A 272,791-nucleotide genomic window follows, 5' to 3' on the forward strand; every position below is an offset into this window, starting at 1 on the left:
TTTGAATGAGTTCCCTAACAGTAGGCTTATACCTTTCTTATAACTGATTGATTGATTGACTGATTGAAACAAGGTCTCATTAGATAGTTCAGCTGTCCTGGAAATCACTGTATAGCCTGGGCTGGCTGACACTAGTGGTGATCCTCCTGTCTCAGCCTCCCGAGGGCTGGGATCACAGGTGTGTACCATCACACTCAGCTACATTTTATTTTATTTTATTTTATTTTATTTATTTATTTATTTTGGTTTTTTTTTTTTTGTTTTTATCGGTACCAGGGATCAAACTCATGACCACCTGCTTGCAAGGCAGGCGCTTATGCCGCTGAGCTAAATCCCCAGCCCCTACATTTTATTTTTTTAATGGTAGCAAAGTTTTATTAAAGGTTGTAGAAGAAACAAGTTCTGCAGGGTGAGTTTGGGCCACTAAAAGTGGAAAAACAGTTTCATTCTACAGGGTGAAGTAGACCATAGTAACAAATAGTGCCCCAGTGTATGTATGATCTTGTGGAACAGCGATTTTTCATGCTTCCCGAATGTGCCTGACCTTGCCCATCCACCAGTGTGTTTTTGTTTTGCTTGCTTGTTAACTAGCGCTAGGAGTTAAATGCAGGGCCTCGCACTTGCACTAAGCATGCTTTCTGCCGTTCATCTACCTTCCAGCCCTCGCTTGCCAGTTTTGACTGTGTCCTCCTGCTCTGAATTCTGCCTGCTGGGTTTGCAGCACGCAGTCTGATCTTCAGCCCGTATCTCCTCTGTGAACCTGCGGTCAGAACATGGATTCTCCAGGATTAGAATTTCAGCCTTCCCAGGGGTCTGACCTCCTGACCTTGTCTGCTTTGTGCTCTTATCCTTTGTATTTTTTTTTTAAAGAGGATAAAACAGAATAAGACCAATTAAAACAAACTAGTGTTAAGAGATACAGGACTTCAGAACATTATGAAATCAACAAGAGTTACAATAATGCCTTTTGATGTCTTCAAAATAGCTGCAGATAACTTCGGACATAGTAAAAATCAAACAGACCAGGATAGAATAGAAACAATATGTGCTCACTTTAGTAGAACATATACTAAAATTGGAACGATACAGAGATGATTAGCGTAGCCCCTGTGCAAGGATGCCATGCAAATTCGTGAAGCATTCCATATTTTAAAGAATAAAATAATATTTAAAAAGTAAAATTTTTTTAAAAACAAAAAATAGAAACAATAAAAGTAAAACAATGAATGCACTAAAGGATTGCAAACAAGCCAATGGTAAATCCAAAATTGCGACATAATATATCTTGCCATCTTTGAAATAGCTGCTCCTGCCATCGGATTTAACATAAAACAAGAGAATAAAATCCAACCCAACAAAACAGTGGAAATGATACAGGACCTCAAAACAAGACCATAGGGAACCAACGATGACTACAACCCTCAGAAGGAGATCCCCCTAGATGCCACACTGCGTACTGCTGTCCTCTGAACCTATGATCAGACCAGTGGCCCTAGACTTGCACTGTCAGTGAAACAGCAAAGCACCAGAGCCATCCAATTGCATTTCACCGCCATGGCTATCATCACAGCCTGCGTTTCTCCAGATAAACCGGTCGCTTACAGGGGGTGGGGGGGTGGGGTGGGGGTTGGTGCTTCTTGCTTGCCAGCCTGCACAGGAAGGGGCTGGGGTCTGGCCATTCCCAGTCCAGCAGCGGCCCGTGCACAGTGCTGGTTCCCAGGCTGGGCTTGATTGCTGGTGGGGCCATTGTTCTCTCTCATCCTTTGTATTTCATTCCCCATCTTCTTTTTTGGTTTTAAATTTTCTTCGCCCAATATGTTCTCTGTCAGTTTATATTGGTGTCTGTCCCCCGAGTAGATGCTTCTTGTTTCTTACCTGGAGGGTGCACGCCTGGAGGGCAGAGGGGAAGGAGTGTATGGATGATAGCATTCACCACCTGAGCATCTGCTGGCCTTGAGGGCAGAGGCCACTCTTCTTGCCAGGCAATAAACATCTAGCGTTCCATAGGGGTAGAGGAGAGGTTGTCACCCAGGAGAGGAGGGCAGAGGTCAAGCAGCTCCTGAAGCAGCCTTTCCACTGGCCCTCTGCTGTGCCTCTGCCAATACCTGCTCCTTGGGGGTGCTCTGTGGAAGGCAGGGAGGGCTGCTGATTTTCCCCACCTGCTGGCTTTACATTTGGCTTCCTTGGAGTTGCCTAAATCACTTGTCACCGCTCAATCTGTTTTCCAGTTTCCAGAGACTTCGCTGGCTTATGTTCATCACCTGTCTCTCCACTGGTTCTGCAGAGGCAAATGGGAAAGGAGCAGGACCAATTCTCCTATTTGCTTAATGCACCAGTTTGAGCTGGTCTTATATTTAGAACAGTGCTTTGATAGGACTGAGTTCTTTTTGGGTCGAGGAAGATTCTCTCCAGCTGCAGCAGGGCCCTGGGCATCTGGTCAGAGCAGGGCAGTGCCCAGGGCTGAGTTGCTCCTCAGGTGCTGGGTGGATCCTGAGCTCCTAGGGAGGAGTGTTGTGTCTGAGAGTGAGGAAGAGGGGAAGATGGGAGAAAACAGGTGAGACAGAGCCTAGATCAGAGCCAAATGCTGCAGGCCAGTTAGGGGCATGAGGAGAGAAAGGGAGCAGATGGAAAGTTCCCTGCGGGAGGGGTTGTGAGGAGCTGGGTGTCCATCCATCCATCCATCCATCCATCCATCCATCCATCCGTTCATATGAGGGATCAAACCCATGGGTGCTCTTACATTTGATACAGGTTCTCAGGTTGTCTAGGTGAAACCCGAACTTGCAATCCTCCTGCCCCGGCCTTCCAAAGTGTTGAGATCACAGGTGCACACCACCGTGACTTGCTTCTTTTCTTGTGTAGTAGTTTTTGGCTGAGCACATTATTACTTGGAATAGTCAGCACGTTTCCCAGTTAACCTTGTAGCAAATCATGGTCATGTCAGCCATTTTTGGTCAATGAGATACTATATAACCAGAAGTGTATCCAAATTCTGACTGATAAATACAAGCAGGATTATTATATCAGAATTCCAGGAAGGCCAGACAAAGGGCGTTTACTCAGTTAGGGAGTAGCTCTGGGGGAGGCTGAGGCAGGAGAATTACAAGCTCATGTCTTGCCTCAGCAACACAGAGACCCTATTTAAAAAAAAAAAAAAAAGGCCTGGCCAGGGAGGAAAAACCTCCTAGTGGGGGCCACTGGGTTTAATTACCGGTACCCATGGGAGTGTGGGAGACAGCTACGCAGCAGAAATAACTTCTCTTTTGCCTGGTTTTCCTTCTTCTTCCAGACTGAGATGGGGTGCAGTGATTGGTGCCCCAGCATTATTGTGTTATAAGGTATCCTCAAAGAAGTAATAGGAACCTGAGTTTAATAATCTTGTGAATAGGAAGCTGGGTTTAATGATATTATGATGGTACCATTTTCAGGTCCAGACTGCTTATTGCTAGACCTTTTTTTTTTTTTTTTTTATGTAAGAAATAAATGAAATTCTTCCTGGTCTTTTTTTTTTTTTTTTGGCTGTAATGATCATTTGTCCCATGCCAAGTACTATTTTAAATGTTTTCCTTGAGTATCAAGTCATTTAATTCTTGCACCTTACCCCTGTTTACTGACAAGGAATGAGGCACAAGGAGGTGACCTGGCTGGCCTTGAGTTGCCCAGGTTACTGACAACACTGGGCTTGTCAGTGTGACTCGGGCTGCACAGACAGAGCTGGACTCAGTTTTCACGGAGATGGTTGTGCAGTGTCCTCCTCTGTCCCAGCCCATCTGCTCTCAAGCATGGTCCCCTCCCCTGATGCCCAGCATGTGATGGAAGGAGGCGCCAGAGTTTTAGGTTATGAGGAGAAGCAGACTAGAGGCAGGAACTGCAGGCTAAGAGCACAGGAGAGAAGCTCCCTCCCCCCAAGTCTGCTAGGGGAAAGTGGCAGAGGTAGCCTCTGAGTTCCCTGCTGTGAAGCATTTCCAGCATTTAGCACCATTTGCTTAGGCATGGGCTTGACTTGACTTCATCTGAATTGAACCCATGAATGGTTCTTTAGCCAATTTCAGATGCTATTTTTGTTATCAATGAAGAGATCCCCCTAGATTATTCTGTATCTACATTAGAGGAAATTAGAGGCCAAATTTTAATAATAAGAGCCTTTGGCACTAAAAACCCATCCTCGTTGATTAAATTAATCAAAAGTAAGAGATACGAAGTGTTGGGGAAAAGAAACATGCATGTGCTAGATAGATATCCAGTCTCTTGATTTATGTGGAGACTGGGGAGGAGGCTCTCTCAGGGGCTGCAGGGAGACACTTGGCCTGTCTCTATTGTCACCTTCTCTCATAAGTTTCAATCTTTGGTTCCCACGCTGATTGTAAATAAGGCAATTTTAAGGTTATTGTTGCAAGCCGGGAGGTGCTGGAAGCAGAGTCTGAGGTCCTGCTAATTAGCTTTGAGTTATGAGTACCATCCAGGTGATTCAGTTTGCCCTGCATCCTCAGGCAGCTCTTAGAGACTTGTCTCCTGGTCACAGCAGAGATGGAAGTGTGTGGGGGTTCCAGAGGAGGGCACAGCTCGCCTGCGGGAAGCCGTCATCTCAGAGATGCTCTTCTGCTCCTGTTTCCCCCTCATTCTTAATAAAGACCCAGTGCATAATGAGGCAAATGGGCCCAGTATTTGGAATGCAAATCTGGCCTGCAGAACTACAACCTGGCAGAGCTACCTGGGAGGAAATCCGTCCTAGCAACCAGAACAGTCTTTCCCAAAGATTCCCTGGAGAATTTGTGAGCTTGGCCCCTAGCACGTCCCCCACATTCAGGGGAAAATGTGAGGCCCAAGCTGGACCACTCGAAAGGACCAATAGATGTCCCCCAAAGAACCTTGGTGAACAGTCCAAATTGACTCCTAGGGAAAATGAAAATTTAGGTGAATCAGTCATAGCTTGAGACAGATTTGGAGTTTGCAAGCTAACTCAGCTTCCCCAAGTATTTGCTAAGTTTCAATCACCTAAGAGAAATAAAATAGGCCTTGCTAAGGAAAGAACAAAGACTTCCAATCTGACAGTTCTGAGGAAGGCGAGGAGCCGCTCTGCTGGATCAAAACGGCCTTATTCAGAGGAGGTTTATAAACAACCCAGCAAGTCTTTCTTCCTGGCTTTTATTTTATTTTTTTCCTTTAGATCATGCATGTGTTTCATGATTTCTCCTCCCTTCATTCAGTCCGCCCCCGAGGATAGGGTCATGCATGGAGCAATCAGGGATGCATCCCGGAACAGAGTATTAAAGGCACCCTCCAGGTTCCACCGGACGGAGAAAACATCGTAGAGCCAGGGGAAATGAAGCAAATCATTCACCTAGGACGGCTCAGAATAGATCATTCTGTAGCTCCGCATCCACCATTCATAAGGGAATCCAGAGCTTTTCTAAAAGAGCTTAAGAGATTTTATTCCTAATCCATTTTTCCTCTACAGCTTTGGAAATATGACTCTAATTTAATGATTACAGGAGATGAGCAAAAGAAGGAACTGAACAAGATAACATCAGCTTGCTTTGTAATGAAAGACCAAATTTTCCAAATATAGACCAAAATCCAATTGTCCTGCTGTTGTTTATAAATGTTCCCTGTGTGACATTTGCATGACAGATCCAATTGGAATACACATGTATCCTTTCACATTTAAAGAGCTTTCTGCTTGACACTTTACAAAGTTTGGAGAGGCAAACCACAAGTCAATTTCTCTAAATCACCTTCCTGTCTCCTAGGACAGTAAACTTTGCTGATGGAACAAATACAGGCTGCAATAAGTCAAACCCCCAAACAATGGTTAGCATTGCAGACAGCAAGCATTCAAAACACCAGGGACTTCCCAATGGTTGATAACAAATAAGATTTTAAAAGTGGTGCCACACAAAATACTGTGTGGTGTCCTAGATTAGATTCTGAATCAGTAAAAAGACCTTCATGAAAAAAAAACTAGTGAAATGCCAACAAGTCTGGGGGTTAGTTAATAGTGATATGCCAATGTTAATTTCCCATTTTGACAAATGCATGGTGGTTGGGTTATATCAACATAGGAATGAACTGGGTGATGAATGTACTCAAATTCTCTGTTCAGTCGTTGCAACTTTTCTGTAGATACAAATTTATTTATTTGTTTGTTTTAAAGTGAGGTCACCTTTGCATTTGTTGCTAGTGGTCATGTAAATGGATGTAAGTATTCTGACAGTACTCATCAGAAGTTTTAGTCGGGGGCTGGGGATTTAGCTCAGCGGCATAAGCGCCTGCCGTGCAAGCAGGCAGTCGTGAATTCAATCCCTGGTACTGATAAAAAAAAAAAAGAAGAAGTTTTAGACGTATATGTGTACTTTGATACGTAATATTTCATTTCCAGGAATTTGTGTTCAGGAAATAGGAATGTTCATCTCAGCATTCCCAGGAATGAGAAAAACTGACAGCAAACTATGAAGTTAATGCTAGGTTCTATAAGGAAGAGTGGTATTGTCCTGTCCTGCCGAAGAACTTCCAAAGTTATGAAATGTTGGAAAAGTCAATGTGATAGGGCTCAGCCGCATAAGTGCCTGCCTTGCAAGCGTGCAGTCATGAGTTTGATCCCTGGTACAAAAAAAAAAAAGTCAATGTGATGATGTGGAAAGACGCCAAGTATATATTGTCAAGTGAATAAAAGCAGGTTACAAAGTAATTGGTGTGGTATGAACTCATGTTTCAAAAAATCTATGTGCTCCTGAGAATGAAAGAAGATATACCAGTGTATAAGGAGTGGCTTTCTCTGTGTTCGGGTTTTGTGGGCTGAACTGCATCCCCCTAAGTTTATGTTGAATGTGAGTATATTTGCAGACAGGGTTCTTCAGAGGCAGTTAAGTGAGGTCATAAGGATCCTAGTCCAATAGGACTGCAGCCTTATAAGAAAAGGAAGGGAGTGGCACCTGTCTTTCGTGTCATGAACTGAGAGAAGCCACATGAAGACACAGCGAGGGGCGGCTCTCTGGAAGCCAGTAGGAGGCCCCGCCAGGCCCTACCAGGCTGGCCCCTTGCTCATGGACTTCACCACCATCGGAATTGGGAGAACCAAAGTGCTGGTGTGTAAGCCACCATATCTGTCTGTGGTGGTTTGCTGTGGCAGCTCAAGCTGACGGTGAGTATTTTAAGTATTTTTGGTTGTACTGTCTTGTCTTTCTGCAGTGAATATAAACCACCTTGGTATTTCCCTTAAATTTTAGTTTTTACTAGTACATGTTCATAGTATATGCTTACAATTACCTTGGCAGTTGGTACATGAACATAATACATATTAATTCTGTTTTCATCCCCTTCCCATACCTGGCCCCCCTCCATCTTTGGTTCCCTTCCTGTTTGCAAAATACCTATCCCCTGTTTCCTATTATTTATATATTTTTCCTCTTAATTATTTATGCTTTGGGTTCTCATATAAGGGAAACTATGCAATATAAGCTTCAGTTTCTGGGTTTTTTCACTTAACATAATGGTCTCATGATGCATCTTTTTTTCTACAGATGACTGAAATTTATCCTTATTTATCTGTTCATCTGTTGATAGATATATAGGCTACTGCCAAGATTTAGCTATTATGAGTTGTTCTACTGTAAACATGGGTATGCATGCATTACTATAATATGACGTCTTTAACTCTTTTGGGAAGAGCTGGATCAAATAGAATTTTTAGTTTTAGCATTTTTAGGAACCTCCACACTGATTTCCCTAGTGATTGTACTAGTTTATGTTCCCACCAGTAATGCAGCCTCACCGACCTTTGTTATTATTGGTGATTTATTATTTAAAGAAAAATAATTTTAAACATGTTATCTTTAGGACCTCATCATATTGATAGGACAAAAAACCGCTTTCTAGCTCTCCTGTGGGAGTAATAGTCTTTGAGCAGGAGGGGTAAACTCACCCCCAGGTCTTCTCCTTGCAGGTCACCCTGCTGCCCAGCTCCTAATTGCCTGACGCTCAGGGAGGGCACACAGCCCTCCATCCCTGGCATCACCACAGTTTGAGGGTCTGTTTGCTCAAGCAGTTGATAGTTTAAGCCATGCATCTCTGTCCTTTAATGAAGCTAACTGCCACACAGTTAGCCAGGCAGGCGGTATTGCTCCTTAGGGCAGGTAAAGGGGCATCACACGCTGGCATGGCAGAGCCAGGACCAGGAGCCAGGGCTCGCCTCCAAGGCCAGTGTTGCCTTTGCTATCTTTGCTGCCTGTCCGGCCCTTTCTCCGCAGTCGTCCTGGGCCATCTTGTGAGGAGGATTTAGAGATCTGACTCAGTCCTCCAGGAGTCCCACCGCAGGCAAATTCTGGTCCTCATAAATTTCATATTGGAAATAGAAATATGTTACATTCTCCCACGTCCATGCCAACCGTGAGCTATTCCTGGGCCATGTGTTTTCTGGAGCCCCAAAGACTGTGTAGGCTTTGACTGAGCCTTGAGCAGCCAGTCTTGATTTATTTCTGTGCATCCACCTGGCTGCAAGGCAAAGCTTGGACCCCGGGCCAGAAAGAAGGTGGTGGTTTTGAAAATGGTTCTGCCAGAGCTGCAGATGCCAAGATCTGTCAGTGTTGGGATCCAGCTTCCGACTCATCTATTTATGTATTTGTTCGGCATTGGCAAGTCTGAGCTTGGATAAACATCTTTAAATCCTCTTTGGGAGTCTGCCGGTTTTGCATTAGTGAATGAGAGCAGTTGCAGAGTTGAGCGCTGTTTGCTAGATTTTGTAATGCTCAAGGATTAAGTAAAAATGAACGTGACTAAATGGAAGAACCAGGAAGAGGCTGCATTGGCATTGGAATTGCTACTGTCCTCTTTAGCTATGGACTTAGAAAATAACCAGCTCACTTATAAAGTAGGGAAATAAAAAGAGTATTGTTTTCTGTGTGCACTCAACAGATGTGTACTTGTGCTGGAAAGGTGCGAGGCATCCTGCCAGACTTGAGGAGAAGGCGTGCTGGACACGAGAATAATATCTGCTGTCAAGGTGAGGACAGTCCCCAGGAGAGACAGACATGTGCGCTCGTTATCTCATTATCCAAGGCACTGGGTGGGTGGAGATGTGAGGGGGCATTTTAATTATCATAATTGCTGGAGGCCATCTGCACTTGAGCAGAGGAGGATGCCTGGTGTCTCAGTGGCCAGCACACTGGTCACAGTCAGGACTGACTCAGACCTGTCAACTCTCAGCCCTGCTTCCCCTGAGTGCTCCCTCAGGAGGGCTGAGCCAGGCCTCCCCTTCCTGTAGCTTCTTGCAAGACAGAAGGCCTCAGGAAGGCAGGAGCAGGGAGGGCTTTAACAACAGGAGGCAAGGATGATCAGTGATGGCCTCCCCACCCCCAAACTCCCAGTCACTCACTGCTTGCTAGGGTACAGTCAGGAACAGAATTTTTAGGGTGGCTTCCTCTGGGGGCCCAACATGGAGACACACCCATTTCTCCATGCTTTTCTCCACCTTCCCTGTCGGCTTTCCTCTGTGGGAGACCAGATTATGCCTCCCCCCACATTCAAGGAAAGATCTTTGAGCTGAAGACAGTTAAAGACAGTGGATGCAGGAGAGCTCTCTGCCCTCCCTCTATTTGCCTAAAAACAGAACATGGATTTGCAGAGATGAAAGCATCCTGCCCACTTCTTTGCCAGAGAGAACAAAGTCCAGCTACGGAAGATGCTTTTGACTGTCATTTTCCTAGAGATGGTATCTGAGGGATCCACATGAACAAGTCTTACCAACTCACCTTTATCCGTCATTTATTACCTTTCCCAAATTGCTGCTGCCTGTAGAGACTTATTGTCCCTTTCCTTTGTTTTGTGGATTCTCTAAAAATTAACTGATCTCTATTGAAGATGCTGCATACACTGGCATTCGAAGGCACCTCTTTGGGAACAGCTTATTCCCCCAGTGTCTTCTGTGTATGTGAAATATACCTGTTCATAAGCTTCTGTTTGTTTTTCTCTTGTTAATCTGTCTTTTGTTACAGGAGTTCCATCCAACTAGGAAGCATGGAAGTGACTCTTCCTTATCACCCTGAAGCTGTCCTGTGCTTGGCTGGTGCTGTGACTTCTGCAGCATCTTGCCACACCACCATCTTTCCCTGTGTGTCTTTCTCAGGCCAGCGCAGATGCTGCAGGCTCCGTCCTTCTGGGGGTCCCTGCCTTTGGAAGGGCTCCCTCTTGTGGAGGCCCACCTGGACGACTGTCCTTGAAAGTAGAACAATTATCTCCATTTTGGCTAAACCTGGCCCTATTTCCATGTATCGATATGCACAGAGCTGGCTGGGACTTTTTCTTATCCCTTCAGTTGGCTTTAAGCAATGCAACTTGGTCTAGCCAGGTGCGGATGTGCAGTCTTTGAAGCAAGGTGACAGGTCAGTGTTACCGCAGCCCCATGGCTCCCCAAAAGCATGTGTGAGCCAGGCGGGAGGAAAAGTCACGCTCCATGCTGTTCAAGACAAGAGGCTGTGACTTCCCAGGGCACTAAGGATTACACATCGGAGGGGAAGCACTGACCCCAAAACACTGGACAGTCCTCAGACCGTGTCATGCAGATTGCTCCTCTGCACATCCTTCTCTCTGTGCACTGCAGAGGGGATTTCAGGCCGACTGCCCAGCCCGGCTCGGCTCGCAGGACTCATGCACTTCCCGCCTCTCTCACGTCACTCATCCTGGAGCCACTCCCCTCGCTGAGAATTAATAAACCTGAGTTCCGCCCTGGTTGAGGTCTTTGTTCCGGTTAACCACAGCTACAGATATCCTTAGTGTCTTTATTCTCACCATGGGTTGCACTGGAAATGGTAGACTGGAATTAGCTCACTAGAAAAGCTTCCTTTTGGTGTTACAAATATGAACTTCCTGGAGTGCACCAAGATCCGGGAGGGCTCTCTGAACCCTCTGTTGTCTCTATTGCTTGGCTGGGCCTCCGTCAGACTCTGCAGCTATACATTCCCCAAGAGGAAGGCCTGTGTCTCCCATCAGGATCTCAGAGGCAGCATTTGGGTCATTGATTCTGGCACGCTCAGGGCCACCTTGAGCCTTGCACATCCTGGGTGATGATAAATATTCTTCACTGGGATTAAATTTTCTCCCTCCCACTGTCTGATGCTTAGTAAGTGGCCAACAAATCTTTGTTGAATTGATGAGAGGAAGGGGATGAGGTGAGATCAGCACTGGGGAGGCGTTTGTTCCCCAATTATTTACAAAAAATAGTGGAGGCCTGAAGTTACAGATGACAGCTGGCAGCCCAGCTGACGGCCCATGTGTTCCAGTTTCCTGGGAGTGATAGCATCAGTTTCTAACCACCGCAGTCTATGAACTGGCCTGGCTGGCACCGTGTGGGGCTGGGAAGAGGCAGGTAGGGAAGAGAGGCAGGCTCCGGCTGGTCTTTCTGGGAGGGAAGCAAGCACATCAGCTCGACTCTTACAACACAATCCCCGCTGTTCCAGCGTTTCCTCTCATCAGGTCAGTAATAGAATCTTTAATGGTATTTTATAATTTAGACAGCACCATTCACCTGAGCAATTGTGAGGTTTAATGACCAGTAAGCTGATGGCTTGGGAGGTTGCTCTAATAACTTTGTTTCTGCAAATGAAAGAAAATGGCCCTAAAGAATAAGGTGGTTTTTCAACAGCTGTACAGCAGGTTCATAATCAGCCAGGACCAGAGCTCCAACCTTGACATCCATTTAGAGTCAACCCACACACTCCTCCAGTCTGGAGGGCTAAAGGCTGCTGTCCAGGAGCTCAGAAACTTAAGGGCTGCTGTGGTAGACACACAGACCATTTCCAGAGAGGCCCAGAGAAGTGAGGGGCTGGGAGGACAGGACTGACCACTCTCTGTGTGGGCTCTTCACCCAGCTGCCAGGTCTAAAAAAACACAGCCCTTCACTCTGTAGTGTGTGACAGCGATCAGAGCCTTCCAGGCAGGAGCGCAGGGTCTAAGAACACTTTGGGTGGTCTCTGTTCACATGGGAGCATCAGTCCACTCCTGGCCTTTTATTGATTTCCGCCTTATATCTTCAACACCGGCCAGCCAGGATTCTACATCTGCAAAACCAAGGAAAGTTAAACAGGTCTTCCTGGTGCCAGGCTGTATTCGTCTGGCCCACTGGCTGGTGGTAGAGAAAACTTACATCACTAAGACGGCGCACGGTGCTGCATGCCTGCAATCCTAGGTTCCTAGAGACTACCACAGGAGGAATGCGAGTTCCAGGCTGACCTGGGCAATCAGAAAGACCCTGTCTCAAAATTTAAAAATGAGCCTGGGATGCAGCACAGTAGTATTACTCTGAGTATGATTGAAAAAGAAAGAGGAGAGAGACCCAGAGAGAGGAAGAGGGAGAGAGAGAGTGAGAGATCAGGGGGAGGAGAAAGAAGAGAGGTGAGAGAGATGGGTGACTGGAGACCAGGGAAGGGCTTGAGGCTTGGGAGCAGCTCTGGAAATGACTTCCAGCCTTCCTTTGCTAAGGACACAGTGGTAGTGACAGGCCCATTGATTGACTTTTTTTTTTTTTTGTCTTTTTCGTTTTTATCGGTACCAGGGATCAAATTCACGACTACCTGCTTGTAAAGCAGGTGGTTATGCCACTGAACTAAATCCCCAGCCCCAGCATTGACTGACTTTTTAACTGATCTTCAGCCTAAACCAGCCTCTTCTCTAGCAAACCACGTCATGGACTGGTTGCACATCACAAGGCTGTTGAGAAAGTAATTGTTTTTAAATGATCATATTTTTTGAAGACTACAGTGTATCCCACTTCCTAGGGTGTATGTACATCATGAAACAAACAGAAGCCTGACATCCTTTGGGTTCTGTTTCAAATCATTAACTTAACAGTTCTGGTTGTGGGATGCTCTGATGAGAACAAGCCTTGCCCTGTTATGTAAAAATATTCATCTGCCTGAAGAAAACATGAGCTGTCATTCCCGGGTAATGGTCACTTAGATAATACGTGTTTGTTTTCCCTTCTGACTATTGTGAGTATTATTCAGGCCTTTTGGAAAAATGGTAACAGCTCTAAGGAGCTCCAAGAACTGCGGGGTTTGCTTTCCTCCCAATCAGAGTGGATTTTATGATCATTTTGCACAAGTTGAAGACTGGTACTGGGCCATGACTGCTGAGAAGATAATTAGGAGATAATGTCAGTGGCAGAGAAAGTTGTCAGAGCTGAGTGGTCTCCTGCTGGCCTCGGAGGATTCGGAGTGCAGATGAAGTGGGAAGGATCCTTAGTGGAGAAAAATTGTTCAGAAAGAGCCGGCGCGTCCTCTGCCGCTCAGTGGGTGAGCACCTCAGGGCAGTCTTCTGCCAACGTGTAGGTACCAAACACCGGGCTCGCTCTCCCTGCGATTCCTTTATCTGGAGACCGGGCCAAGGGTGCTGCCAGTGATTACCAGTTACCAGAGATAAGAGATCATCTAACTGAATTCAACTCCCTGAGGTGGCAACCGATTTTGTGTCAAGGCTGGTAAATATTTTGCAGTTGGTGCTTATCCTCTAAGAATAGAAGGTCAGTTAGTTCTGTGACAGACTGTGCATCTGGAGGACAGCATGGTGGCAAGTCAGGGAACAGCCACCAGACACTCCACGCCGACCTCTGACCCACTTTTATGTTTGCCCTGTTCCCGGCTTTTGCAGGGCCGGCTGTCTGCAAGCCCGACCTGCGGTGACGGTTTAGATGTGAATTTAGCTTTGCCAAAGTAAACAAAAATGCAGCCTTTCATTCCGTGGCGTGTGACAGGCTACCAGAGCCTTCTGGGCCGGAGCGCATGCAGTGCTTATATATGGAAATACCGTGTCGCTCAAGGTTTTATATAGAATTCGATAGCATGTATTTCTGAACTGTCAGTCACTGCGGGTCTGCCAGGCGGCAGTGGCTGTGGCCCATGCTTCCCTTGGGAAGGGACCATTCCCAGCCTCTTCCTTTTCCATCTGCTTCCTTCCCACCACTTGTTTGGTTTCAGAGCTGACCAGACAAAATCTCCAGCATTATGCCTTTTATTTCTCCCAGGAAAAATAATTCACATTTAATTTGTCACTGAGCACTTAGCACCGTGCAGGCCATAACAGACACTAACTAGAAGGTATGGGATGAGCAGGGGCTGGGTGTTGTTTCCTGTAATTTCAGCTGTTGGGAGGCTGAGGCGCCAGGATTGAAAATTCCAGGTCAGGCTGGAGAATTTAATGAGACCCTGGCTCAAAATTTAGAAAGGGGAACAGGGGTTGGGGAAGTAGCTCAGCACTCCCTAGGTTTAATCCCCAGTAGCAGAAAATAAACAAAATCATGCAAAATTTATGGAAATGAATGAGTGAAAAAAAATTCTGTCTTCCTTTGCTTTCTCTTCAAGAAGCTAGATGGAAGGTGACTTCAACACCTTTGATCTGCGGTCTTTCTGGCTTGAACCATGAGTCCTTATTCATCAAAACTGGGTGAGAGCAAGCAAGATTGTGGTAGGGACTGGACCCCAAAGGTGGCGTTCTGATGCACTGGAGCCTGGCAAGTCACTTGATTTCTTCAAGCACGGAGGAGTCTTGTCACATGTGATAACTGGTTTGATGGCCTTTGTCTTCAGCCCCAAATCAAGAACAAAGGCCAGGCGTAGTGACACACCTATATCCCAGCACTTGGCAGGCTGGAGGCAGGAGGATCAGTGCAAATTTGAGGCCAGCCTGAGGTCTCTAGTGAGCCCAAGGACTAGGGGTGTAGTTCAGTGACGTGGCACCTGCCTGGCAAGCATGAAGTCTTGAGTTCAATTCTCAGTACCAAAAAACACTCTAAAGTGAGTTCAAGGCCCACCTGAACTGCACAGCAAGATCCTGTCTTAATGAAATAAAATTAAATTAAAGGAAGGAAAGAACAGAGATCCCCACATAGGCACATACTGGCACAAGCATGCATTATTTTCAGTCAGATAAAACAAAATTTATCATAACAAGGAACTAAGGCAAAAAAAAAAAAAAAGCATTCTAACAGAAGCACTCAATGAATTTCTTTTTTTGGTCTTTTTTCCTTTTTATCGGTACCAGGGATCAAACTCACGACTGCCTGCTTGCAAGGCAGGCGCTTATGCCGTTGAGCTAAACCCCCAGCCCCTACTCAATGAATTTCTAATAACCAACATTTATTTTCTTTTGGGAGATGCCATAATTATCAGAGATGGACTTTGATGAGCTGGGATGGAGAACAGTGACAGGTGAGGTGGTGAGGGAAAGAGGAGGAGACCTAGCTAAACCCAGTCAGAAGTGCCAGTGGGGTGTTCCCTGTCGTGGCCAAGTGACCTCTCAGTAGCACTGGGCTTGGAGTGGGGGATGTTTCCCACACTGTAGTTTTTACGCTTCTTTTTTGGCAACCTTTTAAAATATTGCAAACATAAATGGAGTTGAAGGTGTACACCCCTCCTGCTAACCATGTGGAGCAGGTAATGTCGGTGTCTTGCCATGTTCCCTGGGTGCCCCTCAGGTGGCTGTAGCAGGTGTCATGCTGGGAACAGTGAATGACCCTGTAGGCACTGGCAGACGATTTTGGCAGCGCACCCGGGGAAGCTAATGTGGCAGATTAATAAGAACCTGGTGGCTACATTTACTAGGTAAAATAAAGGGTACCCAGTTAAATGCGAACTGCAGATAACAAAGAATTTTTAAATCACTGTTTAAGTATATCCCACATATTATTTGGGACATATTTGTGCTGAAAAGTTATTTGCTACTTATATTCAAACTTCAAACTTATTTTGTTTTGTTGTTTGTCTTTTTGAGACAGGGTCTTTGTTATGCAGTTCAGTTTGGCCTTGAGCTCATTTTGTAGCCCAGGCTGGTCTGTGCAACAATCCTCTAGCCTCAGCCACCATGCCCAGCTACTGAGCTTCAAATTTAACAGAGGCCTGAATTGTTGTTGTTTGGTGACCCTCCCAGTGGCTGAGTCAGGCAGTGGCCCCTGAGCACTGGAAAGCAGTCATTCCCAAAGAACCCAGCCACAGCGCAGGGCGAACCTGAGTGCCAGATCCCCCAAGAGCCTCCTTCAGGGCCCCAGTCCTGGGAAAACAGCCTCCCTGAGTGTCGCCATCCTGAGCAGAGCCACAGGGCAGCTGCTGGGTAAAGTAGGGAGGTTTGTACAGGGAGCAAGGCCTTGGAGGCACAGCTGGGGCAAGTTCAGGTCCTATATGGGTCAGGCTACACCCGATGCTCAGGCCTGCACTAGGAGGCTCTGTAGAGAATGCAAATATCCTTGGGAAGCCAGCCACACTCTTGGGATGTTTCCATAATCATTTAGTGATTCAAGAATTGCAAATTAAAACAATAATAAAATATAATTTTTGCCTATCAGTAGCAGATATTTGAATGCTAGTCATGATAACTGATTTTGTGGAGCGAGGAGTGCATCTCAGGCACACAGCAAGTTCTTTGAGGTGGGATCTCCTTTGTGCCATGCGCAGCAACCTTTGGTCAGACTGGAAAGGAGGCCAGGCAGGTGGACCGGCCACAGCAGCACTAGGACACACACCGCACTTCCCGTGCAGTTAGCGGCCTTCCCAGAGGTGGGTTTGGGAGCATCTCCCTATAACTAAACACACACCTTTAGGTAACCCAGCAGTCTCCCTTCCAGGATGACTATGCAAAGGCGTATGTGCAAAGATATTTATAACAGTACTGTTTGTGATGATGAAAATGAGGAGCCATTATTGATACATAAAGACCTGTGAAAATAAATTCTGTAACATACAAAGACGTTATATTGACATGGGTAAGTGTGCACGCAGGCAAGTGTGTGTGTAAGGAAGTGGTGCCTTGGTGACATACAGATATCACCAAGATGGCAGAAAGTGGCAGAACATGTCACATCATTTTATTTTGGTGAGAGTATAGTATCTCTATCCATATCAATATGGATATGTACTGTGGCGATGCCATATATAGATGCCAGATAGAGATGTGAACATGGAGAGATATTACATTTAGTGTAAATATAGAAACAGGAGTGCCGCTATACTTATGCCAAATGGTTAACTCACAGTTTAGATCTGGGATAGTGGGAGAATTTCTATTCTATTTTACTTTATTTCATGAAATGAGAGGATAAGGGGGAGGAATTATAGGTGTTTTGCTTTTATTTTTGTGTTTTCCTGAAATTTTGACTATTTGTGTAATAATGTTGCTTTTGTAAAAAGAAAAAGGTATTTTTTAAAAAATCAGTCTGGGCAACATTCGCTATTATGTTTTACTGTATAACAGGTTCAAAGGGCCGCTGCAGGAGAACCACAAATTCAAGCCCAGCTTGGGCAGTTTAGTGCCTTAAGGAGAGCCTGTCTCACAATTTAAAAAAGCCCAGGATGTAGGGAAGTCCTGGTTTGATCCCCAGTACCTGCCCCCTGCAAAAGGGACGAGAACACAGACCAAGAGATGTGACCTACAGGTATTTGAACTAAAGCCCTCTAGCTCTAGCTGAGTGCACTGGGGAAGTAGTCCCAGCTACTGGGGAAACTGAGGCAGGAAGATCATTTGAATCCAGGATTTTGAGACCAACATAGTGAGACCTCATCCTAAAAAACAAATGGGGCTGGGGATATAGCTCAGCAGCATAAGCACCTGCCTAGCAAGCATGAGGTCGTGAGTTTGATCCCCGGTACCGAAAACAACAAACATAAAGTCCTCTGTTGCTCAATAGTACCTTCTTTGACAAAGATGTAACAGAAGTGACTTGACTATAGTTCTGTCCTCCTGTGCAGAAAGAGCGATCGCCTGCCCAGGTTAGGCCAGGGAGGTCAAAGGAAGACCCCAGAAGTATGAGCTTCCCACCTCCTCCTGGATGCTTCCAATCTTGTTAAGGCTTACGTGAGACAGGGTAGGGGTACTGTAGAGGCTTCATAAAAACGTGACAGAATGCCAGGCACAGTGACACACGTCTGTAATCTCAGCTACTCAGGAGGCTGAGGCAGGAGGACTGCAAATTTAAGGGCAGCCTAGTCAACTTGGCGAGATGCTGTGTTGATATTTTGAAAGGGGTGGACGTGCCGCTCAGTGGTAGAGCACCCGTGTTCAGTCCCAGTACCTTGTGTCTGTGGGCAGCAAGCATCTGAGATAGGCCCTGCATGGGTTGATGGAGAGGTTCAGAGACGGGATTGCCCAGCACCCAGGCCAATTCAGAACCTCTCCTAGGGAAACAGGATGGATTGGGAACTGACATTGATGGAGCAGGAGAAGTGGGTGGAGATGCCAGGGGAGGGTCAGGCAGTGCTCCAGCCCCGAGGACAGCAGGATTAACTCTGGGGTGAAGTGAGTTAGGGCTGGGGTGGCTCCTCAAGGACCCTGGCTGGCAGGAAAGGCGGCAGGAGTTCAGAGACTCAAATCATTATCAGACAGGAAAAACTGTAACATTCGTGTCTTAACTTCAAAAGTAATATATGTTGGTTAAAGAATGTGTACAGAGAAGCACAAACAAAATATTACAAAAATAACCATCTAGAGATCTTCTCTGCTACCCTTTTTGGTATGCACCATTCTGGACATGTTATTTTGCCATCTGCTGTGGGAGAGACTGCTCAGTGTCGCTCGTATCCATTTTTCCCAAGCATTTAGTTTTAAAACTATGATTTCGCTGGGCAGAGTATCCATTTTCTAGTCTACCTTACAGTGAGGCATGGCTGTGTGATTAATATTTGGTTAATGTCAGAAGAAGGGATGTGGGTAAATTCTGGTTCAGGTTCCTTAAGAATGTATGTCCTCCATGTCTTCTTCCTTCCCCCTACAGCTGTGATGGCAGGAGCTGGAGCAGCCATTCTAGACCATGAAGTAGATGAGGATCACAAAAGAAAGAAGAAACCTGGGTACCGACCTTATAAACCCCTCATCAGCCCTGGACTCCATGAGCTTCAATTTTGTTTAAACCACTATTATTTTGACCTTTGTTTTAATATCTGAAAATTTATCGTCACAAACACTACTGCTTTTTAAAAAGTTGAGCACTATTGCATGACTCTAATGGATTCCAAGTAATTTATTTTGCATGTGTCATAAATTATTCATGAAGCTGCTTATTTTTGAGCAACTAGTTTATTTCCATTGTTCTGCCATAATGCATATTCTTGAAGATATAATTTTGTATATATTTGGGATGATTTCTTAGTACAAACTTAGAAATAGAATTTCTGGGTCAAAGACTTTATGCATTGTTAGAGTTTTAACCTCCCGAGGGGCCAAAGCACCAGAAATTACCGAATTAGTGTGCTGTTAAAATTGACATAAACATGAGGGCTGGGAGGTATAGCTCAGCGGCATAAGTGCCTGCCTTGCAAGCAGGCAGTTGTGAGTTCGATCCCCGGTACCAATAAAAAGGAAAAAGACAAAACAAACAAACCAAAAAAAAATTGACATAAACAGGGGTCCAGGAGCCACAGGTTTTTGAAAACTTAGGAAATTAGGCAGAAAATTTAGACTTACTAGGCTTTGGGAGAAAAGTCTTGATCAGGAGAAAAGACCGAAGAAAAAGTTTTGGGGTAAATTGGAGACAAAGAGAAAAAACTTGGTCTGCACACCTGGTGGAGTAGCCCAAGGCGGGGAGACACCAGCGAGGGGAGAGATGGAAAATTGAGTGGGATGCGAGCAGGGACAGAGCTGCAGCGGAGAGGAGGTGGGGCCTGCCCTGTGTCTAAGGAGATGTGTGGAGGGGAACTGGGACCTCCAGCTGGAAACACACTGAAGCCGGGCTGTCTATTTGTTCAACAAATATTTACTGAGCTCCTGCCAGGGGCCACGAAAGACAGACAAAGTCTCCCCTTTCCTGAGCTAACAGTTCAGAGAGGAGATGGTCAACTCACAGGTAAGCGGATCAACAAACAGGTTAGTTTCAGATAGAGCAAGGAGGGTGTACGTGTGTGTGGGGGAGGGCTGGAGCTGCTGGAGGAGGAGGAGCCGGGACTGGGGCCTTTCCAGGTCCTCATCTGATGCTTAGAGAAGCCTGGGACCTGGTCTGGAGCCTCTGGTTGGGAGCACATGGTGGTGGTAGGGGGGGGACTCTGGCCTGCTTCATGGCCTTTAGCACTGTCCATAGTTAACAGCGTACCAAGACCAGCTGCATTTCCTACCTAGCTTCCTCTTTCTTGGGCCCTCCCTGGTTCTGGGCTCTCCCACTCACCTGTAGCAGTTCTCCAGATGGACAAGCAGGGACTGAATGGGGAGCTTGCGTCCCTACTGTCCTTAGGTCTCATGCCCAGATCCAAGGAGCCTCTCCACATGCTCTCCTTCAGGTCTGCCATTAACAAGCTTTAGGGAACATCACCACTGTAAGGGAGATGCAAGTCCAAGCCCCAGTGAGATAGCCCTTCACACACCTCAGGGGGGCGGTTGTAAACCACACTGAAGGTGGCACATGTTGCTGAGCACATTTGCACACTGCTTGTGGGAATATAAATGGTACAGAGCCGTGGAAAATGATATGGCCTCTCTCAAAAAATTGAACAGAATTAACTGTGCTCTTGCCAGCCCACTCCTGGGTAAATTTTAAAAAAGTGAAGGGTCTCAAAGAGATGTTTGTGCATCTGTGTGCATAGTAGCATTATTCACAGTAGCTAAAAGGTGGAGCCATGCCAAGCATCCATGGATAGATAAGTGGAAAACAGAATGTGGCGTGCACACACAGTGGAATATCAACCAGCCTTTAAAAGGAAGGACATTTTGACACATAGTGCAGCGTGGCTGACACTTGAAGATGTAATGGGAGATGAAATAAGTCAGTCACAAAGGACAAATAATGTAATTCCTCTTCTGTGAAATCCAAGGGTAGACAAATCTGTACAGACAGAAAGAAGAGCTGTGGTTGCCAGAGGCTAATACGAAGAGAAAATGGGGAGCTAGTGTTTAACAGGCACAGAGTTTCCTATTCTGTAAGTGAATTGTGATGCTTGAACAGCAGTGCAGATCTACTTAATTTTACTGATCTCTACACTTAAAAGTGGTTAAATGGTAAGTGCATGTGTTTTTTACTACACATGCGTGGCTCTGTTTTTTGTCCATAGTTGGCCAGCTCCAAGGCAGGAAGGCATGGTAAAAGTCATGGGCAGAAGAAAGCGTCTCATGTTATGGCAGCCAGGGAGCAGAGAGGAGACAGGAAGGGAGATTTCACCTCCCACGTCACATCCCCAATGACCTGCCTCCCGAGAGCGGGCTAGCTATAATGCCCAATAATCTCATCACAGTCCAAACACAAGAGGTTTTGGATGCCATTTTACATATAAACCAGAACATTTTGCCCCTAGTCTCCCAAGACACGTGTAAATCTCTTTGTTTAAAATATATTTGGCATTGTATTATCTCACTAGTGTGAGAAGCTGACAGATAGTTAAGATAGTTATACTGCTGATTTCTCTGAGCTCACTGAAGAGAAAAGTCTGTGCTAGTATTGTTCAGATGATTAAATGCAGATGTCTAATACTCTGAGTAACTGATTTGAAGATAACAATACACAATGTATATACCATTGTTACCCTGTAATTATTGTCTTTTGAAATTTTGTTTTTTAGGGGCTGGGGATTTAGCTCAGCGGCATAAGCACCTGCCTTGCAAGCGGGCAGTCGTGAGTTCGATCCCTGGTACAGATAAAAACGAAAAAGACAAAAAAAAATTTTTTTTGGTTTTTTTTTCTCTTTAAAATTAAAGAAAAAGAATTTTTAAAAAACAGGTTTGGTTCATCTGTAACAGTTGCCAAAGTCTTAACAGTTCCAGCAGTGCTAAAAAGTTCATGTCCAAAGTCTTTGAGACTCAAGGCAAACTCTTAGTTATGTGCTTCTGTAAAATCAAAATGAAAATTAAACACTGCTGACATACGTGGCACAGGATAAACGTCTCTATTCCAAAATGGAGGAATGTGAGAATAGAAATCAGTGGGACCAGCCAGGCAAACATTAAATCCTATAATTCTGTGACCAGCATCCAGGGCAAGTTGTGGTCAAAGATGTGCATTAGGACTTGTGTGGCTCTACTCTTACGGCATTGCTGGTCACTATAGTCTTTATAGCTTTTTCTTGGGCTAGCTTTGCTCACTCCCTTTGACTTTTCTCAGGCATTCCATGTCCTTGGCTTCTCCAATTTTCTGAGGTCTCCACAGCACTTTTGACTTCACTTTCAGAGTTTCATGCACTGCCTGACTTCCTGGGCCTTCCTATGAAATCTAGGTGGCAGCCTTCCTGACCCCACAACTCTTGCATTCTGTATTCCTGGAAAACCAAGCACCAAGTGGATGCCAAGGTTTGCTGCCAGCTTGAGTGGTAGCCAGACCCTCACTGAAATGCAGGCAGCTCATGAAGTTAGTTGCCCGCCTTGCCTCATGATTGCACCATAATGTATTATTCTGCTGTAGCCCTCTGAGTGCCTGAATGGTTGAGCACTGTGAATTGAACCCTAGGTAGCAAATTCCATATGTGGCCCTTCTCCAGAACAGTACCTTAGGGTTCTCAGTTCAAAATGAAAGCTTTAAAGCCTTGCAGCCTTAAGCCTTCAAGGGTCTTTTGTTGATGTCTGACATGCCCTCAAGCTATTTTCTATTGTCCTGCTCTAGAGTACTTGCCTTCTTTTTAATAATTTTTTTTGTCTTTTTCATTTTTATTGGTACCAGGGATCGACTGTCTGCTTTGCAAGGCAGGTGCTTTATGCCGCTGAGCTAAATCCCCAGCCCCACTTGCCTTCTTTTTAATACTCTTTTTTTTTAGCAACCAAGCTTTCCTTTGCTACAATTTACAGGCTCGCTCTTTCTTTCTTTCTTACTTACTTTCTCTTTCTTTCTTTCTTTCTTTCTTTCTTTCTTTCCTTCCTTCCTTCCTTCCTTCCTTCCTTCCTTCGTTTTCTGAGATAGGGTCTTGCTCCATAATTCAGGCTGGCCTTAAACTCACTATGTAGCCCAGGATGGCCTCAAACCCATGGCAATCTTTTTTGCCTCAGCCTCCTGAGTCCTGGGATAACAGGCCTGTGCCTACACCCAGCTACAGGCTCCAACTTCGCTGGAGCTTCCTTTCTGATGAAGGTCAAAAAACTTTAAATAACATGGCTGTGCTATTTGCTCTTGATTCTCAATGTAAAGTTAGTTAAAAGCCACCAATAGTATCCATGCCACAGCCCGAGTGCTGGGCTGCCTTGAAATTTTCTCTTCTAAATTACTCTGCTTCTTTTAAGCATAGGCTCCCTCAAAGTCTCAAGACATGAGTAAAATGTAGAAAAATTATTTGCCAGAACATAACATACATGGTTTTGGGTCTGACAGCCAGTAGAGTCCTTGTTCTCAACTCAAACCTTCTGAGCCTGGACTTTACTATCTGCTGTTTTATCAACATTTTGGTGTTTTGAGCTCCAACCTGAATTTCCCATCAAGGTTGGCTCAGAGCATTCTCAGGCTTCTCTAGCAAGAATCTTCAAGTCTTTCCAAATGCCTCCTGCAAACCAGTGCCAAAGGCTTCTGAACCACACGGTCAGGAAGCATTATAGCAGGCAGAGAGCAAAGGGAGGAATCAGGGAGTAACCTTCCTTTCCCAACCAGTTCCCATCTCCTAATAACAAGTCATGTATAATGCCCATAATCCAATCACCTTCCAAATACATGAGGCTTTGGGGATCATTTTAGATGCAGACCAACACTCATTTGTGAGCACCTTGAAGTGAGTTGCCTGCTGTGCCACATGCTCACACCATAATGTATTACTCGGCTATAGGCCCAGATCCGAGTGACCATGTACTGGAACTCTGGAACCATGAGCCAAAATATATCTTTCTTCCTTTTAAGTGGATTATCTCAAACATCTGTCATGGAGACAGAAACTACCCACAGGGGTTAAATTCAGGTTTTGAAACACCTGAGCACCCAGAGTCTGCTATTCTTAGGACCTCAGTAAGCCCACACATTTTGCCAGTTCTGGGTTCCGATTTCTTTGCAGGACTACGGGAAGGCCTGATAGCAATTCCTGACGCTTTCCACAGCACACTGTAGCACACTGCATTTCTTCTTTTGCAGCCCTCTCTGCTTTCTTAGAACCTATTGCCTTTTTGACATGAAAAATGTTCTATAGTGAGTCTACTGGTTAATTAATTAAAATGGAAAAAAACCCTGATTTTTCAAATCTGAAATGATTAATTACACAAGCATTAATGCCTCTGCACATTCCACATGGCACGTCTTCAATTTAAACTTTTCCAGCACATTATTTTCTGCTGAGGTGTGTGTTTTCTGCCCTTACGAGGCTGATTTCTCATACACCTCAGTCCATTTCACAGCAAATGGCCCCAAATGGTATTTATCCTGCTCACTTGGATCCTGTATCACTTAAACAGACCTGGATAAGCACCTTGCCCAGCTTGCATACCTATCCGGTGTGTGGCCTCAGACTCTTTGGGCTGCCCAGGTACCCTGTCTTTTCTCTACTCTTTAGGGGCTGCTGCTACAGGGTGGGGCCTGGGCACTTTTCACCAAACCATAGTAAAGATCTCACATTGGAGCGACGTGTATAGAGCCCGCACTTTATGGATTTTTAAAGGCTTGTTGTTTGGCTCAGGCATGTGGCTGTCAGCTGTGGGCTTACTGCATTTTTCAGTTTTTTGTTTCTAGCCTTAAGGACCTCAGCCCCATTTGCTCCTCCACTTTCCAGAGCTCTGCCTGTGCTCTGCAGAAAGCCTCTCTGTTCCCCTCACCCACGCCCCTCAGCTTGACCTTTGTCCATGCAAGGGCTAACTCCAGGGCTTTGGAGCCTGCTGGGTTGGGAAGCGGGGGTTTAGCCCTCAGTAGGCTGCAGGAGGAGCCTGGGTCCTTTCCCTGGCGCCCACTGTGGGCAGCAGCCACTTTGTCCTCATGAGGTTGCCTGGACTCATGGGTGGTACTCAGAGCTACTGATGTGAGCTGGTGGCCAAGTGACCTAAATTCCTCTGAGGAAAAAGTGTCCATTGCACAAAAAAAGAAGGTTGAAATACAGTGAGCTGCTGAGTGGAACTGTTGTCCAAAGCAGGGTGGGAATATCTGACCTGTCACAAGCATAGAGGAATGTGTTTATGCTTCCAGCTGTAAAAGTCATCACACAATCCCAGAAGCTATGGCAGTGAAGATCTACCCAGCTAGAGGATGGAGATATTAATGGGCACATGCTGTGAATGACACTTCCATTTTCCCGAAACACAAAATGATATTTTTCTCACTGAAATTGTGAAAGAGAGACACTATTATGGTTCAACATTTAGACAGGAATTAAAGCACTTTTCAGTACAAATTGAAATTATTTTTTTATGCCTGTAACCTGAATTGATTAGCAAATGAGTTAGATTTCCCTGTTTCAGGACTTGGACAAAAGGAAGGTTGCTCTTAGGAGAAAGGCTTGATTTTTCCCTTCTTGCTTAATCCCTTACACTTTGTGTCCCTTGCCCTAGCCACTAGCAGTATATAGTCATCTAAATTAAAATGAAATAATAGTAAACATTAAGCTCTTCAGTTGCATAGCAGAAGTGCTCAGAAGCCACATGTACCACGGTATTTGCTAGCACAAACCTAGACCGTTACCATCGTCACAGAACATCCTATTGGACCTTTATCAATGTTACCTTCTTCATCATCATTGCCTGTGCATTTGGGGGTCATATTTATGCGCAGTGTTTCTGTATCCTCTAAGGAATTTAACAGATCCCATCTCAAATTCTCTAGCTATCTGCCTAACACACAAGTATTTGTTTTCATATGACCCTTGCAAGCAATTGAAAGTTCTCCATGATTTCCTAAATCAGAAGTCTGCAAGCCCGGGAGAGGGCACACGGGTCCAGCAGCAGCAGAAGAGCACCTGGGCCTTCCTTTGCCAACTTCCTCCTTGGTCCAGGGCCTCTGCTGCCATCGCCTGTGTCCTATCCACCCCACACCCTCTCAGCCTGATGCCACTCTTTTCCCTGGGGACCGGCTCCATATCATCGGCAGTATGGTGTCAAAATGACTAAAGCCTGGCCTGCGCAGCCTGCAGAGGCCTCTTCCCATGCTGGCGTAATCTCGAAACTGTCTCTGTGCCCACGGGCTGCGCAGCCCTCCTGTGTCTGTCAACTCAGGTTACATGTGGCTTCATCGAGGGAATTTAATGGAAAAAAGATTCTTCTGCTACAGTATTTGCAGTCAATATAAAAATAGCTTTTGTCTTTTTTGCTTTTTTTTTTTTTTTTTTAATGCTGAAGCACCAAAACCCTCACCAAGAGTGTTGTTCTTACATCATTTAACTTAGAATCCTACCAAGATGTTCCCCCTGACGTTAGCAGGATAAATGGCACTTTTACAACCTACTGGAAATTAACTGCTAGTTGACTGACAGCGTTACTGCTCTCTGGGAAGAGGGTGGTCATGGCTTTCATTTCTCTAATTGGATCATCAACTCCTGGAGTGCAGGTGTCTGGGGACAGATAGCTCGGGGCAGTCCTAGATCCTGAAGGATGTAGGCTTGGGGCCAGGCTTACATTACTCAAGTGAAGACTTTGTGCTGGACCTTGCTTGTTGGCTGGACAGCTTTCATTTGAAAAGGCACAGCGTTTCTTGTGGAAGCTAGCAGGCTGTCCTGGGGAGGCCCTGGCACACAAGGGGCCTCTCAGGTCTCCTCTCCTCCAGTCTTGCCGCTGAGAATCCCTGCTGTCCATGTGTTTGGAGCTGGGAGATCTGCAGCTCCTTCCTGTGTGAACGCAGCCTCATTAGCCTACTGAGGAGCTGTAAAGCTGTCCTCCATGGTTTCAGACAATGCTTTGCAATTACAGCAGGCAGTGGAGAAATGATCATGGAACCAAGTTATTAGATCTGTTCTATGGAATATTTTTAATAATACGAAACCCATTTTCCAGAGAGAAAACATAACGCACTCTCTCCCTCTTTTAAAACATCTTACGCCATTCTCTTGCTGTGCCTCTGGCTGCAAGCTGCAAGCCAAAAACGGGGAACATTGCAGGGAGAAGCCACAGAGAACAAGGCTGGGGTATGCCAGGCAAGACAATGCAAGAGGCCAAAAACAGCCGAAAAAAGGACCAAGTGAGATGCAAGGCAAGTACACACAGTGAGCACCACACAAAATCCCTTCTGGGCCAGAGGAGGGAGCGGCCGAACAGGCCTGGGAGCCTGGAGACTAACTGGAGTCGTTTTTGCCATGATCTTGCCGCTATGGGTTGGTGTCTGCTATGTGCCAAGGCTGGAGTGTATTAGAGAGGAGAACTGATAGGATTTGGCAAAACCTTACTCCATCCTGTCTGCCTGTCACTGCTACTGTTAGCAGCAGCAGCTGGGACAGTTCAGTGAGTACTTACTGTGCCTTAGGCACACACCTGAATATGGGCAATATTCCCATTTTATAGATAAAGCAACTAAGGTTCAGTGAAGAGTCTTGTGGCAGGAACAGGAAACACTGATTGATTGCTGCTGATGTTTAGCCTCACAAGAACTTCCAATTCACTGGGCTAACCAGGTCTTCATCGCATGATGGTGGAAAAAGATAGGTGATTTCTGACCCAGCAGCAGTTGTTGTTAGGAGCTTTCTAAACACTACGCTATGTTCCAATTCAATTGTTATCTGGATTATTCATATTACTAAATCACGTATTTTGACTAAATAAATGGGATGGGTGCAGAAAGGCACTTAACCTATTGTTTAAATTTGTGATTTAAGATTTTCGTGATGCTCAATGCTTCTTTTTTGTGGGCGTGGGAGAGCTGAGGAGAGGAAGGAAGGAGGGTGTTAACAGGCAAACACAGAGAGGATTCTTCGTAAAAAAAAGAAAACACGTCTAGAAGTGATTGCTCCATAAACAAAACATGAGTGCACACAGCAATTTCATGTTCTTGTTCCACCCACTCGGTTGTTCTTAATGATTCAAGAACAGAACTGCCTGGGCAGATTTACAGGCTCCTTGTTCCTGACATCTGTACGAAACAAGCCTGTGTGTTCATGGAGCATTTCCTTCTGCACGGGGAAGGGAGCACAAACACCTTGGGTTCATTTTTACCTTAACCAGGATTTAAGTTTTTTAAAAAGGTGGTTATTCCCCAATATATATCTCATGGCTGTTAGGATATAAGAGCAGTGCCGGGCAGGAGGGGACAGACAGGGTGTCCTAGAAGTCTGAGGGTTGGATGAGATGAGGTCCCACAATCCAACACCAATACTCATGTCTTCCTCCAGCTCTTTTCGTTATTAGAAAGTCAAGCTTGTCTCGGGTACAAGGGTGCACATCGAGCATTCCAGTCACTCTGGAGGCTGAGGCAGTAGAATTGTGAGTTCAAAAGCAGTGTGGGTGATTTAGTAGAGCCCTGTCTCAAAGTGTAGGAAGGACTGAGGGTGTGGCCTGGTGGCAGAGCACTTGCCTAGCCTGTGTGAGGCTCTGGGTTCAATCCCCACTGCTGCAAAACCAAAGCAAAACCCCAAATTTAGCATATGTCTTTGGAATTAAGCTCTAGCTATTGCTCTTCAGAGTACCCACAGATGACACTGCCCAGCACAGCCACATTGGGAGCAGGGTTGGCCTGGGGCTCTGGGGTCAGAGTGCTTTTCCTGCCTTGGACTGTCCATGTTTCCCGGATGTAGCTTTGGGAATGTCAAACTTCTGCCAGTCTTCTTTCTTTCAAGGAGACTTGTCTTCCACCAGACACCATGGAGGTTTATAACTCCTTCTTTGCTTGTTTGCCATTGCTTTGTTTCCTGGACTGTAGGTCTATTTACTTTTCAGGTTGCTGACCCAGACCCAAGCAACCCGCAGTCCCCAGCCCTCCTCCCTTACGCCAGCCATTTTGGAATCACCCAACAGGCTGCTGGGAGCTTTCCTACTTGATGGCATGATCCTGGCTTTAGAACTTGCCCTTCACCTCTGAGACTCAGAACAAGTCCAAGGTAGGCCTGTAGGAAGGGCCCGTAGGAAGAGCTGGGACTCAGACTAGCCGGACAGGTACAGTACAGGTACCCACTGCACTCCCACATGGTGACCTTTAAGGCCATGCCTTTGGGCTTCTACATAGCAGAAAATGAAAGCATTGCCTCATCTTTGCCATTTAAGAATCTGAAGAGGAAGGTGAGGCAAGTGAAATTATGGATTTGGGATATAAAAATTGATCTAACTGTAACTTTTTTTTTTAATCAGTATCAGGGATTGAACTCACAACCATGTGCTTGCAAGGCAGGCGCTTATGCCACTGAGCTAAATCCCCAGCCCCAAGAAGTGATCTAATTGTAACTTTAATGCCAGTGCTGAAAGCGTGGCTCTTATTTTAGTGGGATAACCAACTCTTTTGGCCTTAACGTTTAATCACAGATTTGTCAGTTCATGTTGGGATCCACCTGGCAGCTCTGGTCTGGTTGTCTCATGGCCTAAACAAACATTCACTATTTTGGGGAAAAGACAAAGAAAGAGGGAAGAGCAGAAGGAGTTGAAGAAACGGAGATTTTAGGTTTCAATTTTTATTATAAGCAACCAACTTTGCATAAACACAAGCTCCAACAGGCTGGAAATCTGAATGCTAAATTAATTTTTGAAAAAATTATTTTTTAGCTTCTATCAGTGATTATAGTTTTATTAATATTATTTTTCAATTAATATTAGTTATTAATAGTTAATATTAGTTAATAAAAATAATAGTTAATATTAGTTAATAAAAATAATATTATTATTTTTATTTTTTAGAAGTGGGAATTGAACTCACAACCTCATGCTTGCCAGGCAGGCGCTTATGCTGCTGAGCTAAATCCCTGGCCCAGTTTTATTATTTTTACACAAAATTATTTCTTATATGCTTTCCCACATGTTTGGATATTTTCTTTATGACAGGGTCTTACTATGCAGTTCAGGCTAGCCTTGAACTCACAATGATTCTACTGCTTCGGCCTCCTGAGTGCTGGGATTACGGACCTGCGTTACCATGTCCGGATTCCCTATGCTTTTCTAATTTAATCCTTGCAGTCATCCTGTTAAACTGAAATTTTCATTCTGTGGTTGAGAGAGAAAATAAGGAACTCTCTGGCCTGATGTCATAATCTAGTAGATCTGGAATGCACTGGATTCTCACCTTCAGTGATAAGAGAGCAGTCCATGTTTTCATATTGGATAGATCCAGATTTTTCTAAAGAGAAAAATGTCTACTACCTCAAAATTATATAATCCACCAACATCCATCTTTCTGAGACCAAGATGTATTTTTAGTGGTGCTGGGATGGAACCCGGGCCTTCACATTAAGCTACATCCCTAGCCCCATTTAATTTTTTTTCTTTATTTATAGACAGAGTCTCACTAAATCACTAAGTTATCCAGGCTGGGCTCAAAATTCCAATCAATGCCCATGCCTCAGCCTCCTCAACTTCTGGGAGTAAAAGCATATACCACTGCATCTGGCAGAAACATGTTAAAAATTCTAAATTTTAGCCAGATGTGAAGGAAGGCTGAGGCAGAAGGATTTAACAAGTCACGTTTGCTCACTGTAAAATATTTTAAAACACTGCAGACATACGTGATACAAAGGGAGACTTTCCTGGGATTTACAGCAACTCATCCCTGACATGAGGGAAGGACCCAGCCTTCCTTTCATCCTGTGCACAGAACAACATGCTATGTTCTGTATTTTCTCCTTTTTTTTTTGTTAGCTGATGTTAATGTAAAGTAGCAGTAGCCTGAATCTTGTTCTGGATCTTGACTTTTTTCTATGCATAATTAAGTGTATTTAAGATGATTTAAAATAAATTATGAGTCATACCTCTGCCTTTCTCTACCAGTGAAATGAAATGTGATGTGTCAAAATTGAGTTAAATCCATAATCTCTTGGATGTGCTTTTGACTTGCACATAATGAAAAGCAGCCAGGCAGGAGTGAGGCGCCTTCACACGCTGTATTGACATTCAACAACGAGAAGGTCAGAGCAGGGAGCTGATGTCAATATGTTCATCCCGAACTGCAATAAAGCTGTCCCAGCAACTGCAGTCCCAGCTGCCATCTCCCCTCCTTTGGGTGAAAATGTGCCGTTCAGACCCTCTCGTCTTTTGCTATGACAATACTCTGTTTTAATGAGGTTTTCATTGTTTTTCAGTATCAATATAATCCTGGATTTCAGGTTTCAAAGGCAAAATTTCCATGACACATGGGGCTTCCTTTGACAAGCAGATGACAGCTGAGATTTCTGCCCTATGAAAATTACTGACTAATTGCATAGCGGGTTGTCATCATTCCAAGTGTCACGAAGGGAATTTAGTTCTCCAGTTTGCTTTCCAGTGTTTTATGGGAGATACTTTTCTTAGGGGTATAGCTAGGAGATTTAAAGGTTGGAAAAATGTATTCCTCTACCTCCTTTTTGTGCGGGAGAGAGTAGGCGTGAGCCGCAAATGAACAGGCAGCCTGTCACTGTGACAGTGTGTTGGGTAGATCCCATTTTTTCCACCTTAGCATTGGCAAAAGCCAAACGCACATATGTCCTTCCCCAGGTTAAGAATGTTCCTCAGTTTGCAGGTTGGGCAGCAAAGAAAGGAGAGTAAAGAGAAGCAGAGCTACTTGAGAGGCCTCTTTCCTGGAGCTGTCTTCTTCACGGCAAACACCTCTGAAACAAGAGCTTCTCACTATATGCCCGCGCCAGATAAGTGACCCTAAAGCCAGGTGACAGATGGGGTCTCCTGAAGACAGGGAGAGGTGGAGAGAGTCAGAAAGAGGGCCCACAGTCAGCTCAACACCTACAGGCCCTGTATGTTTTAGCTCTGCCAGATCCAATTTTTTAAAAGTCAATTCTGGGAGAATTAGAGAATTTAAAAAAATTAAGAATTATTTCAATGGCAGTTCCTATATATATTCAGTATAACCCGATTTAAATTTTCTCTTGGCTTCCCACCCCTTCATTCCCCACGCGCTTTCACAGAGCAGCCTGCCACAGGCCATTTGTGCTCGGGCCTCTCTTGCACAGGGCATGCTGCCCCCCGGGCCTCCGTCCTGGTGGGCATCTGCACTGGCTGCATGCACTCAGTCATGGGCAAGCCTTTCCGAACCCTGGCGGTGGTCACTTCCCCTCAGAACGGGATCTGGGGAACAACCTGAAGGGACCACAATAAAGCAGAGAAAGCATGTCTCTGCAGTTGGGTGGGATGTGCAAAGAGGGATGGGAATAGGGTGCCTCGGTGCTGTCAGTGTGCTGCATTTTATTTGGGAAACGAGACAAAATCTTCCCATGATCAGCCACTCCATGTGACATCCCAACCCACACTCTGCTACTGACATTTTATCTCCCACTGAACAGGCCGGCTGTTGTAACATTCTCAGGATTCTTAATTTATGTCTTGCAGGATCTAAAATCAGATGGCAGGGACTTCAAGAAAACAACCAGTGTTGACAGACACCTTTATACTTCAAGAAGCTGCTACACCTTAGTGCTACTAAAAGTTGGGGAACATTTTCTCTTTCATGTTCCAAAATATGTGCACAAGACAGTGGCATGGAGATAAGAAGCTGATTTAAGTCATTTAATTTCCCTTTTCATTAAACTCACAAGACTTTCCCTTCCAATCCGTGTTTGCTAGCAAGCTTATTTCTTTTTCTTACATGGGGGACTGCAGTATTTAATTAATTTAGAGTAGTGAAGAAAAATTCATGGTAACCAGTTTCATTTTCCAGCACTGGAAATTGAACCCAGAGCCTTATGCATGCAAGGTGTTATGGGTTGAGAACTGGTGGTCAACTTAACGCCAGCTGGATTACATCAGCATGCATTGAGCAAAGATGTTCCACCTGAGGAAAGTTGCCAGGATAAATAGGTGGAGAAGAAGGGCGGTGTGGAGGGGTGAGGCGTTAAGGAAGCATTGTGGGTTCTCCTACGAGTTGCTGTTTGAGCCGTTGGTTCTCCTGGAGAAGCTTTTGTCTTCACATTGAGCATTACTTCCTGGCTCTGGAGGGGAAGACATGTGCTGCCTGGTCTCCAGGATGAACTCGTCACGCTGCTTCCTGGCACGTACCCGACTGTGCTTGTCGTTGGAGGAGCTCGGGGCCTCTGTGTCGCTGAGGACAGCTGTGGTACCTTTCAGGATAGCCCTGGTCTTTGTTGCATGACTTCTCGGCTCCAGCGTAGAACCCTCATCCCACCAGCACAGCTCCTTCACCCTGCTGGCATAGACTTTCTGGCTTCTACCGCTGACCCTTGGGTTTTCCCGGCACGAATCCGTAAAAGAGACTGGTGTGAGTCCTTCTTGAGGACTCTGGACCTCCAGTTGGACTCATGGGAGGCATTGTCCTGAGCTCTGGGTTTTTATTTGGACTCATGTGGGACATTGCTGTGGAATTTAGGCTCTTGACTAAATAATCTATGTCTTTGGTGTTGCGGATAGATTTCCTGCATTTTCCTGTGTTAACTTCTAGTGACCATTATAAAAATATTATAAACTCCATGTCCTAATCCTAGTTGTTCTCTGTACAACCCCTGACTACAACACAAGGCAAACACTTTACAATGAGCAACAGCTATGGTTTCTTTTTCTTTTTTGAGACAAAGCTTGCTATAAATCCAGACTGGCTTCAAACTTGTGGCAATCCTCCTGCCTCAGCTTTGAGCATTGGACTTAGGGTCATGGGCCACCATACCTGGGTTCATCTACAGCCCTTTTAATTTTTTTGCTTTTAGGCAGGATCTCATTAAGTTGCCCAGGTTGACCTCAAATTTGTGATTTTCCTGCCTCAGTCTATTGAGTAACTGGGATCACAGGCATGTTTCACTATGTCTGACTTTAAGATTCTTATATATAGCCAAAAACTATGGAAAAGTCAAAAGATGAAAGATAAGATCAAAAGTTTAGTGCAATTTTTACAATTTTTTGACTTGTTTATTTTTAAAATGCTAGCGAGGGGAGACATGATGAAATTATAATTTTTACAAAAGGGGCAGTGGAGGTTCGGAAAATGTAAATGTACTCAAATCACTCAGCTGTGGCAAAATTGGAACTCAAACCCAAATCACTTGGTGGGGGTAGTACTGGAGATTGGACTCAGAGTTTTTGCATGAAGCTACATGCCTAGCCATTTTTATTTAATTAATGAATTTATTTCTGGTACCAGGGACTGAACTCATGACCTCCTACTTGCCAGGCAGGCACTTACGCCACTGAGCTAAATCTCCAGCCCTTCTTTTTATTCTTTTGCAGAAGTTTATTTGAAAAAGTAAAAGAGTGAGTGAGAAACTGGCATTGCAGAGTGAGCTTGGGCCAAATAAAAGAAGAAAAAGCAAAATAAAAGTACACTCTAGAGTGAGTCGGGTGCGCTATTGTGAGGAAACCCACAATAGCCTTATTTTTTATTTTGAGGTAGGGCTTGCTGAAGCGTTAAATTGTTTAGGCTGCAGTAGAAATTACAGTCTTCTTGTCTCAGCCTCCTAGAGTGCTGGGATTATAGGCCCTAACTATCATGCCCAGGTACATACACAGGTATAGCACAGCTTTGTTTTGTTTTTGTCTTTGTTTTTTTGAGACAGGATTTCCCTATGTAGTTCAGGCTAGCCTTGAGCTCACTTTGTAGCCCAGGTTAGCCTCAAACTCACAATGATCCTCCTGCCTCAGGCTCCTGAGAGCTGGGATTACAGGCATGTATCCCACACCTGGCTTATAGCACAGTTTTGTAAAAGCAGCAAATTTGAATTTGCTCAGCTCTGAATCTGTGGAAAACTTTGCTCTCCAGCATATTCAGGTAATGAATATTTGGGGGTTTGGGCTTTTAGAGGTGCCAAAGTGAGGATGCTTGGTTCTGGGGTCTTAACCTTGATTCTTCTCTTAAAATGGATTTGTACCTGTTTAGCTATTATGCAGTGCTTAGGAATTCAACTGCTGACCAGGACAAGTTGCTTCATTTCTCTGGGCATCACTTCTACTGTAAAATGGAGACATGATAACAGCATTTACTGTTGTGAAGATTAAATAACCACGGAAAATTCTCTATCAAGGTTAGTATCATCTCTGTTTGCTACATGCTTTCCTAAGTGCTGTATAATGCAACTCTAATGTGCTTGTGTAAACCTCTGGATGGATGATACAGCTAAGAAAAGCCCTGCTCCATCCCTGAAGAGCAGAAACTGGTTTATCCCTTTAATACAGTGCTTTGCAAACAGTGGAAGCTTAACAGCATCTCCTGCTTGAACGAAATAATATCAGAACTGAAAGCAAAGTGCCACATCTTTCAGGCCTAAGGACCAAACTTCACAAGTCACTCCCATTCATTTATCTCAAAAAGCAGAGGCCAGGAAAAGGATTTGTGAACAATCCCCGCAAAACTCAGGTAAAAATAAAAACCAGTTCTGAGAAACTACGAATTTTACCTGCTGGTGCCTGAAGTAAGGTTTTATGCGCACGTCCTCTGCACAAAGCTCAGTAAGCTGTTCATGTGTTATTGGGTAGAAACCCTGAACAGCCCCTCGGTAGGTGCTGCTCTCACTACCAGATTGCCAGGCAAAGCCTGGCCGACGGGTCCATATGGGCAGACTGAGTGGGGGGCCTCACGAGGTGACAGATCCAGGCAAAAAAAGTAAAACTAGGAGAAACCCAAAGACCAGGTAGTGGAGCCGCAGCACTAGCCGCCCCGCCCCGGCCCAGCCTTGATTTAGTCTCCGCCCAGTCCCCGCCCCTCAGACCCCGCCCAGAGGCCGTCCACCTGACCAAGCGGTGCCGCTGCCGCCAGACTCTGTTGGTGGGGCGCTTGCGCATTTCTGAAGGCGTCTTGGCACTGCCCGAACCTAACTAGGGGAGGAGAGGGAATCTCGTATTTTCTACAAATCCAAATTTCGCAGTTATACGTCCTATCCTAGAGCCAATTTTACCTTTAGTGTTCGTGACAACATGAATTCTCATTCCTTAATGAAGCCTAAAGAGGGGAGGAATGTTTTGAATTAGGCGCTCTTTGGGCAGCCAGTATTCTGGTGCGGGGTCCTTGCGCTCTGCCTTGGGACAGCAAAAGGGGGTGTTGGGTCCTTTTCTAGGTCGGTCGCGCAGGCAGCGGTTGTGGGCAGCTGAATCCAGGAGCTATGTATTACAAGTTTAATGGCTTTACTCAGAAGTTGACTGGAGCATGTGCTTCGGAGGCTTATTACCCGCAGGTACAGAGCGCGCGGCACCGGCTTGTACAGGACGAATGGCCCAAGCGTCCGCGACAGGCTGTCTCAGCTTCAGAGGCCAGAGGGGTGTCTTCCCTTGCGTCGGTTCGGTTCGCACGCACCTCCTGGTACCTTTTCACACTGGCCTGCAGTGCTCCTCTAGCTCTCTTTTTGTGTAGCTGTGTCCTAGCCGAGGTTGGCCTGGCACAGAAGTTGGGTGTGTCGCTGTGTAAGGGTCAAGGTGACCCCGGGACTTTTCCTTAAGACGGATGACTCGTGGTGTTGGTTGGGCCCAAAATACGACCCACCTGAGTTTGAGATGCGGCGCTTTCCTTGTTTTAAAAGTCTGACTTGGCCTTCATGACGTGCCAGTATTACCCCATCCACAACCCCAAAGTCAGCCTCACCTGGTTACGAGACCGGAGAGAGTGGTTGCTCCTGGAGAAGTCGTAGGGCAGGAAGGGCCATGTGGTCTGATCTGGATTTGGTAGAGAATTGCTGGATTAGAATAGGAAGTTACATGCATCAGGGTTATACTTTCTCAGCTATAACGTAGTTAACAATACTTGTTATCTGGGTAACCTGAAAAGTACTCTGCTATCACTCAGATCTGCTAGTTGGCATTTCAATCTCCATCTTTAGTGAGTAGTGTAAAAATGAGATCTGTTTTAGAGTCTCATTTATGGGCTCAGATACTGATTTTTGTTGTTTTAATTATGTGACCTTGACCGAGTTACTTTTCTGTGTGTGTTAGTGTGAGCACAGTTTCAAACGGGGGCTTTGAACTAAAAATTGGTGTATTGAAATAAAACTTGCACTCAGAGCAGGATTACCTTAATATGCATTTGGTTATAAATAGGACTTTCAGATTTCTAGCACCCCTTAAAATGTGTTTCACTTGAGAGTTTGAACTTGTAAACAGATTTCTTAGCCTGGCATAGTAGAACAAGCCTGTAATCCCAGAATCCTGGAAGGAAGATCCAGAGTTCAAGTCCACCATGGGCAATTTAGCTGTGTCTCAAAGTAAAATTATTTAAAAAAGAGGGGCTGGGATTGAGTTTAATTCAAAGACCCTGGGTACTGGGGAAAAAATTAAACTATTTTAAAAGAAACCATTTGTGTAGGTGTTATATGAATTGTGATTTCAAGATGATTGTTACGTCGCTCCAGCTAGGTGCTCTGATTTTGGTAATTAGGAGTAAATTTTTTGTTTTTTGGAAATATTAGCACAATATAGAATGAAGATGTTTGTAACTTTTAGTATTATGCAAAGCAAATAACGCAATCAGTAACCTAGTAGAGAGAAGCTAGCCTTATAACAACAGTACACAGCTGTAAGTTACCCTTCTATGTCATGTGCCAGAAATAAATTGAGGCCAGTAAATACATAAGATGCTTCACATCATTAATCGTTTGGGAACCACATATCAAGACCGGGATGAGATACCACTCCCCATCTGACAAAATGCCTTTAATCAGTGTAATACAACAGCAAGTAGGATTGTTGGAGCTGAAGAAAAATTGGAATCCTTTTACATTGCTGGTGAGAATGTAAAATGACACAGCCACTCTGGAACAGTTTGGCAGTTTTCTTAAAATAGGAAATAATTTTCTTGTCCTAATTAAGATGGCTGGATGAGATTCTGGGTGCAGGAGACTGAGAGTGAGGAGAAAGCGGGCTGGAAGAGAATCACTGAGGTGACGATCTCATCTGTGGATGGTGCAGGTGGACCTTGAAGGAACTGTGATAATAGGACTTAATTTTGTGAGAAATGAATAGGGACTTAGTAACTTGGTGCAGATATTTGTGGTAGACTTTGTACTGTTACTGAGCAGATTGGGAATGAAGAAGAGACTGCAGAATGACAGGAGAATGGAAGTGTGGTGCCTTCCATAGGGACTGAGCTATTGGGGGTGCTTGTGCATGGTTTGGATATGCTGAGTGCAAGGGACTTAGAGACGAGTTGCATCTTGTAGTTGGAGATGAATTGATCTTTGTGGATTGACACTAGTTTCCAGTCCTAAACCAGAGTGAAATGGTTCATAGGTTTCTGAAAGTAAAAAGTTTTGCTGGGCATGGAGGTGCATGCCTATAATTTTAGCAGGGACCAGTTAGGAAAAGTGGGAGAAATCCAGGACGTTGGACTAGAGTGTAGATGGAAGAGAAGCAGTTAGATTCTGAGCATATTTTGAAAGTAGAAGCCAAAGGATTTGTACTATGAGAGTGACAGGTGTCAATAATTGCAGGATTTTCAGCCTGAGTGTCTGGAAGGATGGTATTGCTGCTGATTGAAATGAGGAGAGATATTTAAGGTTCACAGTTCTAGATGGAGCAGCTGCAGCCCTGGAATTTGGCACAGGAGTTTACCTGGGGTCCCTTCTGAATATATAACCTTCCTGTCAAGTGTACTTTTGAGAAGCCTAGTGCTAGTAATCTGGTTACCCTGAAATCCTGGGAATGCTGACTGCTTTGAAGTTGCTGGGGTGGTTTATAATGGTTTATGAGGTGCCACCTACCATACTCATTAATTTTATCTGTGGGACCAACACAGCTGAATTGATAGTGTGGGTAATACAAACATATGAACCCTATCTTCCTAGGAAATCTTTGAGCTATATTTTAATCATCTCTAACATGGGCTGATACTGAAGGGGTAAAATTAAAATTTTAAGTAAAGGTCTGCCAAGAATGCCCTCTGGAACCAGGCATACATCTCAGGACAAATCTGGTAACAAAACACTTCTTCCTTTATGTAAACCCCCTCTATGCTGCCTTGGTGTAATTGATATAAATATACATTATACAAATATAAATATTATACAGACATAAATTTGTATAATTTAAAATGTAACAAGAGGCCATCGTGGTGGCTCACGCCTGTAATCCCAGCACTCAGGAGGGTGAATTAGGAGGATCTGTGTGAGTTCAAGACCAGCCTGGGCTACAAAGTGAGCTGAAGGCCAGGCTGCACTGCACATAGAGACCTTGTCTCAAAAAAAGAAAAAAAAAAAGAGAGAGAGAAAAAAAAAAGTAACAAGACATTTCTTCCTTTGCATTACCCAGGCTCTGTATAACTGATAGCCTTATGATTTAACTTGAAACGTTTAAACTTCAGCAACCCAACCCTCTAGTCATATATGCCACATCTGTTTTAGCTATCTCCCCGCTTACTTTTCCTTGAAAAGTCCTGAAGCCCATTGGGGCAGGGCTCTGGCTCTTTGGGAGAGATCTTGGTTGTCTGAAGCCAGCATGTGTACCTCCTCTGTGCCGTTTCTTCCCGAATTTGTTTTGTTTTCTGTAACAATATTACAGGGCCATTATGAAAGGTAAATTTAGTGTCACTTATGAACATTAGGTATGGAAATGAAAAAAAATTAAATGAAAAGGTAGAATATAGAATTTTACATGATTATCAAGTTATTAAAATAAGCAAATGGAAAAGGATGGAAATTTATAATTCAGAATAATTAATGGGATAAGATCATATGTAACTTAAAAGTTCTATATTGTGAGCTTTTATAATGTTGTAAGTGGATCCAGGAAATTATTTAAAACTGTCACGATGGTTGATATTCCTGTTTTCAATGATACTGTTCAAAAACCGCTGGTTTTTGTTTTTTTGTTTTTTTTGTTTTTCTTTCTTGGTACTGGGGATCAAACTCAAGACCTCCTGGTTGCCAGGCAGGCACTTAGGCTGCTGAGCTAAATCCCTGGCACCTGCTGTAGTTTTGAGTCACTGGGTAGGTGAACAAAGTTAGATATAATACTGCCTTCTAAAAATACTCTCACATGAGTCTGTCAAAACATGAATTTACTGTCAAACCATTTTTGGAGATGCTTAATAAAAAGGGTTTTAAAATTTTTACATTTGAGGGAAATGATCATTAGGAGCCAGTGCCATGGGCTTCCAGAGTGATCCGGAGGAGGATCTAACACTGCTGCTCAAGTAGAGATCCTCCTTAGCCTTGTTATCTCAGGAGCTGGGCCTCTTATCTCCGATTCCTTTTCAGTCTTTTTAGTGCATTATATTTTAAATGCAGGCCAACTTTCTATTTAAGTGGACTGTTGCTTTTAAACAGTGGTTGATGGTACCGTAAAGTGTAAACAGTGGAGTATTTTGGAGTATCTAGCCAGGGTTCTGGAATTTAGGGAAGCTTGAACCTAAAAACTTGCCTTTGTCTTTTTGTTGTGTGATTTTAGGCACGTTGCGTTCCCTGATCCGGTTTTTTCCTGCTGTGTAAAGTGGGAAGAATAAATTCTCCCTAGGGTTGCTGGCAGGATCAAGTTCAGTGAAGCTCATGAAGTGTTTAGCCTGATGCTAGGAACTTAACAAGAACCAGACAGATAGGAGCTGCTCTTCTTCTGAAACATTGTTATTCACGATGTTAACAGAGGTGGTGGCTGTCTTTTCCATTGCGTGTTTCTAGTACAGAGTAGGTGATGAGTAAAGTATGGGTCTATGAATCATAAAAATCAGGCTGTTCCCACTGAGACTGTTGTAAAAAAGTACAAGCTAACTTTATTTCAGTACCACTTTTTGTTTTGTTGATTGTAATGCTTACCTGGTGGGAGTAACGTAGATTTTTTTTTTTTTTAATACAGGGTTTTACTGTGTGGTGTAGGTTGGTCTTGAACTTGCTTTGTAACTTGGATTGGCCTCAAACTTATGGTGATCCTCCTGCCTAGGCTTCAGCTGGAATTATAAGCATGTGCCACCATGCCCAACTGAAATTTTTTTTGGGGGGGGATCAAACTCAGGACCTCATGCTTGCCAGGCAGGCTCTGTGCCATTGAGCTATATCCCTGGCTACTATTTATGTATTTAATATCTGATCTTTGGATAGCTCTTGCCAGCTGTAGGTAAATTTAGGTTTCTTTGAGAAATAAGAACCACAGTGTTGATAACTATATTGTTTTGGGCAAGCCATTTCCTTTTTTTATCTGTAAAATGAAGAGGCTGAGTTTGATCTCTACTTTCCAACTTTTGAATTTTACTTTTCTTGGTGAGAATGTAATACAGAAGGGTAAATTAACAGTTTGTATCATCTAACTCCTTATTTTAATTGGCAAGTGGGTTGGGAGAACCATCTATATATCTGTCACCATAGATTTACTCCTTCAAATAAAAATCCAGAATTCCCTATAGATTCTTTAAAAGAAAACGTACTGAGAAAAACCTGTGTGCCATACAGTTGACCCATTAGAAGTACGAGGCAAACTCTCAGAAAGAAGCCTCTGCTTTTTAGCTGCTACCCTTTTCTCCCACCCCTATCCCAAACAGCCATTCATCTGTGGTCTCTTGTGTCTGGCGCTCTCTGTTCTGGGTTTTCTAGTAAGGGAATGATACAAATTTTTTTTTATATTTTGGTTTTTAATCCTGAAATACAAGATTTTTTTTCCCATTAGATTGAAATAGTTTTTGTCTTTATTATTTTTCTTGTTGCCAAGACAAAAATATCTAACACTCAAAGTTAAAGAAGGAAAAGTTTCTTTTAGCTCACAGTTTGTAGAGGTTTTAGTCAGCTGGCTCCAAGGCACGGTGGCGTAATAGAGAGGCATCACAGAGCAGGCAGAAGCAGCAGTAGACAAGCAGTGAAAACAGCAGAGTGCCGAAGCTCATTTTCTGTCCCTTACATTCCTTCTAGGCTACCCACCCTTAAGGTGAGTACCACCTCCAGAGTGGGGCACCCTTAATACCAGCATGCATCAATCTCAGCATCACACACCCACGATCCAGCCACCTCTGAGAAGCCCCCTCCTGTGACCACCTGAGGCTTTGGGGGGACATCCTAACACAGCCATAGCAGTTCTTTACTGTGCCTATGGAAGTTTCTGCAGACTGCTCTGGGGTGAGATATTCCATGTTAGTACATTGCTCAGAGAAGAAAGGGACACCCAGGTGCCTTATGAAATCTGAAAGTTCATACAGATTATAAATGTTTTTAGGGTTTTGAAAAGAAAAGGTGGGCACAGCAGGTATTTCTGGGAGCTCAGATTGGGTCTTTGTTGTCTCTGCCATCTTGCTGGTAGAGAGTTGAGGACAAGTTTGCCGTGGGAAAGCAGATCGGGCTGTTCTATCAGAAGTCTGAGTACCAATTAAAGGCTTATAATGCAGGATTGAAGAGACCCCTTTCACCCCTTGAGTGTGGTTGAAAGGCTGCCTTCACTATTCTAGGCAGCCGCTCTTTGAAAGGTTTGTTAGATGCCCATGCTTTCAACTCGCTGCTTTCCTTTCTTCCCCTACAGGGATTAAAGCCTGTGGTTTCCACAGAAGCACCGCCTATCATATTTGCCACACCTACTAAAATGACCTCCAGTTACCCTAAGTATGATTACGCTGGAAAGAACAAAGTTCCAGAGCTGCAGAAGTTTTTCCAGGTAAGGGACCACTTGGGAACAGAGGAGTCTGTGAAATAAATAGACTTTAAAAATTCCTCCGGGAACCAAGTCTTACTCTAGTTCATTACCCAACCTTTCTCTTTAGATAGAATTTTCAGCCAGTTATGGTGGTGCATATCTGTGATAGCGCTCTGGAGGCTGAGGCAGGGGAGCGAGTTGAAAACCAGCCTAAACTATACAAAGCAAGATGATGGCTCAGATCCAAAAACAAAAACAAAAACCCTCTCTTTTTTTGTCTTTTTGAGCAAGGTTTTACTATGCATTTCAGGCTGGCCTTGAACTCACTCTGTAACACAGGCTGCCATTGCCCTTGCAGCAGTTCTCCTGCCTCAGCTTCTTGAGTACTGGGATTACGGGCGTGCTGCCCCCATGCTTGGCTAGAACCTTTTTAGTTTTGATTTGAGTCCTAAATTAAGATTATATTGGTAGATACAGTAACAAGGAAGGGTGGTTAGTGTCCTCCTTGCAGTGAAGGGTTTGTAGGTTTTCAGTGTCTGTACAGTGTAGTTCTTGACCATCCATTGCATGGAGAAAGCATTGATGGGTAAGGTGGCACTTGGTATCATGCAGTACACATTTGTGACACATAGAGTGACTTTTGGCAATGGTTGTCTTTTAGTTGTTTTTTGTTTGCTTGCTACTAAAATTCATAGAGTTGTTGATGGAAGTAGAGGAGGCTCTCTAGGGTTTGCTCATCAACTGAGAGAAGCCAGAGTTGATATCTCAAATGTTACTAAGGTTAATCTACATAGGATCATTGAGAACTTGGTGACCTAAGTCTTAGGTATCATGGGAGTGGCAGAGCTGTGACTACTGAAAAATGTATCAAACTTGTCCTTTGGAGATAGTGTGCTTTTATTTTCATCAGCTCATTCCCTTTATTGATAAGATTTAAGAGGACATTTGGAGTGTTGAGATACAGTGAGAGGAGAGGGATTTGGAGACTACAAAAATCATGACTTACATTATGGAATCTGATTATTAAGTGGGGTTTACCTTACAGGTTTTTAAATTTTATGCTGGGAATTGAACTCAGGACTTTGTATTTACCAGGCCAGTGCCACGTCACTGAGCTGTAAGCCCAGCCTGGGGTTTACCTTTAATGGAAAGAAGACCATTGAATACAAAATGTACTTGAACCTAATTGACCTGACGTAGTGTTTGTTCTCACATGGTCAGAAGCCGAATGACATTTACAACTATCTGGGGAACTTTTCTTGTGCCTGCACATTGTTTTTTAGCTGCTGATTGCCTTGCTTTTAAAAAAGTTCCCCTATGCTTCTTTCCTGGTTGAGCAATATGTAATAAATACTTTAGAAATAATCTGTGGCTTGCTGTTGCTCCAGACTTACTTTGGACAGTGATTTGGACTTAACATACAAATTTTAGCTACATTAAAAAAAAAAAAAATACACCACTAAGCCAGCTGTGGTGGCTCATGCCTGTAATCCCAGCACTCGGGAGGCCGAGGTAGGAGGATTGGTGCAAGCTCGAGACCAGCCTGGGTTACATAGTGAGCCAAGGCCAGCCTGAACTACATAGTGAGACCCTGCCTCAAAAAGACAAAAAACAAAACAAAACAAAACATCAATCACCAATGCTTCAGTCAGTGTTCTCATGGACTAGGGCATTTTGCACTGCCTGTGTTTATGGCTTAGTCTCTCAAACAGAAGTTGCTTCTTTGTTACCTTAAAATGGGAAAGCCTGTCTTCTCATTGTGCCTGTTGCTCCCCGCTTTGCAGAAGCCCGACGGCGTGCCGGTGCACCTCAAGCGGGGCCTGCCGGACCAGATGCTCTACCGGACCACCATGGCGCTCACACTGGGCGGGACCCTCTACTGCCTCATCGCGCTCTACAAGGCCGCGCAGCCCAGGAACAAATGAGGCAGGCAGCACAGGACCCGGTGGCTTTTGGGCACAAACCTTTGAGTTTTTAATTTTTCATTTATCTTCTTCACTTGGATGGTCTACTTAACATTTTTGCAAAAAAGATGAAGACGGAATTTTGGTTTATGAAATACATAGGGCCTGTCGGATGTCAGAGCCGTTTGAAAATTAAAATCATTGTTGAAGGAAGTGCGGCTGTGCTCTGTGTTCAGGCTCCTGATTTCCCTGAGGCTCTGGATGAGAGCTGCGCACTGGCTTCTTAAAGGCCATCTGCGCTGAGGGCCTCAGGGGCCAGGGTTGGTTTTTAAGCATGGCCCGTGAGGCCTTTCTGGAGCTGGATGTGACTGAAGACAGAAGCCAAACAGGGCCAGGCATGAGAAATGAGTAGGCAGTCACCGCGGGGACTTTTCCACCCATCAGTGAAATGTGAATGGAAGTCACTTGCAGCCTGTCTGTGTTCTTTGGGCAGTTTGTTTCAAAGGGCTGTGTGCCTCATCCAGGTGTTCAGTGAACTTTTAGGTGTAATGGTCCTGTGTGTATTCCACTGTGGGAACAGAGAACACTTATTTATGTTGTACTTTAGACTGGTGTCTTGTGTTCTCTTTTATATTTTAAAAATGTTGTGGCTTTAAATCATGATTTATTTTGACTGGAATAAATACATGAATGAACATTTCAGATTTGGAGTTCTTTAAATTCAATGACCTTTAAGACTAATTGCAGAACACCAGAGGTATCTTAAACCCGAGTCTGATTTCTTGCTTTTTTTTTAAAATTTCCCTCTGCAGCCCCACCCTCACCTCCAGTGCTGGGCAGCCACTCATCAGCTTTCCTGGAGGTTTCATGCCTATATCACACAGGACGTGATCTGGGACTGTTCTGCCTCCCTTTATGTAATACGTTAAGGTTTGTCTGTGTTGTGGCATTGTATTGTCACTTCCTCCCTTTTTATGGCTGATTGGTACTTGTGACTCTGTCCCGCATTTCAGTGAGTTGCTCACCTGTTGATGGGCAGTTAATGGGGTGGTTGGCACTTTTGGACTGTGGGGAATAATGGTGCATTGAACAATGGTCAGCAAGTTTGTAGTTACTGGTTTTAGTGTCTTTGAGTGTTACCTAGGAGCGGAACTGCTAAGTTATGTGGTAACTCTTAACTCTTTGAAGAATCGCCAGACTGTTTCCGCCTTAGCTGTAATTTCAGATTCCTCCCAGTGCTTATATTTGGGTTTTGCTTTGCATTCAGGACCCAGGCAAAGATTAATACACTACTTTTAATTTCCGTGTCTCTTTAGTTTCCTTTTATACAGAACAGTCTTTGTATGTTTCTTGACACTGACCTGTTAGAGTCCAGCTGGGCCTGGTGACACATGAGTGTAATCCCAGCATTCTGGGAGGCTGAAGTGAGAGAATTGACATCTCAAGCCTGGCTTGAGCAAGTTAATGTTTTAGTGGGAACCTGCCTTAAAAAAAAAGAAGAAAAAAAGAAAGGAAAAAGAGGGCTGGGACTATAGCTCAGTGTGAAGGTGCAAAGGCCCTGTTCAGTCCCCAGTACTATTAAACATTTTTATCAGGAATTCTTCATAGATGGTGTGGTGTTCTTTTGTCATGCAGCACTTGATGGTCTTGTAGGTTTTCCTTTTCTTGGTGATTTGAAACTAGATAACATAGTAAGTTGTTACCACCACATTTCTCCCAAGTAAGGATATCCTTTCCCTTTTGCAGTAACTAGTCTGGGTTGATCCTCCTGGCTATCTGCTTGAATCTGTTTTATAGATTCCATTTTTGTGCTGGGCATTCATGGCTTCCATCATTTTAAGCTCCTCTATATTTTTTATTGCTATCTGCCCTGGAGTTCCTAAGTGTTATGGATTTAACTGATGGATAACTGAACACCAGCTGAATTAAATGAGCATGGTGCTGAGTGTAGATGTTCCACTTGAGGAAAGTTGCCAGCATAAATAGAGATGTGGAGAAGATGAGCGAGGTGTTGTGGGTTTCTCTGTGTTGCTATTTGAGTCGTTGGTTCTCCTGGAGGAGCTCATCATCTTCCCCAGTGTGAGTTTGACCATTGTCATCAGAGGAGCTCAGGGCCTTGTTGTGAGAGTGGCTGTGGTTCACTTTGAGGGAGCACTGGTCCTTACATCAAGCATGACTTCCTGGCTCCAGCGAGGAGGATGTGTGTTGTTCAGTCTCCAGTAGATACTTGGCATGCTGGCTTTCTGGCATGTACTAGACTGTTATTGTTGGAGGAGTTTGGGACCTCTGTGTCACTGAGGATGGCTGTGGTGCTTTTCAGGGCAGCCCTGGTTCTTACTTTGAGCATGACTTTTCGGCTCCCGTGTAAACCTTCAACCTACCAGCGCAGCTCCTTCACCCTGCTGGCATAGACTTTGTAGCTTCCACCACTGACCTTTGCGCCTTCCCAGGCCGGATCCATAAAACAGACTGGCGTGAGTGCTTCTTGTGGGCTCTAGACCTCCAGTTGGACTCGTGGGAGGCATTGTCATGGGCTCTAGGTTTTCATCTGGACTCATGCAGGACATTGCTGTGGCATCCAGGCCCTTGCCTGAATATTCTGAGTGTTTAGTGTTGTGGACAGATTTCTTGCACTTTCTGTGTTTAACTCTGGGTGCCCTTCATAAAATAGTATTATAAAGTCTGTGTCCTGATTCTAACGGTTCTCTTTATAACCTCTAACTGCAACACTAAACATGGTTTTTGTTGTGGGCACCATCTCTGTAGTTATCAGAGAAATGACTTATGATTTGATTTTTTTTTCTAGAGCCTCATTTCATTTTCTTCATTACCACTTCAGAGAGGCCAGGTGTGTGGCTTTCATGTTGTCCCTCATTGCCCCCTGGTTTGGCTTTGGTGAACTGGATGTCTGGGGTTGTGTCTTAAGTCTCTTCTCATTTTCTTTCCTTTTTTTTTAAGTTTAATTCCTGGGTCGATGCTTGTGTAAATTGCCTGTGATGAGTTGCTGTATTGCTAGTATTTAGGACCTTTAGGAAATGAGTACTTCTCCGAGGTGTCTTCCAAGTATAGCTGGTTTTTGGGTTTTGAATCTGTTGCAAGATCCTACCTCTTTAGTTTGTTCGGGATGAGAAATTGCCTGCCTACTTGGCCCAGCCCCTGGTTCTTTTGCCCTGGCCCACAGAATTTTTTATGACCCTTAGGCTGTCTCAGTCTTGGAGTACCAGGAAGAACAGCTGATTCATAAGAAAAATTATGTCACTTTAGCTAAAGTGGTACCATTGACAACAAGAACAGCATCTAGAAAATGAGAAGCTGAGGTAACCATTGATTTGCCACCTTTAACCATATGAACTAGATTTATGGTTATATAACAGTCTAAAAGAAACCAGAAAATTATATGCAGTAAATAAATCCTTAATATGTAAGTTGTACTCTCAGAGGTTAAAAAGGGTTAGAGATAAAACAGAGGAGTAGAAGAGAAAGAGATTAGAAGCAAGACTGGAGGACAAAGGGGATCATGCAAACTTTGGGAAATGTACAGAAGGCAGGAGGGAAAGAGAAGGAAGAAATAAGAGGAAGAACAGAACAGAAACACGAAGCTGGAAACCACATTCATACTCAGAAAATCAAACAATGAAGGAGAACGACAACAACAGAAAAACCAAAATGAGAGAGAGGAAAAAGCAGAAAATTTGGAAAACAAGTCCACTTCCAGGATTTTCTCTGCTGTCACTGGTAAGCACTGTGTGGAGACAGAGTGCAGGTTTGTTGTGCTTCATCCCAGCAAGCCAGGCGTACTTTATGGCAGGGTGGGGGATAATCTCAGCGAGCCTGTACCTTACGTCCCCTGAAGCTCAGGCTGGTTTCTGGCTTTGAGGCTGGAACCAGATCCAATGGGCTAAATTAGGCTACGACAGTCAGCACACCCTTCTGTGGGCTTGGGAGCCACTGGATGAACCCAGCACTTGTTCTGAGTTCTGAGCTCAGTTGACCCCTCCTTTAGATGGCTCCCAGCCACTCTCTCCCCCAAGAGGACTGAGCCCTCAGCACTCACCCCCAGCCAGTGCAATCCTTCACATCCATTGTTCCCTTCCTCTGCTGCATGTCTCCATGCAGGCCCCTGGGGTCACCAGCCTCAACCATTTCTCTCACCCCGTCCCGACATGATGCAGGCTCTGCAGGCTCCCTCCTTCTCCTCTTCCTCCTCCTTCTCCTCCTCCTCCTCCTCCTCCTCCTTCTCCTCCTCTTCCTCCTCCTCCACTAATGTTTTTCTCTTTACTGGCCCCATGGCCTTCAATTCTTCCTTCAGATCCTTCGTGGGTTCAGGATACCCCCCTCCCTCCCTGTTTTCCTCGACTTACTAGACTCCAGTGTCTGGCTGGGACTCTCGAGAGGCTCTTTCTCTGCTGCTTACTGCTCCTCTGTCTTCATCACTCTGGTCTGTGGGTTGATGTTTTAAGACTTGATGTATCACCATGGCCCGAAGTGCAGATCCTGCCAATGTCCTTTATCTTTAGCAGTTTTACACCCAGTGCTAGTGTCCATCGGTGGTACCTTTTTTAAAATTTTGGTTTTTTTTTTTTTTTTGAGTTAGGATTCTGCTATGTAGTCCAGGCTGGTCCTGAACTCACTGTGTTGCCTAGGCTGATCTTGAACTCTCAGCGATCCTCCTGCTTCAGCCTCCCAAATGCTAGGGTTATAGGTGTGGGGACCATACCCAGCTTTATTAGTGATTCTTGACTAATTTCTTTTTGTTGATTTGTGTGTGTGTGTGCGCGCGCGTGTGTGTGTGTGAGTGAACATGAGCATCCCTTTTAAAACTACTGTAATTTCTTCAGTACCCAACAGCCCTCCCTGTCGTTACCTCCCTGGTCAGTGGCTGCCCTGCCTTGGCTGTTGCATTCTCTGGCCACGCCCTTACCAGTCTGTGAGCATTTTCTTACTTTCTGACATAGGCATTATCTATTGTATTTTCACCTAAATGGTACTGTATCTTCCAAGTATGACTTGTGTCTTAGAGATTGTTCTCCCTGTCTTCTTTCTTTCTTTCTTTCTTTTGTATTGGGGATCAAACTCACAACCTCACACTTGCCAGGCAGGCACTAAATCCCTGGCCCTTATACTTCATTTTTCTGCAATGTATTCCACTTGATGAATGCTTCATCATTTTATTTAACTCCTATGTATTTACTTATTTTTGGTTTTTTGATACAGGGTCTTGCAGTGTAGTTCAGATGGGCCTTGAACTTCCAGTAACTTGTCTGCCTCTGCCTCCCGAGTGCTGGGGTTATAGGAGTGCATCACCTCGCCCACCTAAAGTACTTGTTAAATGTGTGATCTTCTTTACATGTCATCTTACATTTGCATCTGTGTATAGGAGAAGTTCTACACGTGAGACTACAGAAAGGGAACATGTAGTTCCAGGTTTGATGGCCGGGCCTCCTGGGAGGCAGTGCTGCCAGCTGCAGGCTTGGGCGGCCTGTTCTTTTTCACGGCTGCCAACAGAGTGCATTATCAATCCCTGTGATCCTTGCCAATCCAATAAGCAATACAGTTTCAGTTTAAATTACTTCTGTGCTTTAATTAGTGAATATCTTTTTAAAATGTATTTTTTTGTGTTTGGAGGTAGTTTTGTTTCGTTTTTTGTGCACGATCGTGTACTTCGCCCGCTTATTTCCCCATGCTGTAGAGGTCCGTGGTCTGCTGGGCTGACTGCTGTCTGATTAGGCCTCTGCTGATCGCCAGTCTCAAAACCTCCTTCAGATCAGCCGAGCCAGACAGGGTTTTCAGGGAAGCCAGCGAGCTTTGCAAGGCCACCGTCAGGCCCCGGTGCTTGTCCTTTCTGCCCCTGTCCAGTTTGTGTGTGGGTTTCTTCTCTGTCTTTGCAGACTGGCTCTCTTGGTTCTCATTGCACCTTGGAGGATGTGTTTGTCACCAGCTCTGAGTGACAGGTGGGGGTGTGGCCCTGGAGCACTTGGCTCAGTGTCCTCCACGGGGCAGATACAGTGTGGCTGACAGCTGAGTCGGGTGCTTTCTTCTGAGCGCCTTCCTGTCGACCTGGGTGAGGGTGGCCGTGTACTCCACACCTGCCCCAGAGGTGGGCTCCTGGTGCTGCCTGATGAGGTGGGGCTTGAGGGAGGGCTGTGCGCCTGACCTCCCTGGGTCACCTGGTCACAGTTCTCATCTTTGCAGCAGTGCTCTGTTCGCAAACCTTGGGCTCTGCAGACTCCATGCGGCCCCCAGTCCAGAGTAGTTTCAAGGCAGCTGACTTTTAAGTCCTCAATTTCTGTCATACACCTGCCCTGTCGCTTTTTTTTTCTTTGTAGTTCAAGCTGGCCTCAAACTCACTGTATCCAAGGCTGGCCTCACTCTTCAAAAGTCCTGCCTCAGCCTCCCCAGTGCTGGGATTGCAGGCGTGTGTCGCCGTGCCTGGCTGCTGCTTTAAGTCAGGCTGCTTGAGAGCCAGGTTTGAGGTCCACATAAGGAGGGTGGGCCCCTGGGCGGCTCTACCCCAGCCCTGTTGCGAGGCCTCAGAGTGTAGCCATCGTCTCGGCGCTGTGGGGAGAAGTCTGACGTGCTAGAAACACTGGAAAGGTTTGTGAACAGGGAGATATCACTTTGATAGGTCAGACATTTTCTGAGTTTTTCTTTAATCTTTTAAAAAAATGTGAATTGAATGGGAATTGAACCAAGGGCCTTCCTACTGAGCTGCATCTCCACACTTACTTTGAGACAATGTCTTACTAATTCACTAAATTGCCCAGACTAAATTTAAACTTGTAATCTTTCTATCTCAGCCTCTCAGCCTGTACTAGCATGCATGGCTGAGTCTTTGCTTTTAACAAACTTGGAAGAAGAACCAATGAGTTGTTAATTATTGAAAAATATTCTTACCAGTAGCTTACTACGTAAGTGTTTGTTATAACTCAGGAGTTCAAATAATTCAATTATATTGTTTTTTTTTTTTTTTTTTCCTGGTACTGGGGATCGAACTCACAACCGCCTGCTTGCAAGGCAGGTGCTTATGCCGCTGAGCTAAATCCCCAGCCCCCAATTCAATTATATTGTTATAAAATCCTGTTCCCTTTTACTTATGAGGACCAGTTTCTCATTGCTTGTGTCTGTAAAAATAAAAAGTAGATGTAGAATTGGCACTGATTCTGTCTTAAAAGTAAGCAAGACATGCCTGTGGAAACCTGAATCAACCCCTCCTGTAATGGGAATGCATTTCTGATGCGTATTTCCTCATCTTTAATAATGATCAGCAGTTAATGGTTGTTTTGATCAAGTGTGTATTCATGGTGATTATACAATCCAGAATAAAAGTACATTCAGCCTCTATAGTTTATAGTCAATGAAATTGAATTAAATTTGAATTGTACAACGTTACAGAGAATTAGGTATGATCAGTGAGTTTCAGGCCTAAAACATTAGGGTACAGTGGAGGGGGATTGTAGACGTGAGAAGGAAGAGCTTTAAGAAGAGAGATTGAGGGCCTGGGGATTTAGCTCAGCGGCATAAGTGCCTGCCTTGCAAGCAGGCAGTGGTGAGTTCGATCCCTGGTACCGATAAAAACGAAAAAGACAAAAAAAAAAAAAAAAAAAGAGATTGAGTGTCCTCTCGGGTGCATATGCCATTTAACCCTGGGTTAACGTGACCGCGTGTCTGGAGGGGAGCTTCCTGGTAAATGAGGCCACAGGGAGGAACTCCAGAAGAGGAGGAGGAGAGATGTGAGGAGGACACTGCGGCCCATTGTTCCTTGGCCTTCTGGTCATCTGTATTCTCCCTTAGAAGGACCTGGCAGATGTGGCACCTGACATTGAACGTCCTGGCCTTCAGGACTGTGAGCTGAGTGAGGCTTTATTCTTCCATTTATTTTTATGTGTGGAGCCCAGGCCCTTGCACACACTGGGCAAGTGCTGTACCACTTGGCCACTACGGCCCTACAGCCTTTCTAGAAATGATCGAGGCCTTGGTGATCAGAGCTCGCAGCAGTGATGGGCAAAGACAGCACTGCGTTTGGGTAAGTGAAAGTGGGTGTCCAGCAGCATTGTAAATACAAATGCATTTAAAAGTGATTTAATAGTTTAGCCAGTATTTACAGTACAACAAATTATACTTCTAGCAACAATTTAGGCTGACAAAACTTTTTGATGTTAAGCTCAAATAAGCAAAGGGGTACACAAAAGATGTTAGAGTACCCAAGAGCCATTGAGAATGGCTCCTTTGCAGTTCTCTAAGAAGCATGCACCTCCCCTGCCTGGGTTTCCCCGCCAGCCTAGCGACCTGCAGGAGGCACGGCTTTTGCTCCTTCCTGCTCCTCCGAGAGTCTGTGCGAAGCTCGGAGGTGTGGTGAGCAGAAGGGCTTCTCTGGTGTCCCGGTTTGTGTGCATCCGGGTCCACCCCGCTTAGCTTTGAAGACAGGTGGGGTGCTGTGGCCATAAATGGATGCTGAGGTTTGTAACCCCAGAATCATCCTTCTGATGTGTTTTCGGATCACAAACTTTCCAAACCTCTTACATTATAGCCCATTGAGCTTCGGTAGCTAGAGGTGACACTTTTTGGCAATAAAAGTTGTTTACTACAATTTGTAGTAGCTAAATATTAGAAACAATCCAAATGTCCATCAACTGAAGAATGGATAAAAAAGATGTTATTTTTGTATAATGGATTACTACTCGGCCATAAAGAAGGATAAAGGTTTTTGTAGGTAAATGGATGCAACTAGAGACCATACTCATAAGTGAAATAAATCAGACTGATATGTGTAAATATATTATCTCCCTAGTGTCAGAAGCTAAAAGAAATATATATAAAAGATAGTTAAGATAGTTGAGCTAGCCAGGGATTTAGCTCAGTGGCATACTCGCCTGCCTGACAAGCATGAGGTCTTGAGTTTGATCCTTGGCACCAAAAAAAAAAAAAAGTTATGGTGCTAATTTCTTTAGTTCATTGAAAAGAAAGGCTTGTGCTAATATTGTTTGGATAATTAAATGCCGATAACGTGTTCTTAATAACTAAAGATAACAATATTCAATATATTAACCATTAGGGGCTGGGGATTTAGCTCAGCAGTATAAGCGCATGCCTTGTAAGCAGGCAGTCGTGAGTTCGATCCCCGGTACGGATAAAAAGGAAAAAGACAAAAAAAAAAAAAAAAAAAAAAAAAACATTGTTACCCTCTAATTATCTTGTTTGGAAATTGTATTTTTTTTTTCTCTTAAAAAAAGAATTTTTTTCTCTTTAAAAAAAGAATTTTCTCTTTAAAAAAAGAATTGATGAAGAGCCTGGTCCCTGTGGGCACTACACTTTTTGACAGGGTGACTGCACAGCCTTGGGCTGTTGGCCACGTGGTCAGTTGTCACAGGCTCCTGTGGGAGGGCAGGCTGAGCAGGGTGGAATCTCTAAAACATAAATCCCATTGACCTCTCCTCAGGTTTCCTGGCCATCATCCGTGGTTCCCTGGGCCTCAGAAAGGCGCTGGATGGCCTTGCCTTTGGGCAAGCCTGAGATTATATTGAAGGCAGCTTCCTAGCCACGTGGTGACGCCCGCCTATAATCCCAGCCCTTGGGAGATTGAGGAGGAAGATCACTGTGGGTCCAAGGCCAGCCTGAATCCCCGCACCCCAAGCTGCTTTCCTGTGCTTTTAGGGTCCTTTACAGCGCTGGTACGGCACATGGCTGAGACCGCCCCGTTTCTGGGGAGCATGCAGTCACACTCACCTGTTCTCAGGGTTCGATGGTGACCCCTGCGTTGGAGACTTGCGAGCAGGCTGCCAGTGGTGGAAGGAAGCCTCCCTGGGGCTTTGGTGTGAGAGCGCCCTCGTGAGTTAGAGGGAGAGCAGATAGGTCATTTGCAGTCTCCTCTGAAGTCAGCCGCTGGCACCCAGAGTGCTGCCTTTGGGGCTCCACTGGGCCTGCAGTGTGGTGCTGCCTCGGCCCTGCGGGGATGGGCTGTGCAGCCCAGGGCCACCTGCCCGGCTCTGGGGTCTGTGGGTGGCGTTTCCCTCCCAGGCAGCCACACGGCCTGGGTGAAGTACCATACTGCAGGGGACAGCTCCTCTTCATGTTCCCACGCAGCCTGCCTGGGACATCGTGCCTTCGCTCCCTGACTTTGTCCCTGGTCACATGGCTCCAAGGCCAGGCACAGGTCCCTCACACACGTCCTAGCCAGATTAGAATTTTTGCTGACTCCGAACACTACACTCCGACAGGACCCGCTGAAGCTGCCGGGCTGTAAGGTGCTGGTCCTGCCTCCCGGCCACAGGGAAGAAATGGAGGCTCAGTGTGGCGGGACCTTGGTATGGTACAAGGTGAAACGCCCTATTAGGGGCTTGGGGTTTCCAAGGCAGAGAAGGGGAGACAGGCTACGCAGGCCAGTACCCAGAGCGTGTGTAATACCTACTGGGAGATGAGCAGAAATCGGGGTGCTCCCGGGGCCCCTTGCCAGGCCGGGCTGCTTTGCACATTTCAGCTCTCCTAAGGGGAGCGGGCAGGAGGGCGGAGGGGCAGCCCTGCTGGTCCCTGGCCTGCTTCAGGCTCCCGGCTGCCGCGTCAGTCACAGAGTGGAGCCCTGAGCAGGAAGGAGGCCACTCGCCTCGGGAAGGCCCCGGCACAGGTTAGGGGTGCCTCACCCCTCAGGAACGATGTTCCAAAATCCTTTAATCCCTAGCAGGCCCCGAGCCTGTGCCCCCAGCCTGCCTGCCACAGTGTGGGCCGCCGAACCTCCATATTGTGTGGCAGATTATTTTGGAAATTGAGTTACAACTGAATGATGAGTTGATTTCGACTTTCAAAGTTCACTGATGTTTAATTAGAATCATCTTGAGACTAAATCTGCTCCCAGAAATTATTCTGACCGAATAATTAAAGACCGAATAAAGGTTAGATTTGTGTCTGGGCTAAGTGTGTGTTGCATTCAACATCTCCAAAACATGAATTCCATTAACCTTTTGTGAACCTGCATTAAGTTGCTTCCGGTTAGTTGTCATTCTAATTAAAGTAGAATCACAGCAAGGAGCTGTTGTTTATACTTGGCTGTCCGCTGTTCTGCAGAACAATGTCCTGTGTCCTCCTGAAGCCACTGCTTGGCACATTGGTTTTCTGACTTGTCTGCCCTGCTTCGTGGGGACCTGGTCATGGACCACTGAGAGAGCCAGCTGGCGGAGTGGGCACGGTGCAGGAGGCTGCTCGAGGTGCCCCAGATGGAGATAAGGAAAGCCTGGGCGCCCCGGAGGCGGCTGTGGGTGCTGAGGTGAGCAGGGCTGGATTCTGAGGAGCCCTGTGAGGGTGGGAGGGGAGTGTGACTCCTGCTCGGCTGTGGGTGCAGATCTGGGTCCTCATCCGGCCCGTCTACACGCAGTCCCCGTGTCCAGGGGCCACATCAGGAGGGGCAGGAGAGGGACTGTATGAGCACCATGTCCCTGCTGTAGGACTTCCGGTTCCTGGTTACCGAGTACAGTTTTTCCATTTCTTTTCCTGATCTATTATGAATTACCTATTATGTGATGAGTCACAGTCAAGAGAGAGTCTCTAGGATTCCACAAGGTGGGATTTCGGGCTCCAGAACCCAGAGGCCGGAGGTGAGGACTCTTTCTTTGGTTTGTAGGTCTGGGAAAGCGCAGAGTCACTGACCTGACTGTAGTTACTTGTGTGTCTTGAGAATGTGTTGTGGGGACATCTGCTGGTTTTTTGCTGCCCTGGCCTTAAAGGAGCTTCAGAATCAGGGAAGTTGGGTACAGAAACAGGTGGCCTGACTGTACTTGTCTCCGCCAGTGCTCTCAGGGGACCGGGCTACTTCTCAGCTGTGTTTTGCAGCTCGTACCTGTACTGATTCCTCGGCTCCCTGTGCTCTCTGGCTCCCACACATTTTCTGCGCTCCCTTCTGCAGGCACCGGGTGCTGTGTGCCCTTTCCAGCAGGGCATTTCCATGGGCAGAGCTGTGTTTACCCGAGGATATGCACCCTCCCTCGTCAGCGGGGGCTTCATCTGATCATCACCCTCAGCAGCTTTTGTGTGTAAACTTTTCCTGCAGTCTCTGTGCATGGAGAAAGTTGACTCCCTGGCCTGCAGGGCTCATGGGGTGGTGAGCACAACTGGGGTGCACCAGAGCTGCCCAGAGGTGGGGCTGCACTGGGTAGGTGAGGGGAAGGTGGCAGGGCAGTTCCCTAGGGGCACATGGCCCCACTCGGTGGGCCAGCCCATCAGCCTGCGGGAAGAGCACACTCCCAAGTGGGCCAGCCTCTTGGGTCGGGAGGGGAGAAGACAGGCAGGCTCGGCCTGAGAAGGGGTCCAGGAGGGAGGCTCAGGCCCGCTCCTGAACAGCTTCCCAGGGACCTCGCCAGAGAGAGCTGGCGGCCTGGTTTGGTGGGCAGCAAGTTCATGTGCCAAGGGCAGCCCTGCTCCCGGGCACTCTCGGGTTCCCTGCAGCCACAGTGTGGTGAGGAGGACAGATGGCGCAGGAAGAGACCCCAGGCAGCGAGTGGGTGAGAGCTGGAGTGGGATGAGGGCCTGGGTGCCACGGTGGTGAGCACAGGAAAGGGGGCGGTGCCCAGGGATGCAGCCGAGGCTGGGTGGACAGGGGCCGACACCTGGCCGTGTGTGGAGTGTTCCGGTGAGCTCGGCCTGACCGCTGGGGAGTGGGGTCCCAAGGTGGGGTGAGCTGGCCGGAAACCATGCACTGAGTCCTCTCGGCTGCAGTGTGGCGCTCAGGCCCAGCGTGACTGGGTGTGGGCTCCATGTTCAGGGCCAGGCATCTCCGTGTGGAGTGGGGAGGCAAGCTCAGGGCAGGGGTAAGAAGAGCCTGTGATGGCTCATGGGACTGTGAGAGTAGCAGGCCCAAAAGAGAGTGGACTGATTCTGCTCTCATGATGCTGAAGGTCACCTGTGGGAAGGGAGGTGAGAGTGGGGGTCACCATAAGGCAGGAAGGACAGAAGGACGGGTAGAGGGCGTCTTGGGCGTGCTGGGAACACAGCTTGTCCTCTCCGGGGCCTTCCATGGATGTATACCCCAAAGGTTGAAAAATGCACTACGGCCGGGGAGCCTGCTTCCAAGTTGTTACACCTTAGAAACAGGGAAGTGGGGGACCAGGAGCCTAGAGGCGGTGGGGCCGGGGCGGGTGGAGGTTCAGAGGGGCCGAGGGCCAGTGTGGCTCACAGGTCCAGGCAGCTGTGTGCGTGGACGGCACCCTTCACCCAGGAGGCCACCCTGACAGTCTCTCCCGCATGCTCGCCACCAGCTGTGTCCCTTGCGTGGATGAGTGGTAGCACAGTACAGCCCCTGGAGCCCAGTGAGGACGTGGGGGCACGGAGATGCCAAGGTCCTCAGGGCTGGCACCAGGACCAGCCTCCTGGGGCTTCTAGCACTGCCGGTGGCCACATCTGTGACTTCCTGAATGTCTTCCCAGACAAATCCCGGTGTTTAAATTTAGTAATGTTTAATAAAAAATGTAATTAGCTACTATGACTTAATTAAAAGAAACCTTGCCTTCTATTTTAATGTGAGAGCTCCCCATAGAAACCACTTCAGCTTCGGTGGCCTTGAATGGCAGCTTTATTAATGGAGCCACTGCAGACTTTGCTTGCAATCTGCCTCGTTGCTCACGCCTTCCAGCGCAGACACTGGGGCCCGGCATGTGACCTAGAGAGGACAGCGTCCCTGCTCTGCATGCGGGGACAGCTATTCTTGTTCTCTTGTGCTCCCTGAAGACGGGGCTTCAGGACTGGGTGCCCCTCGTGAGCGTCTCCTCTTTGGGTTGATGCTGTGGGTAGGTGAAGCCTTCCGCTCTCCTCTCAGTTTGGGACTAGGGAGGTGGTGCCTTGGGGTGTCCAAGAGGACCCCGCCTTGGCTCCACCCACTGGGGGACACGTTTTCAATACCATGTTAATTAAGGCTGTTCACTGGGACCTTTCTTGCAGCCAGAAGTCATGTGTCACTTAACGTTGAGGACACGTCCTGAGGGATGTGTCATCAGGTAGCTACATCCTCCTCACAGCACGGTTGGTGTGGGACCTCAGACTCAGCAAGGCTGTAGTAGGTCTTTGCTGTCTGATTCCTCGGTGTCCCCTAGAGCAGGGCTGCCTGTGAGGGCAGATGGGGCCTTCGAGGGCTCGGGATAAATTCATCTTCTAAATGGAAGAGTCAGCGCCTGGCAAACACTGTTGCTGGTGATTCTGGTGATGAGAGAGATAATCAGGGGCCGCCAATGGTCAGCCCAGGAGAATGGACGCTACAGAGAGTCAGGGCTGTTGCTTTCCGGGTTGGCGATGGGCTGCCACGCCGCTGCTGCCTTGCAAGGCTGTGCCAGAGTGACAGTCTTGCTTTTTCCTCCATCTGAGCCCGAGTAAGAGAAGGTGTCTAAGCACCCGAAGGATGGCAGGCTGGGTGGCCTGGGCAGAGGTTTCCAAAAAGGAGGGCGAACGTCCCAGCACAGACCAGCTAGAAGCAAACGGTAGGCGAGGAGGTGCAGGATGGCCCGCCTCAGCAGGTAGTGGGGAAAACGCCCAGAGGAGTGGCAGTGCTGTTGCTGTGAGTGGGTGACATCCCTGATCTGAATATCTGAAATCAGAAAACTTCTGGAGTGACCAGGTGATGGCACAGTGGGGAATTCTGTACCACCCAGGTCAGACCACTGAGAGTAATGTGCACGACACCTTCAGGTGTGTGTAAGGCACAGGGAACCTGTGATGTTCTGTTCCAGCTCTGGGCCCACCCCCAAGGTACCTTGGTATGTTCCAAAATCTAAAAAATACCTGAAATTTGAAAAACTGGTTCTGAGGATTTTGGATAAGGGATGCTCAGTCTGTACCGACCACCAGATAAATTGGGAGTGTGTTCAGGTTGTCGCCTGTCCTTCTCCCAGGTGCTAGGCGCTCAGCCCTCATCCTGCTGTCCCTCCCTTTCCGGGAGTTCCCTCATGCCTGGTCTGAGCGCCTCTTCAGACACCCAGACAGCAGGTGAGGCTAGAAGAGCGGCAGAGGCCACCCTGATGCCCGGGTGCTTTTGACCTGAGTGGTTCCAAGGCACAAGGTCAGAATTGGCGTAAAAAGGCTTCGCTGTACCAAGGCCCTCTTCTCCATGTTCCCTTCAAAAACACAGAGAGCAGCAGCATTACTATTTTTACATTTTAAAATAACGATAGACTCATAGGAAGCTTTTACAATTAAAGAGTCCTACAAATTCTTCCCTTGCTGTTGTAGCCAGCAGTCATGTGTCACCACAATGGTGACAATCTTACAGTATACTGACATTAGCACAATATACTTTGAATCAAGACTGGAAATCCGACCCAGTTTTCACCAGTTCTGCATGCATTCATCTGCACGGGTGCACTTCTGTGACATTTAAATCTGTGCTTGTGCTCAGAAGGCAGACTGTCCAGTCCCCTGAGGACTGCCCTTCCTTCGCTGCCTTTCTCCTTTCCTTTCCTGTCCCCTGGAGACTGCTAAGCTGTTCTCTCTCTGCACTTTAGTCATTTCAAAAATGGCATACAAGTGGAAATTTACAATTTGAGGGTTTTTTCACTATGCATAATGCCCTTGAAAGTTATCCAAGTTTGGAGGTGGCAACAGTATGTTCCTTATTGCTAAGCAGTATTCCACTGGGTGGAAAAAATAATACGTACAGTGTATAAATTGTGGAACTTTTTTTGTGCTCTTGGGGGTTGAACTTAGGGGCCTCAATTTGAGATAAACTCTCACTACATTGCTGATTTGCCCAGCTGGATCCTTCTGCCCAAATTGCTGGGATTTCAGGCATGCACAATGTCCAGCTATTTATATATATTGCACCAGGGATCGAACTCATGACCTTGCATTTGCCAGGCAGGTGCTTATGCTGCTGAACTAAATCCCCAGCCCTTCATTATTAATATTTTTGTTTTGTTTTTGGAGATACAGTCTCACTCTGTAGTTCAGTCTGGCCTTGAACTCGCATTAATTCTGCCTCAGCCTCTCAAGTTCTGGGATTACAGCCATGCAACCAGCTATTATTCTTTAAATACTAAAAATGAAACTTTGAGTCTGAGACAGAAGGCAAGTTTGAGCCCAGGCTGGGTCATTTAGTGCTCAGTGGTAGAGTACTTGCCTAGCAAAACTGAGACCGAGTTCAATCCAAAATACTGCAGAGCTGGTGGTGGTGGTGGTGGTGGGACTTAATGATACATCAGTTTTAGAATTTAACAACAGGTTTCAACAGATGTCCAATCCAAGATTCTTCAGTAGGAATAATTTACTCTCCACATTTCAAATTGTATGATACAGCATCTGAATTTGCCAGTTCTCAAATATACAAGCCTTTTTAAGATTTTATGCCCCATGAGGTTGGGGGCTGCATCTTGTTTCTGCAAACTCCTGTTGAGCCTCACAGAGTCCCTTGCTGGGGCAGGTTGGTTTTTATGGTGCATGCAGGGCTCGCCCATGAGCTGCAGTGAGGGTCTTCCTGGGTCCTCGGTCCCAGGGATTTCCCAGAAGGCAAACTGGCTTGTACACTGCAGGTGGTGGCAGGCAGCACAAGCCATTTCTCATGCAGAGAAACTGAGGCTGACAGAAGAGAAGCTGTTTTGTTTTGAGTATCCAACTCGGTTGACTGAAACCGGGCTATACTGTTGACCAGAGGAGAGCATGCCAGCTTCATTGGGGAGCACATCACCACAACCCGGTGCGGCTTACACTGGCATCACTGCGGATGTGCTGTAGGATCAATCTTTGCAGAGGGTCGCTCCATCCAGACTCCAGTCATCTCCCCCAGGCTGTGCCCTGGCTCTGTGGCTGTTTGGTCAAGAATTAAATGGGATGACCAGCTCTGAGGACTCTGATTGCAAAGTTGTTTCTGCTCCCCAAGGTCATTTCTGACGGCGTCCACTCTGTTTTTTGTGCCTTTAGTGTCATCTTATCAAAGTACATATTGTCAGGAGTCGAAATTGGCTCCTGAACAGATTTTGCTTAATCCCACTGAGTAATTCAGTCATCAGCACCAGCAGTCACCCAGATTCATCTCGGTTGGAGGATGACTCCCGGGGAAAGCCTCTTTTTAGGACTGCATGACTACATTGCTGAAAGGGAGAGAAAAGCTGGGAGCCTGTGGCGGTGCAGGGGCTGGTGTGACCCCAGGCAGGTCATGGGAAGTGTAGGTGGGGGAATGAGTACCAAGCGTGAGGAGTACTTGGTTTATGGTGGAGGAGGTGCTGTGCCGGAGTGAAACGGAAACCATCCAAAGTCTGCAAAAATGAGAGTGCAGCGTCTCTACCCAGGATAGGTTTAAACTGAACAGCTGGGACTAGACACCTGCACTGGCCCGTGGTCAAAGGCGGCAGCAAGAGCAGGCGGCTGCTGGCAGCAGGTGCCATGTAGTGCTGAGCCTGGCGGTAGCTCTGCTCCCCACCCTGGCTGTGGAGACAGCAGGGCAGGCTCTGTCCTTTACTTAGGCTCTGTCTTTAAGTTTGTGACACTGTCGGTCCTTTGCAAAGCCTGATCACCCTCATTATGCTAGTCTTCAAGCATTTCTTTTTTTTTTTTTTTTTGTCTTTTTCCTTTTTATCGGTACCAGGGATTGAACTCACGACTGCTTGCTTGCAAGGCAGGCACTTATGCCGCTGAGCTAAATCCCCAGCCCTTCTTCAAGCATTTCTGAGAAATTTGATTCATTTCATGGTTTCTTAAAGAATCACCATTATATTCCAGCGCATCATTGTACTTAGGCTTGTTACCTCTTTGCCATCTATACAATGGCAGAGGTAGAGCTGAGGATCCTCGCAAGGCCCGCCTGAACGCTTAAACAGGACACTGCTGGCTGTTACTGCTGAGTGGCATCGAGCTGCGTGGCTGTGAGGTACTAACCACCAAGTACCTACACCGAGCCCACTCTTCATGCTTACATCCTTTGAGACACAGATGTGGAGCCGTTTTTCGGCCACATTTCTGGATTGGTAAAATTCTTATGGACCTCACCCTTGAGGGGACAGTGGGCACAGAAATGAGACATATGGGCATTTGAGGAGACAGTGAAGCCCGTCTGTCCATTTGGGATAATCTACTCTTCTTGCTGTTCCCTTGGCTGGGAAGTTTGTTCTCCGTGTTGCAGCTCTTAAGGCCACTGGGACCTATTACTGAGGCTCGATCAGAAATCAAGTTTCCCTTTGTAAAGTGTCCTTGAACACAAGCTGACTCCCACGCCCTGAGCCGAGAGCTGCTCCTTCACAAAGGGCTGCTTCTATTTATTTTTTGGTCTTTTTGAGTTGGTTTCACGACTCAGTTCAGCCTGGTCTTGAACTCACTTTACGGCCTCGCCTGGCCTCAAACTTGAAGCAATTCTCCTGCCTCAGCCTCCGTAGTGCTGGGATTACAGGTGTGTGCCACACCTAGCTTGCTTCTATTTTTAATTTTGTAAAAACCACTGGCACTTTCCCACCCCTGAAGACACCAGGTCTGGACACTGGGAAAAGGAGCACTGGCTTTACAAATTCCTCGATAAGGCCTGACTTAGGTTGATCTGGTTTTTTTCATTTTCTTAAATTTCTGTTCATTTCTACTTTCTTTCTTAACAGTCTCATTGAGCTGTCCACATTGGCGCATGCTCCTGCTTCAGCCTCATGAGTAGCCGGGATTACAGGTGTCCACCATGCCTGGCTGCTGCTTCTTCCTTCCTACGCTTATGCGACAGGGTCTTGCTGTGTTGTCTTGGCTGGCCTCAAACTCTCAGTGACCTTCCTGCCTCAGCCTATTATGTCTTCACTTTTTTTTTTTGTCTTTTTCCTTTTGATCGGTACCAGGGATCGAACTCACGACTGCCTGCTTGCAAGGCAGGCGCTTATGCCGCTGAGCTAAATCTCCAGCCCCAGCCTATTATGTCTTAAGATTACAGGTGTGTGCCACCAGGCCCAGGTGCTTCATTTTTGGTGTCTGTCTTAGGCTAGTGGAAGTGGGGCAAGCTTTGAAGTTATGACGTGCAAGCCTCAGGTGGCTGTTAAGCAGGTAAATGCATGAGCTGGTCACTTGGTCCCCACCTCCAACTTGCTTAGCCACAGGGCGGCCCTGCTCCAGCACTTACTGGCCTCACTGTGGGCGACTTGGCCTTGCCTAGGGAACTCCCTGCAGCGGCAGCTGTCGGGAGCCGCATCCTGCTAAGTCAGCTCTTCTCCTTGCTCCTAAACCATGTTCTCATCCTTGTTCCACTTCACTTCCAGCTTTTAAACCAAGAACCTAGGCCTTCCAGAACTATCAACGGAATGCTCTGATGTGTTCACGCTCGTCATCTGTCCCCCAGATGTATTCATTTCCTGGATTTATTAAGGAAAAAAAAAAACCCCAAAACAAACATTGTTCAGTCAGTGGCTTTGTTCTGAGCCTATCAGTCATTCTGTCTCTCAATCAGTAAAAAAGGACTTCCAACCCCAGGAGACCTCGCCTGGGAGAGTCTGTATGAATGGTGGGAGCATCATTGAAGCGGAGTGATGCAATCAGTCTGATAACCGGAAAACTGGAAAATGTCTGGATACTCTCAACATATTAACTCGTAGAAAACCAGCAGCAGCTGTTGTATGGTGATTGTATGGAGAGTCTGTGAACCGAGCACAGAGAACAAGGCCAGAATGGGAGACCCTGGCCTCCGGAGTTCAGGTGCTTCAGAGGCCGGCCAGCGTGGGGAGGTGGTGGTCAGGCAGGTAACCAGCATCACCAGGATTACTCAGTGTTAAACACGAAAGTGCAGATGTGAAATAAACTAAGTGATTCCTCTACTGAATGGGAGCATAGGAAGTAATTCCTCTAATGTTACGAGATGGAGTTTGTTACTACCAGAATGATCGTATCCACAGCAGCGCTCAACTGATGTGTTTTCTCTTAAACTGCTGTGTCTTCTGCTAAGTGGATGGTTAGGGAAATCAGCAGTATAAATTAAGAGTTAAGACATTTAAAGAGACAAAATATTTTGATTATTTTATTTAATCTTCAAAATTTTCTGCCATGACACAGGAATGCATGATAGAAATGGCTCAACATCTTCACATGAAACACTTGGATTCATTTTCATTCACAAGTTTTCCTAAAAACATCTATAATTTCATAATCCCACCCACTTCCAACCATTATCACAGATTTAACTGACCATTAAACAGTAGTTGCCAGCATTAGACAGCTGGAACGCTTTCTGCGTATTAGTAGTGTCTTTGGAAACTACCACCCAAGAGTATCACGATGATAAATCTCATGTACATGGCAACCCCAAAGGTGACTGATGTCCTCCAACTCCCTGCTTATCCAGGAGAGCTGCATCTTCCAGGTACTTAAAAGAACACACCTTCTGCTCCTAGACTTGCTTGCTCATGTAGTATCTGGCTTGCAGGGAGCAGCACATGCTGACCCAATGGTTCAGCACCGCCGCTAACAGGTGGCTGTGTGCGCCTGATCCTCACTGGTGCTCTCTGCTAACTATGTACAGGACAGACTGGGAAAAGTCAGGATGCTTGGAACCTATCTTCTTTTGAAGAGAACTACATTGAGGTTTTTTAAAAAAAGTTGTAAACAAAAGGAAAGAGATATACACAGACACATACCTATACACATAGCTGGATACTGAGTGTCTCTGATGTGGCACATGTCTTCTTATCTAGAGATGCACACAAACACAGAGGGTCTCCACTTGCCCCTTCACACACACTGTCACCCTTCCATACGATGTGTGACTATAAACGTTGCAAGTGTTCTTGGGAGCTTACTGGAGTTTCCATATACCAAATGATGATGAAATACCTGATACGCATTACTCCTGAGAAGATACTAGAAGGGAATGACAGTTCTGACGCACTTTGGAATGGCACAATCACGTAAACTCTTGCATACTTAAGACTTCTGAACTTACCCAAAGTTTCTAAACATGATCAAACTAAAAAAAAAAAAAAAATGTATCAAAACACTGCAGCAAGTTAAAAAGTAAAAAAAAAAATTGTACTCAAAGTATAAACAAATATATAGGAAATACATATTTGTCAGTACTTAAAGTAGGAAATAATATGTAAGAAAAACAGTTGTTTGACGGAACTTAAAAAAAAAAATTCCAATGCAGAAAAATACATGCATTGCCCCAGTAAGAGACAGCCATATTAAATTTGCAAGGCGTCTAACAACTTCATCAGAAAAAAATACAAATAGTAAATCTGTGAAGTATGCAGTTTATAAAAAAATTACTGTGACTATTATTCACACTTCTGTTAAAAAGGATTTGCAATTTGCTGAATCTTATCCCTCAATACAATTAATCTAAGAAAATTACAATTAAACAAATGGATTTCAAGCACCAATTCAATCACTTAAACATACTGTGTTTATATTTCTCCTGTTGAGGGAACAAATAATGAAGGCGGCTAAGTAGAATCTGGTAATTAGCTAGGTAATTATTACAGCTTAGATTTAAAGGCATGTGGTTTTTTTTCTTCCATTCACTCGAATGCCAAACATTAGAAAATGTTTAAGCAGTAAAAGGCTCCTCGGAGGAATCCCACATTTCTGAGTATCAATGGTTTAATATACATTAAAAGCTCTTCAACAAACCAATGCTTAGTTCTAAGATAAAATAGATTTGCACACCAGAAATTAAGAACTGTTCCTTGTTTTAACTTAGAAAAGGCAGCACCTATATAGTAGACTAACAAGCACATCTGGACATCTACCGGTAGTGTAAAAAGTCATTATTATTTAAGAAGGCAACACCATTGCACTGGGCAATACTGAAGTTTTTCTTAATTAAGAAATTTCCATTAACTTTGGTGGGAAGACATTGCATAAGAGTGCTCCGCTGCTCCAGGCACCTGCCTGCATCAGGGGAGTGGCGTCTAGGCCAGCAGATGAGTAACAGTGTGTGCGATGCCTCTGGCTGTTCCTGAAGAAAATGCATTCAGGTAACAAGGAGTTTATTTCAACCAATATAACTGCTGCTTCTGTTTCCAGTATTTACATCATTCCACTTACATGCACAGTGACTTCCGAGACAGAATTAATGTTTCAGTCTTCTACTGCTAAGTTTGGTTAATTTTCAACATATACCAAGCCAAGCTTGGCTGTATCTGAAAGACTGAAGGATACTGAAGCAGGGACCACGTGGGAAACACCACCTCCACCCACAGCGATGCTCCATCGCGGCTGACCCCTCATCTGAACCTCACCGTGGAACCCGCTGCTGAAGGAGAAGAGCGGCGCTCCAGCCAGGGCCTCAGGGCAGCGGGGCGGCTTGCTGCGGGTCCTCCCGCCGCTGCGGCTCCGGCTGCGGCTCCGGCTCCTGCTCCTCGGGGGCCGGCCCCTCATCGGCAGGCTCCCCGAGCTCTTCGCTTCCACCCTCACTCTGCTCCTCTCCGTGCTCTTCATGGGCTGCCGCCGTCTGCTCCAGGCTGTTCTCCAGGAGCGTGGGAGGACTGCTGCTTCTACTGTGGTCTTCAGCGGTCTCATTTAAGGACTGGGAAGGGGCTGGCGCGTGAGTGTCAGGCTGGACGATGCCTTCGGTGGAAGAGGTGAGGGCTTTGGCTGAAGTAGTATCTGCCGAGATCTCATTCTGAGGCAAGGACAACTTCTCCACAAGCTTCCACTGAATGATGCTCATGTCTTTTCCACCAGTTGAAATCAGGTGACTGTCATTATGAGTAAAGCTGACATTGGTGACGTGGCTGCTGTGGGCACTGTACTTGTGACTGGGAGCCTGCATGAAACGAATGAGGCAGACAAGAGCATTAAACCCGTCCTTCCACACCTGCCTCCAGCAATGGAGATGCACAGGAAAGGCAGGTAACTCAGCTTGTAAAACCCTTAACTCAAAGCTCCAAATTGCCAAGTCTAAGGAATAAAGCTAGTAGCAATTTCCTTTTAGTCCCTCTTTATTGTATAAAAGGACACAACAGCTAGGTGTGGTAACCTATGCCTGTAATCTCAGCACTTTTTGAGAGGCAGAGGCAGGAGGACCACAAGTTTGAGCTCAGTCTGGGCAACTCAGTGAGACCGTCTGAAAGAACTGGGGATGTAGCTCAGTGCAAAGGCCCTAAGATCAATCCCAGGCAGGCAGGTGGTGGCAGTGGCTGACGATAACTGGATGGACATCTGTGCTTTCATATCATATGTTTTTAAAACAATTTTATTTATTTATTTAAAAGAAACCACCACATATGAAGTCTGCCTCTCTTGGATGTTGGTAATACACTTGCCAGGGACTAAGCTTCTCTTAAGATGACCAGAGGAGCATTTACTAGGGTGGCAGGATTATAAGACGACTTAGGAAACAGGATTAAGGAAAACAACATCAGTTGCCAACTCTCCAGCTGTTCTCTCTTTTGCCTTCACGAGGAAGGATAAGACAAACAGTGTCTGCAGGGTACAAGCAGATGACCCTACTGTTCCCCTGGGCAGCATGGTGTCACGGGGAGGGTTACTAATTCCAGGTATTTTCTTGGCAGTGACACAAAATTATCTCCCCAAAAAAGGCCCCACCACACTGCTTTCAACACTGCTTTCTATTCAGTGTGCTTACCTTTGCTTTGGAGCAGGGGTACTGAAACAGATGGACTTTACAAAAGTCATCAGCAACAGCGATCACCTTTCTGTTGTGGGATCGCACCAGTGCGTTGATGTCTGTCCCATCGGACCCTTCTGGCCAGACACCTTTGATATGGAAATGTAGGGAGTTAAAACGTTAGCCAAAAACATACACTTGTGACACTATGTATATTAAACCCAAAGAGTCTCAGGATGGAAAACTTAGACTCAACACTACTCAGTACTAGCCAGTAGGTGGTGCTAAGTAATTAACTGCAGCTTGCCTCATCTCAACAATAAATGCTTCAAAGTTTTTTCTCATTAGAGGAAAGGTTTTAGTTACTTGTACAGCCAGGTGCCAAGTCAGAGCCACAGCACTAAGTATTCCAGGTTCCTTCCAAGCAGGTCCCTCTAAGAAGACCCCAGGAGCTTTCTTATGGCAATGAATAGCCCGCCCCCCCCCCCCCCACTGGCTAGTACACAGGCCAAAAGAACTTTCCTGGCAACATTATTCATTTCCAAGACATACCGAATGTAGTAACGCTGAGTCCCTATGAGGCAGGCATTGGTGACCAAGTCAACATAATTAGCATAAACTTGTATTTGGCTAAATTAAAACTATGGAACATTTAAGGGTTGAGATACTTGGTTTCCTGTGGCTGAACCATACTCTAAGAGAACAAATCTGTTTTTGGAAATTTGTTAAAAATAAGTCAAAATACTTTTAAAATTGGTAATTCTAACAAGCAAAAACAAATGAACAAAAAACAAAAACCCTGCCTCTTTAAAATCACCAGGGAAGTTACCACTTGAGTCTCACTCAGAATAATGAAAATTATTTACAGACAAGTCAGGATTTTCAATTTCTTCCTAACCTATTTTCCATCCTGACAGCACCTGTTTTAGGTAAATAATGTATACTGGGCCATTTTTGTAACACATTGCATGAAAACATGTTTGGATCTATGATCAGAGGGTTGAGACATATTCTTTTTTTTTTTTTTTTTTGCGACATATTCTTAAAGTGAAAGACAATATTTTTGTTACTTGCTCTGGGTGCCACATCCATATCTAGAGTATTTTAACTACTAAGTCTGACATCGGTTTTAATTCTTTACAAAAGGGTTTGCTATTTTAACATTTTCATTTATCTTCAGAGCCTTTCAGGAAGATATTTAAAGCTGCAGAAAGGCTTAGAAAAAACTGCATAGAGGACAGATTTCTAGAGTATCCAAAATATCAGATTAGGAATAATCTTCAAATTTTATCTTTAAATACTGTCTACTAAATGGGCTGGGGATATAGCTCAATGGCACAAATGCCCACATGGCAAATGTGAGGTTGTGAGTTTGATCCTTGGTACCAAAAAGTCTACTAAAAAGTCTTTGTAGACTGATAAATAGCATTGGGATGCAACATTCACATGTGAGCGGAGTAATGCAGTAATCCAGGGACAGGAGAATTGGACCCCGCATACACCACTGCTAGAAATGTAAATGGTGCAGCCACTATGGAAAACTTTGCCGGTTCCTCAACAGGCAAAACTTGTTTACTGTTTGACCCAGCAATTTTGCGCCTCATGGTATACTCAAGAGAAATGAAAACATGAACAGAAAACCTCACACGTAATTGTTCACAGCAGCGTTTTTATATAATAGCTGAAAAGTAGAAACAGCCTAAGGGAGTAGCCAAAAAATGAATGAATAACAAAACCCAGTATGTATCCAGACAAAGTGTTCTGTGAGTCACAGATGAAGTACTGGGGGGTTTTGTGCTCACTGAAACTGTCATGGTAAATGCAGGAAGACAGTCTCAATGGATCGCATATTGGATGCTTTCATGCAGAGCAATTATCAGAATAGGGAAGTCAACAGGAAAGAGTTTCTGTGGCTGGGGAGAAAGGAGATGATAAACATGTATCTTGCAGGTACAGGATTTCATTTCAGTGTGATGAAGATATTCTAAAATTAGACCACAAAGATAATTTCACACATTTAAATATAAAAACACCACCGAGTTGTACAATAAAGGTGAGGTGTACTGTATGTCAATGAGATTTCAATAAAGCTGCTATGTTTTTAAAAGTGGCTTTACCCATTTAAAAACATCAATTTTCACTTGCAGGAAAAAAGTAGGGACATTAGTTGCACTACTATATAAATTCAACTGTCTTTCATACTTACTGGGTACCTGTCACACTGGGTTCTGCAGGGAACCAACCCCATATTGGTTCAATCTTAGTCTAGTTCGATCTTAGTCTTAGTTCAATCTAATTTTTCTGAATCTGACATAATAGGGATAACATTAAATATTTTTCATTTATAGATTTAAGCAAGTAAATATATGACATATGAAAACCTAACAGTGTCTTTTTATCATGTATCATGTTCTTACCAAAGACTTGAAAGCCTAGCACGCAGGTATATGTTGTCCAATCAATGTCCTTACAATCCGATCGATTTCTGATTAGTTTGCAGCCGTTTTCAATGTCCCCTTTAAATTTAGAAACAGGAAGTATAATTATGCACTGTGCACAAATGTATTTTAAAGTCCATCTTGATTCAAACTTGCTATGTTTATTTGTATTTACAAGCCATACATTGAAAAGTATTAAAAAATATTTAAAAAGGAAAATAAAATGTTTATCAACAGGTTTTCTAGAACTATAAATTGTTTCCCATGGAAACTTTTCTCTAAAAAGAATAATTGCCTACCCATGTTTTCGCTGTGCTTCCACGAAGCTGTTAAATGAAAAACCACTCCGAGCAGCATCCATCTCACCGAGTAACTTATTACTACACGTACCTTCATTTCCACCCCATTAAGTAAATTCGTTACTTTCTTGGAAAAGTGAACCGCATCTGAGATTCTCATTACTCTGCTCAGAGTAACATATGCTTTAAAGTCAGCATTGACTCTCTGCATAATTGAAATTCCACAAAACCTGGTCTAAATTAGCGCTACCAGCAGACACATCCTAGCACATCTAATCATTCATACTTACAGTACAGTATCTCATAGTCTCCCGAATTAGACATTATATGCTTGTTGTCTGGGGACCAGTCAAGGTGTGTGATGTAGCTGGAATGTCCCTATAGAAAAACAGATCAACTATTAGAAAGCTTTTAGAGTTTTGAATGAGAACTAGTTTAACAGCCAATATTGCTTTCTAGTCCCCACTCCTGAAGTCAGGATTTCCATAGTACAAAGCGGGCTCTGCTCATGAACAAGGTCCGTAATAGCCCTCGGTGCTGCCTCACTGTCTTATTGGAAGCCAAAGATGCCGGATGTGGAGATGCTAGAGGTACGGTCAAAGCTGGGGCTGGACTGGAATTCAGGGAATTGCACCACAATGAGAATGTGAAGCACCCAGAACCTAGGAGAATCTTCCTGGTCTCTCTACCTAAATACCAGAAACCAGTGCTTGCTGCCTCTGCTAGAGACAGTCTCTCAGCTTCTGTCTTAGAGGGCAGCGCAACAGATACCAGATCTGTCACTGGTGTCTCTGTTACACTGCATGCTGAGAATGAAGTACGCACAGTTCTCGTGGGCTGCATGCTGGGTGTGACACCCACATGTAGTCAGAATGGGGGACTCCTAAAAACTCTTTCTCCAAAGAATCTTCCATGAGGAAAAGTTACCCAACTCTAGACTCCTTTCTTCTGATCCAATACTGGTCTCTGATTCCTCAAAACTTTCCTTAAACAGGAAAATTCATCTTTAGCTGCTTAGGTTTTACCACCACTGTTTGTACTAAAAAAACCTACTCAATGCTGAATTTTGCTGGCTTTCATATAAGCATCTGATAGTTTCCAATAAACTGTATCAGATAAATTACCCAGATTTTATGATTTTTCAAAGATAACGACTCAAATTCACCGATTTCCTACAGTCTAGTTTTGTACTCCAGCATCTTTAAGTCTAATGATATAGTCCAAGGTCTTTCTGGACCCATAATCTCCGTGACAGTGGTAAACACATGTCCCCATGTTTAAGTGAATTTAAATTATGTGAACTTGAGAACTGTGGAGTTTTAGAAAAATCATTAGATTAGGTCATATAACAGAAAAGATGTTGAGAATCACTTGCTAGGCACACAAAGGCCATATCAATGTCAGGTAAAATCAGTTTTTAAAGTATCAGAAGAAGGAGGTTCACTCAATGTTTTGAACAGCATATACAAGTCTGAGGCTGGCTTGCATGTCTGAGGAAGCCATGTTTTGAAATAAGCTTGCTACATGAATGGAGGAATTAACTGGACAGATGACGGCAATGTACAGTCCTTCCAGATGCGGTCATCCTGATGCAGAAGTACTTAAAAGTATTACCTTCACCTCTGTGAAATTCCTTAAGTAACATCACTTAGAAGGGCATAAAAGCACTGCCTGAAAACATAAATTTCTTGTGGCTCACATCAATGTGGGCATAGAATGTTCTCAAAAGGTAAATCATTGTCAAGTATCTCTCAAAAAAAAAAAAAAAAAAAAAAAAAAAAAAAAGTCCTGAGTAGGAAAATCACCCAAATTTAGGAAAGACCTATCTTAGGAAAGTTGTACATTCATAATGGAAAACAGGGATTAATTTTTCACTGATATTGATCCCCAAGCTTTAAAAAGTTTTTAATTTCTTGTTTCTTTAGACAAGACTTTGATATGTAGTTTATGCTGGCCTTGAACTTGAGGTAATACTCCTGCCTCAGTTTCCTAAGTGCTGGGATTTGATAGGCATGCAGTACCATGTCTGGCTTCCTTTTAAAATTTAAGATAGGGTCTTACTAAATTGCCCAGGCTGAACTCGAAATCATAATCCTCCTGCCACAGCCTCCTAGAGTAAGCACATTTAATCTTATAAACAGAAAGTTGTGGTTAATAATATTAAGTAATGAAGGTAGAGAAGAGTGCTTTCTTTCTCTAATTTGAAATAACCCTTTTATTACTTGGTAAACTTCCAAAAAAGAGAGGTCTGTTTGTGACTTTTTTTTTCTGGTATATTAGTCAATGTGCCTTACCCCAATCACCTGCGAGAGCTCTGCAACATGTGGAAAATTTCAGATGAACTTTAGATCTATTTTTATCAAGTCCATAAATATCATGTTGGGCATTTAAGTAAGACTGCATCAAATTTAGAGAACAGTTTGCAGAGAACAGATCTTTATCAAACATTTTCACCTGGAAATATTTATCTTTTCAATTTACAAGTTTGACTTAGCAATTCACGTAGCTTTTGCTGCTACTCACGTAGCTTTTGCTGCTACTCACAAAGCATCTGCACCCACTGTTCGTATCTGAATTAGCTCAATCTATCTACCCACCTAGCTACCTACCTATTAATACACATTATCTTTCTTTTGTTGGATGTACAGCTCGAATGGCTATTTTCCAGCCTTCTCTGCAGCTATGAATGATACTGTCATTGAGTGGAGCTTCCAGAAAAACTTCAAGGAGTACCTTTTTATTTCTGCTTTTTCTACTTGGAACTCTGACGTGATGGGCAAAGTTCTGGAAGCATTCAATCCTAAGGGTGACAACATTCTAGGGAGATGATGCAGACGGACAGAGGATCTTGAGTTCCTGTGTTTTTCTTCTCTCAATGCAGTACTGGCGGTCAAACCTAGGTCCTCATGTAAGCTAGTATAGCACTCTACCACTGAGCCAAATCCCCAGCATGAGGATCTATTTTATTTTATTTTATTTTATTTTATTTTATTTTATTTTATTTTATTTTATTTTATTTTTTTGTCTTTTTCGTTTTTATCGGTACCAGGGATCGAACTCACCACTGCCTGCTTGCAAGGCAGGCGCTTATGCCGCTGAGCTAAATCCCCAGCCCCAATGACGATCTGTTTTAAATGAGACCATATCCCTAGCATGTCACTAGGTACTGCACATAATACCTTCTATAATAATATTCTATTCTACTACCTTATTAAAATTCTGGATTAGTTTTATTGTTTATTTTCTTGGAAATTTCAAAGTAGACAGTTATAAAATCTCTACAACAAAACAAAATACAACCTGTCAATGCATTTCTTGCCTACTTTATAGTTCTTAGTGTATCACTGCATTTTCATACAGGTAATCTCGGGCTAGATCTTTGAGTAGAGTATTAAAAGGTATACAGCAATGACTCAAACAGAAAACCATTTTATAGGACTAAGATCACACTGCAATACAATAAAAACTCTAGGTCAATCACAACACAAACACTTTGAGGAAAATATCCAGTTGCCCACAATTATAAATTATAAAATTATTTCTGAAAGTTAACTGATTAATGTTAAACTGAAAAACTCCCCTACAACTCAGGATCATCTAGTTACTGACAGTAACACTGAAAAATTCAGTGTGGGTTCTGTTGCACTAACACCTAGTTTTACCAAGCACGTACACCATCACATCGCAGTCTCACAGCAACCTTAGTGAGACGAGGAAACACAGAGGGCACACGGAGGTTATGTAACTTTCCTGGAGTCATGTGACAAAGAAATGATAGTCAGGGTTCAAACCCAGGTCAGGAGATTCTAGGGGCAAAATCAACACAGCATTTAAGCTTATTTATATTCATCTGTAACAATAACCAATGGAAAGTAATACGCAAGTTTCATTTAAAGGTATTTGTAAGTAAGCTAGGATCTTTTCACACATTTTTCAAAATAAATATACGAAAAGCTAAGCTAAAGAAATTTTGTGCAAAAATGAAAGCAAAAAAAATCTGTAAAACTACCTAAGTTGGTACCAGAAGAGATCTCTGGGTAACTTACCAATAATTTCCAATTCTTTTTAGTCATAAAACCCTCTGTCATATTAAATCTTACCTAAGAAATCCAGTATACAAATAAAACCAGACCCATACTACCTCAGCCCAGCTCTCCAATTCTGAGGCTTTGTAGGAAAAAAACCTTTTCAGACCCAAACTGCCTTGTAAGCTTTCTAACTGGGTGTGGGGGTTCACATCTGTCACCTCAGGATTCAGGAGGCCAAGGCATGATACTGCTGTGAGTTTGAGACTAACCTGGGCACCTTGCCTCAAACTTAACAAACAACCTCCTCCTGAACAAAAGCCCCAAAACATTTTTTTAGCAGCAATTACGAAATCATACCACTTCCCCAGTGAAGTCTTGATGCAGACAAGAACCTATCAGTCCTATAGTTTATGAAATCACATTTTCTACTATTTTCAAAAAACTAAAAAGATGAGAATTCTCACGGGAAGCAAGAGAAAAGAAAAAAGGCTGAAGTTCCCATCAGGTGACACAGAGGCCAGGTTAGCAGGCCCAGAAAGGGAAGAGAAAGGCAGGCCCAGGTCAGCAGGGCACAGGAGTGACTGCCGGCCTCTTCCTCTCCCTCTCCCTGCTGTCCTGAGCGGCCAGGCTCAGAAGTCGTTTCCTTCAGAGATGGGCCAGAGCCAGTGATGTGCAGGAAATCGAGTAAGTCTGTGAGACGTCTTTCAGCACCTAAGCAAGTGCTACGGCAGCTTCAGCTGAAAATGTGTGATGACTGAGGCTGGCACTCGTGTCAGCACTACGCCACAAGACGCGAATGCTCTGCAGTGCTGTGCACCCCTCACTGCTCTCACAGGTAACGGGATCCCTGCCTTTCAGAGGGATCTGTAATTGTCATGCTGCTGTTTTACAAGCAGTGCCTTAAGGCTATATCCCAGTGACACAGGCGTGGAGAAGAAAGTCTTGTTGGTAGACTGGTCTTTTGCAGAAATAAAAGACAAATGAAAATCTTATGCTCTTTCTGTGTAACTTCACAGAGAATAAACTCCTTTAAGAGAATGCTCTCACTTTGTACTGTACCTATTTGTGCTCTCTGAAATGACAAAGATCATGCAACATTAAAACTAAATGGGAAGGATAAATAGGGAAAGTGACAAACATAAAAAAAGATGAAGGCCAAACTACTCTGGGCCAGGACCTAACCAAAGGTTTCTAACACATGCTCTAGGTTTGATTAAGAACACATCCGAGTTCTAACCCAGTTCTTACCACCTCTGGAGACTAACTCATTAATTTATTTCTATAGTGAGGCAAGTACCTGGGTTGAGACTCACTTGATCACTCATTACAAAACAAAGAATTGTGAAAGTGAACTTTGGTATGGTTGTTTTCATTTTTCTTACTCATCAAATGAGGAAGTTAACCAGATAATCATCTCACTTTATATGCTAAAGATTTTGATTCTAGGGCTGGGGATTTAGCTCAGCGGCATAAGCTCCTGCCTTGCAAGCGCGCAGTCGTGAGTTTGATCCCTGGTACAGATTTAAAAAAAAAAAAAAAAGAAAAGACAATTTTGATTCTAAGTTATAACTATTATAGTCCTTTTGAGAGCAAACATTACATGTTATAAGAACACCTGGAAGAAATAATAAATGATCAATTTTCAAATACATGATTTATGTAGGTTTTTTCCTGCTTTTAATGCTCAAAATCAAACTCAGGGCCATATGAATGCTGGTCTACCTCCAGCCCATACCAAGGTTTTTGAAATACTCAAGTTTTAAGCAGATACACTGCTTAGGAAAGATATCTAGGATAAGGAAAAAGTGAAAGTCAGTCTTGTTGAATAAAAGGCAAACTTTTTTTGTTTTGGAAACTACCGTGTAGTGGCTCCCAATGTCTCTGGCACAAGAGATCAGTTTTATGGACAGTCAGAGGGGTGGCCTAGGGAGGGGATGGTTTCTGATGAACCCTCGCAGGTTTAGTTCGCAGTAGGGACAGTTCTCCTCTGACAGCAGACTGAGCTTGGTTGGTAACGTGAGCCATGGGGAGACACCGTGGGCAGCGGCTGGAAATACCACAGAGGAAGGTTGCTGGACAGCCTGCTGTGCACTTCCTGCTGCGGGGCCCAGCTCCTAACAGGCCACGGAGGGGTACTGGCCTGTGTGGCTAAGGGTTGGGGACCCCTGCAAGCAAGTACCAGCCAAGAACCTTTCTCTGAGTTATTAAACTTCAGAATTAGCAAAGACTAAAGCATAAAGAGGCAAAGAAGCAAGGGCCATAATGGCTTCACAGTTGGTAAGCCCATGTAAGACGCTGTGATGACTGCACACGTGAATCTGTCCAAAGAAAAGGTTACTCAGATGATGCTGTCAGAAGGACAGTGTAAGTCAGAGACAAAGGTGCACAGCGCTTGTGTCCAGGACAGAAAGACCTAACCAAGGCGAGCTCCAGTGACAGCTGAGGCTCTACGGAGGGTGTAAGTACTGCTGCCGTGTGATGACTGCACGCTGCTGTCCCGGGTGCCTCCCTCTAGACGGAAACAGCGCACTGACTGGAGCGTGTTCATGCTGTCCTGTTGGCTTTTATGTATCTTAGTCTAAATGAATAAATTACGATTCTGACTTCAAGTGGCTTTACTAGTATTGACTTGCTTATAAAAAGAGAACATGGCTGACCAGAGAAGACTGGAATTTAGTGCCCTTCCAGCCAGATTCATTATAAACTGCTGTTTTTATAAACTAGCTGTGGAGAATGTGGCTGATGTAAGTTCACCTCTCTAAAATGGATCTTGTCTTGTCTCTTAGCTTACAAGGCCGAGAGCAAGGATCTGGCGTATGGGAACATCATCACCTGTCAGGGAATCGTGCATCAGCTAGTTGTCCTCTACCAAACAGCACAGTTCTCCATTCACTGGTACCAGCCATCTTCTCAATGGACATCTGACATAAAGTGATATTATGCAGAGGATCAGATGCCCAAAGATTGTAACTGGCTATGCTTTATTACAGGGACTTTTCTAAAGCTCGAAGGCCAGGATGCTTTTTCAGCTACAGTGATCACTTAAATGTTGACTATTGGAAATAAAATAGAAAATGCACTTTTTTTCTCTTTTTTTAAAGACAGGGCCTCTCTATGTCAGGCTGGCCTTGAACTTGCAGTGACTCTCCTGCCACAGCCTCTTTCCTGCCTCAGGTTCCTGAGTGTTCAGGTTACAGGTGTGTAACACCATGCCCAACTGGTATTTGAAATTGTAAGAGAAGTTCTAACTGTCACACTTTAAGACCACAACCATATAAAATAGGAAGTATTAAAATTCTAATTTTAAAATGAATTAAGACTCAAAGAAGTTATAACTTGCCCAAAGTTGCAAAGTTCAGTGGCACGAACCCATTTTTTTAAAAAAAATGAACCCAGTTTTGTCTGTTGACTATAACAGCAGACAAAAGATAAAGGCAGTTAACAGGAGACTGTCAGATCAGTTTGGTGGGTTAGTGACAGCTGGAAGCAAAGCACAGACAGAAGGTAAACTGGCAAAGCAGAGCGGCTGACCCTTTCATTACAGCTGCAAACAGCACTCAAGAGCGAGCGCATCTCAACGTTGTAATTTTAAACACTCATTACAGATAAAACCTGCTAGCTGGCGCAGGACAGGCCTCATGAAATTGATCGACTGCTATTCCTCACCATTTCCAAGGTTGTTCAGATTATCTAAAGACACACTCTCGTGTTTCTTTTCTAGATCACTGTACTATACTGGCAGTGTAATAATATACATACTGAAAAATCTGAGGATTATCATATTCTGCAGAGTTTGCTCCACAAGGAGTCAGGACAACTGTGTCCCAGTCCTGGGTCACGCTGTGACCACTGACAAATCATTATCTTCTCTGAAACTCAGTTTCTTCATTTGTACAATGAGAGTTGGGCTATACCTACTATATTATGTCATATTTTGCATGTTCTGTTTATGAAGACGGAACTTTTTTAAAATGCCGAAATTGAAAATGATTAAAAATCTAAGGCATTGGAAACTTTTAGTCTGAAAACTCCTTACAGTGAATCATTTCATTTGATGCTGTACATATTTCATAACACAAACATGAAGTTGATAAACTGATAGGCTGGTCATGGTGTTGCACAACCCTAGCATGCTGAAAAGCTGAGGCAGCAGGATCACAAATATGTACATCTGCCTGGGCAACTCTGTGAGACCCTGTCCCAAAAAATAAAAACTAAAGAGCTGGGCTGGAGTTCAGCACAAAGGTCCAAGGTTCAATGTCCACTACTGGCAAAAATAGCAAAAAAAAATTTGAATATATTAATGGAAAAAAAAGAGGACAGTTTATATTGTTCTCATGTCAAAAATATTTTGGGTAAGTTTTACAACTGAGTTTGGATGCAGGCTACTTTAAAAATGGTCTGGTTTTGGCTTATGTTACAAATATACAGTATATACAAAAACAGGCAAGTCTCTTTCTCAAACAGTAAATGGCCTGCTTTACTTATATTATCTTCAGTATACACATACAAGTTGTACATGCAACAAATAAATGTCCAGATTTGAGTCCCATCTCAGTATCATACCAAGATATCTTATGCACACCAATATATACATGCATACTCTGAAATCCAAAAATCCAAAATTTCAAAATTTTTGTTCCCAAACTTCCTTTATTCTTTCTTTGCTTTTCTTTTTCCCTCCTTCTCTGTCCTTCTCTGCTAGGGATCAAAACCTGGGCTTTGGGCATGCTAGGCAAGAATTCTGTGAATGAACTGATACAATCTTTTTGGAACCAGGGCTCGAACTCAGCACCTTGAGCTTGCCAGGCAGGCGCATTGCTGCTGAGCTATACCCCTGGCCCTCAGCAAGAATTCTGGATAAGAGACACTAAATCTGTACACTGTAAAAATAAATTTCACATTCATACTGAAGTTTATTTGGTTACTGTAACATGTATGTTTCTGAGAATTATTTTACTGATTCTCTCAAAATGAAATGCTATGGTAAGGACTGTTAAAAGATCTGTGTGCCATTAGCTCAACATGTGACTTCTAATCCTAAACTCATTTCCTAACATACATTCCAAGCCACCTTATTTTCTCTAGTTAACATCTACTGAGTACTTATATGCGAAACACTAGCCTAAGTATTTCACATGCATTAAATTATTTTAATTCTGTGAATTCAGAACCGCTATTATTTTTGCTTTATAAGTGAGAAAACTGAACTAGGTTCTTCAGGTGATTTGCTCAACATAGCTCAGGTTTAAGTGATGAAGAATTCAAATCAGGGGTTGGGCGTTTAGCTCAGCGGCACAAGCGCCTGCCTGGCAAGCACCAGGTCATGAGTTCCATGTCTAATACCAAAAAACAAAAAAACAAAACAAATCAAATCGAAGTAGTCTGATATAGTCTGCACTGAAACACCCTGTGTGGGGATGGAACTCAGGCCTCAAATATGAGCTATACCTTCCCTCTCAGTTGTGCCCTGAAGACAAACGGCTACTCCTTGCACATAATCCTGGTGTCTAGACAATTTTTCTAGGTAGTAGATTCCTGCCATACAGAAAGTACTCAGTTGTGTACAGAGTTCATCTAATTTGCAGCTTGTAAAAACAATGTAATCAACTTCTGGGAAGACGGTGGGGTAGCAAGCAGCAGAGCAAACAGCCTCTCTGAAATACCAGCCAGATGTGGGAATATACCATCATGAGGAAGACCAGAAGGAAGAAAGTGGGTCCCCTGCATCCAGAAAGCGTCTGAAGTGTGAACTGAATCCCACAGAGAGAGTAACAAGAAAAATTTCAAGGAAGAAGGCAGTAGCTGGCGGTGCCCTGGCTTGGAGCCGGACTCACCGCTTGCGGGGAGCTGCAGGAACCTGGGGACGTGTGCTCATGTGACGGTGGCGGGTGGCTACCCCGGAGGCCTCTGGGGAAACTCAGTAGTGGAGGGGAGTGGTGGACGTGGAGGACCGTGCTGGCTGGTGGTGGTGAGTGCAGAGGCCGCGGTCCTCTGGCAGGAGGGAGCGCCTGGCTGGGAGCCGGATAAGCCCGGAACCAGAACCACCGCGCTTCCTGGGCAGCTCCCAGCAGGGTGCAGAGCCATGGAAATGCTCTGGACTGCAGTGAGCCCACAGTGAATCTGGTCTGGGGCGGGCCTGCTAAGGCTGGCTGCTACTCTGTCATAAAGCACCTCCTGGCTTGCGGGGACACAGTAGCATGATTCAGGACGCTGTTTCCAGAGCTGTCAGCTAGTGAATTCAGAGATAATCCTACAAGTGGACTGTTTGTTTTCTTCTTTCCTTGTTTTTTTTCTTTCCTCTTACTGTTTTTTTTTGAGTGTGAAGGTGGGTGTGGTTTGTTCTTTTCTTCCTTTACCTCTTCTCACTCTCTTGTCCTTCAGTCTTCTGTATCAGTTTCCCCAAGCTGGCGGGACCTATCTTTGTCCTTCAACCTACTTGTAATCTCTTTTCCCCCTTTTCTGTTTTCTCTTTAATCCATTTTGAATCTTAACCCTTGAGGCCACAGTTGATATATTATGGTCTTATATATTGTGTATAACTGTTTTACATTCCGTTGAAAAAATATGAGAAGACATTTAAACAAGACACAACCTCAGACAAGCAGTTCACCAAAGGCAAACCCAGCGGGCACTGAGCCTGAAAAATCCCAAAGCCCCACCAGGTCTCTCTGAAATGGTAACAAAGCAACTGAATGAGGCTCTGGAAAAAATGAAATCAGAAATAATCTCTCAAATAACTATAGAGATTATCAAACACACACCGTGTTTAGTCATGTTAGAGCAGACACAGACAAAAACATAGATATCTGAGCTTAAGCAAATTATGGAAGCTCAGCATAGCAAAGAAATGGAATCCATAAAGCAGAGAGATTCAAGCAGATATGCAGGAGAATAAAAACTCCACTGAAAGTATTTGAAGCAGATTAAGCCAATGGGAGGACAGGATCTCAGATATTAAAGACAGGACTACAGTTAGCAACCAGGAAAAGAAAAATTTCTCAAAACTATCAAGGGAACATGAGGAATCAATCTAGTAGCTGCTAGATGAGAAGAAGAATGATAATTTAAGATTAATTGGAGTTATTGAACAAGCAGGTGATATCACAAATGACATTAAAAATATCTTCACAGACATTGTGATGGTAGAGGAAAAGAAGCTGACATACAAATAAGGGAGGCATACAGAACTCCACATAGCAATGATCAAAAATAAAAATCTACACCCAGGCACATCAGTCAAGATTCTGGAAATTCAACAGTAGAACAGAATCTTTAAAGCTGTTACAGAAAAGAAACAAATCACCCGGGGCTGGGGATTTAGCTCAGTGGCATAAGCACCTGTCTTGCAAGCAGGCAGTCGTGAGTTCAATCCCCGGTACTGATAAAAAAGAAAAGAAAAGAAAAGAAAAGAAAAGAAAAGAAAAGAAAAGAAACAAATCACCTATAAAGGACAGCCCATCAGTATTGCAGATGACTTCTCAACACAAACTTTCAAGTCAAGGAGAGCTTGGAGTGAAGTACTTCAAGTTCTAAAGGAAAACAACTTTCAACTCAGACTGACGTACCCTGCAAAACTGTCTTTCAAAACTGATGGAGAAATAAGATTCTTCCACGACAAAGAACATGTGAGGAAATTTATGACCACTAAGCCAGCACTCCAAAATGTTCTGCAGGACATTCTGGAAAGAGATAATAAGGACTACAACTCCATGAACCCCAACAGAAGGAATCCAGCAGGAAAGCAAACAATTACAAGGGAAGGGAAAAAGGAGGAGGAAGAGCAGGAGGAGAAGATGAAGACGATGAAGAAGAAGAAGAAGATGCGTGGGGGCAGGGAGGGGAAAGAAAGCCAATAATAGGAAAGTAACACGACAAGGATAAATCAATACAGATCAGTTTTAACCATCAATGTTAACGGTATCAATTCACCAGTCAAAAGACAGACTGGCAGAATGGATCAAGAAGCAAGATCCAACAATATGCTTTATACAAGAAACACATTTAATTCAAAAGGAAATTCATAGACTGAAAGTTAGAGGATGGAAAACAATACTGTATGGGACAGGAGCCCAGAAAAAAGCAGAGGTTGCTATTCTATTTGCAGATAAAGTGAATTTCAAGCCAAGACTGATTAAGAGAGATAAAGAATGTTACTACATCCTGGTAAAGGGAACAATCCAAGAGGAAGACATAACCAGCATAAAAAGGTATGAAAGAAATATTAGCGAACCCAGTTACATAAAACAATTATTAATGGACATGAAAAATCAAATAAGCCTTAATACAAATGTATTGGGAGATCTCAATAATACCCTGCTCTGTGACAAAAAGACAGATCAACTAAAAATAATGTAAGCAAATTAGAAATGGGCAGCAAATCACAGGAAACATGTTTCTACTAACTCTTAAATGCAGACATCTCCATATAAATTACTTCATTTCTAGAGGCAGAGAAGAGATACAGGATAGAGAGACAGGTGGGCAGGACGTGAACATTGAAAGTCAGAGGCCTTTTATTGCTCTCTTCCTCCACTTTGAGGAAGGGTTACTCATACTTTTGCTCATAGAAAAGGCTTTAAGAAAACTACCTGAAGCCTAGTGAGAGACACAGATATTAAACTCCGATCAAAAGGAAGTGTCATTCTAGAGTGAATAGGGAGCCACAATGTTCTCTTAGGTTATTTCTCAGTGTTCTTTTTTTTTTCGTACCAGGGATCGAACTCACAACCTTGCACTTGCCAGGCAGGCGCTTATGCCACTGAGCTAAATCCCCAGCCTGGTAATCTCAGTTTTAAAAAAGAGATTAAAGTTTAAAGTAGCTAACAATAGAAAACAAGATAGATCAATGTAAACATTTAATTTTTCTAAGAAGTCAATTTTCCCAGCAGTTTCATAACTTACTGTATTTTACATCAATACTTACAGTGCACTTTCCATATCTGCTATATTTTCTTCCATTTTCTGAGACTACATAGAGGTAAATAAAGTTGTCATGAGATCCTACAGCCAGGAAAGTACCATCTAGAATGACACAGGAAACAGTGTTCATCAGAGAAATACGCTGGTAGACTTATTGCGAGTTTACTGGATCTACAATAACTGGTATTTTGCAAATGTTAAATCTCATCACTGTAAGTGTTATTTGACATTTGATGAACAAATCTCATCACTAAGCACATCTGAAAAATAAATAAGGAGCCAACATAGCAGCCCTTCTTGTAGATGCTCACAGGCCTTGGTGGTGGTGGTGGGGTCCATCTATGCTTGCCTCCTTCCAGTTAGCTAATAACTGGCAAAAGCGGGGTTACTATGCCTTGATGGGTGGAGGGACAGTGTTTGTATGGCAAGCGAGGTATACAGCTGCTTAATTCAGCCAGTGCACAAGATCCGTCCAATTATGGGCCAGGTTATCTTGGAAGGGGCAGTTCTCCTTTTATGGTTTCCTCCATTGTATCTACCACAGCACTAAGCACAGAGCAGATCACAATGAAGTTTGCTGATCTTTTGATTTTAACAGCTACATCTGTAGTGGTTACTTGTTACTACAGCATTAGAAACAAATTAACAAGAACAAAACAGAACAGCCTTGCTGCTTCAACATGACTTTTTAGGTTTATAGCACAAAGCACATACTTTTCAATCTTTAATTCTGAGAACAGCATTTTTTACTTCCTTTAAAACAAGTAAGAAGCAATGAAAATTCTTTGGATATTGATCCAACAATGATTAGGATATACTGTCAAACACAAGAAAGTATCTAAGTCTAGGTAAGATAACCTATATCAAAACCACAATAATACTGGGAAAAGGCAACTAATATTATTATGGAAATGTAATTAACATTTTGAATAAAGTTTGAATAAATACAACAAGAATTACTGAGAGCTGGAGTTATAATAAATTGTTAAGTCTTTTATCTAATTAAGAGTCAATCATTACTATGTAATCAGTAATAATGTATCTGAGTTCTAAAGGACTTGAATATTTGTGGTCAATATCTGTATATTTTGATTACTGTATTTTATACTGTAATGTATAAAGAAAAAGTTGCAAACCAGATGTAATAAAACAGCTTAATACCTATTCAAAATTCTAAGTATGCATAGATATTAAAAAAAGGGATCTAATTGTTTTTTATTCTATTTTCAGTTACAAATACAACTGTGACAATTCATTTGTTTGCTTGATGACTTCAGATTTTTTTGTAGTTCCAGTAGTGGAATGTAATGTGATGTATGGAAACCAATCTGATACTTAACTTTAGAGAACAGAGAAAAAAGGACTCCGCTTTATCTGAAGTAAAAATACACAAATGCAGCCAAGGGATGAGATCTTTGCCTACCCACTGAGTAGCGCATCACAGAGAGCTGTTCATTCCCGTCAGTGTGGATAGAAACTAGATCTCTCGTTTCTGCATCCAGAACAAACCACCTGTTAAGTAAAAAACAAAATTTCTTCATATATTAGCATTTACAGAAAAAATATTTCCTTTTTGTCCATTTTTTATAAATTTATTTCTTTGGTACTGGGGATCAAACTGATGATCTCTCGCTTGCCAGGCAGGTGCTTATGCTGCTGAGCTAATCCCCCAGCCTTGTCCAGCCCATTTTTAGTGTGTGTGTGTGTGTGTGTGTGTGTGTGAGTGAGAGAGAGAGAGAGAGAGAGAGAGAGAGTGAGAGAGAGAGAGAGTGAGAGAGAGAGAGAGGCTCTTGCCATGTGGTTCAGGCTGGCCTTTGGCTCATTTTGCAGCCCAGGCTGGTCTTGAATTTGCAATGATCCTCCTGCCTCAGCCTCATGAGCTCTGGGATTACAGAAGTGTGCCACCACACCCAGCCCACTTTTAATTTTAAAAGTGCCAGCAGCAACAATCTTTAAGTTTTAGACATGATTTCTTTTTCCTTTTTTTTGGTACTGGAAATTGAACTCATGACCTTGTGTTTGCCAGGCAGGTGCTGTGCTGCTCAAGCTAGATCCCTGGCCTGAGAAATTAATCTTTTGAATGCTGCCACAAATACTATAAACTTATATGATCCTGCTGCCATGCTGCATGCAGCAATCCCAGCTATGCACGAAGACGAGGTATGACAATCTTGAGTTTGAGGCCAGTCTGAGCAACTTGTCCTGTCTCAAAATACAGTAAGCAGGGGTTAGGGTGTGGGGGGCACTAAGTGAATGTAGCCATATTCTCATTTCTACTTAGGTATTCACTGTGTCTCTTTGCTAGTCAAAGTTAAAGCAGAAAACAAGATGCCAGGTGAACCTTTCAGAGCTTTCAATGATACAAACAGCCCACTGTAGCACTCTTGCCATTAAGCTCATCACCACTATACTATATACATTAGACACAAGTTTCACATTTATGACAATATGCAATTACTATGGGTCTCTATTTGGACTAAAAAAGGACTTATTAGACTTTTCTAAATGTAAATGTTCTTTGACCACATGTTTATAGTAATCGGACATGTGGGCCAAGTATCACAGCAGTACCACGGGACTGAATCCAAGGCCCCATACATGCCAGGTGAGCACTCTACCACTGAGCTACAACCCCAGACTTTTTGTATTTTGAGACAGGGTCTAGCTATTGCCAGGCTGATAGTGAACTTGCAATCTTTCTGCCTCAAGCTTCCTGAGTAGCTGAGATTGCTGCTTTGTGCCATCCTGCTAGCTTATCTTGATGACTGTAACACTTTTGCAATGTTTCTCTCTGCTGCTGGGAGGCTTAAACAATCAGTGGTATATGTATGTGACTGTCACATTGAGAAGCTTTTTATTAATTTTATTAGTGAAAAGACCGATAAAGACCGTGATTAGATCCATTTGTACCATCAGTAGTACAAGCTGCCAAAGGGACAGTCATGCATGTACCACACTGGTAGGTTTGAGCCAGTGGGAGCATGCACAAGATAGTTAGTGGCCAAGAAGATTTTAGAGCTGGAAAGTACCCTGAAGTCCTTAAATGGATGGATCTCAGGTTTATGATATTAAATTACAAAAATATAAACCAATTACAATATAATGAAGTATCTGCTAGGAGGTAGGTTTGTAAACACCTCTTGCTTCTTTACAATTTTCTACTTAGGAATGTGGTTTTTATAATTAGACAACATAAAGTAAAAAATGGAGAAAAGCCAAACTCAAGCTTCCTACTTTTTTTTATAAGAATAGTGAAATACCGTGATCATAAAAACACCTGATTAGTCATCTGCCAGCTCGTTGGTAGCAGAAGCAAGGCAGAGCTTCTGATCTACGTGCTTTTTAGTATGTCACACAGAGGGTTTTGATCCCACAGGAACAATTCTCTGTCTCTGAGATACATTTAGAAGCAAGGAGACCAGAAAAGGAATCTCAGGTTTTTGTGCACAGAGAGACACAGAGTGAATCAAGTGCTAAGTAACAGGGTAACAAGGACAATGAGGTTACATGGCAGGCAGTCACCACAGAGGATTTATCATGTCAAATGTGGCAGGGTGGGCAGAATGAATATGTATGAAGGGAAACTTAACCATTCTAGCTGGGGTGGTGAGGCAAGGATTCAGGGAGCTTTTAGAGGTCAGCTTAACAAGTTTGCATATTACTGTTTAGGCATCAATAAGCCTTTGGGAATGGGTCTAGCCCCGTTGGTATGATTTGCTGTTTCCTGAGTTTTCTCAATCAGATTCTTCTACTTGATACGAGCTCTTCTCTTTCCTTGCCTCTGTAGTGTCTAAGCTTTCCTTCAAGGCAGCCCAGTCCTCCCCCTTCTGCGAAGCTTTCTCTGAGCACTCACAGGTTCACAATCACTTCTGCTGATCTCTAAGAATTAGTGCCCTTCTATTTAAGTAATACTAAACTATTCAGACGTTCTTTGTCTTTTTAGGTAGTACTTAGATTATGATCTACTTGAAGTAGGGACCATGTCTCTCTTTCTTGCTCTCTTTTTGTGACAGGGTCTCACTATGTATTTCAGGCTGGCCTTGAACTTGAACCTGGGGAGATTTACACTGATGGAGTTTGAAGTCACTGTGAACCCAAGGAAATTAACTCAGGAGTAGCTGTGAGCTATGTTAATTAACACCTAAATACACAGGGAAAAATCTGTTTTCTTTTAATTAGTTTGCTCCTTCGCTATTGTTAATGCATCTTTGACACCTTATTTTTGAACAGAAGAGACTTTTCTCAAGTTCAGAAGCCTCACAGTCAATGTATCTGGGCTGGAATCTGTTAATGGTATTTTAGCTCCATCCCTGGCTTGCTCAAGGCTGTGGTCACTACCAAAACCAGTGAGTTGAGCTCAATCACCGAGTCTCTTCAGTCTAGGATTCTGTGAGTCCAAGTAAACAACACAGTTAAAATTTCTACCTGCCCACTCACCAGGCTCACTTCCTGCCCTGCCTCGTCTCACAGCTGTCACTGTCACTATTGCTTTTGCTACTCCTGGTTGCTTCTAGGTCAGGGCCAACACTGTATGTTCTATATTACGGCTGAGTGTGTTATATGCATGTATGAACCTGCCAAGATGAAACCTAATCTCTACGGCCAATATACCCTAAAGGGAAATAAAAAGAATTTTAGCACAAAGTCTGTCATTGGTACTCAGTAATTGGTATTTCTTAATGTTTATCTCAATGACAACCTTTCTGCTACCTGTTTCGATGATAAAATTACAGAACTGAAGACCAGACCAGCGCTACAGTTTAGGTGGTTTCCTATGTAATTAATGTGATTCCTATGTGATTTTCTGGTTAAAGAAAACAATTTCTTTTGAATAAAGTTCTACAAAAGACCTATCATATGCTTCCATTTGGTCCAAATCTGAACGTTTTTAAACTCTATAACAATACGAAAACCTGAGATAGTGAAACTTTATGCTTTATTGCACTGTATTTTGAAAAGGAATTTAAAGGTTTTCAGTTTTTAAAGGTATTAATTTATATACAAAAACTAAAGGGGAAAATGTGCCATAATAAACTTTAAGTGACTAAATTTAGAATTAAATGAACTAGAAAATGGTATTTATATGAATGTGTTCACAACAGTTTCATGCCTACTAGAAATCAACATTTCAGATTTTTTTAAATGAGCTTTTTTGTGTAAATTGACTTCATATTTTTTTCTTTGCCCCCTTAAAAAGGAAATTAAGGTCCTTGCTATGGTAGCACATAAACTAAAATGATAATTAAGTTTTCATGGCAGTGACCAGATACCAGCAAAATCATTAAGCAGGTGTTCATTAAAAACACACAGATAGGGGCTGGGGATTTAGCTCAGCGGCATAAGCGCCTGCCTTGAAGGCAGGCAGTCGTGAGTTCGATCCCCGGTACCGATAAAAAGGAAAAAGACAAAAAAAAAAAAAAAAAAAAAAACAAAACACCACACAGATAAGCCTTGCATGGTGGCATATATTTATAATTTCAGCTGAGGCAGAAGGATCACCAGGAAGTCAGAGGCCAGCCTGAACTACATATTGAGTCTCTGTCTCAAAAAAAACTGCAACAACAAATTAAAAAATACAGATAATAAATGTTACTCAAGTTATATAAGCTTCAAACTTTCCCGATATAAAGGACAATAAAAAATTGCTATTTCTAATTTCACAGAGAGTCGTCTTTTATTACCTCTTCAATGAAGCTGATTCTGACCATCCTGTTTCCCCATTTTTGTAACTATACCCCCACACAATCCCCATTTCTTTTTTTTTTTTTGTCTTTTTCCTTTTTATCGGTACCAGGGATCGAACTCAGGACTGCCTGCTTGCAAGGCAGGCGCTTATGCCGCTGAGCTAAATCCCCAGCCCCCCAACAATCCCCATTTCTAATCGCCATTTTCCCTCCCTTCCTATGTCGGTAACATAATTAGTTACCATCATAGGAAGTTTTTACTTTGTTTCCACTCCTCACATACATTAAAATGTGGGCTCCAGAAAGGAAGATTTTTGACACTCCCTGATATATCCCCAAAGCCCACACTAGGATGCAGTAAATGAAAGGCAGGTGCTTAATAAATAACAATACATGAGAAGACGTAGCACAGCAGAGTGGCAAGCATATGAGCGCGCTCCTTAAAGCCCATCCTCCAGGTGAGACTGAGAACATGCACGAGGCACAATGTAAACACCTGCCAGTTACTCAGCTCCATAAAGACCTCACCTGCCTGAGTGCGTTCCGATGGCCACCACTGTGCCACTTGGATGGAAACCTGCACAGTGTCCGGGTTCCTAGAAGACAGACGAGACAGCTGTTGGAGAGTACATGAGAAAGGCTCCCTACACCAACGGGGACAATGGGAAAAACACTTCTCAAGATAACTTGTTTCATACAGACATGGAAAGCCGCTCAACTTTACTACAGCCAACACTGGACATGAGAGGAAAAAGACTTCAGAGCGTGAAGGCTCTGTGCTAGTGAAATGGAGGGGGAAGAGGACAACTTGCTGTGGCTGGGCCGTGGGCCAATAATAGGAACAGTAGTAACGAACAGTTCTTTGGAGTTGCAAGAACTTATGTAAGTATCTTGTATACCTTTTGGGCTACAACAGGTAGTTCTCTAGGTGTCGCAGGGAGAAAACACAGTAACAGGCCACTCAGAAAAGGACAGAACAGAGTCTGTCAGTGAGCAGCGGTAACTGAGGTCCAAATATTTATGAAAATCTTTATGAAATCTCTCCAATAATTATGAAACTGAGAAAAACTGAGCTTGTAGTAACTCTGCTTCTTTAAAGCAGGGTCACGTCATACCTTGAGAGTTCCCTCTAACTCCTGCCTTAAACCAATACTTTGTTTCATCTGCTGCTTCTGCCAGTGTGCACAGTGTGCATGTGCAAAGATTAACCACGTCTACTTCACTCACGTCCAGGAGTCTGGTCCACTCCAGCCTGTGCTCCACCGAGTGCCACATGCACACCTGCCTGTCCTGAGCACATGTCAAGAGTAAGTCTTTGAAAGGATGTGTGGCAAGACCCCAGAGTTCATCTGTGTGCCCCTGGAAAATGGAAGACACCCATTATTATAATAACCAAAGGGTATCATCAAAATAATTAGTTAATCACTGACATAATACGGTTTACCTGTACTTCTATTTGGAAGCCTTCGTTAAATGTTCCTCGTAAAATAAAGTTTCGTGATGTGCCTACTAAAAATTGATCTGCTTTTCCTTCAGCTACAGCTCTGATTGTGCCATACTGATCAGGAACCTAGAAAAAATAAATACATATATACATACTAACAAGCATTAATTACTACGATTAATGGCTACATTTACAGTGGTGGGCAATTATGAGGTAATGAATGACAAATTTCTAAATCTGAAGACAATATAGAATCTCATACTGTTATTCAGATAATCAAATTTTATTCAGAGAAGTTATCATGCAATATTATCAACATTCTTTGCTTCCGGTTTTATTTTTTTTTAAAGTGCGAAGACTCTAGCCCAGAGCCTCACACATGGTCCTGCCACCCAACTATATCCCCAGCTAGTTTCTGTTAATTTTAAGTTTGTGGTTTATGTGATTTCAAAAGCTAAGGGTTAGAAACAGAGAAAGAAAAACAGAGTAAGTTTACTAGAGAACATGAAGAATGGTCTGTATTTGTTACTTATTACTTACATTACTTTAGGTAAGTCAATTAGCCTAAGAAAAATTACTTTACTTGAAATATAACGTATACAATAATACATGTCTTACCTACTCTCCATTGTTTTAAGGGTCAAAATAAAAAATAACACAAAAATTCTTTGTAAACTGAAATACAAACAGGCAGCTGGCCCTCTGTGTCTGGGGGTTCTGCATCTAAGGACTTGATCAACTGTCATCTGTACTGTACTGTGCAGTCCTTGTCTCTTGTCACTGCCCTCTAGCAATACAGTGGTAACGATTTACACAGCATTTACACTGCAGTAGGCACTGTAATGTATAAATGCCTTAAAGTAGCCAGTAAGACATCAGGAGGTATACACAGCTACGCCACCACTTTACATAGGGCACTTGAACATCCACGGATTTTAGTATCCGTGGGTCTGCAGGACTGCAGTGGGTCCTGGACTTAGTCTTCCTCTGTAGATATGGAGGATAACTGCATTATAAAGAATTACAGCTGCAATTATGAGGACTATGATCCCAAAGAATGAAATAATTCAGTTCTTTATGCAGTGGGATCTAAAATCACTGAGAGCTGCGACTATAGCTCAATCATGGATGGAGCACTTTCTTAACATGTGAAAAGCCCTGGGTTCAAAGCCTGGCACCATAAAATAATAAAACAAACATTAAAAAACTGTATGATTCCTAAAAACATGAATGACATGTGCTAGAAATGGTTATGGAAGGTGTGAACTAAGTCTGCAGTTTTTGATTACACAGGATATGAGTTTTCTGTGAAGGAAAGAAATAGTAAAAGTGACATTTCCAATATGAACTTAAGGTTGTAACAAAGTAAGTCTTCTTGGAAATAAACCCAAGAACAATACTATAAAAATCCTCTTCATCACAGAAGACTTTGGAAAGCAGGTTATGTTTAGAAAAAACATTAAGCATAAATTCAAAATTTAAGTGAACAAAAAATAGGAGTAACATTAAACTGAGATTTGTTCTTGGTTTAAGTATCACTAATCTAAAACATTATATTTTACTTCCCGAGATCTCAATGTAACTAGCAAACCTTCATTTGAGCACATAATACTTACTATGTCTCCTGGTTATGCCTCTTCCAGGCTGTGGTGCAGACACATCCACATACAATTAGCAGCTCTAGTAAGCTCGAAGTTTAAAAATTATTTTCAAGTTTAAAACTAAACTGGTCATTTTGTTTATCCTGGACTTGAGTAGTGTTCAATGGCTTATCTGCTGAATTAAAGTTTGGATAGTTGTATTTTGGGATCACAATGTAAGGTCTCAGTAATCATTTCACTGTTTTTTTTTTAAAAATTCTTTTACATTATTTTAATATTATTTTTTTTAGTAACAAACTCTTTCCTATGTGGGAAGAGTGAAATAATAAAAACATACGATTTCCCTGAAAAGTTAAATTACCATACTGTGGGACAAAATGACCAGATAATCTTGAATATTTTTTAATGTTCCATTTTCACCCTTACCTCTATTTCTCTTTCAGGATTCAGATCATGATCCCACAGAATTATTTTTCGGTCTTTTCCTCCTCCAGTTAATAAGAGTCCATTTCTCAGCTGACAAAGTGTGAATACACTGCCATCATGGGCTTTAATTTGTTTGCTGATTTGATATATACCTAGTATATTGAGCAAAAAAATAAAAACACCAATGATCACACTTTTCATCAAACTCTAGTGTTTTAAAAAAGAAATCTTTAACAGAATTACATAGTGAATACTAAGAAAGTTCATGGATTCAGTAACTTTCAGCAAGTCTTCTGCAAAGCACGTAGTAAAGCTTAAGACTTACTACAGTCCCTTTGCATATGTATTAGTATTTATTCACTCTGAAAATACTTTCTTAAAGAATTAAGCTAAAGCAATAATAACAATTCCACAGGTAACAGCATATAATACATATTTACTGTCATCTCCTGTAAGAGTTTATACAGTACTTAGGGTGGCATTACTCTTCTAATTAAGAACTTGAGGATACAACACTCACAGGAGTGGCTCAGCCAATACGACGGTTAGCTAATAATAAAGGTGTGACTAAGACTCTGGTCTCCTACCTCACTTAATATGCCTGTCACTTTACAAAACAGCGATCATTTCCTGTGGAGGTAACAGTGATATTGAACAGTTAAATCACTGTGGACCTGGAGTGCTTGTGGATAACCTACTGAGATATGGGGAAGACACAGAGCAAAAGTGGACCACCGATGCCCCCAAGAGTGACTGCTGACCTACTAGAAAAGAATTTCATTATTTTAAAAACTGGTCAGGCTGTAGCAATGTGATACCCTGGCTTTCTTGAATGCTTTCCACAGCATTTTACTAAGTATCTAAGGAAGGCTAAGGTGGGTAATTAAAAATACTTTAATTAAAATTCATGTGTAATAATTGATTCATTCTAATTCTCATTCTCTTTTAACTCAGATCTCATTTCTTATGGATCATGATTAATAAGATTACATATTTACGATGCTTGCTCAGAGAAGTCCTTTAGCTAGTGACTGAGACTAATTACTACAAGAGGAAAGCTTTTGGAAGACAACACTTAGTAGAATAGTGAGTAGGTTCAAAACAGGAAGTAGAACCTTACTTAAATATGGCCAAAGTAAGTCAATAGCCCTTAGGTCCCCTGGAAAAATAAAAATTTACAAGTTTAAAAATTATTCTTTTTAAAAAATTGCTGATCAGTTGATGAATGGGTAAAAAAATGAGATATTAATAAAATAGAATATGCCATTAAAAAGGAATGAGGTGAACATATTCTACAACATGAATGAACCTTGAAAATAAACTAAGTAAAAGGCAGTTCCAAAAACGTCACATACTGTATGACTATTTATATGAAATGTCTAGAACACGCAAATCTAGAGAGCACTGATAGCGAATCTTTCTACCAAACTGCAACCCAAAACTCACTTACCTATCACAAAGTGCCAAGACTGCAATTCAACCTGAATAATGAGGTTTTAGTTTAGGAAAAAAATCTCATACAATAACATCTTTTGTCTTAAAAGAAAAACACAGTAAGATCTTTTGATGGTATGAACACCTTTTGATTGAAAGGTAGAAAGTTTGCTTTTGATATGCTTTTGCATAATCAATGGGGTCCTTACTGTTGTACGCATGCTGATTAATTTGTCAAACCTCTGCTGGGGTTACTTGGCTTGTTCAAGTTGTGTGTCTGCTGTGGCACACATGCTATAGGTTTGGTACCATTGCTATTGCGACTGGAATTAGATTAGTAGCTGCTAAGAGGATGAGAGGACAGAGGAGAATAGGAACTGATTACTAATGGTACAGTTTCTTTTAAGGTGTGAAAATGTTCTAAACTTATAGACACTGGTGATGGTTGTACAACTCTGAATGTACTAAAAATTACTGAACTACATACGTCAAATGGGTGAATTTTACAGTATGTGAATTATATCAAAAAAGCTGCTACTGAGATTTTTTAAACTTGTCTATCTGAGCTGTCATTATATTAAAAAAATTATCTGTTGGCACACATCTGTAATCCCAGCACTCAGGAGGCAGAGGCAGGAGGATCACCGTGAGTTTGAGGCTGGCATGGGTTACATTAAGTTCACAGCCAGTGTGAATTATAAAGCAATAACCTATGTCAAAAACAAAGTGAAGCAAAACAAAATAAATCTGAAAGTTACAATACTTGGTATCCTAAAAATAAATCAACTATAGTTAACTGTAAAAATTACTCTATCTCAGCGTGAAAATGCTAGTGATACAAATACTTACTAGATGGGTATACTTGGCAGAAGAAAAGGGCTTAACTGATTCAGAGGAGAACTTGCCTGATTCAGCAGAGCTGGCAACAGAACTCCTACAAACCTGCTACTCAGGTCAACTGCCTTCACTCATATCACCAATCGTCACTTAAAAACACTTAACCTTTGAACAGTATGATATGTTCACCGGGATTGGCACACAACCATCACTGCTCTGCGGTGCCCAGGGGAGACAGCATATCTGAGAAAAGCGCATTTTCTGAGAGGACGGGTGGTGGTGGTGATTATAGGGGTTACGGGCCTATAGCTCTGACATTTCAGTTTAGTCCAAATAATGTCTGAAATACCCACCAAGAAGAATTATCTTTGAATTTAGAAAGCTACTCTGCCAGGGCTGGGGGTTTACCTCAGTAGCATAAGCACCTGCCTTACAAGCGCGCGGTTGTGAGTTCGATCCCCAGTACTGATTAAAAAAAAAAAAAAAAGTAACCTACTCTGCCTCCAGGCTTAATCGCACAGACAACTCTAGGCAAGCCTAAATGCAGATCTTTCCTTCCTTCTCATCTCCAACAGAAACAAAGCTTCCATGAAAACAAGTTTGCTTCACCTGACTAATGAAGACGTTTGCAGGCCCCTCTGTGGCTGTCCAACTAGAGGCAAGCAGCAGGGAAAAGCTGACATTCAGGTCATATTCTTAGCAATGGAGCAAACAGATCCATCCCTGATAATTATCTGGTGAGAAGGCAAAACAGTAGTGTTTTCTCAACTTTTTAGGAACCTGACAAAGATTTAAGAAGGGTGACCATTTTAACCCTTCCGTGCTTGTGTTCCATCTTTGGAACACCTGTAACAATGGAACATAATAAAATTTTTTCTCTTTAAATTCTCATTGCTTGAATTTTTCTAGGAATGTATAAATTTCATGCAGAAAGTAAAAAACAAAAACTGTTATCTTCGGCAAAACTGGGATAATGGAACTACAGATAATCTCAATTTCTGCTCCCCCCCCTTACTTTGAAGATTCATATTAATTTACAAAAATGTCACATTTGAGAATATGCAAAATTGATCAATCCACTGAAATTTTGGGGGCAAGAAATTAAAAATGGACACTGGGTATCTATTCTGATCTAGATTTTTTTTGTTTGTTTTGTTTTGTTGGTCTTTTTGAGACAGGGTCTCTTTTATACAGTTCAGCCTGGCCTTGAGCTCGTCTTGTAGCCCAGGCTGGTCTTGAACTTGCAATGATCCTCCTGTCTCAGCCTCCTAAGTGCTGGGATTACAGGCCTGAGCAACCACACCTAGCTGGAACTAGGTCATTTTGCTGGAAATCAGGGTGTAGCATGGAGGGACTCTAGAGACAAAGAGCTGCCTTGAATGTGTTTAGGGGGAGGTGGATAAACAAGAAAAACCAGGACACACTGCTCTGCCAATTCTCCCTGGCTCCCCACCATCTCCCTCTCCCTTGTTGCTAGGTATGGGAAGGAGACTGAACTACACATTTATTCAAATATTTTTTTCTTTCTTTTCCCATCTTATCACATGGCTATGCCTTCTTCTATAGATATCACAGCTCCAGCTCTTTTGCAAAAGGGATGGGGACCAGAAAATGGAGAGTGGAGGGAGAGGGAGAAGAGAAGGGGATAAAAAAAGAATTAGGATGTCGTACATACAACTTTCCATGAGGATGGTAATCATTATGGGCTGCAAAGATGTACGAATAAAAACTGAAAAATAATTAACATGTACATACCCATTATGGCTTATATCTAGATGTTCCCCCAAACTTCATGCGGCTGGATAAGGGCATGACTATGGATTAATGGTGAGATACTAGGATTAAAGGTGTGGATACTGGAAGCCCCATCCAACAGCTGGCTAAGCTGGATGGAATATGAAGGGACAGAAGCAGCAGGCTTGCCGCAGCTGCGGCTTGCTGCCTTCTTCTGGCCATGCTGCCCTGCTGGGAGCCAGCTGACTATGAACTGAAACATCTACAAACTGAGCTGAAATAAACCTTTCTTCCTTTAACTTGTGGTGTCAGGTATTTTGTCTCAGTGGTGAGAAAAGTAACTAAGAATATATCCCTAGTTATTTGTATTGGCAACGAAGAGGGAAGTTTAAGTATAGTTACATGTAGGTTATACATGCTTACTAAGTAACCGGATAAATTCGTTTAAAAAAGATTATGAAGAACCGTAAAAACAAGACAGATGCTGGTGATGCTCCTGTAGCTCTTTTCCCAGTATAAGAAAGAGCTGGAACTGCAAAAGCACCATGCCCGGAGTCTGCAATGAGTTAAGTAAGAGAATACTGTACCTTTGGGTCCCTTCCCAGGTGTGGGCTCTACAGTAGTTTTGCTCCATATAAGGATGCCTCCACCTGAGTCTCCAGTAAGGACATCTCCATTCCCCAAGAATGCTAAACACTGCACAAATTTTGGTTTTTCATACTTCTATAATGAAACAGTGAGAATTTTCAGTATTCCTTTGGCATGATGATTGTATACTTACTCAACAATTAAAAATTTTACAGTATTCGGATCCTTACCCCAAAAATTCCCTGTTTTCTTGTTAGAGAATTGCCACTCCAAGTCCAGAAAAAAACATGAGATTTACCGCATGTTATTATGGTATTGGCATCTGTTGGGTGGAACTCCACAGCCAAAACAACCTCATTGGTTGTCTGTGAAAAGAGAACAGGTGAACGCATATTCTTATTGCTATCAAGTACCAACTATAGCTACTGACAAAGACAGGCAAGCACTTTGATAATAGACTTCTGGATTAAAGGTTTAAATTTGATGTCCATATGCTATTTTCATGTTATATACAAAACTTTTGCACTTAGAAAACATTTATATGAATCACAGCTTTATGCTACATGTGGTAAAGCATGCCTATAATCTCAGCACTCTGGAAGCTGGAACAGGAACATTATTGCAAGTTTGAGGCCCTGCCCCCCTAAAAGTTTTAGATTATTTTAATTTCTTACATATTTAGGAAAAGCATATTAAAGTAACAAAATGCCAGAACAATATACACTTTCTTAAAGCCAGAAACAAAACTAATAACATTACTAACATTCCAGAAACAATACAGGTCTCCTTCCCAGTTACTATTCTTCCCTCCATTCAAATGTTTATTATTGTGACTTCTGCTAACACAGAGCCCTGTCAGTTTATTTAATGGAGTCATAAACAAAGTTCTCCTTCATGACTTGTTTGTTTTTTCAACATTACATTTGTGAGATGTGGGTACACACTGTTATAATGTGTTCATTCTAATTGCTGTACAGAAATTCCTTTGTATAACGAAGGTCATATTATTGTTTTATCCACTCTTCTGCTGATTGACATTAGGTAGTCTCCCCCCTCTCTAGATTGAATGCAGTCTAGACAAGTGCACTACCTACATAGCCAGCCCTTAAAAAAAATTTTTTTTTTTGAGATAGGGTTTTGCTAAATTGCCCAGGTTGGTCTTGAATTTGCAATCTTTCTGCCTCCAATTCCTCAGAGGCTGGTATTACAGGCATGTTATCACTGAACCTGTTCTGTCCCTTTTTTTGGGGGGGGGTAATCATAAATAGTATTGCTGTTTGTTTTTTTCTAAACACATGTATACATTTCTGCTGGATTTATACCCAGTAGAGGAATGAGGTGGGTCAGCAGATACACACACATTCAACTTAAACAGATAATGCCAGAGGGTTTCCCCAAATGTCTGTATCAATGTATATGCCCAGCAGCAGTGCACAGCAGCTCCAGTTACTCTAGAGCCTCACCAATTTAGGTATTTTTATCTTCCTCATATAAAATATAGCACTAGCTTACTGTGGATTTAATTTCAATGTTCTTGATACTCTTGCATAAGGCCGAGATTCTTTCATATGCTTATTAATCACCTGGATTTCCTAGTTGGTGAAGTATTTTGTCAGTTTAAAAAGTATACTTTTTCAGGCTCACTCCCTGTGCGGCAGCGCAGCAGCTGATCTCAGAGTCTTGCTCCGGCAGCAGCCAGTGGAGCCCAGGGCTGGGGCAGGAGCCGCAATGTCTCCGGCTGTGCAGACAAATGGAACTCAACCACTAAGCAAAACATGGGAACTGAGCTTATACGAATTACAACATACACCTCAGGAGGCAGTAACAGATGGCCTGGAAACTGGTTTCACCTAGAAGTCTACACAGTGAATCAATGTGCCCAATTTGTTTGGATATGCTGAAGGACACAATGACTACACAAAGGGGTGTTTGCGCCGTTTTCATGCAGACTGTTGATTGCAGCCTTAGGAAGTGGCGATAATGTCCTATTCATTGGAAAAATCAGTTTCCAAAAGATCACTAAGGCCAGACCCAAACTTTGATGCATTCATCAGCAAAATTTATCCAAGTTGTGATGAGTAAGAAGCTCATCGAGAGAGTAATTAGCCAGGATCAACAAGCACAATAATCAGCAGGCACTCAGTCATAGCACTGAAAAATCCAGGCCATGAACATGGTACAGTGGGGCAAGATTGAAAACAGATTGAGAATGGTAGTGGAGCAGAAGACAATGTTGCCAGTTCACACTGTAGTAATGCATCCACACACAGCAGTCAGGAAGCAGGCCCTAGTAACAAATGGATCAAAACATGTGACGACTCTGGGCTTGAACTTGATAATAACAACGCAGCAGTACCAACTGATCCAGTCATGGATGCTGCTAGCGAAGCTGAGTACTCAGGTCTCATCCCACGCTTACGGGAAAAGATGACAGTGTCTAGATAAGACACATAAAGACTTCAGGTAATGCCATTGTTGATCACCTATCAAAGTATCTGGCTGTGAGGTTAGCTTTAGAAGAACTGTGAAGCAAAGGAGAATCAAACCAGATGAACCTCGATACAGCCAGTGAGAAGCAGTACACCACTGATACAGCAACAGCCAGGGGCCAGTTCACTGTACTAAATGGCTCTTTTTCATTGGAACTCGTCAGTGAGAAACACCGGAAAGTGAACAAGCCCCTGGAACTTCATTATGCCCCACCAAGGAGCACAACTGAGATCTTAAAAACCAATTCTGGACTGAACTTTTTAATATTAAAGATGTACCGTGTTTATTTTCATGGACAGATTTTGAATATGATGTCCAGTTTCCTTTCAGAGCCAGACTCGTTTACACTATTAGAATTACTTTCCCTTAATTTAACATGTACTTTTTGGAAGTGACTGCAGTTATTCAATACTTTTTCTTTTCTTTAAAGAAAATATATCTAAGTCCTATGCTTTCACAACACCTAGTTCCATTTGGAGTCCTCTTTGACCCAGGAATTCTACATTCTTAAGTAAAGATTCAGCTGGCTATCACCTCCCCTCTCTCTTCACAAGTTTTGTAGACCTATGGAATGTTACATACAGTAATACAGTAATGTATCCCTTCTCTCCAAAATAAGTAAAAAATATTTTCTTAATAAAGTATACAAGTTCTTTATATATTCTGAACAGTAGTTTCATTGGAAACACACTGTAACGTAAATCATTTTGCATTTATGTTAGTATTTTATGTCATGTTTAAGATATCTTTGTCTAAAAGTTTTACAATTTTATATTTCTATCTCAGATCCATAATCCAACTAACCCTGATTTCTATAAATACCGTGAGGTTCAAGATAACTTTCTTTCTATGGATACCTAATTAATCCAGCACTATTAACTGAAAACACTGGTCTTTGTCTACTGCAATATCACTTTTGTCATAAACCAAGAGATTAATTTGGGTTCTCTATTTCTAGCTTCTCTATTTTCTTCCACTGATCTGTTCACCTGTCCTGTACCAGTGCCTCCTGGTTAGTCATGCTAATTAATGTTGGGATTAATTTTCTTCTAGATTTCTAAATCTTTATTGAAGATTGAATGAAATTAAAATTTATTAAAGAAACAGTGGCCAAGTTTAGCCTTAATTTTGAAAGTTCCACTCTGATACTTCAGTAGCATAATATTGTCTGAAACTAAATCAGTGAATCTGACAAATTCAGTCACTGAGTTTAACTCTTGTATCTTAAGGATTTTCATCTAATATAGCTCTAGATACTCAAGAAGTACAAAAAGTGCTATAAAACATAAGTATTAAAAATGGTTTTGATTTACCTTTATTTCTGCTGCTTTTGATTTTTTCTGCCAGTCCCACACAGTAAGCATATGCTCATTGGAATCATCAATAACACATAAATGAACACCTGAGTCCTAAAGAAAAGGGAATTAAAGGCATTTAAAAATGTTGGCTATGTAATGCTGGCTTTTCATTCATTCACGCATTCATTTTTACGGCTGGCTTTTAAAGAAAGAAATACTATATTATTAAAAGTGGTGATAAGGTAACCCAAACTCTTGCAAATTCTATGTTCTTCGAAACATAAGGAATATATTGGTTACTAAAATTACACTTTCTTCAAAAATACACACAAATTCTTTAAAACTTTTTTCTCCCTATTTTTAATTTATTCCCCTTCTGGGTTGATTTCCCCTTGCCATATAGTCACTTGTATTAGTATAGCAATGAAGTATTTTTGAAGGTATCCGAGTATCTCAGCATCTTTTGATTCCATCTTGCTATTAGGAAACACTGCAGATGTTTTCTACCATCTAAGTTGGAAGAACTATGCATCACTTTTCTCTCTTTTTTTTTCGTGAAACAGAGACAAGGTTTCACTACGGAGTTCAGGTTGGACTGGAACTCACTATGTAGCCTAGTCCACAAACTTGCAACATTCTGCCTGTCTCAGTTTCTCAAGCGTGGGGATTAGAGGCATGTACCCCCACACGTGGCTCAAAATATGCATAAATTTACAAAGTTTCTAGTGGTAATTTGATGGGATAAGGTAAAATTAATGGGTATTTTAAAATCTGCTGATTTCAATTTTTGTGATATATCTGACATACAACAACATGAAGATAAAAATAGAACTGAACCTTTTCCTATCTTTCTGAACTATTCTCATTCACATAATTCAAGCCTCTCAGTTTAACAGATCTACTGATGATACTAAACATGTTTTCCTAGTACCGTCTGTGGTGAGAAAGGTACTGAGGAAATCAGAGCTTAGTCTTTCTCTTGGCTGGTACGGAACGATTTCCTGTATCAGGAAAAGTGAAAGTATGTGCAACCCGTGAGAGCCGCAGCATTGTAACAATGGTACTAACGACACTTCTACTCACAGTGGCATTAGGGGGAAAGTGGTAAAAGCAGTTTTTATCGTTTTCTTTTGTAAAGTTTTTCTTTTCCTAATTCTTTGTTGGACCCTTATATTCCAGTGTTTTCAAGGTGGAAAAATTTCTATATTCACTCAAATTTATTTGTCCTTTCTTCTATTTCATATAAAAACTCCCATAATTCAGAGTATAGCTGCCGACAGCTAAGAACTAAAGATGCAATATAAATACACAAATATATTCTGAAGCATAAATGAGGCCCTATAAAGTCCAGAAGGATTTAGTTTGAAATTTAAAAACATGAACCCTAAAATGTCTCTCAAATACTTTCTAATAATATATACCATTAAAAAATAAAATATTTAAAATGAACAACATCAGACTTATACTTACGGTATTTTTCCCTTAGAATAAAGCTTCAAGCTCTAGATGAGATTGCTAGACAAAATTTTAACCATATTGACTTCAGTTCAGACCAAGAAAATTCATGATTTTAGGGATACAAAGTTTTGTTCCCTTTGTTTCGATATGATACCAAGAAAGGTCAATTTTTTTAATGTCCGAATTTCAATAAAACACATTTATAATTTGAACTGAAGTTAAACTATGTTATACTGGTTATTTCAATATGTACTATGATTTGTACATAATCCTCCAACCATTTCCTTCTATTACACTAGAATCCTGTCTTAGGACAGAACAAAATGAGGTCTAAGTTTAGTATCTTGATACCATCTAAGTCAAATGTAACACTCAGGGTACAAGGCTAGTCCTTTGGTGACAGCTAATGTTAACAACTCACACTCACTTTCAATGGACACACCCAGAAAACTGAGATTAACTCCTTTTCTGCATCTTTGTTTAGCTGGTTTACTTCTTTAAAAAAATAGTACTTACTGCTTTTGAGAAATCCAGGCACCCTACTCCGCGCTCAAAAGTTCCAAGTCCAATAATTTGCTGTGTGGAAAGACTAACAGAATCCCACACTCTGACATGGGGCTGCAGAGGCTGCAAAAACACAAGGCAGCAGGCATCACTGGGATCCAGACGGATGCAAATACGTCACACACTACCACACGGAGCTATCTGCCACCCTTAAGGGTACCAGGGATGGATAAACATTTAGTAAGAAAGTAACTACCAGCTTTAGATATGCTCCCACACATCTTTTTTCTCATACCATGAATATAAGGAAATACCAAGAATGATAACAAATTATCTGAGTATTTGCTGTTTCACATATTCTTTTATGTATGTCATACACATATCAACTCATTTAATCCTCATACTTTTATGAACCACAGGTATTACAATAACTAATAAATGAGGAAACAGATTTAAATAACTTGATTTAAATATAGCTATTAAAGGGGACAGGGGGTAGGGATATAGCTCAGGGGCACAGTGCCTCCTGGCAAGCATGAGGTCATGAGCTGGGCTCCTGATAAAAATGAATAACTAAATGAATGAATGGAAGGGTCACAATTCTAATCCAAGCAAATGTGCTCTGAATATTTTGTCTCTTTTTTTTTTTTTTTTCTGGTTTTGTTTTGTTTTGAGATGGTATATGTTGCTATATTGCCTAGGCTGGTCTCAAATTTGTGAGTTCAGGGGCTGGGAATTTAGCTCAGCAGCATAAGCGCCTGCCTTGCAAGCAGGCACTCATGAGTTCGATCCCTGGTACCGATAAAAAGGAAAAAGACAAAAAAAAAACTGTGAGTTCAAGTGGGTTGATTTTATTGTTAACATTATCTTCAGTCCTGAGACTAACTTTAAAAAAAAAAATCAGTGTGCAATAAGTTGCTAAGTAAAGAGTTCTTGAATATATGGAACTAGAAAATTTTTCAAAGCTATCCAACATAAACTTTTCCCAGCTTTAAAGCTGAACTCAGCAAATATCATGAATATAGTCACATATGTGCTATTCAAACATCAGTATTCACTGCTGACCTCAGAACTAAGAGATCTGCTGTATAAACCAATTTAATAAACATTTTCCGTGATATCTCTTCTCCTTATATATAAAATCAAGGGACCCTATCAACTAAGGTTAACTGCAGTACCTCTAACAACCAGAAGTAAGATTCTGCATCAAGAAAAAGCTAACAAACACATTATCAATCCTCTTGTTTTTTAAAGTAGTTTATAATAGGGAGAACATCTATTACTTTAGAAGAGTAGTAACATCATTTTCTTTTGAAACATTTCCCCTGCTTATACTGGAAACCGTTCAGTAGTCATATTGTAAAACAAGTTTTTGCTAAAATATTACAATTCTAGTCTAACAGTGGTATCACTAGGTAGAGAATGCATAAAACTGTGCTGCTCACCCTTCCATCTTTATCCACTCCAGCTATCTGTCCAGTTGCGATCCTAATTTTGTCAGGATGTATAGCAAGGCTAAAAAGCAGTATTAACAATAATTTTAAAAATACAGGAAATGAGAAATAGCAGAAACGTACCCCTGTATCAACATTTTTTCCAAACAATTTTTAGTCATAATAAAACTCACTCTGACCTATTTTATTTTCTTTAGAAAAATACATGTCAATTATCCAAAGATTTCGAAGTTTTCAGCTATACACTTTTGCTAAGTTGCACATTTTTCACAGCTTGGCATGATAACAAATGAAACTGTTTTCATTTGTTCACCTTCCTGTCCAGTCCATGTGCACAGGCACACCTATTCATACAGATGTATAAAACATGCAGTACTGCAAGGTATAATTTTAACCTGCCAAAATATAAGCACTTTTAGATTTTGGTACATAATCTTTATATGTATTACTGACTCCACAGTTCTCTCACCTTTTAGGCCATTTCTACTTCTCTACAAAAATAAAAAGCAGTAAACATCTTCAAACATAACAGCATCAACCTTTGAATTAATTCTTTAAAGTTACATTGGGGCAAAGAATTTTTAAATAAAAATGGAAGACAGTGTAACAAAGATGCTCAAACTGACTCTGGTAGAACATATGATTAGCAAAATATTTTACAAAAAATGTTCTTGTATTCATATCTAGAATCTTTTTAAATTTTCACGATAAAAAATGTTCCCAAAGTTCCCATAGCTTCCCTATATTAAGTTGTTTCAATAAAATGTCTTAGTAGTTTGATCTGTGTAAATAGTATCTTGTTTCCATTTCTTTGATCACTAAGGACACTACAACTTATGAATTTAATTCTTTCTTATATTCTGTATTGAGACCAAGTATATTAATGGTAACTAAAAACCAAACACATTAAAATCTTAACATTTAATCAGATGTTTCAAATTTTCAAATAAAATTTTTGGATTAGATAATACATTTGCATGGTTTAAATATCAAACACTGCAAAAAATACACTGAAAAAAGTTCCCTTTTCACAGCCCTAAATGCTAAGACTGAATCTGGCTTGTTCCTGTCCCTCCCTATTCTGAGGCTGCCCAGGTAACCACTTTAAGTAGTTTCTTTTCTTTTGTGGGGGGAGGAGAAGGGGTCTTTTTGAGACTGAGTTTCACTACATATTTCAGGATAGCCTTCAATATACTTTGTAGTCCAGGCTGGCCTCTAACTTGCATGGATTTTCCTGCCTCAGGCTCCTGAGTGCTGGGATTACAGGCATGTGCCACCGCCCCAGCTGCTTCTTCCTAATAATTCTAGAAAACTTTCACATTTGTGAAAATCAAGAAAAATGTTTATTTTCTTTTTTTTTTGAGACATTATCTCGCTGGGTTGCTCTGAGTAGGCACAAACTCTTGATCTGAGTAGCTAGGATTACAGGTATGGGCCACCAAACTTGGCTTCTACTTCTTTTTCACACAAGTGGAGGAACATATGCATGTTCTCCTGCTCTTTAATGTATGTACTTGGAGGTATATTTTAGGGGCCTTTCCTTATTTATACAGTATTTCCTCATTCTTTTTTACAGCTGCATGGTAATCTATAACACAACCTCACTAATCCTCAATTGAAAGGTTGGTTCCAACCTTTACTATCTCAATAGTGCAATAATTTTCTAATTATTGTTAAAATATTTTCATTATCCTTAAGGTTCAAAAATATTTATATAATATCCTATTCATTACATGTTTTTGTGTGGATATAGTTGTCATAAAGAAGCAAAGCTCCTAAAATGTTGGAAAACAGTAATTTGGATAATAAAAGACTGAATTTATAAGCAGCAAAATTTATAGTTAAAAAAACCTACACATTTAAGTTATTCTCATATTTTTATAGTTTGAAACCTTATAGTTACAATCCTATTTATTCATTTATACTACTTTCCATAAACGAGAAAAGCCAGAGATTATAATTTATCTACAGAGGATTAACTAACTTCTCAATAAATATTAACCAATAATCACTCTCAGAAACCTGTGAAAGTCCAATCTGTCCTACCTACATTTCATACTACAGACCTGAAGAAAAGGGTTAAAGGAACCTGAGAAAGCAGAAATTTCAACTGAGTTATGGAGTATATTTTATTGCTGCTGATACATAGATCATTTTTAAGGAGTTTAAACTTTTCTTTTCAAAATATATTTAAGTAATAACCGTAATATGTTCCATTCTGAGCTTTCCATAAGAAATTTTTAATACAATCCAAATTCAACAAACACCAAATGGTACAAAGAACAAAACTGACACCAACCATTTCACACAGTCTGTATGACCCAAGTAGTGTCGCTGCGTTCTCTCCTCGTAATTAAATAGTACTACTACTGATGCAATGAAATAGACGATCTCCCCCGTAGGAAGAAGGTAAACATTAGCTCGGCAGTCCTTTCCTCGATAACCGTATCTTAAAAAAGGTGAGAGTCAAGGTTCTTAACATACAGTATTTAGGGTACTGAACTAACAGTTTTTCAAGGGAGTTTAGGTAATCAAGAAGGTATACCTTCTGGACTGACTGGACTGGACTAGAAAAGTCACATTCTGCATTACACAACTCTGTGTCATTTGCTATGCTGAAGTCATAAGTTTCCTCATTTGCTAGACAAATAGGTACTGAGTTCCTAGATGTATCAGGCACAACGCTGAACACACAGTTCTGCTTTAAAAAATAAAAATAAAAAAATGGACATGTCTTGCTATGTCATCCAGCACGGCCTAGAACTTATCTCTCTGCCTCGGCCTCCCGAGTGCTGGGTTGATGGGTATGTGTGTTACTATGCTCTGCTCTGCTAAACAGTTTTGAGCAAAGCAAACATGCAGCCTGTGGCTTTGGAACTTGTACTCTGGAAGACAGAAATAATCAACAAATATGAAACTATAAACACGGAAAGAAAAAGTCTGAGATGTCAGGAGAAAGTACAAATGGAAGACCTGTTATAGGCAGAGACAGGAGGAACAAAAGAAGGACTACGTGACAAAGTGACATTCATGCAGAACCCGACATGATGAATAAGGGTAGTCGGGCAAGGGGCAGACGGAGAGTTCATTAAAAAGTAGTTGTAACTAAGGAATCTGAGGGCCTGGAGATGTAGGAGAACGGAAGCACAAAGCAGAATTCATACTGTTAGCTCTTTTCTACTTTACTGAGTTTCTTAGAGGTTCTAAGAAATGTGAGACTTTCTAGGTAAAATGAGGCAAGTTCTGTTTCAAACTGTCATTTTAAGGGCCAGGCAGGGATTTAGCTCAGTGGCACAGTGCCTGCTTGGCAAGCATGAGGTTGTGAGTTCAATCCCCAGTATCAAAAATAAACAAATTAATTAATTAAATTGTCATTTTAAAGAAACAACTGGTAGAGAAATATTTTGGAATTAAAATCAACCTTGTTAATTTAATGTTAATAAAATGGTTTGTATTATATATAGTTCCACAGGGTGCAAAATGTTTAACCAATGTTTTCTTATTGAATTCTTGTGAGGCAAGGATTATTAACTTCATTAAGGAAGAAAAAAATCAAGGTTCACAGAGAGGTAAAAGGCAGAGCCAAAAATCAAACACAGGGGCTGGGGATTAACTCAGCGGCATAAGCGCCTGCCTTGCAAGCAGGCAGTCGTGAGTTTGATCCCTGGTACCGGTAAAAATGAAAAAGACAAAAAAAAAAAAAAAAAAAAAAAAAAAAAATCAAACATCAACTAGGCATGGTGGTGTACTTCTATATTTTCAGTGCTTAGGAGGCAGAGACAGGAGGACTGCTGTAAGTTCAAGGTCAGCCTGGGCTGCATAATGAGCTTGAGGCCAAGCTGAACTAACTACAGTGAGATCCTGTCTCAAAAAAACCAAACCTAACCAAATGAAACCAAATCACCTCAAATACAGTGTTCCAATTCTAGTTCAGTGCCTTTAACACGACAGCAATATCTGCTGTAAGCTGCTGGAATACTGCTTTTCTTTTCTGAATTAATTTGATGGCTTTAAATTGCTGATAGCAAAATATATACAGTATGTGGAAGATCAGAGAGGATGTTTCCTTTTTAATTTTTCAAATGGTTGTTGTGTTCATTATATTTATTTTTGGGTAACAGAACAACTTTAGAAATTTAGGCAAGCTAATTTTTCTTAAACTAGAGATAAAGTCAATACATTTGGTATCACAGCAGCAAAGGATACACCCACTCCAGTTTGAGCTTCTCGGGTGGCAGTTCTGTTCTGATGTCATCATAGTTGTCAACATCAGAAGGAATGAACATTGTAATTGGCCGACCTCTCATAAACATTTTAATATAATCTCCTTCTGTTGAAACACAAGACAGAAATTAGGTCACATACATTTCCTATTTGGTAGAAAAGTCAGTCATTAATGTGATAAAATAAAAACAAGACAAAATAGCTACTTCAAAGTTGTATTCTCTTTATGCAGAGTTGTTTTGTTATATATTTTACAGCACATAGCAAACAAAGTGGTACTGTAGAGATCTAGTCCAAAACTGGGAAAATCACTGGCCATTTCCTTAATTGAAAATAATAATTTTTGTAATTAAAATATAATTTTAACATATTTTTCTCAAGGCCAAAAAAGTGGAAGTAGAAAAATTCAAAGTAATTTGGTGATGGAAGTCTCTGTAACTGTTAAGAGTAAAATGACTTTCATAGACAACAACCATGCTTACACCACGTTACTTGTTCAACCTATAGATGCTTATGCACTTTTATGATCAGCACATAAAAAAATATGACCTTACAAACTAAAAAGCTTCCACACAGCAAAAGGAACAATCAATAGAATAAATCAGGTAACCGAGAGAATAGAAAATATTTCCAAATTATGTCTCTAATAAGGAGATAATCTTCAATATATAAGGAGTGCCTACAACTCAAAAGTTAAACTGATAACTGACTTTGAAATGGGCTAAGTACTTGGAATATGTATTTTTCCAAACTGCATAAAAATGGCCAAAAGGGCACTTCTGGGAAAACAGAGTGGTGAGTAGCAGAGAAAAAAACCTCTCCAAGTTTTGGGGTCCAGACCTGGAATGCAGCAGCATGAGGAAGAGAAGGAAGAGAGAGGAGGGCACCATGGACACAGGAAGGATCTGAACTCAGGCTTGGAGCCCATGGAGAGAGAATTCAGAATTCAAAGGAAAAAAAAAAAAAAATCCCCGAAGGACAAATAGGGAGGGACGGATGGCAGGGAGGCAGTGTGGCCCCCACTCGTGTGCTGCAGGGCACCTGCCTGCCTCCCACCCCCATGGGACACACGGCAAGGAAGCAAGGCAGTCACCACCCACTGTGCACCTGAAGCCCCACTGTGCACCTGAAGCCCCACTGTGCACCTGAAGCCCCACTGTGCACCGGGAGCCGCACAGGCCCGCCTGACTCCCCCGGCCCCAGGAGCAACAGGACACCACAGAGGCTGACACGTGAGAACTGAAGTAGGAAAGCAGCCTGACGTGTACGTTATTTGATTGACTTTTCAGGCCTGTGGCCAGTAATCTGGGCAATTATTTAGAGAATAATATGTAACAGAATAACAATTGTGGATTTCCTACTGTCCTATTACTGTTTTGCTTTGTATCATTTTACATTTGGTTTTATTCGCTTTAAAATTAGACAAACAAAAAAACAAAACCAAAACGGCCAAAAGGTATTGGTAAAAGTGTTCAACATTAGTTCAACACCAGGGAAATGTAAATCAAAACCACACTGAGACATCACTTTACACCTGTCAGAAAAATGATTATTTTTCTGTGATTATCAGAAAAACAAAAAACAAGTGTTGCTCAGGGTGGAGAAATTTCAACTCTTGCACATTGCTGGCAGGAATGCAAAATGGTGTACTACCGAAAACAGGATGGAGGCTCTTCAAAAACATAAAAATAGAACTACCGCATCATCTAGTGATCCCACCACTGGGTATTTTCCAAAAAGAATTAAAGCCAGAATGTGTAATAGTAATACAGAAGATTCATTCTAGTAGACGGTATATCTGCATGACATACTTTGATTATTTTCCTCTCATCCTGTCATCCCCTTCCCAACCTCTAAAAGTTTACTTCCTAGCTTTTCTGTCAGCTCTCCTACATTACTTCTAAAATCAGAAACTTTGAGATATTAACACTTTCATGTTTATAGCAGCACTGTAGCCAGGGTGAGGAAACAACCAATTGCTAATAGATAAATAAAGAAAATGCAGTACATAAATATAATGGTACAGAATTTGGCATTGATTTATTTATTTTTGGTACTGGGGATTGAACTCATGACCTTGAACCTGCCAAACAGTGCTTGTGCCACCGAGCCAAATCCCCAGGCCATAATTAGGCTTTTAAAAAGCAGCAAATTTCATAATATAATACTGATGAATGCTCAAGACATTCTGTTAACTGAAATAAGCCAGTCACAGAACGATACTGCAGGATTTTACTTATATGAGGTATTTAAACAGTCATATTCACAGAATTAAAGTTAAATGCTGGTTACCAGGAATTAAGGGAAGAGAGAAATGAAGAATTCCTAGCCACCAGGTATAAAGTCTCACTCAAGCAAAATTATAACATTATACCTACGTTAACAATAATGTATCATAAACGTAAATTTTTTTTTGTCTTTTTTGAGATGGGGTCTCGCTATGCAGTTCAGGCTGGCCTTGAGCTCACTTTGTAGCCAAGGCTGGTCTTGAACTCGCAACAATCCTCCTGGCTCAGCCTCCCGAGTGCTGGGATTACAGGCGTGAGCCACCACACCCGGCTCACTTAAAATGTTTGTTAAAAGATACATCTCAGGTTTAAATGTTCTTACCATATTAAAATCCAAAAACTTGATCTCAGAATATAGCACCAGGAAAGGACTCAAAACACTTTCAAAAGTTAGAATAAGAAAGGGACTAAGAGGATACACGCCAAGAGGCAAAGAAGACTGACTTTCTCACTTCACATTTGTGTGTATAATCAATCTTGTGTCTACTCTACACAAATTCAATTTAATACACTGAGTTTTCCGAGGTCATGCTAGGGAAAAAAAAAAAAAAAAACCAGGAAAAGATAGTGCTAGTATTTTTTTTCTCTTGCAGCCCTGGGAATAGAACCAGGGCCTCACACATGGCAGACAAGCATTCTGCCGCTGAGCCACACACTCAGTCCTAAAGAGGCTGTCTTACTATTTATATAAACCTATGATCATTAAATAAAATCTTCAATAGTCTAAAACTATTTTTAAAGCTCTAGACTCAACCAGTATTATACATTGCTTACAAAAGAAGACAGTTCTCAAACAAATGGGTTTCTTATTCTTTTAAAAGTTATAAGAAACACAAACCCATTCCTTCCTGCTGCTAGCATTCCAATGACAAGATACATATAGATTGTCAATGCTGATGGTTACAAAAGGACTTAAGAGAAAAAGGGCCTGAGTCTAGAAGCACAGGAAATGTCTGGTACCTGTCGGCTTGTCTGACATGAAAGCAAGTGTGAAACAGACTGAAAATCAGAGAACATACTCCGAAAATTTTTAACAATCACCTGAGCTAAGGACAACATCGCATAATCCAGTAATTCACAATTTAGTAATTTATGTAAAGCAAACCAAGAAAGAAAAGATAAACTACTTGCTGAATTTATAAGTACTTCTTAAACAGACGAAAAAGTTGTGCTTGTTACGGGTGAGAAGTTCAAGTTATTTTTGTTATTACCGTGGGCTCCGCCTCAGGGTTTGATCTAAGAACAGGCTAAGACCTCCCACACTGTGGTCTGAACATCACATGACGAACATCTTTATTATCTCTGAATCTAAGAGTGGGCTCTGCTTCCTGATGATTTTTAGCATAGCTGGCCTTTGATGGTAACTAAATGATTACCAGCTGTATTTCCCTTCTGCAATGGTACTTATTTGTATCTTGTCTTTTTCTGCAAGTTTACTCTCCTATGGGTGCTGATTTGTTATATAATTTCTTCTCCAGTTGTTTTTAACATTGTAACTTTTTGAAGAAGCTTCTTTCAAATTTCTTCCAGTTCCCTGTGACTAGAGGTGCGCGCTGAGGGTAGAAGGAAGGGCATGCTTCATACCTCCCGTCAGGAAAGGAGCAACTGCTCAATCCCATAAGGGTCGTAGGTCCCGTTTATAGACGCCCTCCCCTCCCTCTTCCTCTGCCACGGGGACTGAACCTAGGGTTGGCTATATCCTAGGCAAGTGCTTTACCATTCAGCTGCAGTCAGCCCTTTATTTCATTTTTTATTTTGCGACAGGATTTTGCTAAGTTGCCCAGGCCGGCCTCAAACTCAAGATGCTCTTGTCTCATCTGAGTAGCTGGAATTATAGGCACGTGCCATCATGTCTAGTTCTCATTTCTCAAGAAAAACCGAAGATCTCACAATTGTAAAATATTTACTCCTCTGACAAAAAAGGGAAAATTATGAAAAGATATCTTTTCGGCCTGCATACTGCAACTTCCCTTATAGAAGACCGTCTTTATCTTGGGCATCAGGTAAAATACCAGTCATTGTCTTTCTCATTACAAATTATTTCTTGAGAACTGAGGTTCTATAATGCCTTATGGCCAAAGAACTTGGAGTCAGTATGTTTGTATTACCACAAAACTGCTTTCTAACTGTGCAAACTGAACTATACCAGGAAAGTCAAAGGAAAAGGATTATGAGATAAGTCTAGGTAAACTTTGAAATTAGTAACATTATAATACAAAGTTTTGTGGCCCAGAAAAAGAATGAATAAATCATTTAACTATCTACCTCATGGTAGTAATCAGCAAAGGGCTATCGTATTGAATAAAAGCTGCCGCTTAAGTATCTTCATCTTTTCTCTTTCTTGACATGTTAAGAATTCCTAAGATTGGGAGGAACAGGGGAGAACACAGACCCTGGTTCAAATCTCAGTTTTAGGAGTTAGTAGAGTTTATGTTCAAAATAGGTATCCTGCATTCAATCTGATTACTGATAAAGTAGTTCATAAGTATAAAAAATCTGTAGGATAGTGATGATTTTAAAAGCTATTAGTTCATTTTTCTAGACAAATGTAATGATGAAAATGAAAGAAAACAAAGCACTCACCTAGTCCAACCTCTTCAGAAAAGCTGAAGTCAAGGTAGGAAAGGTAAATAAATTTTTACTTTGGGCTCAAAAATTTTCTTCATTATTTAGAATTTTGTAAACATTTCACTATAAAACTGTCTTATAGATCTGCACTGCCCCAAATCACAGCTGCTAGTGACTGAAAACCAGCAATGTGGTGGTTGAACTGAGATTTGATGGGAGTGTAGAATGCAAGCCTGATTTTGAAGATTTCACACAAAGAGGGAGCAAAAACATCTCTTCAATAATTCTTTACACTAATTACACATCAAAATGTTAACAGTTTGGCTACCAAATTTATCACACTCAATTTTCATTTTGTTCTTTTACTTTTTTAAATTTTGACTACTAGAAAATTTAAATGACGTATCTGTTACATGTTGTCACTCCACTGGACAGATCTGTTTAAACAGTCATGAAATCCTGAGGCCAGTTTAGAGAATGCCCAGTGATTGACAAAGCAGTTTACTTATAACCAAAATAGTGTACTGGCATGAGTTCTGGATGCCAGGAGCTAGAAAACAGGGCATACCACAGAAGAAAAAGGTTTCTCATCTATTATCACAGCAAAGAGTGAATGTTGAGCAGACATCCTACGTTTCATTTTCCTTTCTGCATCCTTTTTAGCTACACCTGCTAAAAACTTCTTTTAGTCTCAGCAGGTTTTGCACTTCTAACGTAGTATCTAATTTAGTATCATTACCCACAGTGCTCCAAACTGCAAAACCATCATCATACTCCTTAATCAAAACTCCCATCCTTTTAGAAATGTTATCGCAAGTGTTCTGAGCAAAGCAGTACTGTTTAGATAATTCATGCTCACACATAAATAACTATTTTTATATTTAAAATAGGCTTATCGAAGTATTAATCTTTCATAGATTATAACAAACTGAAAAGAAAAACTCAGGCAGAACGCTGAAGGAACATGGCATTGGGAATATTCTTCCACCACCAGTTCCTCTAGTGTTTTTTTTTCACAACCTGTTTTATTTCTGGACTTCAAAATTTAAGAAAAAAAGTCAAAGCCTTTCAAAGACAACAGCAGAACTTTAAGGATTTGGACTATATTTGTAATTATTTGTGTAATGGGTACTATTACCTCTAGAAAGCCTTTGGAAATTCGAGAATGCTTACAACTTATCTTTCTCACAAAAGCACTTATTTTTATTTGTATTTTATACACTTTAGAATTAAGGTGTCTTCCTCAAATTGGAATTTTAGCTTTACATTTAACTAAACTGTAGCAGAGTATGATGCTAACAAATCCTTGCAAACAGAAATGTGCAAAATGAAAATGAAAGAATCTTTACTTAGTTTGAGCCTTTCCTCTGATACCATCAGTTCTACTCCAAAACTGTAAGAGTTTGAAAGATCATCAAGATGTTAAAAATACTAGCTCTGATTTTATAGCAGAAAATGACAAAAAGACCATTTCTTTTTTTTCTTTTTGAGATCCTGAAGTCACTATATAACCTATGCTGGCCTCAAAGTTGGAGCAATCCTCCTGCCTCAGCCTCCCAAATGCTGGGATTAGAGGCATGTGCCATCATGCCCAGCTAAAACCATTACTTAAAAGGTTTTCTTACAAACAAAAGTTTACAAGTCCCCATTCATGAGCCATTTATTTTTTAGTAGAAATTCAAAGTTTTAAAAGTTCAGTGAAAAACTGTAATATTAATATATTAAGATGTTTGAACAGCATATGATTTATATTATCATAAAGTCTAAACTTCATCTCTGTTCAAGTGTCTAAATATAAAAGTGTAATATTCAGGCCCTAGGATAATGAAGAGAGAGCCTGGTGTGGTGGTACACACCTGTAATCCCATCACTCAGGAGGCTGAAGCAGGAGGATTATCACAAATTGGACACCAGCCTGGGCTACAAAGTGTGCTCAACTGCATAGTGAGACCCTGTCTCAAAAAGGAAGGGTGGAGGGAGGCAGAGAGAGAGAGAGAGAGAGAGAGAGAGAGAGAGAGAGAGAGAGAGAGAGAAAGAGAAAATGAGAATTTACAAGAATGTAATCTAACCCTCTTACTGCAGATTAAAAAAAATCCTCCTTATAGTGTTTGCCAAACATTATGTAGTTAGTTTTACCAGCAAGAACAAAACCCAGGTTTGAAAAATCTGACCCAGTATTAAAATTCTACTTTAATTTTCTTCATCCTATAGGTAGTTTTACTGGCTGATAAACTTTCTGAATTCTTAATTACATGGTAGCACAATGAAGACATACAAGGTATGTATTTAACTCCTTATGAGCTTACTCTGGAAATATGAGCCAGTCTTAAGCGCCTGCCTTGAAAGCAGGCAGTCATGAGTTTGATCCCTGGTACAGATAAAAACTCTTACACTAATAAATCAACTCAGGAATAAGCAAATGTTTTTTGACTTTAACTTTCCTTTAATTTTTTTCTTCTTAGGTTTATAGTTGGATCTTCATTAAAATTACTTGAGTAATTCACTCAAGTAAAATTACAGGAGCATTTTAGATTATTTTTCTGCCTGAAAAAGGCCTTTCTTTGGGAAAAGATAGGAAAGTAACCTAACTCAAAAATATCAGACACATAAAATTTCTAAGACTTAGATATACTGCTACAAAATATTTTTTCTGTAAGCAAAATTGTATTTTTATAACTTTCTTACATTATCTCATATTTATACCCCCTAGAAAAAGTACTTTAAGCAGTGAACAAATCAAAAGACTTTTGATTTTTATCTGAGTATGCCAAGCTGGATTTAATTTTTAAATACATTCAACAAAAGAAACTTCAGATATCAAGACATTATCTCCCATCTCTGCTTTTTCAATTAAGTATGATAGTCAGGAGGCCCTAGATGAAGAATAAAAATACTTGTATATGAAATTCTGATTAAACAGAATCAATAAGAGATTTCTAAGTCAAATACAAGCAAAATGTGAAAATGTGATAAATTTTGGTGGTCAGGACAACAGTGTAAGGACATCACTTTATTTGTATATATTCTTACAAGGAGAAAGATATTTCACAATTTTAAAAAAGTTAAAAAAAAATAACCGAATGTTTGAAACAGCTCCTTTAAGAACCAACTGTGAATACAGTTCAAAGATGTAGTAGATGATGCCTCTTCCCAGCAATCCTGGTACAGGTCACTGATCAGTCTACCTCTTTCCTACTAAAGCTAATCACAAGTTTTACAAATCTTCTCAAAATGTTCTTGAAAAACAGTTAACAATTTACAGAATTAGCAGTACAACATGGAGTCTAAATGCCACCCACCTGTATAAGACAGATTTATAACTAAGATAGTATCTCAGTTAACTGACACACTTGAAGAACACAAAATTTGCTAATTACTTTTTCTAGTTTAGCACTAAAATAATCATGCCTATTGTGTAAAATACAGGTGAAAGGGCTTTACCCACAATATAACAAATATGCATTAGAGTTCTGTCTCTCTTACTAAAAGTCATATTCTCCACGTTCAGAGGAGGCAGTTGGGGCATTTTTTTTCCTCTTAGCTAAGATATGGAAAGAGGGTGTCAGAAAGCTTTTAAATTAGCAATAAAAATACCTAATGAGTTTTCTTTTTTGCAGTAATACAGGTCTCCTTTTTTTGATTTCCTTTTAATAAAGTTCAGATGTAGTCTATAAAAATGACCCAGAGGAGCTGGGGATTTAGCTCAGCGGCATAAGCGCCTGCCTTGAAAGCAGGCAGTCGTGAGTTCGATCCCTGGTACCGATAAAAACGAAAAAGACCAAAAAAAAAAAAAGACCCAGTACCTAAACATTACAACAAAGTATGTATACCTTTTGAAAACAGGGTACTTCTTTACCTGTCCTTACTGCTTATCCATGTAGACTTAGAATCTATCTTCTTAATTCTGGAACTGCAAAGTTTCAGATTCCACCTCAGTAACAAGGCAAGATTATCTGTAGTTTAATGTGATATTTTGATTTGTTCCAAACTGCACACCCTTCTCAGTAAGTGAAACATAACACAGGATCAGTAGAATACTACTATCATACATCCTTACAGGTAAATTTTAGCTATTCTTCCTGATACAATGCTTAACTTACACAGGTTTTATGGCCAAACACACCTGTAGCAAAGAAATCAGAAAGTATCAAAAAAACCTGAATTTGAGTTCTTTAGAAGGTAGTTTAAAAAGCAAGTTAGTGAAGTTACTAAAAAGGCTTTAGCAACATCTAAGCCTAAGCATATGTGAGAACACTGAGGTTCAAAGTCTCACAGGAAACGCACTACGGGATGAACAAAGCTTCTCTCTCTCCCGCCTCCGCCCCGCCCTCCCCTCCCCTCCCACACTTTCCTTTAACACACGGAATTTTGAGCTTCTCCAATCTGTATTCATAACATCAGTCTGATTCTTCAATCTTCTGTAACACAGGTCATTTTGCCCCAGTATTTACGTTTTTGCTCTTTTCACCCCTCTCCTTCTTTCTTTCTTTTTGTAAGTGAGGAGTCCAATAAAGCCTACATTGCTTGGAATAAATGTGTTTTGCAAGTGTAATAGCTAACATACAAAATTGATTGAATGCTATGATCAGTGACCTACTTACTATTCCTTAATACAGGAAAAAAAAAAAAAAAAAAAGAAACCCATCAAAAATTTCTGCTTCAGGGTTTATGATTGAGGCTGCCACATACCTCACTGACCTGCTGCAGAGATCGTATCAGAAATGCTTTCCCTAACTCTTCTCTATAAAATGGCAATTCTCTAGCCTCCTTATTCTTTCCCCATAAGTATCAGCTACTGACTATTTTGTTATGTGCTTCACTTACGTTCTGTTTCAATTACGTACAATATATGCTCTACATGGTTCGGACACTGTAACAGCTGTAACCCTGGCTGCTGAAGACAGGGCCTGACAAAATAAGCATTCAATAATGTTTGTGATAATCCCAGCACTCAGGAGACTGAGGCAGGAGGACTGCTGCAAGTTTGAGGTCAGCCTGCTCTACAGTGAGTTCAAAGTCAGTCTGAACTGTACGGTGAAGAGATCTGGTCTCAGAAACAAACAATTGTTGCAACAACAGAAACTCCAACTTGAGGGCCAGGGTTTCAGCTCAGTGGCAAAGGGTCTCCCTGGAAAGCGTGACATCAGGAGTTCCAACCCGGTTACAAAAAGAAAAAAAAATCCCAACTTGTTAAATGAATGAGTATATTTAATATATCATATATATATATATTTGATAAAGACAGTAAATAAACACATCTGTAATAGTTGCCACAAGAAGATTGTTCTGTACTTTTTCTTCCTCCAATTTTACAAATTATTTGAACTACCTGACTATACAAATTGTCATGGGATTTTAGAAAATATGAATTTCTAAATGATTTTTAAATTATTTTTTGATAGATAAAACAGTCAACTAAGAGCCACCATCAGGTATCCTTTAGGGTAGCCAGCATTGGTGGGGAGAAGTAGCCAGGCCACCCCCCGTGGGCACACCAGCTGCCTTGGGACTCTCCAGTGGGTAGCCGTGTGAGTCAATAGAACCAGCCAGCCATGCCCTGGACAAGAAGCCGACCCCATACCCCACTGCCTCCTGGGGAAGCTGGGTTAGGAAAAACCCAGGTGCCCGACCCTTTACACTATGGACAGGTAGCCAATGTGGGAAGCACGTGGGATGCACAATCTGCTTATCTAGAGGAACTCAGGACAGTGTCAAGATGAAAAAGCAGAAGGGGATCTCTGGCCTCCAGCTGAAACAGAACATGTTCAGGAGACATGGACACGGCAGAAAGTGGAAGCTGCATACCGGAGATTTCTGGAATGATGGGAACTAAAGTAAAGAAACTATTCCATGAAGTTTTAAAAGAAATCAGATCTCAGGTCAAAGAGGAAATGACAAACATAATAAAGGGGTTGCTGAGCACACCTGAAGAAGATATAGGGGAAAAAAAACAGCATAGGAGAATGAAGGAAATCTTAATACTGAGAAGAATTGGAATGCATGAAACAGACTCAGAGATATCCAGGAAATTAAAAACTCCATTGAAAACAAACTGATAGACTTTCAGACACTGGAGACAGGATGGCAGTTAGCAACTGCAAAAGGAAAGATCTCTTAAAAATTAACAAGGAACAAGGAAATAACAACTCAACGGCTGCAAGATGAGGCAAAGAAAAATAATTTAAGAATGATATATGTCAGCAAAAAGGAGTCAACACAAATGACATAAAGAGACTATTTGCAGAAGTAACTGCTGAGAACTTCCCAAGTATAAGAAAAGGACCTGACATATAGATGTGAGGCATATAGAATTTCAACTAGCCATAACCAAAATAAACCTATACCTAGACATATAATAATCAAGATGCCAGAAATTCAGCACAAGAACAGAATATTCAAGACTGTTAGAGAAAAGAAACAGATCATCTATAAAGGAATCATGACAGACTTCTCAACACAAACCATCAAGTTAAGAAGAGCTTGGAGTGAAGTATTTCAAATCCTAAAAGAAATCAACTTCCAATCCAGACTGATGTATTCTACAAAACTATCTTTCAAAATTGATGGAGAAATAGGATACTTCCATGACAAAGAATAACTGAAGGAATTCATAACCACCAAACCAACCCTACAAATAGTACTGAAGGAGAGGCTGGGGATTTAGCTCAGTAGTGTAAGCGCCTGCCTCACAGTCCCAGGAACAGCAGCAGAGTGGAATCAGAATCAGAGCCGGGCAAGACAACTGAATGGAGGGGGACAGTAGGGAGCCAACAGCAGGAAAAAAGCGTGGCAAAGACAAAGTACTGTATGTTGGCTGTGACCATTAATGTAGATGATTCAACAATAAACAGAAATATGGGCAGAGTGGATCTAGAAACAAGATCCATCAATTTGTGGTCTACAAGAAACATATTTACTTGACAGTATATTCATAGGTTGAAAGTTAAAAGAGAGAAAACAATGTTCCATGTGACAGGGAACCAGAAAAAAGCAAGGGTAACTTGCCCACCAACCACAGAACAGCTAAGAAAGGTAAGACATGTTTATACAATGGAAAGCTACTCAGCTATAAAGGATAATGATGAGGCTCTTGTATGTAAATGGATGCAACTTGTGATCATGCTCTTGGGTAAAGTGGTTTGGACTCATGTAGGTGAACATCATGTTGTCTTAGTGGGATCCAAACTGTACAATAGGTATTATGAAAATGAAAGGGGAGGAAACATCTAACAAGGGAAGATGGTAGCCACTGTTAATTTCCTATTACTTTGTTTTAAAGTCCTGTATCACTTTCATTATTTTGTTTTGATTATATTGTTCTATTTGATTTTATTAGGTTTGATGGTATGGGCAGTTATTTTGAAGGTAATAAGAAGCATTATGGCAGCTATTGTTGATTTCCTATTATCTTGTTTTGAAGTCCTATTATCACTTTCACGGTTTTATTTTGATTGGCTTTATTCTCTTAAAAAAATAGTCAGCTAGTTCTCAATTTCCCAAGATATCATAACTGGTTTTCCATCTTAATATATCTGTACAGTTGCAGTATTAGTGCATCGATCTGGCAGAGCAGAGAGAAAGCACTATAACAGGAAGAGTGGAATTTTGTTGAGATGAGTTCCCTTTAAGCATATTTCTTTCCAATAGGGCCCTTGGTCATTCAGGTTCTCAATATGACTAAACTTACAAATGGCACTTTGAGATCTAGTACTCCCACTACTGAGTATATATTAAAGGGAATTAAATCAGTGTGTTGAAAAGGTATCTGCACTCATAAATTTATTGTGGCAATATTTGTAACAGCCAAGATATGCAACCAGACTAGTGTAAACAGGTAATACTATTCTTTCTTTTCTTTTTTTGAGACAGCTTAGGCTGTCTCGTTATACAGCTTAGGCTGGCCTGGACTCAATATGTAGCCCAGCCTGGCCTCAAACTCATGACGATCTTCCTGCCTCAGCTTTTGAAGTGCTGGGATAGTGTGCACCACCACACCTGGCTCAATTCTGCTCTTTTTCTCTTTCTCATACTCAGGAGAATAGTAAAGCCATAAAAAAGATCTGTCATTTTCAACAGTGTGCGTGAACCTGGAGAACATCATATTTAAGTGAAATATGCCAGGCACAGAGGCAGTTACTGCATCATCTCACTCATACCGGGAAGCTAGAACAGTTGATCTCTTAGAAGTAGAGTAGGAAAGCTGGGCATGGTGGCGTGTGCCTGTAATCCCATAGCGAGACTCTGTCTCAAAAAGACACCCCTGCCCCCCAAAGTACAGTAGAGGCTGGAGTGGTTAACAGGCAGGGAGAGTTGAGTTGAGAAAATGCTGGTCAATGTTAGAACTACTGGATAAGGAGTCACGCAGTGATGTTAATTAGAACTCAGTCCAATTTCTAACTTGTGTGAGGATTTTACTTCTATTGTGGCTAGAACAGAACCAAGACTAAGGAAAAGAGTAATAAAAAAAAGGGTTCAGGATTCAGGGCACAGGTGAAGATGCAGGTTAGTATGAGCCGCATCATTTTAGTGGCTTACGTCTGTCCTTCCCCTCACACCTAGCCTCAGTACTGCCCTGCTTATCCCATTTCACTTGTACTGCTTTCCGCTATTCCTGTCTGCCTTCTGCCCAAGTGCTGACCACTGTGGTGCCGGAAGGACACAGGCCTTTTAGGCAGTTTCTCTGCTACCACTCACCGAAATGTACCAAATGTAAATAGGCTTCTTCCCAAATCAAAGCAGGTGGCTTGGAACAAATCACGGTTGTTATTGTCAAAAATAGCTAGAGAAATTAATAAATCATATATTTAAAAGATTTTACAAAAAGATAGGTATAAGCATTAATAACTAAAATTATAAGAAAATGTGCTGTAAAGGTACCACACATATTGAATACCAAATTCTAAAAATAGATCTACAACTTCTAACAAATAAAAATCTTCTATTTAATGGTTGTCTTTTCATCTTACTCTACTTGAGTACAAAGTTTTTACTGGCAGACTCATTTTTAACTACAATTTATTTTGTTCTATGTGCCAGGCACTGTGTTAAAATACTTTATTACTGCATAATTTCTACAAAAACTCTTTGAAGGCTTATTATCTCAATCGTAGACAAGAAAACAAAAATTTAGGGAGGCAAAATGACCTGTCCAAGGACACCATAGCTAATTCAATGATGGTATCAGTCTCTGGACTCCAAAATTCATGTATTTAAACATCTTATTTTTTGCTTGTTATACATCTCTATATGTAGGTTAAATCTCAAAGCCAACTCGAAGTGCAATTTTGCATAACCACATTGCTACTCTTTTCCACAAATCTACTCCACAAATTTTTATTTCAGCAGATGATGCTTACTTAGTTCTTCAATCTTCATAGATTTCCTTTACTCTTTACTTTCTATATCCTACCTGGTACTATCCAGGATCCATCTATTTCTATCGATAGTCTCTGCCTCAATCACTGTCAGGCCTGAGTTATATAATATATTGAAAAAAAAGAGCCCTGTGGGCACACACCAATGATACGAGTCTATTTTCCAAACAACACAGTAATTATACCAGCAAAAGAAAAGACTCACATTTCAAAGGAAGCAATGTCTGACATCAATTTTCAACAACTGCAATCTGAATTTTTAAGGTAGAACTATTGTAACACAATCAAGTTTATTTTTCAGTATTCTTCCCCAATTTTTCATTCAATCCTTCCTGCCAGGCACTGGCTACTCATTGTTCAGTGATTCCTCCTCAGCAAAATCCTCCCCCTTTCAAATATCTTACTTGCTTAACTGATTTTGAAAATTGTGTCATTAACATAAACCACTCTCATATATCAATCTTAATTTCCTTTTTCCTTTCAAAGAACACATGAAACACAAGCAAAAGGCAAACAGTACTTTTTCACTGATACTGAGCTTATGAAATTTGAGCTCTTTAGAAAAACATGTAACAGCAGTGCATACTGATAGTTTCTGTGTTTTCTATTTTTAAAGTATTTTCATCACTCAGCAGTCATATGAAGTAGGTTTTACAGTTATTATTTTCAGATTGAAAAACTCAGAGACATTGTCATTAAGCCTAGCATTATACAGAAGAGCCAGCGCCAAATATTAACCGCAGCGACTCTACTCAAATGCACTTTCCAGAACACAGCACTTTGATCTATATCACCATATAAAGAAAAAATTTTAATGTGTAATGTAATAAGATTGTCTCTGTAGGTAAAATTTCATTTTCATTGAAGTAGCTAAAATTATTACTTAATCTAATACAATTAGTTTAATAGTTATCATTAATACAGGGAGAAAGTTAAGGCCTAGTGGAGAAGAATGCCACCAAAATTGAACCTCTTTTACAATTTCTGTGTACAAATGATCCAAAGACAACAAAAAATAAATGCTATTCTTACTGGAACTGAAGGAAGTAAAAATCCTCAGAAATGAAGTTCAATGTCTAACAAATATTTTAACCACTATTTAGTTGGCTAACAGCCCAGAAAATGAAGATAATTATGACATAAAAATGAGCTGTCAAAAGCATGCACAAAAAAGACATGCTTCCACTTGGAACAGCATGCTTCAATTAAACTTGCAGGCAATCTAAGAGGAATGTAAAACTGATTATGAAATATACCTACTTTGCAATTAAATTAAATATACGTTTACAAAATCTGCTTTCCTTTTTTGGTCAGAACAAGCCAACAACAGCAAGTGGCTAGAGATTATAATTAATATAAAAGAAAAATCTAAGAGGAAATGGTTTGCTAGACTTATCATATTTTGAATCTTGCATCAAGATATGAGTGATTATTTGCAATGCAGTTGACAAGACAGGAAATTAAATTAAAATTTATCAATCTTTTAAATGGCTTTTCTAAGTATAACTTTTTTTTAAAAGGGAGAAAACATTTTATCCTGCGTAAAGCTGTATTTACTGATCACCTTAAATCTTCACAGCTGACAGAAATAAGATAGATTTCTTTAAAAAGCACTTGGGCTCACTAGGTTCCAATCACCATGATATTTTTTATTTTTAAGAGAAGAGTCAGATAGTAAAAGTAATGAAAAGCCAGATAAGAGATCCAAGAAAAATTAATTTAGAAGGCAACCAACTGTGTAGCTTATTCTTACCTTGGCTGTTTTTTTCACGGGTTGACATTTTTGCTGGTTGAGACAAAAATGACATATCTTACCAAAAAATTGAGCATTTCCTTAAGTAACTACAGAAACACGTCTCTTTTATTCCTATGGGCTAATAAAATATACTGATTGAAAGTAAGTTGACATTCTTATCCGTTTGAAAAAAATTAAACTGATGTACAAAAGCAAAATATTGTAAAAAGATATTTAATTTACCTTGGTTGATGAGGACATCTTTATGCCTAAAAAGGAATTCAAAGAGTATATTTATTTTATAATTTTATACAGGTGAACATTAGTCATCTGAAGCACTTGCAAAACTCTGATGCCTTTGCCCAAACCCTAGATAAATCTAGAAATGAAATTCAGGTACCAGTATTTTTTAATTTCTCATGCTATCAACTACTAATGTATACAACTTTACATAGTTTTAAACAAGTAAAAGCATAAAAAGAAAGTAAGAGAAGTACCCAAATCTTACAGTATTATTGAGATTTACAATTTGTCTTGGGAAACATTAACAGGAAGACGCAGTTTTTCTGAGAGGACTTTAGAAGAAAAAAATTACGATAATACAGATTTTAAAATTCAAAGCAGACATACAATTATACATATAACTATGAGAGCTATTAATTTTCAGGTGTAATAAGGTGTTACTTACTTGTCTGTATTTTTTGTAACTTTTGATAATAATTTTGATGTTGAAGGTGTTTTCAATAATTTATTACGACTATCATCTGAATTTTCCCACGAATTATGTAACTTTTCAGCAGTTGGTAGTCGTTTTATGCTAGGAGAAACATAATCATTTCTTAAAGGAAAATTCTGAGTAGCAGTGACATGTTAAGTTTAAACAGAACACAAAAGCAGCAATTAACACTTTCTTAAAGCTAATCCAGAAAAAGAAAGGAAAGGATTAGTTGAAAGACTTTGCCTGGATGAGTAATGGAGTTAAACAAGGCATTACCAAGTCCAGATTTTCTTTTTTTAAGAGTAAGACAATTTATTGAAGAAAACGAATATGGAATACAAGTAGTTTCTGAGAGACAGGAGGGGTCCTGAATGGGTTGACCCCAACTGTGTTTTATAATTTTCAGTATTATTCTGAAAAGCACTAGAACAAATACTATTTGATAAAAAGAAAATCTATTATCTTTTTTTTTTTGCTGTTATCAGAAAAAAAATTATTTGCTTATATCTCAAAATACTTCTCTCTCTTCTGCCAGTACCGGAGACTGAAGCCAGGGGCTTCGCATGAGTTGCATTTGCTGCCCTTTTGTATTTTCAGACAGGGTCTTACTACATTGTCCAGGCTGCGTTTGAATTTGTGGTCCTCCTGTCCTCAACCTCCCAGAGTGCTGGGATTACAGGAAGATACCATCACTCCTGGCAACTCTCCTAACTTGCAGTTACCAAAAACCAGAAGTTTTTCATAATCATTAAATTCCAAGGCTGCAATTTTCATTTTTAATGTAATTATGTCCTAATGTAATTAAATTATATGGGTACAAGTGAGACTAAAAGTGAAACTCTTGTTTGTATCTTTAGAGACAATTTTACCCAAGGTCTAGAATAAGACTCCTAACACAAAAACCTGTAGTACTGAGTCCCTATACTTGTAACACAAAGTTTTTGATTTATAAATGACTTTATGGCTGCATTGTTCACTACTCTAAAACTCATCCAGTCGTTAACACTTCTTGCAATAGTATATCCAAAGAGCAATTTAGAAGGGAGAGCACATTTCCAGGAGACCTCAAGAAGCTGAAAAAAAGATCCTCGGACAAAGATACCAAGTCAAATCAGAACCTTAAAGAGATTGATTATAAAAAAGCCACCTTTAACCTCACACACACCAAAGCTTGATTATAAAAAAGCCTCCTTTAACCTCACACACTCCAAAGCTGTGTAACACTAATAATTTATATTCAAGAAAAATTCCACAAGAGACCAGGCAGAAGAATTTAAAACCACTTAGCATAAAATCTGTGCAGGACACACAGACAAAGCATTTTGTAAATGGTAAACGTGTATCAATCGAGTGAAGGGTATTCTGGTTTTCCCTATTTCCATTATAGATTTGACACGAAATATTAAGCTGGTCAAATAAAAATGTATTATGACTCTTTTAGGAATGGTTGCCATTTATTTTATTAAAATCCTAGCTTGTTCTTGGAATGGTTTAATAATTTCCTAAGATTTCTAAGCAGAAGTATAATGATAAAATATGTATCTCAGGAAAAAACTTGAATAGCGTTTCTAAAACAGGCAAATTTAATTAAGTTGGTCTCAATATTTGATTCCAAAGTAGCTGTAGCAGTGAACTCCCAGCATGCAGGTTTAGATCCTCAATTTAGGCGCACACACACTTGTTAGAATGTTTTTCTCTTTTTCCACTCTTATAACTTAAAAATATTATTACGGACACAGAAGCCCTCAAGCAAGCCTCAGCATAGAAAAGACCAGGTGAAAATGGATCCACTTCTCTAATCAAGCAGTAATTTATCCTCCCAAAACCCCAAACTGAAACTGAGATGCAGCCACAACAAAGAGCTATTTATTGAGAAGGGCCCTTGCAAGTTGAAGGTTGTAATGATGCCAAAATGTGGTGAGGATACGTACATATGGACATTTTCTATCCATGGCTATACATAACCACATATAAATTAAAAAGTATTGTATACTTTTATGAAAACACTGTTTTCATTTTAAAATAGGCTATTTGTGCCTTTCACCAGATTGTTTACAACTTAATCTTTTTAATTTATTTTTTGGGGGTGTCTTTCTGAGACAGGGTTTCACTACGCAGTTCCAGCCAGCCTTAACTCACAGTGATCCTCCTGTCTCAGCCTCCCAAGTGCCAGGATTACAGGTGCACACCACCAAACCCGTTTTTTTTTTTTTTTTTCAGTTTTAACTAAGAATTTTTTTTTTATCATAAATCTTCATTCCACAATGTGCTAAAATATAGATTACAGCAGCAAAGAAAGAAAAGCCAGCAGGCTTCTCTCTTGGAATCCATGGATAGCCAACTTTTTCCTAAATCACAGAATTTAGGTATCTTTACAACCATTCCCTAGCTCTGTACTGCGGGACAATTAAAACCTTTTAGTGGGAGCAGAATTCTTGCTTTCTGGAGTTTGTCTGTGTATTTGGAGAGGTTGTGAAGAGGGCTGGGGAGAAGGTGATGCTCGAGTTTGTGGACTGTGATCATTAGAATGAGATTCCTCTTTTTTTTCTCTCTGTCCTTGTGGTTTTTCTTTCTTTTTTTCTGTACCACTGTAAAATAAAGTATAACATGGAACAACACATATTTAAACAAATGAAAAAAATCAAATGATAGAAAGTGATTATTATATAATTCAAACCCCTAAATCATACAGCTAATATGGTTTTTACTGCTTTTATCCAATAAGAAAAAATATTTCTTTGAAAATTCTAGAAGCTATTAGTATCTTCAATGAAGACTAAAATTACCTCTAATGAATTTTGCTATCTCAGAAAATTTTGGAGACTAGAAGCTCTCTTAACTGACCTCAAATTACCCAAATTAGAGGACCAGTGACACCTTTCATAACCTGTGGAAGCTAACTGACTGGACGACCAAGGTCACTAATGCTTAGTGTTTGATAGATTATTCCCTAATTCCTCTGTATATTTCTGCTCCCATCCAGTTTACCCCCCTTTTGACACTGCTGGGGATCTAACTAAAGGCCTTCCACATGCTAGGCAAACACCGTACCACTGAGCTACAACCTCAGCCTCATCAAGTGAGATTTAATTTTACCCAGAGTTTATGTTTTTACAAAACCTGTTAATGTTAGTTATTTAATTATGTAAATTAAACAAATGCAAAGAAAACTGACAAAATATACATAGGAATAAGAATCACAAGTTCTAAAGTTCTAGGAAAACTAAACTGAAGGTTCTAGAAATACTAAACATAACAAATATTTAAATGATTATTAAATTAAAGTGAGACAATTTTTTTTAAATCATAGAAAAATAAATAGGTTTTAGGGATTTAGCTCAGCAGCATGAGTGCCTGCCTGGCAAGTGCTAGGTCGTGAGTGCGATCCCTGGTACCAAAAAAAAAAAAAGAAAGAAAGAAAGAAAGAAAAAAAGAAATAGGTTTTGATTACTGTTTATTTTGCCAGGTTTTAAATTTCCTATTCTTCCCTTAAAAATGAAACAAAAAACTATGAAAATATATGGGCATATTTTATGTCAACAAGGGATTTGATCTAAGATTCATATTTTGAAAACGGGTGGGAGGCTTGGTCTTTAATTATATTTAAGATATTTGAAGCTTTACACTTTGACTTTTTTTGAGACAGGGTCTTGTATGTAGCTCAGATTGGACTCAAACTTAATGGAGATCCCGTCTTAGCCTCCAGAGTGCTGGAATTTCAAAGTGTGTGCCACCATGCCCAGGTCTACACACTTTGATTCATAAGGAACTACCTTCCATTTGTAATTGTACAAAAAACAGAGTACAATATTATTAAGTAGATGGAATCAAGACTTCTATTTCAGTATTGAAAAGCCAGAAAACTACCAACTGCCTATAATTCTTAAAGCACATTTTGTAATTTTATCATAAGGTGAACAATCGAGGACATATATAACAAAAACATTTAAATAAATACACATAGTACACAATTTAACTATCATATACTAGTTAAATTCTATTTTAGCAGTTATATTTTTTTATCTGATTCAGTTCTAATACCTTCTGACTTCACACTGGTCACTGATTATCAACTTCATGTTAAATTTTTTTCAGTATGTGCTAAGAAAATTTTACTTCACAAATATTAGAGGAACTTTGAAACTTAGAACAAAACTGAAACAGAGGTGGAAGTTACGTGTGCGTGTGTGTGTGTGTGTGTGTGTGTGTGTGTGTGTGTGTGTTTCAGAATCTTGCTATGCAGTTCAGGCTGGCCTTGAGCTCACTTTGTAGCTCAGGCAGGTCTTGAACATGCAAGGATCCTCCTGCCTCAGCCTCCCGAGTGCTGGGATTACAGGCATGAGCCACCACGCCCGGCTAGGAAGTTACTTCTTTCTTGTCAGTCTTCAAACCATCCTGAATGCACAGACCGCTAGTTTAACAGGACAACTTAAAAGAATTTTTCTTCTAGGTTCCTGAAAAGGAAAATACAGAGCCCCTGCACCATACAATAACTCAGCTGCTCTTAGATCTATGAACTTGTGCATAGTAATGCTCACTGTACAGTAATAGCACAACAGCTAAGAAAATGGGCTGAATCTAAACTGCTACTGGCTATATATAAAACAGAAATTTGTTAAAGACAGGATTAAAATTTTTCTATTTTGAATTTGTCTAACTTATAATTTGTTCCTTTTTACCAAAAGGGAGCACAGGTAGAAACTTTTACCATTTTTTGAAGGGGAAAGTCTAGATTCTGTAACAATGATTTAAAAAATTAAATTCTAGAAGGAAGTTTTTAAAAGTCCAAAGAATGTATTTCTTTACTATTCTGGTAGTCATCTGTTTGATTACATATGTATTTCACACTATGAAAAATTCAGTCACTGGCATTAGTTTATTGAGGAAGGCATTTTCAGTACATTGTTACACATTATTCTCTTAAGAGAATTCATGCATTGTGAGAAGAAAACTATTTAAGATGATGAAGTTGTTATTTTATGGTCTCTTGAGATAATTTGCTAGGACTTTCAAAAAAGGGCAAAGTTCTACAACCAGTTTTACTGGAAACTAATCCCCATCACTTAACTGATGAACAGAATACTACATATACAATCCAAATCTGTACTCCATTGAAACTTACATTGCAATAATTTCACAGATTCCTGCCCACCATCCTCTTAACATGCAGACACAGACACACAACACATCAACACTGAATAATATCCTGCATTAGGCCTTAACTTTATACAGTCTTATGGTTGAAGAAGTTTAGCGTTCAGCCTCCCAGAAATGCAGAGCTACACCAAACATTTTATTTTTCCTTTAAACATGCTATATCAAACATTATTTGATAAGGATAATTCACAGATAAATTTCATTAATGACAGTTAACAATAAATTCTTGCGAAACAGAGACAAAAACAAAAATCAAAAGATGAAAAATTGTTCTTTCTTTAGTAAAAACCAAAAGCTTCTACACTACAATTCAAAAAGTATGATATAAACTGCACAGGCTATAGATCTCACTCACAAAACATTTAAAGGACATGTTCATTTGACTCTCTAGGATAGAAACTGTACTCATTAATAATACATTTCATTTTTTTCATTGTTTTTTCCCAAAAAACCAGACTGATTTATCAGGCTCAGACAATTTTGAATGTTAGTATTTTTCCTCCTTACAAGTAGGTACCTTTTAGCAGCAGACGATAGAGTTTCCTTTCTTGCAATTGAGACTGAACTGGTGTGAGCTGGTTTTCTGTTTGCACCACTTCCATTGGTGATACAGGACATAGAAATAGCTTCTCGAAGGCTTGGCTGTCCTAAAAATAGTGAAGAAAAAAATTTTTTTCTCAAACTTCAAAATACTCCTCACAAATTAGGGGTCTAAAAATTAAATCCATCAGTGTTTAAAACTAGTCAGAAAGTTGCCCCCAAAATTCACTTAAACAACTCCGTGAAAACCAAAACATTATGATTGCTATTATAAACAAAAACAGGTAGGGGAATATTGGCAAAGATGTGGAAAAACTGGAACTCTGTACACTGCTTGTAAGTGCAGCTGCTGTGGGAAACATTATAATGTCTTTTCAAAAATTTAAATACAGAATTATTACATGACCTAGCAGTTATACTCCTGGATATATTTCTAAAAGATCTGCAAGCAGAGTCTTAAATGGATTATTTGTATAACAATGTTCATAACAGCATTACTCATGATGGCTAAAAGGTAGGAACAACCCAAATGCCCACTGATGGATGAAGGTATAGACAAGTATAGTATGTACATAAAAATGCTTTTTACAATACGGATGAACCTTAATGACATATGCTAAGTAAAATAAGACAGTCACAAAAGAAAAATACTGCATGATTCCACTTTAATGAGTACTAAAGTAATAAAAATAGAAAATAAAACACTGGTTGTTGGGGTGGGGGAGGAAAGAATGGGAATTTTTTTTGAACTAGTTTTTCTGAGACAGAGCCTTGCTAAATTACCAGGCTGGCCTCAAATTTGTGATCTTCAAAAAGAAAAACAAACAAAAAACTCGTTGTGATCCTCCTGCCTCAGTCTCCTAGGTAGCTGGGATTATACGCCTGTGCTACTATGCCTAGTTTGTATTATTAAGGAGTACAGTTTCTATCCCAGAGAAGGGAGTATAGTGGTTACTGCAGAACAATGTCAATGTATTTAATGCCACTGAAGTGCATATGCAAAGAAAAAAATTCAAGGTTATCTTGTGCGATTATCATTCTCTGACATACGATTAAACGGCAGCACATGTCTGGCAGTTTTCACTGGTCTTAGCAAGCTCTCTAGTCAAAACCCAGATAATTAGTCTAAAAAGACAGTATACTTCTTGACTAGCCATTTCAAGGTATATGCATATAGAATGACTTCCTTTTTATTATTCAACAGAAAATTTCCAACTACGGAGCCAATTATGAAGCTTATGTAGTTTATTACTTGGAATAACAATTTTTATAACCCACAGAAATGGTTGTGCAATTATTATTTGAATGATCTTTATTATACAAAATGATTGAAAAATTACAAACAAATTTTTAAAAAGGAAACATAAAAGTGTTGATGGAGTGATAAGGCAGGTGTCAAAAACTATGTGTGATGGATGGTCTAGGGGACTCCATCTAGAGTTCCGCAAAAGAGTGTTCGGCTGGCACAGGCAAGGCCTGGGGGCAATCCTAAGGAAAAAAGACAGATAGGAGGACAGGAAGGAAAGAGGGGGGGGGGGGAGAAGAAGGGAAGAGAAGGGAAGGGAGGGAGGGAGGGGAGGAAGAGAAAGGAGGGAGAAAGAAAAAAGAAACAGTACAAATGAAAATCAAGTATGCTGACCATGACAAATCTTTAGCCTAAGTTAAACTCATAATTATAGTTACTTGTGAAATAATGAAATTAAAATGTGGAGAAAGTTTCAAAACACATAAAGTACTGAAGCACAAATATTGTTATGATATGTATCTTTTAACTTTTGTGCTAGTTTATGTGCTATTTAAGAAATTCAGCCAGGTATGGTGGTGCATGCCTATAATCCCAGTTCTTGGGAGGCTGAGGGAAGAGAATCGCTCTAAGTTCAAGGCCATCCTGGACTACAAAGTGAACTCAAGGCCAGCCTAAGCCTGAGACATAGCAAGACTCTGTCTCAAAAAACAAGCAAGCAAGCAAACAAACAAAAAACCCAACAACAACAATAATAATAGAAACACACACACACACACACACACACACACACACACACACACACACAATCTCTGGGGCTGGAGATGCAGCTCAATGAGAAAGCAACTGTCTACCCCTATGCACCAAACCCCAGTACTGCACCATCCCGTCTCCTACAGGTCCAACTCTAGGTCACTAAGATGTCTCTTAAATTTTCTTCTGTAAGTTTTATAGATTTTCCTCTTAGGTTGAAATGTGCAATCCATTTTGACTTATATGGCACGTGGCAATAGTCAAGGTGAGTGTCTTGATTTTGTTAGAAGACTGTAATAACTCTCAAGTAAGATTCTTCCTTGCCTTCTTAGACCCAAGTTTTTGTATGTGCTCTTTTACTAGGAATGTTCTTCACATGGAATGTTCATTCTTATTAAAGTTTTGGCTCAAAGAAGGTTTAGTTTACTCTCACCGCCTCTTTTATTTCCTGTACAATCTGCTTCACAATCACCACTTACAATTACCTGTAATTCTACCTGGATACCCTGCCTGTTTGTGATTACTGTATGGACCCTTCATGCTTTGTTAGCACTGGAGCTGCCACATTGAAAGCACTTAGTATCAGAATGACTAACTGAATTCTTTCCCATCGTCTCAAATTTCTCTTTTGGAGTATGTTCAGCTTATTACTATTCTGCTTGTAGTTTTACACTGTTCTAAAAGGCATTCTTTATACTGTGCCAGAATCATCACAGTAAAACACGTTATATCTGCCTTCAAGATTAAAATGAGATCAATTGTAACACACCATTATTTGAAATACACTAGAAAGGACCAAGTGCTTCTTAAGAGAATTGTAAGACTATCAGTTATAAGATACATCATCAGATGTTAAAATGCAAAAAGATATGCATCTTAAATCTACCTGTCAATCCTCAGTTTAAAGTTCTTTAATGGCTCTCCAGTGCCTTCAAGATAAAGCCAAAAATTCTTAGCGAGGCATAAAAGATTTTTGTTACAAGCTGTATCAGTCAAGGCTTATTATCTAATATCTCAACCTCGTTCTCTTTGCTTGTTTATTCTAAATCTCTAAGCTACATACTTTTACTCTTTCTGCACTCACACATCTGGACAGGCCTTTCCCCCAGCAGATGGTCATCACCTCTCTTTGCCTAAACTAATATTTTATATATCAATTACCCACCCATCCATTAATTATATACTCAGGACTTTAATCATAATCCTCAACTTGCACTTCTGGAGGTACAAGGCCACCACTGACACCAAGGAGTTCAAAATCTTGGGGGACATGCACAGTGACAATGAAAACACAGTAAACACAGTAATAATGAGGACAATGGAATATCAAGTAAATAAAGTACAAAGAAAGGACACAATTCTGTAAGGAAAATTAGGGACACAAGCTCTAGAAAGCTTTCCAGAATTACAGAACAAAGTCTTAAAAAATAAGAAGTAGTTGAAAGGTAGCTGCTAAGATATAATGGGAGCCTGTTATAATAGGTACAAAGGAAAGGGCAGAATAGAACAGTGAAATGGGTATGTCCACACACGTGAGAAAAAGAGCTTACTGATGTGGCCAGAATGTAGAACAAGAGAACAGGGTCTTGACAGGAAAGGTAGGACTTAGATGATAACAAATACTATAGAATTTTAAGCGCTGCAAACACCTCAGATTTTGTTTTAAAGAAAACTTCTTTAGCGGTTATACAAACATTTTAGGACAGTGGTGTACGGTGATGAGAACCTGACATGACAGCTAGGTAGCATGAAAACAAAAGGAAGAAACAGTTTTAAGCAATAACTTTCCAAAATCATGAGTTCAGTTCTGGGATATGCTACGTTTATGAACTGTAAAGGACACATAAGTAAAACAATCTCGAAAATACATAATTCTAACATTTAGAATACATTTAATTTGGGAACTGGCACCAACAAGTGGCCTTTAAGACTAAGAAGGTAAACAAGTGATGATACCTTCTCCAGGAAAGAAACAATTCCAATTTGAGTTAAACATGTATGTATGTGCTCCTGGGGCACCCTAAATGTAACTTTACTAATACCACTAATGCAATTCTGTAACAACTGGCTTGCTTTTCTCATTTTACCTCAGGGTCTTTGGGAACAAAAAACTATTTTTTATTTCTTTATGTCCAGCATCTAATGCAGTGAACAGTATACTTAATGATGAAGGAAAGAGGGGCTGGCGGTTTAGCTCAGAATTGTAAGTGTCTGCTTGGAAAGTGTGAGGTCATGAGTTCGATCCCTGGTAAAAAACAAAACAACAAAAATAAACAAAAAGTTGAAGGAAAAAGATAGCTATTCATCTATAGGTGCTATAGTTATATATTAATTATCAAGCACTTATTGTGTGTTAGGTATTATCCTAGGTATTTATACTTGTTTGATAGTTGTTATCTCCTTTCATCTTGCATCACAATCCTGAAACATTTACTATTAGCATCCCTAAATTTTATTGATGGAGCAATCAAACTTCTGCAAGGTTAACATGCTGAAGGTTACACTGAAGTAGGCAATGAAACAAAAATTCCACTCTAGAAAAAGTGACAGATAAAAGGAATAAATCTGTCTACTAAAGAGTGATGTTTTGGATTATGCCAGGACAACAGTTAGGATCTCATCAGATTGGGGCATGAGAACAGCACTAAATCGTCAAGGTTTGTAGATACTTTCAATCCTACAGTTTAATTTGAGGTAACTGTTACTACTGAGAACCGTTAGTATTTGAATGAAAGTATGAATGTTCTTCCAGGGCAGACAAAATGGATTAAGAAAATAAAGCAGAGTCAGAAATTAAACGGAAGTGCAGGTGAAGGTTTTTCAATTGAGAAGTCTTCAAAGTACATTCTTTGAAACTCAACATGTAATTAACTTTACTAGGAAGAAACCAAAATGATTACTGCAGTTACACAGATTTAAAATTGGAATGCATCTTTAAGTGCTTGCATATGCAAGCAAGTGTGTGGGTTTGGGGTGAGGTGTCCAAGCAGACACACACATCTCCCCACAGGCATGGGCATTACAGAGCCAGAGCCATAAACCTCTCAAAGAACGGACGATCACCCAGAAACAACAGTGACTTCCAGGGATCAAGAACTGTATTTCTGAGCAGCAACCAAACTGAAGTAAGAAACATTTAGGTTAAAAGTCTGTACACTACAAAGCACTAATTTAGGTTTTTGGGTTTTTTTCGGTTTTGTTTTGTTCTGGTACCGGGGATTGAATTCACGACCTTGCGCTTGCCAGGCAGGTGCTTTATGCCACTGAGTTAAATCCCAGGCCCTACTAATTTAGTTTTAAACACAGTGGAAAATATCATAGTGTCACAACTGGAGGTCAGTGAAAATATTTATTTTACTTTATCATAAGAATATTAATTGTTATATTTATATTTATATTCCTTGATTGTTTCTAAATACAGTAGCAAGGCAGGTGCTTATGCCGCTGAGCTAAATCCCCAGCCCTCTAAATACAGTAGCACCTTGATTTATGAACAATTTGTTTCATGATTTGGGAGACGGTGCATTTGTGCTTGCATGGGAAGATGGCCATGGTCACCTTTATCATCTGATACAGAGTCTGGCAATGGAAGCAAAATTCTGCCACATGCTTTTGTTTGCTAATTAAATTATTATTTTTTTGAAACCAGGGATCGAACTCCTAACCCTTGCATTTGCTTGCAGACACTTGTGCTGCTGAGCTAAGCATTTATTTCACTGTACTAATGAATTTCAGAATACTACAGACTTGCATATTACAAAGCTTGTAATATGAAATACTGCTTGCTATTTCTATAAGATTCACTTATTCTTACATTTTCCCCAATGCCTCCTTCTAAAGCAGCAACTTTCTATCTATCTATCTATCTATCTATCTGTCTGTCTGTCTGTCTGTCTATCTATCTATCTATCTATCTATCTATCTGTCTATCTACCTATCTATCTTTTAGAGATAAGGTTTCAGACTGGCCTAGAACTCACTCTGTAGCAGTCTGGCCTTGAACTTGCAGCCTCAGCCTTTTCAGTGCTGGGATTACAGGCAGATGCCACCACACCTGGCCTTAAAACAGTAATGTCTTTTTCATAACTTCCTGCTTCTGTAATTTTCTTCTTTATGCATTCTAAAGTGTTTATCAATACGATATTATGATACTAAGAAATTGTCCTTACTTGGAAATCACTTATTATCTCAAAGAAGCAACAGATACAAATGTCAAAAAAAAAGATGTACAATACAATTTTAAAATAATTCCAAGAAAAGACAAAAATCAGAACATTTAAAAGAAATAATTTCTAAGGTCTCAAAGGATGGTCCATAATGAAGAACTCTGATACTCAAAGTTGTTTATTTACCTCAGGTTTCCTATTATATGGTCTATGGCTCCTACTGTATACCTCTGTTGTTGATTTAATTTTCTTTCTTTCTTCTTCTTCTTCTTTTTTTTTTTTTTTTTTTTGTCTTTTTTGAGACAGGGTCTCGCTATGCAGTTCAGGCTGGCCTTGAGCTCTCTTTGTAGCCCAGGCTGGTCTTGAACTTGCATCAATCCTCCTGCCTCAGCCTCCCGAGTGCTGGGATTACAGGCGTGAACCACCACGCCCAGCTCACGTTGATTTAATTTTCAAACTCCCTGCTACTTTCCTAAATCTGTCATTTACTTAATTTTTTGAGAAAAATAAATGAGATTGTTTTCTGTGAAATTTAATCTTCTCTATTTGGCTGTACACTTCTTTCTCTTCTTGGCTCACTGGAAGATGTACTCTTAATCCTTTCAATTCCTGGCAGAAATCACAAAAGCATCTGATTCTCAGGGAGCAATGGCACCTTGTAAATGGTAACTGCTGCTTGGACTGTATTCTTCTATCTACAAAGAACAATTCAGAAATCCCTGAGGTGCTGTCAAAATAAGGAATGGCTCCCTCATCTCTTCTACCCACAGCCATCAGACATTTTAGCTTAACAGTTACACCAAGGAGTCACACCTTCCATTCCGATAAACGAAACTTGCAAGGGGTGACAAAAAAATATATTGAATGTTTAAATTGAAAACAAAAATGCTTACAGTAAAAGACAGATTGCCAAGAACAATGGGATACGTGTGTTCAAAGCAGAGTATTTTGAGAGTAGTGGCAATGCGGGCTTTATTGTAATACATTTTACTCGAGCTTCCACCATACTTTCTGACTACCCCTTATTGATCAACTGTTTATAGCAATTTCTGTTAAATAAAAATATTATGGTGTGTCCTCATCTACCTTATTCACTGGTCTTAGCTTCATTTTTATGGCTCTTTCCCTAGAGTCAAAATAACTATGAAAAGTAAACATTTTGAATTAGTTCAGCATATCGAGGCAGCCATGACAGCACAACTAAAGATGTTCCAAGAGGACTCTAGAATTCCTTCAGAAAGTGGCAAGAACGCTGTGATAAATACGGGGGTGGGGTGGGGTGAGAGAAGGGATGGCAACGTCTTTACTGTAGTATACTTTTTAATAATGTAAATATTTAATGTAATTTTCTATCACACCTTGTACTTATTAATGACCTTTACAACAAACCTATGACAATCTCTGCCTTTTTTCTAATGTTATTTGGGATAGGAGCCAAATGATACAGATATGTGCATTCATAGTATCCCAGATTCTACATAATGTTTCTTTTAGAAAACTGATCCCTCTACATTTTAATTTTGCCTTTGGGTTCTTCCATTTCTCAAGTGACAATTAAAATGTTTCCTATCTTTGTTATCAAGTTTTCTCATTTTAATAACTGACTGATACTTTCAGATAAATCAGACTCTCACTTCTACAGAACTGTATACTAATAGCTTGTCTTCACATAATGCCACTGAGCTGTAATCTCAAATAACATTCACTCAGTCACCCCCAAGAGGTCTTAATGGGTTTCCCAGGCACCAGCTGTAGCATAATTTGTCTTCTTGGCAGTTGAAACTGCCAAAGAGTTCTCCCCAGGCCTTCTTTTGTGTTCCAAAGTACAGGTAACCCCCACAGCCTTTTTGGCAAGAATTCAGCTGTAACTGGTGCATAAATTACAAACAAATGTGTGAAAAGGAAAGAATTCCCTGATAGAAAAAAATACAAGAAATTTAAATGGCCACCTTAAAAAGCTATCGGTAACACTTGTTCCTTTTGTTAAGTATCTGGCACAATATAGTGAAGAAAAAATATAAGGCTTAATTTTTAATACTGCTGGCATATGGGAGAAGATTAAAAAAGAAATATACTGAAATTATCAGTTAGGTGTGTTTCTGATTTTGGCAATTAATGTCTCCACTACTTGAAGTGACAGTAGAAATTTCATTCACCCATTAGCACATACACACACAATTAACATTCATACCTGAAGCCAAATCATACCCCCCATCACCACCACCCAGCAAAACTATATATTAGCTGTTTCTACCAACAGTAAAGTTGATATATCTGACCACAGCTTCATAAAAGAGTTCTCCCTGTCTATTCATTGGGGTTTATTTAGTCTGAACTCTACTGAACAAATCATCTGGAAAATGTAAATAAGTTGATCACTGTCTTATCAATAATTTCTGTGAAAGTGAATAGTTAGTTCTCCACATCTGTGAAAAAAATGGTTCCATGAGTACCCTCCCACCAAAGTCAGACACCAAAATCTATAAATGCTCAAGCTTATAAAAATGGTGCAATATCTGCCTATAATCTGTGTGCACACTCTAGTATACCTTAAATCATTTCTATATTATTCAAATTACCTACTACAATATATATATCATGTAAACAGGTGTTAAACTATATTGTTTAGGGAATGACAAGAGAAGAATTATGTACAGCACAGTTAGTCCCCTCCCCCCAAATATTTTTAATTCCTTAGTTGGCTGAATCCACAGATGTGGGAACCACAGATATAGTGAACTGACTGTACTTAAAAATTTAATTTCATAGGGGAGTAAAAAATTTGTACATGAGACAGAACTGTTTACAGTATAAGAAACTTTTTATAATTGAAGGAATACAAATCCCTATAAAATAACTGCATTTTAAGAGGTTTATGAAAATCTCATTTATTTGAAAATACTTTGCTTAAACTACTCCACATTTTTATACCGTTAATGTATTTGTCCTGTTTAATGTTAAAGCTGCTGACATTCGATCTTTTTAGGAGACACACAGATGCCGACAGTGAAGCCTCTCAGTGTAACAGCCCCAGGTGGCTCTGCTGCTCCAGAACTGAGGACAATGATTCTCCACTGAACAGCCACTAACCAAGTGAACTGCGCTGTAACTTTAGAGACAAAGAAATTATGAGTAAAAATACCAGAACAGGATTAGAAAGGACAACTTGTTGCTGGGAAACAGAACTAAAGTTATTTAACGGTATCTCATGACACTGAGAGGTAGGTGCTAACTGATGTGCCGTTATATAATATGTGGTTTACCTGTGGAATATTTTTTTTTAAAAGCAGCCTTTGAATATTTAAATATTTCAGGATTTTCTTCACTAAAAGTATCCTGTAAATAAAACTTCAGGGGAAAATTGTTTGTTAGTATAGCCATTGGGGAAAACAGTTCGGAAGTTCCTCAAAAAAGTTGCCATACGACCCAGCATTTCCACTACTAGGTGTGTGGCCATAATAAATGAAATCAATATACCGGGAAACAGCTGCACTCGAATGTTTAAGGCAGCACCATTCCCAACAGCTAAAGAAAATGTGGTACAGAAACCTACAGTGGAATGTTATTCAATCACAAATGAAATTCTTTAATTTGCAGCAACATGGGTGGAACAGGAGGCTATGAAGTGGAGTATACAAGGCACAGCAAGACACTGAATGTTCTCACGTGTATGCAGAAGCTAAAAAGTTAAAAAGAATAGTGCTTCCCAGAGCCTGGGAAGGGTAAAGTAAGAAGGGATGGGAGGAACGCTTCAAATGATCTGTAGCACAGGAGAGTAATTATGACAGCAAATAGTTACTTCAAAATGGCCTTGAGAGGATTTTAAATGTTTCCAATACAAAGAAATGACAAATGCTAAATGTCTGAGGTGACAAGTATGTGTATACATACACACAATATCCTACAAATATGTATGATTACTATGTATCAATTAAAGAATACATTTAAAAATATTTCCACTAGCAAGCAAATATTACATCTCTTTCTACTGCAGGACTTCAGATAGAGTCAAGCTGAGGATGTGTTTTCACCACATGGTTTTATCGTCACATGGGGAAACTAGAGGATGTCTTAGATTGCAGAAAATCCTTTACACTGCCCGCCCTTAGAGAATTAAAGATTAAAAACCGATGTGCAGCAGCCTTAATGACCAAGGTTACCTAAGCAGCATTTTGCTGTACCAATAATAAATATCTGGAAGCTAATGACCACCACTTTTGAGTATATCTTGTGATTGGAGAGGCCAAAGTTAACTTGTATTAATCTTATGTCTCAATATATTTAGTATTACAATATACAATTTTTTTTCTTTTCATGACGTGTGCATAGATTTTTGGGGGTAGAATCTCTGTGTACGTAACATATATTGTAACATACATGTGTAATAAACTTGTTCTTCCTTCTTCATGAAGCTTTGCCCATACATGTTAACTGACTTGGTTCCTCACTCTACTTTAACTCTAAAAATCTCTTAGGAAAACCAGTTTTTTTCCTAGCTGAGTCTTCAGAGTTAAAAAAACAAAAAAAGTAAAAACACAATAAAATATTATTCAAAAATAGTTCCTACAAAAAGCCTTTTGTCAAACTCCCAAGCACCTTATCCCTTGTCACATTCACCTTACCACCATTAATGGAAAAAATTAATTCTGCCCTTGTCTACTTCTCCGCTAGGAACCCCTAGGCCCAGGATGCTTGAAGAACAGAGGTAAAAGAAGCAAAGCAAGACTGCTCCCTCATTCTTCCCCACCAGTTTCTCATCTCCGTATTCTCGGGGTCACTCAGCTTCTCTTCCATGTATTTATGGTTTTCCATCCTCCACTGTAAACAGCCCAAATATTGAATCTCTTCTTTTCCATCACCCAAAATCAGTTGTAACCTCTAGGAGTTATCATTATCTCCTTGTAAAAAGGCCTGAAACTTCTAGCCTCAATAACTGAGTATTTGGACCTCTGTGAGCTTTACCTCTCAATTCTACCTCAAATAGTAGTTTTACTTCTAAGATTAATAGCTTCCCACCTGTTCTAAAATTGCTTCAAGTTCTTAGAAATGTTGCTTCACCAATTACTACCCATCCCCAATGTCATTTCCTCTCTATTGTCTTTCTGTCCTCAATAAATCTGTAATATCTTTAAAAATAAAAATTTTTAAGAGGCTAGGGATGTGGCTAAGTGGCAAGCACTTCTGTAGGCCCAGAGTTTGACTCCCAGAACCAAAAATAAAAAATAAAAACAAAAACTACAAATTAAAACTGGCCTTCAATTTATCATACTCTTCTAGACAATACCAATCTTCCCCACTCCAGTTTTTAAAGACTGGCTGTATTTGCCCCTGAAACATTCCACAATTTTTCTCAAAACAATAGAGTTTGATTTTCAATCCCAATACTCCACTAAAATAGCTTCTGAAGATGTTTTGATCACTTCTCAGCCTTTGGTTTATCTGACCTCTCTGCAGCAGCTGACAACATGAATCACTTGTTATGCTGCAACGCTGGAGTTCCCAGATGGAACTATGTTAGGCTTTCTTCTCATTTTAAAATCTCCTTCTATTGATTAACTCTCACTCATAACCCCAAAAGTCCCAAATTCTTTTTGCCAATCAAAACTTACATGAGTACTAAACCTACATTCAGATATCTGCATGTATATATTCATATGCCATGTACATCCCAAACACAACATGCAAAACCTACATTTACAATCTTTCTTCCAGATCTGCTTCCTATATCCTGATTAATCAGAATCTGGGAGATATGCAGAAACCTCATTATATTTACATATTACTGCAAGATGAAAAATGCACACCCTCACTTTTCCCATTGTTGAAATAAAGATAATCATGCCAGTACTTAGTCTACCAAGAATTTGGTAAAAGATGTGAAATGATATTCAAATGGTTGATTAATCTCTGGAAGAATTTCAAATCTTTTCTTGGCGGCTGAAGGAAGAAAAAGGTCCTGCTTTAAACTCTGCATGAGGTCTTAAGGACTGTATCTTTCAACCTTGAAAACTCCCAGTTATCTGGAAGTTACAATCCCCATTGTACTACAGTTGGCAATATGCTGCAGAGTTTAAGTTCGTTTTTACAGGCATCTGTTTAATGACTACAAAGAGCTTAGGACAAAGCTTCTTAAACTATAATCATTCTAGGCATGTTTCTATAAAAACAGAATTGATTTTAAATATATGAGAATCTACTTGTTAGGTTTAGGACAGAATGGGAGAAATAAAGGTTTAGAAAATCTGTTATCTCAGCAAATATATTATCCAATTGGGACAGTCTAACTTCATACAAATAGTATGATGTAAGAGCTGTAAGTGCAATGTATGATATTACACAAAATTTCCCAATTTAAAATAATAAAGAACGCCAAGAGTTTAGCTCAGTGGCACAAGCACCTGCCTGGCAAGTAAGAGGTTGTGAATTTGATCCCTGGTATCAAAAATAAATGAACAGACTCGCAGGATTTCTTGAGAATAAAGAAATAAATTATAAGTAATTCAAAAGAAAAAACAATTTTATATTGTCAATTTTACTTTTCAAAGAAAATGTTGCAAAAAGCAAGACTTGGTATTTTTTTTTTTTAATCGGTACCAGGGATCGAATTCACGACTGCCTGCTTGCAAGGCAGGTACTTATGCCGCTGAGCTAAATCCCCAGCCCCAAGACTTGGCATTTTATAATACATTTAATTACCTTTAGTTGGGACTGATTTTTTCACCGAGGCCACATGATCTTCAGAGATAGCAAGACGCCTCAAAACATCTGCCAAAGCTGCCTTTAGCACAGTGATTTCATCTTCTTGCTGTTGAACTCGTAACTCAAGAGCTGATAGGCGATCTTGAACATCAGAAGTACTTGCAGCAGAAATGCTATCATCTGAAAAATAAGGCAAAATATTTTAAAAATAAATTTTTTGAGAAAGAAACTTTTTTTGGTAACAAAAATTATACCAGATAAGCCTCTTAAAATATGACAAAAATTAAAACAACTCCATGTTCACACTGATTAACATCTATAAAGATTTTCATAAATACTGTAACTAATTTAAAATAAGTTTTAAATTTGTCAAATAATTTAAAACAACAAAAAATTCTTCTGATGGTCTATTTACCCTTTTTTATACCATTGGCTTAATTGATTTTCTCATCTAAATGATGCCTAAATATATGATATTGTAAATATATCTGACACTTGTAAGAGAACAAGCTATCCTTCTTAATTATCAAATAATGATCATACTTCTCTATGAAACCAAAAAAGGTAATCTTTCTTATTCTGCTTTCTGTATCAGAGAACCATCACATGCTTTCTTCAGCACTGATTGGAAAATGCTGTTTAGTTTTGTCCCTACAACCCTCAAATTAGTTTTCTGAGACAGGGTCTCGCTGTGTAGTCTAGGCTGATCTTGAACTTACTGTGTACTCCAGTTTGGGCTTGAATTTGTGGCAATCTTCTTGCCTCAGCCTCCCAAGTGCTGGGATTACAGGCATGTACCACTGTGCCCGGTTAGAAAGCAACTCTTAACTTCCATTTGTTTGTTTCTTTGAGATGGTCTTGCACGTAGCCTGTGAAATGGCCTCAAACTTACCACAATCCTTCTGCTTCAGCCTATGGAGTGCTGAGATTAGAACTATATGCCACCATGCCTGACTTCTTGATTTATGTCATTATTATTAAACTCTCCCAATCCCCACAAATGGCAATACTGCTATATAGTAAGCAAAAAGATTTGCTGCTACTTTTCTCCCTTTAATATCCTAATCTCTCTTTTTAAAAACAAAAAAATAAAAGGTAGTGGTTCTATTAAAGCACATACCTAATACAGAGTACATTATTTGCTGAGTCAATTAGAATCTCAGATGAACAGAAAGATTACTGCTATTGGTTATTTACTACAAGCAGAAAAATTCAGGGGAAATAACTAAGAAGCAGCATTAGATTGTACTGAGGAAATGCTAGATAATCTAATGTAGAAGTTGTTTGGACTAGAGTAGACGGTTTACATCGGCTCAGTCATTCAGACACTATGGCATAGTATGCCATTTTTCCCATACTGAAATAGTATGCCATGGATCTTCTACACAATTTAATTCTAAGTTTGAATTAACAAAACAACACAACCTCAGCGTTTAAAAAAAAAAAACCCTATCATTATTACATTATGGAACAATAAGTGATGATACTGAATGTATTCCAACAAATCTCCCAGGAATCCACACATACACTCTTCTGTCTTCAGTGGTACTTCAGTGACAATCATTGGGAAGTGCTGATATTCAAAGAAACGCTTTTTTTTTTTTAAAAAATTCAGACTGCAAATTTTGGTTCCATATTAGTTACATAATCTTAAATACTATTTATTTTAGCTTCTGTGCCTGAATTTCTTCATCTTTAAGCAGGACTGATGTTGTTTGTTGCTGCTGTTGTTGTTGAGACAGGACCTTGCTATGTAGTAGCGTCAGACTGGTCTTAAACTTCTGGCAATCTTCCTGCCTCAGCCTTCGAAATGCTGTGATTACTCGTGTGCTCTATCAACTATGCTCAGTAAATGTAATCACTTTTGATGATTCAGTTTCTGTTTTAGTGTATTAATTACTGTACTGTTAAGAACTCTAATAAAATAATGTCCCAGAGGCTATAATTCTAATTGGATAACTAAATATTGGAATACAATCCTCCTTTATACCTTTTCTGTTTATAGTTTTACAGTTAGGATTCACGACTTTTTAGGGCAGTTGTGGCAAACCTTTTAAAGCCTGATTAGACAAACAGCCCAGTGTGGCATGGATGCTGTAGGTATGCCACCACTGTTCTAAGGTTGTGCTTTCTTCTAATTTAACTGGATTAAATTAGTTGTTTAATTAGTTAATTAAATTAACTAAACTTTCTAAATTGTTTATATGAAGAAAAAATGGTCTTTGAAATGGGGAACTCTATTTAAAATACTATATGTATAACACATATACACACATAATTTTGTATTTTTATATATGCACACATATACACAAATATGTATATATGAGTTGTACAATTAAAGGACATCAACGTTTTTGGTAGTAAAGGACATAATTTTAAAATTGAAAAAAAAGAAAGGAAGGAAGTAACATTACTGGTACCCAACTACTGCCAAGCTCTATGATCATTTAAGTCTTAAAGTATGATTTGCCCAGAACTTTTTTTTTCTTTTTTCTCAGTACTGGGGATCGAACTCGCAACTGCCTGCTTGCAAGGCAGGCGCTTATGCCGCTGAGCTAAATCCCCAGCCCCCAGAACTTTTTTTTTTTTTTGGCTCATATGCACAGATTTTAGATAGGTACCACTGCCCCACTGTTACTGGATAAATAGGATATTAAAATATATAGGGCAGGGTTTTTCTCATTATGGTTAAGAGTCAGAATATACCTGGCTCACAGCCCATCTCTTTCCCTCAGTGCAATTAAATATTCTAGGAGGAGTACATAAAACAATTATTTGCAGTCTCTGAAGACTAAATATGAACAGATGAGCTGAAAGGGGAAATCAAACTTTGAAGGATCCATATAGTAGTGGGTCCCTGGCCTCCATATCATACAGCTTAAACGAAATAGCTAATGAAATCCTCCAACTGCATACCAAAAAGCTCCCAATAAAACCCTTTTCTTTTCGGTCAGAAGACTCGAAGGAAAGCTCTTTTGATTCTCTAAACCACACAAGTGCCAGTTAGGAAGCTATAATACATGGCAGAAATGGTGCTCAGGGCCAGAAGGGCAAGGGCTCCCTTGTATATTCTTTTTCTCTCACTGCTTCACATCGACGTGGATAGCAATACAGCAAAGAGGCAGCTTCAGCAAGAGCACATGGGAAGGGATCCATGAGAGCCTCAGCATGCACATTACAGAGGAGGGGAGATAAAGAAGGGAAGCCACAAAGCCTAAGGTCTATGCTCTAAACTGCAGATACACAACAACACCTGGAATCAATGCAGCAGTGGCTTTGAGAGCTAAATGGATGCAGAAGAGCGCCCAGGTCCCAGGCTGGCCCATGAATAGTTCACATGCAAGGCTGACAAGAATAGCCTTGGAAAATCTTTTAAAATTAAACTGTCATTGGAGCCTGGAGTACACAGGTCAGGAATTGTGGTCTGAATAGAACTGACTGCCTGAGAAAAACAGTATCATCAACATTCTCCAAAAGATTTTAATATGGCCAAAGTCTCACAATATACAAAATGTTCAGAAGATAATTCAAAATTAACTGATACTGAAAGAAGCAGAAAAACCTAAAATAACATCAATGGAAAAAACATCAAACAACAAGCATGGAATGACAGTGGGATTAGCAAAAATTACTTTAAAGCAACTACCTTAATCATGCTCCATGAAACAAGGAAATAGTGGAAATCTCAGGAAAAAAAAAATGAAATAAGTAGAAATGTGAACAAAAAATTATTTTAAAAAGAGAGAAATTCTGGAATGAAAAAATAAATTCTGAAAACCACAGAGGGGTACTGGAACAGAAATGAACAGTGAATGTGGAGATAGATGGATGAAATTAGCCAGTCAGCTTAAAAAATCAGTTTAAATAAGGTATATGTTAAAACTCCTATCTTCATGACATATAAAAACAAAATCCAAATACAGATTGCAGAACTTAAGGCAAAATTATGAAAATTTTAGAACAGAAAACATATACATCTCTTATAAATAAGGAGCTCCTAAACACCATATAAAAAACAATCACTTAAAAAAGAATTAAACACATATGGTATGATGTATGTATATCCATGTCTATAGCAGCACAATTTATAAGAGCTAAATCTTGAGTTTATATAGCCATCAACAGATGAATGAGTACAGAAAATATGGTATTTATACACAACAAAGTATTACTCTGCCTTAAAGATAAGCTTGAATCATCTTAGAAAAATAGATGCAGCTTGAACATCATCACATGGCTTCCCTTACATGAAAAGTTAACATATAAATAAAATACAAATACAAACTAAAAGACAATAGGAAAACAGAGAAAAAGTTACTGTATTGTAATTATGTTTCTGTTGTTGGTTTCTGGTTTCAAATATAATATGTGAGCTATTCTACCTCCAGTTTGAAGCTGTCCAGTACAACATAGTTCCAGACCAGCCTCAACTACATAGCAAGAGCCCATCTCAAAAAACAAAATTAAACTAAACTAAAATAAAAAGCATATATTATATAGGCAGCTAAATTAGATAGGAATTAATATATATACAGTCAGAGAGGGACCAAGATCTCCAGGAAGTCAGTGAAAAAGCAGACATCAGAATTGTGGCTGGAGGTGCATCTGAAGGTCAGACCTCAAGGTAAAAATGCAATGTCCAGGCCCACACGCCTCCCTCAAGGATAAGCAGTAACTTGGAATTGTACTGTAATTAGCACCAGCTGGCTCAGAAAGTCCAGCTAGGCATCAAGTCACCCAGGTGGGTGACCGGAGTATCTGGACCCCTCCTTTCCCAAAAATGTCTTTGTTTTTTCCATGTGCCTTTGCTGTATGACCCATTTCCCTACTGAATCAATATTAGCTAAGCAGCTGTACAGTACTTGTAATCCTATCGGTTGAGTGTAATTTGACCCACATTGTACCCACACTGTGACTTTGCTGGATAAATTACTCCTGACAAAGGGCCTCAGTGACAACCAATTTTCAGGACCCTTCCTGTCGTTCAGGAGCTATCTCTCAATAAATCTTTCCTACTCTTAACATCCTTCGTCCCTTGGATTGCATTCTGATTTCAGAGGACATGAACTTGGCACATCTGACATTTAATTTTAATTCTCCTGTACCAATATGATTCATAAGAATATTTAAAATTATCTCTGATCTCTCCTTATAAAATACTAGATGGGACACTGGGAAACGTTTATTGGAGAGAATGGTGACAGAATATTAGACTGCAACATTAGAGAAGGCAATATGAGTAAAAACCATGAGAAACTAATAACATAATATGCATTGTTTATACTTTAAAAAATGAGGGGCTGGGGATTTAGCTCAGCGGCATAAGCACCTTCCTTGCAAGCAGGCAGTTGTGAGTTCGATCCCCGGTACCGATAAAAAAGGAAAAAGACAAAAAAAAAAAAAAAAAAAAAAAAAAGTACTTGCCAAAAGGACTATCATTAGGAAATTGATCAAATAAATGGTTACACTATATAATCCTTAAAAAGGATGGCATATATTTGTAACAATAATCAAGTTTAGCAGATACAACATACTATGATGAAAAACACTGCCAGGCAACATTAATAGTACTTAATTCTATCTTTGCAGAACTGTGTATCCATACTGAAACATACAAAATGTTGAGAGATTAGGGGTAAATTTCTGGAAAGTGGGACCTCAGAAGATAGTTTTATTTTAGGTGAATTTTCTACACAAAAACCCACTGTAAATGAAATTTACATTATTTTTTCATTAAAAAAAGCATAATAGGCTGTGATAAAAATCTATTTTAATAATTTACCTACATTTTCAGTACAAGTTTGGTAAATTTATAGATTTTTAAAGTTTTTATTAGTATGCACATGTTTGCAGTACACAACGGTTATATTCATCATGGGGAGGTGGTACATGTACAGAACACATCCTTAATTCAGAACCTTTTTCATCTTCCCCTCCTGTTCTCCATCTCTTGGTCTTCATCTTCTGCAAAAGATCTATCTACCTGTTTCCTATTATCTTTTATTTTGCCTTGTGAAATCATGTGATTTTTAAGCCTGTGTCTCTAACTTACTGATCCCCCAACATTATGGTCTCAAAGTACATTCATTTTCCTACAAATGACTAAAGTGTTTTTCTTCTTCTTTTCTTTCCTTTTCTTTTTTTCTTCTTTCTTTCTTTCCTTTTTCCCTCCCTCCCTCCCTCCCTCCCTCTCTCCCCCCCTCCCTTTTGTGATAGGATCTCACCCTGTAGTTCAGGCTGCCCTTGAACTCATAATGATTCTCTAGCTTCGGTCTAACACTGTGCTCAGCTCATATTTATTTATCTTTATGGCAGATTTTATACATAGTGAATAAAAATATCTCTATAAAATTATAATTATCATCACGATATTAAAAAGAAATATTCAGGGGCTGGGGATTTAGCTCAGCGGCATAAGTACCTGCCTTGCAAGCAGGCGGTCATGAGTTCGACCCCCGGTACCGATTAAAAAAAAAAAAAAAGTTAAAAAAACAAATATTCTCAGACTGGAAAACACAAAAGCCAATATAATGCATCTAAGAGCCTCATTACTCACCAAGACAAAACACATACAACTGATTAGTCATATCAGTGAATTCTGGCACAAGATGGCATTTAGCAACTCAAATTACTCATTGGTTCTAAACTGGAGTAGGCTATTTTCTAATACTGACATGAAAACAGAAATATTTAAGTACTCTAACAATAACTCAATGTACTATGTATTCTGTAACAGTTAAAATTTAGTTTTGATAATGAACTATAAGAAAATATATTCAAAAATTCAACAGCAAACATGGAGATATATAGAAATTGTTTCCTATTTATCTTAATACTCTACTTTCAAAGTAAAAATTTTCTTTTGAAAAAGTTTTAACTATGTAAGGTATTTAAACACTGGACATTTTATTTCATTAGTAAACAACTGCCTCCAGCTAACAATAAGATTATATGAAAAATAAGACTAATTTCTGGCTTCAATGAAATAACAAAAGTATTTTTTTTAAATTAAGCATGTTTCTTTCCTGTAAACTGTTCTTACTAAAATTCACGTAGGGCTAGGAATATAGCTCAGCAGCATAAGCACCAGCTTGGCAAGCGTGAGGTCCTGAATTCAATTCCCAGTATCAACAATAATTAATTAACTAATTAAATTAAAATTCATTTACTTGCATAAGTTAGAAATGTTAAAAAGGGAAGGAATGAAAAATCATTTTACTACTGTACCCTGGGCATGATAAAAAGAACTTTTTTCTATCACTCTGATTCACTCATATTTAAATAAATCTTTTTTTCAAAGACTTACTTAAATTAACAGTAAAAAACCAGATACTCAGAAAATTCGGTTTTTAAATAGTTTTCTATTAGAATTTATAGAAGCAAGACTTTAAAGTTCTGATTCACTATTACTCAAGATGCATTTTTAAAACTGTTTTCTATTAAAAGCTACTGCTTTAATTTTTTCCCTTCAAGAATAATATGTATTATATTCACAACCAGTTTTCTTTTTTGGAGTGGGGTGGGGAGTGATCAAGTTGAACAAAGCCTATTCTGCCCTCTCAAAGGGAATATACTTGTTAATAAACTAAGTACAGTTTTGAATAGCCTTTAAAAACACAGTCCAGTATGTATGCCATTATTGATACATGCATTTAAAGGAGTAGAGTGAAATAAGGTATCAAGATTTATTTCACAGGCCTCAGACTTCTTTGGTTACCAGAAGTAAAGCTGGTGGATCAATCTGAATTCCCAGGAAGGAAGACACTGAAGTGAGATCAGTGGAGCTGTCTTCTAGCCTTGCCACCTATGTTACAAGCAATATAAATCATTTCTGTCTGCTGCCTGCTGCCTTCCCACATAGTTCCAAGCAAACCCCAGCTCTCTAAATCTCACGACATACTTGACATTCTGAGGAAATCCTCTCGGTCCAGATGGCCTACTACAAAGTATGTCTATGTTGGCACAAATAAAAACTTAAGACAGGTACTCTCTTGTCCCTTTGCTCTTGAAACTAAAACGTTTTCTACCTGTTTATTATAAAGGGAGGCAAAAAACACTTAAAGGGAGAGAGCAGGCAGCACACAGGCAAAAGGGAAGAGGGTACATACAAAAACGTCGGGCTACTGTGGTAGTAACTCAAGTCCGGTCGGCAGAAACACACGAATTAATGTGTTACACAAATGTTCACAATTTAGTTTCCCTCAGAGCACTACTTTCTTGATCCTCTTTTAAATGACTAACCAGTGAAATATTATTGCTTCAAACACTAAATGCAGTTTATTCCTTCTAAAATGCAACAAAAGTTTCTATAAATAAAAGAGTTAAAAGTGCCAAAAGTGAGTATTTTTTTCTAGTAGGAAATAATGTGTGTGCAAAGTCATACTTCCTTTTGGTCATTTTAAAGAAAGTAAAATCTACAGGATCTATAAAGACATTAAAGAATGATCATTTTCCACTAATTTTTAAAAACTAAATAAGTGTGGCTGATTTAATATAGCCATTTCACTATAATAATGTATACAATCAATGATGAAAACCATTTTGCTTTTTTAAAATTTTGTATTATTTTGAAGGTAGTAAATACAACAGAACAAGATGGAACAAAGCCAATTTAGACAGTGTAGTGAAATTGGTATAGAACTTCACAGCAGATTATCGGGAGAAAACCATTTTTCTTAACATGCATTTTCCAAGTTACTTACAAGTATTACAACTGCCATCATAGATAAGTAACCTATAGTATAAAGAATTTACAACGGTTCTGACATTGTTTTTAAACCACCATACAACATCAATGTATAAGGGGATTCAAATTATAAATATTTTTGTCTTACAAAACCACGCAACATGTATTCTTTTGTAAACACTTCTGAACTTAAAGAATAAATGTGTGGAGATACATGTCAATACAAAGTATTAGAGATTTATCTATTAAATTCATTTCATTCAAGTTTTATGTTTATATGTAAGTAAACTTAAGCCAATCCAAAGTAAAATATAAATATGTTATAAACACATACAAGCACCAAAAAAACACACTGCACTTGGTAATAACTAAATCCAACTAAACAAGGGCTGTGAACATGAACAGGTTAAGCTGACACAAAAAGGGGAAGAAAACAATCCATATTAATATTTACAAAAAGCCTTTATGGGAAAGTGGGAGCCATAAAAAGAATGTTTCCATAAGTCACATTCAGGAAAGTACTTATCTTTTGATTAATACCTTGTACACATGCACCAAAGTATAGGAGTTACTTGAAAGAGTAACAGCAGTTAGGCGGAGCAGAGAACATGCGATGTGTTTGAAACTTTACAGAGCAGGAAGGAATTCAGACTCCTGCTATTGACTGATGAGAGGCTGGGCAGCAGACTATATATTATTATACTTCTCTTCAATCACCAGACAAATGTAACTTTCATTTCATAATTCATGTGTCAATTACTCTGAACACTAAACATGGATCAATTAAATGACTGCTCACTGTTTCCAAAGATTAGAAGGGTTGTCAAGAATTTTTTAATGAAGTGTTTCTAAACTAGTACATAACAAAAAGGCTCCTCTTACACGTCACAGTATATTGCCCCCCCCCACGTGACCTTCCGTGTGTGGAGTGCTACTAGTTGGTGGCTTATATAACTTAGACTTTGCTTTTTAAATTTTATTCTGATTTCAGGCCAGAAAGCTTGTGGCTCCTAGTACCAGCTTAGGTTCTATGCTTAAGAATCATCTTTTGGGGGGCTGGGGGTTTAGCTCAGTGGCATAAGCGCCTGCCTTGCAAGCAGGCAATCGTGAGTTCGATCCCTGATACCGATAAAAACGAAAAAGACCAAAAAACTAAAGTTAAAAAAACAAAAAATCATCTTCTGTCCTTTACTATTACAATCAAGTATCTTTCCCAATAGGGCTACTCATCCACTCAAGTATTTGAATATTACTATGCATAAAAAATTTTCAAGATGCTAAAAATCAAAAGTATTTTTGTTCCTAGATTTTTATTCACCAGAAATCAGGAAGGACAGACTTAAGTTGCACTAACAAGAGTAGAAAGCTGTGATTCCTTCCACCCTGTCATGGGTGCTTCAGCTCACATTCCCAGCACAAAAAGTTAACAGGAGAAAAGTGTAACAAATTTAACCAGTTATATACCCCTTAGGAATATCAGAGGAAAGACTCCAAAACTCAGAGAAAACTGTTTATGCTTAGATTCAAAAAAGAAGAGACAGCTACTTAGATGTACAACTGGACATGTGGAGTAACCACGTTTGATACCTGCGGATACTGCAGGACGGTTAAATACAGCTATTTAACATATTACCTTATCTAGTTAACATTTTTCAATATGAATTCTTAAAATCTAATGTTAGCAAGATAGAAATACAGCGATGCCTTGGCTCCTTCCATGATTTTGACTGCAAACCAAGTTGGATGAGAAATCAATCAAATTCAACATTAACCTTATGGGGCAATTTGATCCAGTTCTCATAGTTTAGTTTGTAGCCAGAAACACAGAACTGAGTCCACAAACTGAGGTACCACTATGTATTGCTATTAACTGTAGAAAAGATGATATAGAGTAAATCCCTTGAACTTACTCTTCCCATCTCACTGAAAGTATGTGTTCTCTGTTCTGTATCTGCCCAATTCCAACTTTCACTACCCGACCTCCAACCTCTGGTAAGTTATCACTTTACCTTTGGTATGAGTTCAAGTTTTTAAATATTCCATTTGTAAGTGAGACCAGGTAGTATTTTTTTCTGTATCTAGCTTCTTTTACTTAGTGTCAAATCCTCCAAGAATCACTAATGTTGTTACAAATGACAAGATTTCTTTTTAAGCCCAAGTAGTATTCTGGTGTATAAACCTCCAACGTTTTCTTTATCTATCATCTGTTGATGGGCAGTTAAGATGATTTCATATCTTGGCTAGCTGCTGTCAATACTGAAATGAACATGGGAGTATAGATCTCTTTCTGACATACTGATTTCATATCCTTAGATACATATTTAGTGGGCTCACATGATAACCTTATTTTTTCAGGAACTTTCATATTGCTTTCCATAATGGTTAACAAAGGTGAGATTTTTGTCTTATTTTGTTTTTTTAAAGACATGATCTCACTATTTAATTCAGGCTGGGACTCATGTCATGGCAATCATCCTGCCTCAGCCTCCTGAGTGCAGGAATTACAGGCATGTACTACTATGCCTAGCTTAAAAGTTGTATTTTTATACAACTGTTACCCATTGAAGGTCAAGTGCTATGTCTGAGAATAATTTATTTGCATCTTTATTTCTGAATTTAAACATATCTGGAAAATCTAAAAGATTAATTCTACTTTAAGACTCTCAGGCAAAAAAACAAAACAAAACAAACAAAAAAAAACCAACCCAAACAAACTCTCAGACCAAGAAAAAAATTGACAAGCATATCTTTCTAATTTACTTACAAATGTGCCTTACAATAATTGTGCATTAGCACTGCGACACACGCTAAGCAACATACTACCGTACTATAAAGGTACAATTAACATAGTTATACAATTAGAAAGTCACACAAGCTATGAAGGGCCCAGGAAAGACAGAAGCCAGTGTGGCCCTCCCGTGAGTTGGCAGCAGCCATGCTGGGTCTGGGAGAAGTACAAGAAGCCAACCTGCCCTTCTCTCAAGTTGCACACAGCAGGCAGGGCCTGGAAGGGAAAAGGAATTCGCCCTTCCCATCAGTGCATGGGCTGGGAATCAAACTTTGCAGGCCTAAGCCTGAGCATCGATTAGGAGGACGACAATATGTAATACAGCAAATGAGGGATTTCCTTCTGTCTTGTTTTTGAAATCCAACACTGTTCTCACTGTTTAGTTTTGTTCTCATTGTTTGTTTTATTTAATGTTCTATTTGATTGGTTTTACTCTGTCTTGTTTTATTTGATTTTACTATGCCTGATGCTATGAAAAACTATTGTGAAGATAACAAAGATATATTATGGTAGCCATTATTGATTTCCTATTATCCTGTTTTGAAGTTCTGTACCACTTTCACTGTTTTGATTGGCTTTATTCTGTTGTATTTTGTTATTTTCTTTATAGTTAAAAATATACAATTAGAGCTCACTTATCATTAAATACCACTATTTAAAAATAAAACAAAATTTTAGATTTCTATATATTTATACAATGGTCAACTTGTTTGGCACTGCATTAAATCCCAGGACATAAATTCATATTCAGAGAGAGAGAGAGAGAGAGAGAGAGAGAGAGAGAGAGAGAGAGAGAGAGAGAGAGAGAGAGGAGAGAGGAGAGAGGAGAGAAGAGAGAGAGACAGAGAAAAAAGAAATTCACATTCTATGTCAAAAGCAAAATTTTAAGAAATTTCTATTAAATTGAGAAAAGATTAAATACATAAGAAATACGCAAATATTGTTTGTAAGCCAAGAAGAAAAGACATCAATCCAACAGAAAAAAGTAAAAAAAAAAAAATCTATGAACAGACAAACCTGTTTCTGAGAGGGGAGGTGGCTCAATCTTACTATTACGGACATGCAAATGGAGTAGTCTTGGAAGCACGCTAAAGTTAACACTCCATACATTGTATGATTCCATTTATGTGAAATGTCTATACTAGGCAGAATCTATGACAGCAAGGAGATGAGTGGCTGCTAGGAATGTAGGGAGGGGAATGAGGGGTGCCTGTGAGAGGACACAGGCTTTACTAGGGTGATGAAAACTTCTAAGATTGACTGTTGTATAGTTTATAAACATACTAAAAATCACTGAGTTATGTTTTTTTAAATGGATAAATTCTATGTTCTGTGCATTATATCAAAATCAATACACCAAAACTACATTCAGTGAGCAACAAAACTTCCCTACCCTAAAAGATAAATTCTCTCAGAAAGTATAAACAAAATTTAAAATTTCTCAAAGGTGTGACTAAAAGGAGACCTCAGAAAACATTTATTGGGTATTCAACAGAAGTATAAGAATCACCTAAATGAGTATAAATGAGAGAAAACAACTTTTTTATAACATAGCCTAGTGAAGTACTTAAGAGATTAGTAGTAACTCATATTTACTTAAATTGTCCAAAGAGTGATAAAATGTAACAGCCTTTGTAAAAAAATAAAAAAGGTACTACTTATTCCATCTAAAAGTTTTTTGGAGGGGAGGTACCAGGGATTAAACTCACAACCTCATGCTTGCCATGCAGGTGCTTGTACTGCTGAACTAAATCCTTGGCCCTAGATGTTTTAGTAAGGCTGCTTTTTATGTACTTTGTACTATGAGGGATCTAAACTAAATAGCAACAAATTCCTCATTCTGTCCTCTTGTCACACAGACAGACCAGAAACAGTTATACCCTGTAAGCAAAGAGAAGAAAGATGCCTGGTTACAATACAATTTGCAACCTGTCGCTGCTGACATTTAAGATCTCCTAAAAGTGTACCAAAACAAATTGCTAACATAATGATTAAATTTTAGCCCCTTTAAAGCATTTTTCACAGATGTAAATGACTTTAGCTTCCAGCTTATTTATTAGAATAATATTTTATGTTCAAACTAAGAAGAATAGTAAATCCTGGCTGGGATATTAGAATACAGGTACTTTTATTGGTACACATGTAAACTGATACAAACTTTACTAACAGTAACCTATAATAACTACTAACACAAAAAGTACAAATATATACCTTAAACCCAACAATGTATACAGCAGGGAGGAGAGTATAAAAAACCTAAAAATTGCCGGGTATGGTGGTTCATGCCTGTAATCCCAGCACTTGGGAGGCTGAGGCAGGAGGATCGTTGCAAGTTCAAGACCAGCCTGGGCTACAAAGTGAGCTCAAGGCCAGCCTGAACTGCATAGAGACCCTGACTCAAAAAAGACCAAAACAAACAAACAAAAAAACCCTAAAAGTTTAACAAACTGTAATAGAGTGAATGAAATATGGCTTCTAAGTATGAAATGGTATGCAGTTATTAAAGGAATGTTACAGGTTTACCAATGTAGAAAGCTACCGGTAATCAGTGGGTAAGTGAAGAAAGCTGGTTTCTAGTAAGTAATATATATTCAGTATATTTTTGTGTCCTGTTTTTTAAAAATAAATTACAAAATGATTATGCATATGAAGAGTTGGCAAAGTTTCTGGAAAGAACTATACAGTACATATTTCAGGATTCAGAAGCCAAAATGTCTCCATCCCAACTACTGAACTATGCAGCTACAGCACAAAAGCAGCCACATACAGTAACTGTGCAAATAATCATGGCTGTATTTCAATAGAATCTTATTTATGCACAGTGAAATTAGAATTTAACCTAACTTTAATATGTCATGAAAATTATTCTCATTTTTTTCAACCTTTAAATATTAAAAACGTTGGTTCACAGAAAATAAAACATAAAGTATTTAGTATGGGCAACAGTTTTGTCATCCTGATACAGACAGATACAAACTAAACTGTTAACAAGGATTATCTTGTGTAGTTTGTTTTCTTTTCTTTTTTGGGGGGAGGGGGTCTGACCAGGTATTATTGATACATTTTAGATAATAACCACATTCATCATAGACAATTTGTTTCCCTCATTCTCTATTCTCTATTCAACCCCACTTGCCCTCCCCATTTATAAAAGCTTTGCTTCCATTTTTTCCTTTTCTTTTTAATTTTACCTTCTTTCCTCCTCAAAGTTTAATTTCTTAAAATAAGAAAGTATTTTATTTTAAAATACTCTATTTTTCCATAGCTACAGAAGATAAGGAGAGAAGACAATTTTAAATTTTTATTTAGAGAGGGAAAAAAAATGAAGACGACCTGGGGTACAGCTCAGTGCAAAGGCCTTGAGTTCAATCCCCAGTACTAAATTTTTATTTAGCTCCCAAATAGGGTAGCTGGCATCTTCTGATACTTGTTTTGGAGATTAATATGATTGCTTAGTTATAAGGGTTCTCAAATCCTGAAAAAAAAATATTACATGTGTGCATGCCATCTTGTGTGTTCTTGTTACAATGCAACTGACAGGCATTTTTTCACCAAAAAAATCAATTTTGTGTTTCTTGCTTTTGTATTGGAGTAGGGAGCTTGTGATTGTTTCAAAGTATAACAACAACAAAAAAATGATGCTTATAGATGTGGTTTCTGAGAGTAGGCTATAAAAAGTATATAGCTTTGCTGTAGGGGAAACCAGCCACAAGGCTGTAAGAAACCTCACACCAGCCAACCCAAGAAGGACTTGGGTGAAGAGGAAAAGTAGCTTCACCAGGAGCCAGCATCAACAACCAGAGGGATGAGTAGGTAAACCTTCAGATGACTGTGTCCAACTGCCTTCCATCCTCTTGCCAAAGCCTCAGACAACTCATAGCAAGGACGCATTCCTCACCTTGCACCTGCCCTATCTTAAACCCCAATCCACAGACTCCATCATTGTATCTGGTTACTTTAAACCACAAAATTTTAGAGTACACTGTCACGCAGCCATAGTAACAGCAACAGGTAGGTGAACAACAGATAGCAAATGAGACAAGTCTATTCTCACTTTTATTTTTGTGGTAGCAATCTTAGTTCAGTAACATTAAAGACATTAAAAATGTTAAAAAAACTATCATTCACAGATTATTTACATAAAAACCCCAAAATACAGACTATTTATTACAACTAAAAAGTGAGTTAAGCAAGTTTGACAAAAGCAAATAAATTTACAAAAATTACTATTTTCTCATATCAGCTACAGAAAGAGTATTTTAAGAGAGATAATATTTATTGTAGTACTAAAAAAACAGTATTATATCTAAGAATAAAAGTAAAAATGTTCAAGACCTTTATAAGTAAAACTATAAAAACTTACTAAGGAAAACTAAAAGCTTAAATAATTAGACTAAAATACAATACAATGTTTATGAATTGAAGACAGTGAAATGTTGGTACTTTTCTCCAAATTAACTTAGAGATTTAACACAACATAAAAAAAATTCCAATGTGTTGCATAAATTTGTATGGAATTTGATTATGATGGTTCAAAATCTTACATGGAAAAGTAGTCAAAAGTAACTAAAACTCTCTTTGGTCTTCCAGATATCAAGATTTACTATGAAATTGTGCTTATTAAGACAAAGGCAGACAATGTGATTGAAAAAAGAATCCAAAAATAAACACACATCCACCAGTCAAAAATGGCACTTTAGCATGAGCAGGGCCTTGAGTTCCATTGCCAGCTCCTAACAAATGGGAACTTTACAGAATACGATAGCCAAATGGCAATAGACATACGAAAAGGAATGCAATCTTTCCTAATTTTTTTAAAAAAAAATTTGAGATAGGGTCTCACAAGAGCTCAGCCCAGGCTTGAACTTGCAATCCTCCTGCCTCAGCCTTCCAGAGGGCTAGATTACAGGAATGTGCCACCACATATGGCCTGGACAAGACAATTTCTTATCTAACCTGGTATTTTTAAATCTTTGTTTTCTGTGAAGAAATATTTTTAAATCACATGTCTGTTTTGAGAAAATTAGATAATATAACAAATCTAATTAACAGGGTATAGGTACTTGGCAATATACTGCAATACATTGACAGTAAATGAAACAGCGTCAACATCAGCCCTCGACAGTGTGGAATGCTCACTCTCCATACGGGAGAGATGACTATCTGACACAGTAAGAGTGCATGTTACCATTTCCACGCAACTTGGACTTTCCTTCAGTTTGTTTTTAAAGAACATTTAAAAATTCAAATACTTTTCCTACATTATCAATAAATCTGAAACACCTTACTCTCAAGATCACTGTGCTAGAGAAGAGGAGCAAGGCGGCCAGATCAAATAAGCAATGTAAGCACCTCACCTCTGTGGCTCAATGGAGTATGAAGTAAATGTGAAGGATGGTTTGAGGCAGTGACATTACAGGCAGGACAAGACAAGAAGTCCTGAGAACCATACATATTAGAAGGTCGCTTAAATAAAGCAATGGCCACACCAAGGAAAAAATGGATATACTTAATCTAGCCACCAGTGGGAAGATATTTAAATTAAAAAGGTGTTCTGGGCACCTCCATGTAGCCTCCAATACCTAGAGAATGAGCTGTACAAGATGACTGAGTAGTGGTGGAAGAGAAAATATTTAAATGTTTTACTTTTAAACCTAAAGGCAGCAATATAGCAAATGGGTAAAATTACCCTCTCCCCTTCCCACTATCTCTACCAGCATCCCTTATCTAAAGATACCCAAAACCACTGTTCCCAAGTGAAAAGTAATGTTTAATATGGACAATATGTGTAACATGATACTTTCAGTTGTAATGTGACCGGTGTGCATTATGTATGAATACAAGCACTTAGAGAACTTTGCTACTTTGAATAACTGTATCACACACTATGAGTAAAAATGATCTTATTACTGAAAGATACTTCAAAACAAATCTTCGAAACACTTCTTCCAGTGTCCACCCAAACTGCCACCCTTAAGATTCCTATCACAAATTTTAATGCTGATCTAGCATCAAAATAAAACTATAAGCATATCTACAAACCTTTCGATTTTTAAAAAAGCTTTATAGCAAAGGCTAGGGATGTTGATTAGTGGCCGAATGCTTGCCCAGTATGTGCGAGGGCCTGGGTTCAATCTTTTTTTACATTTTTTACATTTTAACAAAGAAAAGAAAAATGTACCTAGTCGCTTCGAATGTAGAAACTAAAGCTAAAGATATAAAGAACTTGGAAATTTTAAGAAAAGGTTTATCGTTTCAAAGACATCTATTTCCTTATCAAAGGGGCTCTTCTTCATGACGCTGTCTCTACTACAATTAATCAATTAAAGGTCTACACTAAAACTTCAGAATGCACATTTCTATGCTCACTGTTCATTCTCAAGCACCTGAGTCACCGGTGTATAAATTATACAACTGACGTAACAGGCAACAAAGCTAAATTTTGGAGAACATACCATAGCAAATATTTGTTAATTACACTGATATTAAAATTTTTCACTGACTTTGGAAAAAAATAAAGATAAGCAACTACTGTATTACTGCCAGACATCCAAAGATCAAGTATTTGTGTGGTTAAAGCACAGCATCGTCGGTACTCAAAGGAGCAGCCATGTACTCCCATTATGAAATTTTATCATGTCATGTGGATTAGGAGCTAATACAGTGCTGAAGTAAATATTATGAGGCATATTTAATTCTCCTTTCTTCCACTTTTATATTTTCTCTAGACATGGTCAACAAAATCCACACACATGAGAGATCCAAAGACTAGTAAATCTCAAGTACAGAACACCTGGGATATTCGAGAGCCCACTTTGTAGAGCACTATGTCACCTGCTAGGTCTACCCAGAATGACTCAGATATACAATTTCAGGATCAATTTAACATTGCACAAATGTGTTTTATTTTTGAGTCAAAGTCTCTATGCAGTTCAGACTAGCCTTTAACTTGCAGCAATCATTCTGTCTCAACCTAGTGAGTGCTGGGATTAGAGATGTGGATCACCTCACCTAGCTGTTTTTTCAAAAGTGAGACAATCTGAGACCAAATTCCCAATGTCTTCTCCAAAACAAATCTACATCTTCGAAAGTCACATCCAGTCCAAACCATTTTTTTCCAGGGAGGTTATAATATTTGTTGATGGATCTGATACTAGGACATATTCTAAAGACAGTGTAGTTCAAATTATCTAAATTCTCATTAAAACAATCAAAATGTGCACACAATATACAAACAAACACAGTCTAAAAGAATATTTTAAGAATTCCCAGAGAGCATCTTTTTCATGGGCAGAAAGTTCTGTTTCATTCTATATTATAGAAATATTTTAATTCAAGCATAGCAAGGCCTAAAAGACAAATGTTTATGGTTTCAAGCATCTAAAGTTACTAAATGAAAAGTAGCAGCCATCTGTTTCTCACAGAGTGCCAAAAACAAGAAAGGTACTCAATCTATAACATGAAACATTTAGGTTAGGCAAGACTTGCTTTTTAGTTCAAATAAGAATCAGTCTCCTTAAGAACTGCTATCTGTGAAAAATCTTTTAATAAGGATTTTATTAAACAAGAGACTCAAATGCCTGGTGGATTATGTATAATTCTAAGGAGGATTCAATTAAATTGTCTTGTACAAGATTATGTAACCCTAAAATTATAGAATTCAATTTGTTTGAATAAACCTCTTTAATTAGCTAATTACATTCAAGCTAGGAGAAAAATTTGAGACTACCATTTATGTGAATATTAGCAAGTGGTAATGAACTGGTTATAGCTTTTTAGGGCTCAAACACTAGGGTTATTTGAATAAAATGTGACTAAAGTTCATAGAGAATACAACATACCTACCAAGCTTTTTTGTACTCGACACCACAGATTTCTAATATGCCTAAAAGTGCAGGTAAACTGTAAATAGAAAATTTAGGGCCAGGGATATAGCTCAGTGGCACAGCGTTTGCCTGGCTAGCGCAAGATGCTGAGTTCCATCCCTGGTACCAAAAAAAGTTTATTTTTTTTACTAAGTCCAACTATGAAAGTAACTGTCAGAATACTGATTAATGAAAGCTTAATTAGCAAAGATATTTTATTACAGCTGTAATTATTTTTCTGAACCTCCTTAGTTGCTCTGGGTGCAATTTCAAAGTCAACCAGGAATAAAGTTGTCCTTTATTCCTTCAATAACAGTACTTAGTTGTTCTGACATTTCATGTTTCTACTTGGTTTAATGTGAGTCAGAGGAGTTGCACAAAACCAATTTTAAACAATAAACATTATTTCATTTGGTTTAGTAGGTTTTCTAATTAGAAAGCAATTTAATTATCTTACAGTGGTATGGTTAAAAATGGAGACCCAGTCATTCAGGGAAATATTAAAGGCTCACAGATTATCAGGCTGTAATAATAAGAAACTTTATAATTACAGATATACTACTAGTAAGTATAAAAATATACGAAGTAGCAAACAGTAAGAAACATTAATGAGATTATGCTAAGACTGTGAATTGTGAATGATTCTTATTTTATAAAATGGTTTTTCTTCTTTTTACAAAGACATTAATGAAAGTATAAGAAGAAAGAGTTATGGAAAACTAAAAATTTGGCTGAGTATGTGATGAATAAAGCAAGTTGTACAGTTCCCAACGGATGAGTTCTCAGAAAATAAACAGCTATAAAGATTCCTTATATTTTCAGACTACCCTTTAACCCCTTAACCAGTCCAATTATTTAAATAGAGGATGATCACAATTTATGTGTTTTGGTTAAATTTTATAAGGTAACAGGAAATATTAAAGGACAATTTTATCAAGTTTATTCAATAATTTTTCTGTGTACAGTATATTTTAAAACATTCAACGTATAATGGGAATGCAACATTACAATCTGGACAGTAGTATGTAGTCTCTGAATTTTTTGCATTGTTGTTTTTCTTTGAACAACACACTTTACACTGCTGTGCTGGCCTTTCATCTTTTTCTATGGGTGGTATCATTTCAATAAAATGCTTACCCACTAAGTGTGTCTGTGAATACGTCAATGATGGAAGGCCTGGCCGATGTTTTACTATCTTGCATTTTTCAATTATCTATTAGACCTAATCTAAATTGTTAAGGATCTTATCATTAATTACATTGCTACCTATGGATTTTCTTCTTTCTTTCTTTTCTTTTCTTTTGTTGATGATACTGGGGATTGAACTCGAAACCTCATGCTTGCCAGGCAGGCGCTTACACCACTGAGCTAAATCCTCAGCCCCTGACCTAATCTAAATTGTAAAAGACTTGTTGAACTCCCTTGTTTTGAATAATTAACAAACGAGTTCCATATTGTTTGGTCCACAAGGTGCATAAATATTTTGTAATGTTTTCCTCACTTTTGGGTTACAGATAGCTTGTTAAATGTTGGTCAACCTTGTCAACAACACTCATAAAATTATTATGATCATTGACTATGACTAGGATTTTTAATGTTTCATTTCTTCTTGCAAGTTCTATCTACATTATGAGTAGCTGACAATAAATAGATTATCTTTTTGGTCTTTCCAAGTCATAACACAGACTTTTCCTCTCTGACATGCTAACATTTCTCCCTTTTTCAGTTTTTTGGGCACTTCCATTTCGTACTGTAAAAGAATATATCACTGAGTTCTGCAGAAATATAAAAATTATATCTAATGTACTTACAGTAAATTTTTATAGAATGTAGCACAAAATTATGGGCTACTTTTCACAAATAAAATAAGCATGAATTAGTAAAAGAAAATAACGAACTTACTAGATTTCACCAGAAGCAAACAAAGGCAAATATAATGTTCCAAATAAAGAAGTATTTAAAAAATACTCAAGATGGGGCTGGGGATTTAGCTCAGCAGCACAAGCACCTTCCTTGCAAGTGTGTAGTCCTGAGTTCAATCCCTGGTACCAATAAAAAAACCCGAAAAAGACAAAAAAAAAAAAAAATACTCAAGATAAAATGAATGAACAGATTAACAAATGTATCTCTTGCAAATAAGAATACACTAGTTGAAATGACCCTTGCCTAGTAATGCTCAGGATAAACTGTTATGTGGTTAAAATTTGGAAGGAAAAGCTATTTTTGAAGTTAGTTTTTAAGTAAAAAGTAATTTAAATTTAAAAGTTCTGAATGTCTGCAACTTGTTTTTAATTAAGCAGAAAATAAGGCAGATTGATGACATACATATATGGAAACAAGTAAAATAAAATGTTAATTACTGAATCTAAGTTGCAGTAGGCATTTAGGTATTTACTATAAGATTCTTTCATATTTTCTACTTAGTAAATAGTTTCCATTATAAAAGACCTAGACCTGAGACATTTCAAGGGACAGTATCAATAAATTTGCAGAGTACTCCAGTAGCTTTTAGAGTGGCGCAAAAGAAACAAGTAGTTGAATTTTATGATTAAAATAAGTAGTTGAATTAAAAAGATATGCACACCATTCTGTTTTTGAAATGTTTTGCATCTACTAAGCAGAATTTTCTCTCTGGAATGAACCACATCAACCAGCAGCTATGCCCTTCGTCCTCTCCTGTGTATGTGGGCTAATTTGGGACTTACTTTTTGAATATAGGTTGTATAATACCCAAAATGGGATGTGAATAAGTCTTATAGATGCTGAGGGTTTGGTTTTCTGGAGTATTTGCTCCAGGAGCACAGAGTTGCCATTTATGAAGCCCAAATATCCTTGAACGACCATGACAGAGACCATATACACAAGCTTGGTATGACAGTTCCAAGCTAAGCCTGCTAGCCATTCTGGCCAATGTACCAGACTGTTAATGCAATTCTATGATCTTCATATTGAATATCACCAAGTAAACTTTAAAGAATTTTCTAGTCAAACCTTGTCCAAATTCCTGACTCACAATGTGAGAAATAACATGACTACTGTCTTGAGCCATTTTTAAAAAACTAGGTCAACAAGGCTGGGGATTTAGCTCAGCAGCATAAGTGCCTGCCTTGCAAGCAGGCAGTCATGAGTTTGATCCCTGGTACCAATAAAAAAAAAAAAAAAGAAAAGAAAAAAAACTAGGTCAATAGGCATATATATATTAAACAGTGAGTATTTAGCCCCAAACTTTTAAGGTAATTCATCAATGAATTGAAGAATAAAATTTTAAAAACTCTCAATTCTAGACTAAGCAAGTGAGAAATAAAAGTAAAAGAAAAGGCTGTTGAGAATAAATCCTTTAGCAATAAAAACTAAACATCACATAACAATCTCTTTACTAAACCATTATATTTTTACATTTTGGATAATATTTACACAAGAATACATGTGACAGATGTAATTTTTGCTACCTAAGTTCATAGTGAACATACTGACTAGCATTCTGTAGCTGATCTTTCACCCAAGTCGCTGTCTTTAAATAAAGTTAGTAGTGGGATTGGGGATTTAGCTCAGTGGCACAAGTACCTGCCTGGCATGCATGAGGTCATGACTTCGATTCCCAGTGCCAAAAATAAAAATTAGTAAGTAAATAAATAGAGAAATGACTGATTCTAAATGATTTTGAGCATTTACAATTTCATTAACTTCTCTTTTGTATGTTCTACATTCCATAATATTCAATGTAGACAATAAAGCAAAATTCTATTACTACACACACAAAAATCCTACACATTGTTTATAAATTATAATGGTGCAAGATAATCTTAAATTACACAATCTTAAATAACACAATCATCAGTATCTTAAAAACTAGTTTTAGGAAAATGTAAAAGCATCTTTTAACCAGCTGTAAAATATGAAAAACTGTTGTATGTTTTCTAAACATGAAAATTTAGAAGGTATTATATTAAATTAGCATCCTTCATTTTTTCATGGAGTTAAAATTATCAAAATACTCCTTTCTTCTAGCCAAAGCAGGAAAGTAAGATTTCTAAGTCTGTTGAAAGGAAAAAAGTGAAAAATTGGGCCAACTTAAAGTTGAAGCACCTATTTATAATTTGAACTCTCATTTAAACTATATAAAAGTATTAACTGCAAAGATTCGATTGCTACAGATTAAAAAAGTACCAGAAGTTTTTAACTTTAATGCAGCTCCATTTATCTTTTATTTTCCCTTCATAGTTAGTCCAACAGGAGATTGGGAGAGATGACTCACTCAAAATAATTCTAAGTATGAAAATACATTGCATTCAATATGGTAAAATGTAACTCTCTACTCCTTTAGTGTGAGGTGTGACTATGATTTTTCCCTACTATATGAAATAGGGGTGGGAAAAATAACTTTATGAAAGAAAAACCTGACCAACACTACTTTAGCAGAGTAATCAAGGTTAATCCTACTAAGTCATGGTGAGCGCACACACCTCTTGATACGAGGTGGTAAGAATGGCATTTTATGACCTTCCTCTCTCAAAGCCACAACTCCCCAAACTAATTTGGGTTAATTATGGGGGAAAAAGGGACACATTCCAGTTGAAGGACAGTCATGGGACACCTGACCAATACTTCTCAAAAACAAGGAAAATCTGAGAAAACTGTCACAGCCAAGAGCGAGCCTAAGAACTCACAAGGGAACAGAATCTTGGAACAAGAAAAAAGTATGGAGTAGAGCTCAGCGATAGGCTTTGAGGTTAATCATCATCACAAACAAAAACAAAACAAAAGTGAAACAAAAAAAGATGAAATAATAAAAAGCCTATAAAGTATGAAGAGTCTTTCCAATTAAAAAGACTAATCAAGGTTACATTACTTTATCTTCATCTATAAAATGAAAAGAATATGTGCACAACACAAGACTGCTGTTAAAATTAGATCATGAGGATCTGCTTTATAAATGAGTGCTCTATACTGATGTTAGTCAACACGAGAAGGAATGTAGTATGTTCACTTGGGAAATAGATGGGTGCTGAAGGAAAGTTCAAGTACTCTCTACTTTGTGGTATCTGTGTAAGAGGAAAAAGACCAAAAATCCCACTTATTAAAGAGTGAACAAATGAACTGAAAATTACTTCATGTTTTGAAATCATTATCCCTCACCCCACTATGTAAAGCCTTAAGTTTATAAATAACTGCTTTAGGTACCATCATAATATTAAGTGATTACAGTTTTTGAGAACTGGGGCTTGAACCCTGGACGTTCACGTTGAAGTGCATCCCAGCCCTTTTCCAATTTTCTGTCTTGAGATAGGGTCTTACTAAGTTGCCCAGGCTGGGCTCTCCCTTGTGAGTCTGCTGCCTCATCCTCCCAGTATGATGGCACCACAATGCATGTGCTGTCATACTTAGCTGGTCTTGGTTTGTTGGTTTTTGTAGTTTCTTGTTACCTTCATAGTTAGACCATAATAAAGATATATGCTTTAATTATTAAGAAAAAGGTTAAACTAAACTGTAGTATTACTATACAAGCCAGGATTGGTAGTTATTTATGGAGGGAAGAGTCTGTAATTGGAATGGGAATATGTAGTTTCTGAAACCACTGACAAAGTTCTATTTGTTTTTCTAGATTGTGGTCATAAGAATCATTTGTAGGATAATGGATGCATTTTGAGACCGTAATTTTATGTGAAATAAATCAGACATACAAGTTTAAATAGGACACGATTTCTTTCACATGAGAAACCCAAAATGTAAGTAAACAGCAAAATAAAAAAATAGATAATAGGAATAGGGAGACAGATCTTTCTCAAAGGAGAGGGGACCAAGAGATGGAGGAGAAAGGGGAAGGGAAGAGAAAGGGAATGAAAAAAGAAATCAAGACGGGGGGTAATAACTCAGCAGTGTAAGCGCACGCCTGACAAGGGCAAGGTCCCAAGTTTGATTCCCAGTACAAAAAAAAAAAAGAGTCAAGATGTGTTTTGTACACGGACCAACTCCATACAAGGAATGTAAACATTATATATAACAAACATGTACCAATAAAGAAAATAATCTGAAAATAAAGAATGTCCAAACCATAGTAACTAAGTTGTACATTTCTTTATGTGTTTTCTGTATCTGTAAAGAAAATATTTAGCCATTACAAATACAAAAACCCTTAAGTATAAACCTTAGTTCTTTGATTATAAACCTACACACAAAATCTAAATCTTTTTTAACAACTGGTTCTTAATGTCATGAGGCAAACTTACTCAGGTTTCAAAGCAGATGCGAAATGAAAATAACAAAGTTTACCTCAAAATCCGATACTACTAAGGTTAGTACTATCTACTAACCTTATATTCTTAAGCAAATCAGCATCCTCTACTCAGAACATGTAAGATCTCCCTCCCGGGGTAACCAAGAAGAATTGAGAAGTTCATAGACATGGGTTGAAAACCAAGGTGGCAAACAAATGTAATGTCTACCTGTTCACTCAAAAAGAGAGAAAACAAAATTTCAGTTGCTACCACAAAGCGCTCTTGCATGCTTGCCTGACTTTCAGTGTGTATTAACGCCCATTTTCAGAGGACTCTCCATTACCAATCTATACAGCAACCTTTAAGGGAAGGGAAAACTTTTACAAATAAGATAATTATAGATCAAATATAATAGTCCAAACACAAAACAATAGGAAAGCACAGGTGAATTAACATTCTATATTACACAAAATTCAGAAAGAAGTCTTTTTTGTTTTTTAAACTTCAATCTGAGAACTGAACTGAAACCAGAAAGTGAGCAGAAAAAGGGCCCTCTATGCCAGCCAAAAATAAATCTATAAAGTACTAATGTATAAAAATCACTCATTTTCAGGAAAATTCCTCTGGCACTTAAAATTTGCACCTCAACTAAATTATTTAGGACTGTGTCCAAACCAAGCCTAGTTTTCCAACTCACAGAAAATAAAAAAACAACAAATCAAAAGTGGTCAGGTGAAGCTTCTACGACAAGCAAGAAACTTGACAACTCACCATTAACACAAATGCAAGAGAAGTTACAGACCATAGTCTATAATCCAGTTCAATCTCTTTTGGAACTCTACATTTTAAAGATTATTTAAGAGATAATTATGTATATCTAATGTTATTGCACATAGCTATACTGGAGACTGCATGTGCCTATGTATACACTTGTACATATATTTATAAAAATTGTGTTTGAAAATTAGTTATGTAAAATTACAAATGGTAACATCAGATGGAGGAACTATTATACCCCAGCTCAAAACCAATAATGTCATTTTAAAATGTAACATAATTGTGCTGATATCTCCCCAAAACTTTTCCGTAAGTGTACTTAAAAATGTCAAAAATGTGTGGTCCCATCATCTTTTTTTTTCTACGTGATCATTAAACTAAGAATAATTTTTTGAAAGTTTCCTCCTCTTCCCACCCCCTGGCAGCGTCTTACTATGTGGGTCAGGCTGGCTTTGACTTTACCAGGTAGCCCAGGCAGGTCTTGAACCTGTTCCTGCCTCTTGTGTTGGGATTACAGGTGTTTGTGTCATTATGTCCGGCAGATGTTTTTGGATATTTAAAATCCAAAAAACAGATCCAAAGAACAGTAAATTGTTGTTAAATTCTGTCTCCAAAAAAAGTTTTGTCAGAACACATTTACATCTATTCTTTTTAGGTATTGTCTATTCCTGTCTAAACAGCGGAATAAAGTAGCTTCACCAGCGACTATGTGGCCCACAAAGCCTAAAATACTTACCACTTGAATCTTTACAGAAAAAATTGGCCAACCCCAGCTACAAAGCACAGCTCCAACCACTGAAATTATTTTGAGCCTGGGTTCAAAACATCTATGCCACTAAATGGTTATATTGCTTACACGAAAGTCATAAAGTTGCTCTAAAAAATCAGATTTCCATGTCTTTTTAAAAAAAGATAACAGCATCTATATCATAAAGGCATAAACATATCTGAAGTGCTTAGTACTACACCTAATATGTAGTAAGCCCTAAGTATTGGAGATGTTACTTATTACTATTATAGTTACTATAGTTTCAGGACAATCTTTAGAACTGTTGGGACTAGAGTTTCTGCTCACGATACACAGGACTAAGAGAATATATATCATTTATCATTTCATATATCATATATCATTTTTTTCTCTGTTCTGATTTCTCCATCACCCTCATTCATACACAGCAACTCACACCAAAACATGCAGAAAGGCCTCTTAAACATAAGGTGTGTATAAAGCTACAACTATACATACACACGTAACATACACCATTAATATTAACCTGTGATTCTAGGCTTTATAGCCCTACTTCATACAATTTCATATCATTAACTAAAAATAAAATTACATAAAGTTCATGTGAATCTTGTTACATTAATAACTTTCAGGTACATCAAGACATTTGGTTTGCTTAATAGTCAAACTACATTTATTCAAGTTCAGAAAAACTACATTCATACTTGTGTGTATTATGGATTTAAAACGTTTTTACTTCAGATCCTAGCTACTACCAGGGCTGAGGCAAGAAAAACGTTTGAGTACAGAGTTCAAGATCAAAACTCATTTCTGTACCATCAAACAAAAATGAGCTACTTATATAGATGCAAAAAACTATGAGATGAAGAATAACAAAACAAAATTTACCTTTAAATAATATTTATTGAAAGTATTACTTTCTCAGTTTTCTTTTCTTTTCTTTTTTTTTTTTTTTTTTTTTTTGGTACCGGGGATCGAACTCACTACCTCACACTTGCAAGGCACCCCTCTCAGTTTTATTTCTTATTGACAAATAAATTTATATATGTATGGGATACAATGTGATGTTCTGATATACACACACACACACACACACACACACACACACATTACGTCATGATCAAATCAAGCCAGTTAATATATTCATCGCCTCATATACTTAAATCTTCGTGGTGAAAACACTTACCATCTGTTTCAACTACTTTGAGGCATATTAGATTTTATTATAAACTACATTTAGTCACTATGCCACACAACAGTCACCAGCACCCACTCATAAATAACCAAATGTAATAGTACTAACAGTATTTCTCTCTCTCTCTCTCTCTCTCTCTCTCTCTCTCTCTCTCTCTCTCTCTCTCTCTCTGTGGGCACATTTTAAAAATCTATTCACCTGTTAATGGGCACTTCAGTTGTTTCCATATCTTGGCTACCGTGCATGCTGCTGCAATGAATATGGGAGTATGAACAATCCTTTGAGATGCTGATTTCAATTCCTTCAGACACACAACGTGTTATACCACACAATACAAGTTGTATTGTTTTTAAAAATGGTTTTATAATCTTAAATTTAACTTCATAAATCTTTTGCCCTTCATGTCTTTTATTCTTTTGTCCCCAGCACACTGTAATCTTCGCCTTTATGGACATTTCTGTGTTTATTAACTCTTTCTCCTAACCTATCAGACTCCTGGCAGGTTTAGTCATTCCCTGTCTAGCCGAGACCTCCCAGATACATCATTTTACACCTACTGCGACACCTTCAAGTTTTGCCTCCTGATTCTCCTCATGCCACTTTCCTTTCTCAAGTCCTGTGTTCCCACCTCAACACCAGTGTGAGCCTATTCTTACACCAGACTTTTCCTATTTTTACGCCGCAGCTGAAGGAGGTAGAGGGGACAGAGAAGAGGGAAGGAGGATATGAATGAACATACATGCACAATAGAAGCCACCCATTATTATAAAACATTTTTATATTTTTACATTTCTCAAATGAACTCAACTCCTATTAGTCTCAGTAACTTTCAATTCATCACTATTTCTCTTCCAGCTTTGAACTTCACTATCTGTCTCACATTTATTTTTAAAATAATGCCCTCATTTTTTCTCTCAAAGAGAAAACAGATTTCAGGTAGAATACCCTTCTCCAAATTATCATCGCTATATCCTAGCCAACCAACTCATTAAAGCATTGTTTCAACACTAATCCCTTCCCGCAATGTTTTTAGTGCATCCCTTGTATTATGTATCTGTAGAGACCTGATGTTCTTTTTAAATGTTCTTACTCTTACCTTTTACCTTAAGCACTGGTCCTCTGCCCTCAGCATATTAAAAAGTTCGTATCGGGCTGGGGATTTAGCTCAGCAGGCATAAGTGCCTGCTTGGCAAGCACGAGGTTGTGAGTTCAATCCCCAGTACCCAAAAAAAAAAAAAACCTTCATGTCTCTATTAACTAAAAGAATACTATGTAAAAAATATTTTCTCATGTAAATTTTAAGTCAGACTCCTTTTTTCCTACTAGAAGCTTTGATACAGGCTACAGCTTGTTTTGACTTTTTCATTTTGTGTCCACCACCTGCCTTGCAGGAAAGTAAAGTCACTAATAATCTAATTTAGATCTTGCAACAGCCCTATGAATTAAATATCTGTAACATCACCAGTTTACAAATGAGCACAGAAAGACTAAATACTGTAATTTATCCAAGTAATTGCAGAAGCCAGAATGAACACCCAGGCAATGTCGCACTTACAGTATTCGTCTAATTCTGTCTTATAAATCCTAGCTAAAGGAGTCCAGAAAGACAGAAGGGCACATCTTGAATTATTTCCAGAAGTATAATCTTTTGTCAGTAGCTAATGACACACACACCTAAAGGCTCACCTGGCTTAAGTGCCATTAAATAATTATTTTCAAGCATTTTTTGAAGATGAAATATTCACTAGTAAGATGTTTAAAATTATTCATTTATTCAATATATCTACAATTTACACTGATTCACATATCTCTTTTCTACAGACTCTTGTTTTTAACTTATAGTTTGATTTATTTAAAAATCAGTTATTTAAGCAGATGATGTAAGTATATCTTTGGAAATACAACTCTAATTACCTGCTTGCAACAGATGATTTGGGATTTTTACTGCCTATGTTTGTATCGTTGGGGGTGTCTTGATCACCTTTCTTGTAGTTGGAACAATACACCCAACACCCACAACTTAAAGGTTGAAAGGTTTACTCAGGGTCACGGTTTGTAGAGTTCACAGTCCACAGTCAGCTGGCTTGCATTCAGAGAAGCATGGCACTGAGCATGGCCCAGGAAAGGCTGCTCACCTCATGGGGATCACGAAGCAGAGAGAATCAAGGGAGGAGCTGGGGAGAGGGAGATAAATCCTTTAGGCCACTCCTCCAGTGGCTCTCCTCTAACCAGACCCGTCTTCCAACAGCAAGCCAGCTACAGAACCCAATTATCTTCCAAATGAGGCTTCTGGGCCTTTTATAACAAAGAGGTGCTTTTTCTTTTCTATCATCAACTTTTCTATAAAACAAAAATCGGCCAGGTATGGCCTTGTACATCTGTAATTTCAGCACTTGGAAAGCTAAGGTAGGAAAATCACTGTGAGTTGGAGGCTAGTCTGAACTACCTAGTGAGTTCAGTAGTAGCCTAGAGACTACACAGTGAAATTCTGTCTCAAAAACCAAATATAATTAACTAAATACACAAATTTCATTAACATGTACTTAGATTTTTCAAACATGGCTGCCCTTTGTCACAAAGTTTACACAGTTTTCTAAAGGCTGCAAAAAAAAAACTGCATAAATAAGTAAAATTTAATTTTTCAAAATAAGGAAGAAATCATGTACTAATCTCACATTACACAGATAAAGAATGAGACAGACAATGAGACTTCTCTTGCCTTCCTCACTGTGAGAGGGGCAGTACAGAAAGCGATTACTGAATTAGGTAGCAAACTCTTCTAGTGGCTGTTCCACAAACTCGTGCCGCCCTCTGAGGGGAGCAGGAAACTAATGTGTCGTGCCAGCATTCAAAGGTTTCTTTGGATCTCATCTTTAACAAGGAGAAATGAAATGACTACATATAAAATGGGGCCATCTCTCTCTTGCTCTCTCTTCCCTAGACTTGTTAGCTTTCAGAGGCAAGTCTGTAACCTCACTAGCTGCCAGATTAAGTGTATTTTAGAGTAGGCATGACAGACTGAACTCTATTCATAAGCAAATCCCACAGTCTAGATCTGTTCGTGATTGTACCAGACTCTTACCTCATCCTTAGACTCACACTGGGTTCAATTCTGCTTTTACCAAAGTCTAAATTTTAGGAAGGTGGCATCCATTATTTGTCTAAAGCTCAATAACAATACTATGCTGAATTAAACACATATTAAATGGTAGTCTTTCACATATTCTTTTAATCCTGATCTTGCAAGGTAAATAGTCTTACTTAAATTCGTTAACAAGTGATATATGAATTCATTCATTAATGATTAACACTTGGTATAATAAAAGACTGGATGGAAAAAAATCTCCAATAACCTGATGCTCCATTTCCGTCCAGGCTTCCTGTAGTAAATATGTTATGTTGCAATAAAGCTCCTTGAAAAATGAGTCATCTTGAACCAAACATAATCAGTGAGATAATGATTAACCAAATACTGGTGCAAATCCTAACAGAACAATACAATTAAAATTCAGTCTCTTAAAAAGTAACTCATATTTAATGCTATTATCTCAGAAATGTATGCCAAACATTGGGTTTATGAAATGTATTGATACATTGGTGCAAGCGTATGTCTATCTTTAAAATATTGTCTTCAGTTTTTACACATATCATCTTATACCCACAAACCATCGTATATAAAGTCCATAATAATGAACTTTACAGTGCCAGGCCTGCATTTCTCACTCAGTATAAAACTCTATCAAATTATTTCCTAATGTTTAAGAAAACTAATGTACTTGTTTTAGTACTCTAAGCATAATTCATTAGGTACTAAGTTATTACTATGCATATTATATCTTTAAAATGTCAAAATGTACTGTCATTCATACACAATCATGTAGGGTATATGTTATTATCCAGTAGCAGTACAGGAGTTATCTTGTACTTTCTTATGTTAGAGCAATGATGCTAAAACAAGTGTAAGAGGAATACATTCCATGGCTACAAAGCCAGGTTAAGTTAATCAGGTCCAAAATAATCATGTTAGAATAATGCTGACATCAAAGGCAGTTTTTGCAACCAATAAACTACTTAACCATGTACAACTTGGTAACCATGTAAAAGTCATAACTACTTAGGAAAAAACTAGGAAAGAGAATCTTTAACAAAGTGTTATGAATTATTATCTGTAAAGTCTATTGATAAGGAACAAAAAATGAACTTTAACCCTTATCATATACCACATAAGTAATTTGAAGCAGATGACAGATCTAAAACTAAAAGTACTAGTAAGCTTAAGGAACAAATAAGACTACATTAAAATTAAAAACCTCTACTCAGTTAAAAGATAACTAAGCAAGAGACAATGTCGAAGAAAAATAAACATAGCACATAAAACTGTCAAAAGATTTGTATCCTTAGTGCCCAAGCTCTACAAATCAACCAAATAAATATAAAAACCCAGAGGGAAAAAAATGAAGTGAAAAACGAATTTAAAAGATACAAATATACTTTGCCTGATCTTATTTAAAAGGATTTTACTGGTTTCAAATATTAATTCCAGTATTACGTAAACCAATACCACTAGAAATGAATTTATGACAAGTATCTTTTTGTATATATTCTGTAAAGTTAATGAATTATAAGTGATTTAAAATGAACAAAATGTGAAATCACCCTAAGAATGGTAAAAGGGAAGTTCTACAAACATCTGATAATAAAGTAATGTCAACACATTTAAAAATAAGAAATGAAGGTCAGGAATTTAGCTCAGTCGCACAGCATCTGCCTGGTAAGCACGTGATCATGAATTTGATTTTGGTACAAAGAAAGAAAGAAAAAAAATATAATGGTTGAACAAATAACAAAGGTGAAAATCGTAAGACAAAATGTATTGTCTCTTTAAGAAATCTCAGAAATGAAAAGGCCAGAACTTAGAAAGAATTTAAAGCATTTTGGTTGTCATTATAGCATCAGATTCGATTTGACCATAAGAAATAAAATTGCAAAAGCAAATTTTTCCAGTCAGTCTAAACAATTACATAGCAGACATAATTACAAATGCGTTTCTTCTTTTATTCTTCACCTCAAAACCTTCTTTTATTAATTTTCGTTCGGTAGAATAAAGCATATGCACATTATATACTATTTATCAGGCCGCCTATTATGAACTAAAGACTAATGTTTAGCCAAATGTAGCCGATCAGCCAATGCATTAATCTCCATAGCTTCCAAGTCCATATTCTCTACCATCGCCAAGTCTGCAAAGCAGTTTTATGACTGCTGAATATCAACTATCAGTCCTCCTGAATGTTTTTTTACAGATGCACCAAGAACTTCAAGTTTCTAGATAAGGACTTACCAGTCACATTTTAATGCCTGAAGCTTTCAAATGTTCCTCACCTATTTTTCCTCTACCTTACTGCTGCTATAAAAATGACAGATGATCAAGACCTCAGCCATAAAAGGCTCGAGTATTTAAGATCTAGACTAGTGAGATGACAAACGTTTTAGAGCTTTCAATGATACAAACAGCTGCCACAGCTTGCATGTCATAGGTTTGTCACCACTGATCTACACTGTTCAGAGGATGACTTTAAAAGGAAAAGAGAAAGGGGAGCCTGAGGCAGGATGATCCCAAGTTTGAGGTCAACTGGAATTACATAGTTTGAGGCTAGCCTGGGTTACACAGCAAAACCTGTCCCAAAACATCAAAAAGTAGAGAACAGATTAGAATGGGGGGAGGGGGGAGGGAGGGGAGAAAAAAGTAACTTTCACTAAAGTATAAGAATTAAGACTCAGAAAAACAACACTCAAAACTTGGAAATTTTGAAATGCAACTGGTGATAAAAGTGGCAATAAAAAAAAGAGAACTGAAAACAAAAATAGGTAAATGAGTGTAAAAGTATTCCAACTAAATGACTCTCAACAAACACAATTTGGGATGGCTAAACAGTCCATCTTTGTGCTACTCTGAGAAATGATTCACTCCCCTACCCTATTACTCTAAACAATTTGTTCTAAACGAGAACTGTTATCATTCTAATTAATCTGTCTTTTCAATACTGTAATGATTAATGGTGTGACATGAAAATCTGATGTAACCAGAACCAAAGTTGTGCCCTAGAATTTTTCAAGCTCAAGTTGAAAAAAGGAAAGAGCTACTGGCTGCCAGAATGCTAAGTGCTAGAAAAAGCTTATTTCAAAGAATAAAACAGTTAAAAACTAACAGAGGTAGAGACACAAGGTTCCAATGACAATGTAGAATCTACTCTCACAGTTATGTACACAAGGTATGTTTTATTTCAAGCATGACTTATACTTCTCACAATTATATTAAGAATTGCTATGGCTTTATCTTGTTATACCACCAAAAGCCTCAAGTGCTCATTTTGAAGGTGGTTGGATCCAGGGTATGCCAATGTGGTTCAAGGGTGTGGTAACTGAATTACTCCATTGATCGGTTTAGCGCATTTCTGGGTTGGATTACAGGAAGGCCTATCCTGGGTATGAATTACAGGAAGCTTGTAGAGCCTGGATGGGATAAAAGAGAAAGGGAGATCTCCATGCTCTGCTTCACTGCCTCCTGAGTACCCTGCCGGGGCTGTTTCTTTTCTGCTGTGCTGCCCTCTCTTGGAGCCAGTTGATCATGGACTAAAACCTCTACAAACTGTAAGCTGAAATAAATCTTTCCTCCTTGAACTTGTGGTAAGTATTTTATCCCAGCAACAAGAAAGTAACCAAGACTGAATTAAACAAAATAATACAAGGCACTTTGTAAGTTATCAGGGCTTACTTTTCAGCAAATGTAAGAACTGTGGGTTCCAACTGAAACAATGCACATTTACACACATATATTAAGTAGAAAAGGTAGAGAATAAAAATCAATGTGAGAATAAAAATCAATGTGAGATATGAATGCAACCATAAGACATATGCACAAAACCAGAAGTGAGTAAACTATTGCTGGTTAGCCAAGCCTAACCTAACAGCTGGTTAGTGTGGGATGTGAGGTAAGAATGGTTTTTACATTTTTAAAGGTTTATGAGAAAAATCAATTGCTGTAAACTCAAGTCTCAGTGTCTATAAATGAAGTTTTATTGCAACACTCATTTATTTTCCATCACTGCTTTCATTTTAAAAGAGTTAAGTAGCTGCCTTTACAGAAACTTTGTCAACCTTTACACAAAACTATAAAGCATCAAAACACTCAAAAAATGACTATGCCATAAAGGCAGAACTGTAAATAATTTGATTTTTGTCTCTACCATGTCAGTGTGTGAAATATGATAAAACTTTCAATGAAAACAAAAAAAGAAAAAACTACAGCTGGGCGTGGTGACACAAGCCTGTATCCCAGCACTCAGGCGATGAAGCAGGAGGGCTGCTGGGAATTTAAGGTCAGCCTCGACTACACAGTGAGATCCTGTCTAAAAAGAAAAAACTTTTAAAAATGCTATGATGGCTTCTAACAGATTTCCCTTCATCCACTGTGTAGTGTAGCTCCTTCAAGACATCTATGTCTTCTCCATTTCACAGACCACCAACTTGTTCAGGTTAAAGAATACATCACCCATGATCAGTGTCTTGCCTTCACCCATCAGAACTGTACAGAGGCCCTTCAAAGACTATTCCAAATCTCACCACTTTTTTTTTACTATTACCAAAACCCCACTCACTATCAAGTTTTAATACTACTCCCATAAAATTCTCCTAACCGACTGATGTTGTGGGAGGGCAGAAAAGAATGGGACACAAAAGTCTTAAGGTTGTAAGAAAGAGAAAAAGGGTTGGTAACAGAAGAAAATATGTCACATAATCTGAAACTTAAATTCTGTTGGTTTCTCATTTGGGGAAGAGTATCTTCAACACTTAAAACAACTTTTTCGAGAAACAGTTTCCTTGTTCCTGCATTGATTTTATTTTACTTTAGTTTATCATTACATGTGAGTAGTTGGTACATGTACATAACACAATTTTTTTTTCTGTCTTTCTGAAACAGGGTTTCACTATGCAGCTCAGGCTGATCTTGCAAGGCATGTGCTTATGCCGCTGAGCTAAATCCCCAGCCCTCAGACTGATCTTGGACTCACTTTGTAGTCTAGGCCGGCCTTTGAACCCACAGCAAGCCTCCTGCCTCAGCCTCCTGAGTGCTGGAATTACAGGTGTGTGCCCCCATGCCTGGCCTTGATTTCTTCTTCATCCCTTTTCCCTTTCTTCCCTTCCCTCTCCACCCATCGCGTTCCCTTTCTCCTCCTCCTCCTTTTGGTACATATTTATAGTACACAATGCTTCCCTTCCTTGTGTGGAGGTGGTTCATGTTCATAGCCATCCCAGTCCTTTTTACATCCCCTGTTCTTTATAGCCTCCCTCCCCACCTTCCTCCATCTACTGATCCTCTCCTTTGAGAAAGATCTATCTCCCTACTTATTATTATCTATTTTTTATTTTTCCCTTTATTTCTGAGTTTTTCATATAAGAGAAAACCATGTGTGTGCTCACTTCAGCAGCACATATACTAAAAATGAGAAACCATGTCATATTTCTTACATTTTTTAATTTAAAATAAAACCATGAGCACCTATTTGATTCTAAACCACCATCACACAGTTTTGACTTCCTAATATGTTATGTGATGTTTATGGCCAAGAAAATAAACCAACTGTTCTTATATAGCTTTTTTTTCATTTTGTTTTGTTTTAGGTTTTTTTTTTTTTTTTTTTTTTTTGGTGGTGCTGGGAGAAAAGTGCTCTACCACTGAGCTATATCCCCTGCCCTCATATACTTTAACTAAATAAAATTTAGTGATTGAATTTTTCTAAAACTTTCTCTAATATTTCAACATGAGAAAACAGTAGCAAATAAAAGAAATGTGACACGACAAAAAGCACTGGGTTTGGAAAGCTTAAGATTGGGCACTAGGCACCGGCACTTCAGCGAGAGGCAGCGCTGAGATGGACACGTCCCTCATGATCCAGGCTACCAGGCCACCATCTTCACGGATGCCAAGGAGTCGCACACTGTGTTCGAGCTGAAGCACACGGTCCAGGGCACCCTCAAGCAGCCACCCGACGAGCAGAGGCTGTACAGGGATGACCAGCTACTCAGTGATGGCAGATGCCATGAAGCCTCATTGGTTGCTAGGGGCTGGAGGTAGCACCAATGAACAAGCTGTGCAGTGAGGACTTTTGGTCCACCCCGAGGCCCTTTACCCCAATAAAGAGATTTGTGTTTCTGTCAAAAAGAATAAAAAAGATTGGGCTTCATCACACTAACTGTATGATAACCTCAAACTAGCCCTTGGAAACTTACAGTCCCTTATTTATAAAATATGGCTATTAAACTGAGTGTGGTGATGCATACCTGAAATTCTAACACTTAGGAAGGTGACACTGAATTCAAATTTGAGTTACACAGTGAGACCCTATCTTTAAATAAATAAATAAAGTTATTAGTACCTGTTTTATCTAGTTCAGAACAATGCTAATGAATCAAGGGAGATCATGTTCTTGACAGTAATTATAAACTGATCCCGGTGGCGCACACCTATAATCCCAGCACTTGGAAAACTGAGGCAAGAGGATCGCCAGGAGTTTGAGACCAGCCTGGAGTACAAAGTAAGTTTAAAGGTAGCCTTAACTACATAGCAAAACCCTGTCTCAAACAAAACAATACAAAACAGTAATTATAAAAGCAAAGTCTAGACTATAAAGGAAACATAAAATATGAGTAACAACAGTTGAAACATTTTCTGTCTACAGCTGTAAAGTAAAATTTGCTTCTTCTGAATTTTCAAATATGATAAACTGACATCTTTACAGCTGAGTAATTAAGAGTATAGTATCTGCTTAATGGTAAACAGAGGTCAACAGAATAGAACACAGAGTACAAAATATGCACACATATGTGGTCTACTAACTCAGCAAAAGTATCAAGGCAATTCGACAGAGAAAGCCTTATCTTTGCAACAAATGGTGATGGAGCAAAAGTATAACAAACAAATGAACCTTGACTCTTACTTTACACCATCAAGTACAAAAGTTAAGTATAGAAGAATCACTGACAAAGAGCCAAAACTGTAACCTTCCAGTGACCACATAGGTTCACAATCTTTGTGAATGGGGGTTAGGCAAAAATTCCTTACTTAGGACATTAAAAGCATGAATTTTTAAAAAATTAAGTTGAATTTTCTCAATATAGAGAGAAAAAATGGATTTCATCAAAACGCATTCAATAGTTACTGTTAATAATGAAAAAGCAAGTCACAGACAGAAAATACATGCAAACTACACAGATGAAGAGTTTGTATTGAAGACATATTTTTAAAAAAACCTTTCAAACAATATTCCTCCAAAAAACTAAAAATAGAGAACTCCATATGATTCAGTTATACCATTCCTTGGCATATACCTGAAGAAATTAAAGTCAATATACTACAGAGGTCCCTGCACACTCTTGTTTACTGTGGTTTGATTCAAGTAGCCAAGATATGGAATTAGTCCAAGTGCATATCAATAGTTAGATGGATAAAGAAAATATGACAGCTTTACACAATAGAGCATTATTCAGTCACAAAGTCATGTCTTTTGCAGAAAAATGGATGGAGTTGGAGATCACCATGTCCCGGAAAGACAAGTACATGCTGTAGCATGTTTCTCTAGTATGTGGAATCTAGAAGGGAAATGGTAAGAAGAAAATAGATTAGAAACAGAAGAAAATAAGGAGGGTTAATAGAATGGATAAGATAAAAAAAAAAAAAACCTACACCTAAGCATGTATGAAAATGCCACAGTAAAACCCAATACTTTGTAAAGCTGACATGCACCAATTATATATTATTGGGGGAAAAACTAGTAAGACAATTTTTTTTAAAACAAGCACAAGATAATAAAATCCACAGACACAACAAAAAGGTTATTGGTTGCTGGCGGCTGAAGGAGATGTGTATTCCAGTGTTCACTGCAGCTTTATTCAAAACAGCTAAAAACTTAACACAACCCAAATGTCCAACATCTGGTAAATGGATAAGCTGTGGTATATTCATGCAATGAAACATTACTCAGCATTAAAGAGGAGCAAAACTACTGAAATACAACATGCATGAATCTCTACAGAAACATGTTCAGAGCCAGGTGGGGTGGCGTAATTCTTGCAGTCAGGAGACTGAAAATGGTCAGTAAAAAACACACACAGATTTTAAGATTCCAGGCATACAAAATTGAAAGAAAAACAAAATACAGTGGAAGGCATACTAATGTTTCCCAGAAATCAGAGAGGGGTAGAGAGAAAGGACTGACGACATAAAGGCATGTGGGAATATTTTAGGGTAATGGACGTGGTGGATACATAGATTTATATAATTTTTCAAGACCCAATGTTTGTCTAAAATTAGTACATTTTATTGTAAGCAACGCATAGCTCAATAAAGCTGATTCCAAAAATAAGTCTTAGGAATGTGTCTTTATCTTATCTGTTGTTTTTTCAAATTCCTTAATTTTCCTTGGGGTATATGGCAAGTCTGTCAACTTAAGATATTGAAATATTTACCATATACTTAAAGAATTTTTTCAAATGCTAATGACATTTTGAAAAAGTCAAAGATCAAAAGTTAGACTCATTCAAGACCCAGAATAAATAAACTTATACTTGCTATAGGTGTAAAACATGCATAGCAGTTCAGGATCTCCTTAAAGCTATTCTGGTGATATATTTTTCTCTGTCCACTACATATCATTTGGAAAAGTGATTCATGTAGGTAACACTATTCCTAAGCAAATGAGTTCAGTAAAAACCACACATTTTGAAGTGCCAACCCTAGTTACTCCACTTAGACCTCTGAGCTGTTTTCATTTGTAAAACGGTGTTAAGCCCTCAGTTATAAAAACCTGAGATAATTTGTATACAGTGCCTGATTTATAAGTGAGGCTTGTCAATTTAAATCGTGCTACATAGCTCTTATGCTACTAATGACAGGTGGGACAAGTAAATACTTTTGCTGTTTCAAAATGTCTTTTTCAGCTGTGTGCCACCTGTAATCCCAGTGTTTGGGAGGCTGAGGCAGGAGGATGAAGAGTATAAAGCTAGCCTAGGCTACACAGTGAGTTCTAGACCAGTTCAATTAAAAAACAAAAACAAACAAAAACAAAACCTGTTTTTTTTTCAGCTCTTCTCTATAAAACCAATCTCTTCTGCTCAGTCCACCAGAACAATTATCCTTCCCAGAAAGAAGCATTGTTGATTCTAGAATCTGAATTAAAGTTAATTAAGGGGCTGGTGACATAGTTCAGTGGCACAGCATCTATCTAGCAAGAGTGAGGTCATGGATTTGATTCTTGGCACCAAAAAACCTTCAGTGATATGACCCTCACTTATCCAACTCCCCATCTCTCATCACTGTATTACATTATTATTTGCTTAGCAATTTTCCAAAGGTCCCATGTTCAGTAGAATCCAAAATACAGAAGATAACTATATTAAGCAGAGGCTGGAAATTTTTTCTATTTAGAAACAGTAAAGATTCCAGGCCATGTAGTCTCTGTCATGGCTATTTAACTGTGTAGCATCAGGTGAAAGCAGCTAGAGGCAATCCCTGAATAAATGGATATGACTGTGTTGTAATAAAATGTAGATTCTTTTTTCCTCCATTTTGTAAATGAGTAAACTGAGTTGAAGTGAAATAAAATGACGTAAGATCAAGGATCAGCAAATTACCACTTGCAGATCAAACTGGTCTATTTATTGAATTCTGTAAAATTCAAATTTTAGTATTTATAAGCTTAGGATTTTAACTCCAAGGTGACTCCTCCGACATAGTAGGCAACAGCTAGACAGGGAATACAGTATCCCATCCCATTACCAGAGAATCCAGTGCCATTTTGGGAAGGGGTTGATTCTTTAAGACTGAGACTCAGAAAAACTACAAAAGAACTTGACTTCAGGGTTCTTCTAAGTGTAATCCTCCCTCAGTGACAAGAAGCGAGATGGACACAGCAGAGCCACAGACAGAGAGCAGCTTAGACACGGACCCCAGCCCTCACTCCATTGTGAGCTCAGGAAGACCACGGGCCCTGCATGGTGGGAAACCAGGCCTACCCTCTGTGGCACTCTGAACATGCTACCATGAAGTACAGCATGCTGCCCGAATCTTTGGGCCCTGCTGCCTACACCTAGCATAGATCAGCAATTTGAATGCATGCCTCTTCTACCAACTTGAGCAAGGATGCATCGGCTTGGAAGGTTACAGCCTACAGTGGAGAGACAGAGGCCTCAGGAAGATACAGGCACTTATACAAACCACCGTGAAGCTAGCTGTAACCAACTGTGACTTGCCAGATTCCCACACTGTGAATTCTGGAAAGAAACCACTTATTCAAAGCTACAGAGAAATTTCTCTCTCCCTTTAGTTTTTTGCTTTGTTTTGGTTTTTTGGCATTCATTTTCTCTTTCACCCAGCTGAATTATTTGAAAAGATAAGCGATCTTAACATCAATAAGGTTCGTGGTAAGCTTAAAAATATATACATGTATATATACACACACATGTATTTAAACAGATGATAGATGTAATGATTAGAGTTTACAGAACACACTAATAGCTGAAACATGAATGACCAGTTTAGCACAAAATTAGAACCCTTAAAAAAGTTTCCAGACAGAAAGCCACGAGACTAAAAATTCTATTGAAGTATGAACAGCAGAAGCAATCAATGTGAGAACAGCGTCAAAACTAGAAGACTCACTGTTCATCAGAGATGCTTAAAAAACAGGAGAACATAAAAAATGGATTCAACAGCTGCTAGATGACACAAACAAAACTAAGAGTAACTGAAATATACACCAAGCAGGATGAGCAGTTAAGACAGAAAAGAAAGAAATAAAGAAAGAAAACATAGTAACACAAATGAAGAGAGTAAGTCAATACCTTCAGTAAGAATGCTCGATGTGAAGTCTCAATTTGGTAATATAAAGCCATCAATTGGCAGAATGGACCCAATCATAAATAGTGATATGCTGTGTAACAGAAACACATTTCATTAAAAAGAAATTCAGATTAAAAATAAAAAGAAGAGAAAACAACACTGCATGCTATAGGAACCCAGAAAAAGGCATGAGTAGCTATCATAATTTCAAAGTGGACTTTAAGCCAAAATTAATCAGAGATTCACTACATTTAGGTTAAGGACATGATTCAAAAAGAAGAAATAACAATTATAAAAATACATGCACCAGGGGCGGGTGATTTAGCTCAGCGTCCTGAGCACCTGCCTTGCAAGCAGGCGGTCGTGAGTTTGATTCCCAGTACTGATAAAAAAAAAAATACATGCACCAAACACAAGTGTACCTAATTTACAAAACAAACACTACTAAACAAGAAAAATCAGTTGAATACCAACATAATTACAGTGAGGTACCTCAATACTCCACTGCCACCAACAGATAAAAGGTCAACTAGACAAAAAAATTAACAAAGAAATAGAGTTGAACCAAAACTCTAAACACATGGATGTAAGACACATCTACAGAGTATTCCACCCAACAATGGAGCAGCGCTAACCCTCTTAGCCCATCTTACCAAAATAAGGAGAAAAAAGGACCCAAGTCTACACATAAGAAATGAAAAAGGTAAAATCACAACAAATTCTGCCAAAACCCAGATCACAACTACTTTCAGAACCTACACTCTAATAAACTGGAAAATTCAGAAAAAATGGAAAATTCCTAAATATGTATCAACTGCCAAACCTGAATCAAGAAGACATAAAAATCTTGGATAATACAGTATTGGTCAATGAAGTTGAATTAAAAAGAAAGGAAAAAGAAAAAAAAAAAAAAAAACCCCTAAGTAAAGCCCAGGTCCCGGTGCCAATACCAATTCACTACCAATACCAGAACTTTAAAGAAGACGTAACGTCAATACGCTTCAAACTCTTTAATGAAACTGAAAGAGATGCATCATTGTCAAAATCATTCCTGAAAGCAAGCATTACCTTGACTCCAAAATCAAAAAAGGACCTGACCAAAAAAGAAAACTACTTGCCAATCTTTTTAATGAAATATAGATACAAAAATCCTCAATAAGATAGTGCAAACAGAATGCAGCAAATTAAAAAGATCATACATCATGACCAAGTAGGATTCATTCCAGGGATGTAGGGATGGTTCAATACAATCAATAAATGTAACATAACAGTTAAACAGAAGCAAAGACAAAAATCACATAGACACAAAAAGCATCTGACAAAAATACATCTATTCATGATAAAAACCCTGAACAGGTACAAAAGCTCTGGATCTCAATCTGATAAAAACCATCCATGACAAACTAATGGACAACATCATACTAAATGAAGAGAAACTGAAAGTTTTCCCTTTAAATTCAGGGGCAAGTCAAGAAATAAAAGGGGTATGACTAGGAAAGGAAGAAGTTAAACCATCATTATTTATAGATGACATGACTCTACATATAAGACTCCCAAAAATTGTCAAAAGACTCCTAAATTGGCCAGGGAGTTAGCTGAGTGGTGTAAGCGCCAGATTGGCGGGCACTAGGTCATGAGTTTGATCCCAGATACAAAAACCAAACAAAGAAACAAACAAAACCAAATTCAAGGGCTGGGGATTTAGCTCAGCAGCATAAGCGCCTGCCTGGCAAGCGTGTGGTTTTGAGTTCAATCCCCAGTACCAAAACAAAACCAAATTCAGTAGCATTCAACAAATCAACATTCATAAACAAGTGTTCCTATACACCAATAACAAACTCACCAAGAGGAAAATTAGGAAAATAACATCCTTTATTTGTAAAGGAAGAAAAATGAAATATTTAGGAATTAATCTAACCAAGGAAGTAAAAACAGTCTGTAATAAAAACTACAATATTCTGAAAAAACAGCTCAAAGAGGACATCAGAAAATAGAAAGATACCCCTGCTCCTACATAGGCAAAACCAATACAGTCAAAATAGCTAGACTCCCAAAACTGTTTTACAAATTTAATGTAACTCCAATCAAAATACCAATAGCAGTCCTCAGAGAAAGAGAGCAATCCTAAAATTCACATGGAACCAGAAGAGACCTAGAATAGCAAAACCATTTCTGAGAAACAAGGACAAACAGGACATCACAATTCTGCACCTCAAGTTATACTACAGAGCTAGTGATTTTAAAAAATAGCACAGTTTTGCAAAAACAAAAACAAAAAGCACTTATAGATCAATGGAACAGAACAGAGGATGCAGAAACAACTCCAGGCACACTCGGCTATCTTATCTTTGACGGGCCAAAATATTCAGCTGAAGGAAAGATCACCTCTTTAACAAAGAAACGAAGATGAAAAACTGGCTATCCACATGCCAAACATTAAACCCAGACCCATCTCTCTCACCATGTACTATATTAAAATCAAAATGGATCAAAGATCTAAACATTAAAACAAAAACAATCGCCAGGGATTTAGCTCACTGGCACAAGAGCATGCCTGGCAAGCACAAGGTCATGAATTCTACCTTAGGTACCAAAGGAAAAAAAAAAAAGAAAAAGAAAAAAGAAACAATCTACTAAAGACAAAATGGGGGGGAGGGGACAAACATAAAACAGGTAAACTCTTAATGACAAAGGTATAAGTAAAGACTTTATGAACAAAACTCCAATCTCACAGGAACTATTACCAAAAATCAACAAGAGGGATCCCATATTACTAAGCTTTTGTGTGATAACAACAAAGAGACAACCCACAGAATGGGGGAAAAAATTGACCAGCTATTCCTCAGAAGAAGGACTAATGATTACAATATATAAAGAATTCAAAAATCTGACTTCCTTCCAATTTAAAGATTCAATCAAAAAATGGGCACCTGAGATGAATACATACTTCTTAGCTGAAGTACAAAATACCAAAGACAAACATGAAAACTACGCAACATCACTGGTCATTCAAGAGGGGCAAAGTGAAACAAGACACTCCATCTCATTCTAGAAAGAATGGCTATCATGAAGAAATCAACCAATAACAAATGCCAGTGAGGCTGCAGGGAAAAAATAACCCTTCTTTACTGTTGGTGACAGTGTAACGAAATCAGTATGGAGATCTCTCAAGAAACTGAAGCTAGAGGCGCCATTTCACCCAGCTATTCCCCTTCTTGGTATCTCTCCCAAAGAGTCAAAAGCATCACACCACAACTATATACGTATGCCCACAATTTTTAATAGCTAAATCTTGGAAATAGCCCAGATGCACATCAATGGATAAATAAAGAAAGAAAATGTGGTTTTGCATGCAGTACAGTATTATTCTGTCATAAAGAAAGATAAACTTGAGACATTTTTAGGTAAATGGATGCACCTTGAGACCACACTATTAAGTGAAATAAATGGGACACACATGTTTAAATAACTTATTGTTTTTTCAATGCACAGAACTAAAAGCACAAATAGGACCAAAATGGATGACTGATATTGGGAAGGAGGAAGAAAATGTTCAAAGGGGAAGGGGGAAAAGGGAGGGAAAAAAGAATTAAGATGTAAAGATTAAGATTATATAAATCTACCAACTCCCCATGAGGAATGTAATCATTATGCATTACTTACATGTACTAATAAAGAATTTTTAAAAATCAAAGGCTGAAAAGGCAGCAGGGGAGAAAAAGGAAACTTCTTCATTGTTTTTGGGAGTGTAATCAGTATGAAGATTGCTCAAAAAACTAAAGCTACAAAATGCAACTCAGCCCAACTATCCCCCTCTTGAAGGTATCTTTCTGAAAAAGTCAGACATTACGGTGATATCAACATGCCCATGTTTATACCAGTGGCAGCACAATTCATAATAGCTAAATCTTGGGAGTAGCCTGTATGTCCATCGAAAGGTGAATAGATCAATAAAATCTGGTATTTATACATAATGAGTATGACTCTGCTATCAAGGAGGATAAATCTGAGTCATTTGTAGAAAAATAGATGTACCTTAAGACTATGTTAAGTGAAGTAAATCACGCATAGGTTAAGTATCACAGTTTCTCTTATATGAGAAACCCAACATGGAGGAATGTGATCACTATGTACCACAAATGTAATACTAACAAAAAATAAAAATGGAAAACAAATTCAACCAAATGTATTTATTGGCTACCTGAAGAGACAAGATACATGAACACAAAATAGCCAGATAACAATAGATGGCTATATGACAATACAATTGTTGACTGGTCTCTGTGAATAGAACTAGACATACTACAGAAATGCAGAAAAGGTGAACCCTGTGAAGTGCTGGGATTACAGGCATGCACCACCATGCCCAGCCCTTAAATTGGTTCTTTTTTTTTTTTTTCCTTTGGTACTGGAGATTGAACTCGCAACCTTGTGCTTGCCAGGAAGGTGCTTACACCACTGAGCTAAAACCCTGGCCCACTTAATTTTTTTTTTTTTAATAGGGATCAAACTCACAACCTCACACCTGCAAGATTTAGCTCAGACCACTTAGTGGTCTGAGCTAAATCCCAGGCCCTTAAATTGGTTATTGATAAATACCAATTAGCAAGGGAAATACAAGATATTAAATTTTAAAATGATGTAAAAGTAAAGTAGCAAAAAGTGAGGCAAGAAATGAGACACAATTGAGGGAATCCACATAAGATTCAGAAAAAGACAAGTACCAGGAGTGAAGCTAGCAATAAATAGAACAGGATTGCTTAGAGACCAAACTAAGTTTCCTGGAAATGAGGAAAAGTTCCTAAACTTGGGAATGACAATACAGATGGTATGTGAGAAAGAATAATCTAGTGGTCATACCCAGGCTAAAGGAAAATATGCTGAAAGATGAGACATTCACATTTCCCCACCAGCTTAAACCACTGGTGGCACGTCCCATCAACTGTCCATTTGTACAAACGGACCTAATCACTTTTATCAGTCGCCTGGTGTGACAGTCATGCATGAAGCACCAGTGGTTCATTCCATCTAGCACTGGGACATACAAATTATGGCCCTGAATGTGTTAAAATGCTGCCTAAAAAAATTAGCACAAATGCAAACTATACCAGTGGTCTCCAAACTACCAAAACAATTCCTTCAGTTGCTGTAATGTAGTTATAACCCCCAGAGTTCCATCCAAAAAAAGAAAGATCTAACATAATCTTATAGGTGCTACTCTGAAACAACTCTCTACAGTACAACAAGCTCAAACTGCTTTAAGTAGGTGTTGAAATCCGGAAAGAAAGAACACCAGAAGGTGGATGAGGTGACCTCATCCTGGCCACACAACCCACTGTCTGCCTCTACCATCACCACCACCCACAAACAGCTGTCTAAAGATCCCCACAGCATCCCAGGAATTCTCCTTCCTCAGTAACTGCATAGGGCTTGTGAATCCAGACTGATAAACAGTGATCTACAGTAATTAACCTGAAGGAAATTAAGGTTTTATTAAAATACAGTCAAATTCTTCCAGAGGAAAAAAATTTTAAAACAGAAGGAAATGAGATGGGGGGGATGTGGTTTAAGAAAGGGTTAGGGGGAAGTAAAAATTAACATGTGTTATGTACATGTAGCAACCTCCCACAGTGAATATAATCATGTATATAGATGTGTACTAATAAAAAATTTTTAATTTAAAAACTAAAAGGAAACATATAAAGATCTTAAATATGAACAAAACAATGAAACTAAGAAGCAGAGTGGAAGCCTAACAAAGTATATAAATATTCCAAATACCTATCATAAAATCAAATACTAAGATGTGTAACAATGTAGTGCTAACACAGCTGTCTTTAAAATTTAAAACTTTAAAATTTCTGATTATTATTGTTTTTTGAGATAATGTTGCTATGTTTGTTGCCTACGTTGGTCTGTAACTCCTGGGCTCTACCCCAAGTAGTTAACCAGGCCAAACAGCTGTCATGTTTTAACTACCTGTTTTATATCCCCAAAATTACTTTTCCCTAAGCTTATCTGACCCAACCAAATCCCACACAAGTTGTATCATCAACATGTATTCTAAGAAAAAGAGATAGGGTATTTATAATTGGCAATGTAGGTATCAATATTTAATAGGAGCCACTGACCTGCAAATGATTTAATGGATATTATTTATTTTCTATCACCCCAATTACATGCTTCATAAAAAAAAGGAAATTTTGGGCATAATTCACTGATATATTCCCAGCATGAAAACTGCTTGGTGTATAACATTTGCTCGATGTCTGTCAAATTACTTTCATTCTAAAAACTACAGTTAATTACAGTCATCTAAATTCTATAAATGGACACTGCCAGCTGACTGTCCTTTACCCAAAATGATTGGGACCAAAAGAGTTTCTTCCGATTTTAGAGTTTTGTTGACACTGGAATGTTTGCCTATGCCTTTATCACCTGAGAATCTCTAATCCAAAAATCCAAATTGCTCCACAATCTGAAATGTTTTGGGTACTGCAGAGCTTATAGTTTTGGATTTTGGAACATTTTGGATTTCTGGATTATAGATGCCTACAGGCTGAAAATTGCAATCCAAAGAAGCTCTACAGCTAGTTTGTCATTTCTTCAGGTGTTTAGAAGTGGGAGGAGTGGGAGGTAAGTGTTCCTCCAAGCTGTATCAAATAGCCAAGAGAGATGTGACATGATCTCTAGTTTTCTTCTTAAACTCTAAAAACATGCATCTAAAGAAAAAGGTCCAGAACAGAAGACTAAGTAATCGTCCCTGTCCCCAGAGCTTTCTACATTTTATCAACACAATTTGGGGAGAGGGTGTTTGGGGGCATAGAACCCAAGGTCTTGGCACTGAGCTATATCCTCAGCCCTTTTTGATTTCTTAAACTTTGAGACAAGTTCTCACCAAAGACTCAAATTGTCCAAGCTGGGCTAAACTTGCTATCCTCCATTTCAGCCTCCCAGGGAGCTGGGATTGCTGGTCTCTCTGTGCCTGCTTACCAAAGTAATTCTTACTATTCTATATTTAAATGCCTACAATATACCATAAGTTTTCTTTAAAGAGTGCTGAGCATACAGCAAGTCTTTTATAAATATTTCCTGAATAAAAACTGCCTGAACCCCCATAGGACTCTAAGTGCATTGACAGCAGGAGTTGACTGTGTAGGTTACCAATGTTCCACTGCACTTAGTGAAGGGCATGATATACAGAAACTAGGAAAAACTTATTTACTTAATGAAGTACCTATGACCCCACCAACAAGGTAAATGGCCTAAGATTCAAATTTTCAACCTAAGGACCATTATAACACAACTAATGAACCAAGAAAAGGAGGTGCGCAGTGTACAAGTTTCAGTGTGCATTAAATACTATTTACAGCATTCAACAGTGAAAATTTCAAGCCAGGCATGATATTGCACAGCTCAAATCTCAGATACTCAGGTGGAAGCAACATAATCAGCAAGTTCAAGCCAAGCCTCGGGTGTTACTTAGTTCTTTGTGAGTTCAATCCCCGTGTTGGAACAAAACATAAAAATTTATACTGCTATCAACAGTCAAATACGTGTTACTTCTAAACATTTTGCTTTATTCTAAAGTTTGTCCCCTAATATCTTATTTCAAAAAATGCACAATAGTAGACTCTAAAAATTGAAAAATCACTGTGACACAAACACATCTACACTGATCATAACTCCACAGGGTTAAAGCAATGAAATGAATGACAAGAGGTATTAAAAGCAATTAAAGGCTGGGTATTGGGGCGCATGACTGTACAACCAGCATTTGGGAGTGCGAGGCAGGAGGTAGTCACCTTGAGTTTGAAGCCAGCCTGGGCTACATTAGCAAGACCCTGTCTCAAAACAAAAACAAGACTTCCGGGAGAACATGGCAGGCAGATAGCAGCAGCTTCGGAGGCTCTCTGAGAAACTGCACTTAAAATCTAGGAATGGTGCCGGGCAAGAAATCCTAAGCAAGTGGAGATATAATTTGCTGACCCAGGAACGAACTAAACTAAGAGAAACCAACTGGAAACGAAATCCTGGTGACATAACAGGAACAGATAAGGTCTCAGGGCGGAAGCCGCGATTTGAATTTCCTGCAGCCACTGCTGCGTCCCAATCAGCACAGCAAGGAGAGAGGCAAGAAAGCTCTGAGAGTGGGAAGCGGTGAATGGAGTTGAGAGCAGGACTGGCCGGGAGCCCTGCATTGACCTGCAGTGAGTGAGCAGATTGGGGGCCATTCCATAGAGTAGGAGGCTTCAGCAAAGGACATACTGGGACCGGGTGGGCCGGGCTAGCCGGGACAGGATGCTACAGTGTTGCATATTCCCCTCTCAAGTGGGATTGGTGGGGAATGCCTGGCCTGCCTGACACCACTGACTAAAACCCAGTAGGCTAGCTCAAACCAGGTCCCAGCGCCTGGAGGTGCACCCTAGCAGTGAAGCCTTCGGTAGGTTGACCTGGAGGGGCGGGCCCAGCAAAGGCTGCCCAGGTCTGTGTCTCCCTAGTGTACTGCAGAGGGCGGGAACACCTAGCCGGCGCAATTCAAACAAACTGTAACCGATAAAGAAAGAAACTAGGCCTCCTATATATGCTTGTATAAAAGGAATAAAAAACATGGGAAGAGGGAGCAACAAGAAAGGGTCCTCAGCCCCCAATCCTGAGAAACATGCAATATCAGACACGGCACCAATAGACATAAAGCGCTATCTCCAGAGCCTCGCAGATGAGTTCAGGAATAAAGTTATTAATGACCTGAAGCAAGATATAAGTAGAATAGTTAGAGAAATGCTAAGCACCGCCCAAGAAAAAACAGATGGTGGAATAAAAGATCGGAAAAAAAAGGGAGAATTGTTTGATAGAGAAACTAGAGAAAACATAGAATACGTGAAGCAGGTTCAAAGAGATTACCAGGAAACTAAAACTTTATCGAAAACTGGCATAACGACTTGAAAGAAACTAAGGATAGATTATCTGAACTGGAGGGCAGATTTGTAATATGGGAGCATGAAATGAAAAACTTCTTAAAAATAACAAAAAAAAAACCCAAATAGCAACAATACAAAGGCTAGAAGATGATAAGAGGATCTGTAACTTAAGAATTAAGAACATAAAAGAAGAAGTAGGGACACAAATGGACTACAAAAGCTATTCACAGAAATAATCCAAGAGAATTTCCCTAATTTAACAAATGGTAAAGATACTCAGATGTAGGAGGCATAAAGGACCTCAGCCACCTACAACCCAAACAGAGCTACACCCAGGCATACAATAATCAAAATTCCAGAAATCCAATATAAGAACAGAATATTAAAAGACGTCAGAGACAAGAAACATCACTTACAAGGGAACACCCATCAGAATTACAGCAGACTTCTCGGCACAAACCATCAAATCACGAAGAGCGTGGGGGGAAATAATTCAAGTTTTGAAAGATAATAACTTCCAGCCAAGATTGATATATCCTGCACAACTGTCCCTAGAAATTGATGGAAAAACAAGGTGCTTCCAGGATAAAGAGGAACTAAGGAAATTTGCAACCACCAATTCAACTCTACAGAGAATACTGCAGGATATTCTAAAGAAGGAAAATACCAAGATTCCAGAAATAATGGCAGAAAGGCCACAATGAATGGAGCAGAAAGCAAAATGAAGAAGACAAACTGACAACAAATGACAGAAAAAGAGCTCAACAGAAATGAGGCAGAGAAGACCACATGGTAAGAACAGTGTTATAGTCAGGGGTTGTACACAGAACAATTCAAATCAGGACATAGAGTTTATAATATTTTTATAATGGTCACCGGAAGTTAACACAGAATGCAGGAAATCTAATGACATAGATTATTTAGTCAAGAGTCTAAACCCCACAGCAATGTCCAACATGAGTCCAGATAAAAACTCAGAGATCAGGACATCGCCTCCACGAGTCCAACTGGAAGTCCAGAGCCCACGAGAAGGACTCACGCCAGTCTCTTTTACGGATTCGTGCTGGGAAGCCCAAGGGATGGAAGCCAGAAAGTCTATGCGAGCGCTGGGAAGCCCAAGGGATGGAAGCCAGAAAGTCTATGCGAGCAGGATGAAGGTGCTGTGCTAGTGGGATGAGGGTTCTACACTGGAGCCGAGAAGTCACACTCACAACAAAGAGCGGGGCTGTCCTGAAAGGCACCACAGCTGTCCTCAGCGACACGGAGGCCTCAAGCTCCTCCAACGACAAGCACAGTCGGGTATGTACCAGGAAGCAGTGTGACAAGTTCATCCTGGAGACCAGGCAGCACATGTCTTCCCCTCCAGAGCCAGGAAGCAATGCTCGATGTGAAGACCAAAGCTTCTCCAGGAGAACCAATGGCTCAGACAGCAACTCGTAAGAGAATCCACAATGCCTCCTTCACACCTCAATGCCTCCCAACACCTTTCTTCTTCTCCACCCATTTATCCTGACAGCCCTCCTCAGGTGGAGCATCTTCTCTCAATGCATGCTGATGTAATCCAGCGGGTGTTGAGTTGACCACCAGTTTTCAAACCATAACGAACAGTTATTTTGGAGAAAACAAGACACCATAATAGCTAGTGCTGATTTAGTATCATCTTGTTTTGAAGTCCCATCAAACTTGTATTCTTCTGTCTCCATCGGGCTTAAAAGGTTGTATCTTATTGCATTTTATTATATATGATAATATAAGTAAAAACTTTTATAGACAAGGAGATTATACAGAAACCATTGTTCATTTTCTGTTAATTAGTTCTAAATACCCTGTAATAATGTCATTCTCTTGAATGGTTTTATAGTGTCTTGATATATTTGGTGCTACAGTATATGAAGTTATACTCAAAGATTTCAAGGAAAGAGACACTATGGTAACTATTTTTATGTCAGGATATCTTGTGGTAAAACACTATTTTGCTTAATTGGTTATGTTTTGACCTGCGCTGTTCTGTTGTTATGCCCTCTTTTATCTCAATCCCTTTTTTAAAAAAATTATTTACTTTCTTCTTTTTATTTTTTTTTTGGGGGGGGGGTCTTTTTCCTTTTTATTAGTACCGGGGATCGAACTCACACTGCCTGCTTATGCCACTGAGCTAAATCCCCAGCCCCCTCTTTTTATCTTTTTAATTAAGGGGAAAATAAAAAATAGCAGGATACATTATAGTAACCTACTTTGACTTCCTATTAACTTGATTTGAAATCCTGTATTGCCCTCACCATCTTGTTTTGACTGATTTTCCCCTATTCTGCTTTGCCTGATAGTACCAAGTTCGAAAGTATAGGCAAAACTGTGAAGACATTAAGATTCATTATGATGCCCATTCCAGTTGACTATTATCTTCTTTTAAAGTCCTGTAATGTCTCCAATGCTTTGGTTTTATTCTTTACTGTTTTGTTCAATTTTATGATAACTGGCAATTCTTCTTAAAATAGCAAGAGGCAGTATGGTAACCATTGTTGATCACCTTGTATTTTGTTTTTACATTATCTATTATGTCCATCCTTTTGATTTGACTGACTCTGTTCTGGTATGTCGCATTTAGTTTTACTCTCTTCAAAAAAAGTAATAAGAACTGTGGGAGTAATAAAACCCAAAATGTGTAATTGTCATTGTATAAAAGAAAAGAAAGTGTTCTAAAGGTTAAAACTGCATATATGTTTAAGTGTATAAGATAGAAAACCATATTACTGAGATTTTTGGATCATTGAGCAAAACTGTTTGCACTCTCACTGTTTGAAAGTCCACTTTATATGCTTCAATTTTGTAATTTGAACAACTATTTCTAAGATGAGAATATGTAATCTATTAACTAGTGATTTCTTACTGTTTATTTTTTGGCTTTTTGTGGTTTTTATCGGTACCAGGGATCGAACTCACAACTGCCTGCTTACAAGGCAGGCACTTATGCCGCTGAGCTAAACCCCCAGTCCCTTACTGTTTATTTTTTAAATTTTGTATTACTTGTACCCTTTTTGTTTTTTTCTTTTTCCCCTTAAACAACAAAAAAAAAAAAAGTTAAAGGTCATCCCTCAACCAAACTGAAAACAGGATAGACTTCGAAGTTTTTTTTTAAAAAAACAAACGTCCTATTTTCTATCAATAGAAGTCAGTTATGATGCTTTTCTGGAACAAGTGGCTCAAACAAACATGCAAACAAATGTTGTCATTTATTCTGAAGTATCCACTTAAAGATCAGTAATGATTGCCACTGAGAGCTTTGGCATAAAACAGTCACTTCAAAATTAGTAAAAGTAAATGTAAAAGTAAAAGTAATGTAAAAGTAAATGTAAAAGTAAAAAATGATTCTACGACAAATGTCTAATATCAATACTGTTTTTGTTAACAGCTGTTTTTTTAAGATTAAAAAGACACAGAAAAAAAAAAATCAGACAAACAAGAAGAAACCAAATACAATAACAGTATAGGTTTACAAAACAAGATGACAGGAATTTGCCAATGGTTGTAATAATTTGCCAATGGTTTTAAGAATGTATACTGTTACCTTCAAGGGGACCTTAGATTAACAGATATAGACCTGTAAAATTGATCTAAACCTGAGTATTAACTGTTCCTTTCCAATAACTAACACAATTAGTATTTAAGCTATATATATATATATGTATATTTATACACACACAAATGTATGTTTTTTTTTCCTTTTCTCTTCCTTCTTTCCTCCTTTCCCTTATTCTAATTACTTTTCCTCTTTGAACAGTTTCTTACCCCTACACAGTATTCATTGTGGATTCTGGAACACATATAATTTTTCACTAGGGAGACAATTTTTTACACTAGGGAGACAATACTGTATTTATACTGTAAAAATACAGTATTTACACACAAAAATAGAAACACTTCATGAATTTGTGTGTCATCCTTGTGCAGGGGCCATGCTAATCTTCTCTGTAATTTTAGTATTTTGTGCTGTCAAAGTGAACAGCTCTGTTTTAAAACAGGAAATCAAGTTTGGGAATTCAATTATTTTGAAAAGCAAGAAAAGGACATTTCACAGAGAATAACCCAGAGTCTTCTGCATACTGTGCAAATGCTCTACCACGAAATACAACCCCAACTTGAGAAAATAAATGCATTATAACATTTGAAGTATGACAAATATAATTCAGCACAATTTGACTGTGTCTGAGGTGTAACTAATACCTCACAGAGATTTATCTGATAATCATAATAAGGAAAATACAGTGCATAAATGATCTAATTCAGTGATAGGGAACCTTTTAAAGCTTTCAAGGATAACAAGGAGCCTGCTATGGCATAAATGCCATAGGTTCACCATGACTGGACTACACTTTTTCTTTTCTTTTTGTCTTTTCCTCCCCTTTATGAGACAAGGTCTTATTATGCAGTTCAGACTGGCCTTGAGCTCACTTTGTAGCCCAGGCTGGCCTTGAACCCACAGTGAACCTCTTATGCTGGTATTACAGGCGTGTATCAACCACACCCAGGCTGATCTATAATTTTTAAAAACACTATGAAGTTCAAATGTGTGAACTACAAGCTCATTATATTATTAAGGCCCTAATTTATAAGTCAGTTAATCATTTTACTTGGAAAGACATTTGATATTGTTATTCACATTGTTACCAATAGTAGCAATATTCATTAAGTATGAACCTGCACCTTAAGTCATAGGTCATGATTTCTGTGCTTTTAAGCTCAAAAAATCCTTATGTAAGTCAAACACGCTTTGTTTTCTTGTTTCCCAGCCTACAGCAATTTAAAATTGAAGTTGGGGAGGGGCAGGCTAGAAACACTAACACATCCAATGGCAATGAGAGTATCTCTAGATCCTAAGGTATCATTTTTGTGCTCAAGGGAAGCACAATTTAAAAGAAATAGGGGGCTGAGGATTTAGCATGAGCACCTGCCTGGCAAGCACAAGGTTGTGAGTTCAATTCCCAGTACCAAAAAATAAATAAATAAATAAAAATAAAAGAAATAGAACAGGACTAGAACAGTAAGTATGAAAATTTGGAACATCACAGCAAAGTGCAAAGACCACTAACATGTGCCAACAGGCTAAAATTAGGAAAACCTAGGATCAAAAAGAATAGTAAGTGTGGCAGGTTGAAATACTGTAAATACATAGAAATCTCTGGATTTCAATTTTAAGAATATATAGAAGGCGAAGAATATGCTAACACCAAAGGCTATACACAATCAACACTTGTTTCCAAATAATAAAACTGAAAAAGGTAGGGCTATAACAGTGACAGAGAATGCCCAGGTTTGTCCCCAGTACCCGAAGGCCCTGGGAGAAGCAGGGGACGGAGAGCGAGCGAGCGAGCAAGAAAATGAGAGCATGAGAGGGCGCGCTTGCGAGAGAGGGAGAAATCTACGAGACACAGGAACCAAATGTAATTTATGGGTCTTATTTAAATGCTTTTTCAAACGAACCTCTGGGGCTTTTTGTTTTTTTGGGTGCCAGGGATGGAACTCATGACCTCACACTTGCCAGGCAGGCGTTAAACCACTGTTAAATAACACTTAAGACCATCACAGCTACCTGATTTGATATCAAATTACTATCAAATTTTACATATGATAATGAAAGAAAGGGTTTTTTATGATAGAAATTCAAAACCAGATTTTAAAATAAAACATAAAAAGAGCTAAGGATACAGTTCAGTGGCACAATGCCTGCTTGGCATACATGAGGTTCTGAGTTTGATTCCCAGTACCAAAAAATAAAAACATAAAAAGAGAAGAATAAGGACAAGGACATTAACTAGCTCAAGAGCAACAAGGAAGACATTGTAATTGTCTAGTTACAATTGAACTGTTTTAAAGTAGAGTCACTTCATGTTGTATGGAATGTATAACCCCATACAAACAGCTATTACTTTTTTATTTTTTGACAGGGTCTTGCTATGTAGTTCAGGTTAGTGTTGAAGTCACTATGTAGCCCAGGCCAATCTCGAATTTGTAGTAATCCTCCTGCCTCAGCCTCTCAACAGCTGGGATTACAGGCATGTGCCATGATGCCCTGACACAAACAGCTTTTAAAAGCACCAATGTATTATAACAAGAACCAAGTCTCACAATAACAACCATCAGTCATCAGGAATAACTTGTGTTCTATACATACAACTTAAATGACCAGATGTCTAAGTAACAAAACATGATGCATAATAATTTATATTTGCTAAGAAAAAATGGTCAAGACTTTGTTTTCTTTTTTTCTCCTTTTTCTGGTCCTGGAGAGTGAACCCAACGCCTTCACTCCTAACTACATCCCCAGCCCTTTTTATTGTTTTCATTTTGAGACAGGATCTCCCGTAAGTCACTAAATTGCCCAGACTGGCCTTGAACATGGGATCCTTTCCTCAGCCTTCAAGAATGCAGAGGAAAAAGACTAGTCACAACATTTTAAATGGAAAAAGACATGATGGTGGTGATGGCTGTGTGTGTGTGTGGATGCCTCTGTGTGTATGTGTTTGGAAGAGGCATAAAGGGATTTATTAGGCAGAAATTTAAAAGTACACAAAGAAATAAGAGTGTGAGTCCTTGAGGGAGACCTGCTACATACAGTTTGGAGCTGGGAATATTTACGTGCTGTTGGCGATAAAAATCTGTGAACCTAAACAAGTTCTGTCTTGGTTCTCCCACAGAAAGATAATGGCCCATTTTACAAATAATAAGTATGAGCCCCACTAATTTTGGTTTTTTTGGATGAGCACTCTAAAATGTTTTGCCTAGAAACATTTTTTGGTTTTTGCTCTTCATCAGCTAACCTTATTTATGAATTTAAAGTATCTTTAAAGGATTCTTGATGTGATGGGCCTAGAACAAAAGCACAAACAAGCGCTCGGGGCTGGGGGTTTAGCTCAGCGGCATAAGCGCCTGCCTTGAAAGCAGGCAGTCGTGAGTTCGATCCCTGGTACCGATAAAAAGGAAAAAGACAAAAAAAAATCTTTAAAAAAGCACAAACAAACAGGGAATACTGATACGGATATCCATGGGGACTTTTGTGTCCTCGAGTTGTAGTCTTATTAAAAGTACAATTTTTATTTATGATTTTCTTTGTCCTCATTCTTTCTACCTTCATTTCCCTGAAACTCTTATCTTTTATTTTGCTGCTTACACATATTTGCTTTACCAACCTCCTAAAGACATAATACATCCAACCATACTTGCTCAAAGACAAGTGGTGATTGATCAAATATAGAAACAAGACAGTAAGAAATATGGATCCTGAATGCCTTCAAACTTCAAACTAATTTACATTCATGGTCTACAATATCATGCAGTTACAAAATTATTAAAATACAAAATCATAAAAGAAGTTCAATAACAAAATCACATTCAAACTCGCATGGACAATATTAAAAATTAAGCAGGTTATTACTAGCTGAATTGTATCCCCCTAAAATTCAATGAAATCCTGTCCATAAAATCCTCATAATGTAGCCATTTGAAGCTAAGATTTTTGGCAATTAGTTAAGGAGTCTTATGGGTGGGCCATAATCCAGTATAACTTGTGTCCTTATAAGCAGAGTTAATTTGGACACATGCATACAGAGACATCAAGGATGTACATAAATACAGAAAAGACCATGGGAGGGTGGAGTCTGTCTACAAACCAGGGAAGGAAGCTTCAAAAAAAGTCAATCTGCCAACACCGTGATCTTGGATCTCCTTCAGAACAGTGAGAAAACATATTTCTGTTGATTAAGCCACATACTCTATAGTACTTTATTATAGTAGATCTGACAGACTAATATACATTTGAACAGATTTGGGAAATAATACGAAATGAAACAACTGTGTTATTTGATGACAAAGCTATACGGTTCAGGTTTTTAATAAAAGTTATTCATCAATTTTTTAAATTAAAAAAAAATGACCAGGTCCCTCTCCTTTTGCATTTCAATTCTAAAGCTATTAAATGGAACAGAACAAAGCAAGAGTGTAAGGAGGTCATTCTGCCAAAGCCTGGCCCAGCCTGGGAGCAAAGTCCAGGGCATCCTATCAACAAGCAGTTGGATGAGAAGGACCTGGCATATGATGTGGAGCCCAGCGGGGACGTTTCCACTGAACAAAGGGTCCAGCACAAGGAGCCAGGACCTGAGCAGGAGAGGAAGCAGTAGAGAAAAGATTGATTACATATGGGAAGGACTCATCAAATTAATGTTAAGCATAATGGAAACCAGGTTTCTCATAGTTGCAGAGATTACAAATACACAGAGAGAAAAAAAAAAAACCAAGATGAATTCTATGTTGCTGCTGTAAAAAAAATTTACAGACATAATTACATCTACTCATCTCCATATGCATACAGATATTCCCTAGTTCTGGGTACTGTGAGACAACTCTGACAGCAATAAATATAACTAGTACATAGTTGGTTTCTAAGTAAGAACTAGGCCCCTGAGAAAAATGGCTAATTCCAGGGCTCGAGCAGGGAGCACGTAAAATCAACTTAAATCACCTTACAGTGTCAGAAACGTACTCAGAGAATACAGGAGCCAGCTTGAATAGGCACACACTGACCACATCTGCCAATCTGAACACAGAAATAAATGGCAGAGGTTATAATTCATTGGAAAAAATAAGAAACCATACTATATACAGATATAAACCAATAAATTGAAAGTCTGATGAAGAACTCAAAGTTTAAAAAAAAGAGGGGCTGGGGCTGGGTATGCAGCTCAGCTGCACAGTGCCTGCCTGCAAGCATGAGGTCCTCAGTGCAACTCCTGGTACAAAAAAAAAAAAAAAAAAAAAAAAAAGGCTGAGTGATGGCACATACCTGAGTAGTCCCAGCTACAGTCCCAGGAGACTGAGCAGGAGGATTGCCCTGACTTTGAGGTCAGGCTACGCATAATGAGTTCAAGGCTAGCCTAAACTACATAGCAGGACCCTACCTCAAACAAACAAAAAGTTATAGAAAATTTTATAGTAAAGCCTGGCAGACACCACCTTAATCAAATGATCAAACATGGACATCACCAATGATAGGAAAAATAAAATTACATGCCATGGAGACAGTGATTTGAAGAAATGGACTCCTCCACTCAGAGCTAAGTTTGAATTAATCTTTTTTTAAAAATCAAAATAAATTTTTAAAGATACTATCTGATAAGTAATCACAAACATATTTTCAATACTGTGGCACTTCTGTCCAAGATCATAAACTGAATCTAATCAGGATGAAACATCGAATTTAAAAACATTCTACAAAACAAGTAGTCTGTAATGTTCCAACATGTCTAGGGAGAACAAAGAGACGTAACAACTAAACACTGTATGCTAATTCTGAATTGGATTCTTTTGCTTTAAAATAAAAGTACAGCCAGGAGTCTATGGATTAGACAGGGAGAACCAGTGTTCTCTGAAATTTTCTGATTGTACTGTGATAGTATGGTTATGTGGGAGAATATTCTTATTTGCAGAAAACCAACACTAAAATGTTGGAGGGTGCTACAGCATCAGTTCAGTAACTTAATTCTCTACTTCTCGAGTACAAAGATGACGGTTCCCCTCTTGGGCTAGGGAAAGGTTGCACACAAATGTCTACAGAGTCGAGGCCAGGCAAGTAAATGAAACAAGGCGAGTGTAGAAAAGGGACTGAAGACCCTGCAGTCTGTGATCTGAACCACTTAAAATACAAACTATGTGGAATGCAAGCCCAGAATGGCCAGGTAATTTAATTTTTCAATAGAAATCACAGATCCAGACTTTTATTGAAATTTTTCGATTTTTAAAATACTCCAGAGAGCCAAACAAAACATGTCTGTCAGCTAAGTTTGAACCACAGCTGCCTCTGGCCCAAAGACATGTTTCTCAAACTGAGGCCTAGGGATAAAAAGAAGCCACATGATATATACATGGAACATATTCTTGGAGCCACAGTTTTATCCCAAGGGTTTGCTCTGGAATTTTCTGGGGAAAGAGACTGCATATTTTAAAATGCTACATTTTAGAATATGATGCAAATTTTATATAATTTTTTAAAAACTTCATATTTGAAAGAAATGTCAACAGAAAAGCTGCAATAGCTGGGCATGTTACAGAGCACCCCTGTAACTAGCACTTGGGAGGCTGAGGCAAGAGGATCTTCCATGAGTTCAAGGCCAGCCTCAGTTCATAGTAAGTTCAAGGTCAGCCTGAACTACATAGCAAGAGACTGTCTCAAAAAAAGAAAAGCTTCAATAGCAAGAGCAGCCCCACCAAGAATACACATACAGCTCTGTCCAAACTCAGCAGCTGCTAACACCCATTTGTTTTACCTGCACACGTGCACACAGCTGGTCTGTAAATATATACATATATGCACACATATAAAACACATGTTTTTTCTGAACCACCCAAGTAAGCCATATACATGTCTTTTTCCCTACTGCAGTGTATTTCCTAAGAATAAAAATATTGCCTTAGATAATCTCAGAATACCTATCAATGGGCTGGGGATTTAGCTCAGTGGCATAAGCATCTGCCTGGCAAAGGCAAGGTCGTGAGTTCGATCCCTGATACAAAAAAAAAAAAAAAAAATCAAAAGAATAGCTATCATTGTCAGTAAATTAAACATTTTTCTAGTACTTTATAATCTACTCTACCATATGCATTCCAATTTGGCCAAGTGATCCAATATACTTTACTGTATTTTTCTAATATGTGATACTGTCTTGAATCAGGCAGTGTGTTTAGTTGCACCTCTTCAGTTTCCCTTAAATCTGAAACATTTCCATAGCCTCTGTCTTTGTAACATTAGCATAAAAAACGCAGTCCCCCCAACTTTTAAATGCGTAAAATAGTCCCCATTTGGAGCTCAGGTTCTCCATGATTAGACTGAAGTATTCGTGGCTGGAAAACAAGATAAATGACGTGTCCAGGGTACAACATCCAGAGGTCTACTGCTGATACTTTTATCAAGCACTCAAGGCGTTATAACTTCATCACTGTACAGAGCAAGTACCTTTCCCCCTTGTAACTAATATGCAAAAATGAACAGAAACTTAAAAAAGACATCCTGCTTCTCATTAAATAATCTATAATTTAGCATCTAAACCAGGCATAGCAACACATGCCTATAATCTCAGCACCAGGAGTTCAAGACCACCTAGGCTATCTAGGAGTTAAAGGTCAATCTAAACTACAGGAGACTATTGCATCAAAACCAAACCAAGCTAAGCCCCAGAAACAAAAATAAAACAAAAACCAAAAAAAAATAGCATCTATTGATTTCTGTCTGAACCAATTCTTTTGATTGCAAGATAATCCTATGAATTATTCATATAATCATATAAACTTTAAAGTTAGACTTCAACTACTGCTTATATCCTCCAAATCCCTTAGGTATAAGAGCTCAGTCTCCACTTCAGAAGTACTACAATATAATGATTTGAACCTACAAGTCTAACAACTGGGGCACCTTCCACAAGAAAAAAACAGCGCTGATCCATATGTTAAAAACTGGATTTTTTTTTAATGAGTGTTTTGGAAATTAAACCAGGGCCTCACACATGCTATGAGAGCACTCCACCACAGAGCCACATCCTCAGGCCCTTAAAAATTTTTTTAAAAATTACTTTGGGTCAGAATCTTGCTAAGTTGCCCAAACATCTTGTCTAAGTTTGCTAATGTGACCTCAAATCTGATCTATCTCAACCTTCCAAGTAGTCCACATCATAGACATTTACTAATATGCCTAGTTAAGAGTAGATTTTAAAAAGCTAATATGTAAATGGGATCACTCTAGACATAGACAATTCCAATAGAAAAGCTAAAAGAACAATGTGGTTAAATCCTCTTTCAAATCAAAGACTCATTTGACAAAATATCATACCCTATTTTCTCCTTTTTTTTTTTTTTTTGACCTTGCACTTGGCTAGGCAGGCACTTATGCCACTGAGCTAAATCCCCAGCCCATATTTTCTCCATTTTATAAAGCCACATTGTAACACATTTAGTTTGTCTGAATTACAGATTTTAGAACTATAAATGTGTTACTGCTACTGATATCAACTGTATTTAATCCTTAAATTTAGATCCATAAAACTTTTCAAAGACATAGCATACAACTCTAATTTCTTGACTGCTCATCCATACTTTCATACCTGTGTCAATCTTCCCATTTACTCTCTTGATGATAGGGACTGGACATTGCAAATGTTTCTTTCATTTAACTGTGTCCCTCAGAAATTTAATACTACAAGCTAAAGGGGACATTTATAAATGAAATTAGAAATTTTACAAAACACTATACTTTATTAACTTATTTCAAAATTCATCAATAAAAGCCAGTAGTGGTGGTGCAGCGTTCAGAAGGTTGAAGCAGGAGGATCACCTCAAGTTTGAGGTCAGTGTAGGCTGCACTGAGTTCAAGACCAGCCTATATAGAGAGACCCTGTCTCACAATACACAAAAGATAATCAGTATATTGTGCTCATGACTTGGACCTGAAAACATTTCCCTAGAACCTGGCATAAAATTCTTTATTAGATTCCCAGAAAAGCAGGGAATACTTTTACTCATTTCAGGTGAAAATGAAAAATAGAACATAATGCGTTGATCTTAAAATCTTTATTATGAAATTATTTATCTTCAAATGTCATTTCCTTTATAAAATTACATGCAAAAGTGAATGCTAAACTACCAATGATACACTCATCCTCTAATTTTTTTTACTGGGTCATTTAATCAACACTATGTGGTTTCAAAGACATGTGAAAGTTTCAGCCTTCAACAGATTTTTTTAAATTTTATTTATTTTGTCTGAGACAGGGCTCACTATCCCATTCAGGCTGGCCTTGAGCTCACTGTGTAGCCCAGGCTGGTCTCGAACTTGCAATGATCCTCCTGCTTCAGCCTTCCGAGTGCTGGGATTACAAGTGTATACCACCACATTCGGCTTTCAAAAGAGTTATAACTTTGAAAAGTATCAGGGAAATAAGAATTACAATAATTTTGAGATTTGACAACTACTTCTACCTTACAACTATTTTTAAAAAGACATTTTATGATTAGTGCCATTAGGAATGCTTGTACTAAGTGTTTAAGGATGAATTCCCTGGGCTGGAAATGAAAGGAGACAAAGACATTTCTGGAAAGGAAACAATATCTAGATTAGGCCTTGAAAGGTAGAGAATAGTCACTGAGATGAAAAGATGAACTCTGGAGAACAAGAAATAGGTCCTTTTAGCCAGAACATGTTAAGACAGCAAAAAGACTAGAGAAAAGATTTGACATGAAGCTAAGCTAGGTGTTTGAATTTATTTAGTCATCAGGCAACAAATGGTGATCTGAAAGAATAAAGGCAGAATCCAAGCACAGTTTAGGAAGATTAACTTGAGGGCCCTGTACGAAACAAATTGGACAGGTGGAGATTCTTGGGGCCATGAAATAATCCAGGTATGGAATAAGAAGCGTTTGAACTATGATGGGCAGAAAAGGAAAGGGAAGAGAAACGGTGACAAGAATTGACAAGTCTTAGAAGAAATTTTGACATTTAGGAAAAAATAGCAAGGAATCATATACAGTTCTGAGATGTCAAAGCTAGGTGGCACAGTGTTTTATGTAAAACAAAGTTCACACACACATAATGTGGCATTTATAAAATGGTCTATACCTTACATGACCCTATGATTTCAAAAACTACTGCATATATCCTTACTTGCGATAAAATTTCTTTTAAAGTGCATGTAATACAGTGTTTTTCTTATCTAAACATTCATCAAGGGTACAGTTTAATTTTAGGTTTCTTACTTTACAAAATGCCTGACATTTTCAGAAAGAGAAAAAAGCTGACTTCTCTAAATAACAGAATGACTCTAGAAAATCTGATATTTAAGGATAATTATTTTATAAGGAAAAAATCGAATTTAAAAGAGCTATTCAATAAAGTAAACCAGCAGTTCAGATTCAGATATGTGACTTTTGATATATCAGTGAGTTATGAGCAATTACTAAAGGCATAGCAAAAAGAACACTGGACTCCAGAAAAATCTAAGTTCAAATTTTGAAAAATGGTTGAAAAAGCAGAATGCAAAATTGTATCTATAGTATGACTTTAACCATTAAAAACTAGGCTAAAAACAAGTACATCTATATTAACATCAGTGGCAGACATACAGGCTAGAAAAAAGGAAAGAGTCTTTCTGTGATGCTTTACATTTGAACACCCAGCCACCCACACACCCAACTCCCGTTCTCAAGGCTCAGAGCTGCCAGCTAATGGACTTTTGGGAAGCAGCATGGAAGTGGGTTTAGAAGCAGCAGATCATGAGGGTATAATCTTGAGAACTGTGACTCCCAGCCACTTCCTCTCTGTCTCTTTCCCTCTCTCCCTCTTTTTCCACATACTGGCTGCCACAAGGCAAGCAACTTTTCTCCGTCATCCCTTTCTGCCTTGACGCACTGTCTTACCTGAGGCTTACAGCAATGGAACCAGCTAACGGTGCAATGGCACCACTGAAGCCATGAGCCAAAATAAATCTTTTCTTCCTTAATTTATTTGTCAGGTATTTTGTTACAGCAATGGGAAGCTAACATTTTTCTCTGCTTTTGGGTTGGGGAGTATTGTTTTGTTTAAAAATAACATGCATACAAAACCCACAAATTAGTCTTTCTTCCAAAACACAGAAATCCTGGATTCGGGTAACCTTAAAACAATAAAACTGCCTGAAGTTGCTTCATCTGTAAAAGGATAGTAACATATTGCCCAACATTAGTATACAGATTAAACAATAAAAGCTTTTTCTAAACTACAAGGCAATATGTAAAATTAAAAGTATTTTAATAGTCAAAGGCAGCTGGATTTATAGAACAAGAAATAATTTACACACAGAAACACATAACGGATTTGCAACTCCTCCACAATAATAGTTGCTAAAGGAAACTATTTCCTTAAAAAAGTCTTAGAATAAGGGGCTGGGGATTTAGCTCAGCAGCATAAGCGCCTGCCTTGCAAGCAGGCAGTCGTGAGTTCGATCCCCGTTACCAATAAAAAGCAAAAGGAAAAAGACTTAAAAAAAAAAAAAAACAAAGTCTTAGAATAGATTTTTGTTGTTGTTTTTGTTTGTTTGTTTGTGATGAGGTCTCCTGCTTTGTAATTCAGGCTGGCCTTGAAATCCCTATGTAGCTCAGGCTGGCCTTGAATCCTCACAGTAATCCTCCCCCAATTTCTCAAATGCTGGGATTACAGGTATATGAGATTACCACCACAATCAGCTAAGATACATTTACTTTAAAATCAAAATATTTTTCTCAAATTTCTTATGAACCACTGAAGTTTTACATGTTACAGAAATGGACTTTCACACCTACAAGACAGTACTTTTTCTAAATATTACTCAAACTTAAATGTTAAAACAGAAAGAGACCCACTAATATTCCCGAGCCTGGACTGCCAAATACAAATGCTAGGCTGCAGAAATAAATCTAGCAATCTCCAAATGTTTTTTCTCAGAAACTGCTTAATACATAGCACAGAACTCCGGCTAATGCTCCTTCCCTTGGTCTTCATTCTGCTACTGATGCTTAATAATACACATCTGTAGATAACTACTGAAAATCAGCCAGCAGCCCCTAAAGGGCAAAAAGTACCCTCTTTAGGTCAACTAAGCACAGTGCTGGGCCGCATGAAATGTTAATCCACATACATATTGATAAATATTCTAGCAAACTCATAGCTACTACAGTAACATTTAAAGAGTTTGCATTATGTTTATAATCTAAAAGTATCTTGAGCCCTTTTAGACAATCAGGAAGAAATTAAAAGTTGCCTCACCAAATGATGACAGGAAACATATTTCATGTGAATAAACATTTAAAGAAAAATCAGTCAGACACAGTGGTTCATGCTAGTAATCCCAGTAACTGGAGAACCTGAGGCAGGAGCTTGGCCTGAGCCCAAGCCCAAGAGTTCTAGGACAGCCTAAGTAACACAGTGAGACACTGTCTCGAAAACTAGGCCATAAAAAATAAAAATCACATATATATATAGTATTGTCCTTTGAAGAATATGTGATGAGAAATTATAGTTCTAATATTGTGATATTTAAAAGATTGCTTTCTTAAAATATTTTGTAAGTTGACATACTGCTATGATTTGTTATTTATACCTTACACCCAATATGTTTCTTATGAATAGTATCCCTGCAGTTTCATTTATTACATTTTTTTCTTTAAAAAAACAAGATTTTGAACTTTAACTTTTGAGGCAGAAAAAGTTTAAGCTGACATGGTTAAGTGTATGTTTTCTTTAAAATGCAAACACTGACTTAACTACTAGGCTAATTTCAACATAAAAGTCTTAAAACTAACCTTTTGTTATGAAAAAGAGATGTTAAAAAGACTAAGCATGAAATATACCCAAATATGAAAATCAATAAACTGTACTGATAGTTCCTTTGCGCACAGACCTGGAATTTAAAGTATATACTGTATAGCTGGGCATGGTGGTGCACACCTGTAATCCCAGGTCTTGGAAGGCTGGGGGAGGAGGACTGCCACAAGTCTGAGGTCGAGCGGGAAGGGGGGTCGATACATATAGGAACCCTGTCTCAGAAAAAACAAAATAAACAAAACACATACTGTGTAGATATGAGTGTGTGTCTTTGTGTACTATGATTTGAAAGCAACACATAAAAATAATTTGCAGTAAGTTCCCCCCAAAAAATGTTGGCAAAATACTGCCTTTTTAAACTACCGTAATTCATGTACTAAAAAACAATGTATCTAAGGGAAATCCCAGAGTACAAGCACTTGCCAGTCAAGTTGCCTGAAATTCATCAGCTGCAGAGATTAAAAGCATCTTTTAGTTGCTTTTATGTAGAACAAAGGTAATACAAAAATATACTAAATTCAGCACGGCATTTATAAAATGGCCAGTCACCTAACATTCCTCTTTATGATTTCCAAACCCACTACACAGTCTTGCCATCAGATATTGTACAAAATGCACACAATAGTGTTTACTAGATCTAAACAATCATTAACTGAGTGCACAGTTTGAATTTTAAGAGTTTTTCTTCTCTATAAAATGATTCACCAGTGGACTCTTAAATGATCAGCTTCTCTAAATTTGTATACAAAGTACTCAACTTTTCTGTGTATTAAAAGATGCACTTCTCTGATAATTTTTCAAGCACCCCTTTAGCATTTCAAAGGAGATGTACACACATACTTCCTTGAGAATAAATAAAGGCTTTCAATATTTGTTACTCCATAAGAACTTCAAATGTTTCGAATTCTTTGGTTAAAAAAAAAGTTTAAACATCTACTAGAGTACAAGTGCTTGCCTTTATATTAATGGCTCTCTTGATGATAAAATAAAGATCAATGTAATCCTAAGCTCCAGGCTAATGAACTGAGAACAGAAACACACAATTTGGCAAGAGCTAAGTGAGTACAGAACTCTGCTTAAAGGCTACCAGTAAAATATACCAGCACTATCCCTCCCCCACTCCCAACTCTTTAAGGTTTCAATTAAGATGGGGCCTAGTTTTACTCTTAAAGAGGGACAGAAAGAGAAAGCAGAGCTCTTGCTGAGAAGAATCTTCATCAGCAGCAGCTCTACAAATACTGCCAGGAACCATTTCCTTCCCTCTCTGCTGACACAGGTTTCGCTCTATAGAGACAGGCGTTATCTCTCCAGTTCCTGATCAACACCATTACCTACAGGAAAGTTTCACTGCATACCACCCAAAAGATAGCATCAAATGAGTTAAAAATAAAAAATAAAAATCCAAAATTACCGTCAGCTATAATGTTCTGTAAAAATGGGATTTATTTTCCCACTGCCGTTTATTTTCCACTGCCCCAGAGGGAGTTTCCCACTCCCATTTATTTTCATCTTTTAGTTTCTTTTAGATTGGCTAAAAAGATATAATGTTATTTAACAGGGCATATATTGCACATTGTTTCAAAATGAACTTAAATGCTCCAATTGATAAGACTTTCAAAACACTCACTGAAAATGTAGCTTCTACAAGCCCTCCACAATTCCCATATCTCAAAAGAGAGATACAGATATCTCAATCTTATCATTCCTACAGACCCAACACTATGCAGATATTATCACAACCTCCAAACATCCCCCGAAAGACTCCCAATTTCTGCCCTAGTAGATGATCACACCCACTAACGATTTTAAGCGCATATATAGGACAAGTACTTCAGTCCACGAGTACATGAACTAGTAAATAAAGCCAAATATGAGGCTGAAAAGGAACCAGTGAAAAAATGTCTTTCTAAAAGGAGTTTATGAATGAAACAACTTCACTATGTAAGTAACTGTAAGATATCAAAGGTTAGATAATGGACAACAGGTGTCCTTGGGGAGGAACGGAGTAACACTCAGTTGCTGCCTATTTTGGGATTTCCACTCTGAAACCAATCTACTAACAATGAGTTTTTTTCCTTCCCAAGAAAGGCAGGACCAAAATTACAGGTTTATTTAATAACTATAATGAGCCCGTTGCTCTTCTTACTTTTTCACTTTAGACTTTAAAAGTCCATCTAATCCCAGCCTTGTGTGGCTAGATTAAAGCATGGCCTAGGTCCAGATCACTCACTGATCTGTGAACATTAACCAGCTAAGGATTTATTATCAAGAAATGCAAAAGAAAGGCATCTGAATACAAGCTGCTTCCACATAAAATTCTCAAAATATCAACCCAACAGCAGTTATCACTAACTGCAGAGTCAGCCAAAGCAGAAACTGTTTCTCTCACCATTAAAAGAGTTGAGCTCAATCTTTACAGTAACCAGATTCCAATGAACTCAAAGAATAGTAATTCCATACATAGGTTACAGGGCACCGAGTATCAGACTGCAGTTCTGATTCCCCTCGCCAATTACAAATTTTACTACCTTTATTTAGGTGAAAGGGAACACTGAAAAGATACTTCAGCCTACTTAATCACCTCTTCCCTTTCTCCATTCCACAAAGACAACATATTCCAAAAATGGAGAATCCTTTCTTTCCCGACTGAGGCCCCCTTTCCTATGGATTCTTTGAGCAGGATTACCTCTCCCCAGCATGCACGCTGAGCCAGAAAACACTTCTGCTTTCGCTCTTAAAGAGGGTCCCCCAACACGGATGCACCTCTTCCTTTCCTGTACTAAGCAAATGATGTCTCAAGTGCTCTGGTTCTCTTCGCACAAAATGTTCAAAGTAGAGATAGTGAAGGGAAGTTGTCAGTTACTGAGGAATATACTTAAAAGTCTCCAAATTTAAAGTGAAGGTCGGGGGGGTGCCCCCTTTTAGAAGTAGGGGGGGGGGTCTATTCTAAAAGGGAGCTCGTGTGGGGAAGGGTTGTTCCCACCCTGAGAGAAAGGTCGGTATGTGGAAAGGAAGAATGTTATACCCTGAACAGAATAGATTTGAGTAAGGGGTATCCCAACCCTGCAGGGAATGGGGTGGGAGCGTGAGCGATATAAAGAGGCTGTATCAGCTAGTAGGGGTCTCTCACAGTGGACCCCCCACTCTTGAGGAAGGAGGGCCCCCGCTAGTAGGGGGCTCTGGGAAAAAGGAGGGTCTGGCTCCGAGGAGGGCTGCGCATGGGGGAGGGGTTCGGCCCCCTCCGGGAGTCGGCGGCGGGGCGGCAGCCTCGAGGGGACCATGTGCAGAGGAACTGCTGCGCCCCGAGGGGCAGGGTGGAGAGCAGGGCCTGCGCCGCGCGTAGAGGGAACAAGATCCCCAGCTCGCGCAGGACCGGCTGGACGCCCGACCACACTCACCGAGGCTGCCGGCGAAACCGTCCATCTTGCGGGGAAAGCGCCGGGCTCGGGGCTCAGCGGGGCGGGCACTTCATTCAGCGCACAGAGTGGCCGCCGCTGAGCCTGACCTGTTCTCTCTCTACGTCGCCCGGCGCGGCTCCCAGCCTTCGCTTCCGCGGCTTGCCCGTTCGTCCGTCCGGCCACGCCGGGTCAGTCAGCCGCAGGAGCCCGGGCCACTCGAGGCGCAGAGCCTCGCCGCTCCGCCGCCTGCCCGGCCTCCCTCCTAGGCAGCAGCAGCCGCGAGCGCCGCGCCCCGCCCCCGCGCCCGCGCGCAGCGGTAGCTCCGCCCCCCGCGCACGCCGTCACGCTTCCGACTCCGCCCCCATGTGACGGCACGGAGGCGGGGTCTTTCCGGTTCCGCCCCTTCCCTCGCTCGGTCTTCGCGTCCGCTTTATCCGCGTTAGGGTGATCTCTTCCCTTGTGCAGTGGGCCTTGTAAGGGCCTGGATCCTCGGCCTTGCAGCCGATCGAAGTGGGTAGGGGTCAGGGGTGGTCTCCGGCCTGGGATACCCGGATGCATCGGGATAGTCTCTCCCCTGGGGAGCCCACGCTGACCATTGCAATCTTGTATGTCCTACAAGGACGACGGGTCAAAGGAGAAAATGTTTTTCAGCAGGGGTGAGGTATAAATTAGGGCAAGGCTTGTTAACCAACTCGAGGCCAGCACTGTGACAACCCAGATCCCAGGGAATTTTAGTGCTGGACAAAACCAACCTCTTATTATGAGGAAGGGACACAGCCTTAGAAAGAACATGACTGTGTCCAAGGTCATGGAGCCTGATGGAAGTAGAGCTTGAACCTAGGCTTCCTTACTCCCTCTGGTATTCTTTCCACTTGAGGTGCAAAGCGATTTGGATATGACAGATCAAAGATTACCTGCCAGGGAATTATAACAAAGGTTATTTCAAAGGAAGTAAGCCTGAATTCTAGGTCCAAGTTCATATGACTGGCTAGGTGAGTGTCAAGTCGCTCATTTGGCCTCACTCTTTGAATTTGCAAATTTGAGGGCTGGATAACCAAAGCATAAAAGTATGTTGGACCTTCATATTTCTCTTCACTCCCCTAACCCTATTGTCTTTCCTTTCAAAGACCCTCTCAAGGATTGTCAGGTCTCCTCTGGGACTTGGTCATGGATATTAGAGTAGTTAAGAGAATTATAAAAAAAGAACTGTAAGGTGCTCAAGGACTAACTCGATTATCAATAACAAAGAGCTGAGTTAAAGGAGACTAAGCCACCCTTGAGTGTTGCAGTAGACAGGGACAGACTGAAGCAAGAGGGAAATACGAAGCTGTGACTGTCTTGATGAGAAGGACACAGAAGAATTAACTAATAAGAACATTGTACTGCTTTGGCGCCTCTTTTAAAAATCCTTAAAAATCTAAATGTTTACATTTCTTTTTTGACTATCAGACCTGTGTTTCTTCTGAATACTTTTCTGGGGAGACTGATCATAAAGCAGCTAAGATGAATTCAGGTTAGAAATTAAGTGGCCTCTAAGCTTTCTCTTGTCTTCAAAATTAAGTGATGTACCCAAAGTTTTCCTTGCAATAGATGTGTTTCTATCTGTAAGTTTCTATTCATCCTAACCACCTAATCTTAGGTCTCAGTTCTGACGTTTGCTCTGCCTGCATGCAGCTCTATGTCATAAGTCTAGAGTTAAGAACTTGCATTGTATGCGTAGATAAAGTCGATTTATAATATGGAGGGAGTTGCTATTTTGTAGGGCCTAAATCTTATTACTTGTGGAGCCCTTTGAAGAAAAACATTAATATAAAATTTACAAATCCAGGCTGGGGGTTTAGCTTAGCGGCATAAGTGCCTGGTTGGCAAATGCAAGGCCATGAATTCGATTCCCCGGTACAAAACAAAACAAACAAACAAAAATTTACAAGTACAAAATTAGGTTAAATAAAGTTTTATCTGGACTCAAAATGAATCATAACAGGTTACATGCTTTAGGAAGCCTATGAGTACTATAAACATGATTAAATGAAGAAATATAGGCTATAAGTGTAGCTCTGTGTAAAAGCATGCGCTTAGCATGCAGGAGGTCACAGGACCACACATGTAATTTAGTTAACTACTCAACTCACTCTAATATTTTATTCCTAGACTTTTTACTTTGTTTCTTCATATGATAATGATTTTCTTTTTTTAGCTTCATTGCATATATTGGGATACAGTTTAACTGGTTTTGTACCCAGATGGTTCTTAGTCTTATCCAATCTCAGTGTCACAGCAAACCTATGAGATCACTATTGCAAATATGACATTTTTAAAAATAAAACATTAATTGAAAGGGCAGGAAGATAATTCAGTTTTTCTTCTAGCACAATAAGTAGGTAATTTTGTTTTCATTATTGATAGTTGTATGTTGTAGTCAGGGGTTGTGAGACCAATTATAATCAAGACACAGAATTTATAATATTTTATGATGGTCACCCAGAGTTAACACAAGAAAGTGCAGGAAATCTATCTACAACACTAACAACATACAATATTCATCCAAGGGCCTGAATCCCACAGCAATGTCCTACATGAATCCAGATGAAGACCTAGAACTCATAACAATGCCTCTTGTGAGTCTAACTGGAGGTCTGGAGCCCACGAGAAGGACTCACGCCAGTCTGTTTTACAGATCCACACTGGGAAGGCCCACAGGTCGGCAGTAGAAGCTAGAAAGTCTATGCCAGTGGGGTAGAGAAGCTGTGCTAGTAGGTTGAGGGTTCTACACTGGAGCCAAGAAGTCATGCTCATAATAAAGACTAGGGCTGTCCTGAAAAGCACCACAGCCATCCTCAGCGACATGGAGGTCCCAAACTCCTCTGATGATAATAGTTGAGTACATGCCAGGAAGCCAGCATGACAAGTTTCTCCTGGAGATTAAATGGCACAGGTCTTCCCCTCTGGAGCCAGGAAGTGATGCTCAGTGTAAGGACCAGAGCTCACCTAAAGTGAACCACAGCCACTCTCACCAACAAGGTCCCGAGCTCCTCCAATGACAATGGTCAAACTCGCTAGGGAAGCTAGTTGTGAGGAGTTCTTCTAGGAACCAAGAGCTCAAACAGCATCACTTAGAGAAACCCACATTGCCTAGCTTCTCTTTCTCCACATCTCTATTTATGCTGGCAACTTTCCTCAGGTGGAACATCTATGCTCAGCACCATGCTGATTTAATTCAGCTGGTGTTCAGTTGATCATCAGTGTTTAATCCATAAGATAATGTGATGCATAAAACACAACTTTGCAATCATTGCACAGGGTGTTTATAGATCCAGACAGGCATTTTGATTAATTGTATTTCACATAATGCCCATTAAAAAAAGAAAAGAAAATGTACAATGCATTTAAAAGAATATATACTGCGTTACTGAGTATATGCCTGATAGAATATTATATGTTTTGGCTTGACATCAATAAAGACCAGATCTCCACTTACAATGTGTATGTCTGATGATTGAAAGGATTTCCTCTAGGCAACCTTCTGGTTCTATACATTGCAATCCTTTCTTTCATACTATTTACATACTTGCATTATCAGCCACACATTTGTATTATGTTATAACCTCTAACTCTGTACCACTGTGACAGGATGTTAGGTGAGTTGGTGCAGTGGACCATGGGAGTGTTTCTGGAATTTACTGCTAAACAAAGACAGCCAGCAATAATTTAATTAACTGGAAGTGATCATAATGCATGTAAATACACTCACTAAGCTTGAAATTATGTATCCTTAACTCAAATTTCCCCTAACCAGATACCCAAAATATCCTGAATTACTCCAATAACCACTAATGTAAAGGGAAATATGCCAAAGGGAAAATTGTAGTGAAAAGACACACTTTCTGAGACATACTTGGAAGAGACCCAGGCAAGCAAAGAGAGCTGGAGTTTAAGTTTCCTTAACTTCATGATAAGTCTGACTTTTAGTAACTTTTATTTTTATAAAAGCTATCAACGTATCCTAACTAGTGAAACCAACAACAGCTTATTTAAAGAAAAAAACTGAAAAGAAAAATGCAATAAATGTTTATTCAGAAAGGACAAATAGAATAAAATAAGGATAAATAGATGAAACCAGTCACTTTTCCAGAGCAATTCTGGAATCCTGCTGGATTAAATACCACCTCCTCCTCTTCCTCTTTCTCTTTCTCCTCCTATTCCTTCACCTCCTCCTTCTCCTTTTAACAGGAATGATAGGAAATAAAATTAATCACAATTCTTGCAGCTGTAGCTTATGAAGGATAGAGAAAGTACTTCGCTTATTGTTCTTCCTAAGGAATTTCTTTGTCCATTGGCTCCTGGATTTGCACTGCTACAAAGTTTTTCTTTGTCTTTTAATTATATCTTATCCACAATCCATTAGCAAGAACATAGTCACTTATCTGCAAGGAAGGCTAGAACATATTGTCTTACTATATATTTAGGAAGAAAAGAGAAACATTTGTGACAGCCAGATGGCTCTGCCACACTCCCCTTCATGGCACTCATTGGTTATGATTTTTCAATGTATTCATTTTATTAATTTTACTTGACTGCCACTTAGTAAATGACCAACCCATCAGACAGTAGATTTAAGGAGGGGATTTAAAACATAGAAAAGACAGTATAACACAGTGGTCAAGAGTACAGATTCTGGGCCAGGCATGGTGGTGCATCCTTTGTATTCTAGCACTCTGGGAGGCTAAGGCAAAGAGGATCACAAGTCAAGCCCAACCTCGGCAACCTAGTAACCCCCGTCTCAAAAAAGCTGGGAGTGTAGCTCAGTGAGAAGGCCCGGGTGGGAAGTGGGAGATCCAGGTATACTAAATAGTTATCAATTACTGGATGGTTATTGTACCTTGACAACAATTTTCTTTTAGATTATTTTTAACAGTCTTCATGGCCCCTTGCTTTGAGTCCTTTTAGTATAATTTGTTAAGGCACATGTGAAATATGCACCAGTATTCAGGAGCTCAATTATTGTCAATGTTAAGTAGGGCTACATCAAGTAATACAAATTTAGAATCTTGAGTATGTCTCATTACCTATGTCCCTGTGTAAGAATAGGAAAATTGAGAAGAACTGGCCAGCGGGGCTACAAAGTGAGACTCTGGGAAAAACAAAACAAGCAAACAAAAGTCAAAAGAAATTTCTTTTTTTTAAAGTAAGCTGGATTTTCAGCTACTTTCGTTTTGTCATTTAAATGTTGTTTCAAAAATGAAACCATGTAGTCATGAATTATGCAGATGTATGAACCTAAAGTCTACATAAGCATAAAAGTGATACCAAAAAGAATGTTTTTCTTTGGCCTTCCAAATCAGAAATTAATAATAGCGGAAATGGAAAAAAGGAACTCTATGTTTTTGTAATATGATTAACATAGCTAGCATACGGAAGAGTTCCAAAGTCTGTAACAGGCTAAATGGCAGTATTGGTCTTTTAACCGTCAACTGTGCTGGGGGATAACATCAAAGTTATCGCAAGAGAGAAAAGACTGGAAGGATACAACCCAAGATTTTAAAAGGTAGCTGTCACTGGAAAATGAAATGTGGGATAAGGAAAAGACAAAAACATGGGATTTCATTGTCATATTATTTTAATCATATAAATGTGTTTTTCTCAAACTATTAAAAATACAAAAACAAAAACTAAGTCAGTGCATATTAATCCACACACCTACAAACTGTATTTGCTGAGACTGGCTTAAAAAAATCATACTTAGCAAATGACTTTAACCAATCTAGGCATGATTGTTATCTTACACCTAAGGCTTTCCAGACTGACTGACTTCAGAAAAGTAGCAATTAACAGTGCTGTGAATTCTCCGTGAGAGCGCAGGAGACTGCAGTCTATCTTGTGGGATCACCAGCCGGGGCTCAGCTAGGGGATTCACTGCAGGGATGTGTGAGTGAGGGGGCAACAAGTGAGATCAACTTTGGTAGCTCTGATGGTGCCATCCATGCTTAGCAGAGGCAAGAGAACCAGCCTGGGCTAAGTTCTCTTAGCGCTGACCCAAACTTTATGCCATGAACAGGAGTTTAAACTTGTTGTAAACCAACTTTAAAATGTCTTTTTATGTGCTTGAGCTTTGCCATGTGTCTAGATGTTGGGCAAGTTTTAGAGATGATAGTTACTAATTTTCATGTGTCTGACATAAGGATACACAGTAATTTTCCCCTATGAAGAATTCATGGTAGCTTTTTTACAAAATTAAAATTCTGTGGGGAAATGCTTTTTTAAATAGAAATTTAGAATCAAAAGGAGCCAATCAGGGAAATTCAGTTCTCACAATTAATAACATGGGAAGTTCTCTACCTGCAAATAAAAAATATTTCCAAAAGATCATTATTCAGTTTTTGAATCTAGGAATAATGCTTTAAATGCTGGTTAAATTGCCATTTAGCCCCCAAAACATGTGCATGCTGTTCCTAACATGCCTGTGTTGAAACCACAGTGATGACAACTTTAAGATTTTGCAACAGACAGGTCTGAAATTGAACATTGTCCATTATAAGCATCTGTGGGTTGATGTTGCAACCTAAATACAACTTATAACATCTTTCAACTTTCAAAGCACTGACTTACAAATGCCCTGAGAGATAGATTGTATATCCCCACTTTTCAGACTTAGAATGGATTCCAAAGAGTATGTGACTAGAACTGGGGAAATCAAGGTTTTCATCTAAATCAAACTCTCTCTGCAAGGCTCCCTTTTTACGGCTCCAGCTTGCTTCTTGGTCTGTTGTGGAGATCTTTGAAGCATGCTTGGGTGCCTATCTGTGATGCAATTTTCACAGTAAAGTGCTGTTATCAAAGGTGCTTTAGGAAGATTAACCTGTGGGTGAATAAATTGGAGGAGGTATTAGAAAATGGGGAACCCAATTAGAAGGCAGAAGTCGTAGAAACGTGCATGAAAAAAATAATGTGAGGGTCCTGGGTGTGTAGCGCATTGGTAGAGTATGGAGGAGGAGGCCTCAGGTTGATTCCCAGCACTAAAAGAGTCCACACACACAGTGTATATGGGAAGGAAATGAATAAACAAAACCGAAACTCTTGAAGACTCAAGTGCCTCTGCCTCCAAGGAAGAGGAAAGAGGGAAAAAAAAAGGTTATTTAGGTTTAGCGTCTGGTGATGGATAAAATGACAGCAACATTAGACAAAAATGGGAAGTTCAAGAGATGATGTAAGTAAAGAAGATCTATATAGTCATTAATTGCTATCAGAGGTCATTTTTGACAGTTGAGGACTGCGTACATTACAATCTAGGCAGAGGATGACAATAAAAATTAGCAGTCAGGGTCTGGCATGGTGATCCACGCCCATAATCCCAGCACTCTGGGGGGTTGAGGCAGGAGGATTACAGTTCAAGGACAGTCTGAACAAGTTAGTGACTTAGTAGGAGCTGGTCTCAAAATAAAAAATTAAAAAGGGTTAGGGATGCAACTTAGTGCAAAAGTCCTAGGTTTGTTCCCCAGTACCACCAAAACAAAGCAACAGAAATCTGGCAGTCAGGGTCATGTTTTAAAGGGAGCTGAGATACTGAAGAACAGCCCTGATCGCAGCAGGATTGGGGGACAGGCCGGGTAAAAGGGGGAGCAGCTGGTTCCAGGGCAGTGTCCACACAGTGTCCTGTGGATGAACAGGGCCAGAGTCTCTATGCCGTAGACTGCTTGAGTTTTTGCTGATTTCCTTTGTCTGCTTCTCTGGCCTTTTGCCGACTGAGTGGACTACTTATCTTCTGAGAGAATTCATTTTCTGCTTCAGTTAGCTGGAGTGGGTTTCTGTCTTTTGCAGTTAAGAACCCTGAGTAATAGCAATACCGCTTTCAGTTTTAAATAGATTGTGCTTGGTATTCAACCAGATGCCCACATGGAAACCTCTAGTACAGCTTGAATTGCAGGATTAGTTCAGTCGAGGATTGGGTGTGGAAACGCAGATTTAAGAGACTTCTACAAGAGTTGATTTAAGTTACAAGAAATCATCCAGGGAAGACCATAGGACAGAGAAAGTAGAAATAAGCAGAAGGTAAATTTAGGGGACTTCCAAGAAGATTTAGGAGGCGGGCAGGAAAGAACCAGCAACAGTTCACAGGAGACAAATCCCATTAGTGCCCTATCACAGAACAAAAGGAGCCAAACACTTCAAAAATGATGAAAGTTAGGTGCTATGAAGTAGCTAAAAGTGCTACAGTGTCCAGGAAAATGAGAAAAGGGTGCTAGTTTTAGCGATAAGATCACTGGTCTCTCTTTAGAGGGGATCACTGTTTTATCATGATAATGTGGCAAGAAATCAGGTTACCGACAAAGACAGAAATAGTAATGTCAAAGGGGAAGGAGAAAATACAGGCTACAGTTTTTAAACATTTGGAAGAATTTTGTTTCATTCACTGCTATATTTTCTGTTCCTAGAAAAGGGCCTGACACTTTGGTGTTCAATAACTACTTTTTAACTGAATGAATGTGGAAGAGGAAAAACCAGACATTACTTGAGCTGAAATATGGTAAAGGAGCAGACACATTTTTAGAACGGAGAGTATCTAAGTGTGCTTGCAAAAGGGATACCAAGTTCTCGACCTCACCTCCTTAGGTGACTGGATTGAGTTTTTCTGTCACTGTGACAAAATACCCGAGGAAACGAAATCTTTTTTCTTTAAGCTGATTTTCTCAGCTTAAAGTATTTTGTCGTATCATCCGAAAGTTAATGCAGTCACCTAAAGGAGGTAAGATTTATTTTGGCTCACAGAGGTTTCAGGCCATGAGCAAATGAATGGTTCTGTGGTGAAGTGTGACGTCATGGTGAGGAGAACATGGGAGCTGTGGGACATGGGAGCTCAGCACATGAGCTTTTTAGGGGACATTCCACGTCCAAATGGTAACATTACAGTGAGAAAAAATGATTTCCTAGATTTTTCACTATTTACCTCCAAATGACTTTTTTCTGTTTATACACAATTCTTAGTATTTCTCTATTGAGCTTTTTTGTACTATAAGCTAATATAATTACCATTTCCTGGATAATAATTTTTCATTAGTATTTGTATTTTATTCTCTTAAATTTCTATTTCTTCTACCAATTTGTGTCCCCTAAAGAGATGAATTAAATTTTCCTCATCAATATACGTTTTGCCCCATACTATAGGAGAACCTCAGTGATTTGTTGTGGATGACCTGATAAAACAAAATCTGATTCACTAGAAGCCAAATTTTAGATATACCACTCAATAATATCTCAATTTCTGGAAAATTCATAAGGCTATGATCTTTTGTAACACCAAATTTTAAATCCAATAACCAAATGAGAAGTACAATATCAAAACATTGAAAAGAAGTCTTTATAGACATAAAGTTAGCTGAGTTAAAGAATAATCATGCCAGGCACACTGGCACATGCCTATAATCCCAGCACTAGGAGGCTGGGGCAGGAGCATCCCTATGAGTTCAAGGCCAGCGTGGGCTATAAAGTGATTGCAAGGCCAGTCTGAACTGTATAGTGAAACTTTACCTCAAAAATCCTATAAATAAATAAATAATAACTGTAACATATGTTGTTTCATTGTTAATCTCTCTCCAAGTGTCAGAAATCTGTAAGTAAAGAAGAGCATTTAAAAACAAATTTTAAGGAAAAAAAATTTTTTTAGGACCAGGAATGTAGCTCAGCGGCACAAGCTCCTGTCTGGCAAGTGCAAAGTCCTGAGTTCAAGTCCCAGTTCCTAAATAAATAAATAAACAAACAAAATTTTAACTAAAAATGTAAGAAATCACAAATGTTTTCAAGAGCAATGAAACACTTGGACTATGATGAGAATGTTAAATAACTAGAGGTTCCCACCCTTGATTTACGATTTTGATTGGTATAATTAAACCATATAAAGTTTTTTCAAAGGATTTAAGATGCAGTTTCATTTTGTTTGCAGATTTCAGGGAGACAATCTTCTAGTGTCTAACATTGGTTCAACAGAGCAATCAGCTATGACTTTAGGGCTATAATGTGTATAATTGTTAACTTGCCTTTTACCAGTCTGAAATTATATTTAGGAAAAAAAGGGAAGAAATGTAAAATGAATAACTGGCTTTTGATTTGGCCATTCCTTTTTGGTCCTCTTTAAAGTAACTGTATGCATAGGTCATACAAATAGAATGTGTTATGCCACCAGATATTCTGTTAAAAGCTTTTTATATCAACCTCTTACCAGTCTAAAACTTTGCTTGGCACACACTAAGTGCTTGATCACAATGTGATAGGTATGTAATAACAGAGGGTTTTCAGTTACATTAAGACAATGATAATAATCATCAAGAGTCTGCCCACTTAAAAGAGGGATTTTTTTTTCATTCTCAGTTATCTGGGAGACTTGGATCTAACTAAATGGTTATTTTTCAAATGAGATCTTCCTTTAATTTAAACCGTGATGGTGGAAGGGTTGGAAGAATCTATGAATTGAATGTTTCTCCAAAATCTAAATTATGTATACCTTAGAACTGAAACCGCTCTTTGAAACTGACAGGATTTGGAAGCAGCCTATCTATGAAATGAGACATGACCCATGCACAGAAGATCCACAGTAAAAATGGGCTGTTTTCAACCCTTCCTGTCAAAGAGCCCCAAATCTTCACAGAAAAGCAACTTCTGGTCCGTGCAGGGCAATTGCTGGGCCATTCACCCAGAATTCTGTACAAACCATACCACAGGTTAAGAAACGCTGGCACAGGAAGGACGTGAGCAAGTATTTCCCAAAGAGTAATTCAAATCACCAATCATCATGTGTAAGAACAAGACTGTTAAAAAATAGAGCGTCTGTACAAAAATCTGTATGTGGACGTTTACAGCAGCGTTGTTCATGATTGCCTAAACTTAGAAGCAGCCGAGAGTCCTTTAGCAGATGAATATATAAATAAACTGGGGCACAGACAATGGGAGAGTCAGTGCTAAAAAAGAAATGAACTGTCAAGCCGTGAAAAGATATGGAGGAATCTTAAATGGACTATTAATAAAAAAGAATCCAAATTTAATATGCTATGCATTGTAAAATTCCAACTATTTCACACTCTGGACAAGGCAAAATTATAGGGACAGTTAAAAAGATCAGTGCTTGTCAGAGTTTAGTGGGGAAAGAAATATGAAGAGGCGACATACTCAAGGTTTTCAATGGAGTAAAAAATACTCTGAATGGAATGATGGCTAGGCATCATTTTACATTGCTCCAATATATACCACGTATTTACTAGGAGGATGCAGATAAGCAGGACTCTTTTCTGTTGTTATTCTTGCTGTTTGCTTGTCTTGCTTTCTTTCAGACAGGTTCTTGCTATGTAGTTCAGGTTCACCTTGAACTCACTGCGTAGCCCAGGGTGGCCTCAAACTGATGGCAAGCTTCTTACATCAGCCTCCGCTGTGCTTGGATTGTAGGTGTGCATCATCACATTCAGCTGAACAGGACTCTCGTAAACATTAAATAGGTGTGTAAAATGTCCAACATTTCTAGAAGGTAAATTAGTAGTGTTTATTAAAAATATGATTACCTTTAAGTCAGCAAATTCACATTAAGGAATAATGTGAATATATAGAGTTATATAAAAAGATTTATCTACTAGTAATTGTCCTCATAATATTTTTTTGTCCACCATTGCTCTACTCATAATATTTTTCATGGTGCCATCAAAGGTCATGGATAACTAATTATGTTATATTTATAGACTGGAATATTGTGCAGCTACACAAATCATACAATAAAAACCTGTGTAATGAGGTGGGAGAATGTTTCCAGCTTATTAAGTGAAAAAGGAAATTACAAAGAAGGATACACTTGAGGCATTTCTAGGAAAGTGAACGCACCTTGAATTCATACTCTTAAGTGAAATAAATCAGGTGCACATATGTAAATACCACATTGTTTCTCTGGTGTGAGAAACCAAAAGTGTAAGTACGGAACAAAACATGTAATAGCTATTGTGAAATAGGACGAAAATGTTGAAATGGGGAAGGGAAGATGAGCAGGAGGGGGAAAGGAAAGAAAGAAAAAGTATTAAAAAATGAGAAGGAAAACATGGGAACAAAGCTTTTTATATGGGAGACATGGAGAGGTTGAAGGGAGGGCGGGGGACAGGGGAAAATAACTTGTATCACTTACACGTACAGATTCTCTACAATGAATGTGATCATTTTGTGTATTTATAATGTTCCAACAAAATCTAATTTAAAAAAAAAAGGAGCCGAGGATATAGCTCAGTGGCACTGAGCCTGCCTAGCAAGTGCAAGGTCCTGAGTTTGATTCCTGGTACAAAAAAAAAGAAGCTTACAAAATAGTACTACTGCATATCTTGGAATTTCAAAAGATTGATTATGCATTTATTCATCTACCTATAAGAGTAAAAAATGTATTAAAATGTTCTAGTGGTCATTTTGGGAATTCTGGAATTATAGATGATTGTTACTTTATTTTTCAACTTTTTCCTATTTTAATAAGGCACCCACATTACTTTGGAGGTCAGGAGAAATGTTGTTAAAAACAAGTAAAATAAAATGTCCAGAGTTGGTCCACGTTCCTTCTTGATTTAATGATGTAACTAAATTTCTCATCCAGTTTTCATATCTTCTCAGCAGAGGATTTGTGATGGCAAATGCCTAAGCTGCAGAACAGAACTCTGAGGGATTACTTCTTACAAATTATTGAAGTTAGAGAAAACTACTTTCTCCAAAATATGTTAACTGAATAGTTTGCACAGATGTTTTCTTTGACCCGCACTTCCTCCATTTGAGAGCAAGGTCAAGAACAGGGTAGAAGTTTCACTATGAAGCGTGCCCTACACACGGCTGCCCAGGCACTGCCAGCACTGGGCCTGAGGTCTCTGAACTGCTCACTTGAAGTGAGAGACAGCCAGGACAGTTTTGAGTGTGAGCATAGCCCATGACTGCTCCACGCTCCGGAGCACATCATTAGCTCATCAGTGTGGTAATAATAAATGGTTCCTCAACACTCCCTTCATATTTTTCCTTTTAGTTTCCTCAGGATGACATTTGTTCTTTAAAAAGTAGAAACAGTGAGAATGTTGGTTCTGAGTTCCTGCTCCGCTGTCATTTAATAAAAAGCTATGGTCACTATACTGTTGTGTAAGTCATAGTAGTCATTTATCCAGCACCAAGGTGCCTACTTGTGGAAGTCAACTTGTGAGAGCAGGAGAGACGGTTTCCCTCCATCATGCGGCCTGTTATAGTTTGTAGTCTAGATGCCCCCTGGCACCCAAGCATCATGCACTCATGGGGTGCAGGCTTTTCAGAGATGGCTGAGTCCAGAGTTTGTGATTGATTCATGGTCCAATGGTGGGATTAGGGTGTGAATACTGTACAATATAACGGACAGGAAGAGGCTGTGTTTCACTTGTTGTTTTGATGGTTTCTGCCGCCATGAATTGTTACCCCTCTGCCATGTACCCCTTTGTCTCAGAACCAGCCCATTATAGACTGAAGCCTGTACATACTGAGAGCTAAAGAAACCTTTCCTCCCTTAATTGTGGGTGTTGGATATTTTGTATCAGCAATGAGAAAAGTAACCAAGACACTACCAAAGGATGGATTATTTCATCTTGCCTCCCAGGAAGAAATGATAAAATTCAGAATAAACTCACTCTGAGGACAATCAGAGAGTTCTCTTTGTTATATTAGTGCTTTTTCACAGCCCAAATTGCTAAGTTAAGACTATTGTGAAAGTAAATAAAAGCAGTTACTTTGATATAAAAATGGAGACACTTTTGTTTTGTGTGAGATGCTGTGTTACCAAGTTGCTCTCCAACTCCTGGGCTCAACTGATCCTCCTGTCTCAGCTTACCAAATAGCTAAAACTACAGGCGTGCACCACTGCGCAGAGGAGGCATATCTTTCTTGTGAAACTTCTTAGGAATTTCAACACCTTCTATGTCCATCATTGTTTGCTTCTTTAACTGAGCACAGCTTAGTCTTTAAATGTGCAAATAAATGTCCACGTGTATAATTCCAAGGTGGAAATTTTTAAAGTGTACAGCTTAATAGTTTTTAAAAATGTATTTGTAAATGTGCATCACCTCTGTCTAATTCAAGAATATTTTCACACACACACACACACCACTGCCAGCCACCCTTACCACCACCATTACCACCCGAAGAAACTCTGGGCTCAATTAACAATTACTCCCCATTCTCCAGTCTGCCCAGCCCCTGACAACTGCTAGTTTATTTTCTGTTTCTATTGATTTGACTATTTTGGACATTTCACATAAATGGAATCAATCATATAATAGATGGCTTTCTGTGTTAACTTTCATTTAGCTTTGCATTTTTGAGTTTTATCCATTTTTCTGTATGTACTAGGACGTCACTTTTTCTTAAATAACCAAGTAATATTCTGTTGTATTTTGTTTATCCAGTCATCAGTTTACGTACATTTGAGTTATTTCTGTTATTTTCCTATCATGAATAACGCTGCTATGAACACATGTATTTTTTTTAATTTTATTTAAGGAGGAAAAAGAAAAGAAAAAGAAAAAGGGTACAAGTGATACAGAATTTCAGAAAAAATAAACAGTAGGAAATCACTAGTTAATTACATATTGTCATCTTAGGAACACATGTATTTTGGCAGTTTTTGCCTAACTATAGGATAATGCTTCTGTTTGGCTTTATTTTGGCTACAAATATCAGTCATTCTGTTTCGTTCAAGTGTAAGAGCATTAAGAAAAGTACATGATAAGATAATGGGAGTTTCAGAAACCCAAGAACAGGGACCAAAATTAGATGACTTCAGAGAACCTAGTACTGAAAATTAGTTCTCAGTTTGAGGTGGCTGTACGGATCTTGTCATTTAGAAATTCACAAATCTTCACTATTTTCCCTTATAAGTACAGCCCAGTCATAAGCCCTTCTCCTTTGCTATTAGCTGGCAATTTCATGTCAGAGAGAAAGAGAGGGAAGGAGAGAGGCAGAGAGACAGAGACTCTGATTGGTCCAGTGAATCTTTATATCTGGCTATGGGTCTTAGGAATCTAGTCAATCTATGGACGGTTGCCCTTGAATCAGGTGCCCAACTCTGGTCCAATCCGTTAGGAAATCAGGGACCAGGATTCGAGAGGCAAAACCTGGCTGCTGGGTTTATTTGTTTAGCAGGGTCCTGGAGTTCCTGCAGCGGCCACTAGATGATATTGCCAGATGATACTGGAACAGAAGGGTGTGATGATTGATTTTTTTAATTAAAAAAGACTTAATGATTTATTTTATATTTTTGTAGTTCTGGGAATTGAACCCAGAACCTCTGTATGCTAGGCAAGTGTTCTAGCAGTGAGTTACATACCCAGCCCTGCTTGATAGCTTAATGAAAAATAAGTGACCTCTTTTGCAGTCAACTTCTGTCTTTGGTTTTAGCAATTCTGCTAAGACACAGTTTCTCAAATTCAACTTCCAGGTTTATGCGCTGCGATCAAGAATTAGACAAGCTCTTTGTCTCATCCAGCCCAGCCCTGTCATTCTTCAACTATCTCCCTGTGAAAGGAGTTGGATTAAACACATGTAGGCAAGCCAGTTTGTACTCTTGGATGGTACCAACAGCAAAGAAGCAGAAAGAGAGTCCTGAGAAGGTCCCATTTTCTCTTCTGCTCTTCTCCAAATCCTATCACCCTATTTCCTAAAATCCAAAGGGCTACAGCAAGAGCAAAGGCTCACAGAATATAGAAAATTGTGTAACATTTTCCGGTCTACTTTCGGTATATCACAGTGGGAACAAGACAGGAAGCTCCCTGAGTGAAAAGCCAGCTTCAGGATGGGTGGAATTTTGACCTTGAGTACTTCCTGCTGTAAGAATATAAGTGAGAAATACATGTTAATTTGTAAACGGGAAAACAGGTTTTAGTATATTAGAATAAGAAATAACTTTTGAAATGAAAGTTTAATTTTTATCTTAACACAAGAACTTTCCAGAATATTAGATTTGCATGCATATATATGTTTCTGTTGACAAAACAAAATAAAAAAAAATTAAAACCCATCAAGTTTCATAAATCTTCGGTTTGGAAAGATATACTGATTTCTAAAGAGGCCCCTAGTTTGCTCTTTTACTTTTTGTTCCTATGATATAAAAAAAAAAAAATGTGCTTCCCTGTGGCTAATGTCAAGTGTGCGTTTGCCAGATTTGTCTGAACACACTCCAAGAGAAATATCTCGCTCATATCTTTGAAGAAAAAAGCATTTAGTACACATGACTAAAAGCTAACGTAGCTTGAGGGCAGGGATGGAACAGTGATAGGGAACACAAGAGGGAGAATTTCATGTTTTACTAGCAAACTTTTGACCAGATTTTCCGGACCTTAGCAATTTAGGAATTTGAATTGGCCAAGTCAGAGAGAAAGACTCATACATAGCAGGAATCAAAAAATGGAAAGATTATTTGCATAAGTTTTGCACCACCTAATTACAATGCATTGTTCCATACCGGGGCAAGGCATAAAAATGCTTGTGTATCTGGAGGCTGTCCGCTGTCCTGCACTAGGAACTTGCTCAGCAGGCCAGAGAGGCATTGAGATACAGTACTGCTCACACTGAAGGCCCAGACCAAGGGCCTGAGAGCTTCCTCAGGGCTGGCTGACTATTGTCAGAATCAAGCCTTAGATAGTTTTATTCTTGGAGCTGACAGAGTCGTTTGAGTTAGCAACACACTGTCCTTTTGGTTACTTGTATTGTCCTAACTTTATTCAAAGGTGTTGAATTCTGCTTCACAGTATGGGTGTAAAATGTAACAGGATGGGGCTTAGGGTTTTAGTGAAACGAAAGCCACATATTTTAAGACAGAGAAGAGGAAAAGAGTGTGAGGGTTAAAGGCATGCACATGGGATCCAGAATGCCTGGGTTGGATTCTTCTCTCTCTCCTCCCTAATTATGTAACTCTGTGCAAGTCTATTAACTGCTCTGTGCCTCAGTTTCCCCACCTATAAAGACAAGGATAAAAGATAGGCATCTAAAATTCCAGTTGTCCTGGAGTCTGAGTTAAGAGGGTCACAGCCAGGGTAATTTAACAAAACAAAATTGTATGAAGGGCCAAGGGATATAACTCAGAGGTATAGTGCATATCTATAATGTGGGAAGTCCTGGCCTCAATCTTCAGCACAAAAAAGAGTATGTCGGGCCTACTTTCATAATGTTATTATAAATACTGAATAAGTTACATTTATAAGGTCATTAGAACATAGTCTAACATGTATGTTACATTTTTATAGCATAAGTGTATTACTAAAAGACACATTGGCGTTAATCCCACCCCAGATTCTCCCCCTCACTTCCAACACACTTAGCCTTTCATTGTTGCTACTTTCTGAAGAAGTTCTGGAAGTTCTCTTTCTTGAGTGTCTTTGGTTATACCGTCATGGCCGCCTCCATGTCCTAAATCAAAACACTTACCTTTCTTGGTCATTTTGGCTCTGGGGAAAGAGCCAGAAATCAGACAGTGCCAAATGCAATGAATGAGGTAGATAAGGACACACTGTGATGTTTTTATGAAGCTGCCTTTCTCTTGAATGGCACTCAGCAGCAACATTCACATTTTTTATAATACACCCCAGTGATATAATTCTAATTAGGTACAAATGAAACTGTGTATGTACAAAGATAAAAGAAATAAACCAAGGCCAAAAACATGGTACTAACCATTAACCTCAAAAAGGGAGGTGAGATTCAGTGGTGTCAAGTAGCAGTGGGTGCTTAAGGGGGGCACCTTCACTTTTTAGGATACATATGTATCTTGTTTGAATTACTTAACACAGTGCAAATTGTACATTCATATTTTACTTTTGGAATAAAAAAAACCCTGGAAAATAAATAAGTTCATTTTACCTAACAAACACTTATGAGGAACTTACTTGGTGCCAGGCAGCATTTCTTTGGGTTTTACAAAGATTCAATAATTAAATCCTCTTGAAAACCTTCGACTTGCAGATGAGGAAACTGGGAATACTCATGTCATACTTGGTAAGAGGCAGGCTGGGATCTGAACTCATGGAGTCTGCCTGAAAATTCCACATCCTTAACTACTATACTATACACATGTGAACTGAACCTAGTGGTCAGCTCATGTTTTTAAATGCCAGACCAGATCATGGGAACACCATTTAGTCTGATGGTCAGAAGTACAGGTTCTGGAATCACAAAAACACAGACATGATTTCCATCTCTACCGGTTATAGGACTAGTTGTGTGATCTCAGGTCAGTTGCTTATCAGTTAGGGTCTAAGGATCTTTCAGTGTAAGAAAATGGAAAAATAATAATCACTATCTTACAGAGGGTTATGAAGATTAAAAACATGAGTATGTTTAGAGTACTTATCACAGGACCTGGCACATAGCAAAAAATGGACTAGTATTAATTATTGCCTTTATGATGATTGGTTTATAATCTAGTCATTCCCTTGTCATCTTCCATTAACATTGGGAATAGGCTTTTTCTTCTACTCTTCTTTGGAATACAAAAGCACATATCTTTGGCCCTATGATTCTGTTATAAGAAATTTATGCTTTGATGTACTTTAAACACTGCATCAAGGTACAGTGACATCTCAGTCCACAAACTTAATTTGTTCTAAGATTTTAGAAAACATAGCCACGGTCATAGTTGTCACTCAATGCAGAATTTGCAAACAAAAACAGAATTTTACCAAATGCTTCTGTTTGTGAACCAAATTGTTTGGAAATAAAAGTGTTCATAAACTGAGGTGCCATTCTATTTGTACAAAAATGTCTTGAAAAGATTGTTTGATTAAGCAATGACTTGGAGGTTACCTAAACATTATTAGGAAACTTGCTAAATACATTTTGATGCATCCAAATAAGGAATGAGACAAGTGTGGTGGTGCACATCTAAAGTCTTAGCACTCAGGAGGCTGAGCCAGAAAGATCGCTATGAATTTGATGTCAGCCTGGTCTACATTGTAAGTTCAAGCCCAGCCTGCACTACAGAGTGAGACTGGATCAAACAACAACAACAAACAATTAGAATCAGCACATGAAAACAACAACAACAAAAACCAAAATGAAACAAAACACAAGGAAAGATATTTGGCAATCCTAAAAGGCCCAACAAAGAGCAGCTTTCTTTCATGCCAGAGTCTTAACAGAGAAATAAAACAAACGAATAGCAGTGATAGCTTAAACATCATTGATAGGCTGACTTGGATATTGTACTGTGTGTGACTGAACATTAAGTTGGAGACGAACAGCCTTCCTAATATGGAAACTAGAATTGGGCAGATGTGCCCAGTTCTGTCCACTTCTAAGGGATCAGAAGGCCACGCTCTGTAGGCAACTCAATTTAAAGAAAGAGGCAGAGTTGAACCCCCTGTGTCCAGGTTATACTTTGAAACTTGTGAATCTTCAGTCACTTTGCACTCAGTGGGTAAAGGGATAGAAATTTAGTACCAGGAGTGACATTTAATGAGTGCCTGTCACTTATAAGACACATGCTCCTCTACAAAGATGGTGCAAACATTGAATATAGCTCTATAGCACTGATATGCTTACATTCCTGCAATGGCATTGTGGGTGAAAAACCTGATGCAGAATCATAAAATAAGAACTCTTTTATGTAACAACATAATAGTTATAGTGATTATATTTTGGGAAACAATCGAGGAGCAATTCTAATATTTTCCCCATGTATACATAGTGCCTTCATGTCTAAAAAATGCTCTTAGGGGTTATCTCGACTGAGAGATTAATGACCACTACTGAGTTATTTATAAGTTAAAATAAATGTTATTTGAAAAAAATAAAAACAAGGCATCATTAAAACAACAACAACAAAAAACTCCCTCTCTAGCCTTTAGGCGTCTTAATGAACTGTAATCATAGAGACGCCAGACTAGTCAAAATTGGAAGAAAGAGCTATAATCACAGAAAAAGAGCTCTCTCCACAACTTGAAGTATCCCAGAAAAAGCAGCAGTAATAACATCAGGGCAGACTTCAGGAAAACAGAGCAGAGTAGCCATGGTGGGGCCGTCAGTGGGTGGGACAGACAGTGACATAAAATAACATCAGAGGACATAACCGCTCCCTTCGATACAATCCCCCCAGGGAGGAAGGATGGAAAAGTCTAAAGGTGTAAGATGAATAGGAGATGAATCCAGGAGTAAATGCTGGAAGGATCATGACTCATGTCCTGATGGCCCTTAAGGCTTGAGTGGCCTTGGAGAAATTGGGTCATGGTTGTGTAACTAAGGCACTGTGCTGGTGGAACGCAATGGACCATACAGCTGTTGCTTCCTGCAGCCCAGGTAATCAAAATGAGGTTAGTGTGACGGAGCCCGCAAGGAGGTGAGAGAGCCATCTGAAACTGTATTTCATCTCCCTTCCTTCTGCCTGCCTGAGTTCTGGCATGCATGTGGCCTAATTACTTATCCCACTCCTCTGCCACTCGACCAGACACCGTACGAGAATTCCAAAGAGCTGATTTTCATGGGAACAAAATACAGTCATTCGAGCAGATACTTTAAGACCCAAATTCCTTGAAACAGCTTTGTTTCACTGCAAATCGCACATTCCAACTAGTGTTTGAGGTGAGCACCCCGCTACCCACATGATGCTTTTGTCCTGGTTTTCTGGCAATGAAGCGCTCAAGAACAAAACTGTTTCTTAAACTTCCTCTGGCGCTCATGAAATGAAAGCAACCATTATATAATAAAGCATGCGGCAGCTCCATGGGTTAAGATGTTTCTGATGTTTTCCCTGCCTGCAGTCATTTTCTTTGTGTAAACTGGTCAGACACAGTGAAAGTTCGCAGAGAGAAAATGTCTCTAGCAGGAAAATGGGTGTGAGACTTAGTCAGCAGCTAGACTTGCTCATACGTCCATGAGGTTGTAACTTAATCTTGACAACATAGTCTTTCCTGGAAGAGACTTGAGCAGCGATTTATCATTTTATAATTTGTGGTTTAAATTTGAGCCATAAACCAAGATGCAGCTGTAGTGGTTTGAAGCACTTCGGAGTCTTTTGAAAACCCCAAGAGGCAGGAAGATGGCTTCAAACTTGAGGCCCCAAACTCTTGAGGTTTAACTGAGAGAGCACAAAGGAGTAGGTTTCAGAGCTGGCTTTCCTTTCTTAGGAAATGTATGGAATGCACGCCTTTGTTTGTTTTAGACTTGGGGAAAAAGCAACTTTGATAGCTGGAGCCTCGCTCTGGCCCCCTCCTATCTTAAGAAGGAGGGTTTTCACATGCTCCAGGGTCCCCCTGGGACATGAGAAGCTGGACGCCAAGAGGGGGGAAATGGGTGGAGAAAGGGGAAGCCAGGGAAGGAAGGAGTGCCAGAGATAACTCTGCTGACTTCACAGTTTTCCACCGGGCCTGCCCTGCCTACCTCTGTTGACATCAAAGTTCTTCCAGCGCCTCTGCGTGCTTGCTCTGTCTGCCCTCCCTGCCACTGCTGGGAGAGGAATTGGCCAGTAGCCCTACAACAAGACTGAGAAACACAATACTCTTCCCCCGCTCCAAGAGTCAGCTCTGGTACCCCTGGGCTAGCGTTCAAACACTTAGCGAGGACAATGACAGCTTTTGCAGTCACCTCTGCAAACTCGGAGGTTTCCTAAGGTATCTCAAGGGCTCTGCAACGTGTTGGCTGTCTGTGGGCTGATGGGTGTGGCTTCTGCAATCATGTTGGGACGCCTGGATTTGGGAAGGCTTGGCTGCTTTCCCTGGAGTAATGCAGGGCATCAGATTTTGGCTGGCAGCTGAGCCTCAAAGTCTGTTGCCGTTCTGGCTTTCTTCTGTGCTTCCTTTGCTGGGATCGACTTGTTTTCATTCCCATCTTTTCTCTGGAGTCCTCAGGTCTCTCCCTAGAGAGGACGCAGAGGAAATAAGATGGCTATCCCTGTCTGCTGTCATTCATGACCTTGAAATCTGCTTGTCACTTGAAGTCTGGGACCAAAAGAATCACAGTACACTCACTGAGTGAAAACAATTGCCATGGGATTTACATATTAAAGTCAAGTTGGACAGGACAGGTTTGCATTACATACATGTGTATGATATTTCGCAGACAATATGACACATGCTACTATTAATCATCTACTATTCAATGTAAATTCGAAGATAATCCTAGGCTGGAAATAGATTCCTTGGAACTCCAGCAACAGCAGCAAACCTAGGCCTAGAAGTGGTTTAACGGTTTTTGTGACTTGAGTGGAAGGCATAACTCAGTGTTAGAGTACATGGTAAATATGGGTTAGGCCCTGAAAAAGAATGAGAAAAAAAAAAAAAGTTCTATAACTTCTGTAACTGGCCAGAGAATGCAGCTATGAGTCAAGGAATGCCATCATTCTGTTTTTAACTTATTCATTGCTGGTCCTTTTCCTGGTCGCCGAGCAGAAAGTTCCAAGCAGAAAGGTTTTTCTGGAACACGGCCATCCTGAGGGCTGTCTGTTCCTGCTGTGGTCAGGTCTGTACTTGGGCTGAAGGACGTTTTGAAGAACACACGATTCTCATCTTTAAAGAAAACAATAGAAATGTCACATTTTAGATAAGAATCAATGAGGGAGGTAACCCAAACCCTATGTATAACACTAGGAACTTTAAAATGGTGAAATGGCAGGTTAGAAAAGTTAACGTAAGGTTTCACTATACAAACAAGAATTCGTACCTGAGTCACTTTGTAGCAAATGCATCTTTGAGAGCTGAAATCCAAACAACAGTGTAACTCAAAACCAGACTGACGGCAAGCTCTGTGTTGATGCTGTTACAGCTAAGGTAGCTGAAACTTTGCTCTACACTCAAGATTGTCTCCCTCCAGACTGTCAATATGTTTGAAACAAATTTGAAATGCTTTCTGAAAAAGCCATCTCATTTGAACCTGCAGGGATTCTTGGGCCCCTTCCGAGAAGAAATGGACCAGCGTGCTCTCTGGGCTGGACTCAAGTCAGGTTCTGACTGCCTGGGAATGTGTTGTCTCCGCTTTTGGCTGTCTGATGGCTAAGGCTCCAGGCTCTTGCTTCTCAATCAACACCAGCAAATCCCTGCAGTGTTGGCTCTACTCACAGGCAGGCCTTCATCTTTAGCTCTCACATAGTTTAGACAACTCTTTTTTTTTTTTTAAAGAGACATTAAGTTTATATTAAGCTTCTCTTCCTCAAATTCTCTTTCTCAAGCCTTCCTCATGATTCCTTTACTACTATTTATGAGGTTACTTGTCTGACCTCAGTACTGCAGAAGGCCAAGTGGAGCTTGGTCCATGACTTCATGGATCTTTGAGTGCCACCCGGAATCACTGTGTCAAGGTGTAACCACATTAGAGATCAAGAAATAAAAGGTCATAAATAGCTCCCAGCCCCATTAATGGTGCATTTCCCCACCTAACAAAGCAAAAGATGTGATATTCAAGTTCTGCAGTGTTCTCTTGGCTCCCCTCCCAGCTGTGGTCAAATTCTCTACATGCTCATTCCTCCTTTTCTGGATTACTTGTGGAACTGCCAGGAGGGCAGAGGCATGAAGAACTCAGGCAGTGAAAGAAAAACTAATCTGTAAATGACCGACTGAAGGCAGCTGTAATTGGCTAACGTCAGGGCTGTCAATTATAAGCAACAGAAACCAACCTGTTAAAATGCTACTGGGCAACTCATAGTCACTGGGAAGATTGGATAAAAAGGCTCAGAAAACACAGGAGCCAACAATTAAGGCCACAGGCGCAATTACAGCACCAAGAAATAAGATGAGAATATTACTTCCAGTGCAGGGCCACAGTTGAGCTGGCACCATCCTCAGCCCTGGACACAGGATGCCACGGCTCTAGGATCCTGTATTTATGTTGTCCTGTGCTCACTCCCCAAAAGGATTCTCTATGGGCCCTATTAGCTAGGGCCAGTAATTTCTGATTCCAAGCAGGTACACCTGGATGGCCAGGTCTGTTGTGTGCCCTTATCCTTCTTGCAAAGGAAATTACAAAAGAGAGCATCTGGTTTTGGAGGCGCCTTATTTTTATGTTTTTGTGATCCTGGAGATCAAACCCAGGGCCTCACACAGCTAGTGCTATGGGGCACCAAGATTCATAAAGTGGTAAGTGTCCTAAGCATGAGAAGGGACTTCAGATGCTGAATAGCCAAAAATGACCCTGCTTAAACCTCTGCCTATAATCCCATGGGAGAGGATGTGTGGGTTCATAGTGCTGGCCTTTGAGAGAATTGGGAATCAGTAGAGTATATGCATTCTAGCCCTGAGCCCAGTATCCGTTGGCCTGAGGAGCAATTCTTGTAGGCTGCAAAACCAGACAGCCTTTTGTCAGAGCAAAAGGAAAAGATGAATCCTTGTCTGTCCCCCTCTCTCTTGCCAGAGTGTCCTCCTGGGCCCGGGAGAGGAGGCAGCAGGGAGGCTCAGATGGCCTGCCCTCTCAGACCTGGATCAACCCTGCCTGCTCCAGCCACTTTTCTCATACCTGTAGGAAGGAAATGAAAGCTGCTACCATTTAAAAACAAAAGACCAACTTTTGTGTCAGAAGTTTGTGCCTTTGGTTTTGACCTCTGACTGCAGGTTTGCTGCTTATACCCTGATTGCCTATATCCTGACATGTGACAGCCTACTGGTCTCTGAGCACGAGGCTGCTGCCTAAGATGGCGATCGTGGGCAGGAAGAGGGGACATATGTGTTAATCAGCCACCCACAGTTCTTGGGCTTCAGTGGCAAGGCCACAATTTCCTCTCACTGATATGTCTAGAAGGGATTTCTAATCTGTGGTTCATCTTTTGTTTGTTTGTTTTAGTCACCTATCCATTAAGAGAGTTGGTTTAAAGAAAAAATAAATAAATAAAAAATGGAAAGTCTTTTTTTTTTTGAGTCATCTAATTATTTATTCCCTGATTTTGGAAGAGGTCATGTAACCTCAAGCATAGCTCAAATTAGAGGACGAGCCACACTGCCAGGCAGTCCAGCAAGTCATTCTTAGGATCTTCCCCTGGGCCCTCAGTGACAAACTGTTTTTCTTTATCCCTTTCCTTGGGATGTGATTGGGAAGTGACCTCTGGGCAGGGTGGGTACTTCCAACAGTCTGACTCTAGCCTGGGGAGACAGGATAGGGTGGCAAGTGGAACGTAGCTCTTTTCCATTCTTTCCTGTACTCCTCACCACAAATTTAGCTCCCACCCCACACACATTGTTCCCAAGATGGTCAGAAGCCACTCAAGAAGGCTTTCACAAAGCCTCTGGGCGGTAGAAAACTTTGGAGTGCCCCCTTTTTTAATAGGGTCACCGAAAGCTGACACATTTAGAATCTATTAGTGTAGTTCATCATAAAAAGGACTGCAGTGAGCCAAGTTTAAAACTAGGGTTCTGAATTCCTTAGAGGACAAACATATAAAATAGTCAGAAAACCTGGGCATGGTGGTGTGTGGCTGTAATCCCAGCTAAAGGGGAGGCTGAGTTGGGAGGATCGCTAGAGCTCCTGAGTTCCAGGCAAGTCTGGACAACGTTACAAGACTCCCTCTCAAAAAAGAGAGAAGGGAAAGAACAGTGAGAGAGGGAGAAGGAGAGGGTAAAAACTAAACTCACGTTTTTGGTACTTCTGATTGTTACTATGTTTTTGGTTGTGGTTGTGGCTGTTGTTGTTTTGGGGGGCAGAATTCATGTCTACGCACCTGCAAGGCAGGCGCTTACACTACTGAGCTAAATCCCCAGCCCTGCTGCTATGGTTTTTACAGTCCTAACTTAAAAATTTGATAAATTTCACTTAGAGTTGAGCATGAGGAACAAGATTACATTTCCTCATGGGCTGATATTATTTCCTTTTTCTTTTTTAGACAGTAAGAATGACATAACCACTTTTGTTTCCCTTTTTGATTTAATTGTCAGGAAGCCCAGACTTTAATTGAGGATCCATTTACAAAATTATCTTCTATCTGGTTTTTGGTCATCTCCTTCCTCTATATGGTTTCTCATCTCTCTTTTCATCTCTAACTGTCTCAGCTAAGATCCAGGTCCAGAACTTGACCTCACTCTCCCCGTCTACCCAGATTCATTGGAGAGACCAACTCACAAGCTAACAAACACAGAATTACTAGCAGAATTATGCAAATGTTAACTTGGATTTTAGGGACTGAAGAGGTAGACAGATCATTGAAGACTAGAGGGGGCGAGGAAAGCTTTCTGACAGAGGTAGTACTTACAGACAGCTCTGAAGGCTTGGAGTTAATTTCAGGACTTCACCTCATTGGATCGACTATATGTTTTGATTTGGATTATAGAAGGCTTTGGGACAAGAACCAGATACTCTGCCTGGGTGAGTCTTTCATCAGGTTCTGAAGCTCTCCAAGTAGCCAGTTCCTAGGTTTCCTAGCAACTATGTGGGAATGTTACTTCATTAGTAAACTGGGAAGTAGGTAGAGCTAGTTTGAGTGCTACTGGCATTTTGGATGGGACATTTCTTCATTAGAACTATCCCACCTGGGGCTGGGGATTTAGCTCAGCAGCATAAGTGCCTGCCTTGGAAGCACGTGGTTATGAGTTCGATCCCTGATACTGATAAAAAAAAAAAAGGAGCTATCTTACCTTTTGCAGTACATTTAGCATTGTGATCTCTGCCTATCAAATGCCAGTAACAGTTCCCAATCATTGGTATAATCTCAAATGCATACCTGCTTGGTGAAGTATGCTGCACCACACAGGTGGGACATCGCCTCATTCCCTCAACTGTCTGACAGACTCTTCTCCAGTCTGCCTCCCACAAGTGAGATTTCTGGATTGCTATGATTTCATTGTGTACCCTGAAGGTCACGTGCTTGAAACATAACAGTGCAACAACATCAAGGGGCAGGACCTTTAGGATGTGGTTAGGTCATGAGAGGTCTGTTATTGTGGGAGCAGATTAGTTAATTTGGGCATAAGTTCCTGTTAAAAGACTGAGTTCAGTCTCCCCACACTCCTACTATGTTAGGGTACAAGCAGGATGCGAGTGAATTCAGGCCTCTGATCTAGGACTTCTCAGCCTCCAGACCAATAACCTTCTCCCTCACGCCCCTGCTTTTTTTTTGGTACTGGGGATTGAACTCACAACCTCATGCTTGCCAGGCAGGCACTTATGCCACTGAGCTAAATCCCCAGCCCCCCCCCTTTTTTCCCTTATTAAAAAAACTTTCTAAACTGTCCAATCTGTGGCATTTTGTTTTAGCAGCACAACATACACTACAGATTCAGAAAAAAAAAAGAAAAGAAAAGAAAAGAAAAGAAAGAAAAAAGAAAAAAAAGAAACGACTTCTTAGTGCAAGTGTGTCCCAAATATTGTGTGATTTTGGGTTCTAAAATCTAACTTGGAGCGTCTTTCATTTTATCTGGAAGACCCACTCACAGCCCTTTACCACTGCAGGAGGATCTGCCTCCCAGAACTTCCCAGTGTTTTTGTGTGCTGAGTCCTTTTTTTTGTACCTGTCCAGATTCCTCTATTCTGTATTTCACACCTTCAGGTTTATTCTCTGTGCTAAGTCTCGGAGGGATGATAAACAGTTTTAATTAGATGAGCAAATTCTTCCTAATATGTAGGCTGCTTGTCCCATTCGGGTAACATCTTTCTTTAAGTGAAAGTATGGGGCTGTCCCCAGGGACCTCACACTGACATGTGGAGGCTGGTGAAGGAGAGAAGAACCATTCTTCAGGCACATGGCTGATGCCCTGGATCCTGGATCTTACCAATTCTTACCTTTGGTTGCACAGGGAGAGTTTTAAATGCTACCGAGACCTGGTCCTTCCCTGCTGACTCTGACCAAATTATTCTGGGGTGGAGCCAGGGCATTGGGATCTTTTTTAAAATTTTAAATCCATATCCTTTCCCAGGATGGTTCTATCAGACAGCCAAGGTTAGAATCACTGTTTTGCTTCCTGAGATAAGACAGAGGAAAGAGGGAGTGAGACAGAGGAGGGGAGGGAACAAGAATGCATGAAACCTGATTTCAGGTGCTCTGCTTGGCAGTGGTAATTTAGGACATTCCAACCAAGCCAGAAAGAACATTCCAGAAAGCAATATACTCTGTATGTGTTCCACTGTGAACAAAACAGATGTGAAATGATACTCCTGAAGAACTGAGGAAGTGCTTTGCTTACGTGCCAGACCTTGTCCTGAGAGATGCCCCAGCTTACCAAAAAAAGTCTAGAGAGAGTCCCAGTTTGCTTTGCTGCCCAGTGATTCTAACCCGTGCCAGGAGCAGTGCTGGAGCCAGGCTGCTCACACGCACAGCCTTGCTAGTGTTGGCTGAGAAGCAAACTTCTGATGTCACCGTGGGCACCTCGGTGAAAGAGGCTCCCCTCTTGGCTCTCTGCGGGCAGTGAGCCTAAGTTGTCAGTCGTGGTCCTTTAGCACACTCCTGCCTGGCCTCTGACAAGTAGGTCAGCATAGACATGACTGCAGCCTCCACCGAAAGCTGCTTGCTGCTGGCAGGAAGCTGCTTCTGCAGAATTAAAAACCATCAGAGTTGATCAAAGGAAGTGCAGGGCAAGCTGGCAGGCGGGCCAGATCCTAATCTCTGCTTGCTGGCCTCACACATCACTGCACATGAGTCACCCGCTGAGCTCAGCGGACATGCTGTTTGGATTAAGCTTTTACGGGTGAGCTCTGCCAAACTTGCGTTTGCTGTCTTGCTGCACAGAGCAGCCGAGAAGCAAGAAACACGGGGTAGATGTGATTGCTCAGGTGCCACAGAGGAGGCTGCGGCTCCCCAGGCTCAGGAGGTGGCTGTGGATGCTGGTGCCCCAAGCCCTACTTCTCAGGTTTGCTTCACAGACCCTATCAGGAGCAACCACGCCCACAGCAGGCTGCAGGTCCTTTCTCTCAAGCCAGCTCACCAATTAAGATGTACTATTCTACGCACACATTTTGCCTTCACTCCACCATTTGTTTCTCCACCAGCAGGAATTCCTTTTCTCAAAAGTAGGCAACGCATCACCACTCAGGCATCTTGCCTCAAAAGCAGCAGAGTCCAGCGAAAAAGGGAGGGAAGTCAGAAAATAAAAATTCCTAAATTAAGAGCCAACCCATAAAAACAGGGCTTCCCTTAGTGCCTGGCTGGCGTGACATCACTGTGAATTGCTCAGTGAAGATGGTGTCAGAGCTGCTCAACTGTATGTGGAAATTTCTCTCCAGATATAAACATCTGCAAAAAATAAATAGGGATGGAAAAGCTCCACCCTGAGGTAGGATTTTGTGGGCTGCCATCAGAGGGGTGGACTTTTCTGGGCAGAGAGCAGGGTAGGATTCTCTTCCAAGCAGGATCTGGATCCTCATGAATGGTAGTAGATAGAACCCAGTGGTTTGTTTTGCTTCCTTCTCTGGAAGCAATGGTGGGAACAGGACTGAAATCCTTTGTTTCAGATTCTGCCAAGTTTTGCTTCTGTGCATGGTAACTTGGGAAGAAGCAGCCCCCGTTACTTTGTAAGCCAAGCATTCTTGGCTTGTTGTTTCTGCTGGGATTCTCTTTAGAGTGCTTTTGACTGTCATTTATTAAAGGCATCTAAATGGAGGTGGAAGTCCTAACAATTTAAAAATAAATGTTGCCCCCAGTCTGTCTACTGCTCTTCACCATAGACCGCCATAGACCGCCAACTTCTGAACTTACCACTAATCATTTTGTTGTCTTTTCTGGTTTTTGTCATTGATCTATAATTCTCATACTAACCAAACCTTGTCATGACATTTTCCCTCCTTTATTCCCTTAACATTTTCACTTAAAAATAGAAATAGAGACAGAAAGTGCTACCCTCTACAGCCTTGAAGTTACTGAAGTACATCACAGCAGTACGGCACAGTGGCTAGGGTGTGACTGTTATGAAAAACCTTTTTGAGCCCTGGCTTTGGTGCTTATTAGTGGTATGATCTTCAAACAATTTTCTTAATTCTTCACAGCTACAATCTCCTCATCTATAAAATGTGGGTAAAATATTCCCAACCTCACTGGTAAAGATTAAATGAGGTAAGACAAATAAAACGTTGAGTAAATTTCCTGGCACCTAGTAAACACATACAAATTACTACATATATTATAATAATTACCCTGTAACCAGTATTATATAGCTAATGGTGGTAAGCTTAATTGGAATCTGCAGTCAACAGTTTTTCCTCCTGAAGTCCTTCAATGCCCAAAGTTAGTTTGATGAATCAAAGCAATTTGCTTGGGGTGCCTGTGCTTGATTAGAATTGTCCTCATTCTTTGTTAGGAAAAATCATAAGATAGGAGGAAAGGATCATTTGTAAGTGATTTTAAAAAAGGAAGTGGGCTAGGGGTATAGCTCAGGCTCAGCAGCAGAGTACTTGCCTACAATATGGGAGATCCTAGGTTCAATTCCTAGCACGTACACACACACACACACACACATGCACGTGCGTGCACCTACATATATTTATACTTGAGGGATTCTTTTCTATAATTAGAAGGAGAAAAATTCCATAACTCTTGACAGTTTATTGTGGATAGGGCACAGAGATTGTAAATTCAGTGCCTAGTAAAGATTATTAAAAGAAGGGAAGTCCCAGGGAGGAATTTGATGTGGCCCAGTATACTGAAAAAGCACAGTGACCAGTTCTTGGTGTAGCAGGGTGATGAGCATAAATACACAGCAGTAGATAGTATTTCCAGTGCACATGTAGGCCCTGGGCATAGTTCCCAGGTGAGAAATGTGATTGGAGTTGTTCTGCATGGCAAACATAAAGACATATATTTACTTAATTGGGTAGGAAATGTTGCATTTAGCAAGACTCCTCCCACTCACATGGATTTAGACTAAGACTATTATCCTTCGTGTATGTTTGTGTGTATGTGTGTGTGTATGACAGAGAGAGACAGACAGACAGACAGACAGACAGACAGACAGAGAGACTGAGAGACAGAGAGAGAGAGAATTGTTACTCATAGGTGATCAAAGGTAATCAGAAGAGTAAGATGAGCTGAAATCTATTGATGTCATAGTAGCTGAGGAACCCAGAAAGGAGCAAAAACTAGAGAAATGAAATCAGCTATGGATTAGTCTTGGAATTATCTAGACATATAGCATGATTTCTGAGTAACTCAGATTATGGGAAATGCATTTCTGTGGATAATCTGTATCTTATAATGTGCTGTCTGGGGAAGGGAGCAAAAAATCGGGTGAATCCCGTTGAATGGGGTATTGTGGAGGGGTTCCCTCAGAACAAAAGCACACGACAGCTTGGATAATTTTGTCCTTCTTGCTCACTGCTCTGTTCCCAGTGTGCACATCAGTACAGCTTCCCTGCATCCCCCTTTGGGTTAGTTTCCTACTGCTGGTGTAACAAAGTATGACGGTGACTTCAAACATTTGTTACATGCTTGGCCTTGAGTCCCTAAGTCCTAAAGTCAAGGTATCCATCGGGCTTCTTTCTTCTGGAGGCTCCGGGAGACAGCATTTCTGGGTCCTTTTCTGCTCCCAAAGACTGTCTTGGCCCTTCCTGGGTTCACTCCAACCTCTGCTCCCGCACTCCCATCTTTCCTGCCTCTGTCTCTCTCACCTTCCTCTTTCCCTTATAAGGAACCTGTGATTACATTGTTCTTAGGGGGATAATCCAGGATAATCTCCCCATCTCAAGGTCTTTTAACCTAATCACATCCACAAAGTCCATGTAAGGTAATACAGTCACAGGTTCCCGGATATAGACATTCTCAGGGATCATAATTCTGCCTACTCTAGCCGGAGGCCACCACCAGTGTCTCATCAAGGGAAGATGCAATCCCTGAATCATAAGCCAGGGTCCACCATGTGGTGAGCAGAGGTCCCAGCTGTGTGTGGACTTTAGGAGCAGCAGAAAATAAAAGAACAAGCTGCATCACAGACTGGCACGGGAGAGGAGAAACCAACTCTCTTCCTGCAAATATACTGGATGAAGGCAGTAGCTAGCGGCAGTGGCAGAGGGTAGATTTTACTACTATGAATACAGGCGCTGTGCAGGCAGCAGACACTCAGGTTACAGCTCTTTTCCACTGGGATGGGGGTTGCTAAGAATCTGAGCCACTTTGTAATGTGCAATGCCTGGCTAATGGCAGGTGCACAATTCAGTAAAAGCTATCTATTATTAATACCGGAGGGATGGGGGATGGAAGGACCCAGAGCCCCAGCTGCCTGGAGAGGCAGGTCACACAGCTCTGACCTTGGAGGAAGAGGAAGAAGATCTGCCAGAAGGGAATAAGGTACGAGGCAGGTGTGCAGAGGTAGAATTTCAAATGCTCTTTATCTTAATTTCTTCCCACACAAGCTAGGAGGAAGCATCTGGCAAGTTCTTTAATGAAACTTGGAACTTGCTGGTGCAGTCGAGAAGGAAATATTTCTGTGGTTTTTCTGTGGGAGAAGAAACTAATAAATCTTTCTGTTGTTGAAGGAACACCTTTCAGTGGTGTAGCTCTGAGACGGATATATTATTCTTAAAGTGTACGTGCTTAAAAATTTGCTAGCGTCAGGCTGTTGGGAACCATCATGCAGATCCTGCAGGGTACGAATAAAGTCCAGGAACAAAGCAGAAATGTAGGAGCTGGGATTTACCAACAGTAACACTCATAAAGAATGGACATTTAAAAAGAGGCATTCCTATTAGAACAGACGGGTTTTCTGGGTGAGCAGCAGTCCTGAAAATTGTACCTGTGGTTTTCCCGAGAGCTTCTACTCTGCAAAGGAGCATTCGGTGACTTGTGCCCACTCTGCTCAGCAGTGTGTGGCAGAAGAAAAGGTGGAGATCTTGTTCTTAAGAAGCTTCTCATTCTGCACACATGTGTTGAGTCCCTGCCATATGCCTGACACTGTTCAAGATGCAGGGAAGGATGCAGTGGTGACCAAAGTGATGACAGATTATGCATATGTGTCAGGTAGAATAAAAATATGTAGCAGGCTGCCGTAAGGAGTTAGGAATTAACTAGGCAGAATAAAGTGTTTGAGAGTGGTGGGAGGCCTGGTCCCTCGACCCGGAGATACTTATATAGAGACCTGAAAGGGGCGATATGGGCAGAAGTGGGTAAGTCATGAAGACGTTTAAAGGTCCCAGGCGGAGGGTGCATCTATCAAAGCAGGTGCCAACAGTCCCTGTTTTCATGAGTGCTGGGTGCCCTGCTGGCTGGTTATAGCGTCTGTGACTCTTGCTCAGCACAGCCCTCACCCACAACTGCAGCTCTCGGCAGCTCCTTTGTGTAGTGTGACCTAATCCCTGGCACACTCTTGCGTAAGTGCTGAGAACCTGGAAGAGAGCAGTAACAAGAAAGCACATGAGTTTCTAAAAGGCAAATCAGCCATACATTGTGGCTGACTGTCTACGAGGGCTGACCTGGGTTAGGGCCACAGGTAGCACCGCAAAGCCTGTGTGGGATCTTGGTGATTGGGATGGATTTATTTGCCTGTCTTTGAGGCAAAGCTCCAAGCCATGTTCATGAAATCCCTACTTTTTCTGCATTAAGTCAGCTGAACGTGGCCTCCTTGTTGCTCTCTGGAAAACAGATATGCAGATTAGGTGCAGGGCTTGCAAAGGAAGAGCACACAGCAAACAGAAAGGCAGATTGCGTCTGTGTGAAGCAATAGTTTCCCTCTGTTACATATGCATACAAGTCTGATCGGTAGACATGCAAACTGGATTTCCCAAAGCTCTTCTGTTGAATGGTGTCTATTTTTAAGGTATCTTTACATGAATCCCAGGGGTTTATGTTTTGACAGTAGAACTTTAAGTGATAGGTGTAAAGTAGTTCTTCAAAAAACGTAGTTTTCAACTGAGGAAGAGATGATGCTTTAAAAAAAATAACCTGAATATCTAGGAGAGATGGAACAAAGTCAAGCTCTAACATGCTTCTCAATCCAAGCTCTGAAAAGTTCTGCGCCTGAGTGCTTCTCCCCAGAAATAAAAAGCAAGTAGCAATGTACTCAGGGCCAGGACAGTGCATTTTTTCTCCTGGAGAGTTTGTGAATTTTCAAACTGTTTCTCTGCTGATGGAGATTTCATAGAATGAGAGACACAAAGAGTTTTACACAGTTTACTGCACTAATTCTAAACGCTACTGGATACCTAATACTGACACCAGATGCCACTGGCACTGAATAAGTACTAGAGCTTACAGAGGTTGTATTAGGAAAGGAGGTCCTTATTAGCTTCAGATGCATGTTGAAGTATTTATGAGTGAAAGGATGTTGTGTCTTGGATTTGCTTTTTAAAAATTTCAGTTAAAATGAATGGTTATGGGGCTGGGGCAATTGATGAACGAAGATTAGCGCAGGTGGAGACTGTCCCAGCGCCGTGGCGGATACATGAGGGTACGTCATCCCATTATTTCTTGCTTTGTGTGTCTTTGAAGTTTTTCATGATAAGAAGTTGAAAGAGAGAAAGAAAGAAAGAAAGAAAACTGGTGTCATTGTCTGATTCAGTCTCCCCCTCTTGACTCTGTTGTTACATAATGAAGCAGGGAACCTAATGTGAGGAACCTGGTGATGGGAGTTTTTGCAGGATGAATTCAACACACAGAAAGTGTGATGGATTATTTTTGGAGAATGGAGCAGTCAGGTTTCCAAGAAAAGTGATGTTGAAATGAACGATGAAGATTCCCTGCTCAGTGATGCAGCCATGGGGCTCTTGACAAACGTTCTGGGAAGCTGTGGACGGGGACAGTGTGACCTGTGCAGTTCAGCACTCACTTGTGCAATGCAGGAAAGACCCACACGCTGCACTTTCGCTCAGTCCCTCCAGGGTAGTAGTGGGATTGACTAGGACTCACACACAGGGTTGCAGCCATGGAAAAGGTCAGTGACCTCTGCCTGAATGAGGTGGCAGGAAAGGTCAGTCTTGCACCCCGGCTCTCTGGACGTACCATTCACAGAAGCCTGCACGTCTTGGGGAGGCAGGCATCATTGAAAGAGGTGCGCCAGTGCTGGCAAACAGCTAGCAGTCAGTCTCCAGCATTGTCACTAAGCCCAGAGAGGAGGACTGGAATGCGACACGGGAAGTTCTCTCTTCTCAGTCCCAGTTACTGGGCCTGAAGGGCGGGGTGGAAATCAGCTTCTGGCTGACCACACCCAGCTCCTATCCACTATGTCCAGAAACTACATCCTCAACAGCTGCTGTCTGAGTTTGGCTTTCAGCTCGGCTGCTTTGACTCAGCTCCCAGAGACCAGTTTGTAGAGACAACTGTCTCACTGGTGTGCTGATCCTATCTGACCTGAGCCCCCGTCCGCAGCCCACACATTGGAAGCCCTCAATTCATTTGTTCTTCTTTCTTTTCTTTCCTTTGTCCTTATTTTATTTATTTTTTTAGGTAGGTTATGAGTCAGTTTGTGGTACTGGGGATTGAACTCAAGGCCCAGGCACCGAGCTACACGTACAGATAAGGGGCCAAGATTGCATCTTAAAGATTTTGTTTTGAGACAGAGCCTTACAAAATCACCAAGTTGTTTAGGCTGGGCTTGAGTTTGTGATCCTCTTGCCTTAGCCTCCTGGAATGCTAGGATTACATGTATGTGCCACCATGCCGAGCTAACCTTCAACTGATCTCTTTTGGAAACAGCGTTTTACTGTGTAGTTCATGTAGGCCTTGAACTCACTGTGTAGCCCTGGCTGGTCTTGAATTCAAGGAAAGTAAGGGAAAAGATTATATAAGGATAAAGATGTTTTATAAATGATGATAAACAAAAAAGTAGAACATGTAAATTAAATTAACTTTTTATCCACGTAAAAATATTTCTACCTGTACTGAAGACAAACTTAGGGCAAGAGATAGTGGCTGTGGTAAGAGGCAGAAATACATCGCTATTTTTCTTTTTAAATCCATCCAGTACCTGGATAAGGTGGCAGACACCTATAATCTCAGCATTCTGGGAGTCTGAGGCAGGAGAATTATAGGAAGGAGGCAGGAGGCAGGAGGATTGCCTAGCCCAAGGCAATCTAATGATTTAACCCAGGCACGGTATCCAATGGGGTGGGTGGCAGTGGTGGGGAAGCTGGAGAGGCAGCTCCGTGCAAGGGCCCTGGGTTCCGTCCTCAGTACCAAAAATCAAAATAAAATGAAGAACGAAATCCCAAAACTTTGTTGAATTGAATATTTCCAAAAATGAAAAAACTCACGTAAAGTCATTAGACTATATTGAAGCTAGGAGGCCTCTGAAGGAGACAGTGAAAAAGGGGAAAGAGGAGAGAAATGACACAGAGAGAGAGAGAGAGAGAGACAGAGAGACAGAGAGACAGAGAGACAGAGACAGAGAGACAGAGAGACAGAGACAGAGAGACAGAGAGACAGACAGAGACAGAGAGACAGAGACAGAGACAGAGACAGAGACAGAGAGACAGAGACAGACAGAGACAGAGAGACAGAGAGACAGAGACAGAGACAGAGAGACAGAGACAGAGACAGAGAGACAGAGACAGAGACAGAGACAGAGAGACAGAGAGAGAGACAGAGACAGAGAGACAGAGACAGAGAGACAGAGAGACAGAAAGAGAGACAGAGACAGAAAGAGAAAGAGAGAGAACTAGAGAGAAAAAGAGAGAGAATGCCCATGAGGCTAAGCCTGTCTAGGAATATACAGTCTCTAAAACATTAGTGATCCTTTTTAAAAATCTATTCTTTCCCTAGAGGCAGCTAAGCAACTCACCTGGAGAAATGATTCAAATCATTCCTAATTTAAAAAAAATCAATTCTTGGCCAAGTTAATTAATCAGTGTACCAGCAGTTGGAACTCCACAAGACAAACCAGCTTTTACCCTAGGCGGTACATACACCCCGAGCCATCCTTCCTTCCTTCTCTCGCCCCAGACTTGTAGAGTAAGCAGCTCAGTGCAAAACCTGGTTCCGACTGCCAGAGCTGTGTGAGTGGAGCGAAGCAGGCCGGGAGTCTGCAGCCTGAGGTTTCCTCTGGAGAAGAGCTGCGTGTCAGGGTTAATCACAGCCTGATGTAAACTTTAGATGGTGGACGGATCGTGAAAAGGCGGATTGATGACTACTATGAGGTCAACTGAACCCAGATTCTTGGATCTTCCCAGAGGAAAGAGGAAAACCTTAGAATCATCTCTAGGTTGCAGACACTGTGGTGGGTCCAGGGAAGATTATAAGGTTTAGGTGGGATATGGCTCCTACCCCCAACCCAAGCAGTGTATTGGGGTAAACATAGATAACCTTCAAGTCAGTAAACCCACTTCACAGAACAAAATGTAAATAACTGTGTTAAACCTTGAGGAAAGAAATCTGAATTTTAATCCCAACTAGATTCCAAGTGGGGATCTGATTTTGGACAATTGTTCACCATTCACTTTATTTTCAATAAAAATAAGAACAAATAATACATACCCCAAAGGCAGATATGAAGATTAGATAAAATAATATATTTGAAATAATTAGCATGATTTCTGGCCTCTAGTAGATTTCACTATGCATTTTTCGAATCTGTTGAATTCTTAATAGGGACTGTATAAGGCAGCGGTTCATAGACCTGACTATACGTTGAAGTCACTCAGGTGAACCAATGAGAGGGAATGCAGATGCCAAGATTATGTCTCCAGAGAGCCTGAATTAACTGGTATGGTATGTGGCCTTGGCAAGGGTATATTAAGAAGCATAGAGGAGAAATAGACCCACAGTTATGGTTGGAGATTTCAACACTCATCTTTCAATAATTGCTCAAGCATGAAGACAGCCAATCAGTAGGATACAGAAGACTGGAGTAATACTATCGGCCAAACGGGCTTAATTGACATTTTAAAAACATTCCATACTTCAGTGTACATATTCCTTCCAAGTGCACGCAGAAAAATTTCCAAGATGGACCACTTTCAAGACTATAAAATAAGCCTTAAGAAGTTTAAAAAGATTCAAGTTAGACAAAGTGTGTTTTCTGGCTACAGTGGAATTAAATTAAATATTGTTATAGAAAAAAGATAGTTTAGAAGTATTCAATTATTTAGGAAAAATTATATACTTTTAAATAACTCATGGGTCAAAGAAGAATCAAAAGGGAAATTAGGAAAATTTTGGAACTAGGTGCAAACTTCTCATTAAAATTCGTGAGATTTACTTAAAACATATTTACAGGGAAATTTAGAGTTCTGAACACTTGTCCTAAAAGATAAGAAAGGGCTTGCTTGCACCAGTGATTTTAAATTCCACATTATGGAAAAAGCAAATTGAACCCAAACTAAGAAAAATGTAAATAATAAAAATGAGAAAAGAAATAACAGCAATTTTATTCCAATAACTTTATCAACTTAGAGGAAATGGAAAATTTGACATTTGTAGACATGAATTGCAAAGGTTTATTAAAGATGAAATAGATAATTTGAATAGTTTTACATTAGTTAAAGAAATTGAATTAGTGGTTGAAAATCTTTCCATAAAGAGCTAGGTATGCTAGCACTCTGGGAGGCTGAGGCAGGAGAATTGCAAGTTTGAGGCCAGTGCAAGCAATTTCATCAGACTTTGTCTCCAAACAAATTTTTTAAAGGGCTGAGGATATAGCTAAAAGGTATAATGCTTACCTGATATGAATGCAGTCCTGATTCAAGCCCTAGTACTATGAAAAATTAACAAGCAAGAAATAACCTCCTATAAAGACAACTTCAGCTCTAAGTTGTCAGTTCTGTAAAATAGGGAACAAAAAATAGTGATTTTACACACAGACATTTTAAGTTAATGGAAAAGGAGGAGTAACATCTCAATTTATTCTATGAGATCAGCATTAATCTGATACTAAATCCTGACAGTCATAACAAGACAACTACAGACCAATATTCCTCCTAAGTGCAAAAACTATTTAGAAACTTTTAGGAAATGGGATTTAATGATATGTAAACAAGGTAACATCACAAGCTTGTCCTGGGAATGCAAGGTCGGCTTGACATTTGAAAGTTGGTCATCATAATTTGCCATATGAGTAGACTTTAATTTACACGGATACCTCACTAGATGCAGAAAAAGACTGACAGAACACAAGAAGCATTTCTGATTTTACTTATTTTTAATTTCTGATTTTAAAATAAAACCAACTGGGGGCTGGAGATTTAGCTCAGCGGCATAAGCACCTGCCTTGCAAGTGTGCAGTTGTGAGTTCGATCCCCGGTACCGATAAAAACGAAAAAGACAAAAAACAAAAAACAAACAAAAAAACCCAACTGTTGGCAATTTTCTTCAGTTTGAGAGAGGGCATCTATGAAGCCTAAAGTCAAACTCATGCTTTTCCTCTAGGACTATAAACAATATAAGGTGTCCACTGTTACTATTTTTGTTTAATATTACACTGATTCTAGTCAGTGAAATAAGACGAGAAAAATATAAAATAAATCATTTGGACTAGAAAACTATTTTTATTCTCAGAAAACATGATTATCTATGTAGAAGACTCTATGAAATCTATGACAAAGTATAGAACTAATAAATGAGTCAACCACTGTGGCAGGATAAAAGATCAATGAAAAAATTGTATTTCTAAAGAGTTTTGACAAACCGTTGGGAATTCAAATTGTATGAATAATAGCATTCACAATTGTGTAAAATGTTGAATATTTTGAGATAAACCTTACTAAAAAAACATTGCAGATGTATATAAAAGAAGACCTTGCCGGGGATTTAGCTCAGTGGCATAAGTGTCTGCCTGGCAAGTGCTAGGTCATGAGTTAGATCCTCAGTACAAAAAAAAAGTTACTGTTGACCTATTAAATTTCTAGGAGAAAAATCTTTGTGACCTTGTGCTTCATAAATATTTCTCAAATGCAAAGCACAACCTATAAGAGAAAATTAATTAATTAGACTTAAGAACTTCTGCTTTATGAAAGACATTAAGGGGATAAAATAATTGGAGAAAATTTCTACCAATTGTATATTTGCTTCCAGAATATATAAGGCACTTTTAGAATTCAACAATCAAGAACTCAAAGCAAAATTCCATTTAGGAAATTGGCAAAAGACTTGAAAATTTTCACTGAGAGAGAGAGAGAGACAGAGAGACAGAGAGAGAGACAGAGAGAGAGAGAGAGAGAGAGAGAGAGAGAGATTTCAACATCAGTAGTCATTAGGAAAATTTAAATTGACCTCAAATTGAGGTACAACTATGCATCTATTAGAGTACTAAAATTAAAAATTCTAATAATATCGACCATTAGAGAGTATATGGTGCAACTGGTATTCTTACAGATTTCTAGTGAGTAAAGAGAATGATGAGACTTTGAAAAACAGTTTGGCAATTAAAAAAAAAAATAATACATTCATGATGGGGATACAGCTCAGTGACACAGTGCCTGCCCGGCAAGTGCAAGGTCCTGAGTTCAATTCCAGGTACCAAAATTCTAATATTAATGCTAATACATTCATTGTTTTATTTATTGATGCATTCATTCAACTCAGTTATTTGTAGTGCGTAAAAAAATGAAAAACATAATTGGTATTTACTACTTTTCTCTTTTCCTCTATTTCTTTTCAACTTTTATTTCCAATTATATTTTGTAATTTGAACAACTAGCTTTGTAACAGAAACCGTGAATTTTACAATCACACTATTGAATGTAATTCTTTGATAATAAACTGTTTGCTATTGGCTAGACTTAAATTTACAGAAAACAAATAATTACCATATTCCTCATTGCCAATGTCACCGGTATTAGCATCAGACACGTTTGTGGCACATTTGTTATAATGCTGGGCCAGCGTTGACATTATTATCAGAGTCTATACTTTATTCACATTCTCTTTGTTTTTATCTGGTGCCTTTTTCTTTTCAGGATGCTATCAAGGACATCATGACAATTTTATGTTCTCCTTAGGCTTCTTTTGCCACTGAGGGTTTCCAAAACCTTTGCTCTTTCTTTGAGAACTTTGATAATTTTCAGGACTTTCGGTCAGATACTATCTAAACGGTCACCTGATTGAGGTTTTAAAAATACATTTATTATAATTGGACTGATCCTCTGGATTAATGAGTGAACCATTAGAACTAAAGCATCCTTCCCTTCATCACCATGACTAGGCACACACTGCTAATGTGACAGCTCACTAGTTTATCACTTTTTTAGTTTTTGAGGCAAGGTCTCACTATGTAGTTTGGGCTAGTTTAAACTCACTTTATAATCCGGGCTGGCCTCAAATTAGTGGTGATTCTCCTGCCTCAGCCTCCCGAGTGCTGGGATTACAGGCGTGTGCCACCACACCTGGTCAAAATGCTCTCTGCTGACTTTAATCTTGATCACCTGACTGAGGAAATAGTTGTGAAATTTCTTTGCAAAGCCATTCTTGTTTATCCCCATCCGATAGGATATTATTTGGAAAAAGTTATATGATGTCCACATGTAAGGACAGAGCAATTAGAATACTATTTTTTCAAAGTAGGGCATAATTATTACTTGAGGTTTTTCTGCATTGACTATTATTTGCCTATTATTACTGTTAATGAATTTATTAAATTAGTTATTGAGCTAAGATTTCACTTTTATGTGTGTTGTAGTGCTAGAAATTTTCCTTTAAACTCTTTCTGCTATATCAACACATTTTGAAAAATTACATTTTTATATCAATTTAGTTTAAAATTTCTTTTCTTTTTGAGAATACATGACGTAGTTCAGAAGGCTGGCCTTGAACTCACTGTGTAGCCCAGTCTGGCCTCAAACTGGAGGGATCCTCCCACCTCCTGCATCCGGAATTACAGGCAGGTACTACCATGCTTGGCCAAAAATTTCTTTCTTTTTTTCCTTCCCAGCTCCCCCATCCCTGCTCCCCTAGTTCAATAATTTTTTAAGAGTTAAAAATACACTTATTATGTGCACTTTTAGAATTTTACCTTGAGAAATAAAAACTTATTTATAATTTCTCCAAAAGAGAAATAACTGGGCTGTGGATTTAGCTCAGTGGTGTAAGTGCCTGCCTGGCAAGTGTGAGGTCATGAGTTCAATCCCTGGTACCAAATAAATAAATAAAATAAAGAAGAAATCACCAAAATGCTGTACTATTGTGAGTGGTTAAACTGTACTTCACTCATATTGCTCTGAGATAAAAAGGCTAAACTACTAGCATATGTACATGGACAAATCTCAGAGCAATTACACCCAGTGAAAGAAGCCAGACAATTGGACGGGGATTTAGCTCAGCACTATAAGCACTCATCTGGCAAGGGCAAGGTTGTGAGTTTGATACCTGGTACCAAAAAACAAAACAAAACAAAAAAGAAGCCAGACACTTCCAATCCAAAAAGAGTACCCATCATAAGTTTCCATTTACATAAAATTCTAGAAAATAGATACTAACCTATAGTGCAGAAAACAGGTCAGTGATTTCAGGATGGATGATAGATCACGAAGGGGTACGGAGACATTTAGAGATGCTTAGCTGGATTGTGGCAATGGTTTCATAGGTATATACACAATTGACATATAATATTGAAACCCATTCAATTGTACAATGAAATAAATATATATAGCATATTACATGTCAGTTATATCTCAAAGAAGCAGCCTTTGGAAATATTACCCAGGTTATTCTAATGGAAAGCTAAGTTTGAGGATCTCTGGGTCACACATACATAATTACTGTAAATCTTCAGCCTTGGGCTTATTGGTTGAGCAGTCATTAAGCCACAGAGTTTTGTATTGCTCAGATTCCAGTCCTGTTACAACTATGAAACTTACAGGAGCTACAGAATGAGCGTACAAACCATCCAATAATTTCATGTTGGTAATTCCAGGGCATTCTGTTTAAGCCACAAGTCTCAAGCTTTTAAACTTCCAGAGCGATAAATTAACCACGGTGCAGAGACAAGGTTGAATCTGATAATTTGGTGAAAGTACGCCTCTCAGCTCTCATAGATTCAGCTTCTGCACTGTTCTTACTTTATTCCTGTTCCGTTTTCTGCTTCTCTTTCCTTTGACCTATCAGCAGCGCTGCTGCCAAGAACAGGCATTTGAATGTACCGAAAGAGCTGTTAGCTCTGTTATGCTGTATAAGACTTCCTTAAATAAGTGTGTTTTCCCTTTCTGCTCTGTGCCTCAGACAAAACACTCTGCAAAGGATCTGACATTGACTGGACGAGAAGGGTCTAACCATTGTGTTCAGCGCTGCTCAGGGGCAGGGAAGTGATTTAGTGTGGCACATTTGAATGTTTTAACCTTCAGTGTGCTTGTGAATCACCTGGCGATCCTGTCAAAATGCACATTCTGAGTCAGTGAGAGAGGCAGACCTCATATTCTGCATTTTTACTAGCTTCTCCCTGTTGATGCCTGTGCGCTAGTGGAGTCTCGAGGCAAATGACCTTTCAATGTCCTTTACTATCAGGGACACTGTGACACAACTGTGACTCTCATAGAAAGGTCATTCAAGTCAAAAACAGGAACACTGTGCTAGCATTGCCTTGGGTTACACTCTCCAAGTTTTGACCTTCTACTTTATATAAACGTTTACACATATATATGGAATGGGGAAGGGTTCGCTTGCTGGGCACAAATGTCTAAGAAATCCTGTTGGCTGGATTGTTCTTAGCTTTTTCTGGAAAGAATTTCTAATAGAATGGTTTGGTGAGTTGTGTTCAGTTAACCGTGATAAGCGATCTTATTACTGTTGTATCCAATCATCCCTTGCTGCTGTTGACTTTATTTTCCAAGGCTCTGTGACACTGAGGTATGAAACTCTAACGTTCAGAGGCACACTTCTTAGACGACATCCTCAGTATGACAAAGAGGCTGATTTCTCTCCTAGATAGAGGATTTGACTGCATGTTCTGAATCTTCCTCTTTCTGAGGCAAAGAGAATGCTGGGGGCAGAAGCAGTTGCTCTAATGATGTAGGATCACAGTGCAGTCTCCTGGAATGACTCTAATGGCAGTGTGGGGGGCATGCATTTCCCCAGGGACTGGGCAGCACTGGGCGCATCTTCTCCCCCATTACCTCACTCTCTGCTTTAGGAATCAAACTGCACGACTTTTTTTTCTGAATCAAATACTTGATTTTTTGGAAACGAGCAGAGTAACTTAATTTTACTCTAAAACTGACCCAGTTAAACCAATACATTTCACGTATATGTGAATTTGTAATGTGACAAAGTGCCTTTGAGCTTAAAACAGGTCGATCCATATTTCCTTCGAAATTCTTATTATGGGTAATTTTCCTCCTCAGTTTACAGTTTACTTTGCTATTTAAGTTAGATCACCATGGTTTTCACTGAAAATAATTGAGAAAAAGTCATCTGTAAAGACTAAAATTCACTCTATATTCATAGCTCTGCATTCTTGTCCAGGAGTCCTTATTAAGTGATTACAGGGGCAATTTTCTGTCGTTCAAGCCCATTTTTTTTTTTTCTCAGAAGAATTTAAATCACCACTGGAATGAATGTGGTAATGTGAGTAGTTCTGTCAACAATATTGACAGCAGGGAGGGGAGTATCAGAGCTGGGCTGTCTGGGCTATGGTTTTGGATGGGGTTCGAGATTTTTGCTGTTGCCAGAAAACTCAAGTTCAAAGAGAGTAAAAAAGCATATTGATTAGCTCTGGACTGGTCAAAGATGAGATTTATATCTGAATTTAACTAATGTGTTACACATGGTCTCCTTGTGTTTAAACAGTTTTATATCCCTGGTTATTTAAAGACAAGGGACAGCTGAAAGCAATTCCTCTTCTTGTCTTCTGTCTTCCAAATCATGGCCATTTAACGGGTAGGAAGATATTAAACCTCTAGGATCAGAAAGGAGTGGGACTGCCCCAAAGAACCCATGAGTCCTCCAGTCCCATTGGCACCACAGGATCTTCATGGCTTGTTTTTCTGCTGAAACCTCCTACTTCAGAGACCACATTCAGAGGGACAGCCAGGAAATCAAGCTGACCACTTGCTTTATGTCTGCTCATTATCATCATCATCATCATCTTCTTCTTCTTCTTTTTCATCTTCATCTTCTTCTTCTTCGTCTTTTTTGGCCCCATAAAGATTTTTGGATCTGCTGATATAAATTTCAAAACCGTGGGTTAGTTTTCATTACAAAATTATGTTGCTAATTATGTTCTGGGCCGGTTGTGTAAATACTGTGTACATATTATCTTATTTCATCCTCATATTACTGTTTCTACAGGTGAGGACCCTGATTCTCAGGTAGGTATCTAATATGTCCAAGTTCTCAAATTCATGATTTAAAATGCAGTCACAGACTGTGTTTTAGACAATGACGGTTCATGTGGGTGATAGTGACCTCGGATTACATTAGAGCTCAATAATTCCTATCACTTAGTGCCGGGAATTCTCATCTCACAGCACAATGCCTGTCTCCTATATTTGTGGTGATGCCCATGTAAACAAACCTACTGCACTGCCAGTAGTATAAAAGCATCAGACGTGCCATTGTATGCAATGCTGAATACTGGCTTCTGTGTTCACTTACTGTTTTAATAGTTATTTTAGAGTATATCACTATTTATTTAAACATACTTACAGGACATAGTATGCTGTATTTTCTTGGCAGTTGCCTCATACAGGTGGTGTTTACTGTGCCCCTGGACTGCATGAAGAAGACGTTAAAGCCAGATGTGATGATGCACACCTGTGATCCCAGCACTCAAGGAGACTGACGTAGGAAGATCACAGGTTCAAGCTCCAGCCTGTGCAACTCAGTAACTTAGCAAAACCCTGTATCATAATTTAAAAAATAAATAAATAAAAGCCTGGGAATATACCTCATGCAAAGGTCTTTGGTTCAATCCTACCAAAATCAAAGCAATAGCAATCTACCACACCACAAACAACCTAATACACACACACACAGAAGCCACATGGAGTGATTGATCTGTACCATCTAGGCTTGTGTAAATCCCTTCTATGATGTTCATCTAGTGATGCAACTGCCTAATAACACATTTTGCAGAAACCATTAAGGGACGTGTGACTGTACAGGCAATTTAATCTCAGAGCACATCTCTCAGTCACCATGGAATCCTACTTCCTTTATCTACAGATGCTTTGAGGATTTAGGAACTGAAGGAGTTCAGGACAAGGGCAAGAATACAAACTTTAATAAAGGTGCTTTAAATTTCTTAGTCATCTGTTCTTTCATCAGTAATCTGCTCCACTCAATTCTTCCAGAAGCATACTTTCTATCTAAAGTCACCATATCACCTCCTAGCAGACATCCTGTCCTGGTAAGCGCTCCTTCCTCCACACTCACAGGGCGGGTCTCCTGTAGCCATGTCTATGTCATAACACCTGCCTTCCTGGGCATGACTGAGTGGGTCTCAAGCTTGGTCCACAAGATTCTTTTTGCTTGAAATCTGAAACTTGGAGAGGAGATAAAGAATTGGTTCCTTCTATGGCTAGCACTGTTTATGTTTACATCGAGTGGGGTAAATACATTCAAGAGCTGCAGGGAAGCCATGTGTCTTCACAAAAACTGAAAGAGAGGAAGGGAGAGTTGAGGGGAGAAGACAGGAAGGGATAGAGGAGAAGAGAGGACAAGGTGGAGAGGAGAGAGGATGAGACAGAGGAGAGGAAAAAGAATATGAAGTAGGCACACAGAGAGGTTGAGTTTAGATATAAAATTTTTAGTCAGATTTTTCAGTGCATGGATCCAGCCCTTTGGGAAGCATCTTTGTTTCTTTAAAAACAGTCTCCTAGCCTTCCTCCAGCTTGAGCCAGGAGGAGACCCAGGCAGCGGCCCCAGAGACCTGGCCAAGGCCATAGTGGGACCCAGGCTACTGCACAAAGAAGCAATTCGCCACCCTCTTGGTAGGCAGCGTGAGCCAGCAGGAGACCCAGTCACATCTCCTGTGAGCGTATCAAACATCCCAACCCCACCCCACACCTCACACACACACCGCCCTTAGCAACTGGGGACAGAGGTCTGAGCATGTCTTAAGAGGATGACCGTAAGCAGCATAGCAAAATGGAGGACTTCCATCTTCTGTTTGAAGGAAATGTTTACACTGTTTTGTTTCATCATGATTAATTGCTTTACTCTATTCAATATTCTCTTTTGATTGGTTTTATAAGGTTCTGTCTTTGGCTTGATTTTGTTATATCTAATCGGCTAGACAACTATTGTGAAGATAACGAGATATACTATGATACCTATTACTGCTTTTCCAGTATCCTGCTCTGAAGTTCTGTACCAATTTCACTGCATTGTCTCCGTTGGCTTTGTTCTACCTTAAAAACAAAACAAAACAAAACAAACACAAACAAACAAAACAAAACCGAAAACATTCTCTTTTGTACCTGGGGACATAGCTCAGTGGCAGAGGGCCACTTTCCTAGAGCATGTTAGGCTCTGCCTGGGTTCGGTTCTGCATAGCTGTGACGGAATCCGTGGACTGGAGTGGAGGAGAATCCCATGATCAGGTTTGATTTGGGACAAATGAAAAAATTCGCCTTTCTCTCCAGCTTGTTCAAGTTGATTACTGGGTTTTGCAATCAAAACCTTGACTGATGCTCATTTGAACTTCTACATGATCCATGGTCCTCTCTGTATCATGCATAATCCAATAGAAGATTCTGCACTCAGTCAATATTTTATTCTCTATTCTCTGCTCCAGCATAGTCCAACCCTCCCCATCTTTCATCTTCTACAGCTTTATATTCCAAATGAATTGTTTTTCAATGCAAAAATCAAGACACGTTCCATGATCAAAAAGTGTTTTTGGAAAGTTCCAGTTTCCCTTCTCCATGTTGAGATGGAGAAGATGGGGGGATATATATATATATATGTATGTAACACTGAAGTTCTGGTTTTAGATTAGCACCACCAAAAATAAAAGCCCAAACCCAACTGGAATTTGATTTACTTTTTCCTCTCGATGAATGGAAAATATCTATAGAATTAAGGTCAAACATCTATTTGGCCCTCTGTCTGTGTGCCCCACACATGAGTTATCTGTTTTGAGTTACCATTTTGCCTTCATTACCATTTTCTGACAACTTGTGTAATATGGGAAAAAAACTCTTCCCAAATGTAATTATCCCCCAGCTCTCTTGCCTCTGTTTAAATTCTTTAAGCCAAGTCTAGAGGCCCAGAGAGTCGTCTCTGTTTTGACTTTGTGCTTTACCCCTTGTTTGCTGTGGTTGTTTTCTTTTTGGATTAGGCATTGGGATAACATGAGCATGTCCCCAGAATTCACCATTACCTGGTCACCGTCCAATACAGGCATTTGTGATGAGTACAAAGAACAGATCAAAATAGCCTCTGCTTCCTTCCTTTCCCAGACTTGTTCTGATTCTTCTCATTCCCAACTCCCCATGTCACTCCCTTTTCCCTGAGGAAGAAAATACTGATGGGTGTAGATATCAAATTTCCTTCTGGGAGCTAAAAAAAGAGAGGAGAGTCATAGAGTCAAATAATTTCTCCACTTTGCTATGGGTAAGCTCCAGGCCACCTTGTCCACTTCTGAGCAGATCAGGATAATATTTAGAAAGCGGGGAGACTTGGAAGAAGCCAGAGGCAGGCCAGGATTCTTTGTGTTTGAAATATAAAGGGGAGGGGAAAGGCATCAAGAACCAGTGTGTGAGCTCGGTGTGGTGGTACATACCTCCATGCCAGCACTCCAGAGGCCAAAACAGGAGGACTGCTGTGAGTTCAAATCTAGCGTGGGCTGCAGTACTGGGTTCAAGGCCAGCCTGGAACACATAGTGAGACCCTGTTTCAACAAAACCAAAGATGAAGCAAACCAAACAAGGAAAACACACACACACATAAAAACCTAGAGTACATATGCGGGATAGAGAGATGGAGGGAAGGCGTGGGGGAATGGGCTGAGATTTGGGAATGCAAGTAAACCAGCGTCTGCGATGGAGTCTCTGAGACACGTCCTTTTGCCAGGAGGAGGACGTGTGGCTCCAGTCTGTGGGGCTCTGTTCCAATCAGCCTCACCAAGAGTGTACCTCAACAGCGGGCAGGCTACGGGAATGTGGAGCTTGTCCTGCCCTGGAACTATGCTATGGGTTCAAAGTTTAACACAACATTGCTGCTTTGGGGCATGACCTGCCCACTCCATTCCTCACCAAACTTGACTTATGTTGGGTGCAAAGCCTCCTTATATAATATTGGTATCTTTGGAGAAAGGCTTTGCTGGCAGCTGGCCTTGAGACTACAGTCCCTGTGGGAAAGCAAGGCTCCAGAAGGGTTCTAACCAAAGGAATGATAGGAGCTAAAATGCCTTTTAAAGAACATTGTCTTGGCTACTGTGTTGAGGGTAAGAGTGACTAGATGGTGGCTTTGATTAGAGGGTGGCAATGAGGAAGGTAAGAAGTCAATGGCTCCCAGGTGTATTTTGAAGGTAGTGTTATAGCCATGCGTGGTGGCTCATGCCTGTAATCTCAGCACTCGGGAGGCTGAACCAGGAGGATCATTGCGAGTTCGAGACCAGCCTGGGCTACAAAGTGAGCTCAAGGCCAGCCTGAACTGCTTAGAGAGACCCTGTTTCAAAAAGACAAAAAGAAAAAAAAAAAAAAAGAAGGTAGTGTTAATTCCTGCCAGATTTGGTGTGTGCATAAAACAACAAAAGTCAAGGATGACTTGGAGATTTTTGGTCAGAACAATTGAAAGGATAGAGTTGCTATCACTTGTAATGGAAAGGATGCTGGTCAATCAGGTTTGGGGGAGCAGCTTAAGAAATCAGTTTTAGACATCCTGAATTCAGATATATATATATATATATATTCTGTATCTCTAAAGTTCAGAGAAATCTAGAGCTTCAGATATACATGGAGAGACATGGGGATACTGATGGTATTTAAAATCATGCATTTGAATGAGCTCAAAAGAGGTAGACGGGGGGAGGAAACAGTAGAGAATTGAGGTCTAAACCCTACACACTTCAACATGTAAGAGTCAGGGAAAAGGACAGAAACCGGGAAAAGACAACAAGTCTTGGAGCTTTGACTCTCTTGGAGAGAAACCAGGAGAGTAAGATGTCCTGAAGTGAACGTCAATGGAGAAACTCCAAAGGAGGCAGGGGTCAGTTAGATCAGATGCTCTTCATCAATACGATGAAAACTTCGAATCGGCCTTTGAGCTTAGCAATATGAAAGTCCTGATGACTCTGACAGGAACAATTTCTATGGAGGAATATGGATACACATCTGATTTGTGTTGGTTTAAGAGAGAACTGGAGGAGAGGAGTTGTATCTAGCAAGCATTAAAGATTCCACTGACAAGTTTGCTGTGAAGAGGGAGCCGACAAGCAGGGCGGTGGATGCCAAGGGAAGTACAGTCATTAAAAAGCTTCATTTTTTGTTTGTTTGTTTCATGTGGTACTGGAAATCGAACTCAGGACCTTACATTTGCCAGGCAGGCACTTATGCCACCGAGCTGCATCCCTGGCCCCAGCTTTGTTGCTTTTAGAATATGTAAAATTATGGCATGCTTGTGTGCTGATGGAAATGATTCATTTGAGGGTGACAGTTTGTTATAGGGGAGCAAAAGAACTGTCAACGTAATATGCTTGAGGAGATGGGAAGGGTTGGGTAGAGAGCACAGTGGAGGCATTTGTGCCTGCAGTTACTAGGTGGGAAGGAAATGAGGGAGATGACACAAAATCATCATCTAGGAGCAAAGGAGTGTGTCCAGGGAAATATGACAGCTGAGCAGCGTTAGGAGTCAGCTAGAGTTTCAGCACCGCGCACTTCAAGTGACAGCAGGCAGCATGGCTCTGTGCTTTTCTCTAGCCACGTTCAACCACAGGTGTGGAGGTGTGGAGGGGGCAGAGTGGATGTGACTCAGTCTGTCGTCAGGCCAGGCGGGCAGGACAAAGAAAAGGAGAGACAGCGTTGGTGTGCAGAGGGGAAGTGTTTATGTAACAAATGGCCATAAAATTTATACTGGGTCAGGATGGAAGCGGGAGCCGTCAGAAGGGTGGGGAACAGTGACAAGCAGAAGGGACAATAGGTTGAAGGTTCTGACGCAGTCAAGGGTGGCCGTGATCAGGCCAGCGAGTGAGATGGAAGACAGAAAGTTACAGCCAGAGTGGGATACAAGATACTGAGATATGAAGCTGCCTTTGTAGATAATCACAGCTGTATTTTGAGAAGAGGAAAGATCACTGGAAGAGAAGAGTTTAAAAGATTGAAAGGCTTGGGTGCTGGAAGGCTTGTAGACATGTGTATGGAAATATTGAAATCGTCCAAGTAACACTGGAGAGGAGAGGAATAGAGGAGGGAGAGAGAGAGAGAGAGAGAGAGAGAGAGAGAGAGAATATCAGTACCCTAAAGGAAAAGAGATCTTTGGGGGTCAGAAGAAGACAGCAGTGACTTCTGGCATCTGATGACATGAGATCCAGTGTGGGGAGCAAGGGTTTAGGAAGAAGGGGGGAGATTCTTCTGAAAGTGACAACAGCAAGGACCAAGACAGATACCAGTCTTATCTCCAAGGTTAGTAACAAGACTATGAGAGAAAAATGGCCCCTGCTGGAGAAGGCTGGGGGGAAGGTAGTGCATTCAGGGGAGGCCAGGGATCCCCAAGGAAAAAAGGAAGAGCTTCTTGGAGAATTGGTTGAGGATCAAGAGGATTTTGCCAGCCATGTATTATAAACTCCGCATCTAGGGAGGCAAAGTTTCAGAATTGGGAAGGGGGAGAAAGTCAAAGAACAGGGAAAAGACTAGGTCTCATGGGGATCAGTAGTTTGGAGACGAGGTGGGCTAGGAGCCAGGTTGATTTTAGGATTAGCGTAAACTGGGGCAGGTACACTGTGAGATTAGGCCCTTTGTAAGCACAGTCAAGGATGTGGCCAGGCCCTGAGTGTCTGATTTAAGGAGGGACATCTGGGATCCTTTGTGCCACTTGATGACAGAGAGTAGGGGGCTCTCTGATCACTTTTCCCTGACCTAGCCTGAAAAATCTCTCCAGGGCCTTCTCTTCCTCCTCTCCTGCTGTCTAATTTCTCACTTTTCCCAAAGGCAGTTCAGATCACTCTGACTCTGCAGGCTTATCCACTAGTTTAAAAGAGATCAAATAGATTTTCTTCTGGGTACTGCACTTCCTGTTTCCTTAAAGGCCCTAAAAGTAGTTCATCACATCTATTCCTCTCCCTGCCCCAAAGGTCACATCCAGGGTTCTGTGACACACTTGTCACATGGGCTGCTGACAGGAGAGGTCTTCGCCCAGACACTCACTGAACTGAAGTCCTCCAGGCATTTAGGGAGGCTTACGGTAGCCCCAAGATACAGCAGAAAGGGCCTCCAGAGGCACTGCTTATCCAACCCTCCAGGTGATACAAAGCCTTTCTTCCTCCCCTCTGGGCATGCACAAATTCCTTCAGCAGAAAGAGGCCCCAGATTGGAGGAAGGAAATTCCTACTCTTCTGGCCTATGTTTCAGGGAGCACAGAATGAAACTTTGGGAATGAAACCAAACTTCAATTCCTGGCTGCCCAGATACCGCCTTCCTGGCTTAATCACTTGGGCTTTAAATGTATTCAGCTCCTCCTCTCAGCTAAAGTCTGTCCAGGTCAAAAGCCAGGCCCATAGCTTTGGGCTCCTCCTAGCCTGAGTCAACAGCGTCTAATCACCCCCAGGGTCTGCCCCCTAAGGCATTTCCAGAACCCAGGACGCTGGGAAAGCTTGGTGTTTGCTGAGTTAAAAGAGAAAGTGAGCTCTTGGGAAGCAGATGACATTTCTATGATAATTTAGTTTCCTGGAAGCCACTAGAACACCAGTTCCTATGTTCCAGTTTTCTAGGACCCTAGAAATCTTCTCTGCAGGGTGCTAGCATAGCCTGACCCTCGTCTAGGGAGCTGTGTGTTTTCTCTTTAACCGACCTCAAGTAGTCTTCCTCATTCTGGGGTGCGACTGGTTAGACTCAGTAGTGATCACATTAGTGAATCTTTGTCTTTTACTGAAACAGATGGAGTGGGAGGAAGAGACCAGATGGAATGGCAGGACTGTGCTAGACTGCAGAGTTCGTGCAAGTGTGGCCCAGAGCTTCAGACTTGGGAAAGAAGTTTTTTAAAAAATCCAGATGTTTTGGTGCAATCTTAAAATTTTAAATTTTTGGTAATTGATTTAACTTTTAAAAACCATGAGACATGGTTAAAATGTATTTTTAGGTTCTCTTGGCCCATGGCCTAAGGTGGGCTATCAGTGACTTATATATATTTAAGCCCATATCTCATTCTGTGTTCAGCATAGTGGTTTTTGTTTCTTGTTTTGTTTTTTAACAGTTGATTTTTAGCCAAAACACCTTCTAGGATGCCCTGTGGTCTGCAGGCACACCACAAGGGATGGCCTGGCTGACCCTTGGTGGCTTGCATCAGTTCACAGGAGCCGTGCTTCTATGGCCAATTTCTTCTTCTCTACACTGGGGTCATGGAGCAGATTGTCTGGGTCACTCAGGAAAGCCATCAGGTTCAATGAGGAGACATTTTCTCAGGTCTGCTAGAGGTAGGTGAGCATAACAGGAAAATCTTCCTCATTGTGACAGGAAGCTGAACACTGTGGGTGAATTCAGTTTTACCTCAGAGGCAGTGGAGTTTATCTTTCCAGAGTGTTATGGTTTATATCTAGATGCCCCCGAAAGCCTCATGTGATCACGGGTGTGGAGGATTTTGGAAGGTTATCGGATGATGGGGCATGATATTTGTTAGTGGATTAGGTCACTGATGAGCTAAAAGTGATATTCAGAAGCAAAGGCTGATGTGAAGAGGTAGCAGGGCCTGGAAGGGTGTATCTCCTTTTGTTTTGCCTTGGTCTCTCTGATTTATGTTGCCATGCCATAAACAAGCTTCTTCAATCATGCCCTTCTTCCATGCTACCCTCATGGATTGCCAGCTGTTTGCGGACAAAAACTTCTACAAAATGTGAGCTGTAATAAACCTTTCCTCCTTTACATTATTGGTGTCAGGCATTGTGTCTTACCAATGACAGAAGCAACTCAGACAGATTTTGGTACTGGGAGTGGGGTTTTTTTCTGTAACTGTACCTGACCATGATTCAGAAGCCTGTGGAACTGGTTGTTGGGAGGAGTTTGAAAAACTTGGAGATACTGTCTGGACAAGCAACTCTGGAATGCTGTGCACCAAGTTTGATGGGAGATTTTGTCAGAGCTCAGAAAACCAGAATGTTGATAATAATGGATCCAGGAAAGAGCAGGGTCAAGAGGCTTCAGTTGGGAAGAAGGACTTCACTGACAGTGGGACTCCAGGGTGTGTGTGTGTTGTTCTCTGGCAGAAAATTTGTGTGAATTTTGCTCATATTTTGGGACTTTTCTAGAGACTGAGAGAAAGGGAAATGGACTAATTAATCTGGCAGAGGAAATCTCAAGGCAGCATAATATTGAGGCTGGGGCACAGATATAGTTGGGGCCTTTTAGCTTAGATCTATGTTAAGAATAGCAAATGGCACAGTTGAATGGTTTTAAAACTTTGAGTTTTGGCCCCAAAGGAAACTTCAGGAAAGATAGGGCTTGTAAAGATGGAGTAGAGGAGAACTTAGTTGCTAAGAAGATTAGTATTAAAAAGAAACCAAGCACTTTGGGTCTGGGCAACACAAAGCGTTCCTTGAGGACATGAGAGAAATCCACAGTGAAAGATCTTGCTTTGAAAAGAGACCCTCAGAATGGCAGCTGCCTAGAAAATGGAAAATGATTCCCCAGAATTCAGTTGACTACGCATAGCCATCATAAGGAACTCATAGACCTCTGCAACTACCAGCAAGATGCAAAAGACCTCAGTTACTACTTAGCTGGAGGCATACCTTGGCATCATCCATCTGGTGTTGGCTTTACAAACAGGTAGAATGCAAGAGTTGTGGGGCCAGGGAGTTGTGGGGTCAAATTTCAGAAGTCCTTGGGAGGGCAGTGTGTGAAGCTGTGAGTGTGAAGCTGGGGGAACCCAGAAGTTGGAGCAGCTAGGGGCATAAATATCTGAGAAAAGCTGCACTTAGTGAGCAAAACTGACCTAGGAGAGAAACTGTGAGGGATGCAGCCACCAGCAGTGTTGCAGGGGTGGGATTGATCTTGTAGTTTGGAGGTCACATCTTGTCACAGATTGTCCTGGGTGCTGGAAATGGAGGCTCCAACAGAGGACATTCTGGGACCAGGCAGACTAGCTGGAACAGGATGCTGCAGTGACTTCAGTCACATATTCCCCTCTCAAGCGAGATTGGTGGGGAGCACTTGACCTGGGTGACGCCACTGGACTAAGACCCAGTAAGCCAGCCCAAACCAGGTCCCTGTGCCTGGCAGTGCACCCTAATGCAGTGAAGCCTTCAGCAGGTTGACTGACCTGGAGGGGCAGGCCCAGCATAGGCTGCCCAGGTCTGTGTCTCCCTAGTACACTGCAGTGGGTGGCAACACCTAGCTGGCATGAATCAAACAAACTGTAACCGACCTAGAAAGAAACTGGGCCTACTATACAATGATTATATGGAAGGAACAAAAAGTGTGGGAAGAGGGAGCAACAAGAAAGGGTCCTCAGTCTCCAATCCTGAGAACACTGATCCAGGAAAAGTAAATGCAAAGGAGAATGAGGACAGAAAACATGCAATACCAGGCACAGCACCAATAGACATAAAGCGATTTCTTCGGGACCTCATAGACGAGTTCAAAACTGAAGTCTTTAACCGTGTAAAGCAAGATATAAGTAGAATAGTTGAAAAAATGCTAAGCACCTCCCAAGAAAAAACAGATGGTGGAATGGAAGAACAGAAAAAAAGGGGAGAATTGTTTGATGGAGAAAATAGAGAAAACATAAAATACCTGAAGCAGGTTCAAAGAGATTACCAGGAAACTAAAAACTCTATTGAAAGCTGGCATAACAGCTTGAAAGAAACTAAGGATAGATTATCTGAACTGGAGGACAGATTTGTAATGTGGGAGCATGAAAGGAAAAACTTCTTAAAAATAACAAAGAAACAAACAGCAATAATACAAAGGCTAGAAGATGATAAGAGGATCTATAACTTAAGAATTAAGAGTATCAAGGAAGAAGCAGGGATACAAACAAATGAACTGCAAAGGCTATTCACAGAAATAATCAAGGAGAACTTCCCTTATATAGGAAAAGGTAAAGATACTCAGATCTATGAGGCATACAGGACCTTAGCCACCTACAACCCAAACAGAGCTACACCCAGGCATATAATAATCAAAATTCCAGAAATCCAATATAAGAACAGAATATTAAAAGCTATCAGAGACAAGAAACAGATCATTTACGAAGGACTATCCATCAGAATTACAGCAGACTTCTCGGCACAAACCATTAAATCACGAAGAGCATGGGGCGAAATAATTCAAGATTTGAAAGACAATAACCTCCAGCCAAGATTGATATATCCTGCACAACTGTCCCTAGAAATTAATGGAGAAACAAGGTGCTTTCAGGATAAAGAGGAACTAGGGGAATTTGCAACCACCAATTCAACTCTACAAAGAATACTGCAGGACTTTCTAAAAGAGAAAAATACCAAGATTCCAATAACAGTGGCAGAGAGGCCACAATGAATGGAGCAGAAAGCCAAATGAAGAAGACAAACTGACAACTGATGATAGAAAAAGAGCTCAACAGAAATGAGGCAGAGAAGGTTGGATGGTATGAACAGCTATTTTGGAGAAAACAAGACATTATAATAGCTAGTGCTGATTTAATATCATCTTGTTTGAAGTCCCATCAAGACTTTTGTTCTTCTGACTCCATCAGTCTTAACATGTTGTATGTTACTGGATTTTATTATATGTGATAATAGAAAAAAAACTTTTATAGACAAGGAGATAATACAGAAACCATTGTTCATTTTCTGATAGTTGGTTCTAAATACCCTGTAATACTATCATTCTCTTGAATGGTTTTACATTGTCTTGATATGTTTGATGCTATAGTATACGAAGTTATACTCAAAGATTTCAAGGAAAGAGACACTATGGTAACTACTTTTATGTCGGGATATCTTGTGGTGAAACACTATTTTGCTTAAATGGTTTGTTCTGACCTGTGCTGTTTTGTTATTATGTCCTCTTTTATTTCAGCCTCCTTTTTTATTATTTATTTTTATCTTTTTAATTAAGGGAAAAAATAAATAAAAAAATAGCAGGATATATTATAGTAAACCACTTTGATTTCCTGTTAACTTGATTTGAAACCCTATATTGCTCTCATCATCTTGTTTTGACTGATTTTCCTCTATTCTGTTTTGCTTGATAGTACCAAGTTTGAGAGTATAGGCAACAACTGTGAAGACAGTAAGATTCACTATGATGCCCATTCTGGTTTGACTATTATCTTCTTTTGAAGTCCTGTAATGTCTCCAATGTTTTGGTTTTATTGGTTTTATTCTTTACTGTTTTGTTTAATTTTATTATAACTGATGATATAGGCAATTCTTTTTAAGATAGCAAGAGGCATTATGGTAACCATTGTTGATCACCTTGTATTCTGTTTTTACATTATGTACTATGTCCATCCTTTTGATTTGATTGATTCTGTTTTGTTATGTCACATTTGGTAATTGTCATTGAAAAAAGAGAGGAAAAGAAAGTACTCTAAAGGATATAACTGCATGTATATTTAAGTGTATAAGATAGATAACCATATTAGTGAGTTTTTGTTGGATCATTGAACAGAACTGTTTGCAGTCTCACTGTTTGAATGTCCACTTTATATGCTTTAATTTTGTAACTTGAACAACTATTTCTAAGATGACAATATGTAATCTATTAACTAGTGATTTCCTACTGTTTATTTTTTTTTGAAATTCTGTATAACTTGAACCCTTTTTCTGTTTTTTTTTCTTTTTCTCCTTAAATAAAAAAAAAAAAAAAAAAAAAATCCAAAAGTATGTTCTATATTTGTGAGACATGGAGTGAACTATAGTGAACTATAGTGAAGAGCAGGCTCCTTATGGCATCTGTGTCCTTACACCTCGTCTATATCTCATGGGAGCCTGTGAGGAGTTCTAACATACAAGGTCCTGGGAATTATTTAGTGCTGTCCTCCAATCCCATAATCCACAGGTCCTGCTTATTTCCCCAGCCAGTTCTGCCATGCTCTACTTCCTATGTCATTTGGAGTTGGACTTTTCAGTAATGCTGAAACCAGTAGGCCTTTGCAACTCTTATGAAATGGACTAAATGTATTCACGTGCATAGAGATGCACATG

General features: G+C 39.9%; 2 protein-coding genes, 2 long non-coding RNA genes, 2 other non-coding genes and 1 pseudogene across 13 annotated transcripts; 5 read left to right on the forward strand and 2 right to left on the reverse strand.

Moving 5' to 3' along the window:
* The first annotated feature begins 1,045 nt into the window (after window positions 1-1,045).
* LOC111757757 (U6 spliceosomal RNA) lies at window positions 1,046-1,152 on the forward strand. The gene has a single exon (XR_002792049.1). It is a non-coding gene; the product is annotated as a U6 spliceosomal RNA (small nuclear RNA).
* A 3,774-nt stretch (window positions 1,153-4,926) lies between these two features.
* On the forward strand, window positions 4,927-19,027 carry LOC101787545 (uncharacterized). The gene is made up of 4 exons (XR_216348.2): window positions 4,927-7,141; window positions 8,911-8,998; window positions 9,990-11,466; window positions 18,746-19,027. It is a non-coding gene; the product is annotated as an uncharacterized LOC101787545 (long non-coding RNA).
* A 16,849-nt stretch (window positions 19,028-35,876) lies between these two features.
* LOC100717948 (cytochrome c oxidase subunit 7A-related protein, mitochondrial) lies at window positions 35,877-45,017 on the forward strand. Its single transcript, XM_003473051.5, has 3 exons — window positions 35,877-36,056; window positions 42,301-42,432; window positions 44,196-45,017. Exons 1-3 carry the CDS (start codon window positions 35,985-35,987, stop codon window positions 44,334-44,336), a joined length of 345 nt encoding a protein of 114 aa, XP_003473099.1. The 5' UTR covers window positions 35,877-35,984; the 3' UTR covers window positions 44,337-45,017.
* Window positions 45,018-64,220: 19,203 nt separating this feature from the next.
* On the reverse strand, window positions 64,221-215,101 carry Eml4 (EMAP like 4). Of its 8 annotated transcripts, XM_013155891.3 has the most exons (24): window positions 214,761-215,101; window positions 143,902-144,084; window positions 131,021-131,150; window positions 127,761-127,934; window positions 125,317-125,445; window positions 124,872-124,897; window positions 124,647-124,679; window positions 108,646-108,769; window positions 106,739-106,888; window positions 104,431-104,500; window positions 102,998-103,108; window positions 101,039-101,134; window positions 97,466-97,600; window positions 97,235-97,370; window positions 92,643-92,794; window positions 90,616-90,741; window positions 90,399-90,530; window positions 89,700-89,767; window positions 84,911-84,999; window positions 83,492-83,589; window positions 70,828-70,915; window positions 70,218-70,316; window positions 67,819-67,949; window positions 64,221-66,996 (listed from the first exon to the last, which is right to left on the reverse strand). In XM_013155891.3, exons 1-24 carry the CDS (start codon window positions 214,783-214,785, stop codon window positions 66,517-66,519), a joined length of 2,985 nt encoding a protein of 994 aa, XP_013011345.1. In that variant the 5' UTR covers window positions 214,786-215,101; the 3' UTR covers window positions 64,221-66,516. The 8 variants fall into 8 exon arrangements, with proteins under 8 accessions (XP_013011345.1, XP_023422131.1, XP_013011346.1 ...); XM_023566363.2 differs by lacking the exon at window positions 127,761-127,934; XM_013155892.3 differs by lacking the exon at window positions 124,647-124,679.
* On the forward strand, window positions 98,958-100,120 carry LOC106028302 (E3 ubiquitin-protein ligase RING2-like; annotated as a pseudogene).
* On the reverse strand, window positions 198,897-199,001 carry LOC111757759 (U6 spliceosomal RNA). Its single transcript, XR_002792051.1, has one exon. It is a non-coding gene; the product is annotated as a U6 spliceosomal RNA (small nuclear RNA).
* Window positions 215,102-243,819: 28,718 nt separating the features above from the next.
* Window positions 243,820-260,391, forward strand: LOC134474460 (uncharacterized). The gene is made up of 2 exons (XR_010045358.1): window positions 243,820-243,937; window positions 260,182-260,391. It is a non-coding gene; the product is annotated as an uncharacterized LOC134474460 (long non-coding RNA).
* Window positions 260,392-272,791: the final 12,400 nt, after the last annotated feature.

Source organism: Cavia porcellus, unplaced genomic scaffold (assembly GCF_034190915.1).
Source record: "Cavia porcellus strain 051 isolate PalLab524CR breed Dunkin Hartley unplaced genomic scaffold, mCavPor4.1 scaffold_1, whole genome shotgun sequence".
NCBI classification, from domain to species: Eukaryota; Metazoa; Chordata; class Mammalia; order Rodentia; family Caviidae; genus Cavia; species Cavia porcellus.

Excerpts from the sequence above, each read along its gene's own strand:
- LOC100717948 (XM_003473051.5), top strand. The coding sequence starts at position 35,985 with ATGTATTACAAGTTTAATGGCTTTACTCAGAAGTTGACTGGAGCATGT. Across the intron at positions 36,057-42,300 it reads CGGAGGCTTATTACCCGCAG|GGATTAAAGCCTGTGGTTTC; the intron begins GTACAGAGCGCG and ends CTTCCCCTACAG. Across the intron at positions 42,433-44,195 it reads AGCTGCAGAAGTTTTTCCAG|AAGCCCGACGGCGTGCCGGT; the intron begins GTAAGGGACCAC and ends CCCGCTTTGCAG.
- Eml4 (XM_013155891.3), bottom strand. The coding sequence starts at position 214,785 with ATGGACGGTTTCGCCGGCAGCCTCG. Across the intron at positions 85,000-89,699 it reads ATCGGAACGCACTCAGGCAG|GTGGTTTGTTCTGGATGCAG; the intron begins GTGAGGTCTTTA and ends TTTACTTAACAG. Across the intron at positions 70,916-83,491 it reads GCAGATATGGAAAGTGCACT|GGACATTCCAGCTACATCAC; the intron begins GTAAGTATTGAT and ends GTTTTTCTATAG.